Source organism: Schistocerca nitens, chromosome 1 (genome assembly GCF_023898315.1).
Source record: "Schistocerca nitens isolate TAMUIC-IGC-003100 chromosome 1, iqSchNite1.1, whole genome shotgun sequence".
NCBI lineage: Eukaryota > Metazoa > Arthropoda > Insecta > Orthoptera > Acrididae > Schistocerca > Schistocerca nitens.
In genome coordinates, this window is record NC_064614.1 from 1,054,121,868 (window position 1) to 1,054,410,225 (window position 288,358).

The 288,358-nt window shown below is 37.2% G+C and overlaps 2 long non-coding RNA genes across 13 annotated transcripts; both read right to left on the reverse strand.

Moving 5' to 3' along the window:
* Positions 1-5,431: 5,431 nt before the first annotated feature.
* On the reverse strand, positions 5,432-174,427 carry LOC126197336 (uncharacterized). 11 transcript variants are annotated; one of them, XR_007539756.1, is made up of 13 exons: positions 172,404-174,427; positions 112,219-112,315; positions 93,525-95,671; positions 81,486-82,759; positions 74,677-74,987; positions 51,125-51,712; positions 48,863-49,028; positions 43,562-43,659; positions 40,893-41,329; positions 38,692-38,724; positions 29,954-30,043; positions 27,482-27,657; positions 5,432-16,665 (listed from the first exon to the last, which is right to left on the reverse strand). It is a non-coding gene; the product is annotated as an uncharacterized LOC126197336 (long non-coding RNA). The 11 variants fall into 11 exon arrangements; XR_007539708.1 differs by lacking the exons at positions 43,562-43,659; positions 48,863-49,028 and adding an exon at positions 48,429-48,620 and having other exon boundaries at positions 40,893-40,994; positions 50,747-51,712; positions 172,404-174,425; XR_007539730.1 differs by lacking the exons at positions 5,432-16,665; positions 27,482-27,657; positions 29,954-30,043; ... (2 more) ...; positions 43,562-43,659; positions 48,863-49,028 and adding exons at positions 19,850-20,079; positions 28,866-29,899 and having other exon boundaries at positions 50,270-51,712; positions 172,404-174,425.
* A 3,269-nt stretch (positions 174,428-177,696) lies between these two features.
* LOC126197398 (uncharacterized) lies at positions 177,697-217,005 on the reverse strand. 2 transcript variants are annotated; one of them, XR_007539766.1, is made up of 3 exons: positions 216,715-217,005; positions 201,364-201,690; positions 177,697-177,715 (listed from the first exon to the last, which is right to left on the reverse strand). It is a non-coding gene; the product is annotated as an uncharacterized LOC126197398 (long non-coding RNA). The 2 variants fall into 2 exon arrangements; XR_007539772.1 differs by lacking the exon at positions 177,697-177,715 and adding an exon at positions 179,842-179,860.
* Between the last annotated feature and the right edge of the window lie 71,353 nt (positions 217,006-288,358).

Sequence of the window (288,358 nt, forward strand, 5' to 3'; positions counted from 1 at the left end):
GTGTTAGTTAAATATGATCTGTAAACGTTTAATTACATCTTTATTGCGACAATAGACACTGATGAAACTAGTAGCCGTGTTTTTTAACTGAATTTTGCACTACCAAGAAATCTTGAATAAATTTTTTTGTGTTTATTCCACACAAAAATTCGGGTTTTCTCATGACTATTAGGACTTCAGCTAAAGAACAAGTTTTTCAAGAACAAGCACTGCTGGGATGTTAATATTCAGTTGTGTGACAAGAAAGGACACTACAGCAACTATACAAAAAAAAAGAAAATTTAAATTTGACACTATTTCCTCTTAAATAAGTTATTTTAGCGGCTGAAGAAAATAGCTGTGATTTCATTCAGTGGCCATGTTGTTGTACACAAATGACCTTATCAACACTTCATCACTTATTTTACTAACTACCTTCAGTTGAACTTCCCTCCTATAAAAGGGTACCAACGATTAACTTGCAGACCATTATTACAGTATCATCTACGTTTCTGAAAAACTCATGTCTCCTACTCTGCCACACATATCGTGACGATGGGAATCTCCACCTCATATACCATAAATTCCACTCTCGGCAACTACTCTCCTTTCAATATTTTCGACTCATTGTTTATTTTTCTACATTTTCTGTGGGGTGCTCTTTTATTTCCTCATCCGAACATTAACCTTCACACTAACACAATGCTTTTTTATCTTCTCTGCACCGTTCTTCAACCTTGTATGGGACCATCTTTTCCAAATTTTTCATCTGTTACCCCTCACTCAGGTTTTTAACTCTACGTGAAACCATACACCATCTTATATTCCATTATTTCGAAAACCGGAACATTACTACTTCATTACCTCCATCATATCTAATTACCACATTACTCCAATTTATTAAATCTCAACATCATGCACATACCAACTAGTTCGTTCACACTCTCTCACACATATCACCTGTCACCAGTCGATCATTTCTTCTGGGACTCTAAATTTTAAGGGACTGTACTTTCTACAGCTTTTCACCTCCATTACACACCTCAAAGGGTAAATTGTATCACACTAAGCCACACTAAACAAAATAACCAGACACAATATAAACCTTCATTCCTATCTTTTCAATCAACAACGGTCACTCAAGTTTCTCTTTATTTACTAGTCTCAACTTCGCTTTGAATTTGTAATTAGCTCTCCACATTTGGACTCTTTATACGTTCTACTAATTTTAATCATATTACAGTCACTTTCCACATAGCCACTCTCATTATTAACATTAAGTATCACCTTCATCATCTACAATTTTCAATATTTCCTGTTCTCGACATCACTACAACTCATTTGCCTAATAGGGGTACCAATAAAACTTCTTATCCCGTCACACATAAAAACTTCCTCACTATCGTTATTCTCCACTACACGTAACTGAAATAATTAATTCCATGTCTTGGGAAATGGCCACATCCTCACACAGACACTTCCATCCTACATTTCATCTTACAGCAGGTATCTACATCATGTGGACACACATTTTAAATTAACATAATTACTTTAATGTTTGATTTAAGTGGTGGCGTCTAATTCCTAACAACAATGAGTACCAATATCTCAATGGAAAGGGTCATCAATTACACTTTCCGTGCACATTGCATATAATAACCTAATTACTATAATATTTGATTTAAGTGGTGGCGTCTCATGCCAAACAACAAATAGCTCCCATACCTCAAATGATAGGGCCATAAATTACACTTTCTGTACACCTTATGTATACAACAACAGACTTTCCCTTCCTCTTTGCATCTGTAATAGGGTCTTCGAACACCATCTGCTCTCATCCTAATTTGCACATTCAGAAGTCTTACCCTCATCACCCGACTCATACAATGCACCTAAAACTCAATAAAAAACTCTAACAATCTAATTTTATAGCAGGTCTCAAACATTAAAACTTGCAAGTCATTGTTTCTTACACGTATGTATTTCAAACATTTTGAGAATTAATCTATATAACTTAGATACCTGGTTTGATTAAATGGGTTTATAAATAAACATGGAAAAGACTCAGTTAATGCAGCTTAAAACAATACAAGCATAATTAAATGATATTCAGGTCAGTCAGTGAATCCAGGATTTGCAGGGAGTTAGGTGTGTGACATTCCTAGGAATGCAACTAGAGAAAAATCTTTCACGGGGGCCACATACACAGTACCTTGCAAATAAATTACATAGCACTAGCATATGCAATGAAAATATTGTGCAATGCTACCAGTACGGGCATAATGTAAGTAGTATATCACAGCTACTTTGAGTCAGTAATAAGGTATGGAATTGTATTTTGGCGTACCTCAAACCATATAATTCAAATACTAAAACTTCAGAAAACCATCATTAGAAATATGCACAATGTAGGGCGAAGAAAGTCATGTCACCCACTCCTATAAAATATGAGTATACTAAGTGTTCCCTCACTATACATATGTGAACTGATTATCTTTGTACACAATAACCCTGATTTATTTGTAACAAATCATTTTCAACATGATTACAACACAATAAATGAAAATAATTTTATGCTGCCCACCCACCTTTTAAAACTTTATGCCCAAACACCACATAATATGAGAATCAATATTTATAACAAAGTGAAAAGAAGAGAATTGCTCAGTGTAAATTTAGAACCACTGAAAAAATCCTTATATGAGAAACTAGTGCAGAAACCTTATTATTCAGTGGAAGAATTCATAAATGACAACCTGAAAACTTGAGCAGGAGAGAGCAAGTAATTAGGACTGTTAATTTTATAGTTTGTTACTTTTGAAGAAAAATTTTTATCTGCTTAATTAAGTAATTATTCAGTACTGTATATTATATTACTGGTATTATAAGGAAAATTGTAAACCAGTTTTTGTTTTTTGACAAGTCAATGGCTTGAATTTGTATATTATGAGACAACTTCAACAACCTAATCAGCCATCCAAAATGTTACGGGATCTCCAAAATGTTAGGGGATCTATCTACACACAGAACAAGTAATATTTTCACAACAATCAAAGCAACATCCAATTTTTCTCTTCTTTCCTTTGTATACTCACTCTAAATTATCTCATCCTCTCTACCTCATCCGAAGTGAATAATAATTTGACTGGGCTTCTGTTCATACATCTCTCTACCAATTTGAAAGGATACTTTTCTCTGGGACAATACATATTCACCTCTATGGATAATCATTACGTCAAGTCACACACATACTACATGCCCATATCACTAAATGTCCAAACTGAAATCTTGTAAGCAGGACCTACAGAAGAAACATCATTTCACATAACATTCACCACCAGACTCTATTTGTCAGAAATTCTTCTTCACTTCAACACACCTCTTCACTACCACACTTCATTTTTTATTTTCCTACATTTTCTCTGCAGGACCTCTTTTATTTCCTCATCCGAACATTAACTTCCACACTAACACAACGTTTTTTTATCTTCTCTGCACCATTCTTGAACCTCATGTCTTACCGTCTTTACCAAATTTTTCATACATTTCACTTCACTCAGGTTGTTAACTCTACTTGAAACCACACACCATCTTATACTCCATTCTCTCAAAAACCACCACACCATCTTATACTCCATTCTCTCAAAAACCACAAATTATTACTTCATTACCTCCATTATTTCTAATTATCACATTACTCCAATTTCTTAAACCTCCAGATCATGCAACTACCAACTACTTTGCCCACACACTCTCACACATATCATTTGCCTCCACTGCATCATTTCTTCTCGTACTGTAAATATAAAAGTACTGTACTTCCTACACGTTCTAACTCCGATACACATCTCAAAGTGTAGACTGTTTTACACTAAACCACAACTAACAAAATAACCAGACACAATATGAACCTTCATTACAGTTTTTTCAATAACCAAGTGTCAGTCAAGTACCTCTTTGTTTACTAATCTCCACTTCACTACACAATACCTAATAACCTTTCGTCATATTAACTCTTTATAACTTCTACTAATTTTAATAATAACACAATCTCATTCCATAAAGCTACTCTCATTACCAACATCAAGTTCCACCTTCATAATCTACATTTTCAATATTTCCTGTGCTCAACATTAGTACAACTCATTTGCCTAATAGGGGTATCAATAAAACTTCTTATACCATCACAGATAAAATTTTCCTCACTATCATTATTCTCCGGTACAGATAACTGAAAGAATTATTTCTATGGCTTGGGAAAGGGCCACGTCCTCACACACACACCTCCATCTTACATTTCACCTCCCTTCAGGTATCTACATCATGTGAATACACAATGTAAATTAACATAATTTCTATAATGTTTGATTTAAGTGGGAGCCTCTAATTCCAAACAACACTGAGTGTCAATACCTTACGTTTACTATAACTTTCACTACAACAACAGGCTTTTCTTTTCTTTCTGCATTGGCAGTAGGGTCATCCTAATTTGAACATTCACAAGTCTTACTCTCATAACCTGTCTCTTACTCACTTTCAAATTAGTTCAGCAGAACTTTCAAAGTCTTGGCAATAAGCACAATGAGTTGGATACCATTGCAGCAATTGATAACCCTGATGTTTTAGTTATAAGTGAACACTGGTACGCAGATGAGCTAATTAGTGTATGTAAGCGACTTTCCATGATCATTTGCTCTGCCTTCAGTAGAAAAGAGAAATGTGGTGGCGAGGTAGCTATCTTTGCAGCCAGTGGTAGTAATTATGGTGTAATAGATGTAAGTGCTTTCAGCATTGAGGGTGTAATAGAACTAGCAGCAATTAATTGTAAGTGGGGGAAAGAGAACTTAATTATAGGCCTATACAGACCTCCATCTGGCAGCCTGATAGTTTCTTTGCTGTTCTTAATGACCTGCTTGTTGACATTGACAGTAAACACTGCAATAAAAATGGCTGGGTTAACATAATACTAACTGGAGATATAAACATTGACTTGCTGTCCAATGACTCTGTATCTAAAAAACTAATGCTAATACTAGCTCAATTTAACTTAAAATTTCTGATAAACGAGCCCACTAGAGAGGTCAATAGTGTAAAATCATGCATTGACAACATTATAACTAACATGTCCCACTTTACATGCAGTGCATCAGTTCTGAAGCTTGCCATTTCTGACCACCACGCAGTACAGGTATTGATAGAAACTGAAAATCCTCATGTCAATAGAAAAGAGAAACAATATGTGACAAAAAGAATCACAAATGACGACAATGTTAACGATTTTAACAGTTTGCTGAAAAGCTTACAATGGGGTGAAAAAAAAACAGCATTACTTTCAGTGGTTTTTCATCAGATTTTTATTATTGCTTCAATGTCTCATGTCCAGAGATGACCTTTACAGTAAATGACTGAAAAAAAAAAAAAAACCTGGATAAATCATGAAGTAAAAACAGCAAGAGAGAAACTTAGACTTTTCCAATATGCAATGATAAATAATAACAATAATAATAGACTAAAAGTAGAATTTAAGAACTATCAGGATTACTATAAAGATATCTTCTGCTAGAAACTAAAAATAAATATCTAGCCACAATGTTAAGAAACTCTACTAACACAGGTTTAGCTGTTTGGAAAGTAATAAATAGCTTTAGGGACTGTAAGGACAGATCAACAAGTGATTTTACTATAAACCATAAAGGGCATATCATGAAATGTCAATGTCAGATTGCAAATGATTTTAATGAGTACTTTTCTTCTGTTGGAAAATCTGTCAGTGACCATTTTCAGAATCTTCAGCATAGATATAGGGGCATTCCAATCAAACAAAGCATATACTTGGCCCCAACGAGGAACAAGGAAGTCAAAAACATAGTAATGTCATTAAAAAATACAAAATCAGCAAGCTATGATGGATTGCCTGTCAGTACACTGAAAAGATGCATAGACAACATATCTGATGCCATGGCCACAGCAATAAATGATGTAATTGCATCAGTTTGTTTCCCAGATAGTCTAAATGCAGCACAAGTAACCCCAATTTACAAGAAAGGTGACAAATCTAAAATTGAAAACTACTTCCCCATCTCAATCTTACCTGCATTTTCTAAGGTACTTGAGAAAGTTATTTATACTAGACTAATGACATTCCTAGTCAACACAATTTAATATCTGAAAATCAGAATTGCTTTATGAAAAACAAGTCAACATCAGTAGCAGCAGCACAATTAATAGACAAAATAATAATGGCCATAGAGAACAAGGAGTATGTAACTGGAGTGTTCCTTGATCTAGAAAAAGCTTTTGATTGTATCAACATCACCATATTACTTCACAAGCTGTGGAACCTGGGTATCAGAGGAACTGGCTATGAGCTAATAAAAAAGTATATGAGCAATAGAAAACAATTTGTCTTGCTTAAAACAAACAGTGGGTCTTACAAATCTAAAATTACTGATATCAAATATGGAGTGCCTCAAGGTTCTGTCTCGGGACCCCTTCTTTTCTTGATTTATGTTAATGATATACAGTATTGCTCTCCTAACTGTACAAAAATATTGTATGCAGATGAGACATCAATAGTGTGTAAACACAAAGACTATGAGAGTCTGCAGGTACTGTGCAACAGTGTAACTAAGGAAATAGTGAAGTATTTTAATGAAAGTCATCTAAATGTAAGTGCTTCAAAGACTGCAATGATGGAATTTCACACAAGGAAACAAATAGTATTACACATGAAATTATCCATAGGAAATGACATTGTAAAAAAGGAAAAATGGACAAAGTTCTTGGGAATTACAATCCAGGACAGCCTCAAATGCGACATGCATATTGATTCCTTAGCATGTAAGCTGTCGAAGTATGTGTTTGTTATAAATATGATTAGCAAATATTGTAAGGACATGTGTGTACAAAAAACTGCTTATCATGCCTATTCTCATCAAACTTAAACAATGATGTAGAAATATGGGGTGCAACAACTCAAGCCAACCTAAGTACATTATTAATACTACAGAAAAAAGTTATCAGAATTATTTGTGGTGCCAAACCTCAAGAATCATGTCGGAATCTGTTCCCAAAAACAGGTGTGCTTACCATTATAGGTGTATACATATTGAAAGTTATATTGCTTGTGAAAACAATAAATCCAAATTTCAACTGTGACCTGCACCAGTACGATACAAGGCAAAAGTTCAGATACCGTGTAAATAACCACAGAACAGCTTCATATGAAAAAAATACACTTCATGCTGGGCTGAAGCTAGCCAGTGCCCTACCAAAAAGTCTCACAATCCTTCCTGCTAACAAATTAAAAGATCAGCTAAAAAGAATTCTAATTGAAAACCCTTTTTATTCCCTATACGAGTATTATATCTGTATGAAAAGTGCTACATAAGTATGTCAAGCTCATAGTTTTAAGTAACCTACAACTTATATAATGTTGATAAAAACAATATTTGTAATATTGTGATTGTATACTACCAAATGTAAAATCCATCAAAATATAAAAATTACTAATACAAACAAATCTTTAGTTTGTAATTTATAAACTGACGTATTCAGAAGAATAATCTGTATGATTCCCTGAAACTGTATTATTTCTAGGGATTGTATTTGATTATTCGATGTTGAATAAATATTATTATTATTATTATACAATGCATCTATAACTCAATAATGTAACTCTCATGATTACATTTTACAACAGGTCTCAAACATTACAACTTGCTAGTCATTGTTTCTCACATGTATACACTCCATACACGTCCCTTTTCATTCACCTCTAAATATTCTTGGGAGTCATTCTTAGTTTAATTAAACCTATGCCTACTAACCTGTCTCTCTTTTAATTACTGTGCTCACATTGCTTTATCAACACATCATCACTCACTCTACTCTTGGATATTCTACCTTCTGCCAGACCTCCCTCTTTTCCCAAGGCACCAACCATTAACTTGCAAACAATTATCATAGTATCATCAACATTTCTGCTCTACTCAGGTCTGCTCCTACTTTGCAATATATTGTGTGTAACTTGCACAAACACCAGCTCCTTCATTTACATTCTAATCTCCAAATTGCTACCAGCTAAAGACATCTAAGGATTAAAAATAGCATGGGTCGTGCCAATCTCCACGTCGTACACTTTAAAACTCCATCCTCAGAAAATACTCTCCTTATGATGTTTTCAACTCATACACATCAGCTACAATGTTTTGAGAATAAACCTATTAACCCTTACTCACCATTCTAATTCTAAGGGGATCTATCTACATAGGTAACAAATAATATTTTCAGAACAATCACACAAATGTCAAATTTGTCTCTTTTTTGCCTTTGAATACTTGTTCTAAATTATCTAAATCTTAGTACCTCATCCCAAGTGAATAATTATTCGATTCGGCTTCTATTCATACATCTAACTACTAGTTTCAAAGGATATTTTACTCTCTCAAACAATACATATTCTCCTCTATGGCAAAACATTTTGGTCAAGTCACACTTATTATAAATCACCATATCACTAAATGTCCAAGATCAAATCTTGTAAGCAGGATATACAAGGGCAGCATTCGTTCACAAAACAATGACCAACAAACTGTATTTCTTGGCAATTCGCCTTCATTTCATCACACCTGTTCACTACCACGCCACATTCTATATATTTCTACATATTCTCTGGGGTACTTTTCATCACATCTGTTCAATACCACACCTCATTCTTCATTTTACTACATTTTCTCTGGGGTACTGTTTTATTTCCTCATCCAAACATTAACCTCCACGCTAACACAACCTCTTTTATTTTCTCTGCACCATTTTTCAGTCTTGCATCATAACATCTTTACCAAATTTGACATTAATTTCACCTCACTCATGTTTTAAACGATACACCATTGGTTTCTCCATTCTTTCGAAAACCAGAACATCACTACTTAATTATCTTCATCATTTCTAATTACCACATTACTCCAATTTCTTAAACCTCCACATCATGCACATAGCAACTATATCGTCCACACTCTCACACACATATTACTTGACTCCACTCTATCATTTCTTCTTGTACTCTAAATATTAACGGACTGTACTTCCTACACCTTTCGACCTCCATAACATATCTTAAAGCGGCAAATTGTTTTACACTAAGCAGCAACTAACAAAATAACCACACACAATATAAACCTTTCTTATAATCTTTTCAATAACCAAGGGTCACTCAAGTGTCACATTCTTTACTAGTCTTCACTGCATTTCACTTCACAATAGCTAAAAATCTCTCCACAATTGGACTCTTTATAACTTCCACAACTTTCAATACTAACACAAGCCCATTGTAGAAAGCCACTCACACTACCAACATCGAGTTTCACCTTCATCATCTACATTTTCAATCTTTCCTGTCCTCAACATCAGTGCAACTCATTTGCCTATTGGGGTACCAATAAAACTTCTTATCTCGTCACTCACAAATACTTCCTCACTATCATTATTCTCCACTACATATAAGTGAAATAATTAAGTCCATGGCATGGGAAAGGGCCAAGTCTTCACACACACATCTCCATCCCCAATTTCACCTCACATCAGGTATCTACATCATCTGGACATTCATCTTAAATGAACATAATTTCTATAATGTTTGGTTTAAGTGGTTGCATCTCATTTCAAACAACAATCGTCATCAATAGCTCAATGGAAAGGGCCATCAATTACATATACTGCAACTTTCATTACAACATAAGACTTTTCTTTTCTGTCTGCATCTGCAATAGCATCTCCAAACACCTTCTACTCTCTTCCTAATTTGAACAGTCACAAGTCTTACTCTCATCACCTGACTCATGCAAGACTCCTGGAACTCAATGATATAACTCTCATGATCAAATTTTATTACTGGTCTCAAACATTACAAGTTGCTAGACATTGCTTCTTACATGTATACACTCCAGCCACACATTTGTTCATTCACCTCTAAATACTCTTGAGAGTCATTCTCACTTTACATTAACTTACACCTACTAACCAATCACTCTCTTGAACATTGTACTCACCTTACCTTATCAACAAATCATCACTCACTCTACTATTGGATTTACTACTAACACTCAGATTTTCCACTTTTCACAGGGCACCAACGATTAACTCGCAAACAATTGTTATGTAATCATCCACTTTTCTGCTCAACTCAGGTCTCCTCCTACTTTGCACAGATCATTACTCCTTCATTTACATTCAAATCTCCAACATGCTAACAGCTCTCACAATTGACACCTACAGATTAATGATTGCATGGGCAATCAAAATCTCCACCTCATACACTTAATCTCCATTCTCGGAAAATACTCTCCTTTCAGTGTTTCCAACTCATAAACATCAGCTACACTTCAGACATTGTCAGATTAAACCTATAAACCTCTATCTACCATCCTAATTCTTAGGGGATCTGTCTACACACAGATCAAATAATATATCTGTCTTTTTCCTTTTATATACACGTTCTAAAATATCTCATCCTCGCTACCTCATCCAAAGTGAATAATTATTCTATTTCAAAGGATATTTTACTCTCTGGGGCAATATATATTCACCTCTATGTCCAATCATTTCATCAAGTCACACACACTACTAAATCACCATATCACTAACAGTCCAATCTCAAATTGTGTAAGCAGGACATACAGGGGTAGCATTAGTTCACAAAACATTGACCAACAAACTCTATTTCTTGGCAATTCTCCTACATTACATCACACCTGTTCACTACCACACCTCATTCTTTATTTTACTACTGTTTCTCTGGGGTACTATTTTATTTCCTCATCCAAACATTAACCTCCACGCTAACACAACCTCTTTTATCTTCTCTGCACCATTCTTCAGCCTTACATCATAACACCTTTACCAAATTTAACATCAATTTCACCACACTCAGGTCTTAAACCATACACCGTCGGTTTCTCCTGTCTTTCGAAAACCACTTCATTACCTTCATCATTTCTAATTACCACATTACTCCAACTTTTTAAACCTCCACATCATGCAAATACAAACTATTTCGTCCACACTCTCATACACGTATTACATGACTCCACTCTATCATTCCCTCGTGTACTCTAAATTTTAAGGGACTGTACTTCCTACACCTTTCTACCTCCATTACATATCTTAAATGGGCAAATTGTTTTACACTAAGCCACAACTAACAAAATAACCACACACAATATAAACCATTCTTACAAACTTTTCAATAACCAAAGGTCACTCAATATCTCTTTATTTACTAGTCTTCATTTCTCTTCACGATAGCAAATAATCGCTCCACAATTGGACTCTATAAAATTTCTACCAATTTCAATAGTAACATAATGCCATTCCAGAAAGGCACTACTACAATCATCGAGTTTCACCTTCATCATCCACATTTTCAACCTTGCCTGTTCTCAACATCAGTGCAACTCATTTGCCTAAGAGGAGTAGCAATAAAACTTCTTATCCCATCACTCATAAATACTTCCTCACTATCATTATTCTCCACTACACATAAGGAAATAATTAAGTCCATGGCAAGGGAAGGGGCCAAGTTCTCACACACACACCTCTATCCAAAATTTCACCTCACATCAGGTATCTACATCGTCTGGACACACATCTTAAATTTTATTACAGGTCTCAAACATTACAAGTTGCCAGACATTGCTTCTTACATGTATATACTCCAGTCACACATTTGTTAATTCACCTCAAAATACTCTTGGGACTCATTCTCACTTTGCATTAACCTACGCCCACTAACCAATCTCTCTCTTGAACATTGTACTCTGTAATAATAGTTTGCGAGTCAATTGATTTCACCTATAATCCTTTATCTACCATCCTAATTCTTAGGGGATCTATCTGCATGCAGATCAAATAATATTTTCATAACAATCAAACCAACATCCTATTTCTCTCTCTTGTCTTTTCCATACTCATTCTAAATTATCTCATCCTCACGACCTCATCCAAAGTTAATAACTATTCTATTTCAAAGGATATATTACTCTCTGGGACAATATATATTCACATCTATGTCCAATCATTTCATCAAGTCACACACACTACTAAATCACCATATCATTAACTGTCCAAACTCAAATCTTGTAAGCAGGACATACAGGGGCTACATTAGTTCACAAATAAATGACCAAGAAACTCTATTTGCCAGCAATTGTCGTTCATTTCATCACAGATGTTCACTATCACACCTGATTCTTTATTTTTCTACATATACTCTGGGGAACTTTTAACACACCGGTTCACTACCATACATCACTCTTTATTTTACTACATTTTCTCTGGGGTACTGTATTATTTCCTCATATAATCATTATCCTCCATGCTATCACAACTTCTTTTATCTTCTCTGCACCATTCTTCAGCCACTTATCATACACCTTTACCAAATTTAACATCAATTTCACCTCATTCAGGCTTTAAACCATACACCATCGGTTTCTCCATTCTTTCGAAAACCAGAACATCACCACTTCATTACATTCACCAGGCACTGAAAAGGACCACATCTGCAGACACATACCTCTATCCCAAATTTCACCTCACATCAAGTATGTACATCATGTGGACACTCATCTTAAATTAACATAATTTCTATAATGTTTGATTTAAGGTGGGGGCGTCTCATTTCAATCAACAATCAGCATCAATACGGCAATGACAAGGGCCGTCAATTACATATACTGCAACTTTCACTACAACAACACACTTTCCTTTTCTCTCTGCATCTGCAATAGGGTCTCCGAACACCCTCTACTCTCTTCCTAATTTGAACAGTCACAGGTCTTACTCTTATCACCTGACTCATAAAAGATTCCTGAAACTCAATAATGTAACTCTCATGATCAAATTTTATTACAGGACTCAAACATTACAAGTTGCTAGACATTATTTCTTACAAGTATTCACTCCTGCCACACCTATGTTCATTCATCTCTAAATAATCTTGGGACTCATTCTCACTACACTTAAACGTATGACTACTAACCACTCTCCCTTTTAAACATTGTACTCACATTGCCTTATCAACACATCATCACTTTCTCTAGTCTTGGATATATTACCTTACGTCTGACTTCGCACTTTTCACAGGCATCAACTATTAACTCACAAACAATTATTATAGTATCATTTCTTCTCAAATCAGGTCTCCTCCTACCTTACAATACATAGAATGTCAGTTGCTACAATACCTACTCCTACATTTACATTCTAATCTCCATCATAATATCAGCTCACACATGGGATATCTAAGGATAAACAATTGCATGGGCATTTGGAATCTCCACCTCATACATTTTCATCTCCACTCTCAGAAAATACTCTGTTTTCAATGTTTTCAACTCATACACATCAGCTACATTTCAAACATTTTGAGGATAATCATATAAACCCTTATCAACCTTTCTTGTCTTAAGGGATCTATCTACATAAGGAACTAATAATATTTAAATAACAATCAAACTAACAACTAATATTTCTCTTTTTTCCTTTCTATACTCTTTCTAAATAATCTCATCCTCGCTACCTCATCCACAGTGAATAATTGAAAATTTAACTCTATGTCTTGGGGAAAAGGCCATGTCCTCACACACACACACACACACACACACACACACACACACACACACACCTCCATCCTAAATTTCACCTCACGTCAGGTATCTACATCATTTGGACACGCAGCATAAGTTAACGTAATTTTGTGTTAATGTTTGTGTTTGTTTGTGTCTCTGTCAACATACCAACACTTTCGTTTGGTAAGTTACATCATCTTTGTTTTTACATATAATTTCTATAATGTTTGAATTAGGTGGGGGCATCTCATTCCAAACAAAAATCAGCAACAATACCGCAATGGAAAGGGCCATCAATTACATATTCACCAACTCTCACTACACGTCAGTATTTTCTTTTCTCTCTGCATCTGCAATATTGACTCCAAACACCTTCTACTCCTTTCCTAATTTGAACAGTCACAAGTCTTACTCTCATCAGCTGCCAATTTCTTAAACCTCCGCATCATGCAAATACCAACTGTTTCGTCCACACTCTCATACACATATTACATGTCTCCACTCTATCATTTGTTCTTGTACTTTAAATATTAAGGGACTGTACTTCCTACACCTTTCTACCTCCATTACATATCACAAAAGGGCAAATTGTTTTACACTAAGCCACAACGAACAAATTAACCACACACAATATAAACCATTCTTACAGTCTTTTCAATAACCAAGGGTCACTCAATGTCTCTTTATTTACTAGCTTTCACTTCACTTCAAAATAGCTAATAATTGCTCCACAATTGGACTCTTTATAACTTCTACAAATTTTAAAACTAACACAGCTTAAATTAACTTAATTTCTATAATGTTTGGTATTAGTGGGGGCGTCTCATTTCAAACAAGAATCAGCATCAATACCTCAATGGAAAGGGCCATCAATTACATTCACTGCAACTTTCACTACAACAACACACTTTCCTTTTCTCTCTGCATCTGCAATAGGGTCCCCGAACACCTTCTACTCTCTTCCTAATTTGAACAGACACAAATCTTACTCTCATCACCTGACTCATACAAGATTCCTGAAACTCAATAATGTAACACTCACAATCAAATTTTATTACAGGTCTCAAACATTACAAGTTGCTAGACATTGTTTCTTACATGTATACACTCCTACCACACCTATGTTCATTCATCTCTAAATACTCCTGGGACTCAATCTAACTACACTTCAACGTATGACTACTAACCACTCTCTCTTTCAAACATTTTACTCACATTGCCTTATCAACAGATCATCACTTCCTCTAGTCTTGGATACATTATCTTCAGTCTGACTCAGCTATTTTCACAGGGCACCAACGATTTACTCGCAAACATTTATTATAGTACCCTTTCTGCTCAAATCAGGTCTCCTCCTATTTTACCATACATTGCATTTCAGTTGCAACTATACCTACTCCTTCATTTACATTCTAAACTCCAACATGATACCAGATCACACAAGGGACATCTAACGATAAAGATTTGCATGGGCAATGGGTATCTCCACATCATACACTTTAAACTTCAAGTCTCGGAAAATACTCTCCTTTTGGTGTTTTCAACTCATACACATCAGCTACATTCAAACATTTTGACAATAAACCAATAAACCTTTCTCAACCTGCCTAATTGTTAGGGATCTATCTACATGGGAAATGAATAATATTTTCATAGCTATCAAACCAACATCCAATTTATCTCTTTTTTTCCTTATCATGCTTGCTCTAAATTATTTCATCCTTGCTACCTAGTCCAAAGTCAATAATTATTCTATTTCAAAGGATATTTTATTCTCTGGGACAATACATATTCACCTCTACACCCAATCCTTTCATCAAGTCAGGCACACTACTAAATCACCATATCACTTACGAAACAGGACATATAGGGCCAACATTAGTTCACGAAACATTCACCACCAAACTCTATTTGTCAGCAATTCTCCTTCACTTCATCACACTTGCTCACTACCACTAATTCTTAAATTTTCTACATATTTTCTGAGGTACTGTTTTATTTCCTCATCCAAACATTAACCTCCACACTAACACAACCCTTTTTATCTTCTCTGCAGCATTCTTCAACCTCATGTCATAAAATGTGTATCAAGTTTAACACCAACTTCACTTCACTCAGGTTTTTATCTCTACTTGAAGCCATACATCACTGGTTAGTACATTCATTCGAAAACCAGAATATCACTACTTCATTACCTTGATTATTTCTAATTACGACATTACTCCACTTTCATAAACCTCCACATCACGCACATACCAACTACTTCGTACACACACTCTCACACATTACAAGTCTCCACTACATCATTTCCTCTCGTATTCTAAATATTAAGGGACTGTACTTCCTACACCTTTCTACCTCCATAACACATCTCAAAGGGTAAATTCTTTTACACTAAGCCACAACAAACAAAATAACCAGACACAATATGAACCTTCTTTACAATCTTATCAATAACCAAGGGCCGCACAAGTCTCTCTTTATTTACTAGTCTTCACTGTATTTCACTTCACAATAGCTAATAACCTCTCCACAATTGGACTCTTTATAACTTCTACAAATTTTAATACTAACACAATCACATTCCAGAAAGCCACTCTCCATTACCAACATCAAGTTTCACCTTCATCATCTACATTTTCAATATTTCCTGTTCTCAAAATCAGTACAACTCATTTGCCAAATAGGGGTACCAATAAAACTTCTTATCCCGTCACACATAAATACTTCCTCACTATCATTATTCTCTACCACACAAACTGAAATAACTAATTCTATGGCTTGGGAAAGGGCCACGTCCTCACACACACAGACACACCTCCATCCTAAAATTTCACCTCACATCAGGTATCTACATCATTTCGACACACATTGTAAATTAACATAATTTCTATAATGTTGGATTTGAGTGGGAGCCTCTCGTTCCAAACACCTTACATATACTGCAACTTTCACTACAACAACCGACTTTCCTTCTCTCTCAGCATCTGCATTAGGGTCTTCGAACACCTTCTACTCTCTTCCTAATATAAACAGTCACGGGTCTTACTCTCATCACCTGGCTCATACAAAACTCCAAAATCTCAATAATGCAACTCTCAATATCATATTTTATAACAGGTCTCAAACATTACCAACTTGCTAGTCATTCTTCCTAACATCTATCCACGCCAATCACACCTCTGTTCATTCACCTCTAAGAACTCTTGGCACTCAATCTCACTTTACTTAAACCTATGCCTTCCTCTAACCTCTCTTTTAAACACTGTACCCACATTGCCTTTATCAACACATCATCACTCACTCTATTACTGGATATACTACCTTCAGTCAGACTTCCCTCTTTTCACAGGGCAACTAGGATTAATTTGCAAACAATTATTATAAATCATCCTCATTACTGCTCAACTCAGGTCTCCTCCTACTCTGCCATGCACAGCTTGTCAACTGCACCAATACCTACTCCTTCATTTACATTCATATCTCCAACATGCTACCAGCTCACACAAGGGACATCCAAGGATCAAGAATTGCCTGGGCTATGGGAATCTCCACCTCATACACATTAAACTCCATTCTCACAAAATACTCTCTTTTCAGTGTTTTCAGCTCATACACATCACCTACATTCCATATAGATTGAGAATAAACCTATAAACCCTTATCAACTATTAATTTTTAGGGGCTCAATCTACAGGGGAAACACAATTTCTTTCATAACAATCAAACCTACATCCATTTCTTCTCTTTTTTCCTTTCCATACTCGCTCTAAATTCTCTCATCCTCTCTACCTCATCCAGAGTGAATTATTATTTGATTGGTCTTCTATTCGTACATCTCTCTACCAATTTCAAAGGATATTTTACTCTCTGGAACAATACATATTCACCTCTATGGATTATCATTTCGTCAAGTCACACACACTACTAAATCACCATATCACTAACTGTCCAAACTCAATCTTGTAGGCAGGACGTACAGGGGCAACATTAGTTCACTAACCATTCACCACCAAACAATTTGTCAGCAATTAGCCTTCACTTCATCACACCTCTTCACTACCACACCTCATTCCTAAATCTTTTACATTTTCTCTGGGGTACTGTTTTATTTCCTCATATAAACATTAACCTCTACACTGACACAACCTTTTTTATCTTCTCTGCACCATTCTTCAGCCTTGTATTATACCACGTTTACACAATTTAACATCAACTTCACCTCACTCAGGTCTTTAACTCAACTTCAAACCATACATCATCGGGTAGTCCGTTCCTTCGAAAACCAGAACATCACTACTTCATTACCTTCATCATTTCTAATTATCACATTACTCCAATTTCATAAACCTCCACATCACACACATACCAACTACTTCGTACACACACTCTCACACGTTAAATGTCTCCACTATATCATTTCCTCTCGAATTCTAGATATTAGTGGAATGTACTTCCTATACATTTCAACCTGCATAACACATCTCAAAGGGTCAATTCTTTTACACTAAGCCACAGCAAACAAAATATCCAGACACAATATAAACCTTCTTTACAATCTTATCAATAACCAAGGATCACTCAAGTCTCTCTTTATTTACTAGTCTGCACTGTATATCACTTCACAATAGCTAAGAACCCTCCACAATTGGACTCTTTATAACTTCTACAAATTTTAATACTAACACATTCACACTCCAGAAAGCCAATCTCCATTACGAACATCAAGTTTCACCTTCATCATCTAAATTTTCAATATTTCCTGTTCTCAACATGAGTACAACTCATTTGCCTTATAGGGGTACCAATAAAACTTCTTATCCCATCACACATAAATAATTCCTCACTATCATTATTCTCCACCACACAAACTGAAATAATTAATTCTATGGCTTGGGAAAGGGCAACGTCCTCACACACACATACCTCCATGCTAAATTTCACCTCACATCAGGTATATACATCATTTCCACATACATCGTAAATTAACCTAATTTCTATAATGTTGGATTTGCGTGGGAGCTTCTCGTTCTAAACAACAATCAGCATCTATACCTCAATGGGAAGGGCCATCAATTACACTTTCTGTACACCTTACATATACTGCAACTTTCACTACAACAACAGACTTTCTTTTCTCTCTGCATCTGCATGAGGGTCTTCGAACACCTTCTACTCTCTTCCTAATAAAAACAGTCACGGGTTTTACTCTCATCACCTGGCTCATACAAAACTCCAAAATCTCAATAATGCAACTCTCACGATCATATTCTACAACAGGTCTCAAATATTACCAACTTGCTAGTCATTCTTTCTTACATCTATACACTCCAACCACACCTATGTTCATTCACCTCTAAGAACTCTTGGGACTCATTCTCACTTTACTTAAACCTATGTCTTTTTCCAATCTCTCTTCTAAACATTGTACCCACATTGCCTTTATCAACACATCATCACTCACTCTACTCATGGATATACTACCTTCAGTCAGACTTCCTTCTTGTCACAGGGCACCTATGATTAACTCGTAAACAATTATATTAAATCATCCACATTTCTGCTCAAGTCAGGTCTCCTCCTACTCTGCCATGCACAGCTTGTCAACTGCACCAATACCTACTCCTTCATTTACATTCATATCTCCAACATGCTACCAGCTCACACAAGGGACATCCAAGGATCAAGAATTGCCTGGGCTATGGGAATCTCCACCTCATACACATTAAACTCCATTCTCACAAAATACTCTCTTTTCAGTGTTTTCAGCTCATACACATCACCTACATTCCATATAGATTGAGAATAAACCTATAAACCCTTATCAACTATTAATTTTTAGGGGCTCAATCTACAGGGGAAACACAATTTCTTTCATAACAATCAAACCTACATCCATTTCTTCTCTTTTTTCCTTTCCATACTCGCTCTAAATTCTCTCATCCTCTCTACCTCATCCAGAGTGAATTATTATTTGATTGGTCTTCTATTCGTACATCTCTCTACCAATTTCAAAGGATATTTTACTCTCTGGAACAATACATATTCACCTCTATGGATTATCATTTCGTCAAGTCACACACACTACTAAATCACCATATCACTAACTGTCCAAACTCAAATCATGTAGGCAGGATGTACAGGGGCAACATTAGTTCACTAACCATTCACCACTATACTCTATTAGTCAGCAATTCGCCTTCCCTTAATCACACCTCTTCACAACCACACCTCATTCCTAACTTTTTTACATTTTCTCTGGGGTACTGTTTTATTTCCTCATATAAACATTAACCTGTACACTGACATAAACTTTTTTTATCTTCTCTGCACCATTCTTCGACCCTGGATTATACCACCTTTACAAAATTTAACATCAACTTCACCTCACTCAGATTTTTAACTCTACTTCAAACCAGACACCATCAGTTACTCCATTCTTTCGAAAACCATAACATCACTACTTCATTACCTTCATCATTTCTAATTATCACATTACTCCAATTTCATAAACCTCCACATCACGCACATACCATCTACTTCGTACACACTCTCTCACACTTTAGATGTCTCCACTATATCATTTCCTCTTGTATTCTAAATATTAAGAGACTGTACTTCCTACACCTTTCCACCTCCATAACACATCTCAAAGGGTAAATTCTTTTACACTAAGCCACAACAAACAAAATAAACAGACACAATATAAACCTTCTTTACAATCTTATCAATAACCAAGGGTCACTCAAGTCTCTCTTTATTTACTAGTCTTCACTGTATTTCACTTCACAATAGCTAATAACCTCTCCACAATTGGACTCTTTATAACTTCTACAAATTTTAATACTAACACAATCACACTCCAGAAAGCCACTCTCCATTACCAACATCAAGTTTCACCTTCATCATCTACATTTTTAATATTTCCTGTTATCAACATCAGTACAACTCATTTGCCTAATAGGGGTACCAATAAAACTTCTTATCCCATCACACATAAATACTTCCTCACTATCATTATTCTCCACCACACAAACTGAAGTAACTAATTCTATGGCTTGGGAAAGGCCCACGTCCTCACACACACACACACACCACCATCCTAAAATTTCACATCACATCAGGTATCTAAATCATTTCGACACACATCATAAATTAACATAATTTCTATAATGTTGGATTTGCGTGGGATCTTCTCGTTCCCAACAACAATCAGCATGTATACCTCAATGGGAAGGGCCATCAATTACACTTTCTGTACACCTTACATATACTGCAACTTTCACTACAACAACAGACTATCCTTTTCTCTCTGCATCTGTATTAGGGTCTTCGAACACCTTCTACTCCCTTCCTAATTTAAAAAGTCACGGGTCTTACTCTCATCACCTGTCTCATACAAAACTCCAAAAACTCAATAATGCAACTCTCACGATCATATTTTATTACAGGTCTCAAACATTACCAACTTGCTAGTCATTGTTTCTTACATCTATACACTCCAACCACACCTATGTTCATTCACCTCTAAGAACTCTTGGGACTCATTTTCTCTTTACTTAAACCTATGCCTTCTTCCAATGTCTCTTTTAAACACTGTACCCACATTGCCTTTATCAAGACATCATCACTCAATCTACTCTTAGATATACTACCTTCAGTCAGACTTCCCTCTTTTCACAGGGCACCTACGATTAACTTGCAAACAATAATTATAAATCATCCACATTTCTGCTCAAGTCACGTCTCCTCCTACTCTGCCATACACAGCTTGTCAACTGCAACAGCACCTACTCCTTCATTTACATTCATATCTCCAACATGCTACCAGCTCACGCAAGGGACATCCCATGATTGCCTGGGCAATGGGAATCTCCACCTCATACACTTTAAACTCCATTCTCACAAAATACTCTTTTTTCAGTGTTTTCAGCTCATACACATCACCTACATTCCAAATATTTTGAGAATAACCTATAAACCCTTATCAACTATCCTAAATTTTAGGGGATCAATCTACAGGGGGATCAAAGTTTCCTTCATAACAATCAAACCAACATTTGTTTTTTCACTTTCCACCTTTCAATACTCGCTCTAAATTCTCTAATCCTCTCTACCTCAACCAGAGTGAATTATTATTTGATTGGTCTTCTATTCGTACATCTCTCTACCAATTTCAAAGGATATTTTACTCTCTGGAACAATACATATTCACCTCTATGGATTATCATTCCGTCAAGTCACACACACTACTAAATCACCATATCACTAACTGTCCAAACTCAATCTTGTAGGCAGGACGTACAGGGGCAACATTAGTTCACTAACCATTCACCACCAAACTATTTGTCAGCAATTAGCCTTCACTTCATCACACCTCTTCACTACCACACCTCATTCCTAACTTTTTTACATTTTCTCTGGGGTACTGTTTTATTTCCTCATCCAAACATTAACCTCTACACTGACACAACCTTTTTTATCTTCTCTGCGCCCATTCTTCAACCTTGTATTGTACCACGTTTACAAAATTTAACATCAACTTCACCTCACCCAGGTTTTCAACTCAACTTCAAACCATAGACCATCGAGTAGTCCATTCTTTCGAAAACTAGAACATCACTACTTCATTACCTTCATCATTTCTAATTATCACATTACTCCAATTTCATAAACCTCCACATCACACACATACCAACTACTTCGTACACATACTCTCACACGTTTCATGCCTCCACTATATCATTTCCTCTCGTATTCTAAATATTAGGGGAATGTACTTCCTACACATTTCTACCTCCATAACACACCTCAAAGGGTAAATTCTTTTACACTAAGCCACAACAAACAAAATAAACAGACACAATATAAACCTTCTTTACAATCTTATCAATAACCAAGGGTCACTCAAGTCTCTCTTTATTTACTAGTCTTCAGTGTATTTCACTTCACAATAGCTAATAACCCTCCACAATTGGACTCTTTATTACTTCTACAAATTTTAATACTAACACAATCACACTCCAGAAAGCCACTCTCCATTACCAACATCAAGTTTCACCTTCATCATCTACAATTTCAATATTCTCTGGTCTCAACATCAGTACAACTCATTTGCCTAATAGGGGTACCAATAAAACTTCTTATCCTGTCACACATAAATACTTCCCCACTATCATTATTCTCCAACACACAAACTGAAATAATTAATTCTATGGCTTGGGAAAGGACCACGTCCTCACACACACACTCCTCCATGCTAAATTTGACCTCACATCAGGTATCTACATCATTTCGACATACATCGTAAATTAACATAATTTCTACAATGTTGGATTTGCGTGGGAGCTTTTCGTTCCAAACAACAAACAGCATCTATACCTCAATGGGAAGGGCCATCAATTACACTTTCTGTACACCTTACATATACTGCAACTTTCACTACAACAACAGACCTTCCTTTCTCTCTGCATCTGCATTAGGGTCTTCGAACACCTTCTAGTCTCTTCCTAATTTAAACAGTCACGGGTCTTACTCTCATCACCTGTCTCATACAAAACTCCAAGAAATCAATAATGCAACTCTCACGATCATATTTTATTACAGGTCTCAAACATTACCAACTTGCTAGTCATTCTTTCTTATATCTATACACTCCAACCACACCTATGTTCATTCACCTCTAAGAACTCTTGGGACTCATTCTCAATTTACTTAAACCTATGCCTTCTTCCAATCTCTCTTTTAAACACTGTACCCACACTGCCTTTATCAACACATCGTCAGTCACTCTACTCTTGGATATACTACCTTCAGTCAGACTTCTCTCTTTTCACAGGGCACATACGTTTAACTCGCAAACAATAATTATAAATCATCCACATTTCTGCTCAAGTCAGGTCTCCTCCTACTCTGCCATACACAGCTTGTCAACTGCAACAATACCTACTCCTTCATTTACATTCATATCTCCAACATGCTACCAGCTCACGCAAGGGACATCCAAGGATTAAGAATTGCCTGGGCAATGGGAATCTCCACCTCATACACTTTAAACTCCATTCTCACAAAATACTCTCTTTTCAGTGTTTACAGCTCATACACATCACCTACATTCAAAATATTTTTAGAATAAACCTATAAACCCTTATCAACTATCCTATATTTTAGGGGATCAATCTACAGGGGGATCAAAGTTTCCTTCATAACAATCAAACCAATATTTATTTTTTCTCTTTTTACCTTTCTATACTCGCTCTAAATTCTCTAATCCTCTCTACCTCATCCAGAGTGAATTATAATTTCATTGGTATTCTATTCGTACATCTCTCTACCAATTTCCAAGGATATTTTACTCTCTGGAACAATACATATTCACCTCTATGGATTATCATTTCGTCAAGTCACACACACTACTAAATCACCACATCACTAACTGTCCAAACTCAGTCTTGTAGGCAGGACATACAGGGGCAACATTAGTTCACTAACCATTCACCACCAAACTATTTGTCAGCAATTAGCCTTCACTTCATCACACCTCTTCACTACCACACCTCATTCCTAACTTTTTTACATTTTCTCTGGGGTACTGTTTTATTTCCTCATCCAAACATTAACCTCTACACTGACACAACCTTTTTTATCTTCTCTGCGCCCATTCTTCAGCCTTGTATTGTACCACGTTTACAAAATTTAACATCAACTTCACCTCACCCAGGTTTTCAACTCAACTTCAAACCATAGACCATTGAGTAGTCCATTCTTTCAAAAACCAGAACATCACTACTTCATTACCTTCATCATTTCTAATTATCACATTACTCCAATTTCATAAACCTCCACATCACACACATACCAACTACTTCGTACACATACTCTCACACGTTTCATGTCTCCACTATATCATTTCCTCTCGTATTCTAAATATTAGGGGACTGTACTTCCTACACCTTTCTACCTCCATAACACATCTCACAGGGTAAATTCTCTTACACTAAGCCACAACAAACAAAATAAACAGACACAATATAAACCTTCTTTACAATCTTATCAATAACCAAGGGTCACTCAAGTCTCTCTTTATTTACTAGTCTTCACTGTATTTCACTTCACAATAGCTAATAACCTCTCCACAATTGGACTCTTTATAACTTCTACAAATTTTAATACTAACACAATCACACTCCAGAAAGCCACTCTCCATTACCAACATCAAGTTTCACCTTCATCATCTACATTTTCAATATTTCCTGTTCTCAACATCAGTACAACTCATTTGCCTAATAGGGGTACCAATAAAACTTCTTATCCTGTCACACATAAATACGTCCCCACTATCATTATTCTCCAACACACAAACTGAAATAATTAATTCTATGGCTTGGGAAAGGACCACGTCCTCACACACACACACCTCCATGCTAAATTTGACCTCACATCAGGTATCTACATCATTTCGACATACATCGTTAATTTACATAATTTCTATAATGTTGGATTTGCGTGGGAGCTTCTCGTTCCAAACAACAAACAGCATCTATACCTCAATGGGAAGGACCATCAATTACACTTTCTGTACACCTTACACATACTGCAACTTTCACTACAACAACAGACTTCCCTTTCTCTCTGCATCTGCATTAGGGTCTTCGAACACCTTCTAGTCTCTTCCTAATTTAAACAGTCACGGGTCTTACTCTCATCACCTGGCTGATACAAAACTCCAAAAACTCAATAATGCAACTCTCACGATCATATTTTATTACAGGTCTCAAACATTACCAACTTGCTAGTCATTCTTTCTTACATCTATACACTCCAACCACACCTATGTTCATTCACCTCTAAGAACTCTTGGGACTCATTCCCACTTTACTTAAACCTATGCCTTCTTCCAATGACTCTTTTAAACACTGTACCCACATTGCCTTTATTAAGACATCATCACTCAATCTACTCTTAGATATACTACCTTCAGTCAGACTTTCCTCTTTTCACAGGGCACCTACGATTAACTTGCAAACAATAATTATAAATCATCCACATTTCTGCTCAACTCAGGTCTCCTCCTACTCTGCCATACACAGCTTGTCAACTGCAACAATACCTACTATTTCATTTACATTCATATCTCCAACATGCTACCAGCTCACGCAAGGGACATCCCATGATTAAGAATTGCCTGGGCAATGGGAATCTCCAACTCATACACTTTAAACTCCATTCTCACAAAATACTCTCTTTTCAGTGTTTTCAGATCATACACATCATCTACATTCCAAATATTTTGAGAATAAACCTATAAACCCTTATCAACTATCCTAAATTTTAGGGGATCAATCTACAGGGGGATCAAAGTTTCCTTCATAACAATCAAACCAATATTTATTTTTTCTCTTTTTACCTTTCTATACTCGCTCTAAATTCTCTAATCCTCTCTACCTCATACAGAGTGAATTATTATTTCATTGGTATTCTATTCGTACATCTCTCTACCAATTTCAAAGGATATTTTACTCTCTGGAACAATACATACTCACCTCTATGGATTATCGTTTCGTCAAGTCACACACACTACTAAATCACCACATCACTAACTGTCCATACTCAATCTTGTATGCAGGACATACAGGGGCAACATTAGTTCACTAACCATTCACCACCAAACTATTTGTCACCAATTAGCCTTCACTTCATCACACCTCTTCCCTCCACACCTCATTCCTAACTTTTTTACATTTTCTCTGGGGTACTGTTTTATTTCCTCATCCAAACATTAACCTCTACACTGACACAACCTTTTTTATCTTCTCTGCGCCCATTCTTCAACCTTGTATTGTACCACGTTTACAAAATTTAACATCAACTTCACCTCACCCAGGTTTTCAACTCAACTTCAAACCATAGACCATCGAGTGGTCCATTCTTTCGAAAACTAGAACATCACTACTTCATTACCTTCATCATTTCTAATTATCACATTACTCCAATTTCATAAACCTCCACATCACACACATACCAACTACTTCGTGCACATACTCTCACACGTTTCATGTCTCCACTATATCATTTCCTCTCGTATTCTAAATATTAGGGGAATGTACTTCCTACACATTTCTACCTCCATAACACACCTCAAAGGGTAAATTCTTTTACACTAAGCCACAACAAACAAAATAAACAGACACAATATAAACCTTCTTTACAATCTTATCAATAACCAAGGGTCACTCAAGTCTCTCTTTATTTACTAGTCTTCACTGTATTTCACTTCACAATAGCTAATAACCCTCCACAATTGGAATCTTTATTACTTCTACAAATTTTAATACTAACACAATCACACTCCAGAAAGCCACTCTCCATTACCAACATCAAGTTTCGCCTTCATCATCTACATTTTCAATATTTCCTGTTCTCAACATCAGTACAACTCATTTGCCTAATAGGGGTACCAATAGAACTCCTTATCCTGTCACACATAAATACTTCCTCACTATCATTATTCTCCAACACACAAACTGAAATAATTAATTCTATGGCTTGGGAAAGGACCACGTCCTCACACACACACACACACCTCCATGCTAAATTTGACCTCACATCAGGTATCTACATCATTTCGACATACATCGTAAATTAACATAATTTCTATAATGTTGGATTTGCGTGGGAGCTTCTCGTTCCAAACAACAAACAGCATCTATACCTCAATGGGAAGGACCATCAATTACACTTTCTGTACACCTTACACATACTGCAACTTTCACTACAACAACAGACTTCCCTTTCTCTCTGCATCTGCATTAGGGTCTTCGAACACCTTCTAGTCTCTTCCTAATTTAAACAGTCACGGGTCTTACTCTCATCACCTGGCTGATACAAAACTCCAAAAACTCAATAATGCAACTCTCACGATCATATTTTATTACAGGTCTCAAACATTACCAACTTGCTAGTCATTCTTTCTTACATCTATACACTCCAACCACACCTATGTTCATTCACCTCTAAGAACTCTTGGGACTCATTCCCACTTTACTTAAACCTATGCCTTCTTCCAATGACTCTTTTAAACACTGTACCCACATTGCCTTTATCAAGACATCATCACTCAATCTACTCTTAGATATACTACCTTCAGTCAGACTTCCCTCTTTTCACAGGGCACCTACGATTAACTTGCAAACAATAATTATAAATCATCCACATTTCTGCTCAAGTCAGGTCTCCTCCTACTCTGCCATACACAGCTTGTCAACTGCAACAATACCTACTCCTTCATTTACATTCATATCTCCAACATGCTACCAGCTCACGCAAGGGACATCCCAGGATTAAGAATTGCCTGGGCAATGGGATTCTCCACCTCATACACTTTAAACTCCATTCTCACAAAATACTCTCTTTTCAGTGTTTCAGCTCATACACATCACCTACATTCAAAATATTTTGAGAATAAACCTATAAACCCTTATCAACTATCCTATATTTTAGGGGATCAATCTACAGGGGGATCAAAGTTTCCTTCATAACAATCAAACCAATATTTATTTTTTTTCTTTTTACCTTTCTATACTCGCTCTAAATTCTCTAATCCTCTCTACCTCATCCAGAGTGAATTATTATTTCATTGGTATTCTATTCGTACATCTCTCTACCAATTTCAACGGATATTTTACTCTCTGGAACAATACATATTCACCTATATGGATTATCATTTCGTCAAGTAACACACACTACTAAATCACCACACCACTAACTGTCCAAACTCAATCTTGTAGGCAGGACATACAGGGGCAACATTAGTTCACTAACCATTCACCACCAAACTATTTGTCAGCAATTAGCCTTCACTTCATCACACCTCTTCACTACCACACCTCATTCCTAACTTTTTTACATTTTCTCTGGGGTACTGTTTTATTTCCTCATATAAACATTTACCTGTACACTGACATAAACTTTTTTTATCTTCTCTGCACCATTCTTCAACCCTGTATTATACCACCTTTACAAAATTTAACATCAGCTTCACCTCACTCAGATTTTTAACATTAACAGACATTTAACATTAACCACTACACTGACACAATCTTCTTTTATCTTCTCTGCACCATTCTTCAACCTTGTTTTATACCACCTTTACAAAATTTAACATCAACTTCACCTCACACAGGTTTTTAACTCTACTTCAAACCAGACACCATCAGTTACTCCATTCATTCGAAAACCCTAACATCACTACTTCATTACCTTCATCATTTCTAATTATCACATTACTCCAATTTCATAAACCTCCACATCACGCACATACCAACTACTTCGTACACACTCTCTCACACTTTAGATGTCTCCACTATATCATTTCCTCTTGTATTCTAAATATTAAGAGACTGTACTTCCTACACCTTTCCACCTCCATAACACATCTCAAAGGGTAAATTCTTTTACACTAAGCCACAACAAACAAAATAAACAGACACAATATAAACCTTCTTTACAATCTTATCAATAACCAAGGGTCACTCAAGTCTCTCTTTATTTACTAGTCTTCACTGTACTTCACTTCACAATAGCTAATAACCCTCCACAATTGGACTCTTTATTACTTCTACAAATTTTAATACTAACACAATCACACTCCAGAAAGCCACTCTCCATTACCAACATCAAGTTTCACCTTCATCATCTACATTTTCAATATTTCCTGTTCTCAACATCAGTACAACTCATTTGCCTAATAGGGGTACCAATAAAACTTCTTATCCCGTCACACATAAATACTTCCTCACTATCATTATTCTCTACCACACAAACTGAAATAACTAATTCTATTGCTTGGGAATGGGCCACGTCCTCACACACACACACCTCCACCCTAAAATTTCACCTCACATCAGGTATCTACATCATTTCGATACACATCTTAAATTAACATAATTTCTATAATGTTGGATTTGAGTGGGAGCCTCTCGTTCCCAACAACAATCAGCATGTATACCTCAATGGGAAGGGCCATCAATTACACTTTCTGTACACCTTACATATACTGCAACTTTCACTACAACAACAGACTATCCTTTTCTCTCTGCATCTGTATTAGGGTCTTCGAACACCTTCTACTCCCTTCCTAATTTAAAAAGTCACGGGTCTTACTCTCATCACGTGTCTCATACAAAACTCCAAAAACTCAATAATGCAACTCTCACGATCATATTTTATTACAGGTCTCAAACATTACCAACTTGCTAGTCATTGTTTCTTACATCTATACACTCCAACCACACCTATGTTCATTCACCTCTAAGAACTCTTGGGACTCATTTTCTCTTTACTTAAACCTATGCCTTCTTCCAATGTCTCTTTTAAACACTGTACCCACATTGCCTTTATCAAGACATCATCACTCAATCTACTCTTAGATATACTACCTTCAGTCAGACTTCCCTCTTTTCACAGGGCACCTACGATTAACTTGCAAACAATAATTATAAATCATCCACATTTCTGCTCAAGTCACGTCTCCTCCTACTCTGCCATACACAGCTTGTCAACTGCAACAGTACCTACTCCTTCATTTACATTCATATCTCCAACATGCTACCAGCTCACGCAAGGGACATCCCATGATTGCCTGGGCAATGGGAATCTCCACCTCATACACTTTAAACTCCATTGTCACAAAATACTCTTTTTTCAGTGTTTTCAGCTCATACACATCACCTACATTCCAAATATTTTGAGAATAACCTATAAACCCTTATCAACTATCCTAAATTTTAGGGGATCAATCTACAGGGGGATCAAAGTTTCCTTCATAACAATCAAACCAACATTTGTTTTTTCACTTTCCACCTTTCAATACTCGCTCTAAATTCTCTAATCCTCTCTACCTCAACCAGAGTGAATTATTATTTGATTGGTCTTCTATTCGTACATCTCTCTACCAATTTCAAAGGATATTTTACTCTCTGGAACAATACATATTCACCTCTATGGATTATCATTCCGTCAAGTCACACACACTACTAAATCACCATATCACTAACTGTCCAAACTCAATCTTGTAGGCAGGACGTACAGGGGCAACATTAGTTCACTAACCATTCACCACCAAACTATTTGTCAGCAATTAGCCTTCACTTCATCACACCTCTTCACTACCACACCTCATTCCTAACTTTTTTACATTTTCTCTGGGGTACTGTTTTATTTCCTCATCCAAACATTAACCTCTACACTGACACAACCTTTTTTATCTTCTCTGCGCCCATTCTTCAACCTTGTATTGTACCACGTTTACAAAATTTAACATCAACTTCACCTCACCCAGGTTTTCAACTCAACTTCAAACCATAGACCATCGAGTAGTCCATTCTTTCGAAAACTAGAACATCACTACTTCATTACCTTCATCATTTCTAATTATCACATTACTCCAATTTCATAAACCTCCACATCACACACATACCAACTACTTCGTACACATACTCTCACACGTTTCATGTCTCCACTATATCATTTCCTCTCGTATTCTAAATATTAGGGGAATGTACTTCCTACACATTTCTACCTCCATAACACACCTCAAAGGGTAAATTCTTTTACACTAAGCCACAACAAACAAAATAAACAGACACAATATAAACCTTCTTTACAATCTTATCAATAACCAAGGGTCACTCAAGTCTCTCTTTATTTACTAGTCTTCAGTGTATTTCACTTCACAATAGCTAATAACCCTCCACAATTGGACTCTTTATTACTTCTACAAATTTTAATACTAACACAATCACACTCCAGAAAGCCACTCTCCATTACCAACATCAAGTTTCACCTTCATCATCTACAATTTCAATATTCTCTGGTCTCAACATCAGTACAACTCATTTGCCTAATAGGGGTACCAATAAAACTTCTTATCCTGTCACACATAAATACTTCCCCACTATCATTATTCTCCAACACACAAACTGAAATAATTAATTCTATGGCTTGGGAAAGGACCACGTCCTCACACACACACTCCTCCATGCTAAATTTGACCTCACATCAGGTATCTACATCATTTCGACATACATCGTAAATTAACATAATTTCTACAATGTTGGATTTGCGTGGGAGCTTTTCGTTCCAAACAACAAACAGCATCTATACCTCAATGGGAAGGGCCATCAATTACACTTTCTGTACACCTTACATATACTGCAACTTTCACTACAACAACAGACTTTCCTTTCTCTCTGCATCTGCATTAGGGTCTTCGAACACCTTCTAGTCTCTTCCTAATTTAAACAGTCACGGGTCTTACTCTCATCACCTGTCTCATACAAAACTCCAAGAAATCAATAATGCAACTCTCACGATCATATTTTATTACACGTCTCAAACATTACCAACTTGCTAGTCATTCTTTCTTATATCTATACACTCCAACCACACCTATGTTCATTCACCTCTAAGAACTCTTGGGACTCATTCTCAATTTACTTAAACCTATGCCTTCTTCCAATCTCTCTTTTAAACACTGTACCCACACTGCCTTTATCAACACATCGTCAGTCACTCTACTCTTGGATATACTACCTTCAGTCAGACTTCTCTCTTTTCACAGGGCACATACGTTTAACTCGCAAACAATTATATTAAATCATCCACATTTCTGCTCAACTCAGGTCTCCTCCTACTCTTCCATACACAACGTGTAAACTGCACCAATAGCTACTCCTTCATTTACATTCTTATCTTCAACATGCTACCAGCTCATACAAGGGACATCCAAGGATTAAGAATTGCCTGGGCAATGGGAATCTCCACCTCATACACTTTAAACTCCATTCTCACAAAATACTCTCTTTTCAGTGTTTACAGCTCATACACATCACCTACATTCAAAATATTTTTAGAATAAACCTATAAACCCTTATCAACTATCCTATATTTTAGGGGATCAATCTACAGGGGGATCAAAGTTTCCTTCATAACAATCAAACCAATATTTATTTTTTCTCTTTTTACCTTTCTATACTCGCTCTAAATTCTCTAATCCTCTCTACCTCATCCAGAGTGAATTATTATTTCATTGGTATTCTATTCGTACATCTCTCTACCAATTTCCAAGGACATTTTACTCTCTGGAACAATACATATTCACCTCTATGGATTATCATTTCGTCAAGTCACACACACTACTAAATCACCACATCACTAACTGTCCAAACTCAGTCTTGTAGGCAGGACATACAGGGGCAACATTAGTTCACTAACCATTCACCACCAAACTATTTGTCAGCAATTAGCCTTCACTTCATCACACCTCTTCACTACCACACCTCATTCCTAACTTTTTTACATTTTCTCTGGGGTACTGTTTTATTTCCTCATCCAAACATTAACCTCTACACTGACACAACCTTTTTTATCTTCTCTGCGCCCATTCTTCAACCTTGTATTGTACCACGTTTACAAAATTTAACATCAACTTCACCTCACCCAGGTTTTCAACTCAACTTCAAACCATAGACCATTGAGTAGTCCATTCTTTCAAAAACCAGAACATCACTACTTCATTACCTTCATCATTTCTAATTATCACATTACTCCAATTTCATAAACCTCCACATCACACACATACCAACTACTTCGTACACATACTCTCACACGTTTCATGTCTCCACTATATCATTTCCTCTCGTATTCTAAATATTAGGGGACTGTACTTCCTACACCTTTCTACCTCCATAACACATCTCACAGGGTAAATTCTCTTACACTAAGCCACAACAAACAAAATAAACAGACACAATATAAACCTTCTTTACAATCTTATCAATAACCAAGGGTCACTCAAGTCTCTCTTTATTTACTAGTCTTCACTGTATTTCACTTCACAATAGCTAATAACCTCTCCACAATTGGACTCTTTATAACTTCTACAAATTTTAATACTAACACAATCACACTCCAGAAAGCCACTCTCCATTACCAACATCAAGTTTCACCTTCATCATCTACATTTTCAATATTTCCTGTTCTCAACATCAGTACAACTCATTTGCCTAATAGGGGTACCAATAAAACTTCTTATCCTGTCACACATAAATACGTCCCCACTATCATTATTCTCCAACACACAAACTGAAATAATTAATTCTATGGCTTGGGAAAGGACCACGTCCTCACACACACACACCTCCATGCTAAATTTGACCTCACATCAGGTATCTACATCATTTCGACATACATCGTTAATTTACATAATTTCTATAATGTTGGATTTGCGTGGGATCTTCTCGTTCCCAACAACAATCAGCATGTATACCTCAACGGGAAGGGCCATCAATTACACTTTCTGTACACCTTAATTATACTGCAACTTTCACTACAACAACAGACTATCCATTTCTCTCTGCATCTGTATTAGGGTCTTCGAACACCTTCTACTCCCTTCCTAATTTAAAAAGTCACGGGTCTTACTCTCATCACCTGTCTCATACAAAACTCCAAAAACTCAATAATGCAACTCTCACGATCATATTTTATTACAGGTCTCAAACATTACCAACTTGCTAGTCATTGTTTCTTACATCTATACACTCCAACCACACCTATGTTCATTCACCTCTAAGAACTCTTGGGACTCATTTTCTCTTTACTTAAACCTATGCCTTCTTCCAATGTCTCTTTTAAACACTGTACCCACATTGCCTTTATTAAGACATCATCACTCAATCTACTCTTAGATATACTACCTTCAGTCAGACTTTCCTCTTTTCACAGGGCACCTACAATTAACTTGCAAACAATAATTATAAATCATCCACATTTCTGCTCAACTCAGGTCTCCTCCTACTCTGCCATACACAGCTTGTCAACTGCAACAATACCTACTATTTCATTTACATTCATATCTCCAACATGCTACCAGCTCACGCAAGGGACATCCCATGATTAAGAATTGCCTGGGCAATGGGAATCTCCACCTCATACACTTTAAACTCCATTCTCACAAAATACTCTCTTTTCAGTGTTTTCAGATCATACACATCATCTACATTCCAAATATTTTGAGAATAAACCTATAAACCCTTATCAACTATCCTAAATTTTAGGGGATCAATCTACAGGGGGATCAAAGTTTCCTTCATAACAATCAAACCAATATTTATTTTTTCTCTTTTTACCTTTCAATACTCGCTCTAAATTCTCTAATCCTCTCTACCTCAACCAGAGTGAATTATTATTTGATTGGTCTTCTATTCGTACATCTCTCTACCAATTTCAAAGGATATTTTACTCTCTGGAACAATACATATTCACCTCTATGGATTATCATTCCGTCAAGTCACACACACTACTAAATCACCATATCACTAACTGTCCAAACTCAATCTTGTAGGCAGGACGTACAGGGGCAACATTAGTTCACTAACCATTCACCACCAAACTATTTGTCAGCAATTAGCCTTCACTTCATCACACCTCTTCACTACCACACCTCATTCCTAACTTTTTTACATTTTCTCTGGGGTACTGTTTTATTTCCTCATCCAAACATTAACCTCTACACTGACACAACCTTTTTTATCTTCTCTGCGCCCATTCTTCAACCTTGTATTGTACCACGTTTACAAAATTTAACATCAACTTCACCTCACCCAGGTTTTCAACTCAACTTCAAACCATAGACCATCGAGTAGTCCATTCTTTCGAAAACTAGAACATCACTACTTCATTACCTTCATCATTTCTAATTATCACATTACTCCAATTTCATAAACCTCCACATCACACACATACCAACTACTTCGTACACATACTCTCACACGTTTCATGTCTCCACTATATCATTTCCTCTCGTATTCTAAATATTAGGGGAATGTACTTCCTACACATTTCTACCTCCATAACACACCTCAAAGGGTAAATTCTTTTACACTAAGCCACAACAAACAAAATAAACAGACACAATATAAACCTTCTTTACAATCTTATCAATAACCAAGGGTCACTCAAGTCTCTCTTTATTTACTAGTCTTCAGTGTATTTCACTTCACAATAGCTAATAACCCTCCACAATTGGACTCTTTATTACTTCTACAAATTTTAATACTAACACAATCACACTCCAGAAAGCCACTCTCCATTACCAACATCAAGTTTCACCTTCATCATCTACAATTTCAATATTCTCTGGTCTCAACATCAGTACAACTCATTTGCCTAATAGGGGTACCAATAAAACTTCTTATCCTGTCACACATAAATACTTCCCCACTATCATTATTCTCCAACACACAAACTGAAATAATTAATTCTATGGCTTGGGAAAGGACCACGTCCTCACACACACACTCCTCCATGCTAAATTTGACCTCACATCAGGTATCTACATCATTTCGACATACATCGTAAATTAACATAATTTCTACAATGTTGGATTTGCGTGGGAGCTTTTCGTTCCAAACAACAAACAGCATCTATACCTCAATGGGAAGGGCCATCAATTACACTTTCTGTACACCTTACATATACTGCAACTTTCACTACAACAACAGACTTTCCTTTCTCTCTGCATCTGCATTAGGGTCTTCGAACACCTTCTAGTCTCTTCCTAATTTAAACAGTCACGGGTCTTACTCTCATCACCTGTCTCATACAAAACTCCAAGAAATCAATAATGCAACTCTCACGATCATATTTTATTACACGTCTCAAACATTACCAACTTGCTAGTCATTCTTTCTTATATCTATACACTCCAACCACACCTATGTTCATTCACCTCTAAGAACTCTTGGGACTCATTCTCAATTTACTTAAACCTATGCCTTCTTCCAATCTCTCTTTTAAACACTGTACCCACACTGCCTTTATCAACACATCGTCAGTCACTCTACTCTTGGATATACTACCTTCAGTCAGACTTCTCTCTTTTCACAGGGCACATACGTTTAACTCGCAAACAATTATATTAAATCATCCACATTTCTGCTCAACTCAGGTCTCCTCCTACTCTTCCATACACAACGTGTAAACTGCACCAATAGCTACTCCTTCATTTACATTCTTATCTTCAACATGCTACCAGCTCATACAAGGGACATCCAAGGATTAAGAATTGCCTGGGCAATGGGAATCTCCACCTCATACACTTTAAACTCCATTCTCACAAAATACTCTCTTTTCAGTGTTTACAGCTCATACACATCACCTACATTCAAAATATTTTTAGAATAAACCTATAAACCCTTATCAACTATCCTATATTTTAGGGGATCAATCTACAGGGGGATCAAAGTTTCCTTCATAACAATCAAACCAATATTTATTTTTTCTCTTTTTACCTTTCTATACTCGCTCTAAATTCTCTAATCCTCTCTACCTCATCCAGAGTGAATTATTATTTCATTGGTATTCTATTCGTACATCTCTCTACCAATTTCCAAGGACATTTTACTCTCTGGAACAATACATATTCACCTCTATGGATTATCATTTCGTCAAGTCACACACACTACTAAATCACCACATCACTAACTGTCCAAACTCAGTCTTGTAGGCAGGACATACAGGGGCAACATTAGTTCACTAACCATTCACCACCAAACTATTTGTCAGCAATTAGCCTTCACTTCATCACACCTCTTCACTACCACACCTCATTCCTAACTTTTTTACATTTTCTCTGGGGTACTGTTTTATTTCCTCATCCAAACATTAACCTCTACACTGACACAACCTTTTTTATCTTCTCTGCGCCCATTCTTCAACCTTGTATTGTACCACGTTTACAAAATTTAACATCAACTTCACCTCACCCAGGTTTTCAACTCAACTTCAAACCATAGACCATTGAGTAGTCCATTCTTTCAAAAACCAGAACATCACTACTTCATTACCTTCATCATTTCTAATTATCACATTACTCCAATTTCATAAACCTCCACATCACACACATACCAACTACTTCGTACACATACTCTCACACGTTTCATGTCTCCACTATATCATTTCCTCTCGTATTCTAAATATTAGGGGACTGTACTTCCTACACCTTTCTACCTCCATAACACATCTCACAGGGTAAATTCTCTTACACTAAGCCACAACAAACAAAATAAACAGACACAATATAAACCTTCTTTACAATCTTATCAATAACCAAGGGTCACTCAAGTCTCTCTTTATTTACTAGTCTTCACTGTATTTCACTTCACAATAGCTAATAACCTCTCCACAATTGGACTCTTTATAACTTCTACAAATTTTAATACTAACACAATCACACTCCAGAAAGCCACTCTCCATTACCAACATCAAGTTTCACCTTCATCATCTACATTTTCAATATTTCCTGTTCTCAACATCAGTACAACTCATTTGCCTAATAGGGGTACCAATAAAACTTCTTATCCTGTCACACATAAATACGTCCCCACTATCATTATTCTCCAACACACAAACTGAAATAATTAATTCTATGGCTTGGGAAAGGACCACGTCCTCACACACACACACCTCCATGCTAAATTTGACCTCACATCAGGTATCTACATCATTTCGACATACATCGTTAATTTACATAATTTCTATAATGTTGGATTTGCGTGGGATCTTCTCGTTCCCAACAACAATCAGCATGTATACCTCAACGGGAAGGGCCATCAATTACACTTTCTGTACACCTTAATTATACTGCAACTTTCACTACAACAACAGACTATCCATTTCTCTCTGCATCTGTATTAGGGTCTTCGAACACCTTCTACTCCCTTCCTAATTTAAAAAGTCACGGGTCTTACTCTCATCACCTGTCTCATACAAAACTCCAAAAACTCAATAATGCAACTCTCACGATCATATTTTATTACAGGTCTCAAACATTACCAACTTGCTAGTCATTGTTTCTTACATCTATACACTCCAACCACACCTATGTTCATTCACCTCTAAGAACTCTTGGGACTCATTTTCTCTTTACTTAAACCTATGCCTTCTTCCAATGTCTCTTTTAAACACTGTACCCACATTGCCTTTATTAAGACATCATCACTCAATCTACTCTTAGATATACTACCTTCAGTCAGACTTTCCTCTTTTCACAGGGCACCTACAATTAACTTGCAAACAATAATTATAAATCATCCACATTTCTGCTCAACTCAGGTCTCCTCCTACTCTGCCATACACAGCTTGTCAACTGCAACAATACCTACTATTTCATTTACATTCATATCTCCAACATGCTACCAGCTCACGCAAGGGACATCCCATGATTAAGAATTGCCTGGGCAATGGGAATCTCCACCTCATACACTTTAAACTCCATTCTCACAAAATACTCTCTTTTCAGTGTTTTCAGATCATACACATCATCTACATTCCAAATATTTTGAGAATAAACCTATAAACCCTTATCAACTATCCTAAATTTTAGGGGATCAATCTACAGGGGGATCAAAGTTTCCTTCATAACAATCAAACCAATATTTATTTTTTCTCTTTTTACCTTTCTATACTCGCTCTAAATTCTCTAATCCTCTCTACCTCATCCAGAGTGAATTATTATTTCATTGGTATTCTATTCGTACATCTCTCTACCAATTTCAACGGATATTTTACTCTCTGGAACAATACATACTCACCTCTATGGATTATCATTTCGTCAAGTCACACACACTACTAAATCACCACATCACTAAGTGTCCATACTCAATCTTGTATGCAGGACATACAGGGGCAACATTAGTTCACTAACCATTCACCACCAAACTATTTGTCACCAATTAGCCTTCACTTCATCACACCTCTTCCCTCCACACCTCATTCCTAACTTTTTTACATTTTCTCTGGGGTACTGTTTTATTTCCTCATCCAAACATTAACCTCTACACTGACACAACCTTTTTTATCTTCTCTGCGCCCATTCTTCAACCTTGTATTGTACCACGTTTACAAAATTTAACATCAACTTCACCTCACCCAGGTTTTCAACTCAACTTCAAACCATAGACCATCGAGTGGTCCATTCTTTCGAAAACTAGAACATCACTACTTCATTACCTTCATCATTTCTAATTATCACATTACTCCAATTTCATAAACCTCCACATCACACACATACCAACTACTTCATGCACATACTCTCACACGTTTCATGTCTCCACTATATCATTTCCTCTCGTATTCTAAATATTAGGGGAATGTACTTCCTACACATTTCTACCTCCATAACACACCTCAAAGGGTAAATTCTTTTACACTAAGCCACAACAAACAAAATAAACAGACACAATATAAACCTTCTTTACAATCTTATCAATAACCAAGGGTCACTCAAGTCTCTCTTTATTTACTAGTCTTCACTGTATTTCACTTCACAATAGCTAATAACCCTCCACAATTGGAATCTTTATTACTTCTACAAATTTTAATACTAACACAATCACACTCCAGAAAGCCACTCTCCATTACCAACATCAAGTTTCGCCTTCATCATCTACATTTTCAATATTTCCTGTTCTCAACATCAGTACAACTCATTTGCCTAACAGGGGTACCAATAGAACTCCTTATCCTGTCACACATAAATACTTCCTCACTATCATTATTCTCCAACACACAAACTGAAATAATTAATTCTATGGCTTGGGAAAGGACCACGTCCTCACACACACACACACACACCTCCATGCTAAATTTGACCTCACATCAGGTATCTACATCATTTCGACATACATCGTAAATTAACATAATTTCTATAATGTTGGATTTGCGTGGGAGCTTCTCGTTCCAAACAACAATCAGCATCTATACCTCAATGGGAAGGACCATCAATTACACTTTCTGTACACCTTACACATACTGCAACTTTCACTACAACAACAGACTTTCCTTTCTCTCTGCATCTGCATTAGGGTCTTCGAACACCTTCTAGTCTCTTCCTAATTTAAACAGTCACGGGTCTTACTCTCATCACCTGGCTGATACTAAACTCCAAAAACTCAATAATGCAACTCTCACGATCATATTTTATTACAGGTCTCAAACATTACCAACTTGCTAGTCATTCTTTCTTACATCTATACACTCCAACCACACCTATGTTCATTCACCTCTAAGAACTCTTGGGACTCATTCCCACTTTACTTAAACCTATGCCTTCTTCCAATGACTCTTTTAAACACTGTACCCACATTGCCTTTATCAAGACATCATCACTCAATCTACTCTTAGATATACTACCTTCAGTCAGACTTCCCTCTTTTCACAGGGCACCTACGATTAACTTGCAAACAATAATTATAAATCATCCACATTTCTGCTCAAGTCAGGTCTCCTCCTACTCTGCCATACACAGCTTGTCAACTGCAACAATACCTACTCCTTCATTTACATTCATATCTCCAACATGCTACCAGCTCACGCAAGGGACATCCCAGGATTAAGAATTGCCTGGGCAATGGGATTCTCCACCTCATACACTTTAAACTCCATGCTCACAAAATACTCTCTTTTCAGTGTTTTCAGCTCATACACATCACCTACATTCAAAATATTTTGAGAAGAAACCTATAAACCCTTATCAACTATCCTAAATTTTAGGGGATCAATCTACAGGGGGATCAAAGTTTCCTTCATAACAATCAAACCAATATTTATTTTTTTTCTTTTTACCTTTCTATACTCGCTCTAAATTCTCTAATCCTCTCTACCTCATCCAGAATGAATTATTATTTCATTGGTATTCTATTCGTACATCTCTCTACCAATTTCCAAGGATATTTTACTCTCTGGAACAATACATATTCACCTATATGGAATATCATTTCGTCAAGTAACACACACTACTAAATCACCACACCACTGACTGTCCAAACTCAATCTTGTAGGCAGGACATACAGGGGCAACATTAGTTCACTAACCATTCACCACCAAACTATTTGTCAGCAATTAGCCTTCACTTCATCACACCTCTTCACTACCACACCTCATTCCTAACTTTTTTACATTTTCTCTGGGGTACTGTTTTATTTCCTCATATAAACATTTACCTGTACACTGACATAAACTTTTTTTATCTTCTCTGCACCATTCTTCAACCCTGTATTATACCACCTTTACAAAATTTAACATCAGCTTCACCTCACTCAGATTTTTAACATTAACAGACATTTAACATTAACCACTACACTGACACAACCTTCTTTTATCTTCTCTGCACCATTCTTCAACCTTGTTTTATACCACCTTTACAAAATTTAACATCAACTTCACCTCACACAGGTTTTTAACTCTACTTCAAACCAGACACCATCAGTTACTACATTCATTCGAAAACCCTAACATCACTACTTCATTACCTTCATCATTTCTAATTATCACATTACTCCAATTTCATAAACCTCCACATCACGCACATACCAACTACTTCGTACACACTCTCTCACACTTTAGATGTCTCCACTATATCATTTCCTCTTGTATTCTAAATATTAAGAGACTGTACTTCCTACACCTTTCCACCTCCATAACACATCTCAAAGGGTAAATTCTTTTACACTAAGCCACAACAAACAAAATAAACAGACACAATATAAACCTTCTTTACAATCTTATCAATAACCAAGGGTCACTCAAGTCTCTCTTTATTTACTAGTCTTCACTGTACTTCACTTCACAATAGCTAATAACCCTCCACAATTGGACTCTTTATTACTTCTACAAATTTTAATACTAACACAATCACACTCCAGAAAGCCACTCTCCATTACCAACATCAAGTTTCACCTTCATCATCTACATTTTCAATATTTCCTGTTCTCAACATCAGTACAACTCATTTGCCTAATAGGGGTACCAATAAAACTTCTTATCCCGTCACACATAAATACTTCCTCACTATCATTATTCTCTACCACACAAACTGAAATAACTAATTCTATTGCTTGGGAATGGGCCACGTCCTCACACACACACACCTCCACCCTAAAATTTCACCTCACATCAGGTATCTACATCATTTCGATACACATCTTAAATTAACATAATTTCTATAATGTTGGATTTGAGTGGGAGCCTCTCGTTCCAAACAACAATCAGCATCTATACCTCAACGGGAAGGGCCATCAATTACTCTTTCTGTACACCTTACATATACTGCAACTTTCACTACAACAACAGACTTTCCTTCTCTCTCAGCATCTGCATTAGGGTCTTCGAACACCTTCTACTCTCTTCCTAATAAAAACCGTCACGGGTTTTACTCTCATCACCTGGCTCATACAAAACTCTAAAATCTCAATAATGCAACTCTCACGATCATATTTTATTACAGGTCTCAAACATTACCAACTTGCTAGTCATTGTTTCTTACATCTATACGCTCCAACCACACCTATGTTCATTTACCTCTAAGAACTCTTGGGACTCATTCTCAGTTCCAATCTCTCTTTTACACACTGTATATATACTACCTTCAGTCATACTTCCCTCTTTTCACAGGGCACCTACGATTAACTCGTAAACAATTATATTAAATCATCCACATTTCTGCTCAACTCAGGTCTCCTCCTACTCTGCCATACATAGCGTGTCAACTGCACCAATACAAACTCCTTCATTTACATTCTTATCTCCAACATGCTATCAGCTCACACAAGGCACATCCAAGGATTAAGAATTGCCTGGGCAACGGGAATATCCACCTCATACATTTTAAACTCCATTCTCACAAAATACTCTCTTTTCAGTGTTTTCAGCTCATACACATCACCAACATTCCATATATTTTGAAAATAAACCTTTAAACCCTTATCAACTATCCTAAATTTTACGGGATCAATCTACAGGGGGATCAAAGTTTCTTTCATAACAATCAAACCAACATCTATTTTTTCTCTTTCTACCTTCCTATACTCGCTCTAAATTTTCTCATCCTAACTACCTCATCCAAAGTGAATTATTATTTGATTGGTCTTCTATTCGTACATCTGTCTACCAATTTCAAAGGATATTTTACTCTCTGGGACAATACATATTCACCTCTACGGATTATCATTTCGTCTAGTCACACACACTACTAAATCACCGTAACACTAACTGTCCAAACTCAAATCTTGTAGGCAGGACGTACAGGGGCAACATAGTTCACAAACCATTCACCACCAAACTCTATTTTGTCAGCAATTAGCATTCACTTCATCACACCTCTTCACTACCACACCTCATTCCTAACTTTTTTACATTTTCTCTGGGGTACTGTTTTATTTCCTCATATAAACATTAACTACTACACTGACACAACCTTCTTTTATCTTCTCTGCACCATTCTTCAACCTTGTATTATACCACCTTTACAAAATTTAACATCAACTTCACCTCACACAGGTTTTTAACTCTACTTCAAACCATACACCATCGGTTACTCCATTCTTTCGAAAACCAGAACATCACTACTTCATTACCTTCATCATTTCTAATTGTCACATTACTCCAATTTCATAAACCTCCACATCACGCACATACCAACTACTTCGTACACACTCTCTCACACTTTAGATGTCTCCACTCTATCGTTTCCTCTCGCATTCTAAATATTAAGGGACTGTACTTCCTACACCTTTCTACCTCCATAACACATCTCACAGGGTAAATTCTCTTACACTAAGCCACAACAAACAAAATAACCAGACACAATATAAACCTTCTTTACAATCTTATCAATAACCAGGGGTCGCTCAAGTCTCTCTTTATTTACTAGTCTTCACTGTATTTCACTTCACAATAGCTAATAACCTCTCCACAATTGGACTCTTTATAACGTCTACAAATTTTAATACTAACACAATCACACTCCAGAAAGCCACTCTCCATTACCAACATCAAGTTTCACCTTCATCATCTACATTTTCAATATTTCCTGTTCTCAACATCAGTACAACTCATTTACCTAATAGGGGTACCAATAAAACTTCATAACCCGTCGCACATAAATACTTCCTCACTATCATTATTCTCTACCACACAAACTTTAAATAACTAATTCTATGGCTTGGGAACGGGGCCACGTCCTCACACACACACACCTCCATCCTGAAATTTCACCTCACATCAGGTATCTACATCATTTCGACACACATCGTAAATTAACATAATTTCTATAATGTTGGATTTCAGTGGGAGCCTCTCGTTCCAAACAACAATCAGCATCTATACCTCAATGGGAAGGGCCATCAATTACACTTTCTGTACACCTTACATATACTGCAACTTTCACTACAACAACAGACTTTCCTTCTCTCTCAGCATCTGCATTAGGGTCTTCGAACACCTTCTACTCTCTTCCTAATATAAACAGTCACGGGTCTTACTCTCATCACCTGGCTCATACAAAACTCCAAAAACTCAATAATGCAACTCTTACGATCATATTTTATAACAGGTGTCAAACAAAACCAACTTGCTAGTCATTGTTTCTGACATCTATACACTACAACCACACCTATGTTCATCCACCTCTAAGAACTCTTGGGACTCATTCTCACTTTACTTAAACCTATGCCTTCTTCCAATCTCTCTTTTAAAAACTGTACCCACATTGCCTTTACCAACACATCATCACTCACTCTACTCTTGGATATACTACCTTCAGTCAGACATCCCTCTTATCACAGGGCATCTACAATTAACTCCCAAACAATTATATTAAATCATCCACATTTCTGCTCAACTCAGGTCTCCTCCTACTCTTCCATACATCTATACACTCCAACCACACAAATCCAACATTGTAGACATTATGTTAATTTACGATGTGTGTCGAAATGATGTAGATACCTGATGTGAGGTGAAATTTTAGGATGGAGGTGTGTGTGTGTGAGGAAGTGGCCCTTTCCCAAGCCATTGAATTAGTTATTTCAGTTTGTGTGGTATAGAACAATGATAGTGAGGAAGTATTTATCTGTGATGGGATAAGAAGTTTTATTGGTACCCCTATTTGGCAAATGAGTTGCACTGATGTTGAGAACTGGAAATATTGAAAATGTAGATGATGAAGGTGAAACTTGATGTTGGTAAGGGAGAGTGGCTTTCTGGAGTGTGATTGTTTAGTATTAAAATTTTAAGAAGTTATAAAGAGTCCAATTGTGGAGAGGTTATTAGCTATTGTGAAGTAAAATACAGTGAAGACTAGTAAATAAAGAGAGACTTGAGCGACCCTTGGTTATTGATAAGATTGTAAAGAAGGTTTATATTGTGTCTGGTTATTTTGCTTGTTGTGGCTTAGTGTACAGTCCCTTAATATTTAGAATACGAGAGGAAATGATATAGTGTAGACATCTTAAGTGTGAGAGAGTATGTACGAAGTAGTTGGTATGTGCATGATGTGGAGATTTATGAAATTAGTTGGTATGTGCGAGATGTGGAGATTTATGAAATTGGAGTAATGTGACAATTAGAAATGATGAAGGTAATGAAGTAGTGATGTTCTGGTTTTCGGAAGAATGGAGTAACCGATGGTGTATGGTTTGAAGTAGAGTTAAAAACCTGAGTGAGGTGAAGTTGATGTTAAAGTTTGTAAAGGTGGTATAATACAAGGTTAAAGAATGGTGCAGAGAAGATAAAAGAAGGTTGTGTCAGTGTAGTGGTTACTGTTTATATGAGGAAACAGCGTGTCAGCTGCACCAATACATACTACTTCATTTACATTCTTATCTCCAACATGCTACCAATTCATACAAAGGACATCAAAGGATTAAGAATTGCCTGGGCAATGGAAATCTCCACCTCATACATTTTAAACTCCATTCTCACAAAATACTCTCTTTTCAGTGTTTTCAGCTCATACACATCACCAACATTCCAAATATTTTGAGAATAAACCTTTAAACCCTTATCAACTATCCTAAATTTTAGGGGATCAATCTACAGGGGGATCAAACTTTCTTTCATAACAATCAAACCAACATCTATTTTTTCGCTTTTTACATCTCTATACTCGCTCTAAATTCTCTAATCCTCTCTACCTCATCCAAAGTGAATTATTATTTGATTGGTCTTCTATTTGTACATCTGTCTACCAATTTCAAAGGATATTTTACTCACTGGGACAATACATATTCACCTCTACGGATTATCATTTCGTCAAGTCACACACACTACTAAATCACCATATCACTAACTGTCCAAACTCAAATCTTGTAGGCAGGACGTACAGGGGCAACATAGTTCACAAACCATTCACCACCAAACTCTATTTTGTCAGCAATTAGCCTTCACTTCATCACACCTCTTCACTACCACACCTCATTCCTAACTTTTTTACATTTTCTCTGGGGGTACTGTTTTATTTCCTCATATAAACATTAACCACTACACTGACACAACCTTCTTTTATCTTCTCGGCACCATTCTTCAACCTTGTATTATACCACCTTTACAAAATTTAACATCAACTTCACCTCACTCAGGTTTTTAACTCTACTTCAAACCATACACCATCGGTTACTCCATTCTTTCGAAAACCAGAACATCACTACTTCATTAACTTCATCATTTCTAATTGTCACATTACTCCAATTTCATAAACCTCCACATCACGTACATAGCAACTATTTCGTACACACTCTCTCACACTTTAGATGTCTCCACTATATCGTTTCCTCTCGTATTCTAAATATTAAGGGACTGTACACTAAGCCACAACAAACAAAATAACCAGACACAATATAAACCTTCTTTACAATCTTATCAATAACCAAGGGTCGCTCAAGTCTCTCAATATTTACGAGTCTTCACTGTATTTCACTTCACAATAGCCAATAACCTCTCCACAATTGGACTCTTTATAACTTCTACAAATTTTAATACTAACACAATCACACTCCAGAAAGCCACTCTCCATTACCAACATCAAGTTTCACCTTCATCATCTACATTTTCAATATTTCCAGTTCTCAACATCAGTACAACTCATTTGCCAAATAGGGGTACCAATAAAACTTCTTATCCCGTCACACATAAATACTTCCTCACTAACATTATTCTCTACCACACTAACTGAAATAACTAATTCTATGGCTTGGGAAAGGGCCACGTCCTCACACACACACACCTCCATTCTAAAATTTCACCTCATTCAGGTATCTACATCATTTCGACACACATCGTAAATTAACATAATTTCTATAATGTTGGATTTCAGTGGGAGCCTCTCGTTCCAAACAACAATCAGCATCTATACCTCAATGGGAAGGGCCATCAATTACACCTTCTGTATACCTTACATATACTTCAACTTTCACTACAACAACAGACTTTCCTTCTCTCTCAGCATCTGCATTAGGGTCTTCGAACACCTTCTACTCTCTTCCTAATATAAACAGTCACGGGTCTTACTCTCATCACCTGGCTCATACAAAACTCCAAAAACTCAATAATGCAACTCTCACGATCATATTTTATGACAGGTCTCAAACATTACCAACTTGCTAGTCACTGTTTCTTTCATCTATACACTCCAACCACACCTATGTTCATTCACCACTAAGAACTCTTGGGACTCATTCTCACTTTACTTAAACCTATGCCTTCTTCCAATCTCCCTTTTACACACTGTACCCACACTGCCTTTATCAACACATCATCACTCACTCTACTCTTGGATATACTATACTACCTTCAGTCAGACTTCCCTCTTTTCACAGGGCACCTACGATTAACTTGCAAACAATTATTTATTAACCATCCACATTTCGGCTCAACTCAGGTCTCTTCCTACTCTTCCATACACAGCGTGTCAACTGCACCAATACCTACTCCTTCATTTACATTCTTATCTCCAACATGCTACCAGCTCATACAAGGGACATCCAAGGATTAAGAATTGCCTGGGCAATGGGAATCTCCACCTCATACATTTTAAACTCCATTCTCACAAAATACTCTTTTTTCAGTGTTTTCAGCTCATACACATCACCAACATTCCAAATATTTTGAGAATAAACCTATAAACCCTTATCAACTATCCTAAATTTTAAGGGATCAATCTACAAGGGGACCAAAGTTTATTTCATAACAATCAATCCAACATCTACTGTTTTCTCTTTTTACCTTTCTATACTCACTCTAAATTCTCTAATCCTCTCTACCTCATCCTAAGTGAATTATTATTTGATTGGTCTTCTATTCGTACATCTCTCTACCAATTTCAAAGGATATTTTACTCTCTGGGACAATACATATTCACCTCTATGGATTATCATTTCGTCAATTCCCACGCACTACTAAATCACCGTATCACTAACTGTCCAAACTCAAATCTTGTAGGCAGGACGTACAGGGGCAACATTAGTTCACAAACAATTCTCCACCAAACTCTATTTTGTCAGCAATTAGCTTTCACTTCATCACACCTCTTCACTACCACACCTCATTCCTAACTTTTTTACATTTTCTCCGGGGTACTGTTTTATTTCCTCATATAAACATTAACCTCTACACTGACACAACCTCCTTTTATCTTCTCTGCACCATTCTTCAACCTTGTATTATACCACCTTTACAAAATTTAACATCAACTTCACCTCACTCAGGTTTTTAACTCAACTTCAAACCACACACCATCGGTTATTCCATTCTTTCGAAAACCAGAACATCACTACTTCATTACCTTCATCATTTCTAATTGTCACATTACTCCAATTTCATAAACCTGCACATCACGTACATAGCAACTATTTCGTACACACTCTCTCACACTTTAGATGTCTCCACTATATCGTTTCCTCTCGTATTCTAAATATTAAGGGACTGTACACTAAGCCACAACAAAAAAATAACCAGACACAATATAAACCTTCTTTACAATCTTATCAATAACCAAGGGTCGCTCAAGTTTCTCTTTATTTACGAGTCTTCACTGTATTTCACTTCACAATAGCTAATAACCTCTCCACAATTGGACTCTTTATAACTTCTACAAATTTTAATACTAACACAATCACACTCCAGAAAGCCACTCTCCATTACCAACATCAAGTTTCACCTTCATCATCTACATTTTCAATATTTCCAGTTCTCAACAACAGTACAACTCATTTGCCAAATAGGGGTACCAATAAAACTTCTTATCCCGTCACACATAAATACTTCCTCACTATCATTATTCTCTACCACACTAACTGAAATAACTAATTCTATGGCTTGGGAAAGGGCCACGTCCTCACACACACACACACCTCCATTCTAAAATTTCACCTCACATCAGGTATCTACATCATTTCGACACACATCGTAAATTAACATAATTTCTATAATGTTGGATTTCAGTGGGAGCCTCTCGTTCCAAACAACAATCAGCATCTATACCTCAATGGGAAGGGCCATCAATTACACCTTCTGTATTCCTTACATATACTTCAACTTTCACTACAACAACAGACTTTCCTTCTCTCTCAGCATCTGCATTAGGGTCTTCGAACACCTTCTACTCTCTTCCTAATATAAACAGTCACGGGTCTTACTCTCATCACCTGGCTCATACAAAACTCCAAAAACTCAATAATGCAACTCTCACGATCATATTTTATGACAGGTCTCAAACATTACCAACTTGCTCGTCACTGTTTCTTTCATCTATACACTCCAACCACACCTATGTTCATTCACCTCTAAGAACTCTTGGGACTCATTCTCACTTTACTTAAACCTATGCCTTCTTCCAATCTCCCTTTTACACACTGTACACACATTGCCTTTATCAACACATCATCACTCACTCTACTCTTGGATATACTATACTACCTTCAGTCAGACTTCCCTCTTTTCACAGGGCACCTACGATTAACTCGCAAACAATTATTTATTAACCATCCACATTTCTGCTCAACTCAGGTCTATTCCTACTCTTCCATACACAGCGTGTCAACTGCACCAATACCTATTCCTTCATTTACATTCTTATCTTCAACATGCTACCAGCTCATACAAGGGACATCCAAGGATTAAGAATTGCCTGGGCAATGGGAATCTCCACCTCATAGATTTTAAACTCCATTCTCACAAAATACTCTTTTTTCAGTGTTTTCAGCTCATACACACCACCAACATTCCAAATATTTTGAGAATAAACCTATAAACCCTTATCAACTATCCTAAATTTTAAGGGATCAATCTACAAGGGGATCAAAGTTTCTTTCATAACAATCAAACCACCATCTATTGTTTTCTCTTTTTACCTTTCTATACTCACTCTAAATTCTCTAATCCTCTCTACCTCATCCTAAGTGAATTATTATTTGATTGGTCTTCTATTCGTACATCTCTCTACCAATTTCAAAGGATATTTTACTCTCTGGGATATTACATATTCACCTCTATGGATTATCATTTCGTCAAGTCACACACACTACTAAATCATTTAGGCAGGACTTACAGGGGCAACATTAGTTCACAAACCATTCTCCACCAAACTCTATTTTGTCAGCAATTAGCCTTCACTTCATCACACCTCTTCACTACCACACCTCATTCCTAACTTTTTTACATTTCCTATGGGGTACTGTTTTGTTTCCTCATATAAACATTAACCACTACACTGACACAACCTTCTTTTATCTTCTCTGCACCATTCTTCAAACTTGTATTATACCACCTTTACAAAATTTAACATCAACTTCACCTCACTCAGGTTTTTAACGCTACTTCAAACCAGACACCATCGGTTACTCCATCCTTTTGAAAACAAGAACATCACTACTTCATTACCTTCATCATTTCTAATTGTCACATTACTCCAATGTCATAAACCTCCACATCACGCACATACCAACTACTTCGTACACACTCTCTCAATCTTTAGATGTCTCCACTATATCATTTACTCTCGTATTCTAAATATTAAGGGACTGTACTTCCTACACCTTTCTACCTCCATAACACATCTCAAATGGTAAATTCTTTTACACTAAGCCACAACAAACAAAATAACCAGACACAATATAAACCTTCTTTACAATCTTATCAATAACCAAGGGTCACTCAAGTCTATCTTTATTTACTAGTCTTCACTGTATTTCACTTCACAATAGCTAATAACCTCTCCACAATTGGACTCTTTATAACTTCTACAAAGTTTAATACTAACACAATCACACTCCAGAAAGCCACTCTCCATTACCAACTTCAAGTTTCACCTTCATCATCTACATTTTCAATATTTCCTATTCTCAACATCAGTACAACCGATTTGCCTAATAGGGATACCAATAAAACTTCTTATCCCGTCACACATAAATACTTCCTCACTATCATTATTGTCTACCACACAAACTGAAATAACTAATTCTATGGCTTGGAAAAGGGCCATATCCTCACACACACACACACACACCTCCATCCTAAAATTTCACCTCACATCAGGTATCTACATCATTTCGACACACATCGTAAATTAACATAATTTCTATAAAGTTGGATTTGAGTGGGAGCCTCTCGTTCAAACAACAATCAGCATCTATACCTCAATGGGAAGGGCCATCAATTACACTTTCTGTACACCTTACATATACTGCAACTTTCACTAGAACAACAGACTTTCCTTCTCTCTCAGCATCTGCATTAGGGTCTTCGAACTCCTTCTACTCTCTTCCTAATATAAACAGCCACGGGACTTACTCTCATCACCTGGCTCATACAAAACTCCAAAATCTCAAAAATGCAACTCTCATGATCATATTTTATAACAGGTCTCAAACATTACCAACTTGCTAGTCATTGTTTCTTACATCTATACACTCAAACCACACCTATGTTCATTAACCTCTAAGAGCTCTTGGGACTCATTCTCAGTTCCAATCTCTCATTTACACACTGTACCCGCATTGCCTTTATCAACACATCATCACTCACTCTACTCTTGGATATACTACCTTCAGTCAGACTTCCCTCTCTTCATAGGGCACCTACGATTAACTCGCAAACAATTATATTAAATCATCCACATTTCTGCTCGACTCAGTTCTCCTCCTACTCTTCCATACACAGCGTGTCAATTGCACCAATACCTACTCCTTCATTTACATTCTTAACTCCCAACATGCTACCATCTCATACAAGGGACATCCAAGGATTAAGAATTGCCTGGGCAATGGGAATCTCCACCTCATACATTTTTAACTCCATTCTCACAAAATACTCTTTTTTCAGTGTTTTCAGCTCATACACATCACCAACATTCCAAATATTTTGAAAATAAGCCTTTAAACCCTTATCAACTATCCTAAACTTTGGGGGATCGATCTACAGGGGGATCAAAGCTTCTTTCATAACAATCAAACCATCTATTTTTTCTGTTTTTACCTTTCTATACTCTCTCTAAATTCTCTAATCCTCTCTACCTCATCCAAAGTGAATTATTATTTGATTGGTCTTCTATTCGTACATCTCTCTACCAATTTCAAAGGATATTTTACTCTCTGGGACAATACATATTCACCTCTATAGATTATCATTTCGTCAAGTCACACACACTCCTAAATCACCGTATCACTAACTGTCCAAACTCAAATCTTGTAGGCAGGACGTACAGGGGCAAAATTAGTTCACAAACCATTCACCACCAAACTCTATTTTGTCACCAATTAGCCTTCACTTCATCACACCTCTTCACTACCACACTTCATTCCTAACTTTTTTACATTTCCTCTGGGGTACTTTTTATTTCCTCATATAAACATCAACAACTAGACTGACACAACCTTCTTTTATCTTCTCTGCACCATTCTTCAACCTTGTATTATACCACCTTTACAAAATTTAACATCAACTTCACCTCACTCAGATTTTTAACTCTACTTCAAACCATACACCATCGTTTACTCCATTCTTTGGAAAACTGGAACATCACTACTTCATTACCTTCATCATTTCTAACTTTCACATTACTCCAATTTCATAAACCTCCACATCACGCACATACCAACTACTTCGTACACATTCTCTCATACTTTAGATGTCTCCACTATATCATTTCCTCTCGTATTCTAAATATTAAGGGACTGTACTTCCTACACCTTTCTACCTCCATAACACATATCAAAGAGTAAATTCTTTTACACTAAGCCACAACAAACAAAATAACCAGACACAATATAAACCGTCTTTACAATCTTATCAATAACCAAGGGTCGCTCAAGTCTCTCTTTATTTACTAGTCTTCACTGTATTTCACTTCACAATAGCTAATAACCTCTCCACAATTGGACTCTTTATAACTTCTACAAATTTTAATATTAACACAGTCACACTCCAGAAAGCCACTCTCCATTACCAACATCAAGTTTCAGCTTCATCATCTACATTTTCAATATTTCCTGTTCTCAACATCAGTACAACTCATTTGCCTAATAGGGGTACCAATAAAACTTCTTATCCCGTCAAACATAAGTACTTCTTCACTATCATTATTCTCTACCACACAAACTGAAATAACTAATTCTATGGCTTGGGAATGGGCCACGTGCTCACACACACACACACACACCTCCATCCTAAAATTTCACCTCACATCAGGTATCTACATCATTTCGACACACATCGTAAATTAACATAATTTCTATAATGTTGGATTTGAGTGGGAGCCTCTCGTTCCACACAACAATCAGCATTTATACCTCAATGGGAAGGGCCATCAATTACTCTTTCTGTACACCTTACATATACTGCAACTTCCACTACAACAACAGATTTTCCTTCTCTCCCAGCATCTGCACTAGGGTCTTCGAACACCTTCTACTCTCTTCCTAATTTAAACAGTCACGGTCTTACTCTCACCACCTGGTTCATACAAAACTCCAAAATCTCAATTTTGCAACTCTCACGATCATATTTTATAACAGGTCTCAAACATTACCAACTTGCTAATCATTGTTTCTTACATCTATACACTCCAACCACACCTATGTTCGTTCACCTCTAAGAACTCTTGGGACTCATACTCACTTTACTTTAACCTATGCCTTCTTCCAATCTCTCTTTTACACACTGTACCCGCATTGCCTTTATCAACACATCATCACTCACTCTACTCTTGGATATACTACCTTCAGTCAGACCTACGATTAACTCGCAAACAATTATATTAAATCATCCACATTTCTGCTCAACTCAAGTCTCCTCCTACTCTTCCATACACAGCGTGTCAACTGCACCAATACCTACTCCTTCATTTACATTCTTATCTCCCAACATGCTACCAGCCCATACAAGGGACATCCAAGGACTAAGAATTGCCTGGGCAATGGGAATCTCCACCTCATACATTTTTAACTCAGTTCTCACAAAATACTCTATTTTCAGTGTTTTCAGCTCATACACATCACCAACATTCCAAATATTTTGAAAATAAACCTTTAAACCGTTATCAACAATCCTAAGTTTTAGGGGATCAATCTACAGGGGGTTCAAAGTTTCTTTCATAACAATCAAACCAACATCTATTTTTTCTCTTTTTAACTTTCTATACTCGCTCTAAATTCTCTAATCCTCTCTACCTCCATAACACATCTCAAAGGGTAAATTCTTTTACACTAAGCCACAACAAACAAAATAACCAGACACAATATAAACCTTCTTTACAATCTTATCAATAACCAAGGGTCGCTCAAGTCTCTCTTTATTTACTAGTCTTCAATGTATTTCACTTCACAATAGCTAATAACCTCTCCACAATTGGACTCTTTATAACTTCTACAAATTTTAATATTAACACAGTCACACTCCAGAAAGCCACTCTCCATTACCAACATCAAGTTTCAGCTTCATCATCTACATTTTCAATATTTCCTGTTCTCAACATCAGTACAACTCATTTGCCTAATAGGGGTACCAATAAAACTTCTTATCCCGTCAAACATAAGTACTTCTTCACTATCATTATTCTCTACCACACAAACTGAAATAACTAATTCTATGGCTTGGGAATGGGCCACGTGCTCACACACACACACACACACCTCCATCCTAAAATTTCACCTCACATCAGGTATCTACATCATTTCGACACACATCGTAAATTAACATAATTTCTATAATGTTGGATTTGAGTGGGAGCCTCTCGTTCCACACAACAATCAGCATTTATACCTCAATGGGAAGGGCCATCAATTACTCTTTCTGTACACCTTACATATACTGCAACTTCCACTACAACAACAGATTTTCCTTCTCTCCCAGCATCTGCACTAGGGTCTTCGAACACCTTCTACTCTCTTCCTAATTTAAACAGTCACGGTCTTACTCTCACCACCTGGTTCATACAAAACTCCAAAATCTCAATTTTGCAACTCTCACGATCATATTTTATAACAGGTCTCAAACATTACCAACTTGCTAATCATTGTTTCTTACATCTATACACTCCAACCACACCTATGTTCGTTCACCTCTAAGAACTCTTGGGACTCATACTCACTTTACTTTAACCTATGCCTTCTTCCCATCTCTCTTTTACACTCTGTACCCCCATTGCCTTTATCAACACATCATCACTCACTCTACAATTAACTCGCAAACAATTATATTAAATCATCCACATTTCTGCTCAACTCAGGTCTCCTCCTACTCTTCCGTAAACAGCGTTATCAGCTGCACCAATACATACTCCTTCATTTACATTCTCATCTCCAACATGCTACCAGCTCATACGAGGGACATCCAAGGATTAAGAATTGCCTGGGCAATGGAAATCTCCACCTCATACATTTTAAACTCCATTCTCACAAAATACTCTCTTTTCAGTGTTTACGACTCATACACATCACCAACATTCCAAATATTTTGAAAATTAACCTTTAAATCCTTATCAACTATCCTAAATTTTAGGGGATCAATCTACAGGGGGATCAAAGTTTCTTTCATAACAATCAAACCATCTATTTTTTCTGTTTTTACCATTCTATACTCGCTCTAAATTCTCTAATCCTCTCTACCTCATCCAAAGTGAATTATTATTTGATTGTTCTTCTATTCGTACATCTCTCTACCAATTTCAAAGGATATTTTACTCTCTGGGACAATACATATTCACCTCTATGGATTATCATTTCCTCAAGTCACACACACTACTAAATCACCGTATCACTAACTGTCCAAACTCAAATTTTGTAGGCAGGCCGTACAGGGGCAACATAGTTCACATACCATTCACCACCAAACTCTATTTTGTCAGCAATTAGCCTTCACTTCATCACACATCTTTACTACCACACCTCATTCCTAACTTTTTTACATTTTCTCTGGGGTACTGTTTTATTTCCTCATATAAACATTAACCACTCCACTGACAAAACCTTCTTTTATCTTCTCTGCACCATTCTTCAACCTTGTATTATACCACCTTCACAAAATTTAACATCAACTTCACCTCACTCAGGTTTTTAACTCTACTTCAAACCATACACCATCGGTTACTCCATTCTTTCGAAAACCAGAACATCACTACTTCATTACCTTCATCATTTCTATTTGTCACATTACTCCAATTTCAAAAAAACCTCCACATCACGCACATACCAAATACTTCGTACACACTCTCTCATACTTTAGATGTCTCCACTACATCATTTCCTCTCGTATTCTAAATATTAAGGGACTGTACTTCCTACACCTTTCTACCTCCATAACACATCTCAAAGGGTAAATTCTTTTACACTAAGCCACAACAAACAAAATAACCAGACACAATATAAACCTTCTTTACAATCTTATCAATAACCAAGGGTCGCTCAAGTCTCTCTTTATTTACTAGTCTTCACTGTATTTCACTTCACAATAGCTAATAACCTGTCCACAATTGGACTCTTTATAACTTCTACAAATTTTAATACTAACACAATCACACTCCAGAAAGGCACTCTCCATTACCAACATCAAGGTTCACCTTCATCATCTACATTTTCAATATTTCCTGTTCTCAACATCAGTACAACTTGTTTGCCTAATAGGGGTACCAATAAAACTACTTATCCCGTCACACATAAATACTTCCTCACTATCATTATTCTCTACCACACAAACTGAAATAACTAATTCTATTGCTTGGGAATGGGCCACGTCCTCACACACACACACCTCCATCCTAAAATTTCACCTCACATCAGGTATCTACATCATTTCGATACACATCGTAAATTAACATAATTTCTATAATGTTGCATTTGAGAGGGAGCCTCTCGTTCCAAACAACACTCAGCATCTATACCTCAATGGGAAGGGCTATCAATTACACTTTCTGTACACCTTACATATACTGCAATTTCCACTACAACAGACTTTCCTTCTCTCTCAGCATCTGCATTAGGGTCTTCGAACACCTTCTACTCTCTTCCTAATAAAAACAGTCACGGGTTTTACTCTCATCACCTGGCTCATACAAAACTCCAAAATCTCAATAATGCAACTCTCACGATCATATTTTATAACAGGTCTCAAACATTACCAACTTGCTAGTCATTGTTTCTTACATCTATACACTCCAACCACACCTATGTTCGTTCACCTCTAAGAACTCTTGGGACTCAATCTCACTTTACTTAAACCTATGCCTTCTTCCAATCTCTCGTTTACACACTGTACCCGCATTGCCTTTATCAACACATCATCACTCACTCTACTCTTGGATATACTACCTTCAGTCAGACTTCCCTCTTTTCATAGGGCACCTACGATTAACTCGCAAACAATTATATTAAATCATCCACATTTCTGCTCAACTCAGGTCTCCTCCTACTATTCCATAAACAGCGTATCATCTGCACCACTACATACTCCTTCATTTACATTCTTATCTCCAACATGCTACCAGCTCATACAAGGGACATCCAAGGATTAAGAATTGCCTGGGCAATGGAAATCTCCACCTCACACATTGTACACCCCCTTCTCACAAAATACTCTCTTTTCAGTGTTTTCGGCTCATACACATCGCCAACATTCCAAATATTTTGAGAATAAACCTATAAAACCTTATCAACTATCCTAATTTATAGGGGATCAATCTATAGGTTGAACAAAATTTCATTCATAACAATCGAACAAACATCCATTTTTTCTATTTTTTCCTTTCTATACTCGCTCTAAATTCTCTCACCCTCGCTACCTCATCCAAAGTGAGTTATTATTTGACTGGTCTTCTATTCGTACATCTCTCTACCAATTTCAAAGGATATTTTACCCTCTGGGACAATACATATTCACCTCTATGGATTATCATTTCGTCAAGTCACACACACTACTAAATCACCGTATCACTAACTGTCCAAACTCTAATCTTGTAGGCAGGACATACAGGGGCAACATTAGTTCACAAACCATTCACCACCAAACTCTATTTTGTCAGCAATTCGGCTTCACTTCATCACACCTCTTCACTACCACACCTCATTCCTAACTTTTTTACATTTTCTCCGGGGTACCGTTTTATTTCCTCATATAAACATTAACCTCTACAGTGACACAACCTCCTTTTATCATCTCTGCACCATTCTTCAACCTTGTATTATACCACCTTTACAAAATTTAACATCAACTTCACCTCACTCAGACTTTTAACTCTACTTCAAACCATACACCATCGGTTACTCCATTCTTTGGAAAACCGGAACATCACTACTTCATTACCTTCATCATTTCTAAGTCACATTACTCCAATTTCGTAACCTCCACATCAACACATACCAACTACTTCGTACACACTCTCTCATACTTTAGATGACTCCACTATATAATTTCCTCTCGTATTCTAAATATTAAGGGACTGTACTTCCTACACCTTTCTACCTCCATAACACATCTCAAAGGGTAAATTCTTTTACACTAAGCCACAACAAACAAAATAAACAGACACAATATAAACCTTCTTTACAATCTTATCAATAACCAAGGGTCACTCAAGTCTCTCTTTATTTACTAGTCTTCACTGTATTTCACTTCACAATAGCTAATAACCTCTCCACAATTGGCCTCTTTATAACTTCTACAAATTTTAATACTAACACAATCACACTCCAGAAAGGCACTCTCCATTACCAACATCAAGTTTCACCTTCATCATCTACATTTTCAATATTTCCTGTTCTCAACATCAGTACAACTCATTTGCCTAATAGGGGTACCAATAAAACTTCTTATCCCGTCACACATAAATACTTCCTCACCATCATTATTCTCTACCAAACAAACTGAAATATCTAATTCTATTGCTTGGGAATGGGCCACGTCCTCACACACACACACACCTCCATCCTAAAATTCCACCTCACATCAGGCATCTACATCATTTCGATACACATCGTAAATTAACATAATTTCTATAATGTTGGATTTGAGTGGGAGCCTCTCGTTCCAAACAACAATCAGCATCTATACCTCAATGGGAAGGGCCATCAATTACTCTTTCTGTACACCTTACATATACTGCAACTTTCACTACAACAACAGACTTTCCTTCTCTCTCAGCATCTGCATTAGGGTCTTCGAACACCTTCTACTCTCTTCCTAATGCAAACAGTCACGGGTCTTACTCTCATCACCTGGCTCATACAAAACTCCAAAATCTCAATAATGCAACTCCCACAATCATATTTTATAATAGGTCTCAAACATTACCAACTTGCTAGTCATTGTTTCTTACATCTATACACTCCAACCACACCTATGTTCATTCACCTGTAAGAACTCTTACGACTCATTCTCACTTTACTTAAACCTATGCCTTCTTCCCATCTCTCTTTTACACTCTGTACCCCCATTGCCTTTATCAACACATCATCACTCACTCTACAATTAACTCGCAAACAATTGTATTAAATCATCCACATTTCTGCTCAACTCAGGTCTCCTCCTACGCTTCCGTAAACAGCGTTATCAGCTGCACCAATACATACTCCTTCATTTACATTCTCATCTCCAACATGCTACCAGCTCATACGAGGGACATCCAAGGATTAAGAATTGCCTGGGCAATGGAAATCTCCACCTCATACATTTTAAACTCCATTCTCACAAAATACTCTCTTTTCAGTGTTTTCGACTCATACACATCACCAACATTCCAAATATTTTGAAAATTAACCTTTAAATCCTTATCAATTATCCTAAATTTTAGGGGATCAATCTACAGGGGGATCAAAGTTTCTTTCATAACAATCAAACCATCTATTTTTTCTGTTTTTACCATTCTATACTCGCTCTAAATTCTCTAATCCTCTCTACCTCATCCAAAGTGAATTATTATTTGATTGTTCTTCTATTCGTACATCTCTCTACCAATTTCAAAGGATATTTTACTCTCTGGGACAATACATATTCACCTCTATGGATTATCATTTCCTCAAGTCACACACACTACTAAATCACCGTATCACTAACTGTCCAAACTCAAATTTTGTAGGCAGGCCGTACAGGGGCAACATAGTTCACATACCATTCACCACCAAACTCTATTTTGTCAGCAATTAGCCTTCACTTCATCACACCTCTTTACTACCACACCTCATTCCTAACTTTTTTACATTTTCTCTGGGGTACTGTTTTATTTCCTCATATAAACATTAACCACTCCACTGACAAAACCTTCTTTTATCTTCTCTGCACCATTCTTCAACCTTGTATTATACCACCTTCACAAAATTTAACATCAACTTCACCTCACTCAGGTTTTTAACTCTACTTCAAACCATACACCATCGGTTACTCCATTCTTTCGAAAACCAGAACATCACTACTTCATTACCTTCATCATTTCTATTTGTCACATTACTCCAATTTCAAAAAAACCTCCACATCACGCACATACCAACTACTTCGTACACACTCTCTCATACTTTAGATGTCTCCACTACATCATTTCCTCTCGTATTCTAAATATTAAGGGACTGTACTTCCTACACCTTTCTACCTCCATAACACATCTCAAAGGGTAAATTCTTTTACACTAAGCCACAACAAACAAAATAACCAGACACAATATAAACCTTCTTTACAATCTTATCAATAACCAAGGGTCGCTCAAGTCTCTCTTTATTTACTAGTCTTCACTGTATTTCACTTCACAATAGCTAATAACCTGTCCACAATTGGACTCTTTATAACTTCTACAAATTTTAATACTAACACAATCACACTCCAGAAAGGCACTCTCCATTACCAACATCAAGGTTCACCTTCATCATCTACATTTTCAATATTTCCTGTTCTCAACATCAGTACAACTTGTTTGCCTAATAGGGGTACCAATAAAACTACTTATCCCGTCACACATAAATACTTCCTCACTATCATTATTCTCTACCACACAAACTGAAATAACTAATTCTATTGCTTGGGAATGGGCCACGTCCTCACACACACACACCTCCATCCTAAAATTTCACCTCACATCAGGTATCTACATCATTTCGATACACATCGTAAATTAACATAATTTCTATAATGTTGCATTTGAGAGGGAGCCTCTCGTTCCAAACAACACTCAGCATCTATACCTCAATGGGAAGGGCTATCAATTACACTTTCTGTACACCTTACATATACTGCAATTTCCACTACAACAGACTTTCCTTCTCTCTCAGCATCTGCATTAGGGTCTTCGAACACCTTCTACTCTCTTCCTAATAAAAACAGTCACGGGTTTTACTCTCATCACCTGGCTCATACAAAACTCCAAAATCTCAATAATGCAACTCTCACGATCATATTTTATAACAGGTCTCAAACATTACCAACTTGCTAGTCATTGTTTCTTACATCTATACACTCCAACCACACCTATGTTCGTTCACCTCTAAGAACTCTTGGGACTCAATCTCACTTTACTTAAACCTATGCCTTCTTCCAATCTCTCGTTTACACACTGTACCCGCATTGCCTTTATCAACACATCATCACTCACTCTACTCTTGGATATACTACCTTCAGTCAGACTTCCCTCTTTTCATAGGGCACCTACGATTAACTCGCAAACAATTATATTAAATCATCCACATTTCTGCTCAACTCAGGTCTCCTCCTACTATTCCATAAACAGCGTATCAGCTGCACCACTACATACTCCTTCATTTACATTCTTATGTCCAACATGCTACCAGCTCATACAAGGGACATCCAAGGATTAAGAATTGCCTGGGCAATGGAAATCTCCACCTCACACATTGTACACCCCCTTCTCACAAAATACTCTCTTTTCAGTGTTTTCGGCTCATACACATCGCCAACATTCCAAATATTTTGAGAATAAACCTATAAAACCTTATCAACTATCCTAATTTATAGGGGATCAATCTATAGGTTGAACAAAATTTCATTCATAACAATCGAACAAACATCCATTTTTTCTATTTTTTCCTTTCTATACTCGCTCTAAATTCTCTCACCCTCGCTACCTCATCCAAAGTGAGTTATTATTTGACTGGTCTTCTATTCGTACATCTCTCTACCAATTTCAAAGGATATTTTACCCTCTGGGACAATACATATTCACCTCTATGGATTATCATTTCGTCAAGTCACACACACTACTAAATCACCGTATCACTAACTGTCCAAACTCTAATCTTGTAGGCAGGACATACAGGGGCAACATTAGTTCACAAACCATTCACCACCAAACTCTATTTTGTCAGCAATTCGGCTTCACTTCATCACACCTCTTCACTACCACACCTCATTCCTAACTTTTTTACATTTTCTCCGGGGTACCGTTTTATTTCCTCATATAAACATTAACCTCTACAGTGACACAACCTCCTTTTATCATCTCTGCACCATTCTTCAACCTTGTATTATACCACCTTTACAAAATTTAACATCAACTTCACCTCACTCAGACTTTTAACTCTACTTCAAACCATACACCATCGGTTACTCCATTCTTTGGAAAACCGGAACATCACTACTTCATTACCTTCATCATTTCTAAGTCACATTACTCCAATTTCGTAACCTCCACATCAACACATACCAACTACTTCGTACACACTCTCTCATACTTTAGATGACTCCACTATATAATTTCCTCTCGTATTCTAAATATTAAGGGACTGTACTTCCTACACCTTTCTACCTCCATAACACATCTCAAAGGGTAAATTATTTTACACTAAGCCACAACAAACAAAATAAACAGACACAATATAAACCTTCTTTACAATCTTATCAATAACCAAGGGTCACTCAAGTCTCTCTTTATTTACTAGTCTTCACTGTATTTCACTTCACAATAGCTAATAACCTCTCCACAATTGGCCTCTTTATAACTTCTACAAATTTTAATACTAACACAATCACACTCCAGAAAGGCACTCTCCATTACCAACATCAAGTTTCACCTTCATCATCTACATTTTCAATATTTCCTGTTCTCAACATCAGTACAACTCATTTGCCTAATAGGGGTACCAATAAAACTTCTTATCCCGTCACACATAAATACTTCCTCACCATCATTATTCTCTACCAAACAAACTGAAATATCTAATTCTATTGCTTGGGAATGGGCCACGTCCTCACACACACACACACCTCCATCCTAAAATTCCACCTCACATCAGGCATCTACATCATTTCGATACACATCGTAAATTAACATAATTTCTATAATGTTGGATTTGAGTGGGAGCCTCTCGTTCCAAACAACAATCAGCATCTATACCTCAATGGGAAGGGCCATCAATTACTCTTTCTGTACACCTTACATATACTGCAACTTTCACTACAACAACAGACTTTCCTTCTCTCTCAGCATCTGCATTAGGGTCTTCGAACACCTTCTACTCTCTTCCTAATGCAAACAGTCACGGGTCTTACTCTCATCACCTGGCTCATACAAAACTCCAAAATCTCAATAATGCAACTCCCACAATCATATTTTATAATAGGTCTCAAACATTACCAACTTGCTAGTCATTGTTTCTTACATCTATACACTCCAACCACACCTATGTTCATTCACCTGTAAGAACTCTTACGACTCATTCTCACTTTACTTAAACCTATGCCTTCTTCCCATCTCTCTTTTACACTCTGTACCCCCATTGCCTTTATCAACACATCATCACTCACTCTACAATTAACTCGCAAACAATTGTATTAAATCATCCACATTTCTGCTCAACTCAGGTCTCCTCCTACGCTTCCGTAAACAGCGTTATCAGCTGCACCAATACATACTCCTTCATTTACATTCTCATCTCCAACATGCTACCAGCTCATACGAGGGACATCCAAGGATTAAGAATTGCCTGGGCAATGGAAATCTCCACCTCATACATTTTAAACTCCATTCTCACAAAATACTCTCTTTTCAGTGTTTTCGACTCATACACATCACCAACATTCCAAATATTTTGAAAATTAACCTTTAAATCCTTATCAATTATCCTAAATTTTAGGGGATCAATCTACAGGGGGATCAAAGTTTCTTTCATAACAATCAAACCATCTATTTTTTCTGTTTTTACCATTCTATACTCGCTCTAAATTCTCTAATCCTCTCTACCTCATCCAAAGTGAATTATTATTTGATTGTTCTTCTATTCGTACATCTCTCTACCAATTTCAAAGGATATTTTACTCTCTGGGACAATACATATTCACCTCTATGGATTATCATTTCCTCAAGTCACACACACTACTAAATCACCGTATCACTAACTGTCCAAACTCAAATTTTGTAGGCAGGCCGTACAGGGGCAACATAGTTCACATACCATTCACCACCAAACTCTATTTTGTCAGCAATTAGCCTTCACTTCATCACACCTCTTTACTACCACACCTCATTCCTAACTTTTTTACATTTTCTCTGGGGTACTGTTTTATTTCCTCATATAAACATTAACCACTCCACTGACAAAACCTTCTTTTATCTTCTCTGCACCATTCTTCAACCTTGTATTATACCACCTTCACAAAATTTAACATCAACTTCACCTCACTCAGGTTTTTAACTCTACTTCAAACCATACACCATCGGTTACTCCATTCTTTCGAAAACCAGAACATCACTACTTCATTACCTTCATCATTTCTATTTGTCACATTACTCCAATTTCAAAAAAACCTCCACATCACGCACATACCAACTACTTCGTACACACTCTCTCATACTTTAGATGTCTCCACTACATCATTTCCTCTCGTATTCTAAATATTAAGGGACTGTACTTCCTACACCTTTCTACCTCCATAACACATCTCAAAGGGTAAATTCTTTTACACTAAGCCACAACAAACAAAATAACCAGACACAATATAAACCTTCTTTACAATCTTATCAATAACCAAGGGTCGCTCAAGTCTCTCTTTATTTACTAGTCTTCACTGTATTTCACTTCACAATAGCTAATAACCTGTCCACAATTGGACTCTTTATAACTTCTACAAATTTTAATACTAACACAATCACACTCCAGAAAGGCACTCTCCATTACCAACATCAAGGTTCACCTTCATCATCTACATTTTCAATATTTCCTGTTCTCAACATCAGTACAACTCGTTTGCCTAATAGGGGTACCAATAAAACTACTTATCCCGTCACACATAAATACTTCCTCACTATCATTATTCTCTACCACACAAACTGAAATAACTAATTCTATTGCTTGGGAATGGGCCACGTCCTCACACACACACACCTCCATCCTAAAATTTCACCTCACATCAGGTATCTACATCATTTCGATACACATCGTAAATTAACATAATTTCTATAATGTTGCATTTGAGAGGGAGCCTCTCGTTCCAAACAACACTCAGCATCTATACCTCAATGGGAAGGGCTATCAATTACACTTTCTGTACACCTTACATATACTGCAATTTCCACTACAACAGACTTTCCTTCTCTCTCAGCATCTGCATTAGGGTCTTCGAACACCTTCTACTCTCTTCCTAATAAAAACAGTCACGGGTTTTACTCTCATCACCTGGCTCATACAAAACTCCAAAATCTCAATAATGCAACTCTCACGATCATATTTTATAACAGGTCTCAAACATTACCAACTTGCTAGTCATTGTTTCTTACATCTATACACTCCAACCACACCTATGTTCGTTCACCTCTAAGAACTCTTGGGACTCAATCTCACTTTACTTAAACCTATGCCTTCTTCCAATCTCTCGTTTACACACTGTACCCGCATTGCCTTTATCAACACATCATCACTCACTCTACTCTTGGATATACTACCTTCAGTCAGACTTCCCTCTTTTCATAGGGCACCTACGATTAACTCGCAAACAATTATATTAAATCATCCACATTTCTGCTCAACTCAGGTCTCCTCCTACTATTCCATAAACAGCGTATCAGCTGCACCACTACATACTCCTTCATTTACATTCTTATGTCCAACATGCTACCAGCTCATACAAGGGACATCCAAGGATTAAGAATTGCCTGGGCAATGGAAATCTCCACCTCACACATTGTACACCCCCTTCTCACAAAATACTCTCTTTTCAGTGTTTTCGGCTCATACACATCGCCAACATTCCAAATATTTTGAGAATAAACCTATAAAACCTTATCAACTATCCTAATTTATAGGGGATCAATCTATAGGTTGAACAAAATTTCATTCATAACAATCGAACAAACATCCATTTTTTCTATTTTTTCCTTTCTATACTCGCTCTAAATTCTCTCACCCTCGCTACCTCATCCAAAGTGAGTTATTATTTGACTGGTCTTCTATTCGTACATCTCTCTACCAATTTCAAAGGATATTTTACCCTCTGGGACAATACATATTCACCTCTATGGATTATCATTTCGTCAAGTCACACACACTACTAAATCACCGTATCACTAACTGTCCAAACTCTAATCTTGTAGGCAGGACATACAGGGGCAACATTAGTTCACAAACCATTCACCACCAAACTCTATTTTGTCAGCAATTCGGCTTCACTTCATCACACCTCTTCACTACCACACCTCATTCCTAACTTTTTTACATTTTCTCCGGGGTACCGTTTTATTTCCTCATATAAACATTAACCTCTACAGTGACACAACCTCCTTTTATCATCTCTGCACCATTCTTCAACCTTGTATTATACCACCTTTACAAAATTTAACATCAACTTCACCTCACTCAGACTTTTAACTCTACTTCAAACCATACACCATCGGTTACTCCATTCTTTGGAAAACCGGAACATCACTACTTCATTACCTTCATCATTTCTAAGTCACATTACTCCAATTTCGTAACCTCCACATCAACACATACCAACTACTTCGTACACACTCTCTCATACTTTAGATGACTCCACTATATAATTTCCTCTCGTATTCTAAATATTAAGGGACTGTACTTCCTACACCTTTCTACCTCCATAACACATCTCAAAGGGTAAATTATTTTACACTAAGCCACAACAAACAAAATAAACAGACACAATATAAACCTTCTTTACAATCTTATCAATAACCAAGGGTCACTCAAGTCTCTCTTTATTTACTAGTCTTCACTGTATTTCACTTCACAATAGCTAATAACCTCTCCCCAATTGGACTCTTTATAACTTCTACAAATTTTAATACTAACACAATCACACTCCAGAAAGGCACTCTCCATTACCAACATCAAGTTTCACCTTCATCATCTACATTTTCAATATTTCCTGTTCTCAACATCAGTACAACTCATTTGCCTAATAGGGGTACCAATAAAACTTCTTATCCCGTCACACATAAATACTTCCTCACCATCATTATTCTCTACCAAACAAACTGAAATATCTAATTCTATTGCTTGGGAATGGGCCACGTCCTCACACACACACACACCTCCATCCTAAAATTCCACCTCACATCAGGCATCTACATCATTTCGATACACATCGTAAATTAACATAATTTCTATAATGTTGGATTTGAGTGGGAGCCTCTCGTTCCAAACAACAATCAGCATCTATACCTCAATGGGAAGGGCCTTCAATTACTCTTTCTGTACACCTTACATACACTGCAACTTTCACTACAACAACAGACTTTCCTTCTAGCTCAGCATCTACATTAGGGTCTTCGAACACCTTCTACTCTCTTCCTAATAAAAACAGTCACGGGTTTTACTCTCATCACCTGGCTCATAAATCTCAATAATGCATCTGTCACGATCATATTTTATAACAGGTCTCAAACATTACCAACTTGCTAGTCATTGTTTCTTACATCTATACACTCCAACCACACCTATGTTCATTCACCTCTAAGAACTCTTGGGACTCATTCTCACTTTACTTAAATCTATGCCTTCTTCCAAACTCTCTTTTACACACTGTACCCGCATTGCCTTTATCAACACATCATCACTCACTCTACTCTTGGATATACTACCTTCAGTCAGACTTCCCTCTTTTCACAGGGCATCTACGATTAACTCGCAAACAATTATATTAAATCATCCACATTTCTGCTCAACTCAGGTCTCCTCCTACTCTTCTATAAACAGCGTATCTGCTGCACCAATACCTACTCCTTCATTTACATTCTTATCTCCAACATGCTACCAGCTCACACAAGGGACATCCAAGGAACAAGAATTGCCTGGGCAATGGGAATCTCCACCTCATACATTTTAAACTCCATTCTCACAAAATACTCTCTTTTCAGTGTTTTCAGCACATACACATCACCAACATTCCAAATATTTTGAGAATAAACCTATAAAACCTTATCAACTAGCCTAATTTTTAGGGGATCAATCTACAGGGGGAACAAAATTTCTTTCATAACAATCGAACAAACATCCATTTTTTCTCTTTTTTCCTTTCTATACTCGCTCTAAATTCTCTCATCCTCGCTACCTCATCCGAAAGTGAGTTATTATTTGATTGGTCTTCTATTCGTAGATCTGTCTACAAACTTCAAAGGATATTTTACTCTCTGGGACAATACATATTCACCTCTATGGATTATCATTTCGTCAAGTCACACACACTACTAAATCACCGTATCACTAACGGTCCAAACTCAAATCTTGTAGGCAGGACATACAGGGGCAACATTAGTTCACAAACCATTCACCACCAAACTCTGTTTTGTCAGCAATTCGCCCTCACTTCATCACACCTCTTCACTACCACACCTCATTCCTAACTTTTTTACATTTTCTCTGGGGTACTGTTTTATTTCCTCATATAAACATTAACCTCTACACTGACATAACCTCCTTTTATCTTCTCTGCACCATTCTTCAACCTTGTATTATACCACCTTTACAAAATTTAACATCGACTTCACCTCACTCAGGGTTCTAACTCTACTTCAAACCATACACCATCGTTTACTCCATTCTTTGGAAAACCGGAACATCACTACTTCATTACCTTCATCATTTCTAAGTCACATTACTCCAATTTCATAAACCTCCACATCAACACATACCAACTACTTCGTACACACTCTCTCATACTTTAGATGTCTCCACTATATCATTTCCTCTCGTATTCTAAATATTAAGGGACTGTACTTCCTACACCTTTCTACCTCCATAACACATCTCAAAGGGTAAATTCTTTTACACTAAGCCACAACAAACAAAATAACCAGACACAATATAAACCTTCTTTACAATCTTATCAATAACCAAGGGTCGCTCAAGTCTCTCTTTATTTACTAGTCTTCACTGTATTTCACTTCACAATAGCTAATAACCTCTCCACAATTGGACTCTTTATAACTTCTACAAATTTTAATACTAACACAATCACACTCCAGAAAGGCACTCTCCATTACCAACATCAAGTTTCACCTTCATCATCTACATTTTCAATATTTCCTGTTCTCAACATCAGTACAACTCATTTGCCTAATAGGGGTACCAATAAAACTTCATATCCCGTCACACATAAATACTTCCTCACTATCATTATTCTCTACCACACAAACTGAAATAACTAATTCTATTGCTTGGGAATGGGCCACGTCCTCACACACACACACCTCCATCCTAAAATTTCACCTCACATCAGGTATCTACATCATTTCGATACACATCGTAAATTAACATAATTTCTATAATGTTGGATTTGAGTGGGAGCCTCTCGTTCCAAACAACAATCAGCATTTATACCTCAATGGGAAGGGCCATTAATTACACTTTCTGTACACCTTACATATACTGCAACTTTCACTACAACAACAGACTTTCCTTCTAACTCAGCATCTACATTAGGGTCTTCGAACACCTTCTACTCTCTTCCTAATAAAAACAGTCACGGGTTTTACTCTCATCACCTGGCTCATAAATCTCAATAATGCATCTGTCACGATCATATTTTATAACAGGTCTCAAACATTACCAACTTGCTAGTCATTGTTTCTTACATCTATACACTCCAACCACACCTATGTTCATTCACCTCTAAGAACTCTTGGGACTCATTCTCACTTTACTTAAATCTATGCCTTCTTCCAAACTCTCTTTTACACACTGTACCCGCATTGCCTTTATCAACACATCATCACTCACTCTACTCTTGGATATACTACCTTCAGTCAGACATCCCTCTTTTCACAGGGCATCTACGATTAACTCGCAAACAATTATATTAAATCATCCACATTTCTGCTCAACTCAGGTCTCCTCCTACTCTTCTATACACAGCGTATCTGCTGCACCAATACCTACTCCTTCATTTACATTCTTATCTCCAACATGCTACCAGCTCATACAAGGGACATCCAAGGATTAAGAATTGCCTGTGCAATGGGAATCTCCACCTCATACATTTTTAACTCAGTTCTCACAAAATACTCTTTTTTCAGTGTTTTCAGCTCATACACATCACCATCATTCCAAATATTTTGAGAATAAACCTATAAACCCTTATCAACTATCCTAATTTTTAGGGAATCAATCTACGGGGGGATCAAACTTTCTTTCATAACAATCAAACCAACATCTATTTTTTCTCTTTTTACCTTCCTATACTCGCTCTAAATTTTCTCATCCTAGCTACCTCATCCAAAGTGAATTATTACTTGATTGGACTTCTATTCGTACATCTATCTACCAATTTCAAAGGATATTTTACTCTCTGGGACAATACATATTCACTTCTATGGATTATCATTTCGTCAAGTCACACACACTACTAAATCACCGTATCACTAACGGTCCAAACTCAAATCTTGTAGGCAGGACGTACAGGGGCAACATTAGTTCACAAACTATTCACCACCAAACTCTATTTTGTCAGCAATTAGCCCTCACTTCATCACACCTCTTCACTACCACACCTCATTCCTAATTTTTTTACATTGTCTCTGGGGTACTGCTTTATTTCCTCATATAAACATTAACCACTACACTGACACAACCTTCTTTTATCTTCTCTGCACCATTCTTCAACCTTGTATTATACCACCTTTACAAAATTTAACATCAACTTCACCTCACTCGGACTTTTAACTCTACTTCAAACCATACACCATCGTTTACTCCATTCTTTGGAAAACCGGAACATCACTACTTCATTACCTTCATCATTTCTAACTGTCACATTACTCCAATTTCATAAACCTCCACATCATGCACATACCAACTACTTCGTACACACTCTCTCATACTTTAGATGTCTCCACTATATCATTTCCTCTCGTATTCTAAATATTAAGGGACTGTACTTCCTACACCTTTCTACCTCCATAACACATCTCAAAGGGTAAATTCTTTTACACTAAGCCACAACAAACAAAATAACCAGACACAATATAAACCTTCTTTACAATCTTATCAATAACCAAGGGTCGCTCAAGTCTATCTTTATTTACTAGTCTTCACTGTATTTCACTTCACAATAGCTAATAACCTCTCCACAATTGGACTCTTTATAACTTCTACAAATTTTAATACTAACACAATCACACTCCAGAAAGCCACTCTCCATTACCAACATCAAGTTTCACCTTCATCATCTATATTTTCAATATTTCCTGTTCTCAACATCAGTACAACTCATTTGCCTAATAGGGGTACCAATAAAACTTCTTATCCCGTCACACATAAATACTTCTTCACTATCATTATTCTCTACCACACAAACTGAAATAACTAATTCTATGGCTTGGGAATGGGCCACGTGCTCACACACACACACACACCTCCATCCTAAAATTTCACCTCACATCAGGTATCTACATCATTTCGACACACATCGTAAATTAACATAATTTCTATAATGTTGGATTTGAGTGGGAGCCTCTCGTTCCAAACAACAATCAGCATTTATACCTCAATGGGAAGGGCCATTAATTACACTTTCTGTACACCTTACATATACTGCAATTTCCACTACAACAACAGATTTTCCTTCTCTCCCAGCATCTGCACTAGGGTCTTCGAACACATTCTACTCTCTTCCTAATTTTAACAGTCACGGTCTTACTCTCACCACCTGGCTCATACAAAAACCCAAAAACTTAATAATGCAACTCTCACGATCATATTTTATAACAGGTCTCAAACATTACCAACTTGCTAGTCATTGTTTCTTACATCTATACACTGCAACCACACCTATGTTCATTCACCTCTAAGAACTCTTGGGACTCATTCTCAGTTCCAATCTCTCTTTTACACACTGTAGCCGCATTGCCTTTATCAACACATCATCACTCACTCTACTCTTGGATATACTACCTTCAGTCAGACTTCCCTCTCTTCACAGGGCACCTACGATTAACTCGCAAACAATTATATTAAATCATCCACATTTCTGCTCGACTCAGTTCTCCTCCTACTCTTCCATACACAGCGTGTCAACTGCACCAATACCTACTCCTTCATTTACATTCTTATCTCCCAACATGCTACCAGCTCATACAAGGGACATCCAAGGATTAAGAATTGCCTGGGCAATGGGAATCTCCACCTCATATATTTTTAGCTCCATTCTCACAAAATATTCTTTTTTCAGTGTTTTCAGCTCATACACATCACCAACATTCCTTACACATCACCAACATTCCAAATATTTTGAGAATAAACCTATAAACCCTTATCAACTATCCTAATTTTTAGGGGATCAATCTACAGGGGGATCAAACTTTCTTTCATAACAATCAAACCAACATCTATTTTTTTTTATTTTTACCTTCTAATACTCACTCTAAATTTTCTCATCCTAGCTACTTCATCCAAAGTGAATTATTATTTGATTGGTCTTCTATTTGTACATCTATCTACCAATTTCAAAGGATATTTTACTCTCTGGGACAATACATATTCACTTCTATGGATTATCATTTCGTCAAGTCACACACACTACTAAATCACCGTATCACTAACTGTCCAAACTACAAATCTTGTAGGCAGGACATACAGGGGCAACATTAGTTCACAAACCATTCACCACCAAACTCTATTTTGTCAGCAATTAGCCCTCACTTCATCACACCTCTTCACTACCACACCTCAATCCTAACGTTTTTACATTTTCTCTGGGGTACTGCTTTATTTCCTCATATAAACATTAACCACTACACTGACACAACCTTCTTTTATCTTCTCTGCACCATTCTTCAACCTTGTATTATACCACCTTTACAAAATTTAATATAAACTTCACCTCACTCAGATTTTTAACTCTACTTCAAACCATACACCACCGGTTACTCCATTCTTTGGAAAACCGGAACATCACTACTTCATTACCTTCATCATTTCTAACTGTCACATTACTCCAATTTCATAAACCTCCACATCACGCACATACCAACTACTTCGTACACACTCTCTCATACTTTAGATGTCTTCACCATATCATTTCCTCTCATATTCTAAATATTAAGGGACTGTACTTCCTACACCTTTCTACCTCCATAACACATCTCAAAGGGTAAATTCTTTTACACTAAGCCACAACAAACAAAATAACCAGACACAATATAAACCTTCTTTACAATCTTATCAATAACCAAGGGTCGCTCAAGTCTCTCTTTATTAACTAGTTTTCACTGTATTTCACTTCACAATAGCTAATAACCTCTCCACAATTGGACTCTTTATAACTTCTACAAATTTTAATACTAACACAATCACACTCCAGAAAGCCACTCTCCATTGCCAACATCAAGTTTCACCTTCATCATCTACATTTTCAATATTTCCTGTTCTCAACATCAGTACAACTCATTTGCCTAATAGGGGTACCAATAAAATTTCTTATCCCGTCACACATAAATATTTCCTCACTATCATTATTCTCTACCACACAAACTGAAATAACTAAATCTATTGCTTGGGAATGGGCCACGTCCTCACACACACACACACACCTCCATCCTAAAATTTCACCTCACATCAGGTATCTACATCATTTCGATACACATTGTAAATTAACATAATTTCAATAATGTTGGATTTGAGTGGGAGCCTCTCGTTCCAAACAACAATCAGCATTTATACCTCAATGGGAAGGGCCATCAATTACACTTTCTGTACACCTTACATATACTGCAACTTTCACTACAACAATAGACTTTCCTTCTCTCTCAGCATCTGCATTAGGGTCTTCGAACACCTTCTACTCTCTTCCTAATAAAAACAGTCACGGGTTTTACTCTCATCACCTGGCTTATACAAAACTCCAAAATCTCAATAATGCAACGCTGATGATCATATTTTATTACAGGTCTCAAACATTACCAACTTGCTAGTCATTGTTTCTTACATCTATACACTCCAACCACACCTATGTTCATTTACCTCTAAGAACTCTTGGGACTCATTCTCAGTTCCAATCTCTCTTTTACACACTGTACCCGCATTGCCTTTATCAACACATCATCACTCACTCTACTCTTGGATATACTACCTTCAGTCAGACTTCCCTCTTTTCACAGGGCACCTAAGATTAACTCGCAAACAAATATATTAAATCATCCACATTTCTGCTCAACTCACGTCTCCTCCTACTCTTCCATAAACAGCGTATCAGCTGCACCAATACCTACTCCTTCATTTACATTCTTATCTCCAACATGCTACCAGCTCACACAAGGGACATCCAAGGAAGAAGAATTGCCTGGGCAATGGGAATCTCCACCTCATACATTTTAAACTCCATTCTCACAAAATACTCTCTTTTCAGTGTTTTCAGCACATACACATCACCAACATTCCAAATATTTTGAGAATAAACCTATAAAACCTTATCAACTATCTTAATTTTTAGGGGATCAATCTACATGGGGAACAAAATTTCTTTCATAACAATCGAACAAACATCCATTTTTTCTCTTTTTTCCTTTCTATACTCGCTCTAAATTCTCTCATCCTCGCTATCTCATCCAAAGTGAGTTATTATTTGATTGGTCTTCTATTCGTACATCTCTCTACCAACTTCAAAGGATATTTTACTCTCTGGGACAATACATATTCACCTCTATGGATTATCATTTCGTCAAGTCACACACACTACTAAATCACCGTATCACTAACTGTCCAAACTCAAATCTTGTAGGCAAGCCATACAGGGGCAACATAGTTCACAAACCATTCACCACCAAACTCTATTTTGTCAGCAATTAGCCTTCACTTCATCACACCTCTTCACTACCACACCTCATTCCTAACTTTTTTACATTTTCTCTGGGGTACTGTTTTATTTCCTCATATAAACATTAACCTCTACACTGACATAACCTCCTTTTATCTTCTCTGCACCATTCTTCAACCTTGTATTATACCACCTTTACAAAATTTAACATCAACTTCACCTCACTCAGGTTTTTAACTCTACTTCAAACCATACACCATCGTTTACTCCATTCTTTGGAAAACCGGAACATCACTACTTCATTACCTTCATCATTTCTAACTGTCACATTACTCCAATTTCATAAACCTCCACATCACGCACATACCAACTACTTCGTACACACTCTCTCATACTTTAGATGTCTTCACCATATCATTTCCTCTCATATTCTAAATATTAAGGGACTGTACTTCCTACACCTTTCTACCTCCATAACACATCTCAAAGGGTAAATTCTTTTACACTAAGCCACAACAAACAAAATAACCAGACACAATATAAACCTTCTTTACAATCTTATCAATAACCAAGGGTCGCTCAAGTCTCTCTTTATTAACTAGTTTTCACTGTACTTCACTTCACAATAGCTAATAACCTCTCCACAATTGGACTCTTTATAACTTCTACAAATTTTAATACTAACACAATCACACTCCAGAAAGCCACTCTCCATTACCAACATCAAGTTTCACCTTCATCATCTATATTTTTAATATTTCCTGTTCTCAACATCAGTACAACTCATTTGCCTAATAGGGGTACCAATAAAACTTCTTATCCCGTCACACATAAATACTTCTTCACTATCATTATTCTCTACCACACAAACTGAAATAACTAATTCTATGGCTTGGGAATGGGCCACGTGCTCACACACACACACACACACCTCCATCCTAAAATTTCACCTCACATCAGGTATCTACATCATTTCGACACACATCGTAAATTAACATAATTTCTATAATGTTGGATTTGAGTGGGAGCCTCTCGTTCCAAACAACAATCAGCATTTATACCTCAATGGGAAGGGCCATTAATTACACTTTCTGTACACCTTACATATACTGCAACTTCCACTACAACAACAGATTTTCCTTCTCTCCCAGCATCTGCACTAGGGTCTTCGAACACCTTCTACTCTCTTCCTAATTTTAACAGTCACGGTCTTACTCTCACCGCCTGGCTCATACAAAAATTCAAAAACTTAATAATGCAACTCTCACGATCATATTTTATAACAGGTCTCAAACATTACCAACTTGCTAGTCATTGTTTCTTACATCTATACACTGCAACCACACCTATGTTCATTCACCTCTAAGAACTCTTGGGACTCATTCTCAGTTCCAATCTCTCTTTTACACACTGTAGCCGCATTGCCTTTATCAACACATCATCACTCACTCTACTCTTGGATATACTACCTTCAGTCAGACTTCCCTCTCTTCACAGGGCACCTACGATTAACTCGCAAACAATTATATTAAATCATCCACATTTCTGCTCGACTCAGTTCTCCTCCTACTCTTCCATACACAGCGTGTCAACTGCACCAATACCTACTCCTTCATTTACATTCTTATCTCCCAACATGCTACCAGCTCATACAAGGGACATCCAAGGATTAAGAATTGCCTGGGCAATGGGAATCTCCACCTCATATATTTTTAGCTCCATTCTCACAAAATACTCTTTTTTCAGTGTTTTCAGCTCATACACATCACCAACATTCCATACACATCACCAACATTCCAAATATTTTGAGAATAAACCTATAAACCCTTATCAACTATCCTAATTTTTAGGGGATCAATCTCCTGGGGGATCAAACTTTCTTTCATAACAATCAAACCAACATCTATTTTTTCTCTTTTTACCTTCCTATACTCACTCTAAATTTTCTCATCCTAGCTACTTCATCCAAAGTGAATTATTATTTGATTGGTCTTCTATTTGTACATCTATCTACCAATTTCAAAGGATATTTTACTCTCTGGGACAATACATATTCACTTCTATGGATTATCATTTCGTCAAGTCACACACACTACTAAATCACCGTATCACTAACTGTCCAAACTCAAATCTTGTAGGCAGGACATACAGGGGCAACATTAGTTCACAAACCATTCACCACCAAACTCTATTTTGTCAGCAATTAGCCCTCACTTCATCACACCTCTTCACTACCACACCTCAATCCTAACGTTTTTACATTTTCTCTGGGGTACTGCTTTATTTCCTCATATAAACATTAACCACTACACTGACACAACCTTCTTTTATCTTCTCTGCACCATTCTTCAACCTTGTATTATACCACCTCTACAAAATTTAACATCAACTTCACCTCACTCAGATTTTTAACTCTACGTCAAACCATACACCATCGGTTACTCCATTCTTTGGAAAACCGGAACATCACTACTTCATTACCTTCATCATTTCTAACTGTCACATTACTCCAATTTCATAAACCTCCACATCACGCACATACCAACTACTTCGTACACACTCTCTCATACTTTAGATGTCTTCACCATATCATTTCCTCTCATATTCTAAATATTAAGGGACTGTACTTCCTACACCTTTCTACCTCCATAACACATCTCAAAGGGTAAATTCTTTTACACTAAGCCACAACAAACAAAATAACCAGACACAATATAAACCTTCTTTACAATCTTATCAATAACCAAGGGTCGCTCAAGTCCCTCTTTATTAACTAGTTTTCACTATATTTCACTTCACAATAGCTAATAACCTCTCCACAATTGGACTCTTTATAACTTCTACAAATTTTAATACTAACACAATCACACTCCAGAAAGCCACTCTCCATTACCAACATCAAGTTTCACCTTCATCATCTATATTTTTAATATTTCCTGTTCTCAACATCAGTACAACTCATTTGCCTAATAGGGGTACCAATAAAACTTCTTATCCCGTCACACATAAATACTTCTTCACTATCATTATTCTCTACCACACAAACTGAAATAACTAATTCTATGGCTTGGGAATGGGCCACGTGCTCACACACACACACACACACCTCCATCCTAAAATTTCACCTCACATCAGGTATCTACATCATTTCGACACACATCGTAAATTAACATAATTTCTATAATGTTGGATTTGAGTGGGAGCCTCTCGTTCCAAACAACAATCAGCATTTATACCTCAATGGGAAGGGCCATTAATTACACTTTCTGTACACCTTACATATACTGCAACTTCCACTACAACAACAGATTTTCCTTCTCTCCCAGCATCTGCACTAGGGTCTTCGAACACCTTCTACTCTCTTCCTAATTTTAACAGTCACGGTCTTACTCTCACCACCTGGCTCATACAAAAATTCAAAAACTTAATAATGCAACTCTCACGATCATATTTTATAACAGGTCTCAAACATTACCAACTTGCTAGTCATTGTTTCTTACATCTATACACTGCAACCACACCTATGTTCATTCACCTCTAAGAACTCTTGGGACTCATTCTCAGTTCCAATCTCTCTTTTACACACTGTAGCCGCATTGCCTTTATCAACACATCATCACTCACTCTACTCTTGGATATACTACCTTCAGTCAGACTTCCCTCTCTTCACAGGGCACCTACGATTAACTCGCAAACAATTATATTAAATCATCCACATTTCTGCTCGACTCAGTTCTCCTCCTACTCTTCCATACACAGCGTGTCAACTGCACCAATACCTACTCCTTCATTTACATTCTTATCTCCCAACATGCTACCAGCTCATACAAGGGACATCCAAGGATTAAGAATTGCCTGGGCAATGGGAATCTCCACCTCATATATTTTTAGCTCCATTCTCACAAAATACTCTTTTTTCAGTGTTTTCAGCTCATACACATCACCAACATTCCATACACATCACCAACATTCCAAATATTTTGAGAATAAACCTATAAACCCTTATCAACTATCCTAATTTTTAGGGGATCAATCTCCTGGGGGATCAAACTTTCTTTCATAACAATCAAACCAACATCTATTTTTTCTCTTTTTACCTTCCTATACTCACTCTAAATTTTCTCATCCTAGCTACTTCATCCAAAGTGAATTATTATTTGATTGGTCTTCTATTTGTACATCTATCTACCAATTTCAAAGGATATTTTACTCTCTGGGACAATACATATTCACTTCTATGGATTATCATTTCGTCAAGTCACACACACTACTAAATCACCGTATCACTAACTGTCCAAACTCAAATCTTGTAGGCAGGACATACAGGGGCAACATTAGTTCACAAACCATTCACCACCAAACTCTATTTTGTCAGCAATTAGCCCTCACTTCATCACACCTCTTCACTACCACACCTCAATCCTAACGTTTTTACATTTTCTCTGGGGTACTGCTTTATTTCCTCATATAAACATTAACCACTACACTGACACAACCTTCTTTTATCTTCTCTGCACCATTCTTCAACCTTGTATTATACCACCTCTACAAAATTTAACATCAACTTCACCTCACTCAGATTTTTAACTCTACGTCAAACCATACACCATCGGTTACTCCATTCTTTGGAAAACCGGAACATCACTACTTCATTACCTTCATCATTTCTAACTGTCACATTACTCCAATTTCATAAACCTCCACATCACGCACATACCAACTACTTCGTACACACTCTCTCATACTTTAGATGTCTTCACCATATCATTTCCTCTCATATTCTAAATATTAAGGGACTGTACTTCCTACACCTTTCTACCTCCATAACACATCTCAAAGGGTAAATTCTTTTACACTAAGCCACAACAAACAAAATAACCAGACACAATATAAACCTTCTTTACAATCTTATCAATAACCAAGGGTCGCTCAAGTCTCTCTTTATTAACTAGTTTTCACTGTATTTCACTTCACAATAGCTAATAACTTCTCCACAATTGGACTCTTTATAACTTCTACAAATTTTAATACTAACACAATCACACTCCAGAAAGCCACTCTCCATTACCAACATCAAGTTTCACCTTCATCATCTACATTTTCAATATTTCCTGTTCTCAACATCAGTACAACTCATTTGCCTAATAGGGGTACCAATAAAATTTCTTATCCCGTCACACATAAATACTTCCTCACTATCATTATTCTCTACCACACAAACTGAAATAACTAAATCTATTGCTTGGGAATGGGCCACGTCCTCACACACACACACCTCCATCCTAAAATTTGACCTCACATCAGGTATCTACATCATTTCGACACACATCGTAAATTAACATAATTTCTATAATGTTGGATTTGAGTGGGAGCCTCTCGTTCCAAACAACAATCAGCATTTATACCTCAATGGGAAGGGCCATTAATTACACTTTCTGTACACCTTACATATACTGCAACTTCCACTACAACAACAGATTTTCCTTCTCTCCCAGCATCTGCACTAGGGTCTTCGAACACCTTCTACTCTCTTCCTAATTTTAACAGTCACGGTCTTACTCTCACCACCTGGCTCATACAAAAATTCAAAAACTTAATAATGCAACTCTCACGATCATATTTTATAACAGGTCTCAAACATTACCAACTTGCTAGTCATTGTTTCTTACATCTATACACTGCAACCACACCTATGTTCATTCACCTCTAAGAACTCTTGGGACTCATTCTCAGTTCCAATCTCTCTTTTACACACTGTAGCCGCATTGCCTTTATCAACACATCATCACTCACTCTACTCTTGGATATACTACCTTCAGTCAGACTTCCCTCTCTTCACAGGGCACCTACGATTAACTCGCAAACAATTATATTAAATCATCCACATTTCTGCTCGACTCAGTTCTCCTCCTACTCTTCCATACACAGCGTGTCAACTGCACCAATACCTACTCCTTCATTTACATTCTTATCTCCCAACATGCTACCAGCTCATACAAGGGACATCCAAGGATTAAGAATTGCCTGGGCAATGGGAATCTCCACCTCATATATTTTTAGCTCCATTCTCACAAAATACTCTTTTTTCAGTGTTTTCAGCTCATACACATCACCAACATTCCATACACATCACCAACATTCCAAATATTTTGAGAATAAACCTATAAACCCTTATCAACTATCCTAATTTTTAGGGGATCAATCTCCTGGGGGATCAAACTTTCTTTCATAACAATCAAACCAACATCTATTTTTTCTCTTTTTACCTTCCTATACTCACTCTAAATTTTCTCATCCTAGCTACTTCATCCAAAGTGAATTATTATTTGATTGGTCTTCTATTTGTACATCTATCTACCAATTTCAAAGGATATTTTACTCTCTGGGACAATACATATTCACTTCTATGGATTATCATTTCGTCAAGTCACACACACTACTAAATCACCGTATCACTAACTGTCCAAACTCAAATCTTGTAGGCAGGACATACAGGGGCAACATTAGTTCACAAACCATTCACCACCAAACTCTATTTTGTCAGCAATTAGCCCTCACTTCATCACACCTCTTCACTACCACACCTCAATCCTAACGTTTTTACATTTTCTCTGGGGTACTGCTTTATTTCCTCATATAAACATTAACCACTACACTGACACAACCTTCTTTTATCTTCTCTGCACCATTCTTCAACCTTGTATTATACCACCTCTACAAAATTTAACATCAACTTCACCTCACTCAGATTTTTAACTCTACTTCAAACCATACACCATCGGTTACTCCATTCTTTGGAAAACCGGAACATCACTACTTCATTACCTTCATCATTTCTAACTGTCACATTACTCCAATTTCATAAACCTCCACATCACGCACATACCAACTACTTCGTACACACTCTCTCATACTTTAGATGTCTTCACCATATCATTTCCTCTCATATTCTAAATATTAAGGGACTGTACTTCCTACACCTTTCTACCTCCATAACACATCTCAAAGGGTAAATTCTTTTACACTAAGCCACAACAAACAAAATAACCAGACACAATATAAACCTTCTTTACAATCTTATCAATAACCAAGGGTCGCTCAAGTCTCTCTTTATTAACTAGTTTTCACTGTATTTCACTTCACAATAGCTAATAACCTCTCCACAATTGGACTCTTTATAACTTCTACAAATTTTAATACTAACACAATCACACTCCAGAAAGCCACTCTCCATTACCAACATCAAGTTTCACCTTCATCATCTACATTTTCAATATTTCCTGTTCTCAACATCAGTACAACTCATTTGCCTAATAGGGGTACCAATAAAATTTCTTATCCCGTCACACATAAATACTTCCTCACTATCATTATTCTCTACCACACAAACTGAAATAACTAAATCTATTGCTTGGGAATGGGCCACGTCCTCACACACACACACCTCCATCCTAAAATTTCACCTCACATCAGGTATCTACATCATTTCGACACACATCGTAAATTAACATAATTTCTATAATGTTGGATTTGAGTGGGAGCCTCTCGTTCCAAACAACAATCAGCATTTATACCTCAATGGGAAGGGCCATTAATTACACTTTCTGTACACCTTACATATACTGCAACTTCCACTACAACAACAGATTTTCCTTCTCTCCCAGCATCTGCACTAGGGTCTTCGAACACCTTCTACTCTCTTCCTAATTTTAACAGTCACGGTCTTACTCTCACCACCTGGCTCATACAAAAATTCAAAAACTTAATAATGCAACTCTCACGATCATATTTTATAACAGGTCTCAAACATTACCAACTTGCTAGTCATTGTTTCTTACATCTATACACTGCAACCACACCTATGTTCATTCACCTCTAAGAACTCTTGGGACTCATTCTCAGTTCCAATCTCTCTTTTACACACTGTAGCCGCATTGCCTTTATCAACACATCATCACTCACTCTACTCTTGGATATACTACCTTCAGTCAGACTTCCCTCTCTTCACAGGGCACCTACGATTAACTCGCAAACAATTATATTAAATCATCCACATTTCTGCTCGACTCAGTTCTCCTCCTACTCTTCCATACACAGCGTGTCAACTGCACCAATACCTACTCCTTCATTTACATTCTTATCTCCCAACATGCTACCAACTCACACAAGGGACATCCAAGGACCAAGAATTGCCTGGGCAATGGGAATCTCCACCTCATACATTTTAAACTCCATTCTCACAAAATACTCTCTTTTAAGAGTTTTCAGCACATACACATCACCAACATTCCAAATATTTTGAGAATAAACCTATAAAACCTTATCAACTATCCTAATTTTTAGGGGATCAATCTACAGGGGGATCAAACTTTCTTTCATAACAATCAAACCAACATCTATTTTTTCTCTTTCACCTTCCTATACTCTCTCTAAATTTTCTCATCCTAGCTACCTCATCCAAAGTGAATTATTATTTGATTGGTCTTCTATTCGTACATCTCTCTACCAATTTCAAAGGATATTTTACTCTCTGGGACAATACATATTCACCTCTATGGATTATCATTTCGTCAAGTCACACACACTACTAAATCACCGTATCACTAACTGTCCAAACTCAAATCTTGTAGGCAGGACATACAGGGGCAACATTAGTTCACAAACCATTCACCACCAAACTCTATTTTGTCAGCAATTAGCCCTCACTTCATCACACCTCTTCACTACCACACCTCAATCCTAACTTTTTTACATTTTCTCTGGGGTACTGCTTTATTTCCTCATATAAACATTAACCACTACACTGACACAACCTTCTTTTATCTTCTCTGCACCATTCTTCAAGCTTGTATTATACCACCTTTACAAAATTTAACATCAACTTCACCTCACTCAGGTTTTTAACTCTACGTCTAACCATACACCATCGTTTACTCCATTCTTTGGAAAACCGGAACATCACTACTTCATTACCTTCATCATTTCTAACTGTCACATTACTCCAATTTCATAAACCTCCACATCACGCACATACCAACTACTTCGTACACACTCTCTCATACTTTAGATGTCTTCACCATATCATTTCCTCTCATATTCTAAATATTAAGGGACTGTACTTCCTACACCTTTCTACCTCCATAACACATCTCAAAGGGTAAATTCTTTTACACTAAGCCACAACAAACAAAATAACCAGACACAATATAAACCTTCTTTACAATCTTATCAATAACCAAGGGTCGCTCAAGTCTCTCTTTATTAACTAGTTTTCACTGTACTTCACTTCACAATAGCTAATAACCTCTCCACAATTGGACTCTTTATAACTTCTACAAATTTTAATACTAACACAATCACACTCCAGAAAGCCACTCTCCATTACCAACATCAAGTTTCACCTTCATCATCTACATTTTCAATATTTCCTGTTCTCAACATCAGTACAACTCATTTGCCTAATAGAGGTACCAATAAAATTTCTTATCCCGTCACACATAAATACTTCCTCACTATCATTATTCTCTACCACACAAACTGAAATAACTAAATCTATTGCTTGGGAATGGGCCACGTCCTCACACACACACACCTCCATCCTAAAATTTCACCTCACATCAGGTATCTACATCATTTCGATACACATCGTAAATTAACATAATTTCTGTAATGTTGGATTTGAGTGGGAGCCTCTCGTTCCAAACAACAATCAGCATCTATACCTCAATGGGAAGGGCCATCAATTACACTTTCTGTACACCTTACATATACTGCAACTTCCACTACAACAACAGATTTTCCTTCTCTCCCAGCATCTGCACTAGGGTCTTCGAACACCTTCTACTCTCTTCCTAATTTTAACAGTCACGGTCTTACTCTCACCACCTGGCTCATACAAAAATTCAAAAACTTAATAATGCAACTCTCACGATCATATTTTATAACAGGTCTCAAACATTACCAACTTGCTAGTCATTGTTTCTTACATCTATACACTGCAACCACACCTATGTTCATTCACCTCTAAGAACTCTTGGGACTCATTCTCAGTTCCAATCTCTCTTTTACACACTGTAGCCGCATTGCCTTTATCAACACATCATCACTCACTCTACTCTTGGATATACTACCTTCAGTCAGACTTCCCTCTCTTCACAGGGCACCTACGATTAACTCGCAAACAATTATATTAAATCATCCACATTTCTGCTCGACTCAGTTCTCCTCCTACTCTTCCATACACAGCGTGTCAACTGCACCAATACCTACTCCTTCATTTACATTCTTATCTCCCAACATGCTACCAGCTCATACAAGGGACATCCAAGGATTAAGAATTGCCTGGGCAATGGGAATCTCCACCTCATATATTTTTAGCTCCATTCTCACAAAATACTCTTTTTTCAGTGTTTTCAGCTCATACACATCACCAACATTCCATACACATCACCAACATTCCAAATATTTTGAGAATAAACCTATAAACCCTTATCAACTATCCTAATTTTTAGGGGATCAATCTCCTGGGGGATCAAACTTTCTTTCATAACAATCAAACCAACATCTATTTTTTCTCTTTTTACCTTCCTATACTCACTCTAAATTTTCTCATCCTAGCTACTTCATCCAAAGTGAATTATTATTTGATTGGTCTTCTATTTGTACATCTATCTACCAATTTCAAAGGATATTTTACTCTCTGGGACAATACATATTCACTTCTATGGATTATCATTTCGTCAAGTCACACACACTACTAAATCACCGTATCACTAACTGTCCAAACTCAAATCTTGTAGGCAGGACATACAGGGGCAACATTAGTTCACAAACCATTCACCACCAAACTCTATTTTGTCAGCAATTAGCCCTCACTTCATCACACCTCTTCACTACCACACCTCAATCCTAACGTTTTTACATTTTCTCTGGGGTACTGCTTTATTTCCTCATATAAACATTAACCACTACACTGACACAACCTTCTTTTATCTTCTCTGCACCATTCTTCAACCTTGTATTATACCACCTCTACAAAATTTAACATCAACTTCACCTCACTCAGATTTTTAACTCTACTTCAAACCATACACCATCGGTTACTCCATTCTTTGGAAAACCGGAACATCACTACTTCATTACCTTCATCATTTCTAACTGTCACATTACTCCAATTTCATAAACCTCCACATCACGCACATACCAACTACTTCGTACACACTCTCTCATACTTTAGATGTCTTCACCATATCATTTCCTCTCATATTCTAAATATTAAGGGACTGTACTTCCTACACCTTTCTACCTCCATAACACATCTCAAAGGGTAAATTCTTTTACACTAAGCCACAACAAACAAAATAACCAGACACAATATAAACCTTCTTTACAATCTTATCAATAACCAAGGGTCGCTCAAGTCTCTCTTTATTAACTAGTTTTCACTGTATTTCACTTCACAATAGCTAATAACCTCTCCACAATTGGACTCTTTATAACTTCTACAAATTTTAATACTAACACAATCACACTCCAGAAAGCCACTCTCCATTACCAACATCAAGTTTCACCTTCATCATCTACATTTTCAATATTTCCTGTTCTCAACATCAGTACAACTCATTTGCCTAATAGGGGTACCAATAAAATTTCTTATCCCGTCACACATAAATACTTCCTCACTATCATTATTCTCTACCACACAAACTGAAATAACTAAATCTATTGCTTGGGAATGGGCCACGTCCTCACACACACACACCTCCATCCTAAAATTTCACCTCACATCAGGTATCTACATCATTTCGACACACATCGTAAATTAACATAATTTCTATAATGTTGGATTTGAGTGGGAGCCTCTCGTTCCAAACAACAATCAGCATTTATACCTCAATGGGAAGGGCCATTAATTACACTTTCTGTACACCTTACATATACTGCAACTTCCACTACAACAACAGATTTTCCTTCTCTCCCAGCATCTGCACTAGGGTCTTCGAACACCTTCTACTCTCTTCCTAATTTTAACAGTCACGGTCTTACTCTCACCACCTGGCTCATACAAAAATTCAAAAACTTAATAATGCATCTCTCACGATCATATTTTATAACAGGTCTCAAACATTACCAACTTGCTAGTCATTGTTTCTTACATCTATACACTGCAACCACACCTATGTTCATTCACCTCTAAGAACTCTTGGGACTCATTCTCAGTTCCAATCTCTCTTTTACACACTGTAGCCGCATTGCCTTTATCAACACATCATCACTCACTCTACTCTTGGATATACTACCTTCAGTCAGACTTCCCTCTCTTCACAGGGCACCTACGATTAACTCGCAAACAATTATATTAAATCATCCACATTTCTGCTCGACTCAGTTCTCCTCCTACTCTTCCATACACAGCGTGTCAACTGCACCAATACCTACTCCTTCATTTACATTCTTATCTCCCAACATGCTACCAACTCACAGAAGGGACATCCAAGGACCAAGAATTGCCTGGGCAATGGGAATCTCCACCTCATACATTTTAAACTCCATTCTCACAAAATACTCTCTTTTAAGAGTTTTCAGCACATACACATCACCAACATTCCAAATATTTTGAGAATAAACCTATAAAACCTTATCAACTATCCTAATTTTTAGGGGATCAATCTACAGGGGGATCAAACTTTCTTTCATAACAATCAAACCAACATCTATTTTTTCTCTTTCACCTTCCTATACTCTCTCTAAATTTTCTCATCCTAGCTACCTCATCCAAAGTGAATTATTATTTGATTGGTCTTCTATTCGTACATCTCTCTACCAATTTCAAAGGATATTTTACTCTCTGGGACAATACATATTCACCTCTATGGATTATCATTTCGTCAAGTCACACACACTACTAAATCACCGTATCACTAACTGTCCAAACTCAAATCTTGTAGGCAGGACATACAGGGGCAACATTAGTTCACAAACCATTCACCACCAAACTCTATTTTGTCAGCAATTAGCCCTCACTTCATCACACCTCTTCACTACCACACCTCAATCCTAACTTTTTTACATTTTCTCTGGGGTACTGCTTTATTTCCTCATATAAACATTAACCACTACACTGACACAACCTTCTTTTATCTTCTCTGCACCATTCTTCAAGCTTGTATTATACCACCTTTACAAAATTTAACATCAACTTCACCTCACTCAGGTTTTTAACTCTACGTCTAACCATACACCATCGTTTACTTCATTCTTTGGAAAACCGGAACATCACTACTTCATTACCTTCATCATTTCTAACTGTCACATTACTCCAATTTCATAAACCTCCACATCACGCACATACCAACTACTTCGTACACACTCTCTCATACTTTAGATGTCTTCACCATATCATTTCCTCTCATATTCTAAATATTAAGGGACTGTACTTCCTACACCTTTCTACCTCCATAACACATCTCAAAGGGTAAATTCTTTTACACTAAGCCACAACAAACAAAATAACCAGACACAATATAAACCTTCTTTACAATCTTATCAATAACCAAGGGTCGCTCAAGTCTCTCTTTATTAACTAGTTTTCACTGTACTTCACTTCACAATAGCTAATAACCTCTCCACAATTGGACTCTTTATAACTTCTACAAATTTTAATACTAACACAATCACACTCCAGAAAGCCACTCTCCATTACCAACATCAAGTTTCACCTTCATCATCTACATTTTCAATATTTCCTGTTCTCAACATCAGTACAACTCATTTGCCTAATAGAGGTACCAATAAAATTTCTTATCCCGTCACACATAAATACTTCCTCACTATCATTATTCTCTACCACACAAACTGAAATAACTAAATCTATTGCTTGGGAATGGGCCATGTCCTCACACACACACACACACACACCTCCATCCTAAAATTTCACCTCACATCAGGTATCTACATCATTTCGATACACATTGTAAATTAACATAGTTTCAATAATGTTGGATTTGAGTGGGAGCCTCTCGTTCCAAACAACAATCAGCATCTATACCTCAATGGGAAGGGCCATCAATTACACTTTCTGTACACCTTACATATACTGCAACTTTCACTACAACAATAGACTTTCCTTCTCTCTCAGCATCTGCATTAGGGTCTTCGAACACCTTCTACTCTCTTCCTAATAGAAACAGTCACGGGTTTTACTCTCATCACCTGGCTTATACAAAACTCCAAAATCTCAATAATGCAACGCTGATGATCATATTTTATTACAGGTCTCAAACATTACCAACTTGCTAGTCATTGTTTCTTACATCTATACACTCCAACCACACCTATGTTCATTTACCTCTAAGAACTCTTGGGACTCATTCTCAGTTCCAATCTCTCTTTACACACTGTACCCGCATTGCCTTTATCAACACATCATCACTCACTCTACTCTTGGATATACTACCTTCAGTCAGACTTCCCTCTTTTCACAGGGCACCTAAGATTAACTCGCAAACAAATATATTAAATCATCCACGTTTCTGCTCAACTCAGGTCTCCTCCTACTCTTCCATAAACAGCGTATCAGCTGCACCAATACCTACTCCTTCATTTACATTCTTATCTCCAACATGCTACCAGCTCACACAAGGGACATCCAAGGAACAAGAATTGCCTGGGCAATGGGAATCTCCACCTCATACATTTTAAACTCCATTCTCACAAAATACTCTCTTTTCAGTGTTTTCAGCACATACACATCACCAACATTCCAAATATTTTGAGAATAAACCTATAAAACCTTATCAACTAGCCTACTTTTTAGGGGATCAATCTACAGGGGGAACAAAATTTCTTTCATAACAATCGAACAAACATCCATTTTTTCTCTTTTTTCCTTTCTATACTCACTCTAAATTCTCTCATCCTCGCTACCTCATCCAAAGTGAGTTATTATTTGATTGGTCTTCTATTCGTAGATCTGTCTACAAACTTCAAAGGATATTTTACTCTCTGGGACAATACATATTCACCTCTATGGATTATCATTTCATCAAGTCACACACACTACTAAATCACCGTATCACTAACTGTCCAAACTCAAATCTTGTAGGCAGGACATACAGGGGCAACATTAGTTCACAAACCATTCACCACCAAACTCTATTTTGTCAGCAATTCGCCTTCACTTCATCACACCTCTTCACTACCACACCTCATTCCTAACTTTTTTACATTTTCTCTGGGGTACTGTTTTATTTCCTCATATAAACATTAACCTCTACACTGACATAACCTCCTTTTATCTTCTCTGCACCATTCTTCAACCTTGTATTATACCACCTTTACGAAATTTAACATCGACTTCACCTCACTCAGGGTTCTAACTCTACTTCAAACCATACACCATCGTTTACTCCATTCTTTGGAAAACCGGAACATCACTACTTCATTACCTTCATCATTTCTAAGTCACATTACTCCAATTTCATAAACCTCCACATCAACACATACCAACTACTTCGTACACACTCTCTCATACTTTAGATGTCTCCACTATATCATTTCCTCTCGTATTCTAAATATTAAGGGACTGTACCTCCTACACCTTTCTACCTCCATAACACATCTCAAAGGGTAAATTCTTTTACACTAAGCCACAACAAACAAAATAACCAGACACAATATAAACCTTCTTTACAATCTTATCAATAACCAAGGGTCGCTCAAGTCTCTCTTTATTAACTAGCCTTCACTGTATTTCACTTCACAATAGCTAATAACCTCTCCACAATTGGACTCTTTATAACTTCTACAAATTTTAATACTAACGCAATCACACTCCAGACCGCCACTCTCCATTACCAACATCAAGTTTCACCTTCATCATCTACAATTTCAATACTTTCTGTTCTCAACATCAGTACAACTCATCTGCCTAATAGAGGTACCAATAAAATTTCTTATCCCGTCACACATAAATACTTCCTCACTATCATTATTCTCTACCACACAAACTGAAATAACTAAATCTATTGCTTGGGAATGGGCCACGTCCTCACACACACACACCTCCATCCTAAAATTTCACCTCACATCAGGTATCTACATCATTTCGATACACATCGTAAATTAACATAATTTCTGTAATGTTGGATTTGAGTGGGAGCCTCTCGTTCCAAACAACAATCAGCATTTATACCTCAATGGGAAGGGCCATCAGTTACTCTTTCTGTACACCTTACATATACTGCAACTTTCACTACAACAACAGACTTTCCTTCTCTCTCAGCATCTGCATTAGGGTCTTCGAACACCTTCTACTCTCTTCCTAATAAAAACAGTCACGGGTTTTACTCTCATCACCTGGCTCATACAAAACTCCAAAATCTCAATAATGCAACTCTCACGATCATATTTTATAACAGGTCTCAAACATTACCAACTTGCTAGTCATTGTTTCTTACATCTATACACTCCAACCACACCTATGTTCATTTACCTCTAAGAACTCTTGGGACTCATACTCAGTTCCAATCTCTCTTTTACACACTGTACCCGCATTGCCTTTATCAACACATCATCACTCACTCTCCTCTTGGATATACTACCTTCAGTCAGACTTCCCTCTTTTCACAGGGCACCTACGATTAACTCGCAAACAAATATATTAAATCATCCACATTTCTGCTCAACTCAGGTCTCCTCCTACTCTTCCATACACAGCGTGTCAACTGCACCAATACCTACTCCTTCATTTACATTCTTATCTCCAACATGCTACCAACTCACACAAGGGACATCCAAGGACCAAGAATTGCCTGGGCAATGGGAATCTCCACCTCATACATTTTAAACTCCATTCTCACAAAATACTCTCTTTTAAGAGTTTTCAGCACATACACATCACCAACATTCCAAATATTTTGAGAATAAACCTATAAAACCTTATCAACTATCCTAATTTTTAGGGGATCAATCTACAGGTGGATCAAACTTTCTTTCATAACAATCAAACCAACATCTATTTTTTCTCTTTTACCTTCCTATACTCTCTCTAAATTTTCTCATCCTAGCTACCTCATCCAAAGTGAATTATTATTTGATTGGTCTTCTATTCGTACATCTCTCTACCAATTTCAAAGGATATTTTACTCTCTGGGACAATACATATTCACCTCTATGGATTATCATTTCGTCAAGTCACACACACTACTAAATCACCGTATCACTAACTGTCCAAACTCAAATCTTGTAGGCAGGCCGTACAGGGGCAACATAGTTAACAAACCATTCACCACCAAACTCTATTTTGTCAGCAATTAGCCTTCACTGAATCACACCTCTTCACTACCACACCTCATTCCTAACTTTTTTACATTTTCTCTGGGGTACTGCTTTATTTCCTCATATAAACATTAACCACTACACTGACACAACCTTCTTTTATCTTTTCTGCACCATTCTTCAACCTTGTATTATACCACCTTTACAAAATTTAACATCAACTTCACCTCACTCAGACTTTTAACTCTACTTCAAACCATACACCATTGTTTACTCCATTCTTTGGAAAACCGGAACATCACTACATCATTACCTTCATCATTTCTAACTGTCACATTACTTCAATTTCATAAACCTCCACATCACGCACATACCAACTACTTCGTACACACTCTCTCATACTTTAGATGTCTCCACTATATCATTTCCTCTCGTATTCTAAATGTTAAGGGACTGTACTTCCTACACCTTTCTACCTCCATAACACATCTCAAAGGGTAAATTCATTTACACTAAGCCACAACAAACAAAATAACCAGACACAATATAAACCTTCTTTACAATCTTATCAATATCCAAGGGTCGCTCAAGTCTCTCTTTATTTACTAGTCTTCACTGTATTTCACTTCACAATAGCTAATAACCTCTCCACAATTGGACTCTTTATAACTTCTACAAATTTTAATACTAACACAATCACACTCCAGAAAGCCACTCTCCATTACCAACATCAAGTTTCACCTTCATCATCTACATTTTCAATATTTCCTGTTGTCAACATCAGTACAACTCATTTGCCTAATAGGGGTACCAAATAAACTTCTTATCCTGTCACACACAAATACTTCCTCACTATCATTATTCTCTACCACACAAACTGAAATAACTAATTCTATTGCTTGGGAATGGGCCACGTCCTCACACACACACACCTCCATCCTAAAATTTCACCTCACATCAGGTATCTACATCATTTCGATACACATCGTAAATTAACATAATTTCTATAATGTTGGATTTGAGTGGGAGCCTCTCGTTCCAAACAACAATCAGCATCTATACCTCAATGGGAAGGGCCATCAATTACACTTTCTGTACACCTTACATATACTGCAACTTTCACTACAACAACAGACTTTCCTTCTCTCTCAGCATCTGCATTTGGGTCTTCGAACACCTTCTACTCTCTTCCTAATAAAAACAGTCACGGGTTTTACTCTCATCACCTGGCTCATACAAAACTCCAAAATCTCAATAATGCAACTCTCACGATCATATTTTATAACAGGTCTCAAACATTACCAACTTGCTAGTCATTGTTTCTTACATCTATACACTCCAACCACACCTATGTTCATTCACCTCTAAGAACTCTTGGGACTCATTCTCAGTTCCAATCTCTCTTTTACACACTGTACCCGCATTGACTTTATCAACACATCATCACTCACTCTACTCTTGGATATACTACCTTCAGTCAGACTTCCCTCTTTTCACAGGGCACCTACAATTAACTCGCAAACAATTATATTAAATCATCCACATTTCTGCTCAACTCAGGTCTCCTCCTCCTCTTCCGTAAACAGCGTATCAGCTGCACCAATACATACTCCTTCATTTACATTCTTATCTCCAACATGCTACCAGCTCATACAAGGGACATCCAAGGATTAAGAATTGCCTTGGCAATGGAAATCTCCACCTCATACATTTTAAACTCCATTCTCACAAAATACTCTCTTTTAAGTGTTTTCGGCTCATACACATCACCAACATTCCAAATATTTTGAGAATAAACCTATAAAACCTTATCAACTATCCTAATTTTTATGGGATCAATCTACATGGGGAACAAAATTTCTTTCATAACAATCGAACAAACATCCATTTTTTCTCTTTTTTCCTTTCTATATTGCTCTAAATTCTCTCATCCTCGCTACCTCATCCAAAGTGAATTATTATTTGATTGGTCTTCTATTCGTAGATCTGTCTACAAACTTCAAAGGATATTTTACTCTCTGGGACAATACATATTCACCTCTATGGATTATCATTTCGTCAAGTCACACACACTACTAAATCACCGTATCACTAACTGTCCAAACCCAAATCTTGTAGGCAGGCCGTACAGGGGCAACATAGTTCACAAACCATTCACCACCAAACTCTATTTTGTCAGCAATTAGCCTTCACTGAATCACACCTCTTCACTACCACACCTCATTCCTAACTTTTTTACATTTTCTCTGGGGTACTGTTTTTTATTTCCTCATATAAACATTAACCACTACACTGACACAACCTTCTTTTATCTTCTCTGCACCATTCTTCAACCTTGTTTTATACCACCTTTACAAAATTTAACATCAACTTCACCTCACTCAGACTTTTAACTCTACTTCAAACCATACACCATTGTTTACTCCATTCTTTGGAAAACCGGAACATCACTACATCATTACCTTCATCATTTCTAACTGTCACATTACTTCAATTTCATAAACCTCCACATCACGCACATACCAACTACTTCGTACACACTCTCTCATACTTTAGATGTCTCCACTATATCATTTCCTCTCGTATTCTAAATGTTAAGGGACTGTACTTCCTACACCTTTCTACCTCCATAACACATCTCAAAGGGTAAATTCATTTACACTAAGCCACAACAAACAAAATAACCAGACACAATATAAACCTTCTTTACAATCTTATCAATATCCAAGGGTCGCTCAAGTCTCTCTTTATTTACTAGTCTTCACTGTATTTCACTTCACAATAGCTAATAACCTCTCCACAATTGGACTCTTTATAACTTCTACAAATTTTAATACTAACACAATCACACTCCAGAAAGCCACTCTCCATTACCAACATCAAGTTTCACCTTCATCATCTACATTTTCAATATTTCCTGTTGTCAACATCAGTACAACTCATTTGCCTAATAGGGGTACCAAATAAACTTCTTATCCTGTCACACACAAATACTTCCTCACTATCATTATTCTCTACCACACAAACTGAAATAACTAATTCTATTGCTTGGGAATGGGCCACGTCCTCACACACACACACCTCCATCCTAAAATTTCACCTCACATCAGGTATCTACATCATTTCGATACACATCGTAAATTAACATAATTTCTATAATGTTGGATTTGAGTGGGAGCCTCTCGTTCCAAACAACAATCAGCATCTATACCTCAATGGGAAGGGCCATCAATTACACTTTCTGTACACCTTACATATACTGCAACTTTCACTACAACAACAGACTTTCCTTCTCTCTCAGCATCTGCATTTGGGTCTTCGAACACCTTCTACTCTCTTCCTAATAAAAACAGTCACGGGTTTTACTCTCATCACCTGGCTCATACAAAACTCCAAAATCTCAATAATGCAACTCTCACGATCATATTTTATAACAGGTCTCAAACATTACCAACTTGCTAGTCATTGTTTCTTACATCTATACACTCCAACCACACCTATGTTCATTCACCTCTAAGAACTCTTGGGACTCATTCTCAGTTCCAATCTCTCTTTTACACACTGTACCCGCATTGACTTTATCAACACATCATCACTCACTCTACTCTTGGATATACTACCTTCAGTCAGACTTCCCTCTTTTCACAGGGCACCTACGATTAACTCGCAAACAATTATATTAAATCATCCACATTTCTGCTCGACTCAGTTCTCCCCCTACTCTTCCATACACAGCGTGTCAACTGCACCAATACCTACTCCTTCATTTACATTCTTATCTCCCAACATGCTACCAGCTCATACAAGGGACATCCAAGGATTAAGAATTGCCTTGGCAATGGGAACCTCCACCTCATACATTTTTAACTCAGTTCTCACAAAATACTCTTTTTTCAGTGTTTTCAGCTCATACACATCACCAACATTCCAAATATTTTGAGAATAAACCTATAAAACCTTATCAACTATCCTAATTTTTAGGGGATCAATCTACAGGGGGATCAAACTTTCTTTCATAACATCAAACCAACATCTGTTTTTTCTCTTCTTACCTTTCTATACTCTCTCTAAATTTTCTCATCCTAGCTTCCTCATCCAAAGTGAATTATTATTTGATTGGTCTTCTATTCGTACATCTCTCTACCAATTTCAAAGGATATTTTACTCTCTGGGACAATACATATTCACTTCTATGGATTTTCATTTCGTCAAGTCACACACACTACTAAATCACCGTATCACTAACTGTCCAAACTCTAATCTTGTAGGCAGGACGTACTGGGGCAACATTAGTTCACAAACCATTCACCACCAAACTCTATTTTGTCAGCAATTAGCCCACACTTCATCACACCTCTTCACTACCACACCTCAATCCTAAGTTTTTTACATTTTCTCTGGGGTACTGCTTTATTTCCTCATATAAACATTAACCACTACACTGACACAACCTTCTTTTATCTTCTCTGCACCATTCTTCAACCTTGTATTATACCACCTTTACAAAATTTAACATCAACTTCACTTCACTCAGACTTTTAACTCTACTTCAAACCATACACCATCGGTTACTCCATTCTTTCAAAAACCGGAACATCACTACTTCAATACCTTCATCATTTCTAACTGTCACATTACTCCAATTTCATAAACCTCCACATCACGCACATACCAACTACTTCGTACACACTCTCTCATACTTTAGATGTCTCCACTATATCATTTCCTCTCGTATTCTAAATATTAAGGGACTGTACTTCCTACACCTTTTTACCTCCATAACACATCTCAAAGGGTAAATTCTTTTACACTAAGCCACAACAAACAAAATAACCAGACACAATATAAACCTTCTTTACAATCTTATCAATAACCAAGGTTTGCTCAAGTCTCTCTTTATTTACTAGTCTTCACTGTATTTCACTTCACAATAGCTAATAACCTCTCCACAATTGGACTCTTTGTAACTTCTACAAATTTTAATACTAACACAATCACACTCCAGAAAGCCACTCTCCATTACCAACATCAAGTTTCACCTTCATCATCTACATTTTCAATATTTCCTGTTCTCAACATCAGTACAACTCATTTGCCTAATAGGGGTACCAATAAAATTTCTTATCCCGTCACACATAAATACTTCCTCACTATCATTATTCTCTACCACACAAACTGAAATAACTAAATCTATTGCTTGGGAATGGGCCACGTCCTCACACACACACACACCTCCATCCTAAAATTTCACCTCACATTAGGTATCTACATCATTTCGATACACATCGTAAATTAACATAATTTCTATAATGTTGGATTTGAGTGGGAGCCTCTCGTTCCAAACAACAATCAGCATCTATACCTCAATGGGAAGGGCCATCAATTACACTTTCTGTACACCTTACATATACTGCAACTTTCACTACAACAACAGACTTTCCTTCTCTCTCAGCATCCGCATTAGGGTCTTCGAACACCTTCTACTCTCTTCCTAATAAAAACAGTCACGGGTTTTACTCTCATCACCTGGCTCATAAATCTCAATAATGCAACTCTCACGATCATATTTTATAACAGGTCTCAAACATTACCAACTTGCTAGTCATTGTTTCTTACATCTATACACTCCAACCACACCTATGTTCATTTACCTCGCTGCACCAATACATACTCCTTCATTTACATTCTTATCTCCAACATGCTACCAGCTCATACAAGGGACATCCTAGGATTAAGAATTGCCTGGGCAATGGAAATCTCCACCTCATACATTTTAAACTCCATTCTCACAACATACTCTCTTTTCAGTGTTTTCAGCTCATACACATCACCAACATTCCAAATATTTTGAAAATAAACCTTTAAACCCTTATCAACTATCCTAAATTTTAGGGGATCAATCTACAGGGGGTTCAAAGTTTATTTCATAACAATCAAACCAACATCTATTTTTTCTCTTTTTTCCTTTCTATACTCGCTCTAAATTCTCTCATCCTCGCTACCTCATCCAAAGTGAGTTATTATTTGATTGGTCTTCAATTCGTAGATCTGTCTACAAACTTCAAAGGATATTTTACTCTCTGGGACAATACATATTCACCTCCATGGATTATCATTTCGTCAAATCACACACATTACTAAATCACCGTATCACTAACTGTCCAAACTCAAATCTTGTAGGCAGGCCGTACAGGGGCAACATATTTCACAAACCATTCACCACCAAACTCAATTTTGTCAGCAATTAGCCTTCACTGAATCACACCTCTTCACTACCACACCTCATTCCTAACTTTTTTACATTTTCTCTGGGGTACTGTTTTATTTACTCATATAAACATTAACCACTACACTGACACAACCTTCTTTTATCCATTCTGCTCCATTCTTCAACCTTGTATTATACCACCTTTACAAAATTTAACATCAACTTCACCTCACTCAGGTTTTTAACTCTACTTCAAACCATACACCATCGGTTACTCCATTCTTTCGAAAACCAGAACATCACTACTTCATTACCTTCATCATTTCTAATTGTCACATTACTCCAATTTCATAAACCTCCACATCACGCACATACCAACTACTTCGTACACACTCTCTCATACTTTAGATGTCTCCACTATATCATTTCCTCTCATGTTCTAAATATTAAGGGACTGTACTTCCTACACCTTTCTACCTCCATAACACATCTCAAAGGGTAAATTCTTTTACACTAAGCCACAACAAACAAAATAACCAGACACAATATAAACCTTCTTTACAATCTTATCAATAACCAAGGGTCGCTCAAGTCTCTCTTTATTTACTAGTCTTCACTGTATTTCACTTCACAATAGCTAATAACCTCTCCACAATTGGACTCTTTATAACTTCTACAAATTTTAATACTAACACAATCACACTCCAGAAAGCCACTCTCCATTACCAACATCAAGTTTCACCTTCATCATCTACATTTTCAATATTTCCTGTTCTCAACATCACTACAACTCATTTGCCTAATAGGGTTACCAATAAAACTTCTTATCCCGTCACACATACATACTTCCTCACTATCATTATTCTCTACCACACAAACTGAAATAACTAATTCTATTGCTTGGGAATGGGCCACGTCCTCACACACACACACCTCCATCCTAAAATTTGACCTCACATCAGGTATCTACATCATTTCGATACACATCGTAAATTAACATAATTTCTATAATGTTGGATTTGAGTGGGAGCCTCTCGTTCCAAACAACAATCAGCATCTATACCTCAATGGGAAGGGCCATCAAATACTCTTTCTGTACACCTTACATATACTGCAACTTTCACTACAACAACAGACTTTCCTGCTCTCTCAGCATCCACATTAGGGTCTTCGAACACCTTCTACTCTCTTCCTAATAAAAACAGTCACGGGTTTTACTCTCATCACCTGGCTCATACAAAACTCCAAAATCTCAATAATGCAACTCTCACGATCATATTTTATAACAGGTCTCATACATTACCAACTTGCTAGTCATTGTTTCTTACATCTAACCACTCCAACCACACCTATGTTCATCCACCTCTAAGAACTCTTGGGACTCATTCTCACTTCACTTAAACCTATGCCTTCTTCCACTCTCTCTTTTACACACCGTACACACATTGCCTTTATCAACACATCATCACTCACTCTACTCTTGGATATACTACTTTCAGTCAGACTTCCCTCTTTTCAAAGGGCACCTACGATTAACTCGCAAACAATTATATTAAATCATCCACATTTCTGCTCGACTCAGGTCTCCTCCTACTCTTCCATACACAGCGTGTCAACTGCACCAATACCTACTCCTTCATTTACATTCTTATCTCCCAACATGCTACCAGCTCATACAAGGGACATCCAAGGATTAAGAATTGCCTGGGCAATGGGAATCTCCACCTCATACATTTTTAACTCAGTTCTCACAAAATACTCTCTTTTCAGTGATTTCAGCTCATACACGTCACCAACATTCCAAATATTTTGAGAATAAACCTATAAACCCTTATCAACTATCCTAATTTTTAGGGGATCGATCTACAGGGGGATCAAACTTTCTTTCATAACAATCAAACCAACATCTGTTTTTTCTCTTTTTACCTTCCTATACTCGCTCTAAATTTTCTCATCCTAGCTACCTCATCCAAAGTGAGTTATTATTTGATTGGTCTTCTATTCGTACATCTATCTACCAATTTCAAAGGATATTTTACTCTCTGGGACAATACATATTCACTTCTATGGATTATCATTTCGTCAAGTCACACACACTACTAAATCACCGTATCACTAACTGTCCAAACTCAAATCTTGTAGGCAGGACATACAGGGGCAACATTAGTTCACAAACCATTCACCACCAAACTCTATTTTGTCAGCAATTAGCCCTCACTTCATCACACCTCTTCACTACCACACTTCAATCCTAACTTTTTTACATTGTCTCTGGGGTACTGCTTTATTTCCTCATATAAACATTAACCACTACACTGACACAACCTTCTTTCATCTTCTATGCACCATTCTTCAACCTTGTATTATACCACCTTTACAAAATTTAACATCAACTTCACCTCACTCAGGTTTTTAACTCTACTTCAAACCATACACCATCGGTTACTCCATTCTTTCGAAAACCAGAACATCACTACTTCATTACCTTAATCATTTCTAATTGTCACATTACTCCAATTTCATAAACCTCCTCATCAACACATACCAACTACTTCGTACACACTCTCTCATACTTAAGATGTCTCCACTATATCTTTTGCTCTCGTATTCTAAATATTAAGGGACTGTACTTCCTACACCTTTCTACCTCCATAACACATCTCAAAGTGTAAATTCATTTACACTAAGCCACAACAAACAAAATAACCAGACACAATATAAACCTTCTTTACAATCTTATCAATATCCAAGGGTCGCTCAAGTCTCTCTTTATTTACTAGTCTTCACTGTATTTCACTTCACAATAGCCAATAACCTCTCCACAATTGCACTCTTTATAACTTCTACAAATTTTAATACTAACACAATCACACTCCAGAAAGCCACTCTCCATTACCAACATCAAGTTTCACCTTCATCATCTACATTTTCAATATTTCCTGTTCTCAACATCAGTACAACTCATTTGCCTAATAGGGGTACCAATAAAATTTCTTATCCCGTCACACATAAATACTTCCTCACTATCATTATTCTCTACCACACAAACTGAAATAACTAAATCGATTGCTTGGGAATGGGCCACGTCCTCACACACACACACCTCCATCCTAAAATTTCACCTCACATCAGGTATCTACATCATTTCGATACACATTGTAAATTAACATAATTTCTATAATGTTGGATTTGAGTGGGAGCCTCTCGTTCCAAACAACAATCAGCATCTATACCTCAATGGGAAGGGCCATCAATTACACTTTCTGTACACCTTACATATACTGCAACTTTCACTACAACAACAGACTTTCCTTCTCTCTCAGCATCTGCATTAGGGTCTTCGAACACCTTCTACTCTCTTCCTAATAAAAACAGTCACGGGTTTTACTCTCATCACCTGGCTCATACAAAACTCCAACATCTCAATAATGCAACTCTCACGATCATAATTTATAACAGGTCAAAAAACATTACCAACTTGCTAGTCATTGTTTCTTACATCTATACACTCCAACCACACCTATGTTCATTTACCTCGCTGCACCAATACATACTCCTTCATTTACATTCTTATCTCCAACATGCTACCAGCTCATACAAGGGACATCCTAGGATTAAGAATTGCCTGGGCAATGGAAATCTCCACCTCATACATTTTAAACTCCATTCTCACAACATACTCTCTTTTCAGTGTTTTCAGCTCATACACATCACTAACATTCCAAATATTTCGAAAATAAACCTTTAAACCCTTATCAACTATCCTAAATTTTAGGGGATCAATCTACAGGGGGTTCAAAGTTTATTTCATAATAATCAAACCAACATCTATTTTTTCTCTTTTTTCCTTTCTATACTCGCTCTAAATTCTCTCATCCTCGCTACCTCATCCAAAGTGAGTTATTATTTGATTGGTCTTCAATTCGTAGATCTGTCTACAAACTTCAAAGGATATTTTACTCTCTGGGACAATACATATTCACCTCCATGGATTATCATTTCGTCAAATCACACACATTACTAAATCACCGTATCACTAACTGTCCAAACTCAAATCTTGTAGGCAGGCCGTACAGGGGCAACATGTTTCACAAACCATTCACCACCAAACTCAATTTTGTCAGCAATTAGCCTTCACTGAATCACACCTCTTCACTACCACACCTCATTCCTAACTTTTTTACATTTTCTCTGGGGTACTGTTTTATTTACTCATATAAACATTAACCACTACACTGACACAACCTTCTTTTATCTTCTCTGCACCATTCTTCAACCTTGTATTATACCACCTTTACAAAATTTAACATCAACTTCACCTCACTCAGGTTTTTAACTCTACTTCAAACCATACACCATCGGTTACTCCATTCTTTCGAAAACCAGAACATCACTACTTCATTACCTTCATCATTTCTAATTGTCACATTACTCCAATTTCATAAACCTCCACATCAACACATACCAACTACTTCGTACACACTCTCTCATACTTTAGATGTCTCCACTATATCATTTCCTCTCATGTTCTAAATATTAAGGGACTGTACTTCCTACACCTTTCTACCTCCATAACACATCTCAAAGAGTAAATTCTTTTACACTAAGCCACAACAAACAAAATAACCAGACACAATATAAACCTTCTTTACAATCTTATCAATAACCAAGGGTCGCTCAAGTCTCTCTTTATTTACTAGTCTTCACTGTATTTCACTTCACAATAGCTAATAACCTCTCCACAATTGGACTCTTTATAACTTCTACAAATTTTAATACTAACACAATCACACTCCAGAAAGCCACTCTCCATTACCAACATCAAGTTTCACCTTCATCATCTACATTTTCAATATTTCCTGTTCTCAACATCACTACAACTCATTTGCCTAATAGGGTTACCAATAAAACTTCTTATCCCGTCACACATACATACTTCCTCACTATCATTATTCTCTACCACACAAACTGAAATAACTAATTCTATTGCTTGGGAATGGGCCACGTCCTCACACACACACACCTCCATCCTAAAATTTGACCTCACATCAGGTATCTACATCATTTCGATACACATCGTAAATTAACATAATTTCTATAATGTTGGATTTGAGTGGGAGCCTCTCGTTCTAAACAACAATCAGCATCTATACCTCAATGGGAAGGGCCATCAAATACTCTTTCTGTACACCTTACATATACTGCAACTTTCACTACAACAACAGACTTTCCTGCTCTCTCAGCATCCACATTAGGGTCTTCGAACACCTTCTACTCTCTTCCTAATAAAAACAGTCACGGGTTTTACTCTCATCACCTGGCTCATACAAAACTCCAAAATCTCAATAATGCAACTCTCACGATCATATTTTATAACAGGTCTCATACATTACCAACTTGCTAGTCATTGTTTCTTACATCTATACACTCCAACCACACCTATGTTCATCCACCTCTAAGAACTCTTGGGACTCATTCTCACTTCACTTAAACCTATGCCTTCTTCCACTCTCTCTTTTACACACCGTACACACATTGCCTTTATCAACACATCATCACTCACTCTACTCTTGGATATACTACTTTCAGTCAGACTTCCCTCTTTTCACAGGGCACCTACGATTAACTCGCAAACAATTATATTAAATCATCCACATTTCTGCTCGACTCAGGTCTCCTCCTACTCTTCCATACACAGTGTGTCAACTGCACCAATACCTTCTCCTTCATTTACATTCTTATCTCCCAACGTGCTACCAGCTCATACAAGGGACATCCAAGGATTAAGAATTGCCTGGGCAATGGGAATCTCCACCTCATACATTTTTAACTCAGTTCTCACAAAATACTCTCTTTTCAGTGATTTCAGCTCATACACGTCACCAACATTCCAAATATTTTGAGAATAAACCTATAAACCCTTATCAACTATCCTAATTTTTAGGGGATCAATCTACAGGGGGATCAAACTTTCTTTCATAACAATCAAACCAACATCTGTTTTTTCTCTTTTTACCTTCCTATACTCGCTCTAAATTTTCTCATCCTAGCTACCTCATCCAAAGTGAGTTATTATTTGATTGGTCTTCTATTCGTACATCTATCTACCAATTTCAAAGGATATTTTACTCTCTGGGACAATACATATTCACTTCTATGGATTATCATTTCGTCAAGTCACACACACTACTAAATCACCGTATCACTAACTGTCCAAACTCAAATCTTGTAGGCAGGACATACAGGGGCAACATTAGTTCACAAACCATTCACCACCAAACTCTATTTTGTCAGCAATTAGCCCTCACTTCATCACACCTCTTCACTACCACACTTCAATCCTAACTTTTTTACATTGTCTCTGGGGTACTGCTTTATTTCCTCATATAAACATTAACCACTACACTGACACAACCTTCTTTCATCTTCTCTGCACCATTCTTCAACCTTGTATTATACCACCTTTACAAAATTTAACATCAACTTCACCTCACTCAGGTTTTTAACTCTACTTCAAACCATACACCATCGGTTACTCCATTCTTTCGAAAACCAGAACATCACTACTTCATTACCTTAATCATTTCTAATTGTCACATTACTCCAATTTCATAAACCTCCTCATCAACACATACCAACTACTTCGTACACACTCTCTCATACTTAAGATGTCTCCACTATATCTTTTGCTCTCGTATTCTAAATATTAAGGGACTGTACTTCCTACACCTTTCTACCTCCATAACACATCTCAAAGTGTAAATTCATTTACACTAAGCCACAACAAACAAAATAACCAGACACAATATAAACCTTCTTTACAATCTTATCAATATCCAAGGGTCGCTCAAGTCTCTCTTTATTTACTAGTCTTCACTGTATTTCACTTCACAATAGCCAATAACCTCTCCACAATTGCACTCTTTATAACTTCTACAAATTTTAATACTAACACAATCACACTCCAGAAAGCCACTCTCCATTACCAACATCAAGTTTCACCTTCATCATCTACATTTTCAATATTTCCTGTTCTCAACATCAGTACAACTCATTTGCCTAATAGGGGTACCAATAAAATTTCTTATCCCGTCACACATAAATACTTCCTCACTATCATTATTCTCTACCACACAAACTGAAATAACTAAATCGATTGCTTGGGAATGGGCCACGTCCTCACACACACACACCTCCATCCTAAAATTTCACCTCACATCAGGTATCTACATCATTTCGATACACATTGTAAATTAACATAATTTCTATAATGTTGGATTTGAGTGGGAGCCTCTCGTTCCAAACAACAATCAGCATCTATACCTCAATGGGAAGGGCCATCAATTACACTTTCTGTACACCTTACATATACTGCAACTTTCACTACAACAACAGACTTTCCTTCTCTCTCAGCATCTGCATTAGGGTCTTCGAACACCTTCTACTCTCTTCCTAATAAAAACAGTCACGGGTTTTACTCTCATCACCTGGCTCATACAAAACTCCAACATCTCAATAATGCAACTCTCACGATCATAATTTATAACAGGTCAAAAAACATTACCAACTTGCTAGTCATTGTTTCTTACATCTATACACTCCAACCACACCTATGTTCATTTACCTCGCTGCACCAATACATACTCCTTCATTTACATTCTTATCTCCAACATGCTACCAGCTCATACAAGGGACATCCTAGGATTAAGAATTGCCTGGGCAATGGAAATCTCCACCTCATACATTTTAAACTCCATTCTCACAACATACTCTCTTTTCAGTGTTTTCAGCTCATACACATCACTAACATTCCAAATATTTCGAAAATAAACCTTTAAACCCTTATCAACTATCCTAAATTTTAGGGGATCAATCTACAGGGGGTTCAAAGTTTATTTCATAATAATCAAACCAACATCTATTTTTTCTCTTTTTTCCTTTCTATACTCGCTCTAAATTCTCTCATCCTCGCTACCTCATCCAAAGTGAGTTATTATTTGATTGGTCTTCAATTCGTAGATCTGTCTACAAACTTCAAAGGATATTTTACTCTCTGGGACAATACATATTCACCTCCATGGATTATCATTTCGTCAAATCACACACATTACTAAATCACCGTATCACTAACTGTCCAAACTCAAATCTTGTAGGCAGGCCGTACAGGGGCAACATATTTCACAAACCATTCACCACCAAACTCAATTTTGTCAGCAATTAGCCTTCACTGAATCACACCTCTTCACTACCACACCTCATTCCTAACTTTTTTACATTTTCTCTGGGGTACTGTTTTATTTACTCATATAAACATTAACCACTACACTGACACAACCTTCTTTTATCCATTCTGCACCATTCTTCAACCTTGTATTATACCACCTTTACAAAATTTAACATCAACTTCACCTCACTCAGGTTTTTAACTCTACTTCAAACCATACACCATCGGTTACTCCATTCTTTCGAAAACCAGAACATCACTACTTCATTACCTTCATCATTTCTAATTGTCACATTACTCCAATTTCATAAACCTCCACATCAACACATACCAACTACTTCGTACACACTCTCTCATACTTTAGATGTCTCCACTATATCATTTCCTCTCATGTTCTAAATATTAAGGGACTGTACTTCCTACACCTTTCTACCTCCATAACACATCTCAAAGAGTAAATTCTTTTACACTAAGCCACAACAAACAAAATAACCAGACACAATATAAACCTTCTTTACAATCTTATCAATAACCAAGGGTCGCTCAAGTCTCTCTTTATTTACTAGTCTTCACTGTATTTCACTTCACAATAGCTAATAACCTCTCCACAATTGGACTCTTTATAACTTCTACAAATTTTAATACTAACACAATCACACTCCAGAAAGCCACTCTCCATTACCAACATCAAGTTTCACCTTCATCATCTACATTTTCAATATTTCCTGTTCTCAACATCACTACAACTCATTTGCCTAATAGGGTTACCAATAAAACTTCTTATCCCGTCACACATACATACTTCCTCACTATCATTATTCTCTACCACACAAACTGAAATAACTAATTCTATTGCTTGGGAATGGGCCACGTCCTCACACACACACACCTCCATCCTAAAATTTGACCTCACATCAGGTATCTACATCATTTCGATACACATCGTAAATTAACATAATTTCTATAATGTTGGATTTGAGTGGGAGCCTCTCGTTCTAAACAACAATCAGCATCTATACCTCAATGGGAAGGGCCATCAAATACTCTTTCTGTACACCTTACATATACTGCAACTTTCACTACAACAACAGACTTTCCTGCTCTCTCAGCATCCACATTAGGGTCTTCGAACACCTTCTACTCTCTTCCTAATAAAAACAGTCACGGGTTTTACTCTCATCACCTGGCTCATACAAAACTCCAAAATCTCAATAATGCAACTCTCACGATCATATTTTATAACAGGTCTCATACATTACCAACTTGCTAGTCATTGTTTCTTACATCTATACACTCCAACCACACCTATGTTCATCCACCTCTAAGAACTCTTGGGACTCATTCTCACTTCACTTAAACCTATGCCTTCTTCCACTCTCTCTTTTACACACCGTACACACATTGCCTTTATCAACACATCATCACTCACTCTACTCTTGGATATACTACTTTCAGTCAGACTTCCCTCTTTTCACAGGGCACCTACGATTAACTCGCAAACAATTATATTAAATCATCCACATTTCTGCTCGACTCAGGTCTCCTCCTACTCTTCCATACACAGCGTGTCAACTGCACCAATACCTTCTCCTTCATTTACATTCTTATCTCCCAACGTGCTACCAGCTCATACAAGGGACATCCAAGGATTAAGAATTGCCTGGGCAATGGGAATCTCCACCTCATACATTTTTAACTCAGTTCTCACAAAATACTCTCTTTTCAGTGATTTCAGCTCATACACGTCACCAACATTCCAAATATTTTGAGAATAAACCTATAAACCCTTATCAACTATCCTAATTTTTAGGGGATCAATCTACAGGGGGATCAAACTTTCTTTCATAACAATCAAACCAACATCTGTTTTTTCTCTTTTTACCTTCCTATACTCGCTCTAAATTTTCTCATCCTAGCTACCTCATCCAAAGTGAGTTATTATTTGATTGGTCTTCTATTCGTACATCTATCTACCAATTTCAAAGGATATTTTACTCTCTGGGACAATACATATTCACTTCTATGGATTATCATTTCGTCAAGTCACACACACTACTAAATCACCGTATCACTAACTGTCCAAACTCAAATCTTGTAGGCAGGACATACAGGGGCAACATTAGTTCACAAACCATTCACCACCAAACTCTATTTTGTCAGCAATTAGCCCTCACTTCATCACACCTCTTCACTACCACACTTCAATCCTAACTTTTTTACATTGTCTCTGGGGTACTGCTTTATTTCCTCATATAAACATTAACCACTACACTGACACAACCTTCTTTCATCTTCTCTGCACCATTCTTCAACCTTGTATTATACCACCTTTACAAAATTTAACATCAACTTCACCTCACTCAGGTTTTTAACTCTACTTCAAACCATACACCATCGGTTACTCCATTCTTTCGAAAACCAGAACATCACTACTTCATTACCTTAATCATTTCTAATTGTCACATTACTCCAATTTCATAAACCTCCTCATCAACACATACCAACTACTTCGTACACACTCTCTCATACTTAAGATGTCTCCACTATATCTTTTGCTCTCGTATTCTAAATATTAAGGGACTGTACTTCCTACACCTTTCTACCTCCATAACACATCTCAAAGGGTAAATTCTTTTACACTAAGCCACAACAAACAAAATAACCAGACACAATATAAACCTTCTTTACAATCTTATCAATATCCAAGGGTCGCTCAAGTCTCTCTTTATTTACTAGTCTTCACTGTATTTCACTTCACAATAGCCAATAACCTCTCCACAATTGGACTCTTTATAACTTCTACAAATTTTAATACTAACACAATCACACTCCAGAAAGCCACTCTCCATTACCAACATCAAGTTTCACCTTCATCATCTACATTTTCAATATTTCCTGTTCTCAACATCAGTACAACTCATTTGCCTAATAGGGGTACCAATAAAACTTCTTATCCCGTCACACATAAATACTTCCTCACTATCATTATTCTCTACCACACAAACTGAAATAACTAATTCTATTGCTTGGGAATGGGCCACGTCCTCACACACACACACCTCCATCCTAAAATTTCACCTCACATCAGGTATCTACATCATTTCGATACACATCGTAAATTAACATAATTTCTATAATGTTGGATTTGAGTGGGAGCCTCTCATTCCAAACAACAATCAGCATCTATACCTCAATGGGAAGGGCCATCAATTACTCTTTCTGTACACCTTACATATACTGCAACTTTCACTACAACAACAGACTTTCCTTCTCTCTCAGCATCTGCATTAGGGTCTTCGAACACCTTCTACTCTCTTCCTAATAAAAACAGTCACGGGTTTTACTCTCATCACCTGGCTCATAAATCTCAATAATGCATCTGTCACGATCATATTTTATAACAGGTCTCAAACATTACCAACTTGCTAGTCATTGTTTCTTACATCTATACACTCCAACCACACCTATGTTCATTTACCTCTAAGAACTCTTGGGACTCATTCTCAGTTCCAATCTCTCTTTTACACACTGTACCCGCATTGCCTTTATCAACACATCATCACTCACTCTACTCTTGCATATACTACCTTCAGTCAGACTTCCCTCTTTTCACAGGGCACCTACGATTAACTCGCAAACAAATATATTAAATCATCCACATTTCTGCTCAACTCAGGTCTCCTCCTACTCTTCCATACACAGCGTGTCAACTGCACCAATACCTACTCCATCATTTACATTCTTATCTCCAACATGCTACCAACTCACACAAGGGACATCCAAGGACCAAGAATTGCCTGGGCAATGGGAATCTCCACCTCATACATTTTAAACTCCATTCTCACAAATACTCTCTTTTCAGTGTTTTCAGCTCATACACATCACCAACATTCCAAATATTTTGAAAATAAACCTATAAAACCTTATCAACTATCCTAATTTTATGGGATCAATCTACAGGGGGAACAAAATTTCTTTCATAACAATCGAACAAACATCCATTTTTTCTCTTTTTTCCTTTCTATACTCGCTCTAAATTCTCTCATCCTCGCTACCTCATCCAAAGTGAGTTATTATTTGATTGGTCTTCTTTTCGTAGACCTGTCTACAAACTTCAAAGGATATTTTACTCTCTGGGACAATACATATTCACCTCCATGGATTATCATTTCGTCAAATCACACACATTACTAAATCACCGTATCACTAACTGTCCAAACTCAAATCTTGTAGGCAGGCCGTACAGGGGCAACATAGTTCACAAACCATTCACCACCAAACTCAATTTTGTCAGCAATTAGCCTTCACTGAATCACACCTCTTCACTACCACACCTCATTCCTAACTTTTTTACATTTTCTCTGGGGTACTGTTTTATTTCCTCATATAAACATTAACCACTACACTGACACAACCTTCTTTTATCTTCTCTGCACCATTCTTCAACCTTGTATTATACCACCTTTACAAAATTTAACATCAACTTCACCTCACTCAGGTTTTTAACTCTACTTCAAACCATACACCATCGGTTACTCCATTCTTTCGAAAACCAGAACATCACTACTTCATTACCTTCATCATTTCTAATTGTCACATTACTCCAATTTCATAAACCTCCACATCACGCACATACCAACTACTTCGTACACACTCTCTCATACTTTAGATGTCTCCACTATATCATTTCCTCTCATGTTCTAAATATTAAGGGACTGTACTTCCTACACCTTTCTACCTCCATAACACATCTCAAAGGGTAAATTCTTTTACACTAAGCCACAACAAACAAAATAACCAGACACAATATAAACCTTCTTTACAATCTTATCAATAACCAAGGGTCGCTCAAGTCTCTCTTTATTTACTAGTCTTCACTGTATTTCACTTCACAATAGCTAATAACCTCTCCACAATTGGACTCTATATAACTTCTACAAATTTTAATACTAACACAATCACACTCCAGAAAGCCACTCTCCATTACCAACATCAAGTTTCACCTTCATCATCTACATTTTCAATATTTCCTGTTCTCAACATCAGTACAACTCATTTGCCTAATAGGGGTACCAATAAAACTTCTTATCCCGTCACACATACATACTTCCTCACTATCATTATTCTCTACCACACAAACTGAAATAACTAATTCTATTGCTTGGGAATGGGCCACGTCCTCACACACACACACCTCCATCCTAAAATTTCACCTCGCATCAGGTATCTACATCATTTCGATACACATCGTAAATTAACATAATTTCTATAATGTTGGATTTGAGTGGGAGCCTCTCGTTCCAAACAACAATCAGCATCTATACCTCAATTGGAAGGGCCATCAATTACTCTTTCTGTACACCTTACATATACTGCAACTTTCACTACAACAACAGACTTTCCTTCTCTCTCAGCATCTGCATTAGGGTCTTCGAACACCTTCTACTCTCTTCCTAATAAAAACAGTCACGGGTTTTACTCTCATCACCTGGCTCATACAAAACTCCAAAATCTCAATAATGCAACTCTCACGATCATATTTTATAACAGGTCTCATACATGACCAACTTGCTAGTCATTGTTTCTTACATCTATACACTCCAACCACACCTATGTTCATTCACCTCTAAGAACTCTTGGGACTCATTCTCAGTTCCAATCTCTCTTTTACACACTGTACCCGCATTGCCTTTATCAACACATCATCACTCACTCTACTCTTGGATATACTACCTTCAGTCAGACTTCCCTCTTTTCACAGGGCACCTACGATTAACTCGCAAACAAATATATTAAATCATCCACATTTCTGCTCAACTCAGGTCTCCTCCTACTCTTCCATACACAGCGTGTCAACTGCACCAATACCTACTCCATCATTTACATTCTTATCTCCAACATGCTACCAACTCACACAAGGGACATCCAAGGACCAAGAATTGCCTGGGCAATGGGAATCTCCACCTCATACATTTTAAACTCCATTCTCACAAAATACTCTCTTTTCAGTGTTTTCAGCTCATACACATCACCAACATTCCAAATATTTTGAGAATAAACCTATAAAACCTTATCAACTAGCCTCATTTTTAGGGGATCAATCTACAGGGGGAACAAAATTTCTTTCATAACAATCGAACAAACATCCATTTTTTCTCTTTTTTCCTTTCTATACTCGCTCTAAATTCTCTCATCCTCGCTACCTCATCCAAAGTGAGTTATTATTTGATTGGTCTTCTATTCGTACATCTGTCTACCAACTTCAAAGGATATTTTACTCTCTGGGACAATACATATTCACCTCTATGGATTATCATTTCGTCAAGTCACACACACTACTAAGTCACCGTATCACTAACTGTCCAAACCAAAATCTTGTAGGCAGGCCATACAGGGGCAACATAGTTCACAAACCATTCACCACCAAACTCTATTTTGTCAGCAATTAGCCTTCACTGTATCACACCTCTTCACTACCACACCTCATTCCTAATTTTTTTACATTTTCTCTGGGGTACTGTTTTATTTCCTCATATAAACATTAACCACTACACTGACACAACCATCTTTTATCTTCTCTTCACCATTCTTCAACCTTGTATTATACCACCTTTACAAAATTTAACATCAACTTCACCTCACTCAGGTTTTTAACTCTACTTCAAACCATACACCATCGGTTACTCCATTCTTTCGAAAACCAGAACCTCACCACTTCATTACCTTCATCATTTCTAATTGTCACATTACTCCAATTTCATAAACCTCCACATCACGCACATACCAACTACTTCGTACACACTCTCTCATACTTTAGATGTCTCCACTATATCATTTCCTCTCGTATTCTAAATATTAAGGGACTGTACTTCCTACACCTTTCTACCTCCATAACACATCTAAAAGGGTAAATTCTTTTACACTAAGCCACAACAAACAAAATAACCAGACACAATATAAACCTTCTTTGCAATCTTATCAATAACCAAGGGTTGCTCAAGTCTCTCTTTATTTACTAGTCTTCACTGTATTTCACTTCACAATAGCTAATAACCTCTCCACAATTGGACTCTTTATAGCTTCTACAAATTTTAATACTAACACAATCACACTCCAGAAAGCCACTCTCCATTACCAACATCAAGTTTCACCTTCATCATCTACATTTTCAATATTTCCTGTTCTCAACTTCAGTACAACTCATTTGCCTAATAGGGGTACCAATAAAACTTCTTATCCCGTCACACATAAATACTTCCTCACTATCATTATTCTCTACCACACAAACTGAAATAACTAATTCTATTGCTTGGGAATGGGCCACGTCCTCACACACACACACCTCCATCCTAAAATTTCACCTCACATCAGGTATCTACATCATTTCGATACACATCGTAAATTAACATAATTTCTATAATGTTGGATTTGAGTGGGAGCCTCTCATTCCAAACAACAATCAGCATCTATACCTCAATGGGAAGGGCCATCAATTACTCTTTCTGTACACCTTACATATACTGCAACTTTCACTACAACAACAGACTTTCCTTCTCTCTCAGCATCTGCATTAGGGTCTTCGAACACCTTCTACTCTCTTCCTAATAAAAACAGTCACGGGTTTTACTCTCATCACCTGGCTCATACAAAACTCCAAAATATCAATAATGCAACTCTCACGATCATATTTTATAACAGGTCTCAAACATTACCAACTTGCTAGTCATTGTTTCTTACATCTATACACTCCAACTACACCTATGTTCATTTACCTCTAAGAACTCTTGAGACTCATTCTCAGTTGCAATCTCTCTTTTACACACTGTACCCGCATTGCCTTTATCAACACATCATCACTCACTCTACTCTTGGATATACTACCTTCAGTCAGACTTCCCTCTTTTCACAGGGCACCTACGATTAACTCGCAAACAAATATATTAAATCATCCACATTTCTGCTCAACTCAGGTCTCCTCCTACTCTTCCATACACAGCGTGTCAACTGCACCAATACCTACTCCATCATTTACATTCTTATCTCCAACATGCTACCAACTCACACAAGGGACATCCAAGGACCAAGAATTGCCTGGGCAATGGGAATCTCCACCTCATACATTTTAAACTCCATTCTCACAAAATACTCTCTTTTCAGTGTTTTCAGCTCATACACATCACCAACATTCCAAATATTTTGAGAATAAACCTATAAAACCTTATCAACTATCCTAATTTTTAGGGGATCAATCTACAGGGGGAACAAAATTTCTTTCATAACAATCGAACAAACATCCATTTTTTCTCTTTTTTCCTTTCTATACTCGCTCTAAATTCTCTCATCCTCGCTACCTCATCCAAAGTGAGTTATTATTTGATTGGTCTTCTATTCGTACATCTGTCTACCAACTTCAAAGGATATTTTACTCTCTGGGACAATACATATTCACCTCTATGGATTATCATTTCCTCAAGTCACACACACTACTAAATCACCGTATCACTAACCGTCCAAACTCAAATCTTGTAGGCAGGCCGTACAGGGGCAACATAGTTCACAAACCATTCACCACCAAACTCTATTTTGTCAGCAATTAGCCTTCACTGAATCACACCTCTTCACTACCACACCTCATTCCTAACTTTTTTACATTTTCTCTGGGGTACTGTTTTATTTCCTCATATTAACATTAACCACTACACTGACACAACCTTCTTTTATCTTCTCTGCACCATTCTTCAACCTTGTATTATACCACCTTTACAAAATTTAACATCAACTTCACCTCACTCAGGTTTTTAACTCTACTTCAAACCATACACCATCGGTTACTCCATTCTTTCGAAAACCAGAACATCACTACTTCATTACCTTCATCATTTCTAATTGTCACATTACTCCTATTTCATAAACCTCCACATCACGCACATACCAACTACTTCGTACACACTCTCTCATACTTTAGATGTCTCCACTATATCATTTCCTCTCGTATTCTAAATATTAAGGGACTGTACTTCCTACACCTTTCTACCTCCATAACACATCTAAAAGGGTAAATTCTTTTACACTAAGCCACAACAAACAAAATAACCAGACACAATATAAACCTTCTTTGCAATCTTATCAATAACCAAGGGTTGCTCAAGTCTCTCTTTATTTACTAGTCTTCACTGTATTTCACTTCACAATAGCTAATAACCTCTCCACAATTGGACTCTTTATAGCTTCTACAAATTTTAATACTAACACAATCACACTCCAGAAAGCCACTCTCCATTACCAACATCAAGTTTCACCTTCATCATCTACATTTTCAATATTTCCTGTTCTCAACTTCAGTACAACTCATTTGCCTAATAGGGGTACCAATAAAACTTCTTATCCCGTCACACATAAATACTTCCTCACTATCATTATTCTCTACCACACAAACTGAAATAACTAATTCTATTGCTTGGGAATGGGCCACGTCCTCACACACACACACCTCCATCCTAAAATTTCACCTCACATCAGGTATCTACATCATTTCGATACACATCGTAAATTAACATAATTTCTATAATGTTGGATTTGAGTGGGAGCCTCTCATTCCAAACAACAATCAGCATCTATACCTCAATGGGAAGGGCCATCAATTACTCTTTCTGTACACCTTACATATACTGCAACTTTCACTACAACAACAGACTTTCCTTCTCTCTCAGCATCTGCATTAGGGTCTTCGAACACCTTCTACTCTCTTCCTAATAAAAACAGTCACGGGTTTTACTCTCATCACCTGGCTCATACAAAACTCCAAAATATCAATAATGCAACTCTCACGATCATATTTTATAACAGGTCTCAAACATTACCAACTTGCTAGTCATTGTTTCTTACATCTATACACTCCAACTACACCTATGTTCATTTACCTCTAAGAACTCTTGAGACTCATTCTCAGTTGCAATCTCTCTTTTACACACTGTACCCGCATTGCCTTTATCAACACATCATCACTCACTCTACTCTTGGATATACTACCTTCAGTCAGACTTCCCTCTTTTCACAGGGCACCTACGATTAACTCGCAAACAAATATATTAAATCATCCACATTTCTGCTCAACTCAGGTCTCCTCCTACTCTTCCATACACAGCGTGTCAACTGCACCAATACCTACTCCATCATTTACATTCTTATCTCCAACATGCTACCAACTCACACAAGGGACATCCAAGGACCAAGAATTGCCTGGGCAATGGGAATCTCCACCTCATACATTTTAAACTCCATTCTCACAAAATACTCTCTTTTCAGTGTTTTCAGCTCATACACATCACCAACATTCCAAATATTTTGAGAATAAACCTATAAAACCTTATCAACTATCCTAATTTTTAGGGGATCAATCTACAGGGGGAACAAAATTTCTTTCATAACAATCGAACAAACATCCATTTTTTCTCTTTTTTCCTTTCTATACTCGCTCTAAATTCTCTCATCCTCGCTACCTCATCCAAAGTGAGTTATTATTTGATTGGTCTTCTATTCGTACATCTGTCTACCAACTTCAAAGGATATTTTACTCTCTGGGACAATACATATTCACCTCTATGGATTATCATTTCCTCAAGTCACACACACTACTAAATCACCGTATCACTAACCGTCCAAACTCAAATCTTGTAGGCAGGCCGTACAGGGGCAACATAGTTCACAAACCATTCACCACCAAACTCTATTTTGTCAGCAATTAGCCTTCACTGAATCACACCTCTTCACTACCACACCTCATTCCTAACTTTTTTACATTTTCTCTGGGGTACTGTTTTATTTCCTCATATTAACATTAACCACTACACTGACACAACCTTCTTTTATCTTCTCTGCACCATTCTTCAACCTTGTATTATACCACCTTTACAAAATTTAACATCAACTTCACCTCACTCAGGTTTTTAACTCTACTTCAAACCATACACCATCGGTTACTCCATTCTTTCGAAAACCAGAACATCACTACTTCATTACCTTCATCATTTCTAATTGTCACATTACTCCTATTTCATAAACCTCCACATCACGCACATACCAACTACTTCGTACACACTCTCTCATACTTTAGATGTCTCCACTATATCATTTCCTCTCGTATTCTAAATATTAAGGGACTGTACTTCCTACACCTTTCTACCTCCATAACACAGCTCAAAGGGTAAATTCTTTTACACTAAGCCACAACAAACAAAATAACCAGACACAATATAAACCTTCTTTACAATCTTATCAATAACCAAGGGTCGCTCAAGTCTCTTTATTTACTAGTCTTCACTGTATTTCACTTCACAATAGGTAATAACTTCTCCACAATTAGACTCTTTGTAACTTCTACAAATTTTAATACTAACACAATCACACTCCAGAAAGCCACTCTCCATTACCAACATCAAGTTTCACCTTCATCATCTACATTTTCAATATTTCCTGTTCTCAACATCAGTACAACTCATTTGCCTAATAGGGGTACCAATAAAACTTCTTATCCCGTCACACATAAATACTTCCTCACTATCATTATTCTCTACCACACAAACTGAAATAACTAATTCTATTGCTTGGGAATGGACCACGTCCTCACACACACACACCTCCATCCTAAAATTTCACCTCACATCAGGTATCTACATCATTTCGATACACATCGTAAATTAACATAATTTCTATAATGTTGGATTTGAGTGGGAGCCTCTCGTTCCAAACAACAATCAGCATCTATACCTCAATGGGAAGGGCCATCAATTACACTTTCTGTACACCTTACATATACTGCAACTTTCACTACAACAACAGACTTTCCTTCTCTCTCAGCATCTGCATTAGGGTCTTCGAACACCTTCTACTCTCTTCCTAATAAAAACAGTCACGGGTTTTACTCTCATCACCTGGCTCATACAAAACTCCAAAATCTCAATAATGCAACTCTCACGATCATATTTTATAACAGGTCTCAAACATTACCAACTTGCTAGTCATTGTTTCTTACATCTATACACTCCAACTACACCTATGTTCATTTACCTCTAAGAACTCTTGAGACTCATTCTCAGTTCCAATCTCTCTTTTACACACTGTACACGCATTGCCTTTATCAACACATCATCACTCACTCTACTCTTGGATATACTACCTTCAGTCAGACTTCCCTCTTTTCACAGGGCACCTACGATTAACTCGCAAACAAATATATTAAATCATCCACATTTCTGCTCAACTCAGGTCTCCTCCTACTCTTCCATACACAGCGTGTCAACTGCACCAATACCTACTCCATCATTTACATTCTTATCTCCAACATGCTACCAACTCACACAAGGGACATCCAAGGACCAAGAATTGCCTGGGCAATGGGAATCTCCACCTCATACATTTTAAACTCCATTCTCACAAAATACTCTCTTTTCAGTGTTTTCAGCTCATACACATCACCAACATTCCAAATATTTTGAGAATAAACCTATAAAACCTTATCAACTATCCTAATTTTTAGGGGATCAATCTACAGGGGGAACAAAATTTCTTTCATAAAAATCGAACAAACATCCATTTTTTCTCTTTTTTCCTTTCTATACTCGCTCTAAATTCTCTCATCCTCGCTACCTCATCCAAAGTGAGTTATTATTTGATTGGTCTTCTATTCGTACAACTGTCTACCAACTTCAAAGGATATTTTACTCTCTGGGACAATACATATTCACCTCTATGGATTATCATTTCGTCAAGTCACACACACTACTAAATCACCGTATCACTAACCATCCAAACTCAAATCTTGTAGGCAGGCCGTACAGGGGCAACATAGTTCACAAACCATTCACCACCAAACTCTATTTTGTCAGCAATTAGCCTTCACTGAATCACACCTCTTCACTACCACACCTCATTCCTAACTTTTTTACATTTTCTCTGGGGTACTGTTTTATTTCCTCATATTAACATTAACCACTACACTGACACAACCTTCTTTTATCTTCTCTGCACCATTCTTCAACCTTGTATTATACCACCTTTACAAAATTTAACATCAACTTCACCTCACTCAGGTTTTTAACTCTACTTCAAACCATACACCATCGGTTACTCCATTCTTTCGAAAACCAGAACATCACTACTTCATTACCTTCATCATTTCTAATTGTCACATTACTCCTATTTCATAAACCTCCACATCACGCACATACCAACTACTTCGTACACACTCTCTCATACTTTAGATGTCTCCACTATATCATTTCCTCTCGTATTCTAAATATTAAGGGACTGTACTTCCTACACCTTTCTACCTCCATAACACAGCTCAAAGGGTAAATTCTTTTACACTAAGCCACAACAAACAAAATAACCAGACACAATATAAACCTTCTTTACAATCTTATCAATAACCAAGGGTCGCTCAAGTCTCTTTATTTACTAGTCTTCACTGTATTTCACTTCACAATAGGTAATAACTTCTCCACAATTAGACTCTTTGTAACTTCTACAAATTTTAATACTAACACAATCACACTCCAGAAAGCCACTCTCCATTACCAACATCAAGTTTCACCTTCATCATCTACATTTTCAATATTTCCTGTTCTCAACATCAGTACAACTCATTTGCCTAATAGGGGTACCAATAAAACTTCTTATCCCGTCACACATAAATACTTCCTCACTATCATTATTCTCTACCACACAAACTGAAATAACTAATTCTATTGCTTGGGAATGGGCCACGTCCTCACACACACACACCTCCATCTTAAAATTTCACCTCACATCAGGTATCTACATCATTTCGATACACATCGTAAATTAACATAATTTCTATAATGTTGGATTTGAGTGGGAGCCTCTTGTTCCAAACAACAATCAGCATCTATACCTCAATGGGAAGGGCCATCAATTACACTTTCTGTACACCTTACATATACTGCAACTTTCACTACAACAACAGACTTTCCTTCTCTCTCAGCATCTGCATTAGGGTCTTCGAACACCTTCTACTCTCTTCCTAATAAAAACAGTCACGGGTTTTACTCTCATCACCTGGCTCATACAAAACTCCAAAATCTCAATAATGCAACTCTCACGATCATATTTTATAACAGGTCTCAAACATTACCAACTTGCTAGTCATTGTTTCTTACATCTATACACTCCAACTACACCTATGTTCATTTACCTCTAAGAATTCTTGAGACTCATTCTCAGTTCCAATCTCTCTTTTACACACTGTACCCGCATTGCCTTTATCAACACATCATCACTCACTCTACTCATGGATATACTACCTTCAGTCAGACTCCCCTCTTTTCACAGGGCACCTACGATTAACTCGCAAACAAATATATTAAATCATCCACATTTCTGCTCAACTCAGGTCTCCTCCTACTCTTCCATACACAGCATGTCAACTGCACCAATACCTACTCCATCATTTACATTCTTATCTCCAACATGCTACCAACTCACACAAGGGACATCCAAGGACCAAGAATTGCCTGGGCAATGGGAATCTCCACCTCATACATTTTAAACTCCATTCTCACAAAATACTCTCTTTTCAGTGTTTTCAGCTAATACACATCACCAACATTCCAAATATTTTGAGAATAAACCTATAAAACCTTATCAACTATCCTAATTTTTAGGGGATCAATCTACAGGGGGAACAAAATTTCTTTCATAACAATCGAACAAACATCCATTTTTTCTCTTTTTTCCTTTCTATACTCGCTCTAAATTCTCTCATCCTCGCTACCTCATCCAAAGTGAGTTATTATTTGATTGGTCTTCTATTCGTACAACTGTCTACCAACTTCAAAGGATATTTTACTCTCTGGGACAATACATATTCACCTCTATGGATTATCATTTCGTCAAGTCACACACACTACTAAATCACCGTATCACTAACCATCCAAACTCAAATCTTGTAGGCAGGCCGTACAGGGGCAACATAGTTCACAAACCATTCACCACCAAACTCTATTTTGTCAGCAATTAGCCTTCACTGAATCACACCTCTTCACTACCACACCTCATTCCTAACTTTTTTACATTTTCTCTGGGGTACTGTTTTATTTCCTCATATTAACATTAACCACTACACTGACACAACCTTCTTTTATCTTCTCTGCACCATTCTTCAACCTTGTATTATACCACCTTTACAAAATTTAACATCAACTTCACCTCACTCAGGTTTTTAACTCTACTTCAAACCATACACCATCGGTTACTCCATTCTTTCGAAAACCAGAACATCACTACTTCATTACCTTCATCATTTCTAATTGTCACATTACTCCTATTTCATAAACCTCCACATCACGCACATACCAACTACTTCGTACACACTCTCTCATACTTTAGATGTCTCCACTATATCATTTCCTCTCGTATTCTAAATATTAAGGGACTGTACTTCCTACACCTTTCTACCTCCATAACACAGCTCAAAGGGTAAATTCTTTTACACTAAGCCACAACAAACAAAATAACCAGACACAATATAAACCTTCTTTACAATCTTATCAATAACCAAGGGTCGCTCAAGTCTCTTTATTTACTAGTCTTCACTGTATTTCACTTCACAATAGGTAATAACTTCTCCACAATTAGACTCTTTGTAACTTCTACAAATTTTAATACTAACACAATCACACTCCAGAAAGCCACTCTCCATTACCAACATCAAGTTTCACCTTCATCATCTACATTTTCAATATTTCCTGTTCTCAACATCAGTACAACTCATTTGCCTAATAGGGGTACCAATAAAACTTCTTATCCCGTCACACATAAATACTTCCTCACTATCATTATTCTCTACCACACAAACTGAAATAACTAATTCTATTGCTTGGGAATGGGCCACGTCCTCACACACACACACCTCCATCTTAAAATTTCACCTCACATCAGGTATCTACATCATTTCGATACACATCGTAAATTAACATAATTTCTATAATGTTGGATTTGAGTGGGAGCCTCTTGTTCCAAACAACAATCAGCATCTATACCTCAATGGGAAGGGCCATCAATTACACTTTCTGTACACCTTACATATACTGCAACTTTCACTACAACAACAGACTTTCCTTCTCTCTCAGCATCTGCATTAGGGTCTTCGAACACCTTCTACTCTCTTCCTAATAAAAACAGTCACGGGTTTTACTCTCATCACCTGGCTCATACAAAACTCCAAAATCTCAATAATGCAACTCTCACGATCATATTTTATAACAGGTCTCAAACATTACCAACTTGCTAGTCATTGTTTCTTACATCTATACACTCCAACTACACCTATGTTCATTTACCTCTAAGAATTCTTGAGACTCATTCTCAGTTCCAATCTCTCTTTTACACACTGTACCCGCATTGCCTTTATCAACACATCATCACTCACTCTACTCATGGATATACTACCTTCAGTCAGACTCCCCTCTTTTCACAGGGCACCTACGATTAACTCGCAAACAAATATATTAAATCATCCACATTTCTGCTCAACTCAGGTCTCCTCCTACTCTTCCATACACAGCATGTCAACTGCACCAATACCTACTCCATCATTTACATTCTTATCTCCAACATGCTACCAACTCACACAAGGGACATCCAAGGACCAAGAATTGCCTGGGCAATGGGAATCTCCACCTCATACATTTTAAACTCCATTCTCACAAAATACTCTCTTTTCAGTGTTTTCAGCTCATACACATCACCAACATTCCAAATATTTTGAGAATGAACCTATAAAACCTTATCAACTATTCTAATTTTTAGGGGATCAATCTACATGGGGAACAAAATTTCTTTCATAACAATCGAACCAACATCCATTTTTTCTCTTTTTTCCTTTCTATACTCGCTCTAAATTCTCTCATCCTCGCTATCTCATCCAAAGTGAGTTATTATTTGATTGGTCTTCTATTCGTACATCTGTCTACCAACTTCAAAGGATATTTTACTCTCTGGGACAATACATATTCACCTCTATGGATTATCATTTCGTCAAGTCACACACACTACTAAATCACTGTATCACTAAGTGTCCAAACTCAAATATTGTAGGCAAGCCATACAGGGGCAACATAGTTCACAAACCATTCACCACCAAACTCTATTTTGTCAGCAATTAGCCTTCACTGAATCACACCTCTTCACTACCACACCTCGTTCCTAATTTTTTTACATTTTCTCTGGGGTACTGTTTTATTTCCTCATATAAACATTAACCACTACACTGACACAACCTTCTTTTATCTTCTCTGCACCATTCTTCAACCTTGTATTATACCACCTTTACAAAATTTAACATCAACTTCACCTCACTCAGGTTTTTAACTCTACTTCAAACCATACACCATCGGTTACTCCATTCTTTCGAAAACCAGAACATCACTACTTCATTACCTTCATCATTTCTAATTGTCACATTACTCCAATTTCATAAACCTCCACATCACGCACATACCAACTACTTCGTACAAACTCTCTCATACTTTAGATGTCTCCACTATATCATTTCCTCTCATATTCTAAATATTAAGGGACTGTACTTCCTACACCTTTCTACCTCCATAACACATCTCAAAGGGTAAATTCTTTTACACTAAGCCACAACAAACAAAATAACCAGACACAATATAAACCTTCTTTACAATCTTATCAATAACCAAGGGTCGCTCAAGTCTCTTTATTTACTAGTCTTCACTGTATTCACTTCACAATAGCTAATAACTTCTCCACAATTGGACTCTTTGTAACTACTACAAATTTTAATACTAACACAATCACACTCCAGAAAGCCACTCTCCATTACCAACATCAAGTGTCACCTTCATCATCTACATTTTCAATATTTCCTGTTCTCAACATCAGTACAACTCATTTGCCTAATAGGGGTACCAATAAAACTTCTTATCCCGTCACACATAAATACTTCCTCACTATCATTATTCTCTACCACACAAACTGAAATAACTAATTCTATTGCTTGGGAATGGGCCACGTCCTCACACACACACACCTCCATCTTAAAATTTCACCTCACATCAGGTATCTACATCATTTCGATACACATCGTAAATTAACATAATTTCTATAATGTTGGATTTGAGTGGGAGCCTCTTGTTCCAAACAACAATCAGCATCTATACCTCAATGGGAAGGGCCATCAATTACACTTTCTGTACACCTTACATATACTGCAACTTTCACGACAACAACAGACTTTCCTTCTCTCTGCATCTGCATTAGGGTCTTCGAACACCTTCTACTCTCTTCCTAATAAAAACAGTCAAGGGTTTTACTCTCATCACCTGGCTCATACAAAACTCCAAAATCTCAATAATGCAACTCTCACGATCATATTTTATATCAGGTCTCAAACATTACCAACTTGCTAGTCATTGTTTCTTACATCTATACACTCCAACTACACCTATGTTCATTTACCTCTAAGAATTCTTGAGACTCATTCTCAGTTCCAATCTCTCTTTTACACACTGTACCCGCATTGCCTTTATCAACACATCATCACTCACTCTACTCATGGATATACTACCTTCAGTCAGACTCCCCTCTTTTCACAGGGCACCTACGATTAACTCGCAAACAAATATATTAAATCATCCACATTTCTGCTCAACTCAGGTCTCCTCCTACTCTTCCATACACAGCATGTCAACTGCACCAATACCTACTCCATCATTTACATTCTTATCTCCAACATGCTACCAACTCACACAAGGGACATCCAAGGACCAAGAATTGCCTGGGCAATGGGAATCTCCACCTCATACATTTTAAACTCCATTCTCACAAAATACTCTCTTTTCAGTGTTTTCAGCTCATACACATCACCAACATTCCAAATATTTTGAGAATAAACCTATAAAACCTTATCAACTATTCTAATTTTTAGGGGATCAATCTACATGGGGAACAAAATTTCTTTCATAACAATCGAACCAACATCCATTTTTTCTCTTTTTTCCTTTCTATACTCGCTCTAAATTCTCTCATCCTCGCTATCTCATCCAAAGTGAGTTATTATTTGATTGGTCTTCTATTCGTACATCTGTCTACCAACTTCAAAGGATATTTTACTCTCTGGGACAATACATATTCACCTCTATGGATTATCATTTCGTCAAGTCACACACACTACTAAATCACTGTATCACTAAGTGTCCAAACTCAAATATTGTAGGCAAGCCATACAGGGGCAACATAGTTCACAAACCATTCACCACCAAACTCTATTTTGTCAGCAATTAGCCTTCACTGAATCACACCTCTTCACTACCACACCTCGTTCCTAATTTTTTTACATTTTCTCTGGGGTACTGTTTTATTTCCTCATATAAACATTAACCACTACACTGACACAACCTTCTTTTATCTTCTCTGCACCATTCTTCAACCTTGTATTATACCACCTTTACAAAATTTAACATCAACTTCACCTCACTCAGGTTTTTAACTCTACTTCAAACCATACACCATCGGTTACTCCATTCTTTCGAAAACCAGAACATCACTACTTCATTACCTTCATCATTTCTAATTGTCACATTACTCCTATTTCATAAACCTCCACATCACGCACATACCAACTACTTCGTACACACTCTCTCATACTTTAGATGTCTCCACTATATCATTTCCTCTCGTATTCTAAATATTAAGGGACTGTACTTCCTACACCTTTCTACCTCCATAACACAGCTCAAAGGGTAAATTCTTTTACACTAAGCCACAACAAACAAAATAACCAGACACAATATAAACCTTCTTTACAATCTTATCAATAACCAAGGGTCGCTCAAGTCTCTTTATTTACTAGTCTTCACTGTATTTCACTTCACAATAGGTAATAACTTCTCCACAATTAGACTCTTTGTAACTTCTACAAATTTTAATACTAACACAATCACACTCCAGAAAGCCACTCTCCATTACCAACATCAAGTTTCACCTTCATCATCTACATTTTCAATATTTCCTGTTCTCAACATCAGTACAACTCATTTGCCTAATAGGGGTACCAATAAAACTTCTTATCCCGTCACACATAAATACTTCCTCACTATCATTATTCTCTACCACACAAACTGAAATAACTAATTCTATTGCTTGGGAATGGACCACGTCCTCACACACACACACCTCCATCCTAAAATTTCACCTCACATCAGGTATCTACATCATTTCGATACACATCGTAAATTAACATAATTTCTATAATGTTGGATTTGAGTGGGAGCCTCTCGTTCCAAACAACAATCAGCATCTATACCTCAATGGGAAGGGCCATCAATTACTCTTTCTGTACACCTTACATATACTGCAACTTTCACTACAACAACAGACTTTCCTTCTCTCTCAGCATCTGCATTAGGGTCTTCGAACACCTTCTACTCTCTTCCTAATAAAAACAGTCACGGGTTTTACTCTCATCACCTGGCTCATACAAAACTCCAAAATCTCAATAATGCAACTCTCACGATCATATTTTATAACAGGTCTCAAACATTACCAACTTGCTAGTCATTGTTTCTTACATCTATACACTCCAACTACACCTATGTTCATTTACCTCTAAGAACTCTTGAGACTCATTCTCAGTTCCAATCTCTCTTTTACACACTGTACACGCATTGCCTTTATCAACACATCATCACTCACTCTACTCTTGGATATACTACCTTCAGTCAGACTTCCCTCTTTTCACAGGGCACCTACGATTAACTCGCAAACAAATATATTAAATCATCCACATTTCTGCTCAACTCAGGTCTCCTCCTACTCTTCCATACACAGCGTGTCAACTGCACCAATACCTACTCCATCATTTACATTCTTATCTCCAACATGCTACCAACTCACACAAGGGACATCCAAGGACCAAGAATTGCCTGGGCAATGGGAATCTCCACCTCATACATTTTAAACTCCATTCTCACAAAATACTCTCTTTTCAGTGTTTTCAGCTCATACACATCACCAACATTCCAAATATTTTGAGAATAAACCTATAAAACCTTATCAACTATCCTAATTTTTAGGGGATCAATCTACAGGGGGAACAAAATTTCTTTCATAACAATCGAACAAACATCCATTTTTTCTCTTTTTTCCTTTCTATACTCGCTCTAAATTCTCTCATCCTCGCTACCTCATCCAAAGTGAGTTATTATTTGATTGGTCTTCTATTCGTACAACTGTCTACCAACTTCAAAGGATATTTTACTCTCTGGGACAATACATATTCACCTCTATGGATTATCATTTCGTCAAGTCACACACACTACTAAATCACCGTATCACTAACCATCCAAACTCAAATCTTGTAGGCAGGCCGTACAGGGGCAACATAGTTCACAAACCATTCACCACCAAACTCTATTTTGTCAGCAATTAGCCTTCACTGAATCACACCTCTTCACTACCACACCTCATTCCTAACTTTTTTACATTTTCTCTGGGGTACTGTTTTATTTCCTTATAAACACATTAACCACTACACTGACACAACCTTCTTTTATATTCTCTGCACCATTCTTCAACCTTGTATTATACCACCTTTACAAAATTTAACATCAACTTCACCCCACTCAGGTTTTTAACTCTACTTCAAACCATACACCATGGGTGACTCCATTCTTCCGAAAACCAGAACATCACTACTTCATTACCTTCATCATTTCTAATTGTCACATTACTCCAATTTCATAAACCTCCACATCATGCACATACCAACTACTTCGTACAAACTCTCTCATACTTTAGATGTCTCCACTATATCATTTCCTCTCATATTCTAAATATTAAGGGACTGTACTTCCTACACCTTTCTACCTCCATAACACATCTCAAAGGGTAAATTCTTTTACACTAAGCCACAACAAACAAAATAACCAGACACAATATAAACCTTCTTTACAATCTTATCAATAACCAAGGGTCGCTCAAGTCTCTTTATTTACTAGTCTTCACTGTATTCACTTCACAATAGCTAATAACTTCTCCACAATTGGACTCTTTGTAACTACTACAAATTTTAATACTAACACAATCACACTCCAGAAAGCCACTCTCCATTACCAACATCAAGTGTCACCTTCATCATCTACATTTTCAATATTTCCTGTTCTCAACATCAGTACAACTCATTTGCCTAATAGGGGTACCAATAAAACTTCTTATCCCGTCACACATAAATACTTCCTCACTATCATTATTCTCTACCACACAAACTGAAATAACTAATTCTATTGCTTGGGAATGGGCCACGTCCTCACACACACACACCTCCATCTTAAAATTTCACCTCACATCAGGTATCTACATCATTTCGATACACATCGTAAATTAACATAATTTCTATAATGTTGGATTTGAGTGGGAGCCTCTCGTTCCAAACAACAATCAGCATCTATACCTCAATGGGAAGGGCCATCAATTACACTTTCTGTACACCTTACATATACTGCAACTTTCACTACAACAACAGACTTTCCTTCTCTCTCAGCATCTGCATTAGGGTCTTCGAACACCTTCTACTCTCTTCCTAATAGAAACAGTCACGGGTTTTACTCTCATCACCTGGCTCATACAAAACTCCAAAATCTCAATAATGCAACTCTCACGATCATATTTTATAACAGGTCTCAAACATTACCAACTTGCTAGTCATTGTTTCTTACATCTATACACTCCAACTACACCTATGTTCATTTACCTCTAAGAATTCTTGAGACTCATTCTCAGTTCCAATCTCTCTTTTACACACTGTACCCGCATTGCCTTTATCAACACATCATCACTCACTCTACTCATGGATATACTACCTTCAGTCAGACTCCCCTCTTTTCACAGGGCACCTACGATTAACTCGCAAACAAATATATTAAATCATCCACATTTCTGCTCAACTCAGGTCTCCTCCTACTCTTCCATACACAGCATGTCAACTGCACCAATACCTACTCCATCATTTACATTCTTATCTCCAACATGCTACCAACTCACACAAGGGACATCCAAGGACCAAGAATTGCCTGGGCAATGGGAATCTCCACCTCATACATTTTAAACTCCATTCTCACAAAATACTCTCTTTTCAGTGTTTTCAGCTCATACACATCACCAACATTCCAAATATTTTGAGAATGAACCTATAAAACCTTATCAACTATTCTAATTTTTAGGGGATCAATCTACATGGGGAACAAAATTTCTTTCATAACAATCGAACCAACATCCATTTTTTCTCTTTTTTCCTTTCTATACTCGCTCTAAATTCTCTCATCCTCGCTATCTCATCCAAAGTGAGTTATTATTTGATTGGTCTTCTATTCGTACATCTGTCTACCAACTTCAAAGGATATTTTACTCTCTGGGACAATACATATTCACCTCTATGGATTATCATTTCGTCAAGTCACACACACTACTAAATCACTGTATCACTAAGTGTCCAAACTCAAATATTGTAGGCAAGCCATACAGGGGCAACATAGTTCACAAACCATTCACCACCAAACTCTATTTTGTCAGCAATTAGCCTTCACTGAATCACACCTCTTCACTACCACACCTCGTTCCTAATTTTTTTACATTTTCTCTGGGGTACTGTTTTATTTCCTCATATAAACATTAACCACTACACTGACACAACCTTCTTTTATCTTCTCTGCACCATTCTTCAACCTTGTATTATACCACCTTTTCAAAATTTAACATCAACTTCACCTCACTCAGGTTTTTAACTCTACTTCAAACCATACACCATCGGTTACTCCATTCTTTCGAAAACCAGAACATCACTACTTCATTACCTTCATCATTTCTAATTGTCACATTACTCCAATTTCATAAACCTCCACATCACGCACATACCAACTACTTCGTACACACTCTCTCATACTTTAGATGTCTCCACTATAGCATTTCCTCTCGTATTCTAAATATTAAGGGACTGTACTTCCTACACCTTTCTACCTCCATAACACATCTCAAAGGGTAAATTCTTTTACACTAAGCCACAACAAACAAAATAACCAGACACAATATAAACCTTCTTTACAATCTTATCAATAACCAAGGGTCGCTCAAGTCTCTTTAGTTACTAGTCTTCACTGTATTTCACTTCACAATAGCTAATAACCTCTCCACAATTGGACTCTTTGTAACTTCTACTAATTTTAATACTAACACAATCACACTCCAGAAAGCCACTCTCCATTACCAACATCAAGTTTCACCTTCATCATCTACATTTTCAATATTTCCTGTTCTCAACATCAGTACAACTCATTTGCCTAATAGGGGTACCAATAAAACTTCTTATCCCGTCACACATAAATACTTCCTCACTATCATTATTCTCTACCACACAAACTGAAATAACTAATTCTATTGCTTGGGAATGGACCACGTCCTCACACACACACACCTCCATCCTAAAATTTCACCTCACATCAGGTATCTACATCATTTCGATACACATCGTAAATTAACATAATTTCTATAATGTTGGATTTGAGTGGGAGCCTCTCGTTCCAAACAACAATCAGCATCTATACCTCAATGGGAAGGGCCATCAATTACTCTTTCTGTACACCTTACATATACTGCAACTTTCACTACAACAACAGACTTTCCTTCTCTCTCAGCATCTGCATTAGGGTCTTCGAACACCTTCTACTCTCTTCCTAATAAAATCAGTCACGGATTTTACTCTCATCACCTGGCTCATACAAAACTCCAAAATCTCAATAATGCAACTCTCACGATCATATTCTACAACAGGTCTCAAATATTACGAACTTGCTAGTCATTGTTTCTTACATCTATACACTCCAACCACACCTATGTTCATTTACCTCTAAGAACTCTTGGGACTTATTCTCAGTTCCAATCTCTCTTTTACACACTGTACCCGCATTGCCTTTATCAACACATCATCACTCACTCTACTCTTGGATATACTACCTTCAGTCAGACTCCCCTCTTTTCACAGGGCACCTACGATTAACTCGCAAACAAATATATTAAATCATCCACATTTCTGCTCAACTCAGGTCTCCTCCTACTCTTCCATACACAGCATGTCAACTGCACCAATACCTACTCCATCATTTACATTCTTATCTCCAACATGCTACCAACTCACACAAGGGACATCCAAGGACCAAGAATTGCCTGGGCAATGGGAATCTCCACCTCATACATTTTAAACTCCATTCTCACAAAATACTCTCTTTTCAGTGTTTTCAGCTCATACACATCACCAACATTCCAAATATTTTGAGAATAAACCTATAAAACCTTATCAACTATCCTAAATTTTAGGGGATCAATCTACATGGGGAACAAAATTTCTTTCATAACAATCGAACAAACATCCATTTTTTCTCTTTTTTCCTTTCTATACTCACTCTAAATTCTCTCATCCTCGCTATCTCATCCAAAGTGAGTTATTATTTGATTGGTCTTCTATTCGTACATCTGTCTACCAACTTCAAAGGATATTTTACTCTCTGGGACAATACATATTCACCTCTATGGATTATCATTTCGTCAAGTCACACACACTACTAAATCAGCGTATCACTAACTGTCCAAACTCAAATATTGTAGGCAAGCCATACAGGGGCAGCATGGTTCACAAACCATTCACCACCAAACTCTTATTTTGTCAGCAATTAGCCTTCACTGAATCACACCTCTTCACTACCACACCTCGTTCCTAACTTTTTTACATTTTCTCTGGGGTACTGTTTTATTTCCTCATATAAACATTAACCACTACACTGACACAACCTTCTTTTATCTTCTCTGCACCATACTTCAACCTTGTATTATACCACCTTTACAAAATTTAACATCAACTTCACCTCACTCAGGTTTTTAACTCTACTTCAAACCATACACCATCGGTTACTCCATTCTTTCGAAAACCAGAACATCACTACTTCATTACCTTCATCATTTCTAATTGTCACATTACTCCAATTTCATAAACCTCCACATCACGCACATACCAACTACTTCGTACACACTCTCTCATACTTTAGATGTCTCCACTATATCATTTCCTCTCGTATTCTAAATATTAAGGGACTGTACTTCCTACACCTTTCTACCTCCATAACACATCTCAAAGGGTAAATTCTTTTACACTAAGCCACAACAAACAAAATAACCAGACACAATATAAACCTTCTTTACAATCTTATCAATAACCAAGGGTCGCTCAAGTCTCTTTAGTTACTAGTCTTCACTGTATTTCACTTCACAATAGCTAATAACCTCTCCACAATTGGACTCTTTGTAACTTCTACTAATTTTAATACTAACACAATCACACTCCAGAAAGCCACTCTCCATTACCAACATCAAGTTTCACCTTAATCATCTACATTTTCAATATTTCCTGTTCTCAACATCAGTACAACTTATTTGCCTAATAGGGGTACCAATAAAACTTCTTATCCCGTCACACATAAATACTTCCTCACTATCATTATTCTCTACCACACAAACTGAAATAACTAATTCTATTGCTTGGGAATGGGCCACGTCCTCAGACACACACACCTCCATCCTAAAATTTCACCTCACATCAGGTATCTACATCATTTCGATACACATCGTAAATTAACATAATTTCTATAATGTTGGATTTGAGTGGGAGCCTCTCGTTCCAAACAACAATCAGCATCTATACCTCAATGGGAAGGGCCATCAATTACTCTTTCTGTACACCTTACATATACTGCAACTTTCACTACAACAACAGACTTTCCTTCTCTCTCAGCATCTGCATTAGGGTCTTCGAACATCTTCTACTCTCTTCCTAATAAAAACAGTCACGGGTTTTACTCTCATCACCTGGCTCATACAAAACTCCAAAATCTCAATAATGCAACTCTACGATCATATTCTACAACAGGGCTCAAATATTACCAACTTGCTAGTCATTGTTTCTTACATCTATACACTCCAACCACACCTATGTTCATTTACCTCTAAGAACTCTTGGGACTTATTCTCAGTTCCAATCTCTCTTTTACACACTGTACCCGCATTGCCTTTATCAACACATCATCACTCACTCTACTCTTGGATATACTACTTTCAGTCAGACTTCCCTCTTTTCACAGGGCACCTACGATTAACTCGCAAACAAATATATTAAATCATCCACATTTCTGCTCAACTCAGGTCTCCTCCTACTCTTCCATACACAGCGTGTCAACTGCACCAATACCTACTCCATCATTTACATTCTTATCTCCAACATGCTACCAACTCACACAAGGGACATCCAAGCACCAAGAATTGCCTGGGCAATGGGAATCTCCACCTCATACATTTTAAACTCCATTCTCACAAAATACTCTCTTTTCAGTGTTTTCAGCTCATACACATGACCAACATTCCAAATATTTTGAGAATAATCCTATAAAACCTTATCAACTATCCTAATTTTTAGGGGATCAATCTACATGGGGAACAAAATTTCTTTCATAACAATCGAACAAACATCCATTTTTTCTCTTTTTTCCTTTCTATACTCGCTCTAAATTCTCTCATCCTCGCTACCTCATCCAAAGTGAGTTATTATTTGATTGGTCTTCTATTCGTACATCTGTCTACCAACTTCAAAGGATATTTTACTCTCTGGGACAATACATATTCACCTCTATGGATTATCATTTCGTCAAGTCACACACACTACTAAATCAGCGTATCACTAACTGTCCAAACTCAAATCTTGTAGGCAAGCCATACAGGGGCAACATAGTTCACAAACCATTCACCACCAAACTCTATTTTGTCAGCAATTAGCCTTCACTGAATCACACCTCTTCACTACCACACCTCGTTCCTAACTTTTTTACATTTTCTCTGGGGTACTGTTTTATTTCCTCATATAAACATTAACCACTACACTGACACAACCTTCTTTTATCTTCTCTGCACCATTCTTCAACCTTGTATTATACCACCTTTACAAAATTTAACATCAACTTCACCTCACTCAGGTTTTTAACTCTACTTCAAACCATACACCATCGGTTACTCCATTCTTTCGAAAACCAGAACATCACTACTTCATTACCTTCATCATTTCTAATTGTCACATTACTCCAATTACATAAACCTCCACATCACGCACATACCAACTACTTCGTACACACTCTCTCATACTTTAGATGTTTCCACTATATCATTTCCTCTCGTATTCTAAATATTAAGGGACTGTACTTCCTACACCTTTCTACCTCCATAACACATCTCAAAGGGTAAATTCTTTTACACTAAGCCACAACAAACAAAATAACCAGACACAATATAAACCTTCTTTACAATCTTATCAATAACCAAGGGTCGCTCAAGTCTCTCTTTATTTACTAGTCTTCACTGTATTTCACTTCACAATACCTAATAACCTCTCCACAATTGGACTCTTTGTAACTTCTACAAATTTTAATACTAACACAATCACACTCCAGAAAGCCACTCTCCATTACCAACATCAAGTTTCACCTTCATCATCTACATTTTCAATATTTCCTGTTCTCAACATCAGTACAACTCATTTGCCTAATAGGGGTACCAATAAAACTTCTTATCCCGTCACACATAAATACTTCCTCACTATCATTATTCTCTACCACACAAACTGAAATAACTAATTCTATGGCTTGGGAATGGGCCACGTCCTCAGACACACACACCTCCATCCTAAAATTTCACCTCACATCAGGTATCTACATCATTTCGATACACATCGTAAATTAACATAATTTCTATAATGTTGGATTTGAGTGGGAGCCTCTCGTTCCAAACAACAATCAGCATCTATACCTCAATGGGAAGGGCCATCAATTACTCTTTCTGTACACCTTACATATACTGCAACTTTCACTACAACAACAGACTTTCCTACTCTCTCAGCATCTGCATTAGGGTCTTCGAACACTTTCTACTCTCTTCCTAATAAACACAGTCACGGGTTTTACTCTCATCACCTGGCTCACACAAAACTCTAAAATCTCAACAATGCAACTCTCACGATCATATTCTACAACAGGTCTCAAATATTACCAACTTGCTAGTCATTGTTTCTTACATCTATACACTCCAACCACACCTATGTTCATTTACCTCTAAGAACTCTTGGGACTCATTCTCAGTTCCAGTCTCTCTTTTACACACTGTACCCGCATTGCCTTTATCAACACATCATCACTCACTCTACTCTTGGATATACCACTTTCAGTCAGACTTCCCTCTTTTCACAGGGCACCTACGATTAACTCGCAAACAAATATATTAAATCATCCACATTTCTGCTCAACTCAGGTCTCCTCCTACTCTTCCATACACAGCGTGTCAACTGCACCAATACCTACTCCATCATTTACATTCTTATCTCCAACATGCTACCAACTCACACAAGGGACATCCAAGGACCAAGAATTGCCTGGGCAATGGGAATCTCCACCTCATACATTTTAAACTCCATTCTCACAAAATACTCTCTTTTCAGTGTTTTCAGCTCATACACATCACCAACATTCCAAATATTTTGAGAATAAACCTATAAAATCTTATCAACTATCCTAATTTTTAGGGGATCAATCTACATGGGGAACAAAATTTCTTTCATAACAATCGAACAAACATCCATTTTTTCTCTTTTTTCCTTTCTATACTCGCTCTAAATTCTCTCATCCTTGCTACCTCATCCAAAGTGAGTTATTATTTGATTGGTCTTCTATTCGTACATCTGTCTACCAACTTCAAAGGATATTTTACTCTCTGGGACAATACATATTCACCTCTATGGATTATCATTTCGTCAAGTCACACACACTACTAACTCACCGTATCACTAACTGTCCAAACTCAAATCTTGTAGGCAAGCCATACAGGGGCAACATAGTTCACAAACCATTCACCACCAAACTCTATTTTGTCAGCAATTAGCCTTCACTGAATCACACCTCTTCACTACCACACCTCGTTCCTAACTTTTTTACATTTTCTCTGGGGTACTGTTTTATTTCCTCATATAAACATTAACCACTACACTGACACAACCTTCTTTTATCTTCTCTGCACCATTCTTCAACCTTGTATTATACCACCTTTACAAAATTTAACATCAACTTCACCTCACTCAGGTTTTTAACTCTACTTCAAACCATACACCATCGGTTACTCCATTCTTTCGAAAACCAGAACATCACTACTTCATTACCTTCATCATTTCTAATTGTCACATTACTCCAATTACATAAACCTCCACATCACGCACATACCAACTACTTCGTACACACTCTCTCATACTTTAGATGTTTCCACTATATCATTTCCTCTCGTATTCTAAATATTAAGGGACTGTACTTCCTACACCTTTCTACCTCCATAACACATCTCAAAGGGTAAATTCTTTTACACTAAGCCACAACAAACAAAATAACCAGACACAATATAAACCTTCTTTACAATCTTATCAATAACCAAGGGTCGCTCAAGTCTCTCTTTATTTACTAGTCTTCACTGTATTTCACTTCACAATACCTAATAACCTCTCCACAATTGGACTCTTTGTAACTTCTACAAATTTTAATACTAACACAATCACACTCCAGAAAGCCACTCTCCATTCCCAACATCAAGTTTCACCTTCATCATCTACATTTTCAATATTTCCTGTTCTCAACATCAGTACAACTCATTTGCCTAATAGGGGTACCAATAAAACTTCTTATCCCGTCACACATAAATACTTCCTCACTATCATTATTCTCTACCACACAAACTGAAATAACTAATTCTATGGCTTGGGAATGGGCCACGTCCTCAGACACACACACCTCCATCCTAAAATTTCACCTCACATCAGGTATCTACATCATTTCGATACACATCGTAAATTAACATAATTTCTATAATGTTGGATTTGAGTGGGAGCCTCTCGTTCCAAACAACAATCAGCATCTATACCTCAATGGGAAGGGCCATCAATTACTCTTTCTGTACACCTTACATATACTGCAACTTTCACTACAACAACAGACTTTCCTACTCTCTCAGCATCTGCATTAGGGTCTTCGAACACTTTCTACTCTCTTCCTAATAAACACAGTCACGGGTTTTACTCTCATCACCTGGCTCACACAAAACTCTAAAATCTCAACAATGCAACTCTCACGATCATATTCTACAACAGGTCTCAAATATTACCAACTTGCTAGTCATTGTTTCTTACATCTATACACTCCAACCACACCTATGTTCATTTACCTCTATGAACTCTTGGGACTCATTCTCAGTTCCAGTCTCTCTTTTACACACTGTACCCGCATTGCCTTTATCAACACATCATCACTCACTCTACTCTTGGATATACCACTTTCAGTCAGACTTCCCTCTTTTCACAGGGCACCTACGATTAACTCGCAAACAAATATATTAAATCATCCACATTTCTGCTCAACTCAGGTCTCCTCCTACTCTTCCATACACAGCGTGTCAACTGCACCAATACCTACTCCATCATTTACATTCTTATCTCCAACATGCTACCAACTCACACAAGGGACATCCAAGGACCAAGAATTGCCTGGGCAATGGGAATCTCCACCTCATACATTTTAAACTCCATTCTCACAAAATACTCTCTTTTCAGTGTTTTCAGCTCATACACATCACCAACATTCCAAATATTTTGAGAATAAACCTATAAAATCTTATCAACTATCCTAATTTTTAGGGGATCAATCTACATGGGGAACAAAATTTCTTTCATAACAATCGAACAAACATCCATTTTTTCTCTTTTTTCCTTTCTATACTCGCTCTAAATTCTCTCATCCTTGCTACCTCATCCAAAGTGAGTTATTATTTGATTGGTCTTCTATTCGTACATCTGTCTACCAACTTCAAAGGATATTTTACTCTCTGGGACAATACATATTCACCTCTATGGATTATCATTTCGTCAAGTCACACACACTACTAACTCACCGTATCACTAACTGTCCAAACTCAAATCTTGTAGGCAAGCCATACAGGGGCAACATAGTTCACAAACCATTCACCACCAAACTCTATTTTGTCAGCAATTAGCCTTCACTGAATCACACCTCTTCACTACCACACCTCGTTCCTAACTTTTTTACATTTTCTCTGGGGTACTGTTTTATTTCCTCATATAAACATTAACCACTACACTGACACAACCTTCTTTTATCTTCTCTGCACCATTCTTCAACCTTGTATTATACCACCTTTACAAAATTTAACATCAACTTCACCTCACTCAGGTTTTTAACTCTACTTCAAACCATACACCATCGGTTACTCCATTCTTTCGAAAACCAGAACATCACTACTTCATTACCTTCATCATTTCTAATTGTCACATTACTCCAATTACATAAACCTCCACATCACGCACATACCAACTACTTCGTACACACTCTCTCATACTTTAGATGTTTCCACTATATCATTTCCTCTCGTATTCTAAATATTAAGGGACTGTACTTCCTACACCTTTCTACCTCCATAACACATCTCAAAGGGTAAATTCTTTTACACTAAGCCACAACAAACAAAATAACCAGACACAATATAAACCTTCTTTACAATCTTATCAATAACCAAGGGTCGCTCAAGTCTCTCTTTATTTACTAGTCTTCACTGTATTTCACTTCACAATACCTAATAACCTCTCCACAATTGGACTCTTTGTAACTTCTACAAATTTTAATACTAACACAATCACACTCCAGAAAGCCACTCTCCATTCCCAACATCAAGTTTCACCTTCATCATCTACATTTTCAATATTTCCTGTTCTCAACATCAGTACAACTCATTTGCCTAATAGGGGTACCAATAAAACTTCTTATCCCGTCACACATAAATACTTCCTCACTATCATTATTCTCTACCACACAAACTGAAATAACTAATTCTATGGCTTGGGAATGGGCCACGTCCTCAGACACACACACCTCCATCCTAAAATTTCACCTCACATCAGGTATCTACATCATTTCGATACACATCGTAAATTAACATAATTTCTATAATGTTGGATTTGAGTGGGAGCCTCTCGTTCCAAACAACAATCAGCATCTATACCTCAATGGGAAGGGCCATCAATTACTCTTTCTGTACACCTTACATATACTGCAACTTTCACTACAACAACAGACTTTCCTACTCTCTCAGCATCTGCATTAGGGTCTTCGAACACTTTCTACTCTCTTCCTAATAAACACAGTCACGGGTTTTACTCTCATCACCTGGCTCACACAAAACTCTAAAATCTCAACAATGCAACTCTCACGATCATATTCTACAACAGGTCTCAAATATTACCAACTTGCTAGTCATTGTTTCTTACATCTATACACTCCAACCACACCTATGTTCATTTACCTCTATGAACTCTTGGGACTCATTCTCAGTTCCAGTCTCTCTTTTACACACTGTACCCGCATTGCCTTTATCAACACATCATCACTCACTCTACTCTTGGATATACCACTTTCAGTCAGACTTCCCTCTTTTCACAGGGCACCTACGATTAACTCGCAAACAAATATATTAAATCATCCACATTTCTGCTCAACTCAGGTCTCCTCCTACTCTTCCATACACAGCGTGTCAACTGCACCAATACCTACTCCATCATTTACATTCTTATCTCCAACATGCTACCAACTCACACAAGGGACATCCAAGGACCAAGAATTGCCTGGGCAATGGGAATCTCCACCTCATACATTTTAAACTCCATTCTCACAAAATACTCTCTTTTCAGTGTTTTCAGCTCATACACATCACCAACATTCCAAATATTTTGAGAATAAACCTATAAAATCTTATCAACTATCCTAATTTTTAGGGGATCAATCTACATGGGGAACAAAATTTCTTTCATAACAATCGAACAAACATCCATTTTTTCTCTTTTTTCCTTTCTATACTCGCTCTAAATTCTCTCATCCTTGCTACCTCATCCAAAGTGAGTTATTATTTGATTGGTCTTCTATTCGTACATCTGTCTACCAACTTCAAAGGATATTTTACTCTCTGGGACAATACATATTCACCTCTATGGATTATCATTTCGTCAAGTCACACACACTACTAAATCACCGTATCACTAACTGTCCAAACTCAAATCTTGTAGGCAAGCCATACAGGGGCAACATAGTTCACAAACCATTCACCACCAAACTCTATTTTGTCAGCAATTAGCCTTCACTGAATCACACCTCTTCACTACCACACCTCGTTCCTAACTTTTTTACATTTTCTCTGGGGTACTGTTTTATTTCCTCATATAAACATTAACCACTACACTGACACAACCTTCTTTTATCTTCTCTGCACCATTCTTCAACCTTGTATTATACCACCTTTACAAAATTTAACATCAACTTCACCTCACTCAGGTTTTTAACTCTACTTCAAACCATACACCATCGGTTACTCCATTCTTTCGAAAACCAGAACATCACTACTTCATTACCTTCATCATTTCTAATTGTCACATTACTCCAATTTCATAAACCTCCACATCACGCACATACCAACTACTTCGTACACACTCTCTCATACTTTAGATGTCTCCACTATATCATTTCCTCTCGTATTCTAAATATTAAGGGACTGTACTTCCTACACCTTTCTACCTCCATAACACATCTCAAAGGGTAAATTCTTTTACACTAAGCCACAACAAACAAAATAACCAGACACAATATAAACCTTCTTTACAATCTTATCAATAACCAAGGGTCGCTCAAGTCTCTTTATTTACTAGTCTTCACTGTATTTCACTTCACAATAGCTAATAACCTCTCCACAATTGGTCTCTTTGTAACTTCTACAAATTTTAATACTAACACAATCACACTCCAGAAAGCCACTCTCCATTACCAACATCAAGTTTCACCTTCATCATCTACATTTTCAATATTTCCTGTTCTCAACATCAGTACAACTCATTTGCCTAATAGGGGTACCAATAAAACTTCTTATCCCGTCACACATAAATACTTCCTCACTATCATTATTCTCTACCACACAAACTGAAATAACTAATTCTATTGCTTGGGAATGGGCCACGTCCTCAGACACACACACCTCCATCCTAAAATTTCACCTCACATCAGGTATCTACATCATTTCGATACACATCGTAAATTAACATAATTTCTATAATGTTGGATTTGAGTGGGAGCCTCTCGTTCCAAACAACAATCAGCATCTATACCTCAATGAGAAGGGCCATCAATTACTCTTTCTGTACACCTTACATATACTGCAACTATCACTACAACAACAGACTTTCCTTCTCTCTCAGCATCTGCATTAGGGTCTTCGAACACCTTCTACTCTCTTCCTAATAAAAACAGTCACGGGTTTTACTCTCATCACCTGGCTCATACAAAACTCCAAAATCTCAATAATGCAACTCTCACGATCATATTCTACAACAGGTCTCAAATATTACCAACTTGTTAGTCATTGTTTCTTACATCTATACACTCCAACCACACCTATGTTCATTCACCTCTAAGAACTCTTGGGACTCATTCTCAGTTCCGATCTCTCTTTTACACACTGTACCCGCATTGCCTTTATCAACACATCATCACTCACTCTACTCTTGGATATACTACTTTCAGTCAGACTTCCCTGTTTTCACAGGGCACCTACGATTAACTCGCAAACAAATATATTAAATCATCCACATTTCTGCTCAACTCAGGTCTCCTCCTACTCTTCCATACACAGCGTGTCAACTGCACCAATACCTACTCCATCATTTACATTCTTATCTCCAACATGCTACCAACTCACACAAGGGACATCCAAGGACCAAGAATTGCCTGGGCAATGGGAATCTCCACCTCATACATTTTAAACTCCATTCTCACAAAATACTCTCTTTTCAGTGTTTTCAGCTCATACACATCACCAACATTCCAAATATTTTGAGAATAAACCTATAAAACCTTATCAACTATCCTAATTTTTAGGGGATCAATCTACATGGGGAACAAAATTTCTTTCATAACAATCGAACAAACATCCATTTTTTCTCTTTTTTCCTTTCTATACTCGCTCTAAATTCTCTCATCCTCGCTACCTCATCCAAAGTGAGTTATTATTTGATTGGTCTTCTATTCGTACATCTGTCTACCAACTTCAAAGGATATTTTACTCTCTGGGACAATACATATTCACCTCTATGGATTATCATTTCGTCAAGTCACACACACTACTAAATCACCGTATCACTAACTGTCCAAACTCAAATCTTGTAGGCAAGCCATACAGGGGCAACATAGTTCACAAACCATTCACCACCAAACTCTATTTTGTCAGCAATTAGCCTTCACTGAATCACACCTCTTCACTACCACACCTCGTTCCTAACTTTTTTACATTTTCTCTGGGGTACTGTTTTATTTCCTCATATAAACATTAACCACTACACTGACACAACCTTCTTTTATCTTCTCTGCACCATTCTTCAACCTTGTATTATACCACCTTTACAAAATTTAACATCAACTTCACCTCACTCAGGTTTTTAACTCTACTTCAAACCATACACCATCGGTTACTCCATTCTTTCGAAAACCAGAACATCACTACTTCATTACCTTCATCATTTCTAATTGTCACATTACTCCAATTACATAAACCTCCACATCACGCACATACCAACTACTTCGTACACACTCTCTCATACTTTAGATGTTTCCACTATATCATTTCCTCTCGTATTCTAAATATTAAGGGACTGTACTTCCTACACCTTTCTACCTCCATAACACATCTCAAAGGGTAAATTCTTTTACACTAAGCCACAACAAACAAAATAACCAGACACAATATAAACCTTCTTTACAATCTTATCAATAACCAAGGGTCGCTCAAGTCTCTCTTTATTTACTAGTCTTCACTGTATTTCACTTCACAATAGCTAATAACCTCTCCACAATTGGACTCTTTGTAACTTCTACAAATTTTAATACTAACACAATCACACTCCAGAAAGCCACTCTCCATTACCAACATCAAGTTTCACCTTCATCATCTACATTTTCAATATTTCCTGTTCTCAGCATCAGTACAACTCATTTGCCTAATAGGGGTACCAATAAAACTTCTTATCCCGTCACACATAAATACTTCCTCACTATCATTATTCTCTACCACACAAACTGAAATAACTAATTCTATTGCTTGGGAATGGGCCACGTCCTCAGACACACACACCTCCATCCTAAAATTTCACCTCACATCAGGTATCTACATCATTTCGATACACATCGTAAATTAACATAATTTCTATAATGTTGGATTTGAGTGGGAGCCTCTCGTTCCAAACAACAATCAGCATCTATACCTCAATGGGAATGACCATCAATTACTCTTTCTGTACACCTTACATATACTGCAACTTTCACTACAACAACAGACTTTCCTTCTCTCTCAGCATCTGCATTAGGGTCTTCGAACACTTTCTACTCTCTTCCTAATAAACACAGTCACGGGTTTTACTCTCATCACCTGGCTCATACAAAACTCCAAAATCTCAACAATGCAACTCTCACGATCATATTCTACAACAGGTCTCAAATATTACCAACTTGCTAGTCATTGTTTCTTACATCTATACACACCAACCACACCTATGTTCATTTACCTCTAAGAACTCTTGAGACTCATTCTCAGTTCCAATCTCTCTTTTACACACTGTACCCGCATTGCCTTTATCAACACATCATCACTCACTCTACTCTTGGATATACCACTTTCAGTCAGACTTCCCTCTTTTCACAGGGCACCTACGATTAACTCGCAAACAAATATATTAAATCATCCACATTTCTGCTCAACTCAGCTCTCCTCCTACTCTTCCATACACAGCGTGTCAACTGCACCAATACCTACTCCATCATTTACATTCTTATCTCCAACATGCTACCAACTCACACAAGGGACATCCAAGGACCAAGAATTGCCTGGGCAATGGGAATCTCCACCTCATACATTTTAAACTCCATTCTCACAAAATACTCTCTTTTCAGTGTTTTCAGCTCATACACATCACCAACATTCCAAATATTTTGAGAATAATCCTATAAAACCTTATCAACTATCCTAATTTTTAGGGGATCAATCTACATGGGGAACAAAATTTCTTTCATAACAATCGAACATACATCCATTTTTTCTCTTTTTTCCTTTCTATACTCGCTCTAAATTCTCTCATCCTCGCTACCTCATCCAAAGTGAGTTATTATTTGATTGGTCTTCTATTCGTACATCTGTCTACCAACTTCAAAGGATATTTTACTCTCTGGGACAATACATATTCACCTCTATGGATTATCATTTCGTCAAGTCACACACACTACTAAATCACCGTATCACTAACTGTCCAAACTCAAATCTTGTAGGCAAGCCATACAGGGGCAACATAGTTCACAAACCATTCACCACCAAACTCTATTTTGTCAGCAATTAGCCTTCACTGAATCACACCTCTTCACTACCACACCTCGTTCCTAACTTTTTTACATTTTCTCTGGGGTACTGTTTTATTTCCTCATATAAACATTAACCACTACACTGACACAACCTTCTTTTATCTTCTCTGCACCATTCTTCAACCTTGTATTATACCACCTTTACAAAATTTAACATCAACTTCACCTCACTCAGGTTTTTAACTCTACTTCAAACCATACACCATCGGTTACTCCATTCTTTCGAAAACCAGAACATCACTACTTCATTACCTTCATCATTTCTAATTGTCACATTACTCCAATTACATAAACCTCCACATCACGCACATACCAACTACTTCGTACACACTCTCTCATACTTTAGATGTTTCCACTATATCATTTCCTCTCGTATTCTAAATATTAAGGGACTGTACTTCCTACACCTTTCTACCTCCATAACACATCTCAAAGGGTAAATTCTTTTACACTAAGCCACAACAAACAAAATAACCAGACACAATATAAACCTTCTTTACAATCTTATCAATAACCAAGGGTCGCTCAAGTCTCTCTTTATTTACTAGTCTTCACTGTATTTCACTTCACAATAGCTAATAACCTCTCCACAATTGGACTCTTTGTAACTTCTACAAATTTTAATACTAACACAATCACACTCCAGAAAGACACTCTCCATTACCAACATCAAGTTTCACCTTCATCATCTACATTTTCAATATTTCCTGTTCTCAACATCAGTACAACTCATTTGCCTAATAGGGGTACCAATAAAACTTCTTATCCCGTCACACATAAATACTTCCTCACTATCATTATTCTCTACCACACAAACTGAAATAACTAATTCTATTGCTTGGGAATGGGCCACGTCCTCAGACACACACACCTCCATCCTAAAATTTCACCTCACATCAGGTATCTACATCATTTCGATACACATCGTAAATTAACATAATTTCTATAATGTTGGATTTGAGTGGGAGCCTCTCGTTCCAAACAACAATCAGCATCTATACCTCAATGGGAAGGGCCATCAATTACTCTTTCTGTACACCTTACATATACTGCAACTTTCACTACAACAACAGAATTTCCTTCTCTCTCAGCATCTGCATTAGGGTCTTCGAACACTTTCTACTCTCTTCCTAATAAACACAGTCACGGGTTTTACTCTCATCACCTGGCTCATACAAAACTCCAAAATCTCAATAATGCAACTCTCACGATCATATTCTATAACAGGTCTCAAATATTACCAACTTGCTAGTCATTGTTTCTTACATCTCTACACTCCAACCACACCTATATTCATTTACCTCTAAGAACTCTTGGGACTCATTCTCAGTTCCAATCTCTCTTTTACACACTGTACCCGCATTGCCTTTATCAACACATCATCACTCACTCTACTCTTGGATATACTACCTTCAGTCAGACTTCCCTCTTTTCACAGGGCACCTACGATTAACTCGCAAACAAATATATTAAATCATCCACATTTCTGCTCAACTCAGGTCTCCTCCTACTCTTCCATACACAGTGTGTCAACTGCACCAATACCTACTCCATCATTTACATTCTTATCTTCAACATGCTACCAACTCACGCAAGGGACATCCAAGGACCAAGAATTGCCTGGGCAATGGGAATCTCCACCTCATACATTTTAAACTCCATTCTCACAAAATACTCTCTTTTCAGTGTTTTCAGCTCATACACATCACCAACATTCCAAATATTTTGAGAATAAACCTATAAAACCTTATCAACTATCCTAATTTTTAGGGGATCAATCTACAGGGGGAAAAAATTTCTTTCATAACAATCGAACATACATCCATTTTTTCTCTTTTTTCCTTTCTATACTCGCTCTAAATTCTCTCATCCTTGCTACCTCATCCAAAGTGAGTTATTATTTGATTGGTCTTCTATTCGTACATCTGTCTACCAACTTCAAAGGATATTTTACTCTCTGGGACAATACATATTCACCTCTATGGATTATCATTTCATCAAGTCACACACACTACTAAATCACCGTATCACTAACTGTCCAAACTCAAATCTTGTAGGCAAGCCATACAGGGGCAACATAGTTCACAAACCATTCACCACCAAACTCTATTTTGTCAGCAATTAGCCTTCACTGAATCACACCTCTTCACTACCACACCTCGTTCCTAACTTTTTTACATTTTCTCTGGGGTACTGTTTTATTTCCTCATATAAACATTAACCACTACACTGACACAACCTTCTTTTATCTTCTCTGCACCATTCTTCAACCTTGTATTATACCACCTTTACAAAATTTAACATAAACTTCACCTCACTCAGGTTTTTAACTCTACTTCAAACCATACACCATCGGTTACTCCATTCTTTCGAAAACCAGAACATCACTACTTCATTACCTTCATCATTTCTAATTGTCACATTACTCCAATTACATAAACCTCCACATCACGCAAATACCAACTACTTCGTACACACTCTCTCATACTTTAGATGTCTCCACTATATCATTTCCTCTCGTATTCTAAATATTAAGGGACTGTACTTCCTACACCTTTCTACCTCCATAACACATCTCAAAGGGTAAATTCTTTTACACTAAGCCACAACAAACAAAATAACCAGACACAATATAAACCTTCTTTACAATCTTATCAATAACCAAGGGTCGCTCAAGTCTCTTTATTTACTAGTCTTCACTGTATTTCACTTCACAATAGCTAATAACCTCTCCACAATTGGACTCTTTGTAACTTCTACAAATTTTAATACTAACACAATCACACTCCAGAAAGCCACTCTCCATTACCAACATCAAGTTTCACCTTCATCATCTACATTTTCAATATTTCCTGTTCTCAACATCAGTACAACTCATTTGCCTAATAGGGGTACCAATAAAACTTCTTATCCCGTCACACATAAATACTTCCTCACTATCATTATTCTCTACCACACAAACTGAAATAACTAATTCTATTGCTTGGGAATGGGCCACGTCCTCAGACACACACACCTCCATCCTAAAATTTCACCTCACATCAGGTATCTACATCATTTCGATACACATCGTAAATTAACATAATTTCTATAATGTTGGATTTGAGTGGGAGCCTCTCGTTCCAAACAACAATCAGCATCTATACCTCAATGGGAAGGGCCATCAATTACTCTTTCTGTACACCTTACATATACTGCAACTTTCACTACAACAACAGACTTTCCTTCTCTCTCAGCATCTGCATTAGGGTCTTCGAACACCTTCTACTCTCTTCCTAATAAAAACAGTCACGGGTTTTACTCTCATCACCTGGCTCATACAAAAGTCCAAAATCTCAATAATGCAACTCTCACGATCATATTCTACAACAGGTCTCAAATATTACCAACTTGCTAGTCATTGTTTCTTACATCTATACACTCCAACCACACCTATGTTCATTTACCTCTAAGAACTCTTGGGACTCATTCTCAGTTCCAATCTCTCTTTTACACACTGTACCCGCATTGCCTTTATCAACACATCATCACTCACTCTACTCTTGGATATACTACTTTCAGTCAGACTTCCCTCTTTTCACAGGGCACCTACGATTAACTCGCAATCAAATATATTAAATCATCCACATTTCTGCTCAACTCAGGTCTCCTCCTACTCTTCCATACACAGCATGTCAACTGCACCAATACCTACTCCATCATTTACATTCTTATCTCCAACATGCTACCAACTCACACAAGGGACATCCAAGGACCAAGAATTGCCTGGGCAATGGGAATCTCCACCTCATACATTTTAAACTCCATTCTCACAAAATACTCTCTTTTCAGTGTTTTCAGCTCATACACATCACCAACATTCCAAATATTTTGAGAATAAACCTATAAAACCTTATCAACTATCCTAATTTTTAGGGGATCAATCTACATGGGGAACAAAATTTCTTTCATAACAATCGAACAAACATCCATTTTTTCTCTTTTTTCTTTTCTATACTCGCTCTAAATTCTCTCATCCTCGCTACCTCATCCAAAGTGAGTTATTATTTGATTGGTCTTCTATTCGTACATCTGTCTACCAACTTCAAAGGATATTTTACGCTCTGGCACAATACATATTCACCTCTATGGATTATCATTTCGTCAAGTCACACACACTACTAAATCACCGTATCACTAACTGTCCAAACTCAAATCTTGTAGGCAAGCCATACAGGGGCAACATAGTTCACAAACCATTCACCACCAAACTCTATTTTGTCAGCAATTAGCCTTCACTGAATCACACCTCTTCACTACCACACCTCGTTCCTAACTTTTTTACATTTTCTCTGGGGTACTGTTTTATTTCCTCATATAAACATTAACCACTACACTGACACAACCTTCTTTCATCTTCTCTGCACCATTCTTCAACCTTGTATTATACCACCTTTACAAAATTTAACATCAACTTCACCTCACTCAGGTTTTTAACTCTACTTCAAACCATACACCATCGGTTACTCCATTCTTTCGAAAACCAGAACATCACTACTTCATTACCTTCATCATTTCTAATTGTCACATTACTCCAATTACATAAACCTCCACATCACGCACATACCAACTACTTCGTACACACTCTCTCATACTTTAGATGTTTCCACTATATCATTTCCTCTCGTATTCTAAATATTAAGGGACTGTACTTCCTACACCTTTCTACCTCCATAACACATCTCAAAGGGTAAATTCTTTTACACTAAGCCACAACAAACAAAATAACCAGACACAATATAAACCTTCTTTACAATCTTATCAATAACCAAGGGTCGCTCAAGTCTCTCTTTATTTACTAGACTTCACTGTATTTCACTTCACAATAGCTAATAACCTCTCCACAATTGGACTCTTTGTAACTTCTACAAATTTTAATACTAACACAATCACACTCCAGAAAGCCACTCTCCATTACCAACATCAAGTTTCACCTTCATCATCTACATTTTCAATATTTCCTGTTCTCAACATCAGTACAACTCATTTGCCTAATAGGGGTACCAATAAAACTTCTTATCCCGTCACACATAAATACTTCCTCACTATCATTATTCTCTACCACACAAACTGAAATAACTAATTCTATTGCTTGGGAATGGGCCACGTCCTCAGACACACACACCTCCATCCTAAAATTTCACCTCACATCAGGTATCTACATCATTTCGATACACATCGTAAATTAACATAATTTCTATAATGTTGGATTTGAGTGGGAGCCTCTCGTTCCAAACAACAATCAGCATCTATACCTCAATGGGAAGGGCCATCAATTACTCTTTCTGTACACCTTACATATACTGCAACTTTCACTACAACAACAGACTTTCCTTCTCTCTCAGCATCTGCATTAGGGTCTTCGAACACTTTCTACTCTCTTCCTAATAAACACAGTCACGGGTTTTACTCTCATCACCTGGCTCATACAAAACTCCAAAATCTCAACAATGCAACTCTCACGATCATATTCTACAACAGGTCTCAAATATTACCAACTTGCTAGTCATTGTTTCTTACATCTATACACTCCAACCACACCTATGTTCATTTACCTCTAAGAACTCTTGAGACTCATTCTCAGTTCCAATCTCTCTTTTACACACTGTACCCGCATTGCCTTTATCAACACATCATCACTCACTCTACTCTTTGATATACCACTTTCAGTCAGACTTCCCTCTTTTCACAGGGCACCTACGATTAACTCGCAAACAAATATATTAAATCATCCACATTTCTGCTCAACTCAGGTCTCCTCCTACTCTTCCATACACAGCGTGTCAACTGCACCAATACCTACTCCATCATTTACATTCTTATCTCCAACATGCTACCAACTCACACAAGGGACATCCAAGGACCAAGAATTGCCTGGGCAATGGGAATCTCCACCTCATACATTTTAAACTCCATTCTCACAAAATACTCTCTTTTCAGTGTTTTCAGCTCATACACATCACCAACATTCCAAATATTTTGAGAATAAACCTATAAAACCTTATCAACTATCCTAATTTTTAGGGGATCAATCTACATGGGGAACAAAATTTCTTTCATAACAATCGAACATACATCCATTTTTTCTCTTTTTTCCTTTCTATACTCGCTCTAAATTCTCTCATCCTCGCTACCTCATCCAAAGTGAGTTATTATTTGATTGGTCTTCTATTCGTACATCTGTCTACCAACTTCAAAGGATATTTTACTCTCTGGGACAATACATATTCACCTCTATGGATTATCATTTCGTCAAGTCACACACACTACTAAATCACCGTATCACTAACTGTCCAAACTCAAATCTTGTAGGCAAGCCATACAGGGGCAACATAGTTCACAAACCATTCACCACCAAACTCTATTTTGTCAGCAATTAGCCTTCACTGAATCACACCTCTTCACTACCACACCTCATTCCTAACTTTTTTACATTTTATCTGGGGTACTGTTTTATTTCCTCATATAAACATTAACCACTACACTGACACAACCTTCTTTTATCTTCTCTGCACCATTCTTCAACCTTGTATTATACCACCTTTACAAAATTTAACATCAACTTCACCTCACTCAGGTTTTTAACTCTACTTCAAACCATACACCATCGGTTACTCCATTCTTTCGAAAACCAGAACATCACTACTTCATTACCTTCATCATTTCTAATTGTCACATTACTCCAATTTCATAAATCTCCACATCACGCACATACCAACTACTTCGTACACACTCTCTCATACTTTAGATGTCTCCACTATATCATTTCCTCTCGTATTCTAAATATTAAGCGACTGTACTTCCTACACCTTTCTACCTCCATAACACATCTCAAAGGGTAAATTATGTTACACTAAGCCACAACAAACAAAATAACCAGACACAATATAAACCTTCTTTACAATCTTATCAATAACCAAGGGTCGCTCAAGTCTCTTTATTTACTAGTCTTCACTGTATTTCACTTCACAATAGCTAATAACCTCTCCACAATTGGACTCTTTGTAACTTCTACAAATTTTAATACTAACACAATCACACTCCAGAAAGCCACTCTCCATTACCAACATCAAGTTTCACCTTCATCATCTACATTTTCAATATTTCCTGTTCTCAACATCAGTACAACTCATTTGCCTAATAGGGGTACCAATAAAACTTCTTATCCCGTCACACATAAATACTTCCTCACTATCATTATTCTCTACCACACAAACTGAAATAACTAATTCTATTGCTTGGGAATGGGCCACGTCCTCAGACACACACACCTCCATCCTAAAATTTCACCTCACATCAGGTATCTACATCATTTCGATACACATCGTAAATTAACATAATTTCTATAATGTTGGATTTGAGTGGGAGCCACTCGTTCCAAACAACAATCAGTATCTATACCTCAATGGGAAGGGCCATCAATTACTCTTTCTGTACACCTTACATATACTGCAACTTTCACTACAACAACAGACTTTCCTTCTCTCTCAGCATCTGCATTAGGGTCTTCGAACACCTTCTACTCTCTTCCTAATAAAAACAGTCACGGGTTTTACTCTCATCACCTGGCTCATACAAAACTCCAAAATCTCAATAATGCAACTCTCACGATCATATTCTACAACAGGTCTCAAATATTACCAACTTGCTAGTCATTGTTTCTTACATCTATACACTCCAACCACACCTATGTTCATTTACCTCTAAGAACTCTTGGGACTCATTCTCAGTTCCAATCTCTCTTTTACACACTGTACCCGCATTGCCTTTATCAACACATCATCACTCACTCTACTCTTGGATATACTACTTTCAGTCAGACTTCCCTCTTTTCACAGGGCACCTACGATTAACTCGCAAAAAAATATATTAAATCATCCACATTTCTGCTCAACTCAGGTCTCCTCCTACTCTTCCATACACAGTGTGTCAACTGCACCAATACCTACTCCATCATTTACATTCTTATCTTCAACATGCTACCAACTCACGCAAGGGACATCCAAGGACCAAGAATTGCCTGGGCAATGGGAATTTCCACCTCATACATTTTAAACTCCATTCTCACAAAATACTCTCTTTTCAGTGTTTTCAGCTCATACACATCACCAACATTCCAAATATTTTGAGAATAAACCTATAAAACCTTATCAACTATCCTAATTTTTAGGGGATCAATCTACAGGGGGAAAAAATTTCTTTCATAACAATCGAACATACATCCATTTTTTCTCTTTTTTCCTTTCTATACTCGCTCTAAATTCTCTCATCCTTGCTACCTCATCCAAAGTGAGTTATTATTTGATTGGTCTTCTATTCGTACATCTGTCTACCAACTTCAAAGGATATTTTACTCTCTGGGACAATACATATTCACCTCTATGGATTATCATTTCGTCAAGTCACACACACTACTAAATCACCGTATCACTAACTGTCCAAACTCAAATCTTGTAGGCAAGCCATACAGGGGCAACATAGTTCACAAACCATTCACCACCAAACTCTATTTTGTCAGCAATTAGCCTTCACTGAATCACACCTCTTCACTACCACACCTCGTTCCTAACTTTTTTACATTTTCTCTGGGGTACTGTTTTATTTCCTCATATAAACATTAACCACTACACTGACACAACCTTCTTTTATCTTCTCTGCACCATTCTTCAACCTTGTATTATACCACCTTTACAAAATTTAACATCAACTTCACCTCACTCAGGTTTTTAACTCTACTTCAAACCATACACCATCGGTTACTCCATTCTTTCGAAAACCAGAACATCACTACTTCATTACCTTCATCATTTCTAATTGTCACATTACTCCAATTTCATAAACCTCCACATCACGCACATACCAACTACTTCGTACACACTCTCTCATACTTTAGATGTCTCCACTATAGCATTTCCTCTCGTATTCTAAATATTAAGGGACTGTACTTCCTACACCTTTCTACCTCCATAACACATCTCAAAGGGTAAATTCTTTTACACTAAGCCACAACAAACAAAATAACCAGACACAATATAAACCTTCTTTACAATCTTATCAATAACCAAGGGTCGCTCAAGTCTCTTTATTTACTAGTCTTCACTGTATTTCACTTCACAATAGCTAATAACCTCTCCACAATTGGACTCTTTGTAACTTCTACAAATTTTAATACTAACACAATCACACTCCAGAAAGCCACTCTCCATTACCAACATCAAGTTTCACCTTCATCATCTACATTTTCAATATTTCCTGTTCTCAACATCATTACAACTCATTTGCCTAATAGGGGTACCAATAAAACTTCTTATCCCGTCACACATAAATACTTCCTCACTATCATTATTCTCTACCACACAAACTGAAATAACTAATTCTATTGCTTGGGAATGGGCCACGTCCTCACACACACACACCTCCATCCTAAAATTTCACCTCACATCAGGTATCTACATCATTTCGATACACATCGTAAATTAACATAATTTCTATAATGTTGGATTTGAGTGGGAGCCTCTCGTTCCAAACAACAATCAGCATCTATACCTCAATGGGAAGGGCCATCAATTACTCTTTCTGTACACTTTACATATACTGCAACTTTCACTACAACAACAGACTTTCCTTCTCTCTCAGCATCTGCATTAGGGTCTTCGAACACCTTCTACTCTCTTCCTAATAAAAACAGTCACGGGTTTTACTCTCATCACCTGGCTCATACAAAACTCCAAAATCTCAATAATGCAACTCTCACGATCATATTCTACAACAGGTCTCAAATATTACCAACTTGCTAGTCATTGTTTCTTACATCTATACACTCCAACCACACCTATGTTCATTTACCTCTAAGAACTCTTGAGACTCATTCTCAGTTCCAATCTCTCTTTTACACACTGTACCCGCATTGCCTTTATCAACACATCATCACTCACTCTACTCTTTGATATACCACTTTCAGTCAGACTTCCCTCTTTTCACAGGGCACCTACGATTAACTCGCAAACAAATATATTAAATCATCCACATTTCTGCTCAACTCAGGTCTCCTCCTACTCTTCCATACACAGCGTGTCAACTGCACCAATACCTACTCCATCATTTACATTCTTATCTCCAACATGCTACCAACTCACACAAGGGACATCCAAGGACCAAGAATTGCCTGGGCAATGGGAATCTCCACCTCATACATTTTAAACTCCATTCTCACAAAATACTCTCTTTTCAGTGTTTTCAGCTCATACACATCACCAACATTCCAAATATTTTGAGAATAAACCTATAAAACCTTATCAACTATCCTAATTTTTAGTGGATCAATCTACATGGGGAACAAAATTTCTTTCATAACCATCGAACAAACATCCATTTTTTCTCTTTTTTCCTTTCTATACTCGCTCTAAATTCTCTCATCCTCGCTACCTCATCCAAAGTGAGTTATTATTTGATTGGTCTTCTATTCGTACATCTGTCTACCAACTTCAAAGGATATTTTACGCTCTGGCACAATACATATTCACCTCTATGGATTATCATTTCGTCAAGTCACACACACTACTAAATCACCGTATCACTAACTGTCCAAACTCAAATCTTGTAGGCAAGCCATACAGGGGCAACATAGTTCACAAACCATTCACCACCAAACTCTATTTTGTCAGCAATTAGCCTTCACTGAATCACACCTCTTCACTACCACACCTCGTTCCTAACTTTTTTACATTTTCTCTGGGGTACTGTTTTATTTCCTCATATAAACATTAACCACTACACTGACACAACCTTCTTTCATCTTCTCTGCACCATTCTTCAACCTTGTATTATACCACCTTTACAAAATTTAACATCAACTTCACCTCACTCAGGTTTTTAACTCTACTTCAAACCATACACCATCGGTTACTCCATTCTTTCGAAAACCAGAACATCACTACTTCATTACCTTCATCATTTCTAATTGTCACATTACTCCAATTACATAAACCTCCACATCACGCACATACCAACTACTTCGTACACACTCTCTCATACTTTAGATGTTTCCACTATATCATTTCCTCTCGTATTCTAAATATTAAGGGACTGTACTTCCTACACCTTTCTACCTCCATAACACATCTCAAAGGGTAAATTCTTTTACACTAAGCCACAACAAACAAAATAACCAGACACAATATAAACCTTCTTTACAATCTTATCAATAACCAAGGGTCGCTCAAGTCTCTCTTTATTTACTAGTCTTCACTGTATTTCACTTCACAATAGCTAATAACCTCTCCACAATTGGACTCTTTGTAACTTCTACAAATTTTAATACTAACACAATCACACTCCAGAAAGACACTCTCCATTACCAACATCAAGTTTCACCTTCATCATCTACATTTTCAATATTTCCTGTTCTCAACATCAGTACAACTCATTTGCCTAATAGGGGTACCAATAAAACTTCTTATCCCGTCACACATAAATACTTCCTCACTATCATTATTCTCTACCACACAAACTGAAATAACTAATTCTATTGCTTGGGAATGGGCCACGTCCTCAGACACACACACCTCCATCCTAAAATTTCACCTCACATCTGGTATCTACATCATTTCGATACACATCGTAAATTAACATAATTTCTATAATGTTGGATTTGAGTGGGAGCCTCTCGTTCCAAACAACAATCAGCATCTATACCTCAATGGGAAGGGCCATCAATTACTCTTTCTGTACACCTTACATATACTGCAACTTTCACTACAACAACAGACTTTCCTTCTCTCTCAGCATCTGCATTAGGGTCTTCGAACACTTTCTACTCTCTTCCTAATAAACACAGTCACGGGTTTTACTCTCATCACCTGGCTCATACAAAACTCCAAAATCTCAACAATGCAACTCTCACAATCATATTCTACAACAGGTCTCAAATATTACCAACTTGCTAGTCATTGTTTCTTACATCTATACACTCCAACCACACCTATGTTCATTTATCTCTAAGAACTCTTGAGACTCATTCTCAGTTCCAATCTCTCTTTTACACACTGTACCCGCATTGCCTTTATCAACACATCATCACTCACTCTACTCTTTGATATACCACTTTCAGTCAGACTTCCCTCTTTTCACAGGGCACCTACGATTAACTCGCAAACAAATATATTAAATCATCCACATTTCTGCTCAACTCAGGTCTCCTCCTACTCTTCCATACACAGCGTGTCAACTGCACCAATACCTACTCCATCATTTACATTCTTATCTCCAACATGCTACCAACTCACACAAGGGACATCCAAGGACCAAGAATTGCCTGGGCAATGGGAATCTCCACCTCATACATTTTAAACTCCATTCTCACAAAATACTCTCTTTTCAGTGTTTTCAGCTCATACACATCACCAACATTCCAAATATTTTGAGAATAAACCTATAAAACCTTATCAACTATCCTAATTTTTAGGGGATCAATCTACATGGGGAACAAAATTTCTTTCATAACAATCGAACAAACATCCATTTTTTTCTCTTTTTTCCTTTCTATACTCGCTCTAAATTCTCTCATCCTCGCTACCTCATCCAAAGTGAGTTATTATTTGATTGGTGTTCTATTCGTACATCTGTCTACCAACTTCAAAGGATATTTTACGCTCTGGCACAATACATATTCACCTCTATGGATTATCATTTCGTCAAGTCACACACACTACTAAATCACCGTATCACTAACTGTCCAAACTCAAATCTTGTAGGCAAGCCATACAGGGGCAACATAGTTCACAAACCATTCACCACCAAACTCTATTTTGTCAGCAATTAGCCTTCACTGAATCACACCTCTTCACTACCACACCTCGTTCCTAACTTTTTTACATTTTCTCTGGGGTACTGTTTTATTTCCTCATATAAACATTAACCACTACACTGACACAACCTTCTTTCATCTTCTCTGCACCATTCTTCAACCTTGTATTATACCACCTTTACAAAATTTAACATCAACTTCACCTCACTCAGGTTTTTAACTCTACTTCAAACCATACACCATCGGTTACTCCATTCTTTCGAAAACCAGAACATCACTACTTCATTACCTTCATCATTTCTAATTGTCACATTACTCCAATTACATAAACCTCCACATCACGCACATACCAACTACTTCGTACACACTCTCTCATACTTTAGATGTTTCCACTATATCATTTCCTCTCGTATTCTAAATATTAAGGGACTGTACTTCCTACACCTTTCTACCTCCATAACACATCTCAAAGGGTAAATTCTTTTACACTAAGCCACAACAAACAAAATAACCAGACACAATATAAACCTTCTTTACAATCTTATCAATAACCAAGGGTCGCTCAAGTCTCTCTTTATTTACTAGTCTTCACTGTATTTCACTTCACAATAGCTAATAACCTCTCCACAATTGGACTCTTTGTAACTTCTACAAATTTTAATACTAACACAATCACACTCCAGAAAGCCACTCTCCATTACCAACATCAAGTTTCACCTTCATCATCTACATTTTCAATATTTCCTGTTCTCAACATCAGTACAACTCATTTGCCTAATAGGGGTACCAATAAAACTTCTTATCCCGTCACACATAAATACTTCCTCACTATCATTATTCTCTACCACACAAACTGAAATAACTAATTCTATTGCTTGGGAATGGGCCACGTCCTCAGACACACACACCTCCATCCTAAAATTTCACCTCACATCAGGTATCTACATTATTTCGATACACATCGTAAATTAACATAATTTCTATAATGTTGGATTTGAGTGGGAGCCTCTCGTTCCAAACAACAATCAGCATCTATACCTCAATGGGAAGGGCCATCAATTACTCTTTCTGTACACCTTACATATACTGCAACTTTCACTACAACAACAGACTTTCCTTCTCTCTCAGCATCTGCATTAGGGTCTTCGAACACTTTCTACTCTCTTCCTAATAAACACAGTCACGGGTTTTACTCTCATCACCTGGCTCATACAAAACTCCAAAATCTCAACAATGCAACTCTCACGATCATATTCTACAACAGGTCTCAAATATTACCAACTTGCTAGTCATTGTTTATTACATCTATACACTCCAACCACACCTATGTTCATTTACCTCTAAGAACTCTTGAGACTCATTCTCAGTTCCAATCTCTCTTTTACACACTGTACCCGCATTGCCTTTATCAACACATCATCACTCACTCTACTCTTTGATATACCACTTTCAGTCAGACTTCCCTCTTTTCACAGGGCACCTACGATTAACTCGCAAACAAATATATTAAATCATCCACATTTCTGCTCAACTCAGGTCTCCTCCTACTCTTCCATACACAGCGTGTCAACTGCACCAATACCTACTCCATCATTTACATTCTTATCTCCAACATGCTACCAACTCACACAAGGGACATCCAAGGACCAAGAATTGCCTGGGCAATGGGAATCTCCACCTCATACATTTTAAACTCCATTCTCACAAAATACTCTCTTTTCAGTGTTTTCAGCTCATACACATCACCAACATTCCAAATATTTTGAGAATAAACCTATAAAACCTTATCAACTATCCTAATTTTTAGGGGATCAATCTACATGGGGAACAAAATTTCTTTCATAACAATCGAACAAACATCCATTTTTTCTCTTTTTTCCTTTCTATACTCGCTCTAAATTCTCTCATCCTCGCTACCTCATCCAAAGTGAGTTATTATTTGATTGGTCTTCTATTCGTACATCTGTCTAACAACTTCAAAGGATATTTTACGCTCTGGCACAATACATATTCACCTCTATGGATTATCATTTCGTCAAGTCACACACACTACTAAATCACCGTATCACTAACTGTCCAAACTCAAATCTTGTAGGCAAGCCATACAGGGGCAACATAGTTCACAAACCATTCACCACCAAACTCTATTTTGTCAGCAATTAGCCTTCACTGAATCACACCTCTTCACTACCACACCTCGTTCCTAACTTTTTTACATTTTCTCTGGGGTACTGTTTTATTTCCTCATATAAACATTAACCACTACACTGACACAACCTTCTTTCATCTTCTCTCCACCATTCTTCAACCTTGTATTATACCACCTTTACAAAATTTAACATCAACTTCACCTCACTCAGGTTTTTAACTCTACTTCAAACCATACACCATCGGTTACTCCATTCTTTCGAAAACCAGAACATCACTACTTCATTACCTTCATCATTTCTAATTGTCACATTACTCCAATTACATAAACCTCCACATCACGCACATACCAACTACTTCGTACACACTCTCTCATACTTTAGATGTTTCCACTATATCATTTCCTCTCGTATTCTAAATATTAAGGGACTGTACTTCCTACACCTTTCTACCTCCATAACACATCTCAAAGGGTAAATTCTTTTACACTAAGCCACAACAAACAAAATAACCAGACACAATATAAACCTTCTTTACAATCTTATCAATAACCAAGGGTCGCTCAAGTCTCTCTTTATTTACTAGTCTTCACTGTATTTCACTTCACAATAGCTAATAACCTCTCCACAATTGGACTCTTTGTAACTTCTACAAATTTTAATACTAACACAATCACACTCCAGAAAGCCACTCTCCATTACCAACATCAAGTTTCACCTTCATCATCTACATTTTCAATATTTCCTGTTCTCAACATCAGTACAACTCATTTGCCTAATAGGGGTACCAATAAAACTTCTTATCCCGTCACACATAAATACTTCCTCACTATCATTATTCTCTACCACACAAACTGAAATAACTAATTCTATTGCTTGGGAATGGGCCACGTCCTCAGACACACACACCTCCATCCTAAAATTTCACCTCACATCTGGTATCTACATCATTTCGATACACATCGTAAATTAACATAATTTCTATAATGTTGGATTTGAGTGGGAGCCTCTCGTTCCAAACAACAATCAGCATCTATACCTCAATGGGAAGGGCCATCAATTACTCTTTCTGTACACCTTACATATACTGCAACTTTCACTACAACAACAGACTTTCCTTCTCTCTCAGCATCTGCATTAGGGTCTTCGAACACTTTCTACTCTCTTCCTAATAAACACAGTCACGGGTTTTACTCTCATCACCTGGCTCATACAAAACTCCAAAATCTCAACAATGCAACTCTCACGATCATATTCTACAACAGGTCTCAAATATTACCAACTTGCTAGTCATTGTTTCTTACATCTATACACTCCAACCACACCTATGTTCATTTACCTCTAAGAACTCTTGAGACTCATTCTCAGTTCCAATCTCTCTTTTACACACTGTACCCGCATTGCCTTTATCAACACATCATCACTCACTCTACTCTTTGATATACCACTTTCAGTCAGACTTCCCTCTTTTCACAGGGCACCTACGATTAACTCGCAAACAAATATATTAAATCATCCACATTTCTGCTCAACTCAGGTCTCCTCCTACTCTTCCATACACAGCGTGTCAACTGCACCAATACCTACTCCATCATTTACATTCTTATCTCCAACATGCTACCAACTCACACAAGGGACATCCAAGGACCAAGAATTGCCTGGGCAATGGGAATCTCCACCTCATACATTTTAAACTCCATTCTCACAAAATACTCTCTTTTCAGTGTTTTCAGCTCATACACATCACCAACATTCCAAATATTTTGAGAATAAACCTATAAAACCTTATCAACTATCCTAATTTTTAGAGGATCAATCTACATGGGGAACAAAATTTCTTTCATAACAATCGAACAAACATCCATTTTTTCTCTTTTTTCCTTTCTATACTCGCTCTAAATTCTCTCATCCTCGCTACCTCATCCAAAGTGAGTTATTATTTGATTGGTCTTCTATTCGTACATCTGTCTACCAACTTCAAAGGATATTTTACGCTCTGGCACAATACATATTCACCTCTATGGATTATCATTTCGTCAAGTCACACACACTACTAAATCACCGTATCACTAACTGTCCAAACTCAAATCTTGTTGGCAAGCCATACAGGGGCAACATAGTTCACAAACCATTCACCACCAAACTCTATTTTGTCAGCAATTAGCCTTCACTGAATCACACCTCTTCACTACCACACCTCGTTCCTAACTTTTTTACATTTTCTCTGGGGTACTGTTTTATTTCCTCATATAAACATTAACCACTACACTGACACAACCTTCTTTCATCTTCTCTGCACCATTCTTCAACCTTGTATTATACCACCTTTACAAAATTTAACATCAACTTCACCTCACTCAGGTTTTTAACTCTACTTCAAACCATACACCATCGGTTACTCCATTCTTTCGAAAACCAGAACATCACTACTTCATTACCTTCATCATTTCTAATTGTCACATTACTCCAATTACATAAACCTCCACATCACGCACATACCAACTACTTCGTACACACTCTCTCATACTTTAGATGTTTCCACTATATCATTTCCTCTCGTATTCTAAATATTAAGGGACTGTACTTCCTACACCTTTCTACCTCCATAACACATCTCAAAGGGTAAATTCTTTTACACTAAGCCACAACAAACAAAATAACCAGACACAATATAAACCTTCTTTACAATCTTATCAATAACCAAGGGTCGCTCAAGTCTCTCTTTATTTACTAGTCTTCACTGTATTTCACTTCACAATAGCTAATAACCTCTCCACAATTGGACTCTTTGTAACTTCTACAAATTTTAATACTAACACAATCACACTCCAGAAAGCCACTCTCCATTACCAACATCAAGTTTCACCTTCATCATCTACATTTTCAATATTTCCTGTTCTCAACATCAGTACAACTCATTTGCCTAATAGGGGTACCAATAAAACTTCTTATCCCGTCACACATAAATACTTCCTCACTATCATTATTCTCTACCACACAAACTGAAATAACTAATTCTATTGCTTGGGAATGGGCCACATCCTCAGACACACACACCTCCATCCTAAAATTTCACCTCACATCTGGTATCTACATCATTTCGATACACATCGTAAATTAACATAATTTCTATAATGTTGGATTTGAGTGGGAGCCTCTCGTTCCAAACAACAATCAGCATCTATACCTCAATGGGAAGGGCCATCAATTACTCTTTCTGTACACCTTACATATACTGCAACTTTCACTACAACAACAGACTTTCCTTCTCTCTCAGCATCTGCATTAGTGTCTTCGAACACTTTCTACTCTCTTCCTAATAAACACAGTCACGGGTTTTACTCTCATCACCTGGCTCATACAAAACTCCAAAATCTCAACAATGCAACTCTCACGATCATATTCTACAACAGGTCTCAAATATTACCAACTTGCTAGTCATTGTTTCTTACATCTATACACTCCAACCACACCTATGTTCATTTACCTCTAAGAACTCTTGAGACTCATTCTCAGTTCCAATCTCTCTTTTACACACTGTACCCGCATTGCCTTTATCAACACATCATCACTCACTCTACTCTTTGATATACCACTTTCAGTCAGACTTCCCTCTTTTCACAGGGCACCTACGATTAACTCGCAAACAAATATATTAAATCATCCACATTTCTGCTCAACTCAGGTCTCCTCCTACTCTTCCATACACAGCGTGTCAACTGCACCAATACCTACTCCATCATTTACATTCTTATCTCCAACATGCTACCAAATCACACAAGGGACATCCAAGGACCAAGAATTGCCTGGGCAATGGGAATCTCCACCTCATACATTTTAAACTCCATTCTCACAAAATACTCTCTTTTCAGTGTTTTCAGCTCATACACATCACCAACATTCCAAATATTTTGAGAATAAACCTATAAAACCTTATCAACTATCCTAATTTTTAGGGGATCAATCTACATGGGGAACAAAATTTCTTTCATAACAATCGAACATACATCCATTTTTTCTCTTTTTTCCTTTCTATACTCGCTCTAAATTCTCTCATCCTCGCTACCTCATCCAAAGTGAGTTATTATTTGATTGGTCTTCTATTCGTACATCTGTCTACCAACTTCAAAGGATATTTTACGCTCTGGCACAATACATATTCACCTCTATGGATTATCATTTCGTCAAGTCACACACACTACTAAATCACCGTATCACTAACTGTCCAAACTCAAATCTTGTAGGCAAGCCATACAGGGGCAACATAGTTCACAAACCATTCACCACCAAACTCTATTTTGTCAGCAATTAGCCTTCACTGAATCACACCTCTTCACTACCACACCTCGTTCCTAACTTTTTTACATTTTCTCTGGGGTACTGTTTTATTTCCTCATATAAACATTAACCACTACACTGACACAACCTTCTTTCATCTTCTCTGCACCATTCTTCAACCTTGTATTATACCACCTTTACAAAATTTAACATCAACTTCACCTCACTCAGGTTTTTAACTCTACTTCAAACCATACACCATCGGTTACTCCATTCTTTCGAAAACCAGAACATCACTACTTCATTACCTTCATCATTTCTAATTGTCACATTACTCCAATTACATAAACCTCCACATCACGCACATACCAACTACTTCGTACACACTCTCTCATACTTTAGATGTTTCCACTATATCATTTCCTCTCGTATTCTAAATATTAAGGGACTGTACTTCCTACACCTTTCTACCTCCATAACACATCTCAAAGGGTAAATTCTTTTACACTAAGCCACAACAAACAAAATAACCAGACACAATATAAACCTTCTTTACAATCTTATCAATAACCAAGGGTCGCTCAAGTCTCTCTTTATTTACTAGTCTTCACTGTATTTCACTTCACAATAGCTAATAACCTCTCCACAATTGGACTCTTTGTAACTTCTACAAATTTTAATACTAACACAATCACACTCCAGAAAGACACTCTCCATTACCAACATCAAGTTTCACCTTCATCATCTACATTTTCAATATTTCCTGTTCTCAACATCAGTACAACTCATTTGCCTAATAGGGGTACCAATAAAACTTCTTATCCCGTCACACATAAATACTTCCTCACTATCATTATTCTCTACCACACAAACTGAAATAACTAATTCTATTGCTTGGGAATGGGCCACATCCTCAGACACACACACCTCCATCCTAAAATTTCACCTCACATCTGGTATCTACATCATTTCGATACACATCGTAAATTAACATAATTTCTATAATGTTGGATTTGAGTGGGAGCCTCTCGTTCCAAACAACAATCAGCATCTATACCTCAATGGGAAGGGCCATCAATTACTCTTTCTGTACACCTTACATATACTGCAACTTTCACTACAACAACAGACTTTCCTTCTCTCTCAGCATCTGCATTAGGGTCTTCGAACACTTTCTACTCTCTTCCTAATAAACACAGTCACGGGTTTTACTCTCATCACCTGGCTCATACAAAACTCCAAAATCTCAACAATGCAACTCTCACGATCATATTCTACAACAGGTCTCAAATATTACCAACTTGCTAGTCATTGTTTCTTACATCTATACACTCCAACCACACCTATGTTCATTTACCTCTAAGAACTCTTGAGACTCATTCTCAGTTCCAATCTCTCTTTTACACACTGTACCCGCATTGCCTTTATCAACACATCATCACTCACTCTACTCTTTGATATACCACTTTCAGTCAGACTTCCCTCTTTTCACAGGGCACCTACGATTAACTCGCAAACAAATATATTAAATCATCCACATTTCTGCTCAACTCAGGTCTCCTCCTACTCTTCCATACACAGCGTGTCAACTGCACCAATACCTACTCCATCATTTACATTCTTATCTCCAACATGCTACCAACTCACACAAGGGACATCCAAGGACCAAGAATTGCCTGGGCAATGGGAATCTCCACCTCATACATTTTAAACTCCATTCTCACAAAATACTCTCTTTTCAGTGTTTTCAGCTCATACACATCACCAACATTCCAAATATTTTGAGAATAAACCTATAAAACCTTATCAACTATCCTAATTTTTAGGGGATCAATCTACATGGGGAACAAAATTTCTTTCATAACAATCGAACATACATCCATTTTTTCTCTTTTTTCCTTTCTATACTCGCTCTAAATTCTCTCATCCTCGCTACCTCATCCAAAGTGAGTTATTATTTGATTGGTCTTCTATTCGTACATCTGTCTACCAACTTCAAAGGATATTTTACTCTCTGGGACAATACATATTCACCTCTATGGATTATCATTTCGTCAAGTCACACACACTACTAAATCACCGTATCACTAACTGTCCAAACTCAAATCTTGTAGGCAAGCCATACAGGGGCAACATAGTTCACAAACCATTCACCACCAAACTCTATTTTGTCAGCAATTAGCCTTCACTGAATCACACCTCTTCACTACCACACCTCGTTCCTAACTTTTTTACATTTTCTCTGGGGTACTGTTTTATTTCCTCATATAAACATTAACCACTACACTGACACAACCTTCTTTTATCTTCTCTGCACCATTCTTCAACCTTGTATTATACCACCTTTACAAAATTTAACATCAACTTCACCTCACTCAGGTTTTTAACTCTACTTCAAACCATACACCATCGGTTACTCCATTCTTTCGAAAACCAGAACATCACTACTTCATTACCTTCATCATTTCTAATTGTCACATTACTCCAATTACATAAACCTCCACATCACGCACATACCAACTACTTCGTACACACTCTCTCATACTTTAGATGTTTCCACTATATCATTTCCTCTCGTATTCTAAATATTAAGGGACTGTACTTCCTACACCTTTCTACCTCCATAACACATCTCAAAGGGTAAATTCTTTTACACTAAGCCACAACAAACAAAATAACCAGACACAATATAAACCTTCTTTACAATCTTATCAATAACCAAGGGTCGCTCAAGTCTCTCTTTATTTACTAGTCTTCACTGTATTTCACTTCACAATAGCTAATAACCTCTCCACAATTGGACTCTTTGTAACTTCTACAAATTTTAATACTAACACAATCACACTCCAGAAAGACACTCTCCATTACCAACATCAAGTTTCACCTTCATCATCTACATTTTCAATATTTCCTGTTCTCAACATCAGTACAACTCATTTGCCTAATAGGGGTACCAATAAAACTTCTTATCCCGTCACACATAAATACTTCCTCACTATCATTATTCTCTACCACACAAACTGAAATAACTAATTCTATTGCTTGGGAATGGGCCACGTCCTCAGACACACACACCTCCATCCTAAAATTTCACCTCACATCAGGTATCTACATCATTTCGATACACATCGTAAATTAACATAATTTCTATAATGTTGGATTTGAGTGGGAGCCTCTCGTTCCAAACAACAATCAGCATCTATACCTCAATGGGAAGGGCCATCAATTACTCTTTCTGTACACCTTACATATACTGCAACTTTCACTACAACAACAGAATTTCCTTCTCTCTCAGCATCTGCATTAGGGTCTTCGAACACTTTCTACTCTCTTCCTAATAAACACAGTCACGGGTTTTACTCTCATCACCTGGCTCATACAAAACTCCAAAATCTCAATAATGCAACTCTCACGATCATATTCTATAACAGGTCTCAAATATTACCAACTTGCTAGTCATTGTTTCTTACATCTATACACTCCAACCACACCTATGTTCATTTACCTCTAAGAACTCTTGGGACTCATTCTCAGTTCCAATCTCTCTTTTACACACTGTACCCGCATTGCCTTTATCAACACATCATCACTCACTCTACTCTTGGATATACTACTTTCAGTCAGACTTCCCTCTTTTCACAGGGCACCTACGATTAACTCGCAAACAAATATATTAAACCATCCACATTTCTGCTCAACTCAGGTCTCCTCCTACTCTTCCATACACAGCAAGTCAACTGCACCAATACCTACTCCATCATTTACATTCTTATCTCCAACATGCTACCAACTCACACAAGGGACATCCAAGGACCAAGAATTGCCTGGGCAATGGGAATCTCCACCTCATACATTTTAAACTCCATTCTCACAAAATACTCTCTTTTCAGTATTTTCAGCTCATACACAGCACCAACATTCCAAATATTTTGAGAATAAACCTATAAAACCTTATCAACTAGCCTAATTTTTAGGGGATCAATCTACATGGGGAACAAAATTTCTTTCATAACAATCGAACAAACATCCATTTTTTCTCTTTTTTCCTTTCTATACTCGCTCTAAATTCTCTCATCCTCGCTACCTCATCCAAAGTGAGTTATTATTTGATTGGTCTTCTATTCGTACATCTGTCTATCAACTTCAAAGGATATTTTACTCTCTGGGACAATACATATTCACCTCTATGGATTATCATTTCGTCAAGTCACACACACTACTAAATCACCGTATCACTAACTGTCCAAACTCAAATCTTGTAGGCAAGCCATACAGGGGCAACATAGTTCACAAACCATTCACCACCAAACTCTATTTTGTCAGCAATTAGCCTTCACTGAATCACACCTCTTCACTACCACACCTCGTTCCTAACTTTTTTACATTTTCTCTGGGGTACTGTTTTATTTCCTCATATAAACATTAACCACTACACTGACACAACCTTCTTTTATCTTCTCTGCACCATTCTTCAACCTTGTATTATACCACCTTTACAAAATTTAACATCAACTTCACCTCACTCAGGTTTTTAACTCTACTTCAAACCATACACCATCGGTTACTCCATTCTTTCGAAAATCAGAACATCACTACTTCATTACCTTCATCATTTCTAATTGTCACATTACTCCAATTACATAAACCTCCACATCACGCACATACCAACTACTTCGTACACACTCTCTCATACTTTAGATGTTTCCACTATATCATTTCCTCTCGTATTCTAAATATTAAGGGACTGTACTTCCTACACCTTTCTACCTCCATAACACATCTCAAAGGGTAAATTCTTTTACACTAAGCCACAACAAACAAAATAACCAGACACAATATAAACCTTCTTTACAATCTTATCAATAACCAAGGGTCGCTCAAGTCTCTTTATTTACTAGTCTTCACTGTATTTCACTTCACAATAGCTAATAACCTCTCCACAATTGGACTCTTTGTAACTTCTACAAATTTTAATACTAACACAATCACACTCCAGAAAGCCACTCTCCATTACCAACATCAAGTTTCACCTTCATCATCTACATTTTCAATATTTCCTGTTCTCAACATCAGTACAACTCATTTGCCTAATAGGGGTACCAATAAAACTTCTTATCCCGTCACACATAAATACTTCCTCACTATCATTATTCTCTACCACACAAACTGAAATAACTAATTCTATTGCTTGGGAATGGGCCACGTCCTCAGACACACACACCTCCATCCTAAAATTTCACCTCACATCAGGTATCTACATCATTTCGATACACATCATAAATTAACATAATTTCTATAATGTTGGATTTGAGTGGGAGCCTCTCGTTCCAAACAACAATCAGCATCTATACCTCAATGGGAAGGGCCATCAATTACTCTTTCTGTACACCTTACATATACTGCAACTTTCACTACAACAACAGAATTTCCTTCTCTCTCAGCATCTGCATTAGGGTCTTCGAACACTTTCTACTCTCTTCCTAATAAACACAGTCACGGGTTTTACTCTCATCACCTGGCTCATACAAAACTCCAAAATCTCAATAATGCAACTCTCACGATCATATTCTATAACAGGTCTCAAATATTACCAACTTGCTAGTCATTGTTTCTTACATCTATACACTCCAACCACACCTTGGGACTCATTCTCAGTTCCAATCTCTCTTTTACACACTGTACCCGCATTGCCTTTATCAACACATCATCACTCACTCTACTCTTGGATATACTACCTTCAGTCAGACTTCCCTCTTTTCACAGGGCACCTACGATTAACTCGCAAACAAATATATTAAATCATCCACATTTCTGCTCAACTCAGGTCTCCTCCTACTCTTCCATACACAGCAAGTCAACTGCACCAATACCTACTCCATCATTTACATTCTTATCTCCAACATGCTACCAACTCACACAAGGGACATCCAAGGACCAAGAATTGCCTGGGCAATGGGAATCTCCACCTCATACATTTTAAACTCCATTCTCACAAAATACTCTCTTTTCAGTATTTTCAGCTCATACACAGCACCAACATTCCAAATATTTTGAGAATAAACCTATAAAACCTTATCAACTAGCCTAATTTTTAGGGGATCAATCTACATGGGGAACAAAATTTCTTTCATAACAATCGAACAAACATCCATTTTTTCTCTTTTTTCCTTTCTATACTCGCTCTAAATTCTCTCATCCTCGCTACCTCATCCAAAGTGAGTTATTATTTGATTGGTCTTCTATTCGTACATCTGTCTATCAACTTCAAAGGATATTTTACTCTCTGGGACAATACATATTCACCTCTATAGATTATCATTTCGTCAAGTCACACACACTACTAAATCACCGTATCACTAACTGTCCAAACTCAAATCTTGTAGGCAAGCCATACAGGGGCAACATAGTTCACAAACCATTCACCACCAAACTCTATTTTGTCAGCAATTAGCCTTCACTGAATCACACCTCTTCACTACCACACCTCGTTCCTAACTTTTTTACATTTTCTCTGGGGTACTGTTTTATTTCCTCATATAAACATTAACCACTACACTGACACAACCTTCTTTTATCTTTTCTGCACCATTCTTCAACCTTGTATTATACCACCTTTACAAAATTTAACATAAACTTCACCTCACTCAGGTTTTTAACTCTACTTCAAACCATACACCATCGGTTACTCCATTCTTTCGAAAACCAGAACATCACTACTTCATTACCTTCATCATTTCTAATTGTCACATTACTCCAATTTCATAAACCTCCACATCACGCACATACCAACTACTTCGTACACACTCTCTCATACTTTAGATGTCTCCACTATATCATTTCCTCTCGTATTCTAAATATTAAGGGACTGTACTTCCTACACCTTTCTACCTCCATAACACATCTCAAAGGGTAAATTCTTTTACACTAAGCCACAACAAACAAAATAACCAGACACAATATAAACCTTCTTTACAATCTTATCAATAACCAAGGGTCGCTCAAGTCTCTTTATTTACTAGTCTTCACTGTATTTCACTTCACAATAGCTAACAACCTCTCCACAATTGGACTCTTTGTAACTTCTACAAATTTTAATACTAACACAATCACACTCCAGAAAGCCACTCTCCATTACCAACATCAAGTTTCACCTTCATCATCTACATTTTCAATATTTCCTGTTCTCAACATCAGTACAACTCATTTGCCTAATAGGGGTACCAATAAAACTTCTTATCCCGTCACACATAAATACTTCCTCACTATCATTATTCTCTACCACACAAACTGAAATAACTAATTCTATTGCTTGGGAATGGGCCACGTCCTCAGACACACACACCTCCATCCTAAAATTTCACCTCACATCAGGTATCTACATCATTTCGATACACATCGTAAATTAACATAATTTCTATAATGTTGGATTTGAGTGGGAGCCTCTCGTTCCAAACAACAAGCAGCATCTATACCTCAATGGGAAGCGCCATCAATTACTCTTTCTGTACACCTTACATATACTGCAACTTTCACTACAACAACAGACTTTCCTTCTCTCTCAGCATCTGCATTAGGGTCTTTGAACACCTTCTACTCTCTTCCTAATAAAAACAGTCACGGGTTTTACTCTCATCACCTGGCTCATACAAAACTCCAAAATCTCAACAATGCAACTCTCTCGATCATATTCTACAACAGGTCTCAAATATTACCAACTTGCTAGTCATTGTTTCTTACATCTATACACTCCAACCACACCTATGTTCATTTACCTCTAAGAACTCTTGGGACTCATTCTCAGTTCCAATCTCTCTTTTACACACTGTACCCGCATTGCCTTTATCAACACATCATCACTCACTCTACTCTTGGATATACTACTTTCAGTCAGACTTCCCTCTTTTCACAGGGCACCTACGATTAACTCGCAAACAAATATATTAAATCATCCACATTTCTGCTCAACTCAGGTCTCCTCCTACTCTTCCATACACAGTGTGTCAACTGCACCAATACCTACTCCATCATTTACATTCTTATCTTCAACATGCTACCAACTCACGCAAGGGACATCCAAGGACCAAGAATTGACTGGGCAATGGGAATCTCCACCTCATACATTTTAAACTCCATTCTCACAAAATACTCTCTTTTCAGTGTTTTCAGCTCATACACATCACCAACATTCCAAATATTTTGAGAATAAACCTATAAAACCTTATCAACTATCCTAATTTTTAGGGGATCAATCTACAGGGGGAAAAAATTTCTTTCATAACAATCGAACATACATCCATTTTTTCTCTTTTTTCCTTTCTATACTCGCTCTAAATTCTCTCATCCTTGCTACCTCATCCAAAGTGAGTTATTATTTGATTGGTCTTCTATTCGTACATCTGTCTACCAACTTCAAAGGATATTTTACTCTCTGGGACAATACATATTCACCTCTATGGATTATCATTTCGTCAAGTCACACACACTACTAAATCACCGTATCACTAACTGTCCAAACTCAAATCTTGTAGGCAAGCCATACAGGGGCAACATAGTTCACAAACCATTCACCACCAAACTCTATTTTGTCAGCAATTAGCCTTCACTGAATCACACCTCTTCACTACCACACCTCGTTCCTAACTTTTTTACATTTTCTCTGGGGTACTGTTTTATTTCCTCATATAAACATTAACCACTACACTGACACAACCTTCTTTTATCTTCTCTGCACCATTCTTCAACCTTGTATTATACCACCTTTACAAAATTTAACATCAACTTCACCTCACTCAGGTTTTTAACTCTACTTCAAACCATACACCATCGGTTACTCCATTCTTTCGAAAACCAGAACATCACTACTTCATTACCTTCATCATTTCTAATTGTCACATTACTCCAATTTCATAAACCTCCACATCACGCACATACCAACTACTTCGTACACACTCTCTCATACTTTAGATGTCTCCACTATATCATTTCCTCTCGTATTCTAAATATTAAGGGACTGTACTTCCTACACCTTTCTACCTCCATAACACATCTCAAAGGGTAAATTCTTTTACACTAAGCCACAACAAACAAAATAACCAGACACAATATAAACCTTCTTTACAATCTTATCAATAACCAAGGGTCGCTCAAGTCTCTTTATTTACTAGTCTTCACTGTATTTCACTTCACAATAGCTAATAACCTCTCCACAATTGGACTCTTTGTAACTTCTACAAATTTTAATACTAACACAATCACACTCCAGAAAGCCACTCTCCATTACCAACATCAAGTTTCACCTTCATCATCTACATTTTCAATATTTCCTGTTCTCAACATCAGTACAACTTATTTGCCTAATAGGGGTACCAATAAAACTTCTTATCCCGTCACACATAAATACTTCCTCACTATCATTATTCTCTACCACACAAACTGAAATAACTAATTCTATTGCTTGGGAATGGGCCACGTCCTCACACACACACACCTCCATCCTAAAATTTCACCTCACATCAGGTATCTACATCATTTCGATACACATCGTAAATTAACATAATTTCTATAATGTTGGATTTGAGTGGGAGCCTCTCTTTCCAAACAACAATCAGCATCTATACCTCAATGGGAAGGGCCATCAATTACTCTTTCTGTACACCTTACATATACTGCAACTTTCACTACAACAACAGACTTTCCTTCTCTCTCAGCATCTGCATTAGGGTCTTCGAACACCTTCTACTCTCTTCCTAATAAAAACAGTCACGGGTTTTACTCTCATCACCTGGCTCATACAAAACTCCAAAATCTCAATAATGCAACTCTCACGATCATATTCTACAACAAGTCTCAAATATTACCAACTTGCTAGTCATTGTTTCTTACATCTATACACTCCAACCACACCTATGTTCATTTACCTCTAAGAACTCTTGGGACTCATTCTCAGTTCCAATCTCTCTTTTACACACTGTACCCGCATTGCCTTTATCAACACATCATCACTCACTCTACTCTTGGATATACTACCTTCAGTCAGACTTCCCTCTTTTCACAGGGCACCTACGATTAACTCGCAAACAAATATATTAAATCATCCACATTTCTGCTCAACTCAGGTCTCCTCCTACTCTTCCATACACAGCGTGTCAACTGCACCAATACCTACTCCATCATTTACATTCTTATCTCCAACATGCTACCAACTCACACAAGGGACATCCAAGGACCAAGAATTGCCTGGGCAATGGGAATCTCCACCTCATACATTTTAAACTCCATTCTCACAAAATACTCTCTTTTCAGTGTTTTCAGCTCATACACATCACCAACATTCCAAATATTTTGAGAATAAACCTATAAAACCTTATCAACTAGCCTAATTTTTAGGGGATCAATCTACAGGGGGAACAAAATTTCTTTCATAACAATCGAACAAACATCCATTTTTTCTCTTTTTTCCTTTCTATACTCGCTCTAAATTCTCTCATCCTCGCTACCTCATCCAAAGTGAGTTATTAATTGATTGGTCTTCTATTTGTACATCTGTCTACCAACTTCAAAGGATATTTTACTCTCTGGGACAATACATATTCACCTCTATGGATTATCATTTCGTCAAGTCACACACACTACTAAATTACCGTATCACTAACTGTCCAAACTCAAATCTTTAGGCAGGACATACAGGGGCAACATAGTTCACAAACCATTCACCACCAAACTCTATTTTGTCAGCAATTAGCCTTCACTGAATCACACCTCTTCACTACCACACCTCGTTCCTAACTTTTTTACATTTTCTCTGGGGTACTGTTTTATTTCCTCATATAAACATTAACCACTACACTGACACAACCTTCTTTTATTTTCTCTGCACCATTCTTCAACCTTGTATTATACCACCTTTACAAAATTTAACATCAACTTCACCTCACTCAGGTTTTTAACTCTACTTCAAACCATACACCATCGGTTACTCCATTCTTTCGAAAACCAGAACATCACTACTTCATTACCTTCATCATTTCTAATTGTCACATTACTCCAATTTCATAAACCTCCACATCACGCACATACCAACTACTTCGTACACACTCTCTCATACTTTAGAGGTCTCCACTATATCATTTCCTCTCGTATTCTAAATATTAAGGGACTGTACTTCCTACACCTTTCTACCTCCATAACACATCTCAAAGGGTAAATTCTTTTACACTAAGCCACAACAAACAAAATAACCAGACACAATATAAACCTTCTTTACAATCTTATCAATAACCAAGGGTCGCTCAAGTCTCTTTATTTACTAGTCTTCACTGTATTTCACTTCACAATAGCTAATAACCTCTCCACAATTGGTCTCTTTGTAACTTCTACAAATTTTAGTACTAACACAATCACACTCCAGAAAGCCACTCTCCATTACCAACATCAAGTTTCACCTTCATCATCTACATTTTCAATATTTCCTGTTCTCAACATCAGTACAACTCATTTGCCTAATAGGGGTACCAATAAAACTTCTTATCCCGTCACACATAAATACTTCCTCACTATCATTATTCTCTACCACACAAACTGAAATAACTAATTCTATTGCTTGGGAATGGGCCACGTCCTCACACACACACACCTCCATCCTAAAATTTCACCTCACATCAGGTATCTACATCATTTCGATACACATCGTAAATTAACATAATTTCTATAATGTTGGATTTGAGTGGGAGCCTCTCGTTCCAAACAACAATCAGCATCTATACCTCAATGGGAAGGGCCATCAATTACTCTTTCTGTACACCTTACATATACTGCAACTTTCACTACAACAACAGACTTTCCTTCTCTCTCAGCATCTGCATTAGGGTCTTTGAACACCTTCTACTCTCTTCCTAAAAAAAACAGACGCGGGTTTTACTCTCATCACCTGGCTCATACAAAACTCCAAAATCTCAATAATGCAACTCTCACGATCATATTCTATAACAGGTCTCAAAGATTACCAACTTACTAGTCATTGTTTCTTACATCTATACACTCCAACCACACCTATGTTCATTTACCTCTAAGAACTCTTGGGACTTATTCTCAGTTCCAATCTCTCTTTTACACACTGTACCCGCATTGCCTTTATCAACACATCATCACTCACTCTACTCTTGGATATACTACTTTCAGTCAGACTTCCCTCTTTTCACAGGGCACCTACGATTAACTCGCAAACAAATATATTAAATCATCCACATTTCTGCTCAACTCAGGTCTCCTCCTACTCTTCCATACACAGTGTGTCAACTGCACCAATACCTACTCCATCATTTACATTCTTATCTTCAACATGCTACCAACTCACGCAAGGGACATCCAAGGACCAAGAATTGACTGGGCAATGGGAATCTCCACCTCATACATTTTAAACTCCATTCTCACAAAATACTCTCTTTTCAGTGTTTTCAGCTCATACACATCACCAACATTCCAAATATTTTGAGAATAAACCTATAAAACCTTATCAACTATCCTAATTTTTAGGGGATCAATCTACAGGGGGAAAAAATTTCTTTCATAACAATCGAACATACATCCATTTTTTCTCTTTTTTCCTTTCTATACTCGCTCTAAATTCTCTCATCCTTGCTACCTCATCCAAAGTGAGTTATTATTTGATTGGTCTTCTATTCGTACATCTGTCTACCAACTTCAAAGGATATTTTACTCTCTGGGACAATACATATTCACCTCTATGGATTATCATTTCGTCAAGTCACACACACTACTAAATCAGCGTATCACTAACTGTCCAAACTCAAATCTTGTAGGCAAGCCATACAGGGGCAACATAGTTCACAAACCATTCACCACCAAACTCTATTTTGTCAGCAATTAGCCTTCACTGAATCACACCTCTTCACTACCACACCTCGTTCCTAACTTTTTTACATTTTCTCTGGGGTACTGTTTTATTTCCTCATATAAACATTAACCACTACACTGACACAACCTTCTTTTATCTTCTCTGCACCATTCTTCAACCTTGTATTATACCACCTTTTCAAAATTTAACGTCAACTTCACCTCACTCAGGTTATTAACTCTACTTCAAACCATACACCATCGGTTACTCCATTCTTTCGAAAACCAGAACATCACTACTTCATTACCTTCATCATTTCTAATTGTCACATTACTCCAATTTCATAAACCTCCACATCACGCACATACCAACTACTTCGTACACACTCTCTCATACTTTAGATGTCTCCACTATAGCATTTCCTCTCGTATTCTAAATATTAAGGGACTGTACTTCCTACACCTTTCTACCTCCATAACACATCTCAAAGGGTAAATTCTTTTACACTAAGCCACAACAAACAAAATAACCAGACACAATATAAACCTTCTTTACAATCTTATCAATAACCAAGGGTCGCTCAAGTCTCTTTATTTACTAGTCTTCACTGTATTTCACTTCACAATAGCTAATAACCTCTCCACAATTGGTCTCTTTGTAACTTCTACAAATTTTAGTACTAACACAATCACACTCCAGAAAGCCACTCTCCATTACCAACATCAAGTTTCACCTTCATCATCTACATTTTCAATATTTCCTGTTCTCAACATCAGTACAACTCATTTGCCTAATAGGGGTACCAATAAAACTTCTTATCCCGTCACACATAAATACTTCCTCACTATCATTATTCTCTACCACACAAACTGAAATAACTAATTCTATTGCTTGGGAATGGGCCACGTCCTCACACACACACACCTCCATCCTAAAATTTCACCTCACATCAGGTATCTACATCATTTCGATACACATCGTAAATTAACATAATTTCTATAATGTTGGATTTGAGTGGGAGCCTCTCGTTCCAAACAACAATCAGCATCTATACCTCAATGGGAAGGGCCATCAATTACTCTTTCTGTACACCTTACATATACTGCAACTTTCACTACAACAACAGACTTTCCTTCTCTCTCAGCATCTGCATTAGGGTCTTTGAACACCTTCTACTCTCTTCCTAAAAAAAACAGTCGCGGGTTTTACTCTCATCACCTGGCTCATACAAAACTCCAAAATCTCAATAATGCAACTCTCACGATCATATTCTATAAGAGGTCTCAAAGATTACCAACTTACTAGTCATTGTTTCTTACATCTATACACTCCAACCACACCTATGTTCATTTACCTCTAAGAACTCTTGGGACTTATTCTCAGTTCCAATCTCTCTTTTACACACTGTACCCGCATTGCCTTTATCAACACATCATCACTCACTCTACTCTTGGATATACTACCTTCAGTCAGACTTCCCTCTTTTCACAGGGCACCTACGATTAACTCGCAAACAAATATATTAAATCATCCACATTTCTGCTCAACTCAGGTCTCCTCCTACTCTTCCATACACAGCGTGTCAACTGCACCAATACCTACTCCATCATTTACATTCTTATCTCCAACATGCTACCAAATCACACAAGGGACATCCAAGGACCAAGAATTGCCTGGGCAATGGGAATCTCCACCTCATACATTTTAAACTCCATTCTCACAAACTACTCTCTTTTCAGTGTTTTCAGCTCATACACATCACCAACATTCCAAATATTTTGAGAATAAACCTATAAAACCTTATCAACTAGCCTAATTTTTAGCGGATCAATCTACATGTGGAACAAAATTTCTTTCATAACAATCGAACAAACATCCATTTTTTCTCTTTTTTCCTTTCTATACTCGCTCTTAATTCTCTCATCCTCGCTACCTCATCCAAAGTGAGTTATTATTTGATTGGTCTTCTATTCGTACATCTGTCTACCAACTTCAAAGGATATTTTACTCTCTGGGACAATACATATTCACCTCTATGGATTATCATTCACCTCTATGGATTATCATTTCGTCAAGTCACACACACTACTAATTCACCGTATCACTAACTGTCCAAACTCAAATCTTGTAGGCAAGCCATACAGGGGCAACATAGTTCACAAACCATTCACCACCAAACTCTACTTTGTCTGCAATTAGCCTACACTGAATCACACCTCTTCACTACCACACCTCGTTCCTAACTTTTTTACATTTTCTCTGGGGTACTGTTTTATTTCCTCATATAAACATTAACCACTACACTGACACAACCTTCTTTTATCTTCTCTGCACCATTCTTCAACCTTGTATTATACCACCTTTACAAAATTTTCACATCAACTTCACCTCACTCAGGTTTTTAACTCTACTTCAAACCATACACCATCGGTTACTCCATTCTTTCGAAAACCAGAACATCACTACTTCATTACCTTCATCATTTCTAATTGTCACATTACTCCAATTTCATAAACCTCCACATCACGCACATACCAACTACTTCGTACACACTCTGTCATACTTTAGATGTCTCCACTATAGCATTTCCTCTCGTATTCTAAATATTAAGGGACTGTACTTCCTACACCTTTCTACCTCCATAACACATCTCAAAGGGTAAATTCTTTTACACTAAGCCACAACAAACAAAATAACCAGACACAATATAAACCTTCTTTACAATCTTATCAATAACCAAGGGTCGCTCAAGTCTCTTTATTTACCAGTCTTCACTGTATTTCACTTCACAATAGCTAATAACCTCTCCACAATTGGACTCTTTGTAACTTCTACAAATTTTAATACTAACACAATCACACTCCAGAAAGCCACTCTCCATTACCAACAACAAGTTTCACCTTCATCATCTACATTTTCAATATTTCCTGTTCTCAACATCAGTACAACTCATTTGCCTAATAGGGGTACCAATAAAACTTCTTATTCCGTCACACATAAATACTTCCTCACTATCATTATTCTCTACCACACAAACTGAAATAACTAATTCTATTGCTTGGGAATGGGCCACGTCCTCAGACACACACACCTCCATCCTAAAATTTCACCTCACATCAGGTATCTACATCATTTCGATACACATCGTAAATTAACATAATTTCTATAATGTTGGATTTGAGTGGGAGCCTCTCGTTCCAAACAACAATCAGCATCTATACCTCAATGGGAAGGGCCATCAATTACTCTTTCTGTGCACCTTACATATACTGCAACTTTCACTACAACAACAGACTTTCCTTCTCTCTCAGCATCTGCATTAGGGTCTTCGAACAACTTCTACTCTCTTCCTAATAAAAAGAGTCACGGGTTTTACTCTCATCACCTGGATCATACAAAACTCCAAAATCTCAATAACGCAACTCTCACGATCATATTCTACAACAGGTCTCAAATATTACCAACTTGCTAGTCATTGTTTCTTACATCTATACACTCCAACCACACCTATGTTCATTTACCTCTAAGAACTCTTGGGACTTATTCTCAGTTCCAATTTCTCTTTTACACACTGTACCCGCATTGCCTTTATCAACACATCATCACTCACTCTACTCTTGGATATACTACCTTCAGTCAGACTTCCCTCTTTTCACAGGGCACCTACGATTAACTCGCAAACAAATATATTAAATCATCCACATTTCTGCTCAACTCAGGTCTCCTCCTACTCTTCCATACACAGCGTGTCAACTGCACCAATACCTACTCCATCATTTACATTCTTATCTCCAACATGCTACCAACTCACACAAGGGACATCCAAGGACCAAGAATTGCCTGGGCAATGGGAATCTCCACCTCATACATTTTAAACTCCATTCTCACAAACTACTCTCTTTTCAGTGTTTTCAGCTCATACACATCACCAACATTCCAAATATTTTGAGAATAAACGTATAAAACCTTATCAACTATCCTAATTTTTAGGGGATCAATCTACATGTGGAACAAAATTTCTTTCATAACAATCGAACAAACATCCATTTTTTCTCTTTTTTCCTTTCTATACTCGCTCTAAATTCTCTCATCCTCGCTACCTCATCCAAAGTGAGTTATTATTAGATTGGTCTTCTATTCGTACATCTGTCTACCAACTTCAAAGGATATTTTACTCTCTGGGACAATACATATTCACCTCTATGGATTATCATTTCGTCAAGTCACACACACTACTAAATCACCGTATCACTAACTGTCCAAACTCAAATCTTGTAGGCAAGCCATACAGGGGCAACATAGTTCACAAACCATTCACCACCAAACTCTATTTTGTCAGCAATTAGCCTTCACTGAATCACACCTCTTCACTACCACACCTCGTTCCTAACTTTTTTACATTTTCTCTGGGGTACTGTTTTATTTCCTCATATAAACATTAACCACTACACTGACACAACCTTCTCTTATCTTCTCTGCACCATTCTTCAACCTTGTATTATACCACCTTTACAAAATTTAACATCAACTTCACCTCACTCACGTTTTTAACTCTACTTCAAACCATACACCATCGGTTACTCCATTCTTTCGAAAACCAGAACATCACTACTTCATTACCTTCATCATTTCTAATTGTCACATTACTCCAATTTCATAAACCTCCACATCACGCACATACCAACTACTTCGTACACACTCTCTCATACTTTAGATGTCTCCACTATATCATTTCCTCTCGTATTCTAAATATTAAGGGACTGTACTTCCTACACCTTTCTACCTCCATAACACATCTCAAAGGGTAAATTCTTTTACACTAAGCCACAACAAACAAAATAACCAGACACAATATAAACCTTCTTTACAATCTTATCAATAACCAAGGGTCGCTCAAGTCTCTCTTTATTTACTAGTCTTCATTGTATTTCACTTCACAATAGCTAATAACCTCTCCACAATTGGACTCTTTATATCTTCTACAAATTTTAATACTAACACAATCACACTCCAGAAAGCCACTCTCCATTACCAACATCAAGTTTCACCTTCATCATCTACATTTTCAATATTTCCTGTTCTCAACATCAGTACAACTCATTTGCCTAATAGGAGTACCAATAAAACTTCTTATCCCGTCACACATAAATACTTCCTCACTATCATTATTCTCTACCACACAAACTGAAATAACTAATTCTATTGCTTGGGAATGGGCCACGTCCTCAGACACACACACCTCCATCCTAAAATTTCACCTCACATCAGGTATCTACATCATTTCGATACACATCGTAAATTAACATAATTTCTATAATGTTGGATTTGAGTGGGAGCCTCTCGTTCCAAACAACAATCAGCATCTATACCTCAATGGAAAGGGCCATCAATTACACTTTCTGTACACCTTACATATACTGCAACTTTCACTACAACAACAGACTTTCCTTCTCTCTCAGCATCTGCATTAGGGTCTTCGAACACCTTCTACTCTCTTCCTAATAAAAACAGTCACGGGTTTTACTCTCATCACCTGGCTCATACAAAACTCCAAAATCTCAATAATGCAACTCTCACGATCATATTCTATAACAGGTCTCAAATATTATCAACTTGATAGTCATTGTTTCTTACATCTATACACTCCAACCACACCTATGTTCATTTACCTCTAAGAACTCTTGGGACTTATTCTCAGTTCCAATCTCTCTTTTACACACTGTACCCGCATTGCCTTTATCAACACATCATCACTCACTCTACTCTTGGATATACTACCTTCAGTCAGACTTCCCTCTTTTCACAGGGCACCTACGATTAACTCGCAAACAAATATATTAAATCATCCACATTTCTGCTCAACTCAGGTCTCCTCCTACTCTTCCATACACAGCGTGTCAACTGCACCAATACCTACTCCATCATTTACATTCTTATCTCCAACATGCTACCAACTCACACAAGGGACATCCAAGGACCAAGAATTGCCTGGGCAATGGGAATCTCCACCTCATACATTTTAAACTCCATTCTCACAAAATACTCTCTTTTCAGTGTTTTCAGCTCATACACATCACCAACATTCCAAATATTTTGAGAATAAACGTATAAAACCTTATCAACTATCCTAATTTTTAGGGGATCAATCTACATGTGGAACAAAATTTCTTTCATAACAATCGAACAAACATCCATTTTTTCTCTTTTTTCCTTTCTATACTCGCTCTAAATTCTCTCATCCTCGCTACCTCATCCAAAGTGAGTTATTATTAGATTGGTCTTCTATTCGTACATCTGTCTACCAACTTCAAAGGATATTTTACTCTCTGGGACAATACATATTCACCTCTATGGATTATCATTTCGTCAAGTCACACACACTACTAATTCACCGTATCACTAACTGTCCAAACTCAAATCTTGTAGGCAAGCCATACAGGGGCAACATAGTTCACAAACCATTCACCACCAAACTCTATTTTGTCAGCAATTAGCCTTCACTGAATCACACCTCTTCACTACCACACCTCGTTCCTAACTTTTTTACATTTTCTCTGGGGTACTGTTTTATTTCCTCATATAAACTTTAACCACTACACTGACACAACCTTCTCTTATCTTCTCTGCACCATTCTTCAACCTTGTATTATACCACCTTTACAAAATTTAACATCAACTTCACCTCACTCACGTTTTTAACTCTACTTCAAACCATACACCATCCGTTACTCCATTCTTTCGAAAACCAGAACATCACTACTTCATTACCTTCATCATTTCTAATTGTCACATTACTCCAATTTCATAAACCTCCACATCACGCACATACCAACTACTTCGTACACACTCTCTCATACTTTAGATGTCTCCACTATATCATTTCCTCTCGTATTCTAAATATTAAGGGACTGTACTTCCTACACCTTTCTACCTCCATAACACATCTCAAAGGGTAAATTCCTTTACACTAAGCCACAACAAACAAAATAACCAGACACAATATAAACCTTCTTTACAATCTTATCAATAACCAAGGGTCGCTCAAGTCTCTCTTTATTTACTAGTCTTCATTGTATTTCACTTCACAATAGCTAATAACCTCTCCACAATTGGACTCTTTATATCTTCTACAAATTTTAATACTAACACAATCACACTCCAGAAAGCCACTCTCCATTACCAACATCAAGTTTCACCTTCATCATCTACATTTTCAATATTTCCTGTTCTCAACATCAGTACAACTCATTTGCCTAATAGGAGTACCAATAAAACTTCTTATCCCGTCACACATAAATACTTCCTCACTATCATTATTCTCTACCACACAAACTGAAATAACTAATTCTATTGCTTGGGAATGGGCCACGTCCTCACACACACACACCTCCATCCTAAAATTTCACCTCACATCAGGTATCTACATCATTTCGATACACATCGTAAATTAACATAATTTCTATAATGTTGGATTTGAGTGGGAGCCTCTCGTTCCAAACAACAATCAGCATCTATACCTCAATGGGAAGGGCCATCAATTACTCTTTCTGTACACCTTACATATACTGCAACTTTCACTACAACAACAGACTTTCCTTCTCTCTCAGCATCTGCATTAGGGTCTTCGAACAACTTCTACTCTCTTCCTAATAAAAACAGTCACGGGTTTTACTCTCATCACCTGGCTCATACAAAACTCCAAAATCTCAATAATGCAACTCTCACGATCATATTCTACAACAGGTCTCAAATATTACCAACTTGCTAGTCATTGTTTCTTACATCTATACACTCCAAACACACCTATGTTCATTTACCTCTAAGAACTCTTGGGACTCATTCTCAGTTCCAATCTCTCTTTTACACACTGTACCCGCATTGCCTTTATCAACACATCATCACTCACTCTACTCTTGGATATACTACCTTCAGTCAGACTCCCCTCTTTTCACAGGGCACCTACGATTAACTCGCAAACAAATATATTAAATCATCCACATTTCTGCTCAACTCAGGTCTCCTCCTACTCTTCCATACACAGCGTGTCAACTGCACCAATACCTACTCCATCATTTACATTCTTATCTCCCAACATGCTACCAACTCACACAAGGGACATCCAAGGACCAAGAATTGCCTGGGCAATGGGAATCTCCACCTCATACATTATAAACTCCATTCTCACAAAATACTCTCTTTTCAGTGTTTTCAGCTCATACACATCACCAACATTCCAAATATTTTGAGAATAAACCTATAAAACCTTATCAACTATCCTAATTTTTAGGGGATCAATCTACATGGGGAACAAAATTTCTTTCATAACAATCGAACAAACATCCATTTTTTCTCTTTTTTCCTTTCTATACTCGCTCTAAATTCTCTCATCCTCACTACCTCATCCAAAGTGAGTTATTATTTGATTGGTCTTCTATTCGTACATCTGTCTACCAACTTCAAAGGATATTTTACTCTCTGGGACAATACATATTCACCTCTATGGATTATCATTTCGTCATGTCACACACACTACTAATTCACCGTATCACTAACTGTCCAAACTCAAATCTTGTAGGCAAGCCATACAGGGGCAACATAGTTCACAAACCATTCACCACCAAACTCTATTTTGTCAGCAATTAGCCTTCACTGAATCACACCTCTTCGCTACCACACCTCGTTCCTAACTTTTTTACATTTTCTCTGGGGTACTGTTTTATTTCCTCATATAAACATTAACCACTACACTGACACAACCTTCTTTTATCTTCTCTGCACCATTCTTCAACCTTGTATTATACCACCTTTACAAAATTTAACATCAACTTCACCTCACTCAGGTTTTTAACTCTACTTCAAACCATACACCATCGGTTACACCATTCTTTCGAAAACCAGAACATCACTACTTCATTACCTTCATCATTTCTAATTGTCACATTACTCCAATTTCATAAACCTCCACGTCACGCACATACCAACTACTTCGTACACACTCTCTCATACTTTAGATGTCTCCACTATATCATTTCCTCTCGTATTCTAAATATTAAGGGACTGTACTTCCTACACCTTTCTACCTCCATAACACATCTCAAAGGGTAAATTCTTTTACACTAAGCCACAACAAACAAAATAACCAGACACAATATAAACCTTCTTTACAATCTTATCAATAACCAAGGGTCGCTCAAGTCTCTCTTTATTTACTAGTCTTCACTGTATTTCACTTCACAATAGCTAATAACCTCTCCACAATTGGACTCTTTATATCTTCTACAAATTTTAATACTAACACAATCACACTCCAGAAAGCCACTCTCCATTACCAACATCAAGTTTCACCTTCATCATCTACATTTTCAATATTTCCTGTTCTCAACATCAGTACAACTCATTTGCCTAATAGGGGTACCAATAAAACTTCTTATCCCGTCACACATAAATACTTCCTCACTATCATTATTCTCTACCTCACAAACTGAAATAACTAATTCTATTGCTTGGGAATGGGCCACGTCCTCACACACACACACTTCCATCCTAAAATTTCACCTCACATCAGATATCTACATCATTTCGATACACATCGAAATTAACATAATTTCTATAATGTTGGATTTGAGTGGGAGCCTCTCGTTCCAAACAACAATCAGCATCTATACCTCAATGGGAAGGGCCATCAATTACTCTTTCTGTACACCTTACATATACTGCAACTTTCACTACAACAACAGACTTTCCTTCTCTCTCAGCATCTGCATTAGGGTCTTCGAACACCTTCTACTCTCTTCCTAATAAAAACAGTCACGGGTTTTACTCTCATCACCTGGCTCATACAAAACTCCAAAATCTCAATAATGCAACTCTCACGATCATATTCTATAACAGGTCTCAAATATTATCAACTTGATAGTCATTGTTTCTTACATCTATACACTCCAACCACACCTATGTTCATTTACCTCTAAGAACTCTTGGGACTTATTCTCAGTTCCAATCTCTCTTTTACACACTGTACCCGCATTGCCTTTATCAACACATCATCACTCACTCTACTCTTGGATATACTACCTTCAGTCAGACTTCCCTCTTTTCACAGGGCACCTACGATTAACTCGCAAACAAATATATTAAATCATCCACATTTCTGCTCAACTCAGGTCTCCTCCTACTCTTCCATACACAGCGTGTCAACTGCACCAATACCTACTCCATCATTTACATTCTTATCTCCAACATGCTACCAACTCACACAAGGGACATCCAAGGACCAAGAATTGCCTGGGCAATGGGAATCTCCACCTCATACATTTTAAACTCCATTCTCACAAAATACTCTCTTTTCAGTGTTTTCAGCTCATACACATCACCAACATTCCAAATATTTTGAGAATAAACGTATAAAACCTTATCAACTATCCTAATTTTTAGGGGATCAATCTACATGTGGAACAAAATTTCTTTCATAACAATCGAACAAACATCCATTTTTTCTCTTTTTTCCTTTCTATACTCGCTCTAAATTCTCTCATCCTCGCTACCTCATCCAAAGTGAGTTATTATTAGATTGGTCTTCTATTCGTACATCTGTCTACCAACTTCAAAGGATATTTTACTCTCTGGGACAATACATATTCACCTCTATGGATTATCATTTCGTCAAGTCACACACACTACTAATTCACCGTATCACTAACTGTCCAAACTCAAATCTTGTAGGCAAGCCATACAGGGGCAACATAGTTCACAAACCATTCACCACCAAACTCTATTTTGTCAGCAATTAGCCTTCACTGAATCACACCTCTTCACTACCACACCTCGTTCCTAACTTTTTTACATTTTCTCTGGGGTACTGTTTTATTTCCTCATATAAACATTAACCACTACACTGACACAACCTTCTCTTATCTTCTCTGCACCATTCTTCAACCTTGTATTATACCACCTTTACAAAATTTAACATCAACTTCACCTCACTCACGTTTTTAACTCTACTTCAAACCATACACCATCCGTTACTCCATTCTTTCGAAAACCAGAACATCACTACTTCATTACCTTCATCATTTCTAATTGTCACATTACTCCAATTTCATAAACCTCCACATCACGCACATACCAACTACTTCGTACACACTCTCTCATACTTTAGATGTCTCCACTATATCATTTCCTCTCGTATTCTAAATATTAAGGGACTGTACTTCCTACACCTTTCTACCTCCATAACACATCTCAAAGGGTAAATTCCTTTACACTAAGCCACAACAAACAAAATAACCAGACACAATATAAACCTTCTTTACAATCTTATCAATAACCAAGGGTCGCTCAAGTCTCTCTTTATTTACTAGTCTTCATTGTATTTCACTTCACAATAGCTAATAACCTCTCCACAATTGGACTCTTTATATCTTCTACAAATTTTAATACTAACACAATCACACTCCAGAAAGCCACTCTCCATTACCAACATCAAGTTTCACCTTCATCATCTACATTTTCAATATTTCCTGTTCTCAACATCAGTACAACTCATTTGCCTAATAGGAGTACCAATAAAACTTCTTATCCCGTCACACATAAATACTTCCTCACTATCATTATTCTCTACCACACAAACTGAAATAACTAATTCTATTGCTTGGGAATGGGCCACGTCCTCACACACACACACCTCCATCCTAAAATTTCACCTCACATCAGGTATCTACATCATTTCGATACACATCGTAAATTAACATAATTTCTATAATGTTGGATTTGAGTGGGAGCCTCTCGTTCCAAACAACAATCAGCATCTATACCTCAATGGGAAGGGCCATCAATTACTCTTTCTGTACACCTTACATATACTGCAACTTTCACTACAACAACAGACTTTCCTTCTCTCTCAGCATCTGCATTAGGGTCTTCGAACAACTTCTACTCTCTTCCTAATAAAAACAGTCACGGGTTTTACTCTCATCACCTGGCTCATACAAAACTCCAAAATCTCAATAATGCAACTCTCACGATCATATTCTACAACAGGTCTCAAATATTACCAACTTGCTAGTCATTGTTTCTTACATCTATACACTCCAAACACACCTATGTTCATTTACCTCTAACAACTCTTGGGACTCATTCTCAGTTCCAATCTCTCTTTTACACACTGTACCCGCATTGCCTTTATCAACACATCATCACTCACTCTACTCTTGGATATACTACCTTCAGTCAGACTCCCCTCTTTTCACAGGGCACCTACGATTAACTCGCAAACAAATATATTAAATCATCCACATTTCTGCTCAACTCAGGTCTCCTCCTACTCTTCCATACACAGCGTGTCAACTGCACCAATACCTACTCCATCATTTACATTCTTATCTCCCAACATGCTACCAACTCACACAAGGGACATCCAAGGACCAAGAATTGCCTGGGCAATGGGAATCTCCACCTCATACATTATAAACTCCATTCTCACAAAATACTCTCTTTTCAGTGTTTTCAGCTCATACACATCACCAACATTCCAAATATTTTGAGAATAAACCTATAAAACCTTATCAACTATCCTAATTTTTAGGGGATCAATCTACATGGGGAACAAAATTTCTTTCATAACAATCGAACAAACATCCATTTTTTCTCTTTTTTCCTTTCTATACTCGCTCTAAATTCTCTCATCCTCACTACCTCATCCAAAGTGAGTTATTATTTGATTGGTCTTCTATTCGTACATCTGTCTACCAACTTCAAAGGATATTTTACTCTCTGGGACAATACATATTCACCTCTATGGATTATCATTTCGTCATGTCACACACACTACTAATTCACCGTATCACTAACTGTCCAAACTCAAATCTTGTAGGCAAGCCATACAGGGGCAACATAGTTCACAAACCATTCACCACCAAACTCTATTTTGTCAGCAATTAGCCTTCACTGAATCACACCTCTTCGCTACCACACCTCGTTCCTAACTTTTTTACATTTTCTCTGGGGTACTGTTTTATTTCCTCATATAAACATTAACCACTACACTGACACAACCTTCTTTTATCTTCTCTGCACCATTCTTCAACCTTGTATTATACCACCTTTACAAAATTTAACATCAACTTCACCTCACTCAGGTTTTTAACTCTACTTCAAACCATACACCATCGGTTACACCATTCTTTCGAAAACCAGAACATCACTACTTCATTACCTTCATCATTTCTAATTGTCACATTACTCCAATTTCATAAACCTCCACGTCACGCACATACCAACTACTTCGTACACACTCTCTCATACTTTAGATGTCTCCACTATATCATTTCCTCTCGTATTCTAAATATTAAGGGACTGTACTTCCTACACCTTTCTACCTCCATAACACATCTCAAAGGGTAAATTCTTTTACACTAAGCCACAACAAACAAAATAACCAGACACAATATAAACCTTCTTTACAATCTTATCAATAACCAAGGGTCGCTCAAGTCTCTCTTTATTTACTAGTCTTCACTGTATTTCACTTCACAATAGCTAATAACCTCTCCACAATTGGACTCTTTATATCTTCTACAAATTTTAATACTAACACAATCACACTCCAGAAAGCCACTCTCCATTACCAACATCAAGTTTCACCTTCATCATCTACATTTTCAATATTTCCTGTTCTCAACATCAGTACAACTCATTTGCCTAATAGGGGTACCAATAAAACTTCTTATCCCGTCACACATAAATACTTCCTCACTATCATTATTCTCTACCTCACAAACTGAAATAACTAATTCTATTGCTTGGGAATGGGCCACGTCCTCACACACACACACCTCCATCCTAAAATTTCACCTCACATCAGGTATCTACATCATTTCGATACACATCGTAAATTAACATAATTTCTATAATGTTGGATTTGAGTGGGAGCCTCTCGTTCCAAACAACAATCAGCATCTATACCTCAATGGAAAGGGCCATCAATTACACTTTCTGTACACCTTACATATACTGCAACTTTCACTACAACAACAGACTTTCCTTCTCTCTCAGCATCTGCATTAGGGTCTTCGAACACCTTCTACTCTCTTCCTAATAAAAACAGTCACGGGTTTTACTCTCATCACCTGGCTCATACAAAACTCCAAAATCTCAATAATGCAACTCTCACGATCATATTCTATAACAGGTCTCAAATATTATCAACTTGATAGTCATTGTTTCTTACATCTATACACTCCAACCACACCTATGTTCATTTACCTCTAAGAACTCTTGGGACTCATTCTCAGTTCCAATCTCTCTTTTACACACTGTACCCGCATTGCCTTTATCAACACATCATCACTCACTCTACTCTTGGATATACTACCTTCAGTCAGACTCCCCTCTTTTCACAGGGCACCTACGATTAACTCGCAAACAAATATATTAAATCATCCACATTTCTGCTCAACTCAGGTCTCCTCCTACTCTTCCATACACAGCATGTCAACTGCACCAATACCTACTCCATCATTTACATTCTTATCTCCCAACATGCTACCAACTCACACAAGGGACATCCAAGGACCAAGAATTGCCTGGGCAATGGGAATCTCCACCTCATACATTATAAACTCCATTCTCACAAAATACTCTCTTTTCAGTGTTTTCAGCTCATACACATCACCAACATTCCAAATATTTTGAGAATAAACCTATAAAACCTTATCAGCTATCCTAATTTTTAGGGGATCAATCTACATGGGGAACAAAATTTCTTTCATAACAATCGAACAAACATCCATTTTTTCTCTTTTTTCCTTTCTATACTCGCTCTAAATTCTCTCATCCTCGCTACCTCATCCAAAGTGAGTTATTATTTGATTGGTCTTCTATTCGTACATCTGTCTACCAACTTCAAAGGATATTTTACTCTCTGGGACAATACATATTCACCTCTATGGATTATCATTTCGTCAAGTCACACACACTACTAAATCACCGTATCACTAACTGTTCAAACTCAAATCTTGTAGGCAAGCCATACAGGGGCAACATAGTTCACAAACCATTCACCACCAAACTCTATTTTCTCAGCAATTAACCTTCACTGAATCACACCTCTTCACTACCACACCTCGTTCCTAACTTTTTTACATTTTCTCTGGAGTACTGTTTTATTTCCTCATATAAACATTAACCACTACACTGACACAACCTTCTTTTATCTTCTCTGCACCATTCTTCAACCTTGTATTATACGACCTTTACAAAATTTAACATCAACTTCACCTCACTCACGTTTTTAACTCTACTTCAAACCATACACCATCGGTTACTCCATTCTTTCGAAAACCAGAACATCACTACTTCATTACCTTCATCATTTCTAATTGCCACATTACTCCAATTTCATAAACCTCCACATCACGCACATACCAACTACTTCGTACTCACTCTCTCATACTTTAGATGTCTCCACTATAGCATTTTCTCTCGTATTCTAAATATTAAGGGACTGTACTTCCTACACCTTTCTACCTCCATAACACATCTCAAAGGGTAAATTCTTTTACACTAAGCCACAACAAACAAAATAACCAGACACAATATAAACCTTCTTTACAATCTTATCAATAACCAAGGGTCGCTCAAGTCTCTCTTTATTTACTAGTCTTCACTGTATTTCACTTCACAATAGCTAATAACCTCTCCACAATTGGACTCTTTATAACTTCTAGAAAATTTAATACTAACACAATCACACTCCAGAAAGCCACTCTCCATTACCAACATCAAGTTTCACCTTCATCATCTACATTTTCAATATTTCCTGTTCTCAACATCAGTACAACTTATTTGCCTAATAGGGGTACCAATAAAACTTCTTATCCCGTCACACATAAATACTTCCTCACTATCATTATTCTCTACCACACAAACTGAAATAACTAATTCTATTGCTTGGGAATGAGCCACGTCCTCACACACACACACCTCCATCCTAAAATTTCACCTCACATCAGGTATCTACATCATTTCGATACACATCGTAAATTAACATAATTTCTATAATGTTGAATTTGAGTGGGAGCCTCTCGTTCCAAACAACAATCAGCATCTATACCTCAATGGGAAGGGCCATCAATTACTCTTTCTGTACACCTTACATGTACTGCAACTTTCACTACAACAACAGACTTTCCTTCTCTCTCAGCATCTGCATTAGGGTCTTCGAACACCTTCTACTCTCTTCCTAATAAAAACAGTCACGGGTTTTACTCTCATCACCTGGCTCATACAAAACTCCAAAATCTCAATAATGCAACTCTCACGATCATATTCTACAACAGGTCTCAAATATTACCAACTTGCTAGTCATTGTTTCTTACATCTATACACTCCAACCACACCTATGTTCATTTACCTCTAAGAACTCTTGGGACTCATTTTCAGTTCCAATCTCTCTTTTACACACTGTACCCGCATTGCCTTTATCAACACATCATCACTCACTCTACTCTTTGATATACTACCTTCAGTCAGACTTCCCTCTTTTCACAGGGCACCTACGATTAACTCGCAAACAAATACATTAAATCATCCACATTTCTGCTCAACTCAGGTCTCCTCCTACTCTTCCATACACAGCGTGTCAACTGCACCAATACCTACTCCATCATTTACATTCTTATCTCCAACATGCTACCAACTCACACAAGGGACATCCAAGGACCAAGAATTGCCTGGGCAATGGGAATCTCCACCTCATACATTTTAAACTCCATTCTCACAAAATACTCTCTTTTCAGTATTTTCAGCTCATACACATCACCAACATTCCAAATATTTTGAGAATAAACCCATAAAACCTAATCAACTATCCTAATTTTTAGGGGATCAATCTACATGGGGAACAAAATTTCTTTCATAACAATCGAACAAACATCCATTTTTTCTCTTTTTTCCTTTCTATACTCGCTCTAAATTCTCTCATCCTCGCTACCTCATCCAAAGTGAGTTATTATTTGATTGGTCTTCTATTCGTACATCTGTCTACCAACTTCAAAGGATATTTTACTCTCTGGGACAATACATATTCACCTCTATGGATTATCATTTCGTCAAGTCACACACACTACTAAATCACCGTATCACTAACTGTCCAAACTCAAATCTTGTAGGCAAGCCATACAGGGGCAACATAGTTCACAAACCATTCACCACCAAACTCTATTTTCTCAGCAATTAGCCTTCACTGAATCACACCTCTTCACTACCACACCTCGTTCCTAACTTTTTTACATTTTCTCTGGAGTACTGTTTTATTTCCTCATATAAACATTAACCACTACACTGACACAACCTTCTTTTATCTTCTCTGCACCATTCTTCAACCTTGTATTATACCACCTTTACAAAATTTAACATCAACTTCACCTCACTCACGTTTTTAACTCTACTTCAAACCATACACCATCGGTTACTCCATTCTTTCGAAAACCAGAACATCACTACTTCATTACCTTCATCATTACTAATTGTCACATTACTCCAATTTCATAAACCTCCACATCACGCACATACCAACTACTTCGTACTCACTCTCTCATACTTTAGATGTCTCCACTATAGCATTTCCTCTCGTATTCTAAATATTAAGGGACTGTACTTCCTACACCTTTCTACCTCCATAACACATCTCAAAGGGTAAATTCTTTTACACTAAGCCACAACAAACAAAATAACCAGACACAATATAAACCATCTTTACAATCTTATCAATAACCAAGGGTCGCTCAAGTCTCTCTTTATTTACTAGTCTTCACTGTATTTCACTTCACAATAGCTAATAACCTCTCCACAATTGGACTCTTTATATCTTCTACAAATTTTAATACTAACACAATCACACTCCAGAAAGCCACTCTCCATTACCAACATCAAGTTTCACCTTCATCATCTACATTTTCAATATTTCCTGTTCTCAACATCAGTACAACTCATTTGCCTAATAGGGGTACCAATAAAACTTCTTATCCCATCACACATAAATACTTCCTCACTATCATTATTCTCTACCACACAAACTGAAATAACTAATTCTATTGCTTGGGAATGGGCCACGTCCTCACACACACACACCTCCATCCTAAAATTTCACCTCACATCAGGTATCTACATCATTTCGATACACATCGTAAATTAACATAATTTCTATAATGTTGGATTTGAGTGGGAGCCTCTCGTTCCAAACAACAATCAGCATATATACCTCAATGGAAAGGGCCATCAATTACTCTTTCTGTACACCTTACATATACTGCAACTTTCACTACAACAACAGACTTTCCTTCTCTCTCAGCATCTGCATTAGGGTCTTCGAACACCTTCTACTCTCTTCCTAATAAAAACCGTCACGGGTTTTACTCTCATCACCTGGCTCATACAAAACTCCAAAATCTCAATAATGCAACTCTCACGATCATATTCTATAACAGGTCTCAAATATTACCAACTTGCTAGTCATTGTTTCTTACATCTATACACTCCAACCACACCTATGTTCATTTACCTCTAAGAACTCTTGGGACTCATTCTCAGTTCCAATCTCTCTTTTACACACTGTACCTGCATTGCCTTTATCAACACATCATCACTCACTCTACTCTTGGATATACTACCTTCAGTCAGACTTCCCTCTTTTCACAGGGCACCTACGATTAACTCGCAAACAAATACATTAAATCATCCACATTTCTGCTCAACTCAGGTCTCCTCCTACTCTTCCATACACAGCGTGTCAACTGCACCAATACCTACTCCATCATTTACATTCTTATCTCCAACATGCTACCAACTCACACAAGGGACATCCAAGGACCAAGAATTGCCTGGGCAATGGGAATCTCCACCTCATACATTTTAAACTCCATTCTCACAAAATACTCTCTTTTCAGTATTTTCAGCTCATACACATCACCAACATTCCAAATATTTTGAGAATAAACCTATAAAACCTAATCAACTATCCTAATTTTTAGGGGATCAATCTACATGGGGAACAAAATTTCTTTCATAACAATCGAACATACATCCATTTTTTCTCTTTTTTCCTTTCTATACTCGCTCTAAATTCTCTCATCCTCGCTACCTCATCCAAAGTGAGTTATTATTTGATTGGTCTTCTATTCGTACATCTGTCTACCAACTTCAAAGGATATTTTACTCTCTGGGACAATACATATTCACCTCTATGGATTATCATTTCGTCAAGTCACACACACTACTAAATCACCGTATCACTAACTGTCCAAACTCAAATATTGTAGGCAAGCCATACAGGGGCAACATAGTTCACAAACCATTCACCACCAAACTCTATTCTGTCAGCAATTAGCCTTCACTGAATCACACCTCTTCACTACCACACCTCGTTCCTAACTTTTTTACATTTTCTCTGGGGTACTGTTTTATTTCCTCATATAAACATTAACCACTACACTGACACAACTTTCTTTTATCTTCTCTGCACCATTCTTCAACCTTGTATTATACCACCTTTACAAAATTTAACATCAACTTCACCTCACTCACGTTTTTAGCTCTACTTCAAACCATACACCATCGGTTACTCCATTCTTTCGAAAACCAGAACATCACTACTTCATTACCTTCATCATTTCTAATTGTCACATTACTCCAATTTCATAAACCTCCACATCACGCACATACCAACTACTTCATACACACTCTCTCATACTTTAGATGTCTCCACTATATCATTTCCTCTCGTATTCTAAATATTAAGGGACTGTACTTCCTACACCTTTCTACCTCCATAACACGTCTCAAAGGGTAAATTCTTTTACACAAAGCCACAACAAACAAAATAACCAGACACAATATAAACCTTCTTTACAATCTTATCAATAACCAAGGGTTGCTCAAGTCTCTCTTTATTTACTAGTCTTCACTGTATTTCACTTCACAATAGCTAATAACCTCTCCATAATTGGACTCTTTATAACTTCTACAAATTTTAATACTAACACGATCACACTCCAGAAAGCCACTCTCCATTACCAACATCAAATTTCACCTTCATCATCTACATTTTCAATATTTCCTGTTCTCATCATCAGTACAAGTTATTTGCCTAATAGGGGTACCAATAAAACTTCTTATCCCGTCACACATAAATACTTCCTCACTATCATTATTCTCTACCACACAAACTGAAATAACTAATTCTATTGCTTGGGAATGGGCCACGTCCTCACCACACACACACACCTCCATCCTAAAATTTCACCTCACATCAGGTATCTACATCATTTCGATACACATCGTAAATTAACATAATTTCTATAATGTTGGATTTGAGTGGGAGCCTCTCGTTCCAAACAACAATCAGCATCTATACCTCAATGGGAAGGGCCATCAATTACTCTTTCTGTACACCTTACATATACTGCAACTTTCACTACAACAACAGACTTTCCTTCTCTCTCAGCATCTGCATTAGGGTCTTCGAACACCTTCTACTCTCTTCCTAATAAAAACAGTCACGGGTTTTACTCTCATCACCTGGCTCATACAAAACTCCAAAATCTCAATAATGCAACTCTCACGATCATATTCTACAACAGGTCTCAAATATTACCAACTTGCTAGTCATTGTTTCTTACATCTATACACTCCAACCACACCTATGTTCATTTACCTCTAAGAACTCTTGGGACTCATTCTCAGTTCCAATCTCTCTTTTACACACTGTACCCGCATTGCCTTTATCAACACATCATCACTCACTCTACTCTTGGATATACTACCTTCAGTCAGACTTCCCTCTTTTCACAGGGCACCTACGATTAACTCGCAAACAAATATATTAAATCATCCACATTTCTGCTCAACTCAGGTCTCCTCCTACTCTTCCATACACAGCGTGTCAACTGCACCAATACCTACTCCATCATTTACATTCTTATCTCCAACATGCTACCAACTCACACAAGGGACATCCAAGGACCAAGAATTGCCTGGGCAATGGGAATCTCCACCTCATACATTTTAAACTCCATTCTCACAAAATACTCTCTTTTCAGTGTTTTCAGCTCATACACATCACCAACATTCCAAATATTTTGAGAATAAACCTATAAAACCTTATCAACTATCCTAATTTTTAGGGGATCAATCTACAGGGGGAACAAAATTTCTTTCATAACAATCGAACAAACATCCATTTTTTCTCTTTTTTCCTTTCTATACTCGCTCTTAATTCTCTCATCCTCGCTACCTCATCCAAAGTGAGTTATTATTTGATTGGTCTTCTATTCGAACATCTGTCTACCAACTTCAAAGGATATTTTACTCTCTGGGACAATACATATTCACCTCTATGGATTATCATTTCGTCAAGTCACACACACTACTAAATCACCGATCACTAACTGTCCAAACTCAAATCTTGTAGGCAAGCCATACAGGGGCAACATAGTTCACAAACCATTCACCACCAAACTCTATTTTGTCAGCAATTAGCCTTCACTGAATCACACCTCTTCACTACCACACCTCGTTCCTAACTTTTTTACATTTTCTCTGGGGTACTGTTTTATTTCCTCATATAAACATTAACCACTACACTGACACAACCTTCTTTTATCTTCTCTGCACCATTCTTCAACCTTGTATTATACCACCTTTACAAAATTTAACATCAACTTCACCTCACTCAGGTTTTTAACTCTACTTCAAACCATACACCATCGGTTACTCCATTCTTTCGAAAACCAGAACATCACTACTTCATTACCTTCATCATTTCTAATTGTCACATTACTCCAATTTCATAAACCTCCACATCACGCACATACCAACTACTTCGTACACACTCTCTCATACTTTAGATGTCTCCACTATAGCATTTCCTCTCGTATTCTAAATATTAAGGGACTGTACTTCCTACACCTTTCTACCTCCATAACACATCTCAAAGGGTAAATTCTTTTACACTAAGCCACAACAAACAAAATAACCAGACACAATATAAACCATCTTTACAATCTTATCAATAACCAAGGGTCGCTCAAGTCTCTCTTTATTTACTAGTCTTCACTGTATTTCACTTCACAATAGCTAATAACCTCTCCACAATTGGACTCTTTATATCTTCTACAAATTTTAATACTAACACAATCACACTCCAGAAAGCCACTCTCCATTACCAACATCAAGTTTCACCTTCATCATCTACATTTTCAATATTTCCTGTTCTCAACATCAGTACAACTCATTTGCCTAATAGGGGTACCAATAAAACTTCTTATCCCATCACACATAAATACTTCCTCACTATCATTATTCTCTACCACACAAACTGAAATAACTAATTCTATTGCTTGGGAATGGGCCACGTCCTCACACACACACACCTCCATCCTAAAATTTCACCTCACATCAGGTATCTACATCATTTCGATACACATCGTAAATTAACATAATTTCTATAATGTTGGATTTGAGTGGGAGCCTCTCGTTCCAAACAACAATCAGCATCTATACCTCAATGGGAAGGGCCATCAATTACTCTTTCTGTACACCTTACATATACTGCAACTTTCACTACAACAACAGACTTTCCTTCTCTCTCAGCATCTGCATTAGGGTCTTCGAACACCTTCTACTCTCTTCCTAATAAAAACCGTCACGGGTTTTACTCTCATCACCTGGCTCATACAAAACTCCAAAATCTCAATAATGCAACTCTCACGATCATATTCTATAACAGGTCTCAAATATTACCAACTTGCTAGTCATTGTTTCTTACATCTATACACTCCAACCACACCTATGTTCATTTACCTCTAAGAACTCTTGGGACTCATTCTCAGTTCCAATCTCTCTTTTACACACTGTACCTGCATTGCCTTTATCAACACATCATCACTCACTCTACTCTTGGATATACTACCTTCAGTCACACTTCCCTCTTTTCACAGGGCACCTACGATTAACTCGAAAACAAATATATTAAATCATCCACATTTCTGCTCAACTCAGGTCTCCTCCTACTCTTCCATACACAGCGTGTCAACTGCACCAATACCTACTCCATCATTTACATACTTATCTCCAACATGCTACCAACTCACACAAGGGACATCCAAGGACCAAGAATTGCCTGGGCAATGGGAATCTCCACCTCATACATTTTAAACTCCATTCTCACGAAATACTCTCTTTTCAGTGTTTTCAGCTCATACACATCACCAACATTCCAAATATTTTGAGAATAAACCTATAAAACCTTATCAACTAGCCTAATTTTTAGGGGATCAATCTACAGGGGGAACAAAATTTCTTTCATAACAATCGAACAAACATCCATTTTTTCTCTTTTTTCCTTTCTATACTCGCTCTTAATTCTCTCATCCTTGCTACCTCATCCAAAGTGAGTTATTATTTGATTGGTCTTCTATTCGTACATCTGTCTACCAACTTCAAAGGATATTTTACTCTCTGGGACAATACATATTCACCTCTATGGATTATCATTTCGTCAAGTCACACACACTACTAAATCACCGATCACTAACTGTCCAAACTCAAATCTTGTAGGCAAGCCATATAGGGGCAACATAGTTCACAAACCATTCACCACCAAACTCTATTTTGTCAGCAATTAGCCTTCACTGAATCACACCTCTTCACTACCACACCTCGTTCCTAACTTTTTTACATTTTCTCTGGGATACTGTTTTATTTCCTCATATAAACATTAACCACTACACTGACACAACCTTCTTTTATCTTCTCTGCACCATTCTTCAACCTTGTATTATACCACCTTTACAAAATTTAACATCAACTTCACCTCACTCACGTTTTTAACTCTACTTCAAACCATACACCATCGGTTACTCCATTCTTTCGAAAACCAGAACATCACTACTTCATTACCTTCATCATTTCTAATTGTCACATTACTCCAATTTCATAAACCTCCACGTCACGCACATACCAACTACTTCGTACACACTCTCTCATACTTTAGATGTCTCCACTATATCATTTCCTCTCGTATTCTAAATATTAAGGGACTGTACTTCCTACACCTTTCTACCTCCATAACACATCTCAAAGGGTAAATTCTTTTACACTAAGCCACAACAAACAAAATAACCAGACACAATATAAACCTTCTTTACAATCTTATCAATAACCAAGGGTCGCTCAAGTCTCTCTTTATTTACTAGTCTTCACTGTATTTCACTTCACAATAGCTAATAACCTCTCCACAATTGGACTCTTTATATCTTCTACAAATTTTAATACTAACACAATCACACTCCAGAAAGCCACTCTCCATTACCAACATCAAGTTTCACCTTCATCATCTACATTTTCAATATTTCCTGTTCTCAACATCAGTACAACTCATTTGCCTAATAGGGGTACCAATAAAACTTCTTATCCCATCACACATAAATACTTCCTCACTATCATTATTCTCTACCACACAAACTGAAATAACTAATTCTATTGCTTGGGAATGGGCCACGTCCTCACACACACACACCTCCATCCTAAAATTTCATCTCACATCAGGTATCTACATCATTTCGATACACATCGTAAATTAACATAATTTCTATAATGTTGGATTTGAGTGGGAGCCTCTCGTTCCAAACAACAATCAGCATCTATACCTCAATGGGAAGGGCCATCAATTACTCTTTCTGTACACCTTACATATACTGCAACTTTCACTACAACAACAGACTTTCCTTCTCTCTCAGCATCTGCATTAGGGTCTTCGAACACCTTCTACTCTCTTCTTAATAAAAACAGTCATGGGTTTTACTCTCATCACCTGGCTCATACAAAACTCCAAAATCTCAATAATGCAACTCTCACGATCATATTCTACAACAGGTCTCAAATATTACCAACTTGCTAGTCATTGTTTCTTACATCTATACACTCCAACCACACCTATGTTCATTTACCTCTAACAACTCTTGGGACTCATTCTCAGTTCCAATCTCTCTTTTACACACTGTACCCGCATTGCCTTTATCAACACATCATCACTCACTCTACTCTTGGATATACTACCTTCAGTCAGACTCCCCTCTTTTCACAGGGCACCTACGATTAACTCGCAAACAAATATATTAAATCATCCACATTTCTGCTCAACTCAGGTCTCTTCCTACTCTTCCATACACAGCGTGTCAACTGCACCAATACCTACTCCATCATTTACATTCTTATCTCCAACATGCTACCAACTCACACAAGGGACATCCAAGGACCAAGAATTGCCTGGGCAATGGGAATCTCCACCTCATACATTTTAAACTCCATTCTCACAAAATACTCTCTTTTCAGTGTTTTCAGCTCATACACATCACCAACATTCCAAATATTTTGAGAATAAACCTATAAAACCTTATCAACTAGCCTAATTTTTAGGGGATCAATCTACAGGGGGAACAAAATTTCTTTCATAACAATCGAACAAACATCCATTTTTTCTCTTTTTTCCTTTCTATACTCACTCTAAATTCTCTCATCCTCGCTACCTCATCCAAAGCGAGTTATTATTTGATTGGTCTTCTATTCGTACATCTGTCTACCAACTTCAAAGGATATTTTACTCTCTGGGACAATACATATTCACCTCTATGGATTATCATTTCGTCAAGCCACACACACTACTAATTCACCGTATCACTAACTGTCCAAACTCAAATCTTGTAGGCAAGCCATACAGGGGCAACATAGTTCACAAACCATTCACCACCAAACTCATTTTGTCAGCAATTAGCCTTCACTGAATCACACCTCTTCACTACCACACCTCGTTCCTAACTTTTTTACATTTTCTCTGGGGTACTGTTTTATTTCCTCATATAAACATTAACCACTACACTGACACAACCTTCTTTTATCTTCTCTGCACCATTCATCAACCTTGTATTATACCACCTTTACAAAATTTTACATCAACTTCACCTCACTCACGTTTTTAACTCTACTTCAAACCATACACCATCGGTTACTCCATTCTTTCGAAAACCAGAACATCACTACTTCATTACCTTCATCATTTCTAATTGTCACATTACTCCAATTTCATAAACCTCCACATCACGCACATACCAACTACTTCGTACACACTCTCTCATACTTTAGATGTCTCCACTATATCATTTCCTCTCGTATTCTAAATATTAAGGGACTGTATTTCCTACACCTTTCTACCTCCATAACACATCTCAAAGGGTAAATTCTTTTACACTAAGCCACAACAAACAAAATAACCAGACACAATATAAACCTTCTTTACAATCTTATCAATAACCAAGGGTCGCTCAAGTCTCTCTTTATTTACTAGTCTTCACTGTATTTCACTTCACAATAGCTAATAACCTCTCCACAATTGGACTCTTTATATCTTCTACAAATTTTAATACTAACACAATCACACTCCAGAAAGCCACTCTCCATTACCAACATCAAGTTTCACCTTCATCATCTACATTTTCAATATTTCCTGTTCTCAACATCAGTACAACTCATTTACCTAATAGGGGTACCAATAAAACTTCTTATCCCGTCACACATAAATACTTCCTCACTATCATTATTCTCTACCACACAAACTGAAATAACTAATTCTATTGCTTGGGAATGGGCCACGTCCTCACCCACACACACCTCCATCCTAAAATTTCACCTCACATCAGGTATCTACATCATTTCGATACACATCGTAAATTAACATAATTTCTATAATGTTGGATTTGAGTGGGAGCCTCTCGTTCCAAACAACAATCAGCATCTATACCTCAATGGGAAGGGCCATCAATTACTCTTTCTGTACACCTTACATATACTGCAACTTTCACTACAACAACAGACTTTCCTTCTCTCTCAGCATCTGCATTAGGGTCTTCGAACACCTTCTACTCTCTTCCTAATAAAAACAGTCACGGGTTTTACTCTCATCACCTGGCTCATACAAAACTCCAAAATCTCAATAATGCAACTCTCACGATCATATTTTATAACAGGTCTCAAACATTACCAACTTGCTAGTCATTGTTTCTTACATCTATACACTCCAACCACACCTATGTTCATTTACCTCTAACAACTCTTGGGACTCATTCTCAGTTCCAATCTCTCTTTTACACACTGTACCCGCATTGCCTTTATCAACACATCATCACTCACTCTACTCTTGGATATACTACCTTCAGTCACACTTCCCTCTTTTCACAGGGCACCTACGATTAACTCGCAAACAAATATATTAAATCATCCACATTTCTGCTCAACTCAGGTCTCCTCCTAGTCTTCCATACACAGCGTGTCAACTGCACCAATACCTACTCCATTATTTACATTCTTATCTCCAACATGCTACCAACTCACACAAGGGACATCCAAGGACCAAGAATTGCCTGGGCAATGGGAATCTCCACCTCATACATTTTAAACTCCATTCTCACAAAATACTCTCTTTTCAGTGTTTTCAGCTCATACACATCACTAACATTCCAAATATTTTGAGAATAAACCTATAAAACCTTATCAACTAGCCTCATTTTTAGGGGATCAATCTACAGGGGGAACAAAATTTCTTTCATAACAATTGAACAAACATCCATTTTTTCTCTTTTTTCCTTTCTATACTCGCTCTAAATTCTCTCATCCTCGCTACCTCATCCAAAGTGAGTTATTATTTGATTGGTCTTCTATTCGTACATCTGTCTACCAACTTCAAAGGATATTTTACTCTCTGGGACAATATATATTCACCTCTATGGATTATCATTTCGTCAAGTCACACACACTACTAAATCACCGTATCACTAACTGTCCAAACTCAAATATTGTAGGCAAGCCATACAGGGGCAACATAGTTCACAAACCACTCACCACCAAACTCTATTTTGTCAGCAATCAGCCTTCACTGAATCACACCTCATCACTACCACACCTCATTCCTAACTTTTTTACATTTTCTCTGGGGTACTGTTTTATTTCCTCATATAAACATTAACCACTACACTGACACACCCTTCTTTTATCTTCTCTGCACCATTCTTCAACCTTGTATTATACCACCTTTACAAAATTTAACATCAACTTCACCTCACTCACGTTTTTAACTCGACTTCAAACCATACACCATCGGTTACTCCATTCTTTCGAAAACCAGAACATCACTACTTCATTACCTTCATCATTTCTAATTGTCACATTACTCCAATTTCATAAATCTCCACATCACCCACATACCAACTACTTCGTACACACTCTCTCATACTTTAGATGTCTCCACTATATCATTTCCTCTCGTATTCTAAATATTAAGGGACTGTACTTCCTACACCTTTCTACCTCCATAACAAATGTCAAAGGGTAAATTCTTTTACACTAAGCCACAACAAACAAAATAACCAGACACAATATAAACCTTCTTTACAATCTTATCAATAACCAAGGGTCTCTCAAGTCTCTTTATTTACTAGTCTTCACTGTATTTCACTTCACAATAGCTAATAACCTCTCCACAATTGGACTCTTTGTAACTTCTACAAATTTTAATACTAACACAATCACACTCCAGAAAGCCACTCTCCATTACCAACGTCAAGTTTCACCTTCATCATCTACATTTTCAATATTTCCTGTTCTCAACATCAGTACAACTCATTTACCTAATAGGGGTACCAATAAAACTTCTTATCCCGTCACACATAAATACTTCCTCACTATCATTATTCTCTACCACACAAACTGAAATAACTAATTCTATTGCTTGGGAATGGGCCACGTCCTCACACACACACACCTCCATCCTAAAATTTCACCTCACATCAGATATCTACACCATTTCGATACACATCGTAAATTAACATAAATTCTATAATGTTGGATTTGAGTGGGAGCCTCTTATTCCAAACAACAATCAGCATCTATACCTCAATGGGAAGGGCCATCAATTACACTTTCTGTACACCTTACATATATTGCAACTTCCACTACAACAACAGATTTTCCTTCTCTCCCAGCATCTGCACTAGGGTCTTCGAACACCTTCTACTCTCTTCCTAATTTTAACAGTCACGGTCTTAATCTCACCACCTGGCTCATACAAAAATTCAAAAACTTAATAATGCAACACTCACGATCATATTTTATAACAGGTCTCAAACATTACCAACTTGCTAGTCATTGTTTCTTACATCTATACACTCCAACCACACCTATGTTCATTTACCTCTAACAACTCTTGGGACTCATTCTCAGTTCCAATCTCTCTTTTACACACTGTACCCGCATTGCCTTTATCAACACATCATCACTCACTCTACTCTTGGATATACTACCTTCAGTCAGACTTCCCTCTTTTCACAGGGCACCTACGATTAACTCGCAAACAAATATATTAAATCATCCACATTTCTGCTCAACTCAGGTCTCCTCCTACTCTTCCATACACAGCGTGTCAACTGCACCAATACCTACTCCATCATTTACATTCTTATCTCCAACATGCTACCAACTCACACAAGGGACATCCAAGGACCAAGAATTGCCTGGGCAATGGGAATCTCCACCTCATACATTTTGAATTCCATTCTCACAAAATACTCTCTTTTCAGTGTTTTCAGCTCATACACATCACCAACATTCCAAATATTTTGAGAATAAACCTATAAAACCTTATCAACTAGCCTAATTTTTAGGGGATCAATGTACAGGGGGAACAAAATTTCTTTCATAACAATCGAACAAACATCCATTTTTTCTCTTTTTTCCTTTCTATACTCGCTCTAAATTCTCTCATCCTCGCTACCTCATCCAAAGTGAGTTATTATTTGATTGGTCTTCTATTCGTACATCTGTCTACCAACTTCAAAGGATATTTTACTCTCTGGGACAACACATATTCACCTCTATGGATTATCATTTCGTCAAGTCACACACACTACTAATTCACCGTATCACTAACTGTCCAAACTCAAATCTTGTAGGCATGCCATACAGGGGCAACATAGTTCACAAACCATTCACCACCAAACTCTATTTTGTCAGCAATTAGCCTTCACTGAATCACACCTCTTCATTACCACACCTCGTTCCTAACTTTTTTACATTTTCTCTGGGGTACTGTTTTATTTCCTCATATAAACATTAACCACTACTCTGACACAACCTTCTTTTATCTCCTCTGCACCATTCGTCAACCTTGTATTATACCACCTTTACAAAATTTAACATCAACTTCACCTCACTCACGTTTTTAACTCTACTTCAAACCATACACCATTGGTTACTCCATTCTTTCGAAAACCAGAACATCACTACTTCATTACCTTCATCATTTCTAATTGTCACATTACTCCAATTTCATAAACCTCCACATCACGCACATACCAACTACTTCGTACACACTCTCTCATACTTTAGTTGTCTCCACTATAGCATTTCCTCTCGTATTCTAAATATTAAGGGACTGTACTTCCTACACCTTTCTACCTCCATAACACATCTCAAAGGGTAAATTCTTTTACACTAAGCCACAACAAACAAAATAACCAGACACAATATAAACCTTCTTTACAATCTTATCAATAACCAAGGGTCGCTCAAGTCTCTTTATTTACTAGTCTTCACTGTATTTCACTTCACAATAGCTAATAACCTCTCCACAATTGGACTCTTTGTAACTTCTACAAATTTTAATACTAACACAATCACACTCCAGAAAGCCACTCTCCATTACCAACATCAAGTTTCACCTTCATCATCTACATTTTCAATATTTCCTGTTCTCAACATCAGTACAACTCATTTGCCTAATAGGGGTGCCAATAAAACTTCTTATCCCGTCACACATAAATACTTCCTCACTATCATTATTCTCTACCACACAAACTGAAATAACTAATTCTATTGCTTGGGAATGGGCCACGTCCTCACACACACACACCTCCATCCTAAAATTTCACCTCACATCAGGTATCTACATCATTTCGATACACATCGTAAATTAACATAATTTCTATAATGTTGGATTTGAGTGGGAGCCTCTCGTTCCAAACAACAATCAGCATCTATACCTCAATGGGAAGGGCCATCAATTACTCTTTCTGTACACCTTACATATACTGCAACTTTCACTACAACAACAGACTTTCCTTCTCTCTCAGCATCTGCATTAGGGTCTTCGAACACCTTCTACTCTCTTCCTAATAAAAACAGTCACGGGTTTTACTCTCATCACCTGGCTCATACAAAACTCCAAAATCTCAATAATGCAACTCTCACGATCATATTTTATAACAGGTCTCAAACATTACCAACTTGCTAGTCATTGTTTCTTACATCTATACACTCCAACCACACCTATGTTCATTTACCTCTAACAACTCTTGGGACTCATTCTCAGTTCCAATCTCTCTTTTACACACTGTACCCGCATTGCCTTTATCAACACATCATCACTCACTCTACTCTTGGATATACTACCTTCAGTCACACTTCCCTCTTTTCACAGGGCACCTACGATTAACTCGCAAACAAATATATTAAATCATCCACATTTCTGCTCAACTCAGGTCTCCTCCTAGTCTTCCATACACAGCGTGTCAACTGCACCAATACCTACTCCATTATTTACATTCTTATCTCCAACATGCTACCAACTCACACAAGGGACATCCAAGGACCAAGAATTGCCTGGGCAATGGGAATCTCCACCTCATACATTTTAAACTCCATTCTCACAAAATACTCTCTTTTCAGTGTTTTCAGCTCATACACATCACTAACATTCCAAATATTTTGAGAATAAACCTATAAAACCTTATCAACTAGCCTCATTTTTAGGGGATCAATCTACAGGGGGAACAAAATTTCTTTCATAACAATTGAACAAACATCCATTTTTTCTCTTTTTTCCTTTCTATACTCGCTCTAAATTCTCTCATCCTCGCTACCTCATCCAAAGTGAGTTATTATTTGATTGGTCTTCTATTCGTACATCTGTCTACCAACTTCAAAGGATATTTTACTCTCTGGGACAATATATATTCACCTCTATGGATTATCATTTCGTCAAGTCACACACACTACTAAATCACCGTATCACTAACTGTCCAAACTCAAATATTGTAGGCAAGCCATACAGGGGCAACATAGTTCACAAACCACTCACCACCAAACTCTATTTTGTCAGCAATCAGCCTTCACTGAATCACACCTCATCACTACCACACCTCATTCCTAACTTTTTTACATTTTCTCTGGGGTACTGTTTTATTTCCTCATATAAACATTAACCACTACACTGACACACCCTTCTTTTATCTTCTCTGCACCATTCTTCAACCTTGTATTATACCACCTTTACAAAATTTAACATCAACTTCACCTCACTCACGTTTTTAACTCGACTTCAAACCATACACCATCGGTTACTCCATTCTTTCGAAAACCAGAACATCACTACTTCATTACCTTCATCATTTCTAATTGTCACATTACTCCAATTTCATAAATCTCCACATCACCCACATACCAACTACTTCGTACACACTCTCTCATACTTTAGATGTCTCCACTATATCATTTCCTCTCGTATTCTAAATATTAAGGGACTGTACTTCCTACACCTTTCTACCTCCATAACAAATGTCAAAGGGTAAATTCTTTTACACTAAGCCACAACAAACAAAATAACCAGACACAATATAAACCTTCTTTACAATCTTATCAATAACCAAGGGTCTCTCAAGTCTCTTTATTTACTAGTCTTCACTGTATTTCACTTCACAATAGCTAATAACCTCTCCACAATTGGACTCTTTGTAACTTCTACAAATTTTAATACTAACACAATCACACTCCAGAAAGCCACTCTCCATTACCAACGTCAAGTTTCACCTTCATCATCTACATTTTCAATATTTCCTGTTCTCAACATCAGTACAACTCATTTACCTAATAGGGGTACCAATAAAACTTCTTATCCCGTCACACATAAATACTTCCTCACTATCATTATTCTCTACCACACAAACTGAAATAACTAATTCTATTGCTTGGGAATGGGCCACGTCCTCACACACACACACCTCCATCCTAAAATTTCACCTCACATCAGATATCTACACCATTTCGATACACATCGTAAATTAACATAAATTCTATAATGTTGGATTTGAGTGGGAGCCTCTTATTCCAAACAACAATCAGCATCTATACCTCAATGGGAAGGGCCATCAATTACACTTTCTGTACACCTTACATATATTGCAACTTCCACTACAACAACAGATTTTCCTTCTCTCCCAGCATCTGCACTAGGGTCTTCGAACACCTTCTACTCTCTTCCTAATTTTAACAGTCACGGTCTTAATCTCACCACCTGGCTCATACAAAAATTCAAAAACTTAATAATGCAACACTCACGATCATATTTTATAACAGGTCTCAAACATTACCAACTTGCTAGTCATTGTTTCTTACATCTATACACTCCAACCACACCTATGTTCATTTACCTCTAACAACTCTTGGGACTCATTCTCAGTTCCAATCTCTCTTTTACACACTGTACCCGCATTGCCTTTATCAACACATCATCACTCACTCTACTCTTGGATATACTACCTTCAGTCAGACTTCCCTCTTTTCACAGGGCACCTACGATTAACTCGCAAACAAATATATTAAATCATCCACATTTCTGCTCAACTCAGGTCTCCTCCTACTCTTCCATACACAGCGTGTCAACTGCACCAATACCTACTCCATCATTTACATTCTTATCTCCAACATGCTACCAACTCACACAAGGGACATCCAAGGACCAAGAATTGCCTGGGCAATGGGAATCTCCACCTCATACATTTTGAATTCCATTCTCACAAAATACTCTCTTTTCAGTGTTTTCAGCTCATACACATCACCAACATTCCAAATATTTTGAGAATAAACCTATAAAACCTTATCAACTAGCCTAATTTTTAGGGGATCAATGTACAGGGGGAACAAAATTTCTTTCATAACAATCGAACAAACATCCATTTTTTCTCTTTTTTCCTTTCTATACTCGCTCTAAATTCTCTCATCCTCGCTACCTCATCCAAAGTGAGTTATTATTTGATTGGTCTTCTATTCGTACATCTGTCTACCAACTTCAAAGGATATTTTACTCTCTGGGACAACACATATTCACCTCTATGGATTATCATTTCGTCAAGTCACACACACTACTAATTCACCGTATCACTAACTGTCCAAACTCAAATCTTGTAGGCATGCCATACAGGGGCAACATAGTTCACAAACCATTCACCACCAAACTCTATTTTGTCAGCAATTAGCCTTCACTGAATCACACCTCTTCATTACCACACCTCGTTCCTAACTTTTTTACATTTTCTCTGGGGTACTGTTTTATTTCCTCATATAAACATTAACCACTACTCTGACACAACCTTCTTTTATCTCCTCTGCACCATTCGTCAACCTTGTATTATACCACCTTTACAAAATTTAACATCAACTTCACCTCACTCACGTTTTTAACTCTACTTCAAACCATACACCATTGGTTACTCCATTCTTTCGAAAACCAGAACATCACTACTTCATTACCTTCATCATTTCTAATTGTCACATTACTCCAATTTCATAAACCTCCACATCACGCACATACCAACTACTTCGTACACACTCTCTCATACTTTAGTTGTCTCCACTATAGCATTTCCTCTCGTATTCTAAATATTAAGGGACTGTACTTCCTACACCTTTCTACCTCCATAACACATCTCAAAGGGTAAATTCTTTTACACTAAGCCACAACAAACAAAATAACCAGACACAATATAAACCTTCTTTACAATCTTATCAATAACCAAGGGTCGCTCAAGTCTCTTTATTTACTAGTCTTCACTGTATTTCACTTCACAATAGCTAATAACCTCTCCACAATTGGACTCTTTGTAACTTCTACAAATTTTAATACTAACACAATCACACTCCAGAAAGCCACTCTCCATTACCAACATCAAGTTTCACCTTCATCATCTACATTTTCAATATTTCCTGTTCTCAACATCAGTACAACTCATTTGCCTAATAGGGGTGCCAATAAAACTTCTTATCCCGTCACACATAAATACTTCCTCACTATCATTATTCTCTACCACACAAACTGAAATAACTAATTCTATTGCTTGGGAATGGGCCACGTCCTCACACACACACACCTCCATCCTAAAATTTCACCTCACATCAGGTATCTACATCATTTCGATACACATCGTAAATTAACATAATTTCTATAATGTTGGATTTGAGTGGGAGCCTCTTATTCCAAACAACAATCAGCATGTATACCTCAATGGGAAGGGCCATCAATTACTCTTTCTGTACACCTTACATATACTGCAACTTTCACTACAACAACAGACTTTCCTTCTCTCTCAGCATCTGCATTAGGGTCTTCGAACACCTTCTACTCTCTTCCTAATAAAAACAGTCACGGGTTTTACTCTCATCACCTGGCTCATACAAAACTCCAAAATCTCAATAATGCAACTCTCACGATCATATTCTATAACAGGTCTCAAACATTACCAACTTGCTAGTCATTGTTTCTTACATCTATACACTCCAACCACACCTATGTTCATTTACCTCTAAGAACTCTTGGGACTCATTCTCAGTTCCAATCTCTCTTTTACACACTGTACCCGCATTGCCTTTATCAACACATCATCACTCACTCTACTCTTGGATATACTACCTTCAGTCAGACTCCCCTCTTTTCACAGGGCACCTACGATTAACTCGCAAACAAATATATTAAATCATCCACATTTCTGCTCAACTCAGGTCTCCTCCTACTCTTCCATACACAGCGTGTCAACTGCACCAATACCTACTCCATCATTTACATTCTTATCTCCAACATGCTACCAACTCACACAAGGGACATCCAAGGACCAAGAATTGCCTGGGCAATGGGAATCTCCACCTCATACATTTTAAACTCCATTCTCACAAAATACTCTCTTTTCAGTGTTTTCAGCTCATACACATCACCAACATTCCAAATATTTTGAGAATAAACCTATAAAACCTTATCAACTATCCTAATTTTTAGGGGATCAATCTACAGGGGGAACAAAATTTCTTTCATAACAATCGAACAAACATCCATTTTTTCTCTTTTTTCCTTTCTATACTCGCTCTAAGTTCTCTCATCCTCGCTATCTCATCCAAAGTGAGTTATTATTTGATTGGTCTTCTATTCGTACATCTGTCTACCAACTTCAAAGGATATTTTACTCTCTGGGACAATACATATTCACCTCTATGGATTATCATTTCGTCAAGTCACACACACTACTAAATCACCGTATCACTAACTGTCCAAACTCAAATCTTGTAGGCAAGCCATACAGGGGCAACATAGTTCACAAACCACTCGCCACTAAACTCTATTTTGTCAGCAATTAGCCTTCACTGAATCACACCGCTTCACCACCACACCTCGTTCCTAACTTTTTTACATTTTCTCTGGGGTACTGTTTTATTTCCTCATATAAACATTAACCACTACACTGACACAACCTTCTTTTATCTTCTCTGCACCATTCTTCAACCTTGTATTATACCACCTTTACAAAATTTAACATCAACTTCACCTCACTCACGTTTTTAACTCGACTTCAAACCATACACCATCGGTTACTCCATTCTTTCGAAAATCAGAACATCACTACTTCATTACCTTCATCATTTCTAATTGTCACATTACTCCAATTTCATAAAGCTCCACATCACGCACATACCAACTACTTCGTACACACTCTCTCATACTTTAGATGTCTCCACTATATCATTTCCTATCGTATTCTAAATATTAAGGGACTGTACTTCCTACACCTTTCTATCTCCATAACACATCTCAAAGGGTAAATTCTTTTACACTAAGCCACAACAAACAAAATAACCAGACACAATATAAACCTTCTTTACAATCTTATCAATAACCAAGGGTCGCTCAAGTCTCTCTTTATTTACTAGTCTTCACTGTATTTCACTTCACAATAGCTAATAACCTCTCCACAATTGGACTCTTTGTAACTTCTACAAATTTTAATACTAACACAATCACACTCCAGAAAGCCACTCTCCATTACCAACATCAAGTTTCACCTTCATCATCTACATTTTCAATATTTCCTGTTCTCAACATCAGTACAACTCATTTGCCTAATAGGGGTACCAATAAAACTTCTTATCCCGTCACACATAAATACTTCCTCACTATCATTATTCTCTACCACACAAACTGAAATAACTAATTCTATTGCTTGGGAATGGGCCACGTCCTCACACACACACACCTCCATCCTAAAATTTCACCTCACATCAGGTATCTACATCATTTCGATACACATCGTAAATTAACATAATTTCTATAATGTTGGATTTGAGTGGGAGCCTCTCGATCCAAACAACAATCAGCATCTATACCTCAATGGGAAGGGCCATCAATTACTCTTTCTGTACACCTTACATATACTGCAACTTTCACTACAACAACAGACTTTCCTTCTCTCTCAGCATCTGCATTAGGGTCTTCGAACAACTTCTATTCTCTTCCTAATAAAAACAGTCACGGGTTTTACTCTCATCACCTGGCTCATACAAAACTCCAAAATCTCAATAATGCAACTCTCACGATCATATTCTACAACAGGTCTCAAATATTACCAACTTGCTAGTCATTGTTTCTTACATCTATACACTCCAACCACACCTATGTTCATTTACCTCTAAGAACTCTTGGGACTCATTCTCAGTTCCAATCTCTCTTTTACACACTGTACCCGCATTGCCTTTATCAACACATCATCACTCATTCTACTCTTGGATATACTACCTTCAGTCAGACTCCCCTCTTTTCACAGGGCACCTACGATTAACTCGCAAACAAATATATTAAATCATCCACATTTCTGCTCAACTCAGGTCTCCTCCTACTCTTGCATACACAGCGTGTCAACTGCACCAATACCTACTCCATCATTTACATTCTTATCTCCAACATGCTACCAACTCACACAAGGGACATCCAAGGACCAAGAATTGCCTGGGCAATGGGAATCTCCACCTCATACTTTTTAAACTCCATTCTCACAAAATACTCTCTTTTCAGTGTTTTCAGCTCATACACATCACCAACATTCCAAATATTTTGAGAATAAACCTATAAAACCTTATCAACTAGCCTAATTTTTAGGGGATCAATCTACAGGGGGAACAAAATTTCTTTCATAACAATCGAACAAACATCCATTTTTTCTCTTTTTTCCTTTCTATACTCGCTCTAAATTCTCTCATCCTCGCTATCTCATCCAAAGTGAGTTATTATTTTATTGGTCTTCTATTCGTACATCTGTCTACCAACTTCAAAGGATATTTTACTCTCTGGGACAATACATATTCACCTCTATGGATTATCATTTCGTCAAGTCACACACACTACTAAATCACCGTATCACTAACTGTCCAAACTCAAATCTTGTAGGCAAGCCATACAGGGGCAACATAGTTCACAAACCACTCACCACCAAACTCTATTTTGTCAGCAATTAGCCTTCACTGAATCACACCGCTTCACCACCACACCTCGTTCCTAACTTTTTTACATTTTCTCTGGGGTACTGTTTTATTTCCTCATATAAACATTAACCACTACACTGACACAACCTTCTTTTATCTTCTCTGCACCATTCTTTAACCTTGTATTATACCACCTTTACAAAATTTAACATCAACTTCACCTCACTCACGTTTTTAACTCTACTTCAAACCATACACCATCGGTTACTCCATTCTTTCGAAAACCAGAACATCACTACTTCATTACCTTCATCATTTCTAATTGTCACATTACTCCAATTTCATAAACCTCCACATCACGCACATACCAACTACTTCGTACACACTCTCTCATACTTTAGATGTCTCCACTATAGCATTTCCTCTCGTATTCTAAATATTAAGGGACTGTACTTCCTACACCTTTCTACCTCCATAACACATCTCAAAGGGTAAATTCTTTTACACTAAGCCACAACAAACAAAATAACCAGACTCAATATAAACCTTCTTTACAATCTTATCAATAACCAAGGGTCGCTCAAGTCTCTTTATTTACTAGTCTTCACTGTATTTCACTTCACAATAGCTAATAACCTCTCCACAATTGGACTCTTTGTAACTTCTACAAATTTTAATACTAACACAATCACACTCCAGAAAGCCACTCTCCATTACCAACATCAAGTTTCACCTTCATCATCTACATTTTCAATATTTCCTGTTCTCAACATCAGTACAACTCATTTACCTAATAGGGGTACCAATAAAACTTCTTATACCGTCACACATAAATACTTCCTCACTATCATTATTCTCTACCACACAAACTGAAATAACTAATTCTATTGCTTGGGAATGGGCCACGTCCTCACACACACACACCTCCATCCTAAAATTTCACCTCACATCAGATATCTACATCATTTCGATACACATCGTAAATTAACATAAATTCTATAATGTTGGATTTGAGTGGGAGCCTCTCGTTCCCAACAACAATCAGCATCTATACCTCAATGGGAAGGGCCATCAATTACACTTTCTGTACACCTTACATATACTGCAACTTCCACTACAACAACAGATTTTCCTTCTCTCCCAGCATCTGCACTAGGGTCTTCGAACACCTTCTACTCTCTTCCTAATTTTAACAGTCACGGTCTTACTCTCACCACCTGGCTCATACAAAAATTCAAAAACTTAATAATGCAACTCTCACGATCATATTTTATAACAGGTCTCAAACATTACCAACTTGCTAGTCATTGTTTCTTACATCTATACACTCCAACCACACCTATGTTCATTTACCTCTAACAACTCTTGGGACTCATTCTCAGTTCCAATCTCTCTTTTACACACTGTACCCGCATTGCCTTTATCAACACATCATCACTCACTCTACTCTTGGATATACTACCTTCAGTCAGACTTCCCTCTTTTCACAGGGCACCTACGATTAACTCGCAAACAAATATATTAAATCATCCACATTTCTGCTCAACTCAGGTCTCCTCATACTCTTCCATACACAGCGTGTCAACTGCACCAATACCTACTCCATCATTTACATTCTTATCTCCAACATGCTACCAACTCACACAAGGGACATCCAAGGACCAAGAATTGCCTGGGCAATGGGAATCTCCACCTCATACTTTTTAAACTCCATTCTCACAAAATACTCTCTTTTCAGTGTTTTCAGCTCATACACATCACCAACATTCCAAATATTTTGAGAATAAACCTATAAAACCTTATCAACTAGCCTAATTTTTAGGGGATCAATCTACAGGGGGAACAAAATTTCTTTCATAACAATCGAACAAACATCCATTTTTTCTCTTTTTTCCTTTCTATACTCGCTCTAAATTCTCTCATCCTCGCTATCTCATCCAAAGTGAGTTATTATTTTATTGGTCTTCTATTCGTACATCTGTCTACCAACTTCAAAGGATATTTTACTCTCTGGGACAATACATATTCACCTCTATGGATTATCATTTCGTCAAGTCACACACACTACTAAATCACCGTATCACTAACTGTCCAAACTCAAATCTTGTAGGCAAGCCATACAGGGGCAACATAGTTCACAAACCACTCACCACCAAACTCTATTTTGTCAGCAATTAGCCTTCACTGAATCACACCGCTTCACCACCACACCTCGTTCCTAACTTTTTTACATTTTCTCTGGGGTACTGTTTTATTTCCTCATATAAACATTAACCACTACACTGACACAACCTTCTTTTATCTTCTCTGCACCATTCTTCAACCTTGTATTATACCACCTTTACAAAATTTAACATCAACTTCACCTCACTCACGTTTTTAACTCGACTTCAAACCATACACCATCGGTTACTCCATTCTTTCGAAAATCAGAACATCACTACTTCATTACCTTCATCATTTCTAATTGTCACATTACTCCAATTTCATAAAGCTCCACATCACGCACATACCAACTACTTCGTACACACTCTCTCATACTTTAGATGTCTCCACTATATCATTTATTCTCGTATTCTAAATATTAAGGGACTGTACATCCTACACCTTTCTATCTCCATAACACATCTCAAAGGGTAAATTCTTTTACACTAAGCCACAACAAACAAAATAACCAGACACAATATAAACCTTCTTTACAATCTTATCAATAACCAAGGGTCGCTCAAGTCTCTTTATTTACTAGTCTTCACTGTATTTCACTTCACAATAGCTAATAACCTCTCCACAATTGGACTCTTTGTAACTTCTACAAATTTTAATACTAACACAATCACACTCCAGAAAGCCACTCTCCATTACCAACATCAAGTTTCACCTTCATCATCTACATTTTCAATATTTCCTGTTCTCAACATCAGTACAACTCATTTGCCTAATAGGGGTACCAATAAAACTTCTTATCCCGTCACACATAAATACTTCCTCACTATCATTATTCTCTACCACACAAACTGAAATAACTAATTCTATTGCTTGGGAATGGGCCACGTCCTCAGACACACACACCTCCATCCTAAAATTTCACCTCACATCAGGTATCTACATCATTTCGATACACATCGTAAATTAACATAATTTCTATAATGTTGGATTTGAGTGGGAGCCTCTTATTCCAAACAACAATCAGCATCTATACCTCAATGGGAAGGGCCATCAATTACTCTTTCTGTACACCTTACATATACTGCAACTTTCACTACAACAACAGACTTTCCTTCTCTCTCAGCATCTGCATTAGGGTCTTCGAACACCTTCTACTCTCTTCCTAATAAAAACAGTCACGGGTTTTACTCTCATCACCTGGCTCATACAAAACTCCAAAATCTCAATAATGCAACTCTCACGATCATATTCTATAACAGGTCTCAAACATTACCAACTTGCTAGTCATTGTTTCTTACATCTATACACTCCAACCACACCTATGTTCATTTACCTCTAAGAACTCTTGGGACTCATTCTCAGTTCCAATCTCTCTTTTACACACTGTACCCGCATTGCCTTTATCAACACATCATCACTCACTCTACTCTTGGATATACTACCTTCAGTCAGACTCCCCTCTTTTCACAGGGCACCTACGATTAACTCGCAAACAAATATATTAAATCATCCACATTTCTGCTCAACTCAGGTCTCCTCCTACTCTTCCATACACAGCGTGTCAACTGCACCAATACCTACTCCATCATTTACATTCTTATCTCCAACATGCTACCAACTCACACAAGGGACATCCAAGGACCAAGAATTGCCTGGGCAATGGGAATCTCCACCTCATACATTTTAAACTCCATTCTCACAAAATACTCTCTTTTCAGTGTTTTCAGCTCATACACATCACCAACATTCCAAATATTTTGAGAATAAACCTATAAAACCTTATCAACTATCCTAATTTTTAGGGGATCAATCTACAGGGGGAACAAAATTTCTTTCATAACAATCGAACAAACATCCATTTTTTCTCTTTTTTCCTTTCTATACTCGCTCTAAGTTCTCTCATCCTCGCTATCTCATCCAAAGTGAGTTATTATTTGATTGGTCTTCTATTCGTACATCTGTCTACCAACTTCAAAGGATATTTTACTCTCTGGGACAATACATATTCACCTCTATGGATTATCATTTCGTCAAGTCACACACACTACTAAATCACCGTATCACTAACTGTCCAAACTCAAATCTTGTAGGCAAGCCATACAGGGGCAACATAGTTCACAAACCACTCGCCACCAAACTCTATTTTGTCAGCAATTAGCCTTCACTGAATCACACCGCTTCACCACCACACCTCGTTCCTAACTTTTTTACATTTTCTCTGGGGTACTGTTTTATTTCCTCATATAAACATTAACCACTACACTGACACAACCTTCTTTTATCTTCTCTGCACCATTCTTCAACCTTGTATTATACCACCTTTACAAAATTTAACATCAACTTCACCTCACTCACGTTTTTAACTCGACTTCAAACCATACACCATCGGTTACTCCATTCTTTCGAAAATCAGAACATCACTACTTCATTACCTTCATCATTTCTAATTGTCACATTACTCCAATTTCATAAAGCTCCACATCACGCACATACCAACTACTTCGTACACACTCTCTCATACTTTAGATGTCCCCACTATATCATTTCCTATCGTATTCTAAATATTAAGGGACTGTACTTCCTACACCTTTCTATCTCCATAACACATCTCAAAGGGTAAATTCTTTTACATTAAGCCACAACAAACAAAATAACCAGACACAATATAAACCTTCTTTACAATCTTATCAATAACCAAGGGTCGCTCAAGTCTCTCTTTATTTACTAGTCTTCACTGTATTTCACTTCACAATAGCTAATAACCTCTCCACAATTGGACTCTTTGTAACTTCTACAAATTTTAATACTAACACAATCACACTCCAGAAAGCCACTCTCCATTACCAACATCAAGTTTCACCTTCATCATCTACATTTTCAATATTTCCTGTTCTCAACATCAGTACAACTCATTTGCCTAATAGGGGTACCAATAAAACTTCTTATCCCGTCACACATAAATACTTCCTCACTATCATTATTCTCTACCACACAAACTGAAATAACTAATTCTATTGCTTGGGAATGGGCCACGTCCTCACACACACACACCTCCATCCTAAAATTTCACCTCACATCAGGTATCTACATCATTTCGATACACATCGTAAATTAACATAATTTCTATAATGTTGGATTTGAGTGGGAGCCTCTCGATCCAAACAACAATCAGCATCTATACCTCAATGGGAAGGGCCATCAATTACTCTTTCTGTACACCTTACATATACTGCAACTTTCACTACAACAACAGACTTTCCTTCTCTCTCAGCATCTGCATTAGGGTCTTCGAACAACTTCTATTCTCTTCCTAATAAAAACAGTCACGGGTTTTACTCTCATCACCTGGCTCATACAAAACTCCAAAATCTCAATAATGCAACTCTCACGATCATATTCTACAACAGGTCTCAAATATTACCAACTTGCTAGTCATTGTTTCTTACATCTATACACTCCAACCACACCTATGTTCATTTACCTCTAAGAACTCTTGGGACTCATTCTCAGTTCCAATCTCTCTTTTACACACTGTACCCGCATTGCCTTTATCAACACATCATCACTCATTCTACTCTTGGATATACTACCTTCAGTCAGACTCCCCTCTTTTCACAGGGCACCTACGATTAACTCGCAAACAAATATATTAAATCATCCACATTTCTGCTCAACTCAGGTCTCCTCCTACTCTTGCATACACAGCGTGTCAACTGCACCAATACCTACTCCATCATTTACATTCTTATCTCCAACATGCTACCAACTCACACAAGGGACATCCAAGGACCAAGAATTGCCTGGGCAATGGGAATCTCCACCTCATACTTTTTAAACTCCATTCTCACAAAATACTCTCTTTTCAGTGTTTTCAGCTCATACACATCACCAACATTCCAAATATTTTGAGAATAAACCTATAAAACCTTATCAACTAGCCTAATTTTTAGGGGATCAATCTACAGGGGGAACAAAATTTCTTTCATAACAATCGAACAAACATCCATTTTTTCTCTTTTTTCCTTTCTATACTCGCTCTAAATTCTCTCATCCTCGCTATCTCATCCAAAGTGAGTTATTATTTTATTGGTCTTCTATTCGTACATCTGTCTACCAACTTCAAAGGATATTTTACTCTCTGGGACAATACATATTCACCTCTATGGATTATCATTTCGTCAAGTCACACACACTACTAAATCACCGTATCACTAACTGTCCAAACTCAAATATTGTAGGCAAGCCATACAGGGGCAACATAGTTCACAAACCACTCACCACCAAACTCTATTTTGTCAGCAATTAGCCTTCACTGAATCACACCGCTTCACCACCACACCTCGTTCCTAACTTTTTTACATTTTCTCTGGGGTACTGTTTTATTTCCTCATATAAACATTAACCACTACACTGACACAACCTTCTTTTATCTTCTCTGCACCATTCTTCAACCTTGTATTATACCACCTTTACAAAATTTAACATCAACTTCACCTCACTCACGTTTTTAACTCGACTTCAAACCATACACCATCGGTTACTCCATTCTTTCGAAAATCAGAACATCACTACTTCATTACCTTCATCATTTCTAATTGTCACATTACTCCAATTTCATAAAGCTCCACATCACGCACATACCAACTACTTCGTACACACTCTCTCATACTTTAGATGTCTCCACTATATCATTTCCTCTCGTATTCTAAATATTAAGGGACTGTACTTCCTACACCTTTCTATCTCCATAACACATCTCAAAGGGTAAATTCTTTTACACTAAGCCACAACAAACAAAATAACCAGACATAATATAAACCTTCTTTACAATCTTATCAATAACCAAGGGTCGCTCAAGTCTCTTTATTTACTAGTCTTCACTGTATTTCACTTCACAATAGCTAATAACCTCTCCACAATTGGACTCTTTGTAACTTCTACAAATTTTAATACTAACACAATCACACTCCAGAAAGCCACTCTCCATTACCAACATCAAGTTTCACCTTCATCATCTACATTTTCAATATTTCCTGTTCTCAACATCAGTACAACTCATTTGCCTAATAGGGGTACCAATAAAACTTCTTATCCCGTCACACATAAATACTTCCTCACTATCATTATTCTCTACCACACAAACTGAAATAACTAATTCTATTGCTTGGGAATGGGCCACGTCCTCACACACACACACCTCCATCCTAAAATTTCACCTCACATCAGGTATCTACATCATTTCGATACACATCGTAAATTAACATAATTTCTATAATGTTGGATTTGAGTGGGAGCCTCTTATTCCAAACAACAATCAGCATGTATACCTCAATGGGAAGGGCCATCAATTACTCTTTCTGTACACCTTACATATACTGCAACTTTCACTACAACAACAGACTTCCCTTCTCTCTCAGCATCTGCATTAGGGTCTTCGAACACCTTCTACTCTCTTCCTAATAAAAACAGTCACGGGTTTTACTCTCATCACCTGGCTCATACAAAACTCCAAAATCTCAATAATGCAACTCTCACGATCATATTCTATAACAGGTCTCAAACATTACCAACTTGCTAGTCATTGTTTCTTACATCTATACACTCCAACCACACCTATGTTCATTTACCTCTAACAACTCTTGGGACTCATTCTCAGTTCCAATCTCTCTTTTACACACTGTACCCGCATTGCCTTTATCAACACATCATCACTCACTCTACTCTTGGATATACTACCTTCAATCAGACTCCCCTCTTTTCACAGGGCACCTACGATTAACTCGCAAACAAATATATTAAATCATCCACATTTCTGCTCAACTCAGGTCTCCTCCTACTCTTCCATACACAGCGTGTCAACTGCACCAATACCTACTCCATCATTTACATTCTTATCTCCAACATGCTACCAACTCACACAAGGGACATCCGAGGACCAAGAATTGCCTGGGCAATGGGAATCTCCACCTCATACATTTTAAACTCCATTCTCACAAAATACTCTCTTTTCAGTGTTTTCAGCTCATACACATCACCAACATTCCAAATATTTTGAGAATAAACCTATAAAACCTTATCAACTATCCTAATTTTTAGGGGATCAATCTACATGGGGAACAAAATTTCTTTCATAACAATCGAACAAACATCCATTTTTTCTCTTTTTTCCTTTCTATACTCGCTCTAAGTTCTCTCATCCTCGCTATCTCATCCAAAGTGAGTTATTATTTGATTGGTCTTCTATTCGTACATCTGTCTACCAACTTCAAAGGATATTTTACTCTCTGGGACAATACATATTCACCTCTATGGATTATCATTTCGTCAAGTCACACACACTACTAAATCACCGTATCACTAACTGTCCAAACTCAAATATTGTAGGCAAGCCATACAGGGGCAACATAGTTCACAAACCATTCACCACCAAACTCTATTTTGTCAGCAATTAGCCTTCACTGAATCACACCTCTTCACTACCACACCTCGTTCCTAACTTTTTTACATTTTCTCTGGGGTACTGTTTTATTTCCTCATATAAACATTAACCACTACACTGACACAACCTTCTTTTATCTTCTCTGCACCATTCTTTAACCTTGTATTATACCACCTTTACAAAATTTAACATCAACTTCACCTCACTCACGTTTTTAACTCTACTTCAAACCATACACCATTGGTTACTCCATTCTTTCGAAAACCAGAACATCACTACTTCATTACCTTCATCATTTCTAATTGTCATATTACTCCAATTTCATAAACCTCCACATCACGCACATACCAACTACTTCGTACATACTCTCTCATACTTTAGATGTCTCCACTATAGCATTTCCTCTCGTATTCTAAATATTAAGGGACTGTACTTCCTACACCTTTCTACCTCCATAACACATCTCAAAGGGTAAATTCTTTTACACTAAGCCACAACAAACAAAATAACCAGACTCAATATAAACCTTCTTTACAATCTTATCAATAACCAAGGGTCGCTCAAGTCTCTTTATTTACTAGTCTTCACTGTATTTCACTTCACAATAGCTAATAACCTCTCCACAATTGGACTCTTTGTAACTTCTACAAATTTTAATACTAACACAATCACACTCCAGAAAGCCACTCTCCATTACCAACATCAAGTTTCACCTTCATCATCTACATTTTCAATATTTCCTGTTCTCAACATCAGTACAACTCATTTGCCTAATAGGGGTACCAATAAAACTTCTTATCCCGTCACACATAAATACTTCCTCACTATCATTATTCTCTACCACACAAACTGAAATAACTAATTCTATTGCTTGGGAATGGGCCACGTCCTCACACACACACACCTCCATCCTAAAATTTCACCTCACATCAGGTATCTACATCATTTCGATACACATCGTAAATTAACATAATTTCTATAATGTTGGATTTGAGTGGGAGCCTCTCGTTCCAAACAACAATCAGCATCTATACCTCAATGGGAAGGGCCATCAATTACTCTTTCTGTACACCTTACATATACTGCAACTTTCACTACAACAACAGACTTTCCTTCTCTCTCAGCATCTGCATTAGGGTCTTCGAACACCTTCTACTCTCTTCCTAATAAAAACAGTCACGGGTTTTACTCTCATCACCTGGCTCATACAAAACTCCAAAATCTCAATAATGCAACTCTCACGATCATATTCTATAACAGGTCTCAAATATTACCAACTTGCTAGTCATTGTTTCTTACATCTATACACTCCAACCACACCTATGTTCATTTACCTCTAACAACTCTTGGGACTCATTCTCAGTTCCAATCTCTCTTTTACACACTGTACCCGCATTGCCTTTATCAACACATCATCACTCACTCTACTCTTGGATATACTACCTTCAGTCAGACTTCCCTCTTTTCACAGGGCACCTACGATTAACTCGCAAACAAATATATTAAATCATCCACATTTCTGCTCAACTCAGGTCTCCTCCTACTCTTCCATACACAGCGTGTCAACTGCACCAATACCTACTCCATCATTTACATTCTTATCTCCAACATGCTACCAACTCACACAAGGGACATCCAAGGACCAAGAATTTCCTGGGCAATGGGAATCTCCACCTCATACATTTTAAACTCCATTCTCACAAGATACTCTCTTTTCAGTGTTTTCAGCTCATACACATCACCAACATTCCAAATATTTTGAGAATAAACCTATAAAACCTTATCAACTATCCTAATTTTTAGGGGATCAATCTACAGGGGGAACAAAATTTCTTTCATAACAATCGAACAAACATCCATTTTTTCTCTTTTTTCCTTTCTATACTCGCTCTAAATTCTCTCATCCTCGCTATCTCATCCAAAGTGAGTTATTATTTGATTGGTCTTCTATTCGTACATCTGTCTACCAACTTCAAAGGATATTTTACTCTCTGGGACAATACATATTCACCTCTATGGATTATCATTTCGTCAAGTCACACACACTACTAAATCACCGTATCACTAACTGTCCAAACTCAAATCTTGTAGGCAAGCCATACAGAGGCAACATAGTTCACAAACCATTCACCACCAAACTCTATTTTGTCAGCAATTAGCCTTCACTGAATCACACCTCTTCACTACCACACCTCGTTCCTAACTTTTTTACATTTTCTCTGGGGTACTGTTTTATTTCCTCATATAAACATTAACCACTACACTGACACAACCTTCTTTTATCTTCTCTGCACCATTCTTCAACCTTGTATTATACCACCTTTACAAAATTTAACATCAACTTCACCTCACTCAGGTTTTTAACTCTACTTCAAACCATACACCATCGGTTACTCCATTCTTTCGAAAACCAGAACATCACTACTTCATTACCTTCATCATTTCTAATTGTCACATTACTCCAATTTCATAAACCTCCACATCACGCACATACCAACTACTTCGTACACACTCTCTCATACTTTAGATGTCTCCACTATATCATTTCCTCTCGTATTCTAAATATTAAGGGACTGTACTTCCTACACCTTTCTACCTCCATAACACATCTCAAAGGGTAAATTCTTTTACACTAAGCCACAACAAACAAAATAACCAGACACAATATAAACCTTCTTTACAATCTTATCAATAACCAAGGGTCGCTCAAGTCTCTTTATTTACTAGTCTTCACTGTATTTCACTTCACAATAGCTAATAACCTCTCCACAATTGGACTCTTTGTAACTTCTACAAATTTTAATACTAACACAATCACACTCCAGAAAGCCACTCTCCATTACCAACATCAAGTTTCACCTTCATCATCTACATTTTCAATATTTCCTGTTCTCAACATCAGTACAACTCATTTGCCTAATAGGGGTACCAATAAAACTTCTTATCCCGTCACACATAAATACTTCCTCACTATCATTATTCTCTACCACACAAACTGAAATAACTAATTCTATTGCTTGGGAATGGGCCACGTCCTCACACACACACACCTCCATCCTAAAATTTCACCTCACATCAGGTATCTACATAATTTCGATACACATCGTAAATTAACATAATTTCTATAATGTTGGATTTGAGTGGGAGCCTCTCGTTCCAAACAACAATCAGCATCTATACCTCAATGGGAAGGGCCATCAATTACTCTTTCTGTACACCTTACATATACTGCAACTTTCACTACAACAACAGACTTTCCTTCTCTCTCAGCATCTGCATTAGGGTCTTCGAACACCTTCTACTCTCTTCCTAATAAAAACAGTCACGGGTTTTACTCTCATCACCTGGCTCATACAAAACTCCAAAATCTCAATAATGCAACTCTCACGATCATATTCTATAACAGGTCTCAAATATTACCAACTTGCTAGTCATTGTTTCTTACATCTATACACTCCAACCACACCTATGTTCATTTACCTCTAACAACTCTTGGGACTCATTCTCAGTTCCAATCTCTCTTTTACACACTGTACCTGCATTGCCTTTATCAACACATCATCACTCACTCTACTCTTGGATATACTACCTTCAGTCACACTTCCCTCTTTTCACAGGGCACCTACGATTAACTCGCAAACAAATATATTAAATCATCCACATTTCTGCTCAACTCAGGTCTCCTCCTACTCTTCCATACACAGCGTGTCAACTGCACCAATACCTACTCCATCATTTACATACTTATCTCCAACATGCTACCAACTCACACAAGGGACATCCAAGGACCAAGAATTGCCTGGGCAATGGGAATCTCCACCTCATACATTTTAAACTCCATTCTCACAAAATACTCTCTTTTCAGTGTTTTCAGCTCATACACATCACCAACATTCCAAATATTTTGAGAATAAACCTATAAAACCTTATCAACTATCCTAATTTTTAGGGGATCAATCTACAGGGGGAACAAAATTTCTTTCATAACAATCGAACAAACATCCATTTTTTCTCTTTTTTCCTTTCTATACTCGCTCTTAATTCTCTCATCCTCGCTACCTCATCCAAAGTGAGTTATTATTTGATTGGTCTTCTATTCGTACATCTGTCTACCAACTTCAAAGGATATTTTACTCTCTGGGACAATACATATTCACCTCTATGGATTATCATTTCGTCAAGTCACACACACAACTAAATCACCATATCACTAACTGTCCAAACTCAAATCTTGTAGGCAAGCCATACAGGGGCAACATAGTTCACAAACCATTCACCACCAAACTCTATTTTGTCAGCAATTAGCCTTCACTGAATCACACCTCTTCACTACCACACCTCGTTCCTAACTTTTTTACATTTTCTCTGGGGTACTGTTTTATTTCCTCATATAAACATTAACCACTACACTGACACAACCTTCTTTTATCTTCTCTGCACCATTCTTCAACCTTGTATTATACCACCTTTACAAAATTTAACATCAACTTCACCTCACTCACGTTTTTAACTCGACTTCAAACCATACACCATCGGTTACTCCATTCTTTCGAAAACCAGAACATCACTACTTCATTACCTTCATCATTTCTAATTGTCACATTACTCCAATTTCATAAACCTCCACATCACGCACATACCAACTACTTCGTACACACTCTCTCATACTTTAGATGTCTCCACTATAGCATTTCCTCTCGTATTCTAAATATTAAGGGACTGTACTTCCTACACCTTTCTACCTCCATAACACATCTCAAAGGGTAAATTCTTTTACACTAAGCCACAACAAACAAAATAACCAGACACAATATAAACCTTCTTTACAATCTTATCAATAACCAAGGGTCGCTCAAGTCTCTTTATTTACTAGTCTTCACTGTATTTCACTTCACAATAGCTAATAACCTCTCCACAATTGGTCTCTTTGTAACTTCTACAAATTTTAGTACTAACACAATCACACTCCAGAAAGCCACTCTCCATTACCAACATCAAGTTTCACCTTTATCATCTACATTTTCAATATTTCCTGTTCTCAACATCAGTACAACTCATTTGCCTAATAGGGGTACCAATAAAACTTCTTATCCCGTCACACATAAATACTTCCTCACTATCATTATTCTCTACCACACAAACTGAAATAACTAATTCTATTGCTTGGGAATGGGCCACGTCCTCACACACACACACCTCCATCCTAAAATTTCACCTCACATCAGGTATCTACATCATTTCGATACACATCGTAAATTAACATAATTTCTATAATGTTGGATTTGAGTGGGAGCCTCTTATTCCAAACAACAATCAGCATGTATACCTCAATGGGAAGGGCCATCAATTACTCTTTCTGTACACCTTACATATACTGCAACTTTCACTACAACAACAGACTTTCCTTCTCTCTCAGCATCTGCATTAGGGTCTTCGAACAACTTCTACTCTCTTCCTAATAAAAACAGTCACGGGTTTTACTCTCATCACCTGGCTCATACAAAACTCCAAAATCTCAATAATGCAACTCTCACGATCATATTCTATAACAGGTCTCAAACATTACCAACTTGCTAGTCATTGTTTCTTACATCTATACACTCCAACCACACCTATGTTCATTTACCTCTAACAACTCTTGGGACTCATTCTCAGTTCCAATCTCTCTTTTACACACTGTACCCGCATTGCCTTTATCAACACATCATCACTCACTCTACTCTTGGATATACTACCTTCAATCAGACTCCCCTCTTTTCACAGGGCACCTACGATTAACTCGCAAACAAATATATTAAATCATCCACATTTCTGCTCAACTCAGGTCTCCTCCTACTCTTCCATACACAGCGTGTCAACTGCACCAATACCTACTCCATCATTTACATTCTTATCTCCAACATGCTACCAACTCACACAAGGGACATCCGAGGACCAAGAATTGCCTGGGCAATGGGAATCTCCACCTCATACATTTTAAACTCCATTCTCACAAAATACTCTCTTTTCAGTGTTTTCAGCTCATACACATCACCAACATTCCAAATATTTTGAGAATAAACCTATAAAACCTTATCAACTATCCTAATTTTTAGGGGATCAATCTACATGGGGAACAAAATTTCTTTCATAACAATCGAACAAACATCCATTTTTTCTCTTTTTTCCTTTCTATACTCGCTCTAAGTTCTCTCATCCTCGCTATCTCATCCAAAGTGAGTTATTATTTGATTGGTCTTCTATTCGTACATCTGTCTACCAACTTCAAAGGATATTTTACTCTCTGGGACAATACATATTCACCTCTATGGATTATCATTTCGTCAAGTCACACACACTACTAAATCACCGTATCACTAACTGTCCAAACTCAAATATTGTAGGCAAGCCATACAGGGGCAACATAGTTCACAAACCATTCACCACCAAACTCTATTTTGTCAGCAATTAGCCTTCACTGAATCACACCTCTTCACTACCACACCTCGTTCCTAACTTTTTTACATTTTCTCTGGGGTACTGTTTTATTTCCTCATATAAACATTAACCACTACACTGACACAACCTTCTTTTATCTTCTCTGCACCATTCTTTAACCTTGTATTATACCACCTTTACAAAATTTAACATCAACTTCACCTCACTCACGTTTTTAACTCTACTTCAAACCATACACCATCGGTTACTCCATTCTTTCGAAAACCAGAACATCACTACTTCATTACCTTCATCATTTCTAATTGTCACATTACTCCAATTTCATAAACCTCCACATCACGCACATACCAACTACTTCGTACACACTCTCTCATACTTTAGATGTCTCCACTATAGCATTTCCTCTCGTATTCTAAATATTAAGGGACTGTACTTCCTACACCTTTCTACCTCCATAACACATCTCAAAGGGTAAATTCTTTTACACTAAGCCACAACAAACAAAATAACCAGACTCAATATAAACCTTCTTTACAATCTTATCAATAACCAAGGGTCGCTCAAGTCTCTTTATTTACTAGTCTTCACTGTATTTCACTTCACAATAGCTAATAACCTCTCCACAATTGGACTCTTTGTAACTTCTACAAATTTTAATACTAACACAATCACACTCCAGAAAGCCACTCTCCATTACCAACATCAAGTTTCACCTTCATCATCTACATTTTCAATATTTCCTGTTCTCAACATCAGTACAACTCATTTGCCTAATAGGGGTACCAATAAAACTTCTTATCCCGTCACACATAAATACTTCCTCACTATCATTATTCTCTACCTCACAAACTGAAATAACTAATTCTATTGCTTGGGAATGGGCCACGTCCTCAGACACACACACCTCCATCCTAAAATTTCACCTCACATCAGATATCTACATCATTTCGATACACATCGTAAATTAACATAATTTCTATAATGTTGGATTTGAGTGGGAGCCTCTCGTTCCAAACAACAATCAGCATCTATACCTCAATGGGAAGGGCCATCAATTACTCTTTCTGTACACCTTACATATACTGCAACTTTCACTACAACAACAGACTTTCCTTCTCTCTCAGCATCTGCATTAGGGTCTTCGAACACCTTCTACTCTCTTCCTAATAAAAACAGTCACGGGTTTTACTCTCATCACCTGGCTCATACAAAACTCCAAAATCTCAATAATGCAACTCTCACGATCATATTCTATAACAGGTCTCAAATATTACCAACTTGCTAGTCATTGTTTCTTACATCTATACACTCCAACCACACCTATGTTCATTTACCTCTAACAACTCTTGGGACTCATTCTCAGTTCCAATCTCTCTTTTACACACTGTACCCGCATTGCCTTTATCAACACATCATCACTCACTCTACTCTTGGATATACTACCTTCAGTCAGACTTCCCTCTTTTCACAGGGCACCTACGATTAACTCGCAAACAAATATATTAAATCATCCACATTTCTGCTCAACTCAGGTCTCCTCCTACTCTTCCATACACAGCGTGTCAACTGCACCAATACCTACTCCATCATTTACATTCTTATCTCCAACATGCTACCAACTCACACAAGGGACATCCAAGGACCAAGAATTTCCTGGGCAATGGGAATCTCCACCTCATACATTTTAAACTCCATTCTCACAAGATACTCTCTTTTCAGTGTTTTCAGCTCATACACATCACCAACATTCCAAATATTTTGAGAATAAACCTATAAAACCTTATCAACTATCCTAATTTTTAGGGGATCAATCTACAGGGGGAACAAAATTTCTTTCATAACAATCGAACAAACATCCATTTTTTCTCTTTTTTCCTTTCTATACTCGCTCTAAATTCTCTCATCCTCGCTATCTCATCCAAAGTGAGTTATTATTTGATTGGTCTTCTATTCGTACATCTGTCTACCAACTTCAAAGGATATTTTACTCTCTGGGACAATACATATTCACCTCTATGGATTATCATTTCGTCAAGTCACACACACTACTAAATCACCGTATCACTAACTGTCCAAACTCAAATCTTGTAGGCAAGCCATACAGAGGCAACATAGTTCACAAACCATTCACCACCAAACTCTATTTTGTCAGCAATTAGCCTTCACTGAATCACACCTCTTCACTACCACACCTCGTTCCTAACTTTTTTACATTTTCTCTGGGGTACTGTTTTATTTCCTCATATAAACATTAACCACTACACTGACACAACCTTCTTTTATCTTCTCTGCACCATTCTTCAACCTTGTATTATACCACCTTTACAAAATTTAACATCAACTTCACCTCACTCAGGTTTTTAACTCTACTTCAAACCATACACCATCGGTTACTCCATTCTTTCGAAAACCAGAACATCACTACTTCATTACCTTCATCATTTCTAATTGTCACATTACTCCAATTTCATAAACCTCCACATCACGCACATACCAACTACTTCGTACACACTCTCTCATACTTTAGATGTCTCCACTATATCATTTCCTCTCGTATTCTAAATATTAAGGGACTGTACTTCCTACACCTTTCTACCTCCATAACACATCTCAAAGGGTAAATTCTTTTACACTAAGCCACAACAAACAAAATAACCAGACACAATATAAACCTTCTTTACAATCTTATCAATAACCAAGGGTCGCTCAAGTCTCTTTATTTACTAGTCTTCACTGTATTTCACTTCACAATAGCTAATAACCTCTCCACAATTGGACTCTTTGTAACTTCTACAAATTTTAATACTAACACAATCACACTCCAGAAAGCCACTCTCCATTACCAACATCAAGTTTCACCTTCATCATCTACATTTTCAATATTTCCTGTTCTCAACATCAGTACAACTCATTTGCCTAATAGGGGTACCAATAAAACTTCTTATCCCGTCACACATAAATACTTCCTCACTATCATTATTCTCTACCTCACAAACTGAAATAACTAATTCTATTGCTTGGGAATGGGCCACGTCCTCAGACACACACACCTCCATCCTAAAATTTCACCTCACATCAGATATCTACATCATTTCGATACACATCGTAAATTAACATAATTTCTATAATGTTGGATTTGAGTGGGAGCCTCTCGTTCCAAACAACAATCAGCATCTATACCTCAATGGGAAGGGCCATCAATTACTCTTTCTGTACACCTTACATATACTGCAACTTTCACTACAACAACAGACTTTCCTTCTCTCTCAGCATCTGCATTAGGGTCTTCGAACACCTTCTACTCTCTTCCTAATAAAAACAGTCACGGGTTTTACTCTCATCACCTGGCTCATACAAAACTCCAAAATCTCAATAATGCAACTCTCACGATCATATTCTATAACAGGTCTCAAATATTACCAACTTGCTAGTCATTGTTTCTTACATCTATACACTCCAACCACACCTATGTTCATTTACCTCTAACAACTCTTGGGACTCATTCTCAGTTCCAATCTCTCTTTTACACACTGTACCCGCATTGCCTTTATCAACACATCATCACTCACTCTACTCTTGGATATACTACCTTCAGTCAGACTTCCCTCTTTTCACAGGGCACCTACGATTAACTCGCAAACAAATATATTAAATCATCCACATTTCTGCTCAACTCAGGTCTCCTCCTACTCTTCCATACACAGCGTGTCAACTGCACCAATACCTACTCCATCATTTACATTCTTATCTCCAACATGCTACCAACTCACACAAGGGACATCCAAGGACCAAGAATTTCCTGGGCAATGGGAATCTCCACCTCATACATTTTAAACTCCATTCTCACAAGATACTCTCTTTTCAGTGTTTTCAGCTCATACACATCACCAACATTCCAAATATTTTGAGAATAAACCTATAAAACCTTATCAACTATCCTAATTTTTAGGGGATCAATCTACAGGGGGAACAAAATTTCTTTCATAACAATCGAACAAACATCCATTTTTTCTCTTTTTTCCTTTCTATACTCGCTCTAAATTCTCTCATCCTCGCTATCTCATCCAAAGTGAGTTATTATTTGATTGGTCTTCTATTCGTACATCTGTCTACCAACTTCAAAGGATATTTTACTCTCTGGGACAATACATATTCACCTCTATGGATTATCATTTCGTCAAGTCACACACACTACTAAATCACCGTATCACTAACTGTCCAAACTCAAATCTTGTAGGCAAGCCATACAGAGGCAACATAGTTCACAAACCATTCACCACCAAACTCTATTTTGTCAGCAATTAGCCTTCACTGAATCACACCTCTTCACTACCACACCTCGTTCCTAACTTTTTTACATTTTCTCTGGGGTACTGTTTTATTTCCTCATATAAACATTAACCACTACACTGACACAACCTTCTTTTATCTTCTCTGCACCATTCTTCAACCTTGTATTATACCACCTTTACAAAATTTAACATCAACTTCACCTCACTCAGGTTTTTAACTCTACTTCAAACCATACACCATCGGTTACTCCATTCTTTCGAAAACCAGAACATCACTACTTCATTACCTTCATCATTTCTAATTGTCACATTACTCCAATTTCATAAACCTCCACATCACGCACATACCAACTACTTCGTACACACTCTCTCATACTTTAGATGTCTCCACTATATCATTTCCTCTCGTATTCTAAATATTAAGGGACTGTACTTCCTACACCTTTCTACCTCCATAACACATCTCAAAGGGTAAATTCTTTTACACTAAGCCACAACAAACAAAATAACCAGACACAATATAAACCTTCTTTACAATCTTATCAATAACCAAGGGTCGCTCAAGTCTCTTTATTTACTAGTCTTCACTGTATTTCACTTCACAATAGCTAATAACCTCTCCACAATTGGACTCTTTGTAACTTCTACAAATTTTAATACTAACACAATCACACTCCAGAAAGCCACTCTCCATTACCAACATCAAGTTTCACCTTCATCATCTACATTTTCAATATTTCCTGTTCTCAACATCAGTACAACTCATTTGCCTAATAGGGGTACCAATAAAACTTCTTATCCCGTCACACATAAATACTTCCTCACTATCATTATTCTCTACCACACAAACTGAAATAACTAATTCTATTGCTTGGGAATGGGCCACGTCCTCACACACACACACCTCCATCCTAAAATTTCACCTCACATCAGGTATCTACATCATTTCGATACACATCGTAAATTAACATAATTTCTATAATGTTGGATTTGAGTGGGAGCCTCTCGTTCCAAACAACAATCAGCATCTATACCTCAATGGGAAGGGCCATCAATTACTCTTTCTGTACACCTTACATATACTGCAACTTTCACTACAACAACAGACTTTCCTTCTCTCTCAGCATCTGCATTAGGGTCTTCGAACACCTTCTACTCTCTTCCTAATAAAAACAGTCACGGGTTTTACTCTCATCACCTGGCTCATACAAAACTCCAAAATCTCAATAATGCAACTCTCACGATCATATTCTATAACAGGTCTTAAATATTACCAACTTGCTAGTCATTGTTTCTTACATCTATACACTCCAACCACACCTATGTTCATTTACCTCTAACAACTCTTGGGACTCATTCTCAGTTCCAATCTCTCTTTTACACACTGTACCTGCATTGCCTTTATCAACACATCATCACTCACTCTACTCTTGGATATACTACCTTCAGTCACACTTCCCTCTTTTCACAGGGCACCTACGATTAACTCGCAAACAAATATATTAAATCATCCACATTTCTGCTCAACTCAGGTCTCCTCCTACTCTTCCATACACAGCGTGTCAACTGCACCAATACCTACTCCATCATTTACATACTTATCTCCAACATGCTACCAACTCACACAAGGGACATCCAAGGACCAAGAATTGCCTGGGCAATGGGAATCTCCACCTCATACATTTTAAACTCCATTCTCACAAAATACTCTCTTTTCAGTGTTTTCAGCTCATACACATCACCAACATTCCAAATATTTTGAGAATAAACCTATAAAACCTTATCAACTATCCTAATTTTTAGGGGATCAATCTACAGGGGGAACAAAATTTCTTTCATAACAATCGAACAAACATCCATTTTTTCTCTTTTTTCCTTTCTATACTCGCTCTTAATTCTCTCATCCTCGCTACCTCATCCAAAGTGAGTTATTATTTGATTGGTCTTCTATTCGTACATCTGTCTACCAACTTCAAAGGATATTTTACTCTCTGGGACAATACATATTCACCTCTATGGATTATCATTTCGTCAAGTCACACACACTACTAAATCACCATATCACTAACTGTCCAAACTCAAATCTTGTAGGCAAGCCATACAGGGGCAACATAGTTCACAAACCATTCACCACCAAACTCTATTTTGTCAGCAATTAGCCTTCACTGAATCACACCTCTTCACTACCACACCTCGTTCCTAACTTTTTTACATTTTCTCTGGGGTACTGTTTTATTTCCTCATATAAACATTAACCACTACACTGACACAACCTTCTTTTATCTTCTCTGCACCATTCTTCAACCTTGTATTATACCACCTTTACAAAATTTAACATCAACTTCACCTCACTCACGTTTTTAACTCGACTTCAAACCATACACCATCGGTTACTCCATTCTTTCGAAAACCAGAACATCACTACTTCATTACCTTCATCATTTCTAATTGTCACATTACTCCAATTTCATAAACCTCCACATCACGCACATACCAACTACTTCGTACACACTCTCTCATACTTTAGATGTCTCCACTATAGCATTTCCTCTCGTATTCTAAATATTAAGGGACTGTACTTCCTACACCTTTCTACCTCCATAACACATCTCAAAGGGTAAATTCTTTTACACTAAGCCACAACAAACAAAATAACCAGACACAATATAAACCTTCTTTACAATCTTATCAATAACCAAGGGTCGCTCAAGTCTCTTTATTTACTAGTCTTCACTGTATTTCACTTCACAATAGCTAATAACCTCTCCACAATTGGTCTCTTTGTAACTTCTACAAATTTTAGTACTAACACAATCACACTCCAGAAAGCCACTCTCCATTACCAACATCAAGTTTCACCTTTATCATCTACATTTTCAATATTTCCTGTTCTCAACATCAGTACAACTCATTTGCCTAATAGGGGTACCAATAAAACTTCTTATCCCGTCACACATAAATACTTCCTCACTATCATTATTCTCTACCACACAAACTGAAATAACTAATTCTATTGCTTGGGAATGGGCCATGTCCTCACACACACACACCTCCATCCTAAAATTTCACCTCACATCAGGTATCTACATCATTTCGATACACATCGTAAATTAACATAATTTCTATAATGTTGGATTTGAGTGGGAGCCTCTCGTTCCAAACAACAATCAGCATCTATACCTCAATGGGAAGGGCCATCAATTACTCTTTCTGTACACCTTACATATACTGCAACTTTCACTACAACAACAGACTTTCCTTCTCTCTCAGCATCTGCATTAGGGTCTTCGAACACCTTCTACTCTCTTCCTAATAAAAACAGTCACGGGTTTTACTCTCATCACCTGGCTCATACAAAACTCCAAAATCTCAATAATGCAACTCTCACGATCATATTCTATAACAGGTCTCAAATATTACCAACTTGCTAGTCATTGTTTCTTACATCTATACACTCCAACCACACCTATGTTCATTTACCTCCAAGAACTCTTGGGACTCATTCTCAGTTCCAATCTCTCTTTTACACACTGTACCTGCATTGCCTTTATCAACACATCATCACTCACTCTACTCTTGGATATACTACCTTCAGTCACACTTCCCTCTTTTCACAGGGCACCTACGATTAACTCGAAAACAAATATATTAAATCATCCACATTTCTGCTCAACTCAGGTCTCCTCCTACTCTTCCATACACAGCGTGTCAACTGCACCAATACCTACTCCATCATTTACATACTTATCTCCAACATGCTACCAACTCACACAAGGGACATCCAAGGACCAAGAATTGCCTGGGCAATGGGAATCTCCACCTCATACATTTTAAACTCCATTCTCACAAAATACTCTCTTTTCAGTGTTTTCAGCTCATACACATCACCAACATTCCAAATATTTTGAGAATAAACCTATAAAACCTTATCAACTATCCTAATTTTTAGGGGATCAATCTACAGGGGGAACAAAATTTCTTTCATAACAATCGAACAAACATCCATTTTTTCTCTTTTTTCCTTTCTATACTCGCTCTTAATTCTCTCATCCTCGCTACCTCATCCAAAGTGAGTTATTATTTGATTGGTCTTCTATTCGTACATCTGTCTACCAACTTCAAAGGATATTTTACTCTCTGGGACAATACATATTCACCTCTATGGATTATCATTTCGTCAAGTCACACACACTACTAAATCACCATATCACTAACTGTCCAAACTCAAATCTTGTAGGCAAGCCATACAGGGGCAACATAGTTCACAAACCATTCACCACCAAACTCTATTTTGTCAGCAATTAGCCTTCACTGAATCACACCTCTTCACTACCACACCTCGTTCCTAACTTTTTTACATTTTCTCTGGGGTACTGTTTTATTTCCTCATATAAACATTAACCACTACACTGACACAACCTTCTTTTATCTTCTCTGCACCATTCTTCAACCTTGTATTATACCACCTTTACAAAATTTAACATCAACTTCACCTCACTCACGTTTTTAACTCGACTTCAAACCATACACCATCGGTTACTCCATTCTTTCGAAAACCAGAACATCACTACTTCATTACCTTCATCATTTCTAATTGTCACATTACTCCAATTTCATAAACCTCCACATCACGCACATACCAACTACTTCGTACACACTCTCTCATACTTTAGATGTCTCCACTATATCATTTCCTCTCGTATTCTAAATATTAAGGGACTGTACTTCCTACACCTTTCTACCTCCATAACACATCTCAAAGGGTAAATTCTTTTACACTAAGCCACAACAAACAAAATAACCAGACACAATATAAACCTTCTTTACAATCTTATCAATAACCAAGGGTCGCTCAAGTCTCTTTATCTACTAGTCTTCACTGTATTTCACTTCACAATAGCTAATAACCTCTCCACAATTGGACTCTTTGTAACTTCTACAAATTTTAATACTAACACAATCACACTCCAGAAAGCCACTCTCCATTACCAACATCAAGTTTCACCTTCATCATCTACATTTTCAATATTTCCTGTTCTCAACATCAGTACAACTCATTTGCCTAATAGGGGTACCAATAAAACTTCTTATCCCGTCACACATAAATACTTCCTCACTATCATTATTCTCTACCACACAAACTGAAATAACTAATTCTATTGCTTGGGAATGGGCCACGTCCTCACACACACACACCTCCATCCTAAAATTTCACCTCACATCAGGTATCTACATCATTTCGATACACATCGTAAATTAACATAATTTCTATAATGTTGGATTTGAGTGGGAGCCTCTCGTTCCAAACAACAATCAGCATCTATACCTCAATGGGAAGGGCCATCAATTACTCTTTCTGTACACCTTACATATACTGCAACTTTCACTACAACAACAGACTTTCCTTCTCTCTCAGCATCTGCATTAGGGTCTTCGAACACCTTCTACTCTCTTCCTAATAAAAACAGTCACGGGTTTTACTCTCATCACCTGGCTCATACAAAACTCCAAAATCTCAATAATGCAACTCTCACGATCATATTCTATAACAGGTCTCAAATATTACCAACTTGCTAGTCATTGTTTCTTACATCTATACACTCCAACCACACCTATGTTCATTTACCTCTAAGAACTCTTGGGACTCATTCTCAGTTCCAATCTCTCTTTTACACACTGTACCCGCATTGCCTTTATCAACACATCATCACTCACTCTACTCTTGGATATACTACCTTCAGTCAGACTTCCCTCTTCTCACAGGGCACCTACGATTAACTCGCAAACAAATATATTAAATCATCCACATTTCTGCTCAACTCAGGTCTCCTCCTACTCTTCCATACACAGCGTGTCAACTGCACCAATACCTACTCCATCATTTTCATTCTTATCTCCAACATGCTACCAACTCACACAACGGACATCCAAGCACCAAGAATTGCCTGGGCAATGGGAATCTCCTCACCGTATCACTAACTGTCCAAACTCAAATCTTGTAGGCAAGCCATACAGAGGCAACATAGTTCACAAACCATTCACCACCAAACTCTATTTTGTCAGCAATTAGCCTTCACTGAATCACACCTCTTCACTACCACACCTCGTTCCTAACTTTTTTACATTTTCTCTGGGGTACTGTTTTATTTCCTCATATAAACATTAACCACTACACTGACACAACCTTCTTTTATCTTCTCTGCACCATTCTTCAACCTTGTATTATACCACCTTTACAAAATTTAACATCAACTTCACCTCACTCAGGTTTTTAACTCTACTTCAAACCATACACCATCGGTTACTCCATTCTTTCGAAAACCAGAACATCACTACTTCATTACCTTCATCATTTCTAATTGTCACATTACTCCAATTTCATAAACCTCCACATCACGCACATACCAACTACTTCGTACACACTCTCTCATACTTTAGATGTCTCCACTATATCATTTCCTCTCGTATTCTAAATATTAAGGGACTGTACTTCCTACACCTTTCTACCTCCATAACACATCTCAAAGGGTAAATTCTTTTACACTAAGCCACAACAAACAAAATAACCAGACACAATATAAACCTTCTTTACAATCTTATCAATAACCAAGGGTCGCTCAAGTCTCTTTATTTACTAGTCTTCACTGTATTTCACTTCACAATAGCTAATAACCTCTCCACAATTGGACTCTTTGTAACTTCTACAAATTTTAATACTAACACAATCACACTCCAGAAAGCCACTCTCCATTACCAACATCAAGTTTCACCTTCATCATCTACATTTTCAATATTTCCTGTTCTCAACATCAGTACAACTCATTTGCCTAATAGGGGTACCAATAAAACTTCTTATCCCGTCACACATAAATACTTCCTCACTATCATTATTCTCTACCACACAAACTGAAATAACTAATTCTATTGCTTGGGAATGGGCCACGTCCTCACACACACACACCTCCATCCTAAAATTTCACCTCACATCAGGTATCTACATCATTTCGATACACATCGTAAATTAACATAATTTCTATAATGTTGGATTTGAGTGGGAGCCTCTCGTTCCAAACAACAATCAGCATCTATACCTCAATGGGAAGGGCCATCAATTACTCTTTCTGTACACCTTACATATACTGCAACTTTCACTACAACAACAGACTTTCCTTCTCTCTCAGCATCTGCATTAGGGTCTTCGAACACCTTCTACTCTCTTCCTAATAAAAACAGTCACGGGTTTTACTCTCATCACCTGGCTCATACAAAACTCCAAAATCTCAATAATGCAACTCTCACGATCATATTCTATAACAGGTCTCAAATATTACCAACTTGCTAGTCATTGTTTCTTACATCTATACACTCCAACCACACCTATGTTCATTTACCTCTAAGAACTCTTGGGACTCATTCTCAGTTCCAATCTCTCTTTTACACACTGTACCTGCATTGCCTTTATCAACACATCATCACTCACTCTACTCTTGGATATACTACCTTCAGTCACACTTCCCTCTTTTCACAGGGCACCTACGATTAACTCGCAAACAAATATATTAAATCATCCACATTTCTGCTCAACTCAGGTCTCCTCCTACTCTTCCATACACAGCGTGTCAACTGCACCAATACCTACTCCATCATTTACATACTTATCTCCAACATGCTACCAACTCACACAAGGGACATCCAAGGACCAAGAAGTGCCTGGGCAATGGGAATCTCCACCTCATACATTTTAAACTCCATTCTCACAAAATACTCTCTTTTCAGTGTTTTCAGCTCATACACATCACCAACATTCCAAATATTTTGAGAATAAACCTATAAAACCTTATCAACTATCCTAATTTTTAGGGGATCAATCTACAGGGGGAACAAAATTTCTTTCATAACAATCGAACAAACATCCATTTTTTCTCTTTTTTCCTTTCTATACTCGCTCTTAATTCTCTCATCCTCGCTACCTCATCCAAAGTGAGTTATTATTTGATTGGTCTTCTATTCGTACATCTGTCTACCAACTTCAAAGGATATTTTACTCTCTGGGACAATACATATTCACCTCTATGGATTATCATTTCGTCAAGTCACACACACTACTAAATCACCGTATCACTAACTGTCCAAACTCAAATCTTGTAGGCAAGCCATACAGGGGCAACATAGTTCACAAACCATTCACCACCAAACTCTATTTTGTCAGCAATTAGCCTTCACTGAATCACACCTCTTCACTACCACACCTCGTTCCTAACTTTTTTACATTTTCTCTGGGGTACTGTTTTATTTCCTCATATAAACATTAACCACTACACTGACACACCCTTCTTTTATCTTCTCTGCACCATTCTTCAACCTTGTATTATACCACCTTTACAAAATTTAACATCAACTTCACCTCACTCACGTTTTTAACTCTACTTCAAACCATACACCATCGGTTACTCCATTCTTTCGAAAACCAGAACATCACTACTTCATTACCTTCATCATTTCTAATTGTCACATTACTCCAATTTCATAAACCTCCACATCACGCACATACCAACTACTTCGTACACACTCTCTCATACTTTAGATGTCTCCACTATAGCATTTCCTCTCGTATTCTAAATATTAAGGGACTGTACTTCCTACACCTTTCTACCTCCATAACACATCTCAAAGGGTAAATTCTTTTACACTAAGCCACAACAAACAAAATAACCAGACACAATATAAACCTTCTTTACAATCTTATCAATAACCAAGGGTCGCTCAAGTCTCTTTATTTACTAGTCTTCACTGTATTTCACTTCACAATAGCTAATAACCTCTCCACAATTGGTCTCTTTGTAACTTCTACAAATTTTAGTACTAACACAATCACACTCCAGAAAGCCACTCTCCATTACCAACATCAAGTTTCACCTTTATCATCTACATTTTCAATATTTCCTGTTCTCAACATCAGTACAACTCATTTGCCTAATAGGGGTACCAATAAAACTTCTTATCCCGTCACACATAAATACTTCCTCACTATCATTATTCTCTACCACACAAACTGAAATAACTAATTCTATTGCTTGGGAATGGGCCACGTCCTCACACACACACACCTCCATCCTAAAATTTCACCTCACATCAGGTATCTACATCATTTCGATACACATCGTAAATTAACATAATTTCTATAATGTTGGATTTGAGTGGGAGCCTCTCGTTCCAAACAACAATCAGCATCTATACCTCAATGGGAAGGGCCATCAATTACTCTTTCTGTACACCTTACATATACTGCAACTTTCACTACAACAACAGACTTTCCTTCTCTCTCAGCATCTGCATTAGGGTCTTCGAACACCTTCTACTCTCTTCCTAATAAAAACAGTCACGGGTTTTACTCTCATCACCTGGCTCATACAAAACTCCAAAATCTCAATAATGCAACTCTCACGATCATATTCTATAACAGGTCTCAAATATTACCAACTTGCTAGTCATTGTTTCTTACATCTATACACTCCAACCACACCTATGTTCATTTACCTCTAAGAACTCTTGGGACTCATTCTCAGTTCCAATCTCTCTTTTACACACTGTACCTGCATTGCCTTTATCAACACATCATCACTCACTCTACTCTTGGATATACTACCTTCAGTCACACTTCCCTCTTTTCACAGGGCACCTACGATTAACTCGAAAACAAATATATTAAATCATCCACATTTCTGCTCAACACCTTTCTACCTCCATAACACATCTCAAAGGGTAAATTCTTTTACACTAAGCCACAACAAACAAAATAACCAGACACAATATAAACCTTCTTTACAATCTTATCAATAACCAAGGGTCGCTCAAGTCTCTTTATTTACTAGTCTTCACTGTATTTCACTTCACAATAGCTAATAACCTCTCCACAATTGGTCTCTTTGTAACTTCTACAAATTTTAGTACTAACACAATCACACTCCAGAAAGCCACTCTCCATTACCAACATCAAGTTTCACCTTTATCATCTACATTTTCAATATTTCCTGTTCTCAACATCAGTACAACTCATTTGCCTAATAGGGGTACCAATAAAACTTCTTATCCCGTCACACATAAATACTTCCTCACTATCATTATTCTCTACCACACAAACTGAAATAACTAATTCTATTGCTTGGGAATGGGCCACGTCCTCACACACACACACCTCCATCCTAAAATTTCACCTCACATCAGGTATCTACATCATTTCGATACACATCGTAAATTAACATAATTTCTATAATGTTGGATTTGAGTGGGAGCCTCTCGTTCCAAACAACAATCAGCATCTATACCTCAATGGGAAGGGCCATCAATTACTCTTTCTGTACACCTTACATATACTGCAACTTTCACTACAACAACAGACTTTCCTTCTCTCTCAGCATCTGCATTAGGGTCTTCGAACACCTTCTACTCTCTTCCTAATAAAAACAGTCACGGGTTTTACTCTCATCACCTGGCTCATACAAAACTCCAAAATCTCAATAATGCAACTCTCACGATCATATTCTATAACAGGTCTCAATATTACCAACTTGCTAGTCATTGTTTCTTACATCTATACACTCCAACCACACCTATGTTCATTTACCTCTAAGAACTCTTGGGACTCATTCTCAGTTCCAATCTCTCTTTTACACACTGTACCTGCATTGCCTTTATCAACACATCATCACTCACTCTACTCTTGGATATACTACCTTCAGTCACACTTCCCTCTTTTCACAGGGCACCTACGATTAACTCGAAAACAAATATATTAAATCATCCACATTTCTGCTCAACTCAGGTCTCCTCCTACTCTTCCATACACAGCGTGTCAACTGCACCAATACCTACTCCATCATTTACATACTTATCTCCAACATGCTACCAACTCACACAAGGGACATCCAAGGACCAAGAATTGCCTGGGCAATGGGAATCTCCACCTCATACTTTTTAAACTCCATTCTCACAAAATACTCTCTTTTCAGTGTTTTCAGCTCATACACATCACCAAGATTCCAAATATTTTGAGAATAAACCTATAAAACCTTATCAACTATCCTAATTTTTAGGGGATCAATCTACAGGGGGAACAAAATTTCTTTCATAACAATCGAACAAACATCCATTTTTTCTCTTTTTTCCTTTCTATACTCACTCTTAATTCTCTCATCCTCGCTACCTCATCCAAAGTGAGTTATTATTTGATTGGTCTTCTATTCGTACATCTGTCTACCAACTTCAAAGGATATTTTACTCTCTGGGACAATACATATTCACCTCTATGGATTATCATTTCGTCAAGTCACACACACTACTAAATCACCATATCACTAACTGTCCAAACTCAAATCTTGTAGGCAAGCCATACAGGGGCAACATAGTTCACAAACCATTCACCACCAAACTCTATTTTGTCAGCAATTAGCCTTCACTGAATCACACCTCTTCACTACCACACCTCGTTCCTAACTTTTTTACATTTTCTCTGGGGTACTGTTTTATTTCCTCATATAAACATTAACCACTACCCTGACACAACCTTCTTTTATCTTCTCTGCACCATTCTTCAACCTTGTATTATACCACCTTTACAAAATTTAACATCAACTTCACCTCACTCACGTTTTTAACTCGACTTCAAACCATACACCATCGGTTACTCCATTCTTTCGAAAACCAGAACATCACTACTTCATTACCTTCATCATTTCTAATTGTCACATTACTCCAATTTCATAAACCTCCACATCACGCACATACCAACTACTTCGTACACACTCTCTCATACTTTAGATGTCTCCACTATATCATTTCCTCTCGTATTCTAAATATTAGGGGACTGTACTTCCTACACCTTTCTACCTCCATAACACATCTCAAAGGGTAAATTCTTTTACACTAAGCCACAACAAACAAAATAACCAGACACAATATAAACCTTCTTTACAATCTTATCAATAACCAAGGGTCGCTCAAGTCTCTTTATTTACTAGTCTTCACTGTATTTCACTTCACAATAGCTAATAACCTCTCCACAATTGGTCTCCTTGTAACTTCTACAAATTTCAGTACTAACACAATCACACTCCAGAAAGCCACTCTCCATTACCAACATCAAGTTTCACCTTTATCATCTACATTTTCAATATTTCCTGTTCTCAACATCAGTACAACTCATTCGCCTACTAGGGGTACCAATAAAACTTCTTATCCCGTCACACATAAATACTTCCTCACTATCATTATTCTCTACCACACAAACTGAAATAACTAATTCTATGGCTTGGGAATGGGCCACGTCCTCAGACACACACACCTCCATCCTAAAATTTCACCTCACATCAGGTATCTACATCATTTCGATACACATCGTAAATTAACATAATTTCTATAATGTTGGATTTGAGTGGGAGCCTCTCGTTCCAAACAACAATCAGCATCTATACCTCAATGGGAAGGGCCATCAATTACTCTTTCTGTACACCTTACATATACTGCAACTTTCACTACAACAACAGACTTTCCTTCTCTCTCAGCATCTGCATTAGGGTCTTCGAACACCTTCTACTCTCTTCCTAATAAAAACAGTCACGGGTTTTACTCTCATCACCTGGCTCATACAAAACTCCAAAATCTCAATAATGCAACTCTCACGATCATATTCTATAACAGGTCTCAAATATTACCAACTTGCTAGTCATTGTTTCTTACATCTATACACTCCAACCACACCTATGTTCATTTACCTCTAACAACTCTTGGGACTCATTCTCAGTTCCAATCTCTCTTTTACACACTGTACCTGCATTGCCTTTATCAACACATCATCACTCACTCTACTCTTGGATATACTACCTTCAGTCACACTTCCCTCTTTTCACAGGGCACCTACGATTAACTCGAAAACAAATATATTAAATCATCCACATTTCTGCTCAACTCAGGTCTCCTCCTACTCTTCCATACACAGCGTGTCAACTGCACCAATACCTACTCCATCATTTACATACTTATCTCCAACATGCTACCAACTCACACAAGGGACATCCAAGGACCAAGAATTGCCTGGGCAATGGGAATCTCCACCTCATACATTTTAAACTCCATTCTCACAAAATACTCTCTTTTCAGTGTTTTCAGCTCATACACATCACCAACATTCCAAATATTTTGAGAATAAACCTATAAAACCTTATCAACTAGCCTCATTTTTAGGGGATCAATCTACAGGGGGAACAAAATTTCTTTCATAACAATCGAACAAACATCCATTTTTTCTCTTTTTTCCTTTCTATACTCGCTCTTAATTCTCTCATCCTCGCTACCTCATCCAAAGTGAGTTATTATTTGATTGGTCTTCTATTCGTACATCTGTCTACCAACTTCAAAGGATATTTTACTCTCTGGGACAATACATATTCACCTCTATGGATTATCATTTCGTCAAGTCACACACACTACTAAATCACCATATCACTAACTGTCCAAACTCAAATCTTGTAGGCAAGCCATACAGGGGCAACATAGTTCACAAACCATTCACCACCAAACTCTATTTTGTCAGCAATTAGCCTTCACTGAATCACACCTCTTCACTACCACACCTCGTTCCTAACTTTTTTACATTTTCTCTGGGGTACTGTTTTATTTCCTCATATAAACATTAACCACTACACTGACACAACCTTCTTTTATCTTCTCTGCACCATTCTTCAACCTTGTATTATACCACCTTTACAAAATTTAACATCAACTTCACCTCACTCACGTTTTTAACTCTACTTCAAACCATACACCATCGGTTACTCCATTCTTTCGAAAACCAGAACATCACTACTTCATTACCTTCATCATTTCTAATTGTCACATTACTCCAATTTCATAAACCTCCACATCACGCACATACCAACTACTTCGTACACACTCTCTCATACTTTAGATGTCTCCACTATATCATTTCCTCTCGTATTCTAAATATTAAGGGACTGTACTTCCTACACCTTTCTACCTCCATAACACATCTCAAAGGGTAAATTCTTTTACACTAAGCCACAACAAACAAAATAACCAGACACAATATAAACCTTCTTTACAATCTTATCAATAACCAAGGGTCGCTCAAGTCTCTTTATTTACTAGTCTTCACTGTATTTCACTTCACAATAGCTAATAACCTCTCCACAATTGGTCTCTTTGTAACTTCTACAAATTTCAGTACTAACACAATCACACTCCAGAAAGCCACTCTCCATTACCAACATCAAGTTTCACCTTTATCATCTACATTTTCAATATTTCCTGTTCTCAACATCAGTACAACTCATTCGCCTACTAGGGGTACCAATAAAACTTCTTATCCCGTCACACATAAATACTTCCTCACTATCATTATTCTCTACCACACAAACTGAAATAACTAATTCTATTGCTTGGGAATGGGCCACGTCCTCACACACACACACCTCCATCCTAAAATTTCACCTCACATCAGGTATCTACATCATTTCGATACACATCTTAAATTAACATAATTTCTATAATGTTGGATTTGAGTGGGAGCCTCTCGTTCCAAACAACAATCAGCATCTATACCTCAATGGGAAGGGCCATCAATTACTCTTTCTGTACACCTTACATATACTGCAACTTTCACTACAACAACAGACTTTCGTTCTCTCTCAGCATCTGCATTAGGGTCTTCAAACACCTTCTACTCTCTTCCTAATAAAAACAGTCACGGGTTTTACTCTCATCACCTGGCTCATACAAAACTCCAAAATCTCAATAATGCAACTCTCACGATCATATTCTACAACAGGTCTCAAATATTACCAACTTGCTAGTCATTGTTTCTTACATCTATACACTCCAACCACACCTATGTTCATTTACCTCTAAGAACTCTTGGGACTTATTCTCAGTTCCAATCTCTCTTTTACACACTGTACCCGCATTGCCTTTATCAACACATCATCACTCACTCTACTCTTGGATATACTACCTTCAGTCAGACTTCCCTCTTTTCACAGGGCACCTACGATTAACTCGCAAACAAATATATTAAATCATCCACATTTCTGCTCAACTCAGGTCTCCTCCTACTCTTCCATACACAGCGTGTCAACTGCACCAATACCTACTCCATCATTTACATTCTTATCTCCAACATGCTACCAACTCACACAAGGGACATCCAAGGACCAAGAATTGCCTGGGCAATGGGAATCTCCACCTCATACATTTTAAACTCCATTCTCACAAAATACTCTCTTTTCAGTGTTTTCAGCTCATACACATCACCAACATTCCAAATATTTTGGGAATAAACCTATAAAACCTTATCAACTATCCTAATTTTTAGGGGATCAATCTACATGGGGAACAAAATTTCTTTCATAACAATCGAACAAATATCCATTTTTTCTCTTTTTTCCTTTCTATACTCGCTCTAAATTCTCTCATCCTCGCTATCTCATCCAAAGTGAGTTATTATTTGATTGGTCTTCTATTCGTACATCTGTCTACCAACTTCAAAGGATATTTTACTCTCTGGGACAATACATATTCACCTCTATGGATTATCATTTCGTCAAGTCACACACACTACTAAATCACCGTATCACTAACTGTCCAAACTCATATCTTGTAGGCAAGCCATACAGGGGCAACATAGTTCACAAACCATTCACCACCAAACTCTATTTTGTCAGCAATTAGCCTTCACTGAATCACACCTCTTCACTACCACACCTCGTTCCTAACTTTTTTACATTTTCTCTGGGGTACTGTTTTATTTCCTCATATAAACATTAACCACTACACTGACACAACCTTCTTTTATCTTCTCTGCACCATTCTTCAACCTTGTATTATACCACCTTTACAAAATTTAACATCAACTTCACCTCACTCACGTTTTTAACTCTACTTCAAACCATACACCATCGGTTACTCCATTCTTTCGAAAACCAGAACATCACTACTTCATTACCTTCATCATTTCTAATTGTCACATTACTCCAATTTCATAAACCTCCACATCACGCACATACCAACTACTTCGTACACACTCTCTCATACTTTAGATGTCTCCACTATATCATTTCCTCTCGTATTCTAAATATTAAGGGACTGTACTTCCTACACCTTTCAACCTCCATAACACAACTCAAAGGGTAAATTCTTTTACACTAAGCCACAACAAACAAAATAACCAGACACAATATAAACCTTCTTTACAATCTTATCAATAACCAAGGGTCGCTCAAGTCTCTCTTTATTTACTAGTCTTCACTGTATTTCACTTCACAATAGCTAATAACCTCTCCACAATTGGACTCTTTATATCTTCTACAAATTTTAATACTAACACAATCAAACTCCAGAAAGCCACTCTCCATTACCAACATCAAGTTTCACCTTCATGATCTACATTTTCAATATTTCCTGTTCTCAACATCAGTACAACTCATTTGCCTAATAGGGGTACCAATAAAACTTCTTATCCCGTCACACATAAATACTTCCTCACTATCATTATTCTCTACCACACAAACTGAAATAACTAATTCTATTGCTTGGGAATGGGCCACGTCCTCACACACACACACACCTCCATCCTAAAATTTCACCTCACATCAGATATCTACATCATTTCGATACACATCGTAAATTAACATAATTTCTATAATGTTGGATTTGAGTGGGAGCCTCTCGTTCCAAACAACAATCAGCATCTATACCTCAATGGGAAGGGCCATCAATTACACTTTCTGTACACCTTACATATACTGCAACTTTCACTACAACAACAGACTTTCCTTCTCTCTCAGCATCTGCATTAGGGTCTTCGAACACCTTCTACTCTCTTCCTAATAAAAACAGTCACGGGTTTTACTCTCATCACCTGGCTCATACAAAACTCCAAAATCTCAATAATGCAACTCTCACGATCATATTTTATAACAGGTCTCAAACATTACCAACTTGCTAGTCATTGTTTCTTACATCTATACACTCCAACCACACCTATGTTCATTTACCTCTAACAACTCTTGGGACTTATTCTCAGTTCCAATCTCTCTTTTACACACTGTACCCGCATTGCCTTTATCAACACATCATCACTCACTCTACTCTTGGATATACTACCTTCAGTCAGACTTCCCTCTTTTCACAGGGCACCTACGATTAACTCGCAAACAAATATATTAAATCATCCACATTTCTGCTCAACTCAGGTCTCCTCCTAGTCTTCCATACACAGCGTGTCAACTGCACCAATACCTACTCCATCATTATATTCTTATCTCCAACATGCTACCAACTCACACAAGGGACATCCAAGGACCAAGAATTGCCTGGGCAATGGGAATCTCCACCTCATACATTTTAAACTCCATTCTCACAAAATACTCTCTTTTCAGTGTTTTCAGCTCATACACATCACCAACATTCCAAATATTTTGAGAATAAACCTATAAAACCTTATCAACTATCCTAATTTTTAGGGGATCAATCTACAGGGTGAACAAAATTTCTTTCATAACAATCGAACAAACATCCATTTTTTCTCTTTTTTCCTTTCTATACTCGCTCTAAATTCTCTCATCCTCGCTATCTCATCCAAAGTGAGTTATTATTTGATTGGTCTTCTATTCGTACATCTGTCTACCAACTTCAAAGGATATTTTACTCTCTGGGACAATACATATTCACCTCTATGGATTATCATTTCGTCAAGTCACACACACTACTAAATCAGCGTATCACTAACTGTCCAAACTCAAATCTTGTAGGCAAGCCATACAGGGGCAACATAGTTCACAAACCATTCACCACCAAACTCTATTTTGTCAGCAATTAGCCTTCACTGAATCACACCTCTTCACTACCACACCTCGTTCCTAACTTTTTTACATTTTCTCTGGGGTACTGTTTTATTTCCTCATATAAACATTAACCACTACACTGACACAACCTTCTTTTATCTTCTCTGCACCATTCTTCAACCTTGTATTATACCACCTTTACAAAATTTAACATCAACTTCACCTCACTCACGTTTTTAACTCTACTTCAAACCATACACCATCGGTTACTCCATTCTTTCGAAAACCAGAACATCACTACTTCATTACCTTCATCATTTCTAATTGTCACATTACTCCAATTTCATAAACCTCCACATCACGCACATACCAACTACTTCGTACACACTCTCTCATACTTTAGATGTCTCCACTATATCATTTCCTCTCGTATTCTAAATATTAAGGGACTGTACTTCCTACACCTTTCTACCTCCATAACACATCTCAAAGGGTAAATTCTTTTACACTAAGCCACAACAAACAAAATAACCAGACTCAATATAAACCTTCTTTACAATCTTATCAATAACCAAGGGTCGCTCAAGTCTCTTTATTTACTAGTCTTCACTGTATTTCACTTCACAATAGCTAATAACCTCTCCACAATTGGACTCTTTGTAACTTCTACAAATTTTAATACTAACACAATCACACTCCAGAAAGCCACTCTCCATTACCAACATCAAGTTTCACCTTCATCATCTACATTTTCAATATTTCCTGTTCTCAACATCAGTACAACTCATTTGCCTAATAGGGGTACCAATAAAACTTCTTATCCCGTCACACATAAATACTTCCTCACTATCATTATTCTCTACCTCACAAACTGAAATAACTAATTCTATTGCTTGGGAATGGGCCACGTCCTCACACACACACACCTCCATCCTAAAATTTCACCTCACATCAGATATCTACATCATTTCGATACACATCGTAAATTAACATAATTTCTATAATGTTGGATTTGAGTGGGAGCCTCTCGTTCCAAACAACAATCAGCATCTATACCTCAATGGGAAGGGCCATCAATTACACTTTCTGTACACCTTACATATACTGCAACTTTCACTACAACAACAGACTTTCCTTCTCTCTCAGCATCTGCATTAGGGTCTTCGAACACCTTCTACTCTCTTCCTAATAAAAACAGTCACGGGTTTTACTCTCATCACCTGGCTCATACAAAACTCCAAAATCTCAATAATGCAACTCTCACGATCATATTCTATAACAGGTCTCAAATATTACCAACTTGCTAGTCATTGTTTCTTACATCTATACACTCCAACCACACCTATGTTCATTTACCTCTAAGAACTCTTGGGACTCATTCTCAGTTCCAATCTCTCTTTTACACACTGTACCCGCATTGCCTTTATCAACACATCATCACTCACTCTACTCTTGGATATACTACCTTCAGTCAGACTTCCCTCTTTTCACAGGGCACCTACGATTAACTCGCAAACAAATATATTAAATCATCCACATTTCTGCTCAACTCAGGTCTCCTCCTACTCTTCCATACACAGCGTGTCAACTGCACCAATACCTACTCCATCATTTACATTCTTATCTCCAACATGCTACCAACTCACACAAGGGACATCCAAGGACCAAGAATTGCCTGGGCAATGGGAATCTCCACCTCATACATTTTAAACTCCATTCTCACAAAATACTCTCTTTTCAGTGTTTTCAGCTCATACACATCACCAACATTCTAAATATTTTGAGAATAAACCTATAAAACCTTAACAACTAGCCTAATTTTTAGGGGTTCAATCTACAGGGGGAACAAAATTTCTTTCATAACAATTGAACAAACATCCATTTTTTCTCTTTTTTCCTTTCTATACTCGCTCTAAATTCTCTCATCCTCGCTACCTCATCCAAAGTGAGTTATTATTTGATTGGTCTTCTATTCGTACATCTGTCTACCAACTTCAAAGGATATTTTACTCTCTGGGACAATACATATTCACCTCTATGGATTATCATTTCGTCAAGTCACACACACTACTAATTCACCGTATCTCTAACTGTCCAAACTCAAATCTTGTAGGCAAGCCATACAGGGGCAACATAGTTCACAAACCATTCACCACCAAACTCTATTTTGTCAGCAATTAGCCTTCACTGAATCACACCTCTTCACTACCACACCTCGTTCCTAACTTTTTTACATTTTCTCTGGGGTACTGTTTTATTTCCTCATATAAACATTAACCACTACACTGACACAACCTTCTTTTATCTTCTCTGCACCATTCTTCAACCTTGTATTATACCACCTTTACAAAATTTAACATCAACTTCACCTCACTCAGGTTTTTAACTCTACTTCAAACCATACACCATCGGTTACTCCATTCTTTCGAAAACCAGAACATCACTACTTCATTACCTTCATCATTTCTAATTGTCACATTACTCCAATTTCATAAACCTCCACATCACGCACATACCAACTACTTCGTACACACTCTCTCATACTTTAGATGTCTCCACTATATCATTTCCTCTCGTATTCTAAATATTAAGGGACTGTACTTCCTACACCTTTCTACCTCCATAACACATCTCAAAGGGTAAATTCTTTTACACTAAGCCACAACAAACAAAATAACCAGACACAATATAAACCTTCTTTACAATCTTATCAATAACCAAGGGTCGCTCAAGTCTCTCTTTATTTACTAGTCTTCACTGTATTTCACTTCACAATAGCCAATAACCTCTCCACAATTGGACTCTTTGTAACTTCTACAAATTTTAGTACTAACACAATCACACTCCAGAAAGCCACTCTCCATTACCAACATCAAGTATCACCTTTATCATCTACATTTTCAATATTTCCTGTTCTCAACATCAGTACAACTCATTTGCCTAATAGGGGTACCAATAAAACTTCTTATCCCGTCACACATAAATACTTCCTCACTATCATTATTCTCTACCACACAAACTGAAATAACTAATTCTATTGCTTGGGAATGGGCCACGTCCTCACACACACACACCTCCATCCTAAAATTTCACCTCACATCAGGTATCTACATCATTTCGATACACATCGTAAATTAACATAATTTCTATAATGTTGGATTTGAGTGGGAGCCTCTCGTTCCAAACAACAATCAGCATCTATACCTCAATGGGAAGGGCCATCAATTACTCTTTCTGTACACCTTACATATACTGCAACTTTCACTACAACAACAGACTTTCCTTCTCTCTCAGCATCTGCATTAGGGTCTTCGAACACCTTCTACTCTCTTCCTAATAAAAACAGTCACGGGTTTTACTCTCATCACCTGGCTCATACAAAACTCCAAAATCTCAATAATGCAACTCTCACGATCATATTCTATAACAGGTCTCAAATATTACCAACTTGCTGGTCATTGTTTCTTACATCTATACACTTCAACCACACCTATGTTCATTTACCTCTAAGAACTCTTGGGACTCATTCTCAGTTCCAATCTCTCTTTTACACACTGTACCCGCATTGCCTTTATCAACACATCACCACTCACTCTACTCTTGGATATACTACCTTCAGTCAGACTCCCCTCTTTTCACAGGGCAACTACGATTAACTCGCAAACAAATATATTAAATCATCCACATTTCTGCTCAACTCAGGTCTCCTCCTACTCTTCCATACACAGCGTGTCAACTGCACCAATACCTACTCCATCATTTACATTCTTATCTCCAACATGCTACCAACTCACACAAGGGACATCCAAGGACCAAGAATTGCCTGGGCAATGGGAATCTCCACCTCATACATTTTAAACTCCATTCTCACAAAATACTCTCTTTTCAGTGTTTTCAGCTCATACACATCACCAACATTCCAAATATTTTGAGAATAAACCTATAAAACCTTATCAACTAGCCTAATTTTTAGGGGATCAATCTACAGGGGGAACAAAATTTCTTTCATAACAATCGAACAAACATCCATTTTTTCTCTTTTTTCCTTTCTATACTCGCTCTTAATTCTCTCATCCTCGCTACCTCATCCAAAGTGAGTTATTATTTGATTGGTCTTCTATTCGTACATCTGTCTACCAACTTCAAAGGATATTTTACTCTCTGGGACAATACATATCCACCTCTATCGATTATCATTTCGTCAAGTCACACACACTACTAAATCACCGTATCACTAACTGTCCAAACTCAAATATTGTAGGCAAGCCATACAGGGGCAACATAGTTCACAAACCATTCACCACCAAACTCTATTTTGTCAGCAATTAGCCTTCACTGAATCACACCTCTTCACTACCACACCTCGTTCCTAACTTTTTTACATTTTCTCTGGGGTACTGTTTTATTTCCTCATATAAACATTAACCACTACACTGACACAACCTTCTTTTATCTTCTCTGCACCATTCTTCACCTTGTATTATACCACCTTTACAATATTTAACATCAACTTCACCTCACTCACGTTTTTAACTCTACTTCAAACCATACACCATCGGTTACTCCATTATTTCGAAAACCAGAACATCACTACCTCATTACCTTCATCATTTCTAATTGTCACATTACTCCAATTTCATAAACCTCCACATCACGCACATACCAACTACTTCGTACACACTCTCTCATACTTTAGATGTCTCCACTATATCATTTCCTCCTGTATTCTAAATATTAATGGACTGTACTTCCTACACCTTTCTACCTCCATAACACATCTCAAAGGGTAAATTCTTTTACACTAAGCCACAACAAACAAAATAACCAGACACAATATAAACCTTCTTTACAATCTTATCAATAACCAAGGGTCGCTCAAGTCTCTTTATTTACTAGTCTTCACTGTATTTCACTTCACAATAGCTAATAACCTCTCCACAATTGGACTCTTTGTAACTTCTACAAATTTTAATACTAACACAATCACACTCCAGAAAGCCACTCTCCATTACCAACATCAAGTTTCACCTTCATCATCTACATTTTCAATATTTCCTGTTCTCAACATCAGTACAACTCATTTGCCTAATAGGGGTACCAATAAAACTTCTTATCCCTCTCACACATAAATACTTCCTCACTATCATTATTCTCTACCACACAAACTGAAATAACTAATTCTATTGCTTGGGAATGGGCCACGTCCTCACACACACACACCTCCATCCTAAAATTTCACCTCACATCAGGTATCTACATCATTTCGATACACATCGTAAATTAACATAATTTCTATAATGTTGGATTTGAGTGGGAGCCTCTCGTTCCAAACAACAATCAGCATCTATACCTCAATGGGAAGGGCCATCAATTACTCTTTCTGTACACCTTACATATACTGCAACTTTCACTACAACAACAGACTTTCCTTCTCTCTCAGCATCTGCATTAGGGTCTTCGAACACCTTCTACTCTCTTCCTAATAAAAACAGTCACGGGTTTTACTCTCATCAACTGGCTCATGCAAAACTACTACCACACAAACTGAAATAACTAATTCTATTGCTTGGGAATGGGCCACGTCCTCACACACACACACACCTCCATCCTAAAATTTCACCTCACATCAGGTATCTACATCATTTCGATACACATCGTAAATTAACATAATTTCTATAATGTTGGATTTGAGTGGGAGCCTCTCATTCCAAACAACAATCAGCATCTATACCTCAATGGGAAGGGCCATCAATTACTCTTTCTGTACACCTTACATATACTGCAACTTTCACTGCAACAGACTTTCCTTCTCTCTCAGCATCTGCATTAGGGTCTTCGAACACCTTCTACTCTCTTCTTAATAAAAACAGTCATGGGTTTTACTCTCATCACCTGGCTCATACAAAACTCCAAAATCTCAATAATGCAACTCTCACGATCATATTCTACAACAGGTCTCAAATATTACCAACTTGCTGGTCATTGTTTCTTACATCTATACACTCCAACCACACCTATGTTCATTTACCTCTAAGAACTCTTGGGACTCATTCTCAGTTCCAATCTCTCTTTTACACACTGTACCCGCATTGCCTTTATCAACACATCATCACTCACTCTACTCTTGGATATACTACCTTCAGTCAGACTCCCCTCTTTTCACAGGGCACCTACGATTAACTCGCAAACAAATATATTAAATCATCCACATTTCTGCTCAACTCAGGTCTCCTCCTACTCTTCCATACACAGCGTGTCAACTGCACCAATACCTACTCCACATTTACATTCTTATCTCCAACATGCTACCAACTCACACAAGGGACATCCAAGGACCAAGAATTGCCTGGGCAATGGGAATCTCCACCTCATACATTTTAAACTCCATTCTCACAAAATACTCTCTTTTCAGTGTTTTCAGCTCATACACATCACCAACATTCCAAATATTTTGAGAATAAACCTATAAAACCTTATCAACTAGCCTAATTTTTAGGGGATCAATCTACAGGGGGAACAAAATTTCTTTCATAACAATCGAACAAACATCCATTTTTTCTCTTTTTTCCTTTCTATACTCGCTCTTAATTCTCTCATCCTCGCTACCTCATCCAAAGTGAGTTATTATTTGATTGGTCTTCTATTCGTACATCTGTCTACCAACTTCAAAGGATATTTTACTCTCTGGGACAATACATATTCACCTCTATGGATTATCATTTCGTCAAGTCACACACACTACTAAATCACCGTATCACTAACTGTCCAAACTCAAATCTTGTAGGCAAGCCATACAGGGGCAACATAGTTCACAAACCATTCACCACCAAACTCTATTTGGTCAGCAATTAGCCTTCACTGAATCACACCTCTTCACTACCACACCTCGTTCCTAACTTTTTTACATTTTCTCTGGGGTACTGTTTTATTTCCTCATATAAACATTAACCACTACACTGACACAACCTTCTTTTATCTTCTCTGCACCATTCTTCACCTTGTATTATACCACCTTTACAAAATTTAACATCAACTTCACCTCACTCACGTTTTTAACTCTACTTCAAACCATACACCATCGGTTACTCCATTCTTTCGAAAACCAGAACATCACTACCTCATTACCTTCATCATTTCTAATTGTCACAGTACTCCAATTTCATAAACCTCCACATCACGCACATACCAACTACTTCGTACACACTCTCTCATACTTTAGATGTCTGCACTATATCATTTCCTCCTGTATTCTAAATATTAATGGACTGTACTTCCTACACCTTTCTACCTCCATAACACATCTCAAAGGGTAAATTCTTTTACACTAAGCCACAACAAACAAAATAACCAGACACAATATAAACCTTCTTTACCATCTTATCAATAACCAAGGGTCGCTCAAGTCTCTTTATTTACTAGTCTTCACTGTATTTCACTTCACAATAGCTAATAACCTCTCCACAATTGGACTCTTTATATCTTCTACAAATTTTAATACTAACACAATCACACTACAGAAAGCCACTCTCCATTACCAACATGAAGTTTCACCTTCATCATCTACATTTTCAATATTTCCTGTTCTCAACATCAGTACAACTCATTTGCCTAATAGGGGTACCAATAAAACTTCTTATCCCATCACACATAAATACTTCCTCACTGTCATTATTCTCTACCACACAAATTGAAATAACTAATTCTATTGCTTGGGAATGGGCCACGTCCTCACACACACACACCTCCATCCTAAAATTTCACCTCACATCAGGTATCTACATCATTTCGATACACATCGTAAATTAACATAATTTCTATAATGTTGGATTTGAGTGGGAGCCTCTCGTTCCAAACAACAATCAGCATCTATACCTCAATGGGAAGGGCCATCAATTACTCTTTCTGTACACCTTACATATACTGCAACTTTCACTACAACAACAGACTTTCCTTCTCTCTCAGCATCTGCATTAGGGTCTTCGAACACCTTCTACTCTCTTCCTAATAAAAACAGTCACGGGTTTTACTCTCATCAACTGGCTCATGCAAAACTACTACCACACAAACTGAAATAACTAATTCTATTGCTTGGGAATGGGCCACGTCCTCACACACACACACCTCCATCCTAAAATTTCACCTCACATCAGGTATCTACATCATTTCGATACACATCGTAAATTAACATAATTTCTATAATGTTGGATTTGAGTGGGAGCCTCTCATTCCAAACAACAATCAGCATCTATACCTCAATGGGAAGGGCCATCAATTACTCTTTCTGTACACCTTACATGTACTGCAACTTTCACTACAACAACAGACTTTCCTTCTCTCTCAGCATCTGCATTAGGGTCTTCGAACACCTTCTACTCTCTTCTTAATAAAAACAGTCATGGGTTTTACTCTCATCACCTGGCCCATACAAAACTCCAAAATCTCAATAATGCAACTCTCACGATCTGATTCTACAACAGGTCTCAAATATTACCAACTTGCTGGTCATTGTTTCTTACATCTATACACTCCAACCACACCTATGTTCATTTACCTCTAAGAACTCTTGGGACTCATTCTCAGTTCCAATCTCTCTTTTACACACTGTACCCGCATTGCCTTTATCAACACATCACCACTCACTCTACTCTTGGATATACTACCTTCAGTCAGACTCCCCTCTTTTCACAGGGCACCTACGATTAACTCGCAAACAAATATATTAAATCATCCACATTTCTGCTCAACTCAGGTCTCCTCCTACTCTTCCATACACAGCGTGTCAACTGCACCAATACCTACTCCATCATTTACATTCTTATCTCCAACATGCTACCAACTCACACAAGGGACATCCAAGGACCAAGAATTGCCTGGGCAATGGGAATCTCCACCTCATACATTTTAAACTCCATTCTCACAAAATACTCTCTTTTCAGTGTTTTCAGCTCATACACATCACCAACATTCCAAATATTTTGAGAATAAACCTATAAAGCCTTATCAACCATCCTAATTTTTAGGGGATCAATCTATAGGGGGACAAAATTTCTTTCATAACAATCGAACAAACATCCATTTTTTCTCTTTTTTCCTTTCTATACTCGCTCTAAATTCTCTCATCCTCTCTATCTCATCCAAAGTGAGTTATTATTTTATTGGTCTTCTATTCGTACATCTGTCTACCAACTTCAAAGGATATTTTACTCTCTGGGACAATACATATTCACCTCTATGGATTATCATTTCGTCAAGTCACACACACTACTAAATCACCGTATCACTAACTGTCCAAACTCAAATCTTGTAGGCAAGCCATACAGGGGCAACATAGTTCACAAACCATTCACCACCAAACTCTATTTTGTCAGCAATTAGCCTTCACTGAATCACACCTCTTCACTACCACACCTCGTTCCTAACTTTTTTACATTTTCTCTGGGGTACTGTTTTATTTCCTCATATAAACATTAACCACTACACTGACACAACCTTCTTTTATCTTCTCTGCACCATTCTTCAACCTTGTATTATACCACCTTTACAAAATTTAACATCAACTTCACCTCACTCACGTTTTTAACTCGACTTCAAACCATACACCATCGGTTACTCCATTCTTTGGAAAACCAGAACATCACTACTTCATTACCTTCATCATTTCTAATTGTCACATTACTCCAATTTCATAAACCTCCACATCACGCACATACCAACTACTTCGTACACACTCTCTCATACTTTAGATGTCTCCACTATATCATTTCCTCTCGTATTCTAAATATTAAGGGACTGTACTTCCTACACCTTTCTACCTCCATAACACATCTCAAAGGGTAAATTCTTTTACACTAAGCCACAACAAACAAAATAACCAGACACAATATAAACCTTCTTTACAATCTTATCAATAACCAAGGGTCGCTCAAGTCTCTTTATTTACTAGTCTTCACTGTATTTCACTTCACAATAGCTAATAACCTCTCCACAATTGGACTCTTTATATCTTCTACAAATTTTAATACTAACACAATCACACTCCAGAAAGCCACTCTCCATTACCAACATCAAGTTTCACCTTCATCATCTACATTTTCAATATTTCCTGTTCTCAACATCAGTACAACTCATTTGCCTAATAGGGGTACCAATAAAACTTCTTATCCCGTCACACATAAATACTTCCTCACTATCATTATTCTCTACCACACAAACTGAAATAACTAATTCTATTGCTTGGGAATGGGCCACGTCCTCACACACACACACCTCCATCCTAAAATTTCACCTCACATCAGGTATCTACATCATTTCGATACACATCGTAAATTAACATAATTTCTATAATGTTGGATTTGAGTGGGAGCCTCTCGTTCCAAACAACAATCAGCATCTATACCTCAATGGGAAGGGCCATCAATTACTCTTTCTGTACACCTTACATATACTGCAACTTTCACTACAACAACAGACTTTCCTTCTCTCTCAGCATCTGCATTAGGGTCTTCGAACACCTTCTACTCTCTTCCTAATAAAAACAGTTGCAGGTTTTACTCTCATCACCTGGCTCATACAAAACTCCAAAATCTCAATAATGCAACTCTCACGATCATATTCTATAACAGGTCTCAATATTACCAACTTGCTAGTCATTGTTTCTTACATCTATACACTCCAACCACACCTATGTTCATTTACCTCTAAGAACTCTTGGGACTCATTCTCAGTTCCAATCTCTCTTTTACACACTGTACCTGCATTGCCTTTATCAACACATCATCACTCACTCTACTCTTGGATATACTACCTTCAGTCAGACTTCCCTCTTCTCACAGGGCACCTACGATTAACTCGCAAACAAATATATTAAATCATCCACATTTCTGCTCAACTCAGGTCTCCTCCTACTCTTCCATACACAGCGTGTCAACTGCACCAATACCTACTCCATCATTTACATACTTATCTCCAATATGCTACCAACTCACACAAGGGACATCCAAGGACCAAGAATTGCCTGGGCAATGGGAATCTCCACCTCATACATTTTAAACTCCATTCTCACAAAATACTCTCTTTTCAGTGTTTTCAGCTCATACACATCACCAACATTCCAAATATTTTGAGAATAAACCTATAAAACCTTATCAACTATCCTCATTTTTAGGGGATCAATCTACATGTGGAACAAAATTTCTTTCATAACAATCGAACAAACATCCATTTTTTCTCTTTTTTCCTTTCTATACTCGCTCTAAATTCTCTCATCCTCGCTACCTCATCCAAAGTGAGTTATTATTTGATTGGTCTTCTATTCGTACATCTGTCTACCAACTTCAAAGGATATTTTACTCTCTGGGACAATACATATTCACCTCTATGGATTATCATTTCATCATGTCACACACACTACTAATTCACCGTGTCACTAACTGTCCAAACTCAAATCTTGTAGGCAAGCCATACAGGGGCAACATAGTTCACAAACCATTCACCACCAAACTCTATTTTGTCAGCAATTAGCCTTCACTGAATCACACCTCATCACTACCACACCTCATTCCTAACTTTTTTACATTTTCTCTGGGGTACTGTTTTATTTCCTCATACAAACACTAACCACTACACTGACACTACCTTCTTTTTTCTTCTCTGCACCATTCTTCAACCTTGTATTATACCACCTTTACAAAATTTAACATCAACTTCACCTCACTCACGTTTTTAACTCTACTTCAAACCATACACCATCGGTTACTCCATTCTTTGGAAAACCAGAACATCACTACTTCATTACCTTCATCATTTCTAATTGTCACATTACTCCAATTTCATAAACCTCCACATCACGCACATACCAACTACTTCGTACACACTCTCTCATACTTTAGATGTCTCCACTATATCATTTCCTCTCGTATTCTAAATATTAAGGGACTGTACTTCCTACACCTTTCTACCTCCATAACACATCTCAAAGGGTAAATTCTTTTACACTAAGCCACAACAAACAAAATAACCAGACACAATATAAACCTTCTTTACAATCTTATCAATAACCAAGGGTCGCTCAAGTCTCTCTTTATTTACTAGTCTTCACTGTATTTCACTTCACAATAGCTAATAACCTCTCCACAATTGGACTCTTTATATCTTCTACAAATTTTAATACTAACACAATCACACTCCAGAAAGCCACTCTCCATTACCAACATCAAGTTTCACCTTCATCATCTACATTTTCAATATTTCCTGTTCTCAACATCAGTACAACTCATTTGCCTAATAGGGGTACCAATAAAACTTCTTATCCCGTCACACATAAATACTTCCTCACTATCATTATTCTCTACCACACAAACTGAAATAACTAATTCTATTGCTTGGGAATGGGCCACGTCCTCACACACACACACCTCCATCCTAAAATTTCACCTCACATCAGGTATCTACATCATTTCGATACACATCGTAAATTAACATAATTTCTATAATGTTGGATTTGAGTGGGAGCCTCTCGTTCCAAACAACAATCAGCATCTATACCTCAATGGGAAGGGCCATCAATTACTCTTTCTGTACACCTTACATATACTGCAACTTTCACTACAACAACAGACTTTCCTTCTCTCTCAGCATCTGCATTAGGGTCTTCGAACACCTTCTACTCTCTTCCTAATAAAAACAGTTGCAGGTTTTACTCTCATCACCTGGCTCATACAAAACTCCAAAATCTCAATAATGCAACTCTCACGATCATATTCTATAACAGGTCTCAAATATTACCAACTTGCTAGTCATTGTTTCTTACATCTATACACTCCAACCACACCTATGTTCATTTACCTCTAAGAACTCTTGGGACTTATTCTCAGTTCCAACCTCTCTTTTACACACTGTACCCGCATTGCCTTTATCAACACATCATCACTCACTCTACTCTTGGATATACTACCTTCAGTCAGACTTCCCTCTTTTCACAGGGCACCTACGATTAACTCGCAAACAAATATATTAAATCATCTACATTTCTGCTCAACTCAGGTCTCCTCCTACTCTTCCATACACAGCGTGTCAACTGCACCAATACCTACTCCATCATTTACATTCTTATCTCCAACATGCTACCAACTCACACAAGGGACATCCAAGGACCAAGAATTGCCTGGGCAATGGGAATCTCCACCTCATACATTTTACACTCCATTCTCACAAAATACTCTCTTTTCAGTGTTTTCAGCTCATACACATCACCAACATTCCAAATATTTTGAGAATAAACCTATAAAACCTTATCAACTAGCCTCATTTTTAGGGGATCAATCTACAGGAGGAACAAAATTTCTTTCATAACAATCGAACAAACATCCATTTTTTCTCTTTTTTCCTTTCTATACTCGCTCTTAATTCTCTCATCCTCGCTACCTCATCCAAAGTGAGTTATTATTTGATTGGTCTTCTATTCGTACATCTGTCTACCAACTTCAAAGGATATTTTACTCTCTGGGACAATACATATTCACCTCTATGGATTATCATTTCGTCAAGTCACACACACTACTAAATCACCGTATCACTAACTGTCCAAACTCAAATCTTGTAGGCAAGCCATACAGGGGCAACATAGTTCACAAACCATTCACCACCAAACTCTATTTTGTCAGCAATTAGCCTTCACTGAATCACACCTCATCACTACCACACCTCATTCCTAACTTTTTTACATTTTCTCTGGGGTACTGTTTTATTTCCTCATACAAACACTAACCACTACACTGACACTACCTTCTTTTATCTTCTCTGCACCATTCTTCAACCTTGTATTATACCACCTTTACAAAATTTAACATCAACTTCACCTCACTCATGTTTTTAACTCTACTTCAAACCATACACCATCGGTTACTCCATTCTTTGGAAAACCAGAACATCACTACTTCATTACCTTCATCATTTCTAATTGTCACATTACTCCAATTTCATAAACCTCCACATCACGCACATACCAACTACTTCGTACACACTCTCTCATACTTTAGATGTCTCCACTATATCATTTCCTCTCGTATTCTAAATATTAAGGGACTGTACTTCCTACACCTTTCTACCTCCATAACACATCTCAAAGGGTAAATTCTTTTACACTAAGCCACAACAAACAAAATAACCAGACACAATATAAACCTTCTTTACAATCTTATCAATAACCAAGGGTCGCTCAAGTCTCTCTTTATTTACTAGTCTTCACTGTATTTCACTTCACAATAGCTAATAACCTCTCCACAATTGGACTCTTTATATCTTCTACAAATTTTAATACTAACACAATCACACTCCAGAAAGCCACTCTCCATTACCAACATCAAGTTTCACCTTCATCATCTACATTTTCAATATTTCCTGTTCTCAACATCAGTACAACTCATTTGCCTAATAGGGGTACCAATAAAACTTCTTATCCCGTCACACATAAATACTTCCTCACTATCATTATTCTCTACCACACAAACTGAAATAACTAATTCTATTGCTTGGGAATGGGCCACGTCCTCACACACACACACCTCCATCCTAAAATTTCACCTCACATCAGGTATCTACATCATTTCGATACACATCGTAAATTAACATAATTTCTATAATGTTGGATTTGAGTGGGAGCCTCTCATTCCAAACAACAATCAGCATCTATACCTCAATGGGAAGGGCCATCAATTACTCTTTCTGTACACCTTACATATACTGCAACTTTCACTACAACAACAGACTTTCCTTCTCTCTCAGCATCTGCATTAGGGTCTTCGAACACCTTCTACTCTCTTCCTAATAAAAACAGTTGCGGGTTTTACTCTCATCACCTGGCTCATACAAAACTCCAAAATCTCAATAATGCAACTCTCACGATCATATTCTATAACAGGTCTCAAATATTACCAACTTGCTAGTCATTGTTTCTTACATCTATACACTCCAACCACACCTATGTTCATTTACCTCTAAGAACTCTTGGGACTTATTCTCAGTTCCAATCTCTCTTTTACACACTGTACCCGCATTGCCTTTATCAACACATCATCACTCACTCTACTCTTGGATATACTACCTTCAGTCAGACTTCCCTCTTTTCACAGGGCACCTACGATTAACTCGCAAACAAATATATTAAATCATCCACATTTCTGCTCAACTCAGGTCTCCTCCTAGTCTTCCATACACAGCGTGTCAACTGCACCAATACCTACTCCATCATTTACATTCTTATCTCCAACATGCTACCAACTCACACAAGGGACATCCAAGGACCAAGAATTGCCTGGGCAATGGGAATCTCCACCTCATACATTTTACACTCCATTCTCACAAAATACTCTCTTTTCAGTGTTTTCAGCTCATACACATCACCAACATTCCAAATATTTTGAGAATAAACCTATAAAACCTTATCAACTAGCCTCATTTTTAGGGGATCAATCTACAGGAGGAACAAAATTTCTTTCATAACAATTGAACAAACATCCATTTTTTCTCTTTTTTCCTTTCTATACTCGCTCTTAATTCTCTCATCCTCGCTACCTCATCCAAAGTGAGTTATTATTTGATTGGTCTTCTATTCGTACATCTGTCTACCAACTTCAAAGGATATTTTACTCTCTGGGACAATACATATTCACCTCTATGGATTATCATTTCGTCAAGTCACACACACTACTAAATCACCGTATCACTAACTGTCCAAACTCAAATATTGTAGGCAAGCCATACAGGGGCAACATAGTTCACAAACCATTCACCACCAAACTCTATTTTGTCAGCAATTAGCCTTCACTGAATCACACCTCATCACTACCACACCTCATTCCTAACTTTTTTACATTTTCTCTGGGGTACTGTTTTATTTCCTCATACAAACACTAACCACTACACTGACACTACCTTCTTTTTTCTTCTCTGCACCATTCTTCAACCTTGTATTATACCACCTTTACAAAATTTAACATCAACTTCACCTCACTCACGTTTTTAACTCTACTTCAAACCATACACCATCGGTTACTCCATTCTTTCGAAAACCAGAACATCACTACTTCATTACCTTCATCATTTCTAATTGTCACATTACTCCAATTTCATAAACCTCCACATCACGCACATACCAACTACTTCGTACACACTCTCTCATACTTTAGATGTCTCCACTATATCATTTCCTCTCGTATTCTAAATATTAAGGGACTGTACTTCCTACACCTTTCTACCTCCATAACACATCTCAAAGGGTAAATTCTTTTACACTAAGCCACAACAAACAAAATAACCAGACACAATATAAACCTTCTTTACAATCTTATCAATAACCAAGGGTCGCTCAAGTCTCTCTTTATTTACTAGTCTTCACTGTATTTCACTTCACAATAGCTAATAACCTCTCCACAATTGGACTCTTTATATCTTCTACAAATTTTAATACTAACACAATCACACTCCAGAAAGCCACTCTCCATTACCAACATCAAGTTTCACCTTCATCATCTACATTTTCAATATTTCCTGTTCTCAACATCAGTACAACTCATTTGCCTAATAGGGGTACCAATAAAACTTCTTATCCCGTCACACATAAATACTTCCTCACTATCATTATTCTCTACCACACAAACTGAAATAACTAATTCTATTGCTTGGGAATGGGCCACGTCCTCACACACACACACCTCCATCCTAAAATTTCACCTCACATCAGGTATCTACATCATTTCGATACACATCGTAAATTAACATAATTTCTATAATGTTGGATTTGAGTGGGAGCCTCTCGTTCCAAACAACAATCAGCATCTATACCTCAATGGGAAGGGCCATCAATTACTCTTTCTGTACACCTTACATATACTGCAACTTTCACTACAACAACAGACTTTCCTTCTATCTCAGCATCTGCATTAGGGTCTTCGAACACCTTCTACTCTCTTCCTAATAAAAACAGTTGCGGGTTTTACTCTCATCACCTGGCTCATACAAAACTCCAAAATCTCAATAATGCAACTCTCACGATCATATTCTATAACAGGTCTCAAATATTACCAACTTGCTAGTCATTGTTTCTTACATCTATACACTCCAACCACACCTATGTTCATTTACCTCTAAGAACTCTTGGGACTTATTCTCAGTTCCAACCTCTCTTTTACACACTGTACCCGCATTGCCTTTATCAACACATCATCACTCACTCTACTCTTGGATATACTACCTTCAGTCAGACTTCCCTCTTTTCACAGGGCACCTACGATTAACTCGCAAACAAATATATTAAATCATCCACCTTTCTGCTCAACTCAGGTCTCCTCCTACTCTTCCATACACAGCGTGTCAACTGCACCAATACCTACTCCATCATTTACATTCTTATCTCCAACATGCTACCAACTCACACAAGGGACATCCAAGGACCAAGAATTGCCTGGGCAATGGGAATCTCCACCTCATACATTTTACACTCCATTCTCACAAAATACTCTCTTTTCAGTGTTTTCAGCTCATACACATCACCAACATTCCAAATATTTTGAGAATAAACCTATAAAACCTTATCAACTAGCCTCATTTTTAGGGGATCAATCTACAGGAGGAACAAAATTTCTTTCATAACAATTGAACAAACATCCATTTTTTCTCTTTTTTCCTTTCTATACTCGCTCTTAATTCTCTCATCCTCGCTACCTCATCCAAAGTGAGTTATTATTTTATTGGTCTTCTATTCGTACATCTGTCTACCAACTTCAAAGGATATTTTACTCTCTGGGACAATACATATTCACCTCTATGGATTATCATTTCGTCAAGTCACACACACTACTAAATCACCGTATCACTAACTGTCCAAACTCAAATCTTGTAGGCAAGCCATACAGGGGCAACATAGTTACAAACCATTCACCACCAAACTCTATTTTGTCAGCAATTAGCCTTCACTGAATCACACCTCATCACTACCACACCTCATTCCTAACTTTTTTACATTTTCTCTGGGGTACTGTTTTATTTCCTCATACAAACACTAACCACTACACTGACACTACCTTCTTTTATCTTCTCTGCACCATTCTTCAACCTTGTATTATACCACCTTTACAAAATTTAACATCAACTTCACCTCACTCACGTTTTTAACTCTACTTCAAACCATACACCATCGGTTACTCCATTCTTTGGAAAACCAGAACATCACTACTTCATTACCTTCATCATTTCTAATTGTCACATTACTCCAATTTCATAAACCTCCACATCACGCACATACCAACTACTTCGTACACACTCTCTCATACTTTAGATGTCTCCACTATATCATTTCCTCTCGTATTCTAAATATTAAGGGACTGTACTTCCTACACCTTTCTACCTCCATAACACATCTCAAAGGGTAAATTCTTTTACACTAAGCCACAACAAACAAAATAACCAGACACAATATAAACCTTCTTTACAATCTTATCAATAACCAAGGGTCGCTCAAGTCTCTCTTTATTTACTAGTCTTCACTGTATTTCACTTCACAATAGCTAATAACCTCTCCACAATTGGACTCTTTATATCTTCTACAAATTTTAATACTAACACAATCACACTCCAGAAAGCCACTCTCCATTACCAACATCAAGTTTCACCTTCATCATCTACATTTTCAATATTTCCTGTTCTCAACATCAGTACAACTCATTTGCCTAATAGGGGTACCAATAAAACTTCTTATCCCGTCACACATAAATACTTCCTCACTATCATTATTCTCTACCACACAAACTGAAATAACTAATTCTATTGCTTGGGAATGGGCCACGTCCTCACACACACACACCTCCATCCTAAAATTTCACCTCACATCAGGTATCTACATCATTTCGATACACATCGTAAATTAACATAATTTCTATAATGTTGGATTTGAGTGGGAGCCTCTCGTTCCAAACAACAATCAGCATCTATACCTCAATGGGAAGGGCCATCAATTACTCTTTCTGTACACCTTACATATACTGCAACTTTCACTACAACAACAGACTTTCCTTCTCTCTCAGCATCTGCATTAGGGTCTTCGAACACCTTCTACTCTCTTCCTAATAAAAACAGTCACGGGTTTTACTCTCATCACCTGGCTCATACAAAACTCCAAAATCTCAATAATGCAACTCTCACGATCATATTCTATAACAGGTCTCAAATATTACCAACTTGCTAGTCATTGTTTCTTACATCTATACACTCCAACCACACCTATGTTCATTTACCTCTAAGAACTCTTGGGACTCATTCTCAGTTCCAATCTCTCTTTTACACACTGTACCCGCATTGCCTTTATCAACACATCATCACTCACTCTACTCTTGGATATACTACCTTCAGTCAGACTTCCCTCTTTTCACAGGGCACCTACGATTAACTCGCAAACAAATATATTAAATCATCCACATTTCTGCTCAACTCAGGTCTCCTCCTAGTCTTCCATACACAGCGTGTCAACTGCACCAATACCTACTCCATCATTTACATTCTTATCTCCAACATGCTACCAACTCACACAAGGGACATCCAAGGACCAAGAATTGCCTGGGCAATGGGAATCTCCACCTCATACATTTTAAACTCCATTCTCACAAAATACTCTGTTTTCAGTGTTTTCAGCTCATACACATCACCAACATTACAAATATTTTGAGAATAAACCTATAAAACCTTATCAACTAGCCGCATTTTTAGGGGATCAATCTACAGGAGGAACAAAATTTCTTTCATAACAATTGAACAAACATCCATTTTTTCTCTTTTTTCCTTTCTATACTCGCTCTTAATTCTCTCATCCTCGCTACCTCATCCAAAGTGAGTTATTATTTTATTGGTCTTCTATTCGTACATCTGTCTACCAACTTCAAAGGATATTTTACTCTCTGGGACAATACATATTCACCTCTATGGATTATCATTTCGTCAAGTCACACACACTACTAAATCACCGTATCACTAACTGTCCAAACTCAAATCTTGTAGGCAAGCCATACAGGGGCAACATAGTTCACAAACCATTCACCACCAAACTCTATTTTGTCAGCAATTAGCCTTCACTGAATCACACCTCATCACTACCACACCTCATTCCTAACTTTTTTACATTTTCTCTGGGGTACTGTTTTATTTCCTCATACAAACACTAACCACTACACTGACACTACCTTCTTTTATCTTCTCTGCACCATTCTTCAACCTTGTATTATACCACCTTTACAAAATTTAACATCAACTTCACCTCACTCACGTTTTTAACTCTACTTCAAACCATACACCATCGGTTACTCCATTCTTTGGAAAACCAGAACATCACTACTTCATTACCTTCATCATTTCTAATTGTCACATTACTCCAATTTCATAAACCTCCACATCACGCACATACCAACTACTTCGTACACACTCTCTCATACTTGAGATGTCTCCACTATATCATTTCCTCTCGTATTCTAAATATTAAGGGACTGTACTTCCTACACCTTTCTACCTCCATAACACATCTCAAAGGGTAAATTCTTTTACACTAAGCCACAACAAACAAAATAACCAGACACAATATAAACCTTCTTTACAATCTTATCAATAACCAAGGGTCGCTCAAGTCTCTCTTTATTTACTAGTCTTCACTGTATTTCACTTCACAATAGCTAATAACCTCTCCACAATTGGACTCTTTATATCTTCTACAAATTTTAATACTAACACAATCACACTCCAGAAAGCCACTCTCCATTACCAACATCAAGTTTCACCTTCATCATCTACATTTTCAATATTTCCTGTTCTCAACATCAGTACAACTCATTTGCCTAATAGGGGTACCAATAAAACTTCTTATCCCGTCACACATAAATACTTCCTCACTATCATTATTCTCTACCACACAAACTGAAATAACTAATTCTATTGCTTGGGAATGGGCCACGTCCTCACACACACACACCTCCATCCTAAAATTTCACCTCACATCAGGTATCTACATCATTTCGATACACATCGTAAATTAACATAATTTCTATAATGTTGGATTTGAGTGGGAGCCTCTCGTTCCAAACAACAATCAGCATCTATACCTCAATGGGAAGGGCCATCAATTACTCTTTCTGTACACCTTACATATACTGCAACTTTCACTACAACAACAGACTTTCCTTCTCTCTCAGCATCTGCATTAGGGTCTTCGAACACCTTCTACTCTCTTCCTAATACAAACAGTTGCGGGTTTTACTCTCATCACCTGGCTCATACAAAACTCCAAAATCTCAATAATGCAACTCTCACGATCATATTCTATAACAGGTCTCAAATATTACCAACTTGCTAGTCATTGTTTCTTACATCTATACACTCCAACCACACCTATGTTCATTTACCTCTAAGAACTCTTGGGACTTATTCTCAGTTCCAATCTCTCTTTTACACACTGTACCCGCATTGCCTTTATCAACACATCATCACTCACTCTACTCTTGGATATACTACCTTCAGTCAGACTTCCCTCTTTTCACAGGGCACCTATGATTAACTCGCAAACAAATATATTAAATCATCCACATTTCTGCTCAACTCAGGTCTCCTCCTAGTCTTCCATACACAGCGTGTCAACTGCACCAATACCTACTCCATCATTTACATTCTTATCTCCAACATGCTACCAACTCACACAAGGGACATCCAAGGACCAAGAATTGCCTGGGCAATGGGAATCTCCACCTCATACATTTTAAACTCCATTCTCACAAAATACTCTCTTTTCAGTGTTTTCAGCTCATACACATCACCAACATTCCAAATATTTTGAGAATAAACCTATAAAACCTTATCAACTAGCCTCATTTTTAGGGGATCAATCTACAGGAGGAACAAAATTTCTTTCATAACAATTGAACAAACATCCATTTTTTCTCTTTTTTCCTTTCTATACTCGCTCTAAATTCTCTCATCCTCGCTACCTCATCCAAAGTGAGTTATTATTTGATTGGTCTTCTATTCGTACATCTGTCTACCAACTTCAAAGGATATTTTACTCTCTGGGACAATACATATTCACCTGTATGGATTATCATTTCGTCAAGTCACACACACTACTAAATCACCGTATCACTAACTGTCCAAACTCAAATATTGTAGGCAAGCCATACAGGGGCAACATAGTTCACAAACCATTCACCACCAAACTCTATTTTGTCAGCAATTAGCCTTCACTGAATCACACCTCATCACTACCACACCTCATTCCTAACTTTTTTACATTTTCTCTGGGGTACTGTTTTATTTCCTCATACAAACACTAACCACTACACTGACACTACCTTCTTTTATCTTCTCTGCACCATTCTTCAACCTTGTATTATACCACCTTTACAAAATTTAACATCAACTTCACCTCACTCACGTTTTTAACTCTACTTCAAACCATACACCATCGGTTACTCCATTCTTTGGAAAACCAGAACATCACTACTTCATTACCTTCATCATTTCTAATTGTCACATTACTCCAATTTCATAAACCTCTACATCACACACATACCAACTACTTCGTACACACTCTCTCATACTTTAGATGTCTCCACTATATCATTTCCTCTCGTATTCTAAATATTAAGGGACTGTACTTCCTACACCTTTCTACCTCCATAACACATCTCAAAGGGTAAATTCTTTTACACTAAGCCACAACAAACAAAATAACCAGACACAATATAAACCTTCTTTACAATCTTATCAATAACCAAGGGTCGCTCAAGTCTCTCTTTATTTACTAGTCTTCACTGTATTTCACTTCACAATAGCTAATAACCTCTCCACAATTGGACTCTTTATATCTTCTACAAATTTTAATACTAACACAATCACACTCCAGAAAGCCACTCTCCATTACCAACATCAAGTTTCACCTTCATCATCTACATTTTCAATATTTCCTGTTCTCAACATCAGTACAACTCATTTGCCTAATAGGGGTACCAATAAAACTTCTTATCCCGTCACACATAAATACTTCCTCACTATCATTATTCTCTACCACACAAACTGAAATAACTAATTCTATTGCTTGGGAATGGGCCACGTCCTCACACACACACACCTCCATCCTAAAATTTCACCTCACATCAGGTATCTACATCATTTCGATACACATCGTAAATTAACATAATTTCTATAATGTTGGATTTGAGTGGGAGCCTCTCGTTCCAAACAACAATCAGCATCTATACCTCAATGGGAAGGGCCATCAATTACTCTTTCTGTACACCTTACATATACTGCAACTTTCACTACAACAACAGACTTTCCTTCTCTCTCAGCATCTGCATTAGGGTCTTCGAACACCTTCTACTCTCTTCCTAATAAAAACAGTTGCGGGTTTTACTCTCATCACCTGGCTCATACAAAACTCCAAAATCTCAATAATGCAACTCTCACGATCATATTCTATAACAGGTCTCAAATATTACCAACTTGCTAGTCATTGTTTCTTACATCTATACACTCCAACCACACCTATGTTCATTTACCTCTAAGAACTCTTGGGACTCATTCTCAGTTCCAATCTCTCTTTTACACACTGTACCCGCATTGCCTTTATCAACACATCATCACTCACTCTACTCTTGGATATACTACCTTCAGTCAGACTTCCCTCTTTTCACAGGGCACCTACGATCAACTCGCAAACAAATATATTAAATCATCCACATTTCTGCTCAACTCAGGTCTCCTCCTAGTCTTCCATACACAGCGTGTCAACTGCACCAATACCTACTCCATCATTTACATTCTTATCTCCAACATGCTACCAACTCACACAAGGGACATCCAAGGACCAAGAATTGCCTGGGCAATGGGAATCTCCACCTCATACATTTTAAACTCCATTCTCACAAAATACTCTCTTTTCAGTGTTTTCAGCTCATACACATCACCAACATTCCAAATATTTTGAGAATAAACCTATAAAACCTTATCAACTAGCCTCATTTTTAGGGGATCAATCTACAGGAGGAACAAAATTTCTTTCATAACAATTGAACAAACATCCATTTTTTCTCTTTTTTCCTTTCTATACTCGCTCTTAATTCTCTCATCCTCGCTACCTCATCCAAAGTGAGTTATTATTTGATTGGTCTTCTATTCGTACATCTGTCTACCAACTTCAAAGGATATTTTACTCTCTGGGACAATACATATTCGCCTCTATGGATTATCATTTCGTCAAGTCACACACACTACTAAATCACCGTATCACTAACTGTCCAAACTCAAATCTTGTAGGCAGGCCGTACAGGGGCAACATAGTTCACAAACCATTCACCACCAAACTCTATTTTGTCAGCAATTAGCCTTCACTGAATCACACCTCTTCACTACCACACCTCATTCCTAACTTTTTTACGTTTTCTCTGGGGTACTGTTTTATTTCCTCATATAAACATTAACCACTACACTGACACAACCTTCTTTTATCTTCTCTGCACCATTCTTCAACCTTGTATTATACCACCTTTACAAAATTTAACATCAACTTCACCTCACTCACGTTTTTAACTCTACTTCAAACCATACACCATCGGTTACTCCATTCTTTGGAAAACCAGAACATCACTACTTCATTACCTTCATCATTTCTAATTGTCACATTACTCCAATTTCATAAAGCTCCACATCACGCACATACCAACTACTTCGTACACACTCTCTCATACTTTAGATGTCTCCACTATATCATTTCCTCTCGTATTCTAAATATTAAGGGACTGTACTTCCTACACCTTTCTACCTCCATAACACATCTCAAAGGGTAAATTCTTTTACACTAAGCCACAACAAACAAAATAACCAGACACAATATAAACCTTCTTTACAATCTTATCAATAACCAAGGGTCGCTCAAGTCTCTCTTTATTTACTAGTCTTCACTGTATTTCACTTCACAATAGCTAATAACCTCTCCACAATTGGACTCTTTATATCTTCTACAAATGTTAATACTAACATAATCACACTCCAGAAAGCCACTCTCCATTACCAACATCAAGTTTCACCTTCATCATCTACATTTTCAATATTTCCTGTTCTCAACATCAGTACAACTCATTTGCCTAATAGGGGTACCAATAAAACTTCTTATCCCGTCACACATAAATACTTCCTCACTATCATTATTCTCTACCACACAAACTGAAATAACTAATTCTATTGCTTGGGAATGGGCCACGTCCTCACACACACACACCTCCATCCTAAAATTTCACCTCACATCAGGTATCTACATCATTTCGATACACATCGTAAATTAACATAATTTCTATAATGTTGGATTTGAGTGGGAGCCTCTCGTTCCAAACAACAATCAGCATCTATACCTCAATGGGAAGGGCCATCAATTACTCTTTCTGTACACCTTACATATACTGCAACTTTCACTACAACAACAGACTTTCCTTCTCTCTCAGCATCTGCATTAGGGTCTTCGAACACCTTCTACTCTCTTCCTAATAAAAACAGTCACGGGTTTTACTCTCATCACCTGGCTCATACAAAACTCCAAAATCTCAATAATGCAACTCTCACGATCATATTCTACAACAGGTCTCAAATATTACCAACTTGCTAGTCACTGTTTCTTACATCTATACACTCCAACCACACCTATGTTCATTTACCTCTAAGAACTCTTGGGACTCATTCTCAGTTCCAATCTCTCTTTTACACACTGTACCCGCATTGCCTTTATCAACACATCATCACTCACTCTACTCTTGGATATACTACCTTCAGTCAGACTCCCCTCTTTTCACAGGGCACCTACGATTAACTCGCAAACAAATATATTAAATCATCCACATTTCTGCTCAACTCAGGTCTCCTCCTACTCTTCCATACACAGCGTGTCAACTGCACCAATACCTACTCCATCATTTACATTCTTATCTCCAACATGCTACCAACTCACACAAGGGACATCCAAGGACCAAGAATTGCCTGGGCAATGGGAATCTCCACCTCATACATTTTAAACTCCATTCTCACAAAATACTCTCTTTTCAGTGTTTTCAGCTCATACACATCACCAACATTCCAAATATTTTGAGAATAAACCTATAAAACCTTATCAACTATCCTAATTTTTAGGGGATCAATCTACATGGGGAACAAAATTTCTTTCATAACAATCGAACAAACATCCATTTTTTCTCTTTTTTCCTTTCTATACTCGCTCTAAATTCTCTCATCCTCGCTACCTCATCCAAAGTGAGTTATTATTTGATTGGTCTTCTATTCGTACATCTGTCTACCAACTTCAAAGGATATTTTACTCTCTGGGACAATACATATTCACCTCTATGGATTATCATTTCATCATGTCACACACACTACTAATTCACCGTATCACTAACTGTCCAAACTCAAATCTTGTAGGCAAGCCATACAGGGGCAACATAGTTCACAAACCATTCACCACCAAACTCTATTTTGTCAGCAATTAGCCTTCACTGAATCACACCTCTTCACTACCACACCTCATTCCTAACTTTTTTACATTTTCTCTGGGGTACTGTTTTATTTCCTCATATAAACATTAACCACTACACTGACACAACCTTCTTTTATCTTCTCTGCACCATTCTTCAACCTTGTATTATACCACCTTTACAAAATTTAACATCAACTTCACCTCACTCACGTTTTTAACTCTACTTCAAACCATACACCATCGGTTACTCCATTCTTTGGAAAACCAGAACATCACTACTTCATTACCTTCACCATTTCTAATTGTCACATTACTCCAATTTCATAAACCTCCACATCACGCACATACCAACTACTTCGTACACACTCTCTCATACTTTAGATGTCTCCACTATATCATTTCCTCTCGTATTCTAAATATTAAGGGACTGTACTTCCTACACCTTTCTACCTCCATAACACATCTCAAAGGGTAAATTCTTTTACACTAAGCCACAACAAACAAAATAACCAGACACAATATAAACCTTCTTTACAATCTTATCAATAACCAAGGGTCGCTCAAGTCTCTCTTTATTTACTAGTCTTCACTGTATTTCACTTCACAATAGCTAATAACCTCTCCACAATTGGACTCTTTATATCTTCTACAAATTTTAATACTAACATAATCACACTCCAGAAAGCCACTCTCCATTACCAACATCAAGTTTCACCTTCATCATCTACATTTTCAATATTTCCTGTTCTCAACATCAGTACAACTCATTTGCCTAATAGGGGTACCAATAAAACTTCTTATCCCGTCACACATAAATACTTCCTCACTATCATTATTCTCTACCACACAAACTGAAATAACTAATTCTATTGCTTGGGAATGGGCCACGTCCTCACACACACACACCTCCATCCTAAAATTTCACCTCACATCAGGTATCTACATCATTTCGATACACATCGTAAATTAACATAATTTCTATAATGTTGGATTTGAGTGGGAGCCTCTCGTTCCAAACAACAATCAGCATCTATACCTCAATGGGAAGGGCCATCAATTACTCTTTCTGTACACCTTACATATACTGCAACTTTCACTACAACAACAGACTTTCCTTCTCTCTCAGCATCTGCATTAGGGTCTTCGAACACCTTCTACTCTCTTCCTAATAAAAACAGTCACGGGTTTTACTCTCATCACCTGGCTCATACAAAACTCCAAAATCTCAATAATGCAACTCTCACGATCATATTCTACAACAGGTCTCAAATATTACCAACTTGCTAGTCACTGTTTCTTACATCTATACACTCCAACCACACCTATGTTCATTTACCTCTAAGAACTCTTGGGACTCATTCTCAGTTCCAATCTCTCTTTTACACACTGTACCCGCATTGCCTTTATCAACACATCATCACTCACTCTACTCTTGGATATACTACCTTCAGTCAGACTCCCCTCTTTTCACAGGGCACCTACGATTAACTCGCAAACAAATATATTAAATCATCCACATTTCTGCTCAACTCAGGTCTCCTCCTACTCTTCCATACACAGCGTGTCAACTGCACCAATACCTACTCCATCATTTACATTCTTATCTCCAACATGCTACCAACTCACACAAGGGACATCCAAGGACCAAGAATTGCCTGGGCAATGGGAATCTCCACCTCATACATTTTAAACTCCATTCTCACAAAATACTCTCTTTTCAGTGTTTTCAGCTCATACACATCACCAACATTCCAAATATTTTGAGAATAAACCTATAAAACCTTATCAACTATCCTAATTTTTAGGGGATCAATCTACATGGGGAACAAAATTTCTTTCATAACAATCGAACAAACATCCATTTTTTCTCTTTTTTCCTTTCTATACTCGCTCTAAATTCTCTCATCCTCGCTACCTCATCCAAAGTGAGTTATTATTTGATTGGTCTTCTATTCGTACATCTGTCTACCAACTTCAAAGGATATTTTACTCTCTGGGACAATACATATTCACCTCTATGGATTATCATTTCATCATGTCACACACACTACTAATTCACCGTATCACTAACTGTCCAAACTCAAATCTTGTAGGCAAGCCATACAGGGGCAACATAGTTCACAAACCATTCACCACCAAACTCTATTTTGTCAGCAATTAGCCTTCACTGAATCACACCTCTTCACTACCACACCTCATTCCTAACTTTTTTACATTTTCTCTGGGGTACTGTTTTATTTCCTCATATAAACATTAACCACTACACTGACACAACCTTCTTTTATCTTCTCTGCACCATTCTTCAACCTTGTATTATACCACCTTTACAAAATTTAACATCAACTTCACCTCACTCACGTTTTTAACTCTACTTCAAACCATACACCATCGGTTACTCCATTCTTTCGAAAACCAGAACATCACTACTTCATTACCTTCATCATTTCGAATTGTCACATTACTCCAATTTCATAAACCTCCACATCACGCACATACCAACTACTTCGTACACACTCTCTCATACTTTAGATGTCTCCACTATATCATTTCCTCTCGTATTCTAAATATTAAGGGACTGTACTTCCTACACCTTTCTACCTCCATAACACATCTCAAAGGGTAAATTCTTTTACACTAAGCCACAACAAACAAAATAACCAGACACAATATAAACCTTCTTTACAATCTTATCAATAACCAAGGGTCGCTCAAGTCTCTCTTTATTTACTAGTCTTCACTGTATTTCACTTCACAATAGCTAATAACCTCTCCACAATTGGACTCTTTATATCTTCTACAAATTTTAATACTAACACAATCACACTCCAGAAAGCCACTCTCCATTACCAACATCAAGTTTCACCTTCATCATCTACATTTTCAATATTTCCTGTTCTCAACATCAGTACAACTCATTTGCCTAATACGGGTACCAATAAAACTTCTTATCCCGTCACACATAAATACTTCCTCACTATCATTATTCTCTACCACACAAACTGAAATAACTAATTCTATTGCTTGGGAATGGGCCACGTCCTCACACACACACACCTCCATCCTAAAATTTCACCTCACATCAGGTATCTACATCATTTCGATACACATCGTAAATTAACATAATTTCTATAATGTTGGATTTGAGTGGGAGCCTCTCGTTCCAAACAACAATCAGCATCTATACCTCAATGGGAAGGGCCATCAATTACTCTTTCTGTACACCTTACATATACTGCAACTTTCACTACAACAACAGACTTTCCTTCTCTCTCAGCATCTGCATTAGGGTCTTCTAACACCTTCTACTCTCTTCCTAATAAAAACAGTCACGGGTTTTACTCTCATCACCTGGCTCATACAAAACTCCAAAATCTCAATAATGCAACTCTCACGATCATATTCTACAACAGGTCTCAAATATTACCAACTTGCTAGTCACTGTTTCTTACATCTATACACTCCAACCACACCTATGTTCATTTACCTCTAAGAACTCTTGGGACTCATTCTCAGTTCCAATCTCTCTTTTACACACTGTACCTGCATTGCCTTTATCAACACATCATCACTCACTCTACTCTTGGATATACTACCTTCAGTCAGACTCCCCTCTTTTCACAGGGCACCTACGATTAACTCGCAAACAAATATATTAAATCATCCACATTTCTGCTCAACTCAGGTCTCCTCCTACTCTTCCATACATAGCGTGTCAACTGCACCAATACCTACTCCATCATTTACATTCTTATCTCCAACATGCTACCAACTCACACAAGGGACATCCAAGGACCAAGAATTGCCTGGGCAATGGGAATCTCCACCTCATACATTTTAAACTCCATTCTCACAAAATACTCTCTTTTCAGTGTTTTCAGCTCATACACATCACCAACATTCCAAATATTTTGAGAATAAACCTATAAAACCTTATCAACTATCCTAATTTTTAGGGGATCAATCTACATGGGGAACAAAATTTCTTTCATAACAATCGAACAAACATCCATTTTTTCTCTTTTTTCCTTTCTATACTCGCTCTAAATTCTCTCATCCTCGCTACCTCATCCAAAGTGAGTTATTATTTGATTGGTCTTCTATTCGTACATCTGTCTACCAACTTCAAAGGATATTTTACTCTCTGGGACAATACATATTCACCTCTATGGATTATCATTTCATCATGGTACACACACTACTAATTCACCGTATCACTAACTGTCCAAACTCAAATCTTGTAGGCAAGCCATACAGGGGCAACATAGTTCACAAACCATTCACCACCAAACTCTATTTTGTCAGCAATTAGCCTTCACTGAATCACACCTCTTCACTACCACACCTCATTCCTAACTTTTTTACATTTTCTCTGGGGTACTGTTTTATTTCCTCATATAAACATTAACCACTACACTGACACAACCTTCTTTTATCTTCTCTGCACCATTCTTCAACCTTGTATTATACCACCTTTACAAAATTTAACATCAACTTCACCTCACTCACGTTTTTAACTCTACTTCAAACCATACACCATCGGTTACTCCATTCTTTCGAAAACCAGAACATCACTACTTCATTACCTTCATCATTTCGAATTGTCACATTACTCCAATTTCATAAACCTCCACATCACGCACATACCAACTACTTCGTACACACTCTCTCATACTTTAGATGTCTCCACTATATCATTTCCTCTCGTATTCTAAATATTAAGGGACTGTACTTCCTACACCTTTCTACCTCCATAACACATCTCAAAGGGTAAATTCTTTTACACTAAGCCACAACAAACAAAATAACCAGACACAATATAAACCTTCTTTACAATCTTATCAATAACCAAGGGTCTCTCAAGTCTCTTTATTTACTAGTCTTCACTGTATTTCACTTCACAATAGCTAATAACCTCTCCACAATTGGACTCTTTATATCTTCTACAAATTTTAATACTAACACAATCACACTCCAGAAAGCCACTCTCCATTACCAACATCAAGTTTCACCTTCATCATCTACATTTTCAATATTTCCTGTTCTCAACATCAGTACAACTCATTTGCCTAATAGGGGTACCAATAAAACTTCTTATCCCGTCACACATAAATACTTCCTCACTATCATTATTCTCTACCACACAAACTGAAATAACTAATTCTATTGCTTGGGAATGGGCCACGTCCTCACACACACACACCTCCATCCTAAAATTTCACCTCACATCAGGTATCTACATCATTTCGATACACATCGTAAATTAACATAATTTCTATAATGTTGGATTTGAGTGGGAGCCTCTCATTCCAAACAACAATCAGCATCTATACCTCAATGGGAAGGGCCATCAATTACTCTTTCTGTACACCTTACATATACTGCAACTTTCACTACAACAACAGACTTTCCTTCTCTCTCAGCATCTGCATTAGGGTCTTCGAACACCTTCTACTCTCTTCCTAATAAAAACAGTCACGGGTTTTACTCTCATCACCTGGCTCATACAAAACTCCAAAATCTCAATAATGCAACTCTCACGATCATATTCTACAACAGGTCTCAAATATTACCAACTTGCTAGTCACTGTTTCTTACATCTATACACTCCAACCACACCTATGTTCATTTACCTCTAAGAACTCTTGGGACTCATTCTCAGTTCCAATCTCTCTTTTACACACTGTACCCGCATTGCCTTTATCAACACATCATCACTCACTCTACTCTTGGATATACTACCTTCAGTCAGACTCCCCTCTTTTCACAGGGCACCTACGATTAACTCGCAAACAAATATATTAAATCATCCACATTTCTGCTCAACTCAGGTCTCCTCCTACTCTTCCATACACAGCGTGTCAACTGCACCAATACCTACTCCATCATTTACATTCTTATCTCCAACATGCTACCAACTCACACAAGGGACATCCAAGGACCAAGAATTGCCTGGGCAATGGGAATCTCCACCTCATACATTTTAAACTCCATTCTCACAAAATACTCTCTTTTCAGTGTTTTCAGCTCATACACATCACCAACATTCCAAATATTTTGAGAATAAACCTATAAAACCTTATCAACTATCCTAATTTTTAGGGGATCAATCTACATGGGGAACAAAATTTCTTTCATAACAATCGAACAAACATCCATTTTTTCTCTTTTTTCCTTTCTATACTCGCTCGAAATTCTCTCATCCTCGCTATCTCATCCAAAGTGAGTTATTATTTGATTGGTCTTCTATTCGTACATCTGTCTACCAACTTCAAAGGATATTTTACTCTCTGGGACAATACATATTCACCTCTATGGATTATCATTTAGTCAAGTCACACACACTACTAAATCACCGTATCACTAACTGTCCAAACTCAAATCTTGTAGGCAAGCCATACAGGGGCAACATAGTTCACAAACCATTCACCACCAAACTCTATTTTGTCACCAATTAGCCTTCACTGAATCACACCTCTTCACTACCACACCTCGTTCCTAACTTTTTTACATTTTCTCTGGGGTACTGTTTTATTTCCTCATATAAACATTAACCACTACACTGACACAACCTTCTTTTATCTTCTCTGCACCATTCTTCAACCTTGTATTATACCACCTTTACAAATTTTAACATCAACTTCACCTCACTCAGGTTTTTAACTCTACTTCAAACCATACACCATCGGTTACTCCATTCTTTCGAAAACCAGAACATCACTACTTCATTACCTTCATCATTTCGAATTGTCACATTACTCCAATTTCATAAACCTCCACATCACGCACATACCAACTACTTCGTACACACTCTCTCATACTTTAGATGTCTCCACTATATCATTTCCTCTCGTATTCTAAATATTAAGGGACTGTACTTCCTACACTTTTCTACCTCCATAACACATCTCAAAGGGTAAATTCTTTTACACTAAGCCACAACAAACAAAATAACCAGACACAATATAAACCTTCTTTACAATCTTATCAATAACCAAGGGTCGCTCAAGTCTCTCTTTATTTACTAGTCTTCACTGTATTTCACTTCACAATAGCTAATAACCTCTCCACAATTGGACTCTTTATATCTTCTACAAATTTTAATACTAACACAATCACACTCCAGAAAGCCACTCTCCATTTCCAACATCAAGTTTCACCTTCATCATCTACATTTTCAATATTTCCTGTTCTCAACATCAGTACAACTCATTTGCCTAATAGGGGTACCAATAAAACTTCTTATCCCGTCACACATAAATACT